Raw genomic sequence first — 239,899 nt, forward strand, 5'->3', positions numbered from 1 at the left:
TTCTGTTTTGTTTAAATGGCTGATAAAATAAGTTGTGCTGAATGGAATATATATTCCAGTTTTTGTGTCTTTTTGCAACTTAAGGTTTTGCCTAGAGGGATTCTCTGTTTTTAATCTGATTACCCTTAAGGTATTTATCATCCTGATTTTACAGAGGTGATTCTTTTACTTTTTCTTCAATTAAAATTCTTCTTTTAAGAACCTGATTGCTTTTTCCTTCTTCTTAAGATCCAAGAGTTTGGGTCTGTGTTCACCTATGCAAATTGGTGAGGATTTTTATCAAGCCTTCCCCAGGAAAGGGGGTGTAGGGCTTGGGGGGATTTTGGGGGGAAAGATGTTTCCAAGTTGGCTCTTTCCCGGTTATGTTTTGTTAGACACTTGGTGGTGGCAACAATAAAGTCCAGGGACAAAAGGTAAAATAGACCAAAGATGAGAGTCCCTATCTTAAGCAATGACCTAAGACACCACCTGGAAAGTCTCACTCTTTGGCCCTGAATCTCACTCTTTGGGGCTGTAAATCTTACTTTTAAGGACAGCCAACCCTTGGTATTTCTACATGTGAGTCCCAGGATATTGGAGAGACAAGGTGGGTGAGGTAGTATCTTTTATTGGACCGACTTCTGTTAGTGAGAGAGACATTACCTCACCCACCTTGTCTCTTCAGAATTTGTATAAGTATGTTCTTCATTGTAAAGAAAATCCTCCAGGGAATCCGCTCCCTTTTCAGTCCCAACAACTAAGTTCTGTAAATTTTTAGTCTTTTATACAGTAGGTCATGAAGAAGTGGCTGTTGGTTTGCCTCTCTCACACACTACTTTCTGGGTGATATTCTCAGAGGCAGACTCAACTCTGTCTTTCTCCACCAGCAACTTCTTCTCCTGGGCTTGTGTCATGATTGTTTCCTGAAGAGCATTGTAGTGTGATACAGAAAATATGAAGTTGAATAATCATATTAGACATTCACATATAGGCCAGAATCTTGGCGTAACTTGCCTTAAGTTCTGCCAAACAACAGATGTTGCTTCTGTGTTTTACAAGAGGAGAAGTAGGTTGTGTAACTCTAATTAGGTAGGCTTAACTACAGACTCTTGCTAAGTTGTGAAGAAACTTCCCCTTTTACATTTTTCTTCTATTCTATACACTTATAGATTTGTAATACAGCTATAGCAGAACATGCTACACTGTTTGGTATAGTATCATAAGGTATAACATTATTAGACAAAAATCTGAAGGTATCAATTTAGTTTTCTGATAGTTTATTAAATCTTAAGTTCTGTAAAGACATTCTGTAGCAGACCCCTTCAGTTTGAGGAAGTTTCATTATCTGACCACAAAACATTGCAAGTAGTTCAGATCATGCTTTCTATTTTGTGTAGAAGTAGAGCAATATAAAATATATAACTGATCTTTAACAAAAATAAACAAGTTATTTGTATTAAAGAAGCTGATATATTCAGGTGGTAGGTTGAGAAACCAATGTGTAAATCTTTAAGGTGAACAAAATATTAAGGCCTACATGACCATAATGCCTGATCAACTGTATAATTGGCTGTCACACAGAAAGAGTTCTCCTTTGTGTGTCTGTGCATATATACCTTCTACTGTAGGTGTATGTTAGGGTTGCCAGGCATCTGGTTTTCAACCAGCACACCTAGTCAAAAAGGGACCCTGGTGGCTCCGACCAGCATTGCTGACCAGGCCGTTAAGTCTGGTTGGCAAAACAGCGGGGCTAAGGCACACTCTCTGGTTCCGTGCAGCTCCTGCCTGCCCTGGCACTGCGCAGCGCTGCCTGGCTGTAACTCTGCCTAGGGGCTGGACATGGCGGCTGCTTCTGGGAGCAAAACGGAGCCAGAACAGCCCCGCTGCAGGAGCTGCCTCAGGTAAGTGCTGCCCAGCTGGAGCCCTGAACCCCCTGCCCCAGGTCGGAACCCCTCCCGCACCCAAACTCCCTCCAAGAGCCCACACCCCCCTTTCGTGCCCCAATCCCCTGCTCCATGTCAGAATCCCCTCCCACACCAAACTCCTTCCCAGAGCCTGCACCACACGCCCCAGCCCTGAGCCCCCTCCTGCATCTGAAGCCCCTCATTTCCAGCCCCGCACCCCCGAGGCTACAGCTGCAGCTCACACCCCCTACTGCACCCCAATCCAATGCCCCAGCCCTGAGCCCACTCCTACACTCTGAACCCCTCAGTTCCAGCCCGGAGCCCACTCCTGCATTCCAACCTCATCCCTGGCCCCACAGCAATCCAGAATGCCGATGGTGTCATAAATATAAAGGGAAGGGTAAACCCCTTTGAAATCCCTCCTGGCCAGGGGAAAGCTCCTCTCACCTGTAAAGGGTTAAGAAGCTAAAGGTAACCTCGCTGGCACCTGACCAAAATGACCAATGAGGAGACAAGATACTTTCAAAAGCTGGGAGGAGGGAGAGAAACAAAGGGTCTGTGTCTGTCTGTATGCTGGGTCTTTGCCGGGGATAGACCAGGAATGGAGTCTTAGAACTTTTAGTAAGTAATCTAGCTAGGTATGTGTTAGATTATGATTTCTTTAAATGGCTGAGAAAAGAATTGTGCTGAATAGAATAACTATTTCTGTCTGTGTATCTTTTTTGTAATTTAAGGTTTTGCCTAGAGGGGTTCTCTATGTTTTTGAATCTAATTACCCTGTAAGATATCTACCATCCTGATTTTACAGGGGGGATTTCTTTATTTCTATTTACTTCTATTTTTATTAAAAGTCTTCTTGTAAGAAAACTGAATGCTTTTTCATTGTTCTCAGATCCAACGGTTTGGGTCTGTGGTCACCTATGCAAATTGGTGAGGCTTTTTATCCAACATTTCCCAGGAAAGGGGGGGTGCAAGTGTTGGGAGGATTGTTCATTGTTCTTAAGATCCAAGGGTCTGGGTCTGTAGTCACCTAGGCAAATTGGTGAGGCTTTTTACCAAACCTTGTCCAGGAAGTGGGGTGCAGGGTTTTGGGAAGTATTTTGGGGGGAAAGACGCGTCCAAACAGCTCTTCTCCAGTAACCAGTATTAGTTTGGTGGTGGTAGCGGCCAGTCCAAGGACAACGGGGGGAATATTTTGTACCTTGGGGAAGCTTTTGACCTAAGCTGGTAAAGATAAGCTTAGGAGGTTTTTCATGCAGGTCCCCACATCTGTACCCTAGAGTTCAGAATGCGGGAGGAACCTTGACAGATGGCAATGGAAAAAGTCATGTACTTGGGTATACAATTAGGCATGCATGGAAGGAGACCTGATATGCAGCAGATTGAGTTAATATGTAAACTCCCAGAACCTCAGGATATCTCTGCTCTAAGATCCATTCTGGGACATAATGGCTTTTCAAGGGAATTTGTGGAAAGCTATGCAGAGATAGCACATTCCTTGTACCTGCTTTTGAAAAAAGGAATGGGCGTGGGGTGAGGAGCAAAAAGAAGGCTTCAATAAACTGAAGCAAGCACTTATATCCAAAACCAGATACCCCAATCCAGCTGCAACTGGAAACACCTGAAAGAGGCCTGGGTGCTGTATTGCTCCAGGACACTGGATGTGGACCCAAACTCATTGCCTATGGGTTGAAGGTGCTTAGTGACATTGAGAAACAGTACTCGACCTGTGAAAAGGAAGTTTTAGCCCTGACTTGAGCACTGAATCACTGGAAGTACTTAATGGGGATGTCTCCTGTGGTTCTTAAAATCATCCACACACCGATAAAATACATCCTGTCAGGCCCTATTAACAAAGGAAGGGTATTCAACCCCAGGTTGGCAGGATGGACCCTCAGCTTACTAAATAAAAACATAGAAATGCATAAAGCACCCCAGTTATCCATCGTTCCCTATGCCCTACTGTCTCAAGGAGAGGACCATGAGTGTCCTCTGCCGCTGGAAGACCTGCAGCAAGTCAAGTCACCTTTCCAGATAGGAGCTTCCTATCAAGAAGCAAAGATGAAAGGACTAGATATTTGGGTGGTTGACAGAAGCTGTTTCTATAAGGATGGCAAGCCATGTGCCAGCTTTGCAGATAAACACCCAGAACATCCTGCAAGGTAGCGTAGTACCTTATTCAGTTCAAACTGCCAAGGTGGTTGTGGTATCAGCAGTACTGGATGCAGCTGAACCTGAAGTCAACCTTTTCATCTGTTCCGATTCAGATTGGGTGGTCCGAGCCCTATCTGAATGGACACCTGTATGGATCCAGAGACCCATGAACTCAGCTGACAGTAAGCCGGGTGGCTCACTCTAAATACCTACTGTATGCGTGGAGGCTTGCAACAACTCAAAGAGGTGATACCCACCTGTTCAAGGTTAAAACCCAACGAAAAGATCAGTCCAAAGTTTCCAGACTGAATAATCAGGTGGACGGGCTTGCTAAACAAGCAGCACAAATGGGCATAGAACAATTATGGACCAAACTGAACAAGAAAGCATATAAAGTCCAACCCAGGGATGAAGAAATAAAAAGCCAGCTAGATATTGAGGCCTTGCAAAAGCAAAACAAGGAATTGCAAGATCTCCTACAAAAAGGAAAACACTGCAACTACATGTTCAGAAATAAAGAAAGGCTGATAATGGCTTTTTAAAAGGATATTGAAGACACAATGCCGGTCTTGGTGGTACCCACATGTTTAAGAAAATAATTTGGTTAGTTTATCTGAAAGCCAAGGACACTTTGGTTTGGATAAAACTGCAACAGAACTACTAACTGCAGTCTGTAACCTATCATTTAAACCATCTTCTGTACCAGATGACTAATGTGACACCAATTTTTAACAAGGGATTCAGAGGTGATCCTGGCAATTACAGGCCAGTAAGCCTGACTTCAGTACTAGGCAAACTGTTTGAAAATATAGTAAAGAACAAAATTGTCAGACACATAGATGAACGTAATTTGTTGGGAAAGAGTCAACATGTTTTTTGTAAAGGGAATCATACCTCACCAATCTACTAGAATTCTTTGAGGGGGTGAACAAACATGTGGAGAAGGAGGATCCAGTGGATATAGCATACTTAGATTTTCAGAAAACCTTTGTCAAGGTATCTTATCAAAGGCTCTTAAGCAAAGTAAGTTTTCATGGGATAAGAGGGAAGGTCCTCTCATGGACTGGTAACAAGTTAAAAGATAGGAAACAAAGTGTAGGAATAAATGGTCAGTTTTCAGAATGGAGAGGTAAATAGTGGTGTCTCCCATTGGTCTGTACTGGGCCTGATCCTATTCAACATATTCATAACTGTTCTGGGAAAAGGGGTAAACAGTGAGGTGGCAAAATGTGCAGATGATACAAAAGTACTCAAGGTAGTTAAGTCCCAGGCAGACTGTGAAGAAATACAAAAGGATCTCTCAAAACTGGGTGACTGGGCAACAAAATGGCAGCTGAAATTCAAAGTTGATAAATGCAAAGTAATGCACATTGGAAAATATAATCCCAAACTATATATATAAAATGATAGGGTCTAAATTAGCTGTTACCACTCAAGAGAGAGAGATCTTAGTCACTGTGGATAGTTCTCTGAAAACATCCACTCAATGTGCAGCAGCAGTCAAAAAAGCAAACGATGTTGGGAATCATTAAGAAAGAGAGAGAAAATATCATATTGCCTCTATATAAATCCACGGTACACCCACATCTTGAATACTGCATGCAAATATGGCTGCCCTATTTCAATAAATATATATTGAAATTAGAAAAACGTTCAGAAAAGGGCAACAAAAATTATTAGGGGTATGGAATGGCTGCCATATGAGGAGAGATTAATAAGACTGGAACTTTTCAGGTTGGAAAAGAGACGACTAAGTGGGGATACGATAGAGGTCTATAAAATCACGACTGGTATGGAGAAAGTAAATAAGGAAGTGTTGTTTACTCCTCCTCACAACACAAGAACTGGGGTCACCAAATGAAATTAATAGGCAGCAGATTTAAAACAAACAAAAGGAAGTATTTTTTCACACAACACACAGTCAACCTGTAGAACTCCTTACCAGAGGATACTGTAAAGGCCAAGACTATAACAGGATTCAAACAGAACTAGATAAATTCATGGAGGATTGGTCCATCAATGGCTATTAGCCAGGATGGACAGGGATGGTGTCCCTAGCTTGTGTTTGCCAGAGGCTGGGAATGGGTGACAGGGAATGGATCACTTGATGAATACGTGTTCTGTTCATTCCCTCTGGGGCACCTGGCATTAGCCTCTGTTGGAAGACTGGATACTGGGCTAGATGAACCTTTGATCTGACCCAGTATGGCTGTTCTTATACAACCACAACATGCTAGATGCATAGAACCCCTGTTTATAGGATAGAAGAGATGGCTAGGAACCCAACTTTTATGAGGAATCTCTGCTAAGAAAGTAAAAAAGAGGTTTACTGAATACAGCTCTAGGAGGGGCAGGAACAGATCTCAGAGTATTAAATAGTATAGATGTAGAAATGTTGGCTAACAAATTAAATGCAGTGGGACAGCACTTAGGAGCGATATCCAAACCCTTGAAAACATCTCTAAATGAGAAGTACTAATCCTAAATAATAGCTAGTTTGCTCCCTGGATTGGAGGAGCTTCAAGAAGTGGGTCACTTAGCATTACAAACAGTGGAGGTATTACAGAGCAATGTATCTATGGCATTATCTTGTATACAAGCACAAACATGAACAAGCCATGTGGTAAAAGACATAAGGGATAGAATGAATGAGTGGGATCCTACCTTTAGAAATAAGAAGTGAAATGTGAACGCATGCCACTATTTCTGAGCAAAAGTTTTATTCTTGGTGGAAAATGGCAAACTTTACATATAATGTACAATTAAATCAAATTACCACCTATATAGTGATGATGTCTGATGCTCAGATGCTATGTAGCATTAGGATTAAATGCTAATAATAGTGTAATACAACCAGTGGAACATAAACCGTGGGCCATGAAACAAACTTCTGTATGGAAGACCGTGGAACTTGAAACCTGTATGGAAGAACATGGTATTGGATATGTTTGCAATCATGATGCTATACAACCAGACAGAGCCACTTTATGGCTTCACATTTAGCCAGTCATTCACAAGATACTGCTTTCCTGCCTGAAAGAAATGGTAGGGGGCCAAGAAGCACATTAAAATGGTGTAAAACTTTCCTGAAGACTGATGGTGTTGCTTTTTTTGGGGTAGAGACAAGAAGACAGTTGGAGCATTTGGTTGCTGGTTTCTGCTGTTGCCCCTACTGAAGCATGATGCCAAATCCCTGGCTTGCACAAGCACAGGTTTTCTGATGAGTCAAGTGTATGGGTGGTTCAGGGCCACCATCCGTTTGAAGGACTTCAACATGGAAGTCTGCATCTTTATTTGGGCATTAGGTTGCCCCTAAGGGATGCTACAAACAGGGCCAACCAGAGGGGGAGCCAGGAGGGCCATTTGGCCTGGGCCTCAAGCTCAAAAGGGGCCTCAAATTTAGACACTTAATTTTTTGGCATTTTTTGGCATTTGATAAGTTTTGCAACTTGTTTTTATGCGCATCCCTATTGGACCAAAATGTAACACGCTCTCTCAGCTTAGAGCTGCAAATTTAAGCAAATAAGAGATGTGATTTGGTAAAAGACAATTTTTTTTGTTAACTGATATAGATTGTCATATTAAAGATTTTAAAATGTTCATAAATATTAATAAAAATATATCCATTCTGATGCCACAAGATTAGACAGTGATGAATGTGTCCTCTCAGATCAGCTGATTATATAAACAAATGACTACTAGTGGCTGGTGTGGGATCAAGTGCATGTTGAAAGGTAGAGAATTGTTACATTTTAGTGTCTTTTATAGTTTTACGTCTAGTTGACTAAGGAATTATTTGTGTGTGAGAATTCCTCATTACTATCTTCGTATGGTAACTAAAAGAGGTGACTGGTTGGTTGGTTGGTTAAGCCCTAGCTTGGTAGCCTAGCCATCATCATAAGATTTCGTAGTCTATAGGCCCAGATTCAAGGTGAAAATCTGTGAGGACAAACTTGTTCAGAGTGTTTTGTGAGGACACACATTTGAAATATTTGGACAATATCCCTCCCTCTGTATTCGTGTCTGTGTTTACTATATATATATATACCTTGCGTGCTTGAGTTTTGATTCAGTGATAAGGATAATAACCTGACTGTTTCATTTTGTGTTCTTAATTAGTACTCCTTCTTTTACGTCTTTTCAGCATTTGTGTACCATTCAGCATTTGTGTACGTTTACAGTAGAAGATTTCAAGTGTGGATAGGATGGAGCATCAACAGAGGCCTGGTGGAAGTTGAAAGACCGAATACCATCACATGAGAGTTCAACGTCACACAAAGAAAACTATGTTGCATGGAAATCAGCCAGTAGGGCAGCATCAGCTGAAAGTTCAGTTAAGAATTTACTCTTGTCTAACCTCTCTACAGAAATTAGCAACTGGAAAAAACTTCTTGAGTACATCCTAAATGTCATCGTTTTTCTTTCTGAGCGGGGATGGGCTTTCTTTGGTTCCAGTCAACATATTGGTGATCGTGCAAATGGAAACTTTCTAGGCATAGTTGAGCTCCTCAGCAAATATGACCTACTTTTATCAGAGCATGTTAAACATATTTGAGAATCGCAAGAGAGTCAAAAGCGCATGTAAGTCCATTATCTCTACACACACATACAAAACGAGTTTATTGAGCTATGTGGGTCACTCGTACAAACAACAATTCTTGATGAGATTTGAAATGCCAAGTATTTTTCAATCATTGTTGATGCCACTCCAGATTGTTCTCACAAGGAAAAGACTACTATGGTTATTTGTTTCAGAGTAACAGCCGTGTTAGTCTGTATTCGCAAAAAGAAAAGGAGTACTTGTGGTACCTTAGAGACTAACCAATTTATTTGAGCATGAGCTTTCGTGAGCTACAGCTCACTTCATCGGATGCATACCATGGAAACTGCAGAAGACATTATATACACACAGAGACCATGAAACAATACCTCCTCCCACCCCACTGTCCTGCTGGTAATAGCTTATCTAAAGTGATCATCAAGTTGGGCCATTTCCAGCACAAATCCAGGTTTTCTCACCCTCCGCCCCCCCCACACAAACTCACTCTCCTGCTGGTAATAGCCCATCCAAAGTGACAACTCTCTTCACAATGTGTATGATAATCAAGGTTGGCCATTTCCTGCACAAATCCAGGTTCTCTCACTCCCTCACCCCCCTCCAAAAACCACACACACAAACTCACTCTCCTGCTGGTAATAGCTTATCCAAAGTGACCACTCTCCCTACAATGTGCATGATAATCAAGGTGGGCCATTTCCAGCACAAATCCAGGTTCTCACCCCCCCCCCCATCCCCATACACACACAAACTCACTCTCCTGCTGGTAATAGCTTATCAAAAGTGATCATCAAGTTGGGCCATTTGCAGCACAAATCCAGGTTTTCTCACCCTCCACCCCCCCCCCCCAAACCAGTCGGAGAACACTTCAATCTCTCTGGTCACGCAATCACAGACATGAAGGTCGCTATCTTAAAACAAAAATACTTCAAATCCAGACTCCAGCGAGAAACTGCTGAATTGGAATTCATTTGCAAATTGGATACTATTAATTTAGGCTTAAATAGAGACTGGGAGTGGCTAAGTCATTATGCAAGGTAGCCTATTTCCCCTTGTTTTTTCCTACCCCCCCCTCCCCTCCGACGTTCTGGTTAAACTTGGAGAGTGGTCAGTTTGGATGAGCTATTGCCAGCAGGAGAGTGAGTTTGTGTGTGTGTCCCCGGGGGAAAGAAAAAAAAAAAAAGGGGGGGGGGTGAGAAAGCCTGGATTTGTGCTGGAAATGGCCCACCTTGATTATCATGCACATTGTAGGGAGAGTGGTCACTTTGGATAAGCTATTACCAGCAGGAGAGTGAGTTTGTGTGTGTGGTTTTTGGAGGGGGGTGAGGGGGTGAGAAAACCTGGATTTGTGCTGGAAATGGCCCAACTTGATGATCACTTTAGATAAGCTATTACCAGCAGGACAGTGGGGTGGGAGGAGGTATTGTTTCATGGTCTCTGTGTGTATATAATGTCTTCTGCAGTTTCCACGGTATGCATCCGATGAAGTGAGCTGTAGCTCACGAAAGCTCATGCTCAAATAAATTGGTTAGTCTCTAAGGTACCACAAGTACTCCTTTTCTTTTTATGGTTATTCGATATATTAAGATTGTAGACAGCTCAAAATTTTCAGTTGAAGAAAAGTTTATTTTGTTTAATAATTTTATGAGGAAAAAGTGGAAAAGAAACTGCTGCTCAAGTACTAGAAATTCTAGAAAGTATTAAGTTCAATTTTCAAGTCTGCATTGGTCAAGCTTATCATAATGAATCTAATATGGCTGGGAAGTACAAACGTGTACAAGCAGTTCTGCTTGAGCATAATTCAAACTGTTTTCTCTCCAGCTGTGGAAACAACACACTAAAACTTTTATGTGTTGACTGTGCTGCATCATGCAAGGAGGCAATTACTTGCTTTGGAACTGTTCAGCAAATGGACAGGATTGTCAGTAGCAGTCCACAAAACTGGGCAATTCTGAAGCAGTATCTTCCTGTTTCACTGCATGGGATGTCCAAAACTAGATGGTCTGCACGGATTGATGGTGTTCAGCTGGTTGCACAACATTTGAATTCAGTGAGAGAGGCTTTAAATTAGCTTGAATCTCAATCTCACTGCACAGGCTCGAACTGAACTTCAGTCTATTCAGAAGCACATGTCCAAATTTAAATGCATTCTGATGTCATCTTTGTGGATGAAGCTACTTACAGTGATCCACCAAACTAATCTGGTAATTGAAGCACGCAATGCTGTACTTGATGTTGAGAGGGATAACATCGAAAATCTTATCAATGACAGTCAACAGATTTGTGAACAATGGGATGCGATCCTGACTGAGCCCAAATTAGTAGCACAGAATACTGGCATTTCATCTGAGTTCTCCACCAATCGCAACTTACCTACTGAATTCGATGCCGAGCAGCATTATAGGGTCAATGTCTTCCTTGTCATGATTGACTCTATTCAATAAGGTCTTACACATCGATTTGAGTCCCTGCGACTAATTTGTACCCTTTTTGGGTTTCTTTGGCAGTTCAACAGACTGAGTAATGAAGATCTACTTTCGGCAGCTGAACAATTTCAGCAACATTACAACAAAGAAATCTCAAAAGATCTCAGTGATGAGGTCATCTTCCTCAAACAAATACATTCAACGAACTTTGGATTGCAAGCCAAAGGAATTGCTTCAAGAAATACTTGAACTTGGACTCTCTGGGGTGTTTCCTAATATCGCAATTGCATTCCATATTTTTGTCAGTTTACCTGCATCAGTGGCTTCAGGTGAATGTACCTTCAACGTGTTAGGTATAAAAAAGTAAGAAATGTTTGTACTGTTTAATATTTTCAATTAGTTGTTTTTAATCATGTATTTTTGAAGTAATGTTAAGTGAATCACTGGTTTTAATAGACTCTAATATGGAATATATGAACTATGACCCTTGGGCTCCATCTTTGTAAGCGAACTTGTTTACAGTTTAGACACTGGAGTCCTCTGGCTCAAACCAGACTAAGCCAGCTTTTCCCGCCAGAGCCAACCCCCAACATTCTAGTCCCTCAAAACTTTTCCTGCCTTAGAGATTATACAAGATCTTGCTCAGCGCCTGCGTGGTGCTGTCCATTCCAGCGGCAGCGCATGCACGGTTGGGTTCCAGAGCTAGAGAGAAAAGTACCATCTACCCCACAGCAAGGTTGAGGAAGGAAAGACCTGTCATCTCTATCCCCGTCACAGTGAATTGAATCCATCTTACCTGTGGGGGGTCCTGCTTTCCTGGTGTCCATCATCCCAAAGGGTCTCCCCGCCTGCACCAAAATCCAGCAGTTGTCGGGACACTCCAGCAGTCGTCGGGACTCCCCAGTGGTCCTCCTCAAAGGCTTCCAATTAGTTGGAGAGTAGAAGGTCTACTCTCATCAGCGTCCCCTGGAATCTTTGAGTAAGCAGCAGAACCCTCTAAGAACCACTCCATCCATCCTAGCAAGGCATAAAAACAGCCTCTACAAGACTGCTGAAGTCTTTTGTGCCTCATAAAAAGAAAACTCAACCATCTTTAATTTTTAACTCTAAAAAGAAAAAGGAGAATGTTTTATTCAATAATTACATGAGAACCATCTAGTATTTTTTTCAATATTTTTTTCGAAAGTCAGTATGCAATGTAATTCAGTAATGATCTCATTGATTAGCCAAATGACAAGGTTTTCCTATAAGAGTTAAAATTATCTTATGGCAGCTATACACATGAACACTAAAATTCCATTACAATGCCCTTATAATCAACCTTCAAAAAGGAAAGAGTACCATCCACAACATGACATGCATCCGACGAAGTGGGTATTCACCCACGAAAGCACATGCTCCAATATGTCTGTTAGTCTATAAGGTGCCACAGGACTCTTTGCCATCCACAGCAGGATTCAATTTAGGATTAGACAGTTATGTGACTAGGATTAGTAAAGATGTGCAATTTATACTAGTTAGGATAAGCATTTGAGGAGAGAGAAAACCTCATGCTTGATATTAGAGTCTTCCCAAAGGTGTAATTACCAACATTACAATTTATGGCATATTTTAAACTTTCCTCTGAAGTCTCTGATGCTAGCTGCTATCAGACAGTCAGGAATGCAAGAATCCAGCACCATTCCTTAAAAATAGTGTTTGAATATAAGTAGATACATATCAACCAGCACATCGAATACAGTTTTCTTTCTTCAGAATTAATAGTTCAATCTACTTTGTCATTATGGGAGTTAGCACTACCTCAAATGAGAAAGCATTCAACTAGTTTCTAATGAATCAGTGTTTCATCAGACTGACACAGATCCATATTGTCTTTTTAGTGCTTGAAGTTTTAGCTTGTTTCCCTTCATGTCACAAATGCAGTCATGGTTTTGTGGTCTATAATTAAGAAACCAAGGCAAAAGTTTCTTTGTATACAAACTCTTAAAAATATGGCTTGATTCAGACGGCACTGCCCTACATTTTTAGGATCAAGTTGATATTTAATAGGCGAAGGATAGTTTAGTCAACAAGCATTTGTAGTAACCAATGATTTGTAGGTGTTTCAGAATACCTGTGTCTAAAAAATAAAACATTTTTAAAAGAGGAGTTAAGCTGGTGTTTTCTTCATGTGTTTTCACATTAAGCACTGTGTATGTTTATCAGTAACAGGGCATTAGGATATAGTAAGCATGAAAGCTTCAAAGAACCCTACGCTCCTTGTTGTTCCTTCAAAAAGGATAAGACATTCATCTTGTTTAACAGATATAAACTTAATTGGTCTTAAAGTATTCCCCTTCTCTTCCTTTAGTCAGCACAGTTTTGTATTGATGGTCACAATTTACTTACTAAAAATGTAATCTGTAGTAACAGATTATAAACAGCTCGAAGCAATTAAAAATGGTGAAAAACAGAACTGGTGATAGTACAAGGTTTCTTCTTGCAAAAGAGAAAGTGTGAAAGATGTGAGGCACGAGAATACTTCCAAAATGAGGCAACAGAGGTTGAGGAAAACTTACAGAAAGCATACATCACGGTATTCATGTTCAGTTATCTGTTTTTACATCATCTCCTACTTGCGTCACTTTTCTCAGAATAGTTCATTTGTTAATCTTTAATAAAGGTTGCCAGTGAAAGTATTCCTATTTTTATTCTTACTGTTGCAAGCCCCATTTTTAGAGGATTTTTTAAAGTGATTATTGGCACCTGTTACAAGCATTCTGGAGAAGTGACAGACACATTAATGAATTTAAAGACAGATACACAGATACACTAACAAGTTGGTTAATACATTTAAACTTTTGCATTTTCTAGTTGTATGTATATCTGTCACAAGAACATATCACCACAGAACTACACCAAGTTTTAAATCACATTTCAGTTGGTTTACTATACATTATCATCATTCCCCTTACTGAATTCACTGTTTGTCTAAATTGACTTCTGGTAATTGTATATAATCAAGTGAAACATGTGTGGTGGGAAGATGAAAAGTCATTCAGAAAATCATTTCAGGCATGCAATTTGACTCTAAATCTTAATTTAATACTTAAGATATTTGCAGTATGTTTACATGTTTCTGCAACTTTCATCACATAATTAATTGTGGGATGATAGCTACAGACTTCATTCACAGACTTGCCAGCACTCACTCAGGGAAAGGGAGGTGCTCTTTCATTCTGGAGCTGGATTTGGCTAATTGCTCAATGATTTAGAATCTTGCTTTTTAAAAGCCCTCCTTTCAAAGTATCGGAGATGACTGCAGAGGACAGCTTGGTACTTGGGAGATCAGAGGACTAGCCACACATGGTGTATATTCTAATTTGACGGCAGCCGCAGGTTGGGAATGGTGTGCCAGCCCCAGTCACTCTCTGCGAAGTAATGAGAGCCCAGGCCCTGTGAGGGCTCCTGCTGGCGGGGGCGGCATAACTTGCCCGGGACCCTCCCCCCATATCCGGAAAGCGGGCAGTTCAGTTGTAGCCCCCTCATGGGACACGTGGGGGAGGAGGCACGGAGACGAGCCCTTTGGGCCCTTCTTGCTCAGCCTGAAGTCTTAGGGGCACCGCACCCCCCCGCCTCAAGCCGGGGGACTGCCCCGCCCGTGCTAGGTCTGCGAGACCCGTTCTCCCCGCCCCGTCCCACAACGATCCCAGAAGGGGACGCCACAGCTGCAGCCCGCACCTGCTTCCCGCCCCAAAGCGCCGGACTGCAACCACAGCAGGCGACGCCACAGCCCGCTGGGGCGGCCGCGAGGCAGGAAGGGGCGGTCCTCCCAGAACACCCATACGATTGGACGGCAGGGCCGTCAGCAGCTGAAAACTCATTGGCTGATGCTTCCCATAAATTTCCACCCCTGCGCCCCTCCAGGGAGACTGGGTCGCGTCAGCGCCCCCTAAGGGTAGTTGGGCGGTGCTGCACCCCCCCTTCATCTCAAATCGGGGCAGGGCCGCTCGGGTCTCGCCGCAGATTATGTCAGTGCCGAGGCGAAAGGGGCGGGGGGACGGAGGAGAGGCTCAGAAATAGCCCGATGACTGCAGCTGCTGGGCTGAGCCGTGGAGTAGATGCGGCAGCAGTTACTACCAGCCGCAAACCAGGCGCCGCCTCAGCGGCAGGAGGGGAGCTGCCGGACGCCCTGCGTGGGCTGAGGAGGGGGGTCAGCCATGGCCAGTCGCGGCAGCTGCCCCGAGGAGGAGGAGAGGGAGGAAGCCGCCCTGAGGAAACTGACCGTTCGCCTCACGAACGTGCAGGAGGGGACGCCGCTGGAGAGCTTGCTGCAGACGCTGGAGGACCTGCTGGCCTTGGCCCACCGGCCCCGCGGTGAGGTTCCTGTCCCGGCGGGTCGGGCGCCCACCAGGGCTCCCCGGCTCTGCCCCGGCGAGTAACGGGCTCTTGTTTTGTTTCCACCCCCCGCAGCGCCCCGGCTGTTCGGCGGCCGAAACGTCCACGTGCCGGTGTTGCTGGTGTTGGACTCCTACCCGCGAGTGGTCGCGCTGCAGCAGGTAAAGGCCTCGGCCGCCTCTCCTGGCGGCCTCCCCTCCATCCCCAGCTGCCCGCTGTCAAGCCCGCGGGCCAGAGCCGCCTGGCCCAGCCCCCTTGGGAGCGACGGGGCCCAGCCCCGAGCTCCCCGCAGCTTCGCGGGAAGTTTGGTTTCAGAGCCAAACGGTGCGCGGCTGGTCCTGATTGTCTCATGAGCCAAATCAAAACTCACTCGGCGTTCGGGACGGTCCAGCTCCGTGCCAGACGCTAACCATCAGCCATGGCAGTAAAATTGAGCTCTTACCAGGGCGGGGCCTCTGGTGGAAGGGGCGGGACTGGGGGGGGATTGGGGGGGGGGTCAGCGCAGGGGTCCTCCCCCACCATATGCATCAGACGAAGTGGGTATTCACCCACGAAAGCTTATGTGCTAATACGTCTGTTAGTCTATAAGGTGCCACAGGCCTCTTTGCCACATTAAAGAGAAACACACAGAAGCGGATTAAAAGTAAATAACAATATACCATTTACCATTTAAATCTGTGGAATTCAGTTATCCAAGTTGCTTTTTTTCTTCTGTGTCAAATTACTTGGAAAATTTTAAGAAACAGATTAATGTAATAGTGGTACCTATTATATACTAATAATATTACCAATATATTCTACTATTATCATGGACCACTGCTCTAGAATACTAATGATTTTTAATGGCTAAAGTTTGTTGTCACCTGTTTGCTTATTTGAATTATTTTCTTTTTCTTTCTAAATACTAAACCAAAATAAAGCAAACAAGTATATTTATAAATTATGTAAGTACTGTACTACACAAATTTCCAAATCACATATGGTATCATATGCTACAAATGTGATATAATATTGGACGTATTCCAGTAATGTTCTTAAACATAGCAGGGTGTGTTAAGAAAGTGACATCTGACTTAACTAGCCACTGTCACGCACAGGAAAACCTCAGAAACAAAGCAGGGGAAATTCTGCAGTTTAAGATTCTGCTTGGTTATCTCTGTAATATAAGACTGACTCATTTTCATATTAAATATTACAGGTGCTTTTCCATGTCATTGCCAGAAAACACATATAAAACAGATCCTTCCTGTCAATCACATAAAATAAAATGTATGTTACCCCCAAAGGATATTTACAGACAATATTACCTCTGTATGGCTGGTTTGTATTTTTTTTTTAATAAATGTGAATGATTGCAATTGTTTTCACCTTTTAAAATTTCGGTTTGTTAGGAAGCAAAATATTAAAATCCCCCACAAATATATCTATTTTAAATAATGGGAAAGGTCGAAGTTAAAACACACACAATTAAAAAAAATTCAGAGTAAGCAATAAATTGTATTCTTGACTCTCCTTGTGATGTATAGTTATTGTAATAATAATGAAATAGTAATTCTTTGCACTGCTATTATACCTTTCCTTTGAGGATCTCAGAGCAATGTGAGGAATCTGAAACTTCAATTTCCTGGCTCACTATTCAATTATCACATAGGTAAAGGATTTATAGAGCCATTACTTTTAGGATCGAACCCAGCAGTTGTTTAGCAATAGCAAAATGATGCAGAAGTTTAGAATAAAGAAAAGGAGTACTTGTGGCACCTTAGAGACTAACCAATTTATTTGAGCATGAGCTTTCGTGAGCTACAGCTCACTTCATCAGATGCATACCGTGGAAACTGCAGCAGACTTTATATATACACAGAGAATATGAAACAATACCTCCTCCCACCCCACTGTCCTGCTGGTAATAGCTTATCTAAAGTGATCATCAAGTTGGGCCATTTCCAGCACAAATCCAGGTTTTCTCACCCTCCACCCCCCCACACAAATTCACTCTCCTGCTGGTGATAGCCCATCCAAAGTGACAACTCTTTACACAATGTGCATGATAATGAAGTTAGGCCATTTCCTGCACAAATCCAGGTTCTCTCACTCCCTCACCCCCCTCCAAAAACCCACCCCCATACACACACAAACTCTCTCTCCTGCTGGTAATAGCTCATCCAAACTGACCATTCTCCAAGTTTAAATCCAAGTTAAACCAGAACATCGGGGGGGGGGGGGGGGGAGGAAAAAACAAGAGGAAATAGCCACTCCCAGTCTCTATTTAAGCCTAAATTAATAGTGTCCAATTTGCAAATGAATTCCAATTCAGCAGTTTCTCGCTGGAGTCTGGATTTGAAGTTTTTTTGTTTTAAGATAGCGACCTTCATGTCTGTGATTGCGTGACCAGAGAGATTGAAGTGTTCTCCGACTGGTTTATGAATGTTATAATTCTTGACATCTGATTTGTGTCCATTTAGTCTTTTACGTAGAGACTGTACGTAAAAGGGGCCCCTCTGCCATGTACATTTACGTAGAGACTGTCCAGTTTGACCAATGTACATGGCAGAGGGGCCCCTTTTACGTACAGTCTCTACGTAAAAGAATAAATGGACACAAATCAGATGTCAAGAATTATAACATTCATAAACCAGTCGGAGAACACTTCAATCTCTCTGGTCACGCAATCACAGACATGAAGGTCGCTATCTTAAAACAAAGAAACTTCAAATCCAGACTCCAGCGAGAAACTGCTGAATTGGAATTCATTTGCAAATTGGACACTATTAATTTAGGCTTAAATAGAGACTGGGAGTGGCTATTTCCTCTTGTTTTTTCCTCCCCCCCCCCCCCCCCCCCCGATGTTCTGGTTTAACTTGGATTTAAACTTGGAGAATGGTCAGTTTGGATGAGCTATTACCAGCAGGAGAGAGCGTTTGTGTGTGTATGGGGGTGGGTTTTTGGAGGGGGGTGAGGGAGTGAGAGAACCTGGATTTGTGCAGGAAATGGCCTAACTTCATTATCATGCACATTGTGTAAAGAGTTGTCACTTTGGATGGGCTATCACCAGCAGGAGAGTGAATTTGTGTGGGGGGGTGGAGGGTGAGAAAACCTGGATTTGTGCTGGAAATGGCCCAACTTTAGATAAGCTATTACCAGCAGGACAGTGGGGTGGGAGGAGGTATTGTTTCATATTCTCTGTGTATATATAAAGTCTGCTGCAGTTTCCACGGTATGCATCTGATGAAGTGAGCTGTAGCTCACGAAAGCTCATGCTCAAATAAATTGGTTAGTCTCTAAGGTGCCACAAGTACTCCTTTTCTTTTTGCGAATACAGACTAACACGGCTGTTACTCTGAAACCTGTCGTCATGCAAGTTTAGAATAGGAAGTAAAAAATATCTCAAACTGAAACTTTAGGGGAAATTTTGGAAAACTGCATAAGGGAGAAAGTAATGACTGTACCTGAGCTGCAAGTGCAGGACACTGAGATAATATCTTTAACTCACCTTTAATAGTTGGTTTTAAAATGAAGTTTCAGCCTTCTGTCTGAATTTCTTAACCTTTATGAGTTTACTTTAAGGGTCTACAAAAAGTCTAATGTTGTTTTTAACCAAGCCCATAGCTAGTATGCAACTCAAATCCTTCACGTCACAAAATGCTGCAGTCACCCTTTCCTCTTTTCCCTAATGCTGTCACAATTTTAAATATACTATACACTAACTGTACTCAGTCTTCCCTGCTTCATCCATTGTGATGCAGTCACAATAACTGTGGGATTCTTGAATCTGAGTTTATGGTGGGGACAGTGTGCTGTACAATAACGCCTCACTTAACATCGTCCTGGTTAACGTTGTTTCGTTGCTGATCTATTAGAGAACACGCTCTTTTACAGTTGCACAATGCTCCCTTATAACATTGTTTGGCAGCCACCTGCTTTGTCCACTACTTTCAGGAAGAGCAAGCAGCCCATTGGAGCTAGCTGGTGGGGGCTTGGAACCAGGGTGGACCGGCAGCCCCCCATCAGCTCCCCTAAGTTCCCTGTGCGGCAGCTGCCCAGCAGGCTATCAATTGCCAGGCAGTTCAGCTGTCCCTGCCCACACTGCCCTATGGTGCTCCTGCCCTCTGCCTTGAAGCTGCCCCCAGGAGCCTCCCGCTTGCTGTGCGGGGGTGTGTGTGTGTGTGTGCTAATGTCAGGGTGTCCCCTCCCCCTGCTCCTGTACCCCATCTCCATAGAGCCGGGGTGGGGGGAGGGGAGTGGAAATGAAAGGGCTCAGGACGGACGGAGGGAGCTTGCTGGCAGCAGCTGCTGTCTCAACTTGCTTATCTACTTAAGAAGGCGGTGTACTTACTTAAAGGGGCAATGGCCATCTCTCTCACACACACGATGTATGTCTCTGCCATGCAATGTCTCCTCCCTTCATTCGTGCTGCCTTGTAGAGTGTGAGGCTACATTAACAACGATGTGTTAACCCTTGAGGGCTCAGCCGAGTGCTAGTTCATCATTTAGCAGTAAGGCATTCCCTGGGAAACATCCCACCCTCTGACTCCACCAACTCAACCAAGCTTCACAATCATCATTGCTGTGTACAGTATTAAATTGTTTAAAACTTATACTGTGTGTATGGATAGATAGTCTTTTGTCTGGCGAAATTTTTTTACCTGGAACCGAACCTCACCTATTTACATTAATTCTTTTGGGGAAATTGGATTCGCTTAATGTCGTTTCGCTTAAAGTACCATTTTTCAGGAACATAACTACAACTTTAAGCGAGGAGTTACTGTAGATGCTCCATTTTGCTACAGCATGTCTGCACTAACAACTGCTTTTCAATGTACAGGTTAATGGATCAGTAGCTCTTTCTGATTTGTGGCACTGAAGTGAAATTGACCAATGTTTTGAGGTTTGTCTGAGTAAGGGCAGTGTCTGGACTGATTAACAAATTTCCTTCTGGCTCAGCTTGCCACACAGTGATTTGCTGCTGTATCATCAACTCACACAAAGTGAACCTCTACTTCTTAGTAGATCAATATTGTAGATACCAGGGCAAGTTGCACTATTAATACAGACCTCACAAACTTCTCTACAGACAATGGGAAAGCTACTGATCTCCAATAAGTCAAAAATAATAATACCTTAGACAGAACAGATACCATATTTAGTAAGTACTGTAACAACTACAGTTTCTGCGATCGCTGACTGTCAGATTGATGCTGCTTAAATAGTAGAGGACAAGACATGTTTAAATTAAGTAAGTGAATGGCTATCATTGAAACATTACTGGCTCAATTCACTACGCATACTAGTAATGAAAAGGGAACCAATGTTAAAATAACAGAATATTAGTAATGCCACCAAATGGGGTCTTATGTAAATGATCCACTTTAGTACCTGTAAGAATGTTTTTATTTATTTATTTTCCTTTCAATTTGGGCTTTAGGCTCTCGGACAATTATTTAAGATACAATCATTTGCTTACAGTGTTACTAGACAAAGGCTAAGAACCCTAAAAGCCCTGGGGGTTTTATATCAACATTGCAAGAGGGAGCTTATGTCAGCACAGGGGTGGACAAACTTTTTGGCCTGAGGGCCATATCTGGGAATATAAATTGTATGGTGGGCCATGAATGCTCACAAAATGCACACAGGAGGGTGTGAGGGCTCTGGTTGGGGGTGCGGGCTCTGGGATGGGGGCCAGAAATGAGGAGTTCAGGATGCGGGCGGGGGATCCGGGGGGGGGGTGAGGGCTCTGGGGTGGGGCTGGGGATGAGGAGTTTGGGGTGCAGGAGGGTGCTCCGGGCAGGGACTGGGGTTTGGCGGGTGGGAGGGGGATCAGGGCTGGGGCAGGTGGTTGGGGCGCAGGGAGAGGCTCAGGAGTGGAAGCTCCAGGCGGCGCTTACCTCAAGCAGCTGCCGGAAGCAGCAGCATGTCCCTTCTCCAGCTCTTACATGGAGATGTGGCTTGGCGGCTCTGCACGCTGCCCCGATTTGCAGGCACTGCCCCTGCAGCTCCCATTGGCTGCAGTTCCTGGCCAATGGGAGCTGCAGGGGCAGCACTTGGAGTGGGAGCAGCATGCAGGGCAGAGGCCCCTGGCTGCCCCACGTGTAGGAGCTGGAGGGGGGCCATGCCGCTGCTTCCGGGAGCTGCATGGAGTGGCCCCCGACGCTGCTCTCTGGCTGGAGCGGGGCAAGATCCAGATCCCGCTCCCTAGTGGGAGCATGAGGGCCAGATTAAAACATCTGGTGGGCCGTATTCAGGCCGTAGTTTGCCCACCCCTGTATTAGCACATTAGATACTTGCTTTACATTTTTCAGTGTGTACTGGGTCCTTAAAATAATAAATAATTTGGTATGATACAAATCTGGATTTTATAAGGAAAATGTATTAGGGAACAAGAAGGGGGAACTAAAAAAAACCCACGTATAAAGCTAAGTTTTATAATGTTCTACATTTTATAAAGAACAGTAGAGTTAGATGAGGCTGGGGGGGGAGACTTTCAAAATACAGTCTTTGTTAAGCAATGCAAACACATTCGTTTTTGAAGACTGTACTTAGTTCAGCAGCTAGAAAAGGGAAGACGTGTTTTGAACATGAAAGCCTTATGCTATTTCCAGTTTGTTCTATAACTATGTATGGCTTACTGGTACAGACCTCTGAAATCATGTTATCTTTTGTGACATTTTTTACATTTAAACATGACCCACAATTAAAACAAAAAGAAAAGGAGTACTTGTGGCACCTTAGAGACTAACCAATTTATTTGAGCATAAGCTTTCGTGAGCTACAGCTACAGCTCACTTCACTGTAGCTCATGAAAGCTTATGCTCAAATAAATTGGTTAGTCTCTAAGGTGCCACAAGTACTCCTTTTCTTTTTGCGAATACAGACTAACACGGCTGTTACTCTGAAACCTGTAATTAAAACAAATTGACAATAACAAGTCATCAATATTTTTTTCACAGAACCAGACAATAATTGAAACAATTCGTTTATGAAACACGCATTCCATAAATATTTAAAACAATAATTCTGTCTATGTAGCCAAAATATCTTTTCTTAGGGCTTTATTATGGCTTTAAGGCACATAGTCCTATGGTGTGGGAAGTGCATCAGGAGCTCAGGGTGGCATTTTGTCTGATTCAGAAACAACGCCTTTGGGAAACATAGCTTCCATGCCACCTTTTGCAGGAGTGCTGGATTCATTTTTCCCATTCTATGTGGGACGATGGCCTTCTTCTGCCCTGTTCTTCATTCATTTTGCAGATGTTAGAACCACTAAGAGTGAGGAGGGTCTTGTGGAGTTCTTGCATTTAGAGGACTACAAGGGACAGATTCTGTGCAATCCCTGCACAGATGTGCAAAGGGGAGGGAGGTTCCTGTGCTCTCTCCCTTTTCCACCATCTCCTCCTTCTGAACCTTCTTGCACCTGTTCAGGTCCAGGCACAATCCAGCTTTCTATATGTGGTTGAGCCTGTTGTGGAAAGAATGTTCTGAAGGAACCTATGTTGGTTTGAAAGTGATAACTTAGTTACTGTCACTTATTAATTGTATTTTTGTCTTGATCATGGAGGATTACGTAACAAAAGTATATATGTATATATGAGTCCAATTATGGAATGAATTGGTGTCCTCCAAGTGACCAAATAACTGAAATGCAAAATCACCCACGACAAATGATACCCTTACTGTCAGTCTGAGGCAGGGGTGGCCCGTTAATATAGGTGAACTAGGCGGTTGCTTAGGGTGCCAAGTTAAATGGGGAGCCAAATTTGAGGGGAAAGAATCAAATACAAAAAAAATAAAATGGAAAAAAAGATGTCATTATTTCAATTCCCATGCGTGTATGGAGGGAATATGAATTATAATTCATCTCTCTACATTTCTGAGAATTTATTAATATGTCAAATCTTTTATTTACTTCCAAAATAAATAATATTTTAGCAAGTTTTTTTTTCAATTTGCGACGTAGGGTCAAGATGACCCGCTCTGCAGTTTTGATAAGCAATTATTCGGCCACAATGAAACACATCTGCCAGCGGTAAGAGCTGCAATACCAGTGACACCTCACTCAAATAGACATCAAGGTCGCATAGCCAGAAATTCATGTAGAGCGGAGATCTCGTGAGTTGATATACATCAGAGTCATTTTAACACACGTTGCAGGTAGATGGTTAAGAATTAAGTGAATACTGTGGAAAATTGTGTTTCTTGGTGCCAAAGAATAACATTTTTTCAGCTTTATAAATCCAAAATGTGAGTATCTTTAAGCGTTATTGAACCTTAGCGTTATTATCGGGCTATAGAATTATGAACTTTTCTTTGTTTTAACTGGTTCACATGTAATAAATAAGGTCCATAAAAGAAAAGTAACAGAGTTAATGCTTAATAGACTACGAAAGTGATGACATCACACTCCAAGTGGGTATCTGCGAGGATGGGGATTACTTTCCAAACAGCCGGTGTTGGGTTATAATGTTGAAAAAGGTCATTTTGTTTCCATGTAAATGTTGTAACTAACTATTGTGAAAAATGTGTTGGGATGGCTGCAATGCGGTTTAAATCACCGACTATGTGGTGTCAGCCATCATTAACACTATAATGGCTACAGTTGGGAGCACAGTTAGTACATAACAATATTCAAATGCCCCATGGCAGAAAGAGGAAAAAGAAAACCTTCAGGAGCTGAGTATCGTAAACGAAAGGCTGAGAAGGAAAAGGACCAAGCAAAACAGCATATCTTCTCTTTAATCCAAATAAAGATGGAAGCAGTTCACAGCATCCAGATGAAGGAATTTTACTTGGAGAGGAGGTTAGCTCACATCCGCATGGAAGCAGTTTGGAAACTCAAGATGATGGAAGCTTATTTCTAGATGAAGGCAGCTCACAGCATCAGACTGATATGAAAGTGGAGAAAATGTATTCACCTTCAGAGATGCATGCAGAAATTGAAGTAAATGAAGTAGAAGGAAGAAATGATGAGGAAGTTACAAACAAGTTACAGTATGGGAACCTAGCTTCATTGCCCAGATGTGATGACAGTGTGTGGCAAATTCTCGTGAAACATGGACCCAAACAAGTTCATGAATTTTATTTCCATCCTTAGGGAAGAGAGAGAAAATTCTCTGTTCAGCATTACAAGAGGAAACTCATTAATGGGGAAGAAATTCATCAAAACTGATTACAGTATTCAGTGTTGAAGGACTCTGTTTTGCTTTTGCTGCAAGTTGTTTAGAAATAAAGCAGTTGGTACATCACTTACTGAAAATGGTTCGAAGGACTGGAAAAACGTATCTTAAATTCTCTCCTCACATGAAAGAAGTACAGAACATTTAGAATGTTTTCAAAATTGGAAAGAACTTGAGTTAACATTTGAAGAAAAAAGAAAAAACTATCCGTGAAGAAAATGTACATGTGATCAAGGAAAAAGAAGAATATTGGCAACAAATATTAGAGCACCTGATTGCTTTAGTGAGTGTTCTCAGTGGGCAAAATTTAGCATTCTGCAGCCGCAGTAGCAATGAAAAATTATACACTCCAGGTAATGGAAACTTTTTAAAATTTCTTGAATACCTAGTTTTGTTTGATCCAGTCATGAAGGAGCATCTGTGTAAAATAACTGCTCATGAAACACTGGTTCATTACTTAGGAAAAAATACGCAGAATGAACTGATTCAAATCCTAGCAAATGCTATTAAAGAGAAAATTGTAGAAGCTGCCCATTCTGCAAAATACTTTTCAATAATACTGGACTGTACACCAGATGTGACTCATGTTGAACAAATGCCAATGATCATTCGTTTTCTGGAAATGGAAAAGTCTGAAGATGAAGATGATGTTGAAGTGCTCATAAAGGAACATATTTTGGGTTTCGTACCACTGAAGGAGACAACTGGAGCATTTATGACTGAAACTATTCTACAAGAGCTTGAAACAATGTCATTATCTGTTGAAAACTTATGTCGCCAAGGCTATGATAATGGGAGTAATATGAAGGGTAAAGACAATGGTGTGCAAACAAGAATGATGGAAATCAATCCTAGGGCCTTTTTTGTTCCTTGCAGTGCACCTTCTCTGAATTTGGTTGTCAATGATGCTGCTACATGCTGTTTGGAGGCAAGCAGTTTCTTTGACCTGGCACAATGTGTTTGTGTTTTTCTCAGGCTCAACACGCCGTTGGGAAATTCTGAATTGCCGTATGAATTCTCTAACTGTGAAACCACTTAGTCAGACAAGATGGGAGAGTCACATTGATGCTTTGAAGCCTCTTCGCTATGAACTTGGAAACATTTATGATGCCCTAATTGAAATTTCTGATACTACCTTTCCTGGATCAATTCGGCATGTTCAGATGCAGAAGCTCTTGCAAATGGCCTTTCCAAGTTCAAATTGTGACTTAACTCACTTTGTGGTATAATATCCTTTTCGAAATTAACCTCACTAGTAAGCAGCTTCAGGAAAAGAACTTGAGCATACATTCTGCTATTGAAAAATGCAGCAAACTAAAAATATTCTGGAGGAATTCAGAAATGATGAGTTTGAAAGAACACTGGTAGAGTCTCTCAAGCTTGCTTAAGAAATAGACTTTCCGACAGAATTTGAACCGGAGCCGGTTCGCATTTGGCAAAAGAAACAGCCATTTTCATATGAAGGACGAGACAAACCCATTCAGAACCCAAACCAAAGGTTCAAAGTGAATTTCTACTTCGCAGTCCTTGATACTGCTATTCACTCTGTTGATGAAAGATTTCAACAGATGCAACAGCTAGAGTCAGTGTTTGGCTTTCTATATGAAATTCACAGCTTGCAAAAGAAAATAGCAAAACAAATAAGAGAATTTTGTATAAAACTGGAGTCGGCATTGACTTATGGAAAATTTGAAAAGACATTGATGCTACAGATTTGTGTAGTGAGCTTCAGCCTTTTTCAAGATGACTTAAGAAACATTCCACTCCTGAAGAAGTACTGAAGTTTGTTTGTGAAAATAAACTCAGACAGTTTTCCAAACTTTTTTATAGCTCTATGCATTCTTTTAATTTTGCCAGTTAATTTCCTGTAGCTAGTGGGGAACATAGCTTCTCAAAGTTAAAATTGATAAAAATATGTGTGATCAACAATGGTGCAAGAGAGACTTGTTGGACTTGCCACAATGTCAATAGAGCATGAAATAGCTGGAAAACTGGATCTAAAAGAACTAGTGACTGAATTTTCAAAACTTAAAGTAAGAAAAGTCATGTTTTAAGAGCACAGTGTTTTTTTTTATTATTTGGAGTGTTTTGTAAATACAGGTTAAAGCTTATTGAAGAGTATTCTAATTTCCTTCTATATTGGATGTGGTGGTAATGGCAGTTAAAGCAGGATAGCGTAATGGATGATTTTGGATTTGTAATAATAAAAATTATTAACATTTTTAATGCATTTTTATTTTGAAATCGGACTGAAATATCATCTAGCTGTCGTGTACAAATTTATTCTGAAAATTTCGTGTCTCTGTTTTATCTGATCTCAGAAATGTTGGTTAGACAGATGGATGGACGGATAAACCGAATAATTAAGCCTCTGTTTAAAAAATATTAAAAAGAAAAAAGGGGTAAAATGTTTCCCAGGTTACCAAAAACCTCAGCCTAGATCTGCCCTTGGGGTTGTTTGAGGGTGGGGATGCCAATTGCATGGTTCGCCTAGGGTGCCAGTTGCTGGCAGGTAGTCTAGGGCCACCCCCACTCAGAGGCGAGGCCAAGAGTTGAATTTGTATGGAAAACAAACTCCCCACTCATGCCAAGAGGTGCTTCCTTTAAGTCAGGGTTATGACACATTAGTTTGAGTGGAGGAGTTCGCATTTTTGCTCTCTATGCCCTTCCTTGTTCTGTAGATTAATGGAGGATTTCAGTCTCCAGGAATCCCAATCCAGTACCTGTCCTGGACACTAAATTAACATTAAAACTTAAACAAATATAAAAGCCAGATTTACAAATTTTATAATATAATTGCAGATAAGTAGCATCTCTTGTTAATACATAGGACCAAATTGTGCTGTGATTTAAATCCCTTTTTGTTAGACAAAATTGGTCTAGCATTCAAGTGTTTGCATTCTCAATCAAATGTAATCTGTTATATGCGGGGGGGGGCAGGGGTTTGTGGAAGGGCCATAAACCCCTGGTGCCCCCGCATTTTTTTTGCAACTGGCCTTGCCCCTCCACTTCCCTCCCCCCGCCCAAGGCCCACCCCCGGCCAGGCCTGCAGCTGGAGCCTGTCTGGGGAGCCTGGGCAGCTGCGGGGAACCATGTACCCTCCAGTTGTCCTGGACGGGGGGGGCGTGGTGCCAGGGGTGGGGATATGGGCTGGGGGCTGCTCTCGGGGGGGGGGGGGGGGGGCGCACAGGTGGAGGGGCCCCGGCCTGGCTCCGGCTTCCAGCTTGGCCAAGGGTGGGGCTTCAGGGGGAAGAAGAGGGGCAAGGCCACAGAGGTTTTGGGAAGGCTCCATCATCAATGGTTCTATGGCCTGATATGTGGCATGCAATGTTATATATTTTGAATAGATTCCAAGGCCATAAGGGACCACTGTGATCATCTGGTCTGACCTCCTCCTGTATAACACATGCCGTAGAATTTCCCCAAAGTAATTCCAAAGCATAGCTTTTACAAAAACATCCAATCTTGATTTTAAAAATTGTCAGTGATGGCAGAATCCATTACAAACCTTGGTAAATTGTTCCAGTGGTTAATTACTCTCTCCGTTAAAAATTTCCTGCTTATTTACAGTTGAATTTGTCTAGCTTCAACTTCTAGCCATTGGATCGTGTTATACCTTTCTTGGCTAGATTGAAGAGTGCTTTTTTAAATATTTATTCCCCATATAGATAATTATAGACTATAATCAAGCCGCTAATATCCTTTTTCAATATGTGAGCCTACACATCTAAGATCTAGCAAGCTTTCATAATAAACTAGCAACATTTATTAGTGTTTTTTCTCCAACAAGAAATGAGTAAAATAAGGAACCTTTTTCAATTTAGGCCTTGGGTATTTTATTCTCAGAGGTATTTCAGAATCAAGGAATTTGCATATTATTGAGCAGCTAGTTGTTAACTTTCGTGTGTCCTCTGCCTTGTCTTGTCTTGTTAGTTCATCATATCTTATTTAGGTTGTTAGAATTTCAGATCAAGGAATATGTTATGAGTTCATCCTTTTTCCTACATGCCAGGGGAATGGGAAACAGTGTTTATGTTTTAAAGTAGAATATCTCTTCGTCGGAGAAGGGACACAAGTAAGAGACTTGACATGTCTGTTGAAAAATAACTATATTTTTATTTTCCAGGTGGGTTGGTCACTTTTTTGTAAATTAATAGAAGTGTGTCCAGCCACTCTACATAACATAGCTCCTCAGGATGTTGGAAAGGATTGGGAAATACTTGGTGTTCATCAGTAAGTATATAAATTTTACAAACAAATAGTGTATGCAAAATGTCTCCTAGAGTTCTAGAAGAAGAAAGTAGGAGAAAAATATTTTGTTTTTTTTAACACATTAAGTAATTGTTCTAGATTAACTTTCTAACTTGGTTATTACAGTTTTATCGTATAGTAATGCAGAGTAAAAAAAATCCACTAGAGTTCCATCATAAGACTTAGGTGAAGATTAAAAGGTTGTTTGGAACAGGATCTAATGGATAGAAACTAGGACAGCAAAGAGGAAAAAATACTCGTATAAAAAGATTTATTGGAAGGTGAACCAGTAAATTGCTGTGTCATTGATTGCCATTCCCATATTAGAAAATCTCTTTGAAATTAACTTGATCCGGGATTGTATGAGGAGCCTATATAGTGATCAGTGTGTTGTGTTTATGTCAAGTCTGTTGTTTAGTAGGTAGGCTAAGACAGTATGTGTTCAACCAGCTGGAGTTGTTAAGTTTTTTTTTTTACTCCTAAATATGGTGCTTTACTATTAGAAAACTGGAAGTCATAAAAGCATGAACTGTCACTAGGTTCTCATTTGGCAGGATGTGGAAAGGTCTCTTGGCTGGCCAAATGCCAATGAAGGCATTTCAGAACCATTCTGACCATTCAATATGGGGGCAAACGTTTTAGAAGGAGGGTGATATTACTATGTTTGCGAGGTCTTCAGATTGATTGATTGATTCTTCTCACCAGCATTACCTCCATTTTCCCTGGGTTCGTCATCCGCAAACTAGTGTATCCGAGCACTGATCTCATTTAGGTACTACGACAGCCAGGGGATTCCATTCTTAGCATTCAGAGTGAAAGAAATAAAGTTCTGTGACCTCTACATACTGTTGGCAGATTAGGGCATTTTATGAACTCACCTAGCAGTAACACATCTTAAGTTGGAAAGAGGATAAAGTTTTGTGGAACTCCACAAGTGAGAACTTGTAAGGTAGAAGTGCAGTCCCCTCATAGTAGAGGTTGAGAGGAAGGATCTCTTCCACCTCCATGGAGTTTCCATCAGTCTTGCTAGCTCTTTAAGATGGAACAACAGCATCTCAGGATTTAAGCTGTCAAGTGCAGCCAAGTGATGCAGTAATATGGGTATGGAGGTACGTTCCTTATCTGTGGTTAAGAAAAGATAGTCCACTAGTGTGGTCAAATAAGCAATTTTGGTCAAATATGTAATTGGGAAGGTCCAATGTCACAGGTCAGGTGAGTACTCTTTCCAATCTTCCCCATTTCTTTACTCAAAAAGGATACCAGGTTATAGTTGATAAGATCAGTTGTGTCAAACTATAGTTTATTATGCAATAATTTGTAGGAGTGTCTGGTATACGCTGTGGTGCTGCTGCATTGCATCAACTGCCTGATGGTTGTAGAGGTGCAGTATGCAGGTAGGCTAAAGATGAAAACATAATTTATATACAGTTGATTTGTACTGTAAGATGATACACTTTTGTGTATTTTTGGAAAACAGAAATTTTAAGTTAGAAATTTTGACATAGATTGTAAGTGCTCTTGGGCAGGGACTGTCTTTTTACTCTGTTTGTACAGCACCTAGCACAATGGGTCCTGATCCATTGTAAGGTCTGGTACCTGCTACAGTATGACTGACTAATTATAATAATTTGACTAATTGGTTCACAAGACTTTCTGGCTCAACATTATATTAAATGTTATAAAAAAACAATGCAGCAAATGAAGTAACTTTTCACATCTTGGCTGATACGTTGATAAGTAGTTTATATAACAACTCTCAAAAAAGAAAACATAAGGAAATTCTCTCAGCATATCTGGGCTCTTTCTAAATGCTCACAAACCTTTTGCCAGAGCTTTTGTAATCCATAGCATGCGCATGGGGTGTGCTGGGTGTGCTCAGGCACATCCTAATCAGGGCTGCCCCAAGAGCCCAAAAAAAAAAAGGGTGGTGGGTGGGGGTGGGGGGAGCCGGACTGCAGGAGATGGGGGCTGGAGGAGTCTGGGGTAGGGGAGGCCCCGGCCCAGTGTCTCTTCTCCGCCCCCATTCTCCCCTGCGGGGGCAGAAGCTTGGTGGTGCTGCGTGCCCCGGGCTCTGTCCTGCTGCTCCACGTCAGCTGGTGGCCAAGCTCCCGCCTCTTCCCCCCAGCATGCTGCGTACTCGCCCCTCCTCCTCTCACTCTTTCGTTCTCCCTGCCCCCGATCAGCTGTGTGTCGGGGAGAGAGAGGAGGAATTGGAGAAGAGGCGGGGGCAGGGCCTTGGGGAAAGGGGGTGGAATCGGGGTATAGCCTCTCCAGCCCCCTGCTGTGAACCACTTAAGGCAGGGAGCTAGGAGCATCCCCACGACCGCAGCCCACCTCCCTACCCCTGACTCTTGCACCCCCCTCACATACACCCAGCCCTCTGCCTGGACTCCTGCACCCCCACACTACCCCAGCCCTGACTCCTACACCTCCACACATACCCAGCCCCCCACACCCCAAGACTTGACTCCTGCACCCCTCCACATCCCCACCCCCATCCTGAGCACCAAACGGGGAGCTCCTGCACCCTCCTGCCCACATATCCACCTGCACCCCTCGCACCAAATGGTAGCTGCCCCAGGTAAGTGCTCCACACCCCAACCTCCTGGCCAGACCCTGCACCCCAACTCCCAGCCTGCTCCTGCACCCTAACTCCCTCCCAGACCCTGCATCCCTAGCCCTGTACTCAGTGCACCCCCACCCTCAGCTTGGTGCGGAGAGAGACAAAGAGAATGGGCTAGAACCAGGGAGAAGGTAGGTACCTGCTCTTTGTGGGCAGGAGTGGGGGGATCCTGTTTACCCCCACCCCAGCCCTGCTGCACTTGCAGTTTATGCCCAGCCCCTCCCTTGCTCCAGGGACCAACCCTAGCTCCCGCCCCACTGTGATTTTGTCCCCGGCCCCTGCCTTACTCCAGTCAGCAGGGACTAATCCTCCCCCCATGCCCCACTGTGCTCCTTTTGCCCCTGGCCACTGCCTCACTCCAGCTGGGGACCAATCCTTGCCCCCGTCCCCACCATGTCCAGCTGTTAGGGTGGATAAAAATCAATGATCTTAAAAAAAAATCAAAAATATCGGATTTTTTTAATTTAAATTGGATTTTTGAGGGAAAAACATATCTAAAGATAGATACATTATATCTCATCATGGAATAGGGATTATAAATTCTAATTCTATAGTGGTGAGACAATATATTAATGTAATCTTTAAGAAAAGTTTTGTAAATGAGTTCTAATAGTTCATGGATTAGGGACCCAATCTTGTGGGGTTCCACAGGCTTCTGTATAGATTATTTAGGTTAATCTTTTTATCTACCCAATGGGACTCAGTGCTCAGTCTCAAAGATACCATCAGAAATGCTTAGTTTTGCAGTTGTATTATGTTGTATTATTAGGCAATAAACACCGAATTGCATAATATAGATGTTGTAGAAATGTATAGAAAGCCCGCGTTCGCTCGCAGCATGCGTCCCCACTACTGCGGCACTGCATTACCATTACCCCTCCCCCTCCGACTACTATTTTAGAAAATTCTTTGACTTATATAAGCGGTCATGTCAGGCGTGCCCAGCGCAGCATCTACAGTGTTTGTAATCTTTGTCGCGTGTACGCTACTGAAATAGCATAACAAACTTGTGGCTTTACGTTTTAATTCAATCATATGATACCCCCTTTTAAAATATGGATCAGTTCATTGTTAAGATAAGAAAAGGAGCAGACAAACTGAATTATAATGAATGTGCTGACAGTAGTGCAAATACCTCGGACTCCTCGGTTAAGAACTTACATGAAGACAGTGCCGCCACCAGTTCCAGTGCGTGCAATAAACTGAGTAATGACCAACAGAAACAGACTTTGTCTCTTAGTTCAGGTCAGTGTAGTTCCTATTCAAAGCCATCAAACATTCCATCTGATGACCCGGTCTGTGATATTCCAAAAAACAGATTAGAACGCCAGTCTCAATTATCTAGAGGTCCTTATCAGCCTAGATTGAGTATGTTTCCTAGAAGTAAAATAGGGAATAAACAAAGAAGTTTTCAGTCCGATTGGTATGAAAAGTATAGATGGTTAGAATATAACTCATCAAAGGACGCAGCATTTTGCTTTTACTGCCGTTTCGTCTCCTCTAATGATGCAACAAACAAAGGTCACACTGATCCAGCATTTATTGATAAGGGATTCAGAAACTGGCATAGGGCTAACAAATGTTTTAAAAACCACCTACTGTCAAAATCTCATGTGTTGAGCTGTTCTTCATGGTCAAGTTTTAATGAAGGGAAACCTATTGATGTATTGTTGGGTGAGGGCAAGCAGGCTTATCTGTCTAAACAAGAAGAACAGTGCCATAACCAAAGTGTAATGGAGCGACTGATTGACATTGTTCTGTGTTTGGCGAAAGGTGGGAGACCATTCAGGGGTCACCATGAAAACGCTGACAGTGTTGAGAGAGGTTTATTTCTAAATCTTGTCAATATGCTCCAAAAATATGATCCCATAATGGCAAAGCATGTGCAGCAATCTCCTCGAAACGCTACCTATCTGAGTAATTGCATCCAAAATGATTTAATTGTAGCCTTGCACAACGTTGTGCAACAAAAGATTGTGTCTTCACTAAATGGAAAAATGGTCTCAATAATTGCCACCAACACTACTGACTGTGGACACCATGAACAGATGTCCATTGTGGTGTGGTATTTTGACAATGAAAAACATAGTCCAGTTGAACATTTTGTGTCTGTTCAGACTATTAACAGTTGATGCTCAGTCTATTTTTGACCAGTTAAATGACGTCTTTTGCATTCTTAAAATTGACTGATCATCAGTGATGTCTGTCTGTTTTGATGGCGCATCTACTATGTCTGGATGTACTGTGGGAGTTCAAATGAAATGTAAAGAAAGAAACAATGAAATACTCGATGTACACTGCTATGCGCATTGTTTGAACCTTGTCCTAGAAGATGCATGCACTGCAAGTAAACAAAACAGAACTATCTTTGATTTTTTTCGTGTTATTCAGACTCTTTTTATACCTTCATGGAGGGGAGTCCTGTGCGACATGCAGTAATGGAGAAGATTTCATAAGAAGTAAGATCCCAGTTGAAGACTTTGAAGTCCCTGTCAAACACAAAAGATGGGCACGCAGAGCAGAAGCAATGGCTGCTGTAAAACAAAACTACTCCATCATTTTACAAGCTTTACAAAAGATTATCAAAACAACTCACCTTGCTGATGCTAAAATAAAAGCCATGGGCCTTATCCATGACCTAAATTCATTCATGGTTTCAGAGTAGCAGCCGTGTTAGTCTGTATCCGCAAAAAGAAAAGTACTCCTTTTGCTTTTTGTAATTCATTCAAGTTCATCTTTGTCCTTCACATCTCCAGATGGTGGTAAAAGTGAGTAAGGCTCTTCAAGCTCCAGATCTCAACTTACTGCAATGACAAGGGTGAAAAGCTTGTGTAACTCTTTGGCTGCAATGAGAAGTGGCCCAGAATATTTTCAATCTATTTTCAATGACAGTGTGAAAATGTGTGTAGAGAATGATATATCGATTCGTCCAGTTAAGAAGAGAAAAATGTCCACTTGTGTTGATGACACGTTTGAGTCCCAGCATCACTTTGATACAAAAGAGGAGCAGGAAAGAATGACTTTCTTACCCACTCCTAGACTCAGTGATTATCGGCATTGACCAGCGATTTGAACAGGAGACTTGTAAAGTTGTGACTGCAATGGGAAAACTGCTGAGCTGAGACATTGGCAAGGACAATATAGTTGGAAGCTGAAGTCAGATTGCTTCGGGGCTATGACGGACCTGTTCCTAAAGGTAGCACTATGAACACCACCAGAGTGGCTTGATTGGCTAAAGGAATTGGCCATGTTCCAGGCCTTTTAGAAATCTATTCAATGTTTTGCAGTCTTACCTGTTACAAGCTGTTCATGAGAGAGAGCCTTTTCGAAACTAAGAAGTACAATGTCCCAACAGCGCCTCGACTCACCCATGATTTTGTACATTGAACAAGAATTGGCTTTGTCAGTTAATTACAATTATGTGATTGAGGAATTTAAGTCCATAACGCCTGGTGAGCGACGTCTCATTCTCTAGGACAGGAAGATGAAGAAACCTTCATCTGTTTTGGTCAATTTGGGTTAGCTCATTATCTGGTTAAAGATAAAGATCATGAAAATTGACTGTATTGTTGCCGGCACCCAATGCCGAGAGGCAAAACAACAGCAGGGGTTCGTTACCCGGTGTGTTTCACTCAATAATCACAACGGGGTGGAGAAGCAGAAAAGTTTATTTGCAGCTGCAAACAAGGTACAGGGAGAATAGAATCTCAAATCCTGCACACCAGAGCAGGTCATTACACACATTTTTATATTCCTTAATGCTACTGCACTACACATCAGCCAATTAAAACTTTGCACAAATACTCTGCCTTCCTTATATGGGTTACAACAATATTTATTTCCTGCAACCTCTAACAAGCATTCCTAGCAACTTAAACAACCAGCACATTCTGTCTGGCCTTGTAACTATCTCCGATTATCTTTAACTTGGCGTCAGCAAACCTTACACTATAAGGCATTATCTGCGGCTGCAACATTGTTTTAAGAGCAAAAGAGCTTACTCAAACCAGCCAGACCTGAATTCTATTAAGGGGGTTGAGAAGAAGCCCTTAGGCCTTCAGCAGGGAGACTTCCTCAACCCTTATGGCCTTCCATCCCCTCGACTTAACTAGTGGCCATGCCCTGGGGTCTCCAATAGTATCTTTGTATACGCCTGGTTATCATTACAGCAAAAAATTGGTATTTTGTATCTGATTTTTAAAGTTTGTATTTTTTAAGTAAAGTTTAGTTGTTAATTTAAAAAACATTAAGTTTTTAGTTAAGTTTTAGTTTCTTTAGTTTGTTTGATGAATAAAAATAATGTCCTTTATGATTGAGCATTCAATAAATGTTCACCTTAAAAAAAAAAAAAAAATTCCCTAGGTGCACACCCTAATTAAATGTGCTACGCATGCCTATGTTGTAATCTTTGACTTTAAGTTGGTCATACAGTAAATGGAGTGAAAGTGTTTAACTTCCTCACTTTCAATTACATTTGAGATGGGAGGATATATGGAGAATTTCTTTATGCATTGCTCAGTCTTTTGATCTTAATAACCAGGCCCCATTCTGTGTTGTTTTTGTGTGGCACTATACTGAACCAACTCATGTCTGTAGAATGTAGATACTTCAGAGCTGAGATTTATTGTTTGGCACTGCTCACTTGCTATGAAATGTCCAGAAAACACAGGGGCAAACCTAATTTCCATTTCCCTTTATGTACTAGAGCTGGTGAGAGTCTGCTGTGCAAAGGAGGGGCTGGATTTCAGGAGGCTGAGCAGAGTCATATGGGCCAACTTTGAGTTCTCCTTGCATTCAGGGTGTGGGATATATGTGGGCAAGGGAGAAATTGGATAGAAGGATCTGTCTTTCCTCCACAGTGGGGTGCATTAGGGATGTTCAGGACTGTGGTACTTCAGGCACTGGGTTGAAGTATCTTTGAGAAGTCTGTGGAGCTACTCTACTAGTTTGTAGGGAGAATATTTTCCTTCCTTCCCTCCAAGCATCTCCCCAGCATTCAGTCCAACTAAGAATTTTTCTGAGGTCTCTGCCCCAGTGTAAAGGACCTGTATAAGGCCTTCTGCCCTTCTTAAGCTCAACAGAGGAGATCAATGAATAATATTAAAGGTGCAATGACATCTTTTCTCATGAATATCAAGACTATCTTTAACTGAAGCTTGATTTCCACTGTTAAGAATGACCCAAATAGTGCACTTGATCCATAGGTTATGCAGTGGTCACCTGGAGCCTACAAGCACCTGTTTTTATTGGATTTGTGATGGGTCAAGACAGTGTCTTAGTTCACTGCAAATTGGCACACAAATCCAATATACATGGTAAGTAGTTGCTTTCGGATGTATGTCACTGACATAGAACACAGGCAACCTAGACATTTTATTCTATAAATAAGACTACTACACATATTACTTTGCTATGTGGTATGGAGGGTTGTAAACTGTGGCTGAAGACACCCCGAACTCATGAGGAGTGAATAGAGTACCTGCTCTGCTGCTAGCTCATCCCTGGCTCCTAGACATTGAAGGTACCACTCTATTGGATTGGGACTCTTCAGCTCAAAGAATGGGGTCTGGAGAAAGGGGCAGGAAGGGCTGAGAACCAGCTAATCTCCCAGCATATTCCTATGGGACCCTGTGATTTCCAGGGGAGAATGTGTCCAGAAGTCGCTGTGGGTTGAAACATGCTGCAAATCATACTATAGTGAGGGAGAGGGAAGACCAGTGAGCTTGGGACTCCATGCCAGTATGTCTGTTTTCTAGGGAGTCTAAAGATCTACATGGATATTGGAGACCATTTGTTCTAGACAGGGTGGCGAACTCCTTTCTCCTAGGTGGGACAGTTGTGAGGGAACTCAAAGTTGTGAGGAAAATTTGTTTTTCCTCAGTTGCTTTGCTGGTAAACCCAGCAGCATGTGGCCTATTATCTTCCTGGGTAAAATATCTTTTATGTATATATTGGTATGACAGGCATCCCTTTTTTTCTTTTCACCATTTTACTCCCATAGAGCCAGATTCTGCTCTCATGCATATCCATCCCCATTTACTTCAGTGGGAATTGTGCATGTGTATCTAATGGCAGAAGTTGTTCCTCAGCAGTTAGTGATGTACAAGGGTCTTTTTATCTTGTTCCATTTGTTATATAATTGTCTATCATTACATCTTTTTCTTTTTTAAAAGATATACAGTCTCAATAAACAAAGTATAATATATAGAAATAAAATATCAAAAACTAGTTATGGTCATTGATGGCTTAAAAAACCAAACTGACAGAAAGCTATAAAATTTCTTTGAGGTGGAGCTAAAAATGGCTTTAAAAAGCTTTCCCTAGGTTAAAAAAAATTTATTTCTTGAAGCAAGTGTTTGCTGTATATCTGTATTTGGTATACTTTGAACTAACATTTGATTAGTATTAATATTTTTTTCCATTTTAGGCATATTCTTAAAATGCTTACTATCCACAATGCAAACAGAAACCTCTTGATAATAGGACTCAAGACACTAAACCTACTACTCTCTTCAGGTATTATGCATTCTACTTTCCTAATTGGTATGATATTTTTAATTGTAGACTATAATATAAAATAGGTTATTCAACACATTGTGCCTGATTCTTCTCTGCAATGCACCTCTGTGCAAAGTAGGAGTAAACGCTACAAAATTGTAATAATAGTATTTTGCACCTACTTTGCACTCACTTTGCACAGGTGTATAGAACTCCACTGGCTGCAAGGCAATAGAAAATATAGACTTTCATTTTTGCTTCTAAGAATTTTTGTTCAGAACCATCAGCATTAGCATAGTAACAGATGCTTGCTGAGTAGTTATGTAATTTTTCTTACTAACTGGAAGGGCAAGTTTAACTGATTCTGACATGCTTCCATTTGTAATAGCTAGTATTTCTGAAAAAATCAGATTCTCTTGGAGACACAGTAATTTATATCATTCTGCTCACTAACACACTGATCCTTCTACACCCTGAGAGCTTCCTGTGAGATGCTGAACTTTTTGAATTCCCACTTAAATTAATGGGTATCCCCAAGGGTTATATTCTGCCACCCTTACTCTCACTAAGTAATATCTTACTGTACAAATACAGTAGAACCTCAATTTTATGAACACCTATCTTACAGTCAGTCAGTTATAGGAACCATTTTTCCCGATGGAAAAAAATCACATAATGAAAGTGACATTGTGGAAGAACAAGTCAACATCCCTTCACATTCTGGTGTCTTCTGTGCATTGGAAATAACTTTTCAGTGGTTTGAAGAACAAGAAGAAAGCAATGCAATGCATCATACTGCAAGTTAGGCACCAAACCTACTGTAATTTTGAGCTGTTCAGTTTTATGAATTTTTTGATTTTATGAATTCCTCAATCCCCAATTAGTTCATAAATTTGAGGTTCAACTGTAGTGAGGACTATGGACTTGATCCAAAGCCTGTTGATGCCAGCGGTAGTCATTCCATTGAGTTTAACAAGTTTTAGGTCAGGCCCTATTTGCAGACCAAGGTACTACTCAATATGAACAATAACAATGGCAAAATATGGCCATTAGTGAATGACTACTGCTAGTAGCTTTCCTTCAGTCTCATATGTCCCAGTGCTCCTAATCTATCAACTAGTTATTCTATCGCAGGTTATTTCTTACTGAAACTGTTCCTCCCAGTGCTACAGTAGATGTAACTGATGAATCAAACTTTACCCTTATCACTGCATTTTGGTTGTCTTACCTCAGAAAATGTATTGGAAACTGTATTTTCTGTCACAAAGAACTTTAATTATTCTTTCTTTATATATTATAGTATGTATACTTATATTCCAGTTAGAACTGCCTAGCCAAGGAGAATGCAGAGCTGTAGGACTATACATTCTCTACATACTATAGGTTCTGAATAGAACAGAATAGCTGCAATTGAAATAGTACGCATAATGAATCCTACTTTTCTTTAACACAACCTTGAAAAATTGTCATGAAAATGTATTCGTCCAACAAAAAATACACCCTTCCTGTGGTAATCATTATCATGAAAGAACCTAATGATATTTTACTCATCCATCAGAAAAATTACATGTCATAGGTGAGTGGTTGAGTGGAGTTTTGCAAGGCTGTTTTAACCCTAGCCTTCTGATGAGTTGTTTTATATGGTCACCTATTTACTAGACACTTTCACCAATAGACAGAGTATATCATAGACTTTTAAAGAACCCATGTTAATTTAAAACAAAACTGGTTCAAGACATGTAGAAAATGCCATAAGCATTTTTTATTCTTATAATACAAGCAGTTGGCTTGATGCTTCAGTCCTTATACAGGCAATTGTTCCATTTGGATTTTGCCTGCATAGGAACTGAAGGATTGGGCCTAGTGACAGCAAGTGACTCTGGGAAACCCTTATTTGCTGTAACAACACATGGATTCAACCCATCATAGTGAAGAACAAAACTAACACTCTTAAAGATAGTATGAAATAATTTGTAATTTTATCAATCAAGTACCATGCTTCAGACAGAAATGATCCATGTAGCTTAGTACAGAATGTAATCATGTCTCATTTTCTCTTCTGCTGTATAGATATAATTACAATTATGCTCTTAGATGAAGAGACAGATGTATTTTTGTTGGTGTTTGATGCTATGCAAACCTTCCCAAACAATGAAGAAATCCAGCAATATGGATGTAAAACTTTGCACATGCTTTTTGAGAAAGGTATTTATATTTTTCAGTTTATCATGATGTAATGATTCATAATTTGGGAATAAACTAAAGATGACTACCTAGCTGCAAAAATACATGCTATGAGTTCTGAACTGTGTTATATTTTTATATAAGTAAAGAAAGGATCACACCTCAGTTGATTGGGTGAATCAATACAAAATCCAGCTTTCAAGATCATACGAGAAAATACTCCATTGACTTTAGTGCTGCTAAAAGTCAGTCCAATGTCCATGTGTAAATGTTTTCACTTCAGAATAATTGTGATTCTGATTGTTAATGTTTTTGAAATTACTAAATTTTTGAAGAATTTCACATTTACTGTATAATCATTTGTTATTTTAAATTTTCTTCTGAAAAAGAAAATCTTTATGTACTGAAAACCTGCAAAATAGTTTTTACTTGCCATAGCTGGTTTTGATAGACCATGATATGATTATTAAAGCAGGTCTTGAATCAAATTGAAGCATCTTGTTTTAAAATTAATTTTAAGGAATGCAACACCCTTACTGAGCCCACAACTATCTCTGCTCAACACCTATAAACAAATCTCCACTCCTCTGCTTCTGCCAGAACATATATAAAAATATCAGACAATTAGTATTTCTCTCTCCACCATTCATATGTCACTGTCTTCTAAGCTAATAGGGACAATGGCTATATCTTCACATGTTCTTGTACAAACCTAGCACAATAATATCTCAATTTTGATCACGGTCTCTGGTGATAAGGAAGTATAAATTTAAATTAATATTAGTGTCATACATGTTTTAATTTGTAAAATATAATTTATGTAATTATTTCAATTTTTTTCTTGGATTTGATAATTTTCTTCTTATAATTACTATTATATTATATTTGGACTAAATTCTTTGCTCCTTTATCAAACAAAACTCCCACTGAATTTTGTTATCAATTCAAAATGGAATAAATAAGTGACAGGATTTGGCCACATGAACAAATAGACTAATAATGCAAAACACATGCTCCATTCATTTGACATGCTGCTGCTGAGAATTTTGTCTTAGAATTAATGTTTTCTTGCATTTTTACTCATATAAGTTGGATTATCCATTTATACAAATATAATGTTCTAAAACAACCAAAATTTTAATGCAGTGTACACTGGTAAGCAGCTGTAGTACATAATTAATACACTATATTCTCAGATATGCTTAATACATGACATGTACAATGGCAAAGGCCTACAAAACTAGTAAAAGATATGATGTTATGTCAGTGCTCATTCTAAAAAATAAGTGGAATGTGTCATTATGTCCACACAACTTTAGGGTTTGATCCTCTTTGTAAATACTTTTATTTTCTATAAGAGCTCACAGCTATAAAACCATATCATGACATTGATTTTTAAGCAGTTTTCGTCACTGATTTCAATAAAGTGTTCTGCTTAAAATTCAATTATATAAAATAACTCATTTTAATGTATGAAAGAAATTACCAGTTTTTACACTGCATCTCAACCATATGCAAAAAGAGAAACTGATCAAGTTAGTTAATCCATTTATGTCTACACTACCGCCTATGTCAGCAAAATTTATGCCTCTCAGGAGGGTGGGTTTTTTATGCTGATAGGAGAGCTCTCTCCTGTTGTCATAGAGTGTCTTCACCGCGTGCGCACGCACACACATGCTGCAGCGGCATAGCTGCTGCTGCAGCTCAACCTTAAGATCTCTTACTTATGTAAGCAACAGAGCAGTCAATTGATAGAAAAGAGGTGTTAACGGTTCCCATTTAGTTTGTTATTGTATCATAAAGGTTTTAGCCCAAAGGAAGACAATGCTGAGAAAAGTCTTAAATTATTGAAAGGATTTTAGTCTAGAACACTTACCTTGTGCAAAAGGAATAAAATAAATGTCAGAAAACTTTGTAAAAAAAACAATTGTTTTTAATTAATAGCAAGCTGTACAAGTATATTATTTCCTTAAAACATACTACATCTGTTTGCTTTTCAATTTAGTTCCAGAAGAGCAGCTGACTGAATTTGTTGAAAGCAAAGATCACATGATCATACTGAATGTGTTAAAACAGTTTCAAGAAAAAGAAGATGTAGTACTTCCGGCACTTTATTCTTTACATTCATTAGCTGGTCCATGTAAGTGCATTACTATAATATTTGGGGCTATCGGTCTTTTCAAATCACTCACACCAGGACATTCAGTTCTGAAATGTTCTCTATACTGCTTCATGAATTCCCAGAGTAGTTCAAAGGAAAGCCATACGCATTGGTGCACTGGATGGCTTTTGGCATCTGAGGAGGTCCGGTTTAGGTGGCTGAGCAAATCTGCTTTAGCAGAAGGTGGGAGACTAGAATGTGAGAGCAGCCTTGAATCCCTCTGTGCCCACCCAGTCCTGGATAGCTATTGGCACCTCACAGGCTTAGAACTGCTCGATTGTTCCATTATTTAAGATCCACTCTATTTTTGTTCTTCTTTGGGTGGAAGCTTTCTATAGTCTTTTTTGTATATTTGGGCTACTCTTATAATTAATTATTTGTGAAGTGTATAGAATACTGTTTGTTGAACAGAAGTTTAGTTTGTCATAACTGAGAAATCAAAAAAGTAAACACTTGAAAATGAAGGTGGTTTCTCAGCTGCTAAGAATTATATTAATTAAACATTGTGGTTACTTAGTGCTGAAACAAAATATGTGGCCTCCTTTTACTCTGAAGTAAGCTGCTTCAGAATTCTTACAAGCTCAGTTGGACTCTCCCGCTTGTGGAGTCCCAGAGCTTGGACTCCAGCCTAAGCGCAAATGTCTGCATAGCTATTTTGCAGCCCCGCAGCCCAAGCCCAAGTTTGCTGATCCTGACCAGCTGGGTAGACATTTAATTTCTAGGTAGACATACCCTGACTTAATAGAGGCAGACCTGCTTTTTGTCCCCATTTCTATTGGAAGATGATCTGCTCAGCCTCTTCACTAATCATTAATAAGAATTTTTTGTTGTTGTTTGCTATATACTACTTGCACTTTAAACTAGGTGTAGAAATATTTGTAATTAAAACCTGCACTTCGGCACATCATTCAAAAAGCCAGAAGCATACCTTAGCTGAACACTTCTAAGCATTCTCTATCTATTGAGTGGGCATAGGGCAGAGCTAACAGCCAAAATAAGTGATGTTAACTTGCCCACAAAAAGTAGAGGAGATTAGAATTACAATGGTTAGAGCAGGACACTAGGGGTCAACATTTCTGGGTTGTATTCCAGGCCCTGCCACTGAACTGATGTATTGTATATCCTTGGGCTAATCGCTTAAATACTGTATACTTCTGTTTACTCATCTGTAAAATGTGCAAAGAAATATTTACCTACCTGTTTACAGATTTAATTATTATTTGTAAAGCACTTGGAGACCTCTTTATGAATGGTGCTATATAAGTAAAAAGTATTATTTCTGTTAAATGGCTAACTATGTAATAGAAGCACATCAGTAACAATTCACACTCTAAGTTGAAGTAAAATAGCATTTGTAAATATAGGTTTTAGCTAATGTCTTTCATTGTGGAAATAAGTAGAAATAATAAAAATTGTCACAGTGGCTGAAACCAAAGTATAGATCCAGTTTTTGAAATACATGTGTATATATTCAAACCTTATCATTTAATTTTTCTTATTTAAGAAGCATAACAATGTTGGTTTATTTACTTTAGCCAGCAATGTTGAAGTGCTTATGTCTGGAAATGTTAGATGTTACAATGTCATAGCGGAAATGATGAAAACATTTCCCAACAGTGAACCAATTCAGGAAGTGAGTTGCTGTTTGTTGCACAAGCTTACACTGGGTAAGTTCATGAAACAGTATTTTATACTGAAGTTTTTCATTGTTTGCTTACTTCTTTAACAGCTGACAGTGTTGCTAGTGAAAAGATTACACAACCAGTTAACCTTTATAGATTAATGTTTATATCTAGCCAGGCAATAAAGAATTTATTTGTATTGTGGTAGCTCCTGAGGCCCCAGTCACGTAGACACAACGCTGTACAAATACAGAACAAAAAGACAGCCTCTACCCTGAAAAACTTACACTCTAAGTACAAGCTAAGTTAGAGGAGCTAGATACAACAAACAGACAGGAGAAGCACAAGGCAACAATGACATCTATGTGTGCATAGTATCCAAGCCTTCTTTTTAGAGTTCTTACAGCATGGAAGATAGTTCCTTCTAGGATTTCATATTTGAGGTGCTGATGCGGAGTACCTGAGAAACAACTGATGATACTATATTTTCTTGTAGAAACAACTGATGATACTATATTTTCTTGTAGAAAGTGTCCTTTGGGAACTTATGTATCCTCCTTATAATGCTCCCAAAGATTCACATCACAGTAACTCTTCTTCTGGTCAAGGAAAGTTGGACCAGATTGTTTCTGGATCGTAGAAATGCTTCAGTCTTGACTACGGTTAATCAAGAGCAAAACAAGGTGCTCCTCCACCCTCTCAATGGACGTAGTGTTATGCTCTATAGTCTCTGCAGCCCCTGCTTGCCTGAGAAGTTTGGGTGAAAGTTTAGGACCTGGATTTGGATCTCCTGAATTGTATGACTGCTTCTAGAGTGTCAGTCTGACGTGTTGATATTTTACTTTTGGTTATGCCTGGTGTAACACACAGTCAAGTTAAGTCTTACTCTGTTTCATCTATAGTTTTTATGCTCAAATTAGAGAAGTGGTGAAAGCTTGCAAATTCAATAGCTCATGTTCAACTATGACAAGACAGAATCACCACTCTTGCAGGTCTGAACATGATCTGGTAATTTAAAGGCATTTACAGTACAAAATATGTTCATTATCTGTGTCATATGTTCATACTCATCTCTTTTAGATGAGCCTCTAGAGAGAGGCTCTCAAATTGGTTTATACCTAAGCACCTGAATGCCTGTAAGCTACATAAAGAAATGCAGGAAGAAACAGCTATTTAAAAGAACAGGGCACTACTACATAACAGGATAGTGGGTGAAGAAAAATACTATATCCATTTATAAGGGGAATTAAGTTAGACATTTCAGAGTGATGCAGATGTGCTTAAGGGCTTTTTTAAATTTGAGCCGTAGAGCTCAATCCTGCAAGGTGCTGATCCTGTTTCTCCTATTGAAGGCAATAGAAATTTGAGAGTGCTCAGCCCCTTGCAGGATCAACTCTATAATGAGTTGGAGTAAGTAAGGTTCGCTTCCTATTGTGTGTCAGAAAAGCACCATCAGACCACAAGTGGTATGTTCTTCAGTTTTACATTTCATCTGAAGGGCTAGAGAAAACTTAGTCCTTTTTAAACCTTTGATTTTTTTTCTGTCATATTGGTAGAGTGATTCAGCTCTCTCTTAATTAAGAATTACTAAACAAAATTAAATATCAGGTACAATAGATGTAACTAGCAGAATATGTTTAATGAAGTGGGTACTCCTAAAGTAAGATGTACATGTAGTATTTATTTTCCTTGGGGGGCATAGGGAAATTTGGTTTTTATTTGTTTGTTCTTTGCAGTATTCCTTACATTGAACCTACGGCAGGAAATGCTGCACATACCATAGTAAATGTTTCTTTTTAGAGATGCTCATTATATATACAACAAAGATATTTATCTTTCTACTGTTTCAAAATGTGTAAACTCTTTTAGAAGCTTGTGCTAAACCCTGATCTATTTTGTGTGGAGAAATCTCTATTTCAGAATATAGGTCAAAACAGTTAAATAGCTTCTCCTATAGGGTCAGTCAAGTGTCAGTGCAGAAATCAAAGTTCAGGTCTATACTTTAGCTAGTCATTTGAAGGCAGCAATAGCTTGGAAATAATGCAGTGGCTGCACACTCTGCCTTTTGACAGAGGTGGGCACTTCATTTCGCTCTTCATTAACACTTTCTGTAGCTGCCTAAAGGAATGGTGTTTATAGGCGCTAGAGAGTCACATCCAGCAAGTCTCATCTGAAGGTAGATAAAATCCTCTTTGAAGGATTCAGTGGAATATAGAGGATCCTCAGGAGTCCTTCCTACATGAAAGAGGAGGAGAAACCAAAGTACCCAGTTCCCTGTTTTTCTTATTCTTGGCCAGTTATCCTCATTTCACAAAGCAATTTACTTACTATGTCAAACAAATTAACTGCCTCATCTGCTGTTTTTCTTCAAGCACAGTATGTGTGGATGTAGCTATATTGTCTCTGTATATAGATCTAGCTAGATATATTCAGATAACATTTTAATCTATTTTTAGGAAATTTTTTCAACATTCTGGTATTAAATGAGGTACATGAAGTCATTGTGAAGGCTGTTATAAGATACTCTGAAAATGCAAAGTTACAGGCTGCAGCACTCAGTTGTTTAGCTCTCCTCAGTAAGTAAATTCCTTCCTAATTAAACACTTATATATTCTCAGTTGGTGTGCTAGCATAATTTCCTGTGGTTTCATAATTCTTCTGTATTTTGTCATTAGTAGATTTCAAACAGGAGTAGGGCTTAACAAGGCTAGGTATGCAACAGTGTTTTTTCCTGCTTACCTGTTAGAGCTCATTGTTTTGTTGTAGCATGCCAGTATCTGTACCAGTTAACCGCGTCACCTACCCTCCACTCAGTTGGTATACTGTTTTGATGAGCACTAACATATCTATTCATAGGCTGCAATCCCTTCTTAGTTTAAAAACTGAGGGTAGTGAATGTAGGAATTCTGAATCTAAGGTCGATGATTGGTTTGTGTATCTGCATACTAATACCGCTATGGCAGTTTACTTCTGTTTCCCAGCAGGATGGTGTCTGTGTTCTAGAAATAAACTGAAAGTTTTTTGAGCTTTATTTGAAGCTGCATTAAGGCCACAATTTCTAAATGTGGGTGTCTGTTAATTTGTTAGGGGTGTGATCCTGTAACCCCTTACAAATGTGAATAATTCTGTGTCACATTGCAGTCAGTTGGGTTGCTCATGTGAATAAGGGTAGCAAAGGTGTAGCAGATAGCAGAATGGTGCCTACTTTGTGTAACCTTTAGTACCGTGTTGGCAACCATTCATTTTCATAAGTACTGAAATTCACTGACAATTTAAAACCAGCTTGTTTAAAATCACATTTTATTTTACTCTTGCCCAATACTTCTCTTAGCCAGTTCAATGTACCCTTCTTTTCCAAATGACAGAAGAGTGCTGGAAGATCATGGTGACTCTGTGATGAATGGCAGTGTAGAAGTGTCATAGGGTCATGTTTTAACATCTGCAGTATTCTTTGTGAACATGAAAATAAACGTATGCATGCATTTTTAAATTAGAAATGTGGCCTGAGACAGAACTACATTTAATTTAAAACCCTCTTGTCTGTAATAAACTTTTTAAAATATTTTCATAATGTCAAAGAAAATGAGAAAAATCTGTTGCAGAACTTGTGTCAGAAATTTTCATCCTTCCTCGAAGGGACTGGCTTATATCACCTTTCTCTGGTAAAATCAGCTTTGGCTAAATCTGATTTAGCCGCATAGGCAGAGATGAACACCCGCGTAACTCAGAGTGAGAACAAGTCCTAAATCTTTTATTTTCACAATAAATATTGATTGTCATTTTATTTTCAAGCGGAAACAATATTTTTAAATCAAGACTTAGAGGAAAGAAAAGAAGAGGAAGAGAGAGAAAAATTATATTGGCTGGAAGCATGCTATAAAGCATTAAAATTGCACCGAAAAAACGTAGATGTACAGGTAAGAATTTTGGGAGTGTGAGTGTGTGTGAGAGAGAAAATTAAAAAAATTAAATGCACAAGTTAAGGTGTTTAGCAAAGTAATTCTCTCAAATGTACTAAAATTATAGTTTGGAGAAATAAAGATTGGGTTTTGCTTAATTATTAATAATGGCTTCTCATGATAGAAGTGCAGACATGTTGGCCCCACTCTTTTTCACAGAAAGGTTCTTTCCACCTGTTAGAGGGTGCCATGATTTAGAGAAGCAAGAGAACTCAAGATTGTTAATAAATAAATAAATAAACCCCAACAGGCTGTAAAACAGTATGTTCATTCAGTTACAATATCTTCTGTTGTGTCCATCAGATTACACCTTTTATAAGAGTGAGACCCACTTGTGAAGAATATTCTTCTCTTGGCAAACTGAAACAAGTTAAATATTCCCCCAAATCAGTAGGTGAATCTTGACTAACAAACTATTTATTTATAGTAAAGGGAAGTCTGAATAAGGAGAAATGTATCCTATTTGTGATCATCATTAGCTGACATGACGCTGAAAATGATTTATTCTAGCTAACACTGACTGGTCAGTAATGGTCAGCATAGTGTCAGCTAACTCAGTTCTTCACATTCATGTTTGAACACAATAACATTTTCTCACATAGATAAGCTCTTGATGATTGAACTGGAGTTAGGAATCAATGCTTGTCACTTCTCCATTAGTTCATCTCCTCAATGGGCTGGTCTCAGTCACTTCTTCAGATCATGCATATGTAGTCAGTAAGGGTATAATTCACAGGTGGTACAGAGGACCAATGCAAGACCTTGTAGGGGGCTGAAGTGGGGCCTGGGATTGTACCCAGTAGCCTTCATACCACAGTATAAGAGAAAGAAATATAATTGTTTATAAATTTAACCCAAGAGCCACAAGTCTCTGAAAAAAAGAATGAGAGACATATAGCTTGTATGGTCAGTGTCTGTTCCCTTATCAACTTGGTATTACTTAGCACAGTGGGAAAAAGAGATGGTCCATGGCTTGTTTGAACAAAAGCAAGCCAGAGAAATTCCTAAACTCTATTTATGAAATAAAACATCAATAAGAACATGAGAGGGGTGTGTGTGTGTGTGTGTGTGTGTGTATATATATATATATATATATATATATATATATATATAATAGAGTGAGGCTTTCTGTCATCATAACAACCTGGATAACAAATTGTGACTGAATTAGTATTTTTATTCATAACTGTTTGTTTTTTTATCTGTTTTTGATGTGTTAACATCAACAACAGAGTGGCAAAAATAATGGAACTATTTATAAAATGTCTTTAAAAATAATTTTGTAGCTATTTTAAATTGTATTTGTTTTAAAAGTATTTTATTTTGCTCTTGTTTTAAATTCAGGGGGCTGCCTGTTGGGCTTTGAACAATCTGTTGATGTACCAATGCAACCTTCATAAGAAAATTGGAGATGAAGATAAACAGTCAGTAGTAATAACTTGAACTATATATTTGGGAGCACGGAGGGGTTCAAAACTCATTGTTAGGTCACGTGGGTTAATTAATTGACTTTGTTTCCCTTTTATTGCTTTCTAATTCATCAAAATGGGCAGGGCCAGCAGCGATACCTGGGGCAGAGGATGCTGCCTGAAGACACTCAGCTTGCTGCTGTTCCCAAAAGATTAGGGCTGGGAGAGGAGCTTGAACCACCTGGTAGCTTGGGAGAAAAAGATGAGGAATAAGCCCCCAAATTAGATGGAAAGCTGAGGTGGAGGGGGCACTACTGGAATCAGGGAGGAGAAGCTGGACATGGGCGAGACAGAGGTAGAATCTCTGTTACCTCCTTCTCAGAGATGCCATGATAGCCAAATTTGAAATACAGTTTATTGTATTCTTTTGTGGACCTTGACTGATTTAGACAAAGCTCCCATTTAATGTCAGGGAGACAGGAATTTGGCCTAATATGTGCAGTTTGCAACTATTTAAAGGGCTTTCTCTTTAACTATTGCAATGGCAAAATATTAACAACCTAGTATTATGATCTACAAAGAATAATTTCACTTAATTCTAATATAGATTCCTAAACATGTATTATAATCATTGTAATATGGCCATTATACAGTGATTTATTTATTTTTGTGAAAGGTACCCCATACACAGAGAAGCAATGCTAGCCATGCTGATGCATTCCACAGCAAAAGAAGTGTTTCAGGCAGCTGCTAATGCCTTGGCAACTTTATCAGAACAAAATGGTAAGGAAATTTAGTACCAGATACCCTCGTCTTCACTGTCAGCCTTCATCAACAATTCATTACAGTAATATTATAGGATACGTTTACATTATATCATCAGGGATTAGGGTTCGGAGAGCTCATGCACTGAAAGTTAAGCATGCACATAAGCATTTCCAGGATCATGGCCCTCGTTCTGTTGCTGCTCCTGCCCCTGATAGTCTTAGGTAGAGTGAGGCACCCTAACACTCTAGTGGGGTGGGAGGAGGTATTGTTTTATGATCTCTGTGTGTATATAAAGTCTGCTGCAGTTTCCACAGTATGCATCCGATGAAGTGAGCTGTAGCTCACGAAAGCTCATGCTCAAATAAATTGGTTAGTCTCTAAGGTGCCACAAGTACTCCTTTTCTTTTTGCGAATACAGACTAACACGGCTGTTACTCTGAAACCCTAGAGACTGGCACCCTAACACTCATTCCCCAGGTGAGACTGCATTATGTTGTCACTAGACCTCCAGGCCCTCCCAATACAATTATTTACAGATTGAACTGTATAGTACAATGTTGTTGATGCATGTAACAATATTTCTTTCTGCATAAACCCAAATCATGCAGATGTATTAGTTACATGTGAGCAAAAAGTTATATATTTGGATTTTATAGCTATAGATATACAAACACACAGTATGTATACATTATGATATACAATTTTATTACAACAAGGAGTGGAATTTTCAAAGGTGCTTAAGGGAGGGAGGTATCCAATTCCCATTGAAATCGTATGGGAGCTGAGAGCCTAACTTACTTAAGCTCCTTCTAAAAATCCCAGCCCAAGGTCTTTGAGTTTTGCCTTTTTTTTTTTTTTTTTAAGTTCTCCCACTGCTTTTTTTTTTTTCCCTTTTAAAATAACGTACTTAACGCAGAAATAATAGGTGGGGAGAAGCATCTTGAAATCTACAAGTACAATCTATAGTCAATTTACATAATGGTTTGAAATGTACATACTAGCTTCTGAAAGGCAGGAGTTAATGATAGTTATGATGACGAGTACAGGATGCAGTGTGGTATAAACACGACTATTCTATTCTGCAGTGTTATTTCAGGTATGATGTACTCATTACTTAATAGGAATCAGATCTCAGTTATGGATTAAAGTAAATGGAGTTATGTTGGTGAAACTGAAAGACTTTGGACCCATGCAGAAAGTAACACTTATTTTTGGAGCCTTATTTTGAAAATTAAAGTTTTCGGTTTCCTGCGTGATCACAGAAGAACAATTCACAGTAAAAGTTATTTTGAAATAAAATAAACAATTAAAAATAGACTCAAGGATAAATCCTGCATCCCATAATGGTGACTTTGCATAACTGGAAATATTGGCTGTATTTGTTCCCATTAGGCACTTTTAAGATCCTAAATATATGGGCTAAGTTGTGCAAATACACTCTACTCCAGCCTATACTATTTTCCATTCTAGTTTGTACGTATATAAATTTGTAAATAAAGTGTTAGCCTTGCAAAGTCTTACACACATGCATAACTTCAAATGAGCAAGACGTCCTATTGACGTCAGTAGGACTACTTGCCTTCTCCTAGTTAGAAGATGCACAGATGTTGGCGGGATCACAGCCTAAATGAATATATACATGAATATATATGTTTGTTCATATCATGCTTTCTCATGTTGTAGTAAGTATTAGAAAGGTTCTGTTGGCAAAAGGAATACACATTAATGCATTGGACATAATGAAGAAACATTCAGACTCCCCTGAAGTGGCTGAAAGTGCCTGCAAAATGCTGAATCGTGTTTTTGAAGGAAGGTAAGATATATCTAGTAATGTGGGATCATGTGGTGATCTCGTGCAGGTTTTAAGACATATTTAAATAATTGACAGTTATTTACTTCATGTAGGGTGAAAATTTACTGCAGAGCTGAAGTCACATAGTCTGAATTTCATAAGCCCTAGGGTCAACTGTACAGAGGGGTGGGGTAAAGAGACTACTCCTGAGTCCTTTGAACCCCCAGAAATGTACAGTGGATACCATCACTAAATGGACTGTACAGGCAGCCTGTAAGCCACAGTGAATTCCATGTAGAGCTGAACAAATATTGGACATTTTCACAAACATTAATTCCAGTTGCTAAAGTAATTCCCTTTGATGGTGTTTGTTCCACCTTTATACTCACTTTCTGCAGATATTCTCACAAATGCATTTATTGTTCAGAAAGTTGTCAGAAACAGAATGTTAGCAGACAAATTTAGAACTCCTAGCCATGAGTACCCGCACTGGAAACTTGATTCTAAGTGTTACTTATTCAGTCAAGGAACAGAAATATCCTATGTGCCTATCAAAACAGCTCAGATTTTGAATGTTAAATCATTTCAACAAGCTGCACATGAATAAGCTACAAAAGAATTATTCACAGGAATTTTGTGTCAAATTTCAAGTAATAAATGAAGAATATCATGAACCTTTCTTGGACAACTCACAAAAAGTGAAATTTGTCAAATTTATTACAAATTACTTATCCAGTTCTTTTTCATCCGTCCAACTATCAGAGTTCTTTTCACATAGTCTGATTGCTCAGGCTGTGTGCTGGGATGAATTTCACTCTAAAAATAAGCATCTCACTGGTCAACATAGCCTATCTACTAAGTAGGCTTACTTCTGTGGGAACCATTTCCCCCTAGTGCTTTGCCTCACTTAAGGATTTTCTGAATGGCCTTAAAGATACTGTAACCTGCTGTCATAACCATACAGCTAAGGGTAGCCTAGAATTCCTCCTTACCTGTAAGGGGTTAAGAAGCTCAAATAACGTGGGTGGCACCTGACCAAAGGGACCAATGGGGAAAGAAGATACTTTCAAATCTTGGCAGGGGGAGGGGGAAGGCTTTGTTGGTGTGTTCTCTGGGGAAAGCAGAGAAGCATCAGGTCAAAAAATCTCCTTCTCTTATAACCATCCTGTACAAGTCTCTGATATTACAGAAAGAGTAAGTAAATAAGGCAAGGCGCGTTAGATTACCTTTTGTTTTCAACTTGTGAATTTTCCCTTTGCTAGAGGGAGGTTTATCCTGGTTTTTTATAACTTTAAAGTTTTGCCTAGAGGGGAATCCTGTGTTTTGAATCTGATTACCCTGTGAAGTATTTACCATCCTGATTTTACAGAGGTGATTCTTTGACCTTTTCTTTAAATAAAATCCTTCTTTTAAGAACCTGACTGATTTTTCCATTGTTCCAAGACCCAGGGGTTTGGGTCTTTTGATCATTTCGTAACCAATGGGTTAGGATATTTTTCTCAAGCCTCCCCAGGAAAGGGGGTGTAAGTGTTGGGGGGGGGGGGGGGGGATTGCTGGGGGAAGAGGAACTCCAAGTGGTCCTTTTCCCTGGTTCTTTGTTAAATCGCTTGGTGGTGGCAACATTACTTAAACCCAAGGTACAACGGAGAATTTGTGCCTGGGGAGTTTTTTAACCTAAGCTGGTAGAATCTTTCATGCGGGTCCCCACATCTGTACCCTAAAGTTCGGAGTGGGGAGGGAACCCTGACACTTGCTTAGAAATACAGTAATGAATTGGGCCACAATCTTGCCAACGCTTTAAGTGTGCGAGTAGTCTCATTGGAGTCAGTTGGCATGATCATCAGTGCTTCCAGGATCTAGGCCAGAGGTGGGCAAACTACAGCCCGTGGGACCATCCTGCCTGGCCCCTGAGCTCCCAGCTGGGGAGGCTAGCTCCCGGCATCCTCCCCTGCTGTCCCCTCTCCCTGCAGCCACAGCTCACTGCGCCGCCAGCACTCTGGCCCGCTGCTCCTGGTGGGTGGGTGGCATGGCTGGCTCTGGCATTGTAAGGGGGTGGGAGGTCCCGGGGGGCAGTCAGGGGACAAGGGGTGATTGGATGAAGCGGAGGTTTTGGGTGGGGGCGATCAGGGAACAGGAGGGGCTGGATAGGTGTGGGAGTCCCAGGGGGCCTGTCGGGGCAGAGTTGTGGATAGGGGTTGGGGCAGTCAGGGGAGAGGGAGCGGAGGCAGGGTTGGATGGGGTAGAGGTTTTAGGGGGTGGGTAGTCAAGGGACAGGGAACGGGGGGGAGGGGTTGGATAGGCATGAGAGTCCCAGGGGGTGTGGATAGGGGTTGGGGCAGTCAGGGGACAGGGAGAAGGGGGGGTTGGATAGTGTAGGCGTCCTGGGTGGGCGGTTAGGGGCAGGGGTCCTGGGAGGGGGCAGTCAGGGGACAAGGAGGGGGAGGGGGGCTGATGGGTCAGGGATTCTGAGGGGGGCAGTTGGGGCAGGAAGTGGGAAGGGCAGATGGGGGCAAGGGCCAGGCTGTTTGGGGAGGCAAAGCCTTCCCTACCTGGCCCTCCATATAGTTTTGCAACCCTGATGTGGCCCTTGGGCCAAAAAGTTTGCCCACCCCTGATCTAAGCCTTGCATTGCATTCAGTCCCACAAATTTTGATTCAACTGTCCCTATTTACCTAAGCAATCTCATTAGACTTTATATGATATCATTTTACTTTGACATTTTCATTGTGTTATATCCTTTTTTTATAAAATGCTAAATTGTCTCATTTGTAAAGTAAAAACCAGCATATATGCATACAACAATGGAGTAAACATTTCTGGGAAAAGAGAGAAAATAATCCCAAGGCACTGTTGCACTGGCAGGCATCAAGATTACTGTGGTTTTAAGAAAGTTAAAAAGAATACTACGGCTCTCAGTACCATGAAGCTAAACAAATTTTCAGTTCCTTTTTCCATTTCCTTTTCAGAACAGGTGACAATAATAAATAGCATGCAAAGAAAATCTGTGCCTGAAGTGTTTTAACAAGTACAAAATTACAGCTCTGTTTTGGCTGATACGGATATAGAGTTAATCAAAAGTTGATAAAAGTGCTGATAATTTTCTAATTTATGTGTAAATATATAAAATCCTGACTTAAGACTTGAAGTCTTACACTTAACTAAGTATATTTTTAATCTATTTTTTTCTTTATCCTTTAATCAGAGATGGAGTTCACTCTACTTGAACCAGATTTTTATAAAAAAGAAGGTTCTTTTCAAGCCAAATTATTGTAATTCTTTATGGTGGTGAAATCTCTTATTTTCCGTTTCAACATGATGTAATGAATGAATTTGCATGCCCTGTTCTTCCAAATTGCTATAACTGGGAGCCATTGTTTGTCTAGAAACAGTTGAATTAAAAGTGATAGTTGTTCTTCAAGTAGCGTCCCTGTGGTTGCTCCACTGTAGGTGTGTCTGCATCCCTGCACTGCTAATCGGAGAAGTTTGGTAGCAGTGTCAACTCAGTCCATGCATACGCTGCTCCTTGCCTGCCACAAGGCTGGCCAGTGTGCTCTGTTGAACCCTCCTCCGTTCCTTCTCAACTGTCCTTGGCTAGTAATGGAGTTATAGCTGTCCATTTGTGGGTCGTTAACTCTTAGAATTGCTAATTTTTACCTTCCGTCAAAGCTTTCTTTCTTTGTTTTTTTTATTTTATTTGGCCGTGCCTAAAAAGAAAAAAAAGCTTGTCTCCCCCAACCCCAATGTGTGGGGGGAATCCCATGGACAAGGATGCCCAGCTTGTCCGCCTTCAAAAAGTACCTCAGTTGCAAGGAATCTATCCCAGTGATTGATGAACACTTGCAGTGTGTTCGCTGCCTGGGAGAGACGCACATTCCACAAAAGTGTGGCTTGTGTCAGCAACTGAAGCCCAGATCCAGAAAGACAGAGCTAAGACTCAAACTCCTACTCATGGAGTCGGCCATTCAACCTCTGCAGTCCCGGCAGGAGCTCTCACCACAACCCTTCAAAGGGAGATGAACCCACAGAGATGAGCCACTCACATAAGGTCTCTAAGAAAAGGTAAGTGAGTCCCCATAGAGAGCCCCAATCAAGCTGGAAACTATCAGTACCAATGGCACTGAAGCCATCTAAATCTGGTACCCAGGGCAAGTGTGATACCAAGCTGACTGAGCAAGGTTAGACTACCTAAAGACCCAATGGGCAAGGACAACGAAGCACCGGTACTGTGGAAGCGCGAAAACATAGAAGATCCTCTCCGGGAAAGGCTCCCTCAGTACAGATGTCAGCACCAGTACTGACCCCAATGTACCAGACACCGACAGAACTCACTACCAGGTCCACCTCTCCGCCCAATCGGTGCAAGCCTCTTGGGACAGACAGCCACCTCCACTACTGACGCCTTCCACACTGCCAGATTTCTGGTGTGCAATGGATCTTTCGGTGTCTGATACACCGGACTTGCTCCTACTCAGTACTGGGGCCTCGTTACAGAGTTCACCCAGAGCCGTGGACTTACCAAATTCTTCCTGCCTTGGAAGAGTCAGAAAGTGAGCAAGAAGACATGGATTCCCACTGCTCTTCTCACTTGTCATATGGGGCTTAGTTTCACTATGGACATCCGACTTATTGTCCCCCTGGTTTGGTCAACTGTGGTACCAACTGCCAGGCCCCTACCCATCACAATAGCCATACTAGGACCCTTGGCAGGCTCAGAGACAACAAGCCTCCCATGCCTGTAGTGTGGCACACCAGCAAACAAGGAGACACTCTTCTTCAGCTGCAGCTTCAGGAGCTTCTGAACCCCTTGAACAGGCAAGGAGGAAGTAGAGGCTGAGGTGGAGGAGGAAGTCACTCCTCAAGCCCACTTATCGTCATCACCAGATGAGACAGTGATGTCCTCTCCACCATTGACGGTTGATTTCAAATTATTCCAGGACTTAGAATCATAGAATCATAGAATATCAGGGTTGGAAGGGACCCCTGAAGGTCATCTAGTCCAACCCCCTGCTCGAAGCAGGACCAATTCCCAGTTAAATCATCGACTTGGCACAGGGAGTGGCTGAACCCCTGCAAATACTGTTATAGGAGGTTACTAAGTCTCACCACAAGCTGATGGACAACATTCCTCCACCTCCTCCAGAGTGGCTCTCCCTATTAAGGAGATACTCCTGGATCCCACCAAAGTCATATGGCAGAACCCTGCAGCAGTCCCACCAACATGCAAGCTGCTAGACAAAAAGTATTATGTGCCAGCAAAGGACACTGAGTTTCTCTTTTCCCATCTGCTTCCGTATTTGATTACTGTGGATGCAGTCTATTCTAAGGGCCGCTAGCACCAGTTCAAATCCACCCCTTATGACTGGGACTGGAAATGCCTGGATCTGTTCGGCAGGAAGGCATATTCCTCCAGTTCCGCATAGCAAACTACCAAGGGCTTTGTTGGCAAAATGTAACGACCAGAACTACATGGAACTCAGTTCCTTTTATTGAGCAACTTCCTGATTCTCACAAGAAACAATTCAAGGCCATAGCCTATGAGGGCCAACTGGTCAAATGTCCCTCCAGTCCACACTAGATGCAGCTGACACGGCTGCACACTCCATTTCCACAGCCATTGTGATAAGACTGGCTTTGTTGCTTCATTTATCCAGCTTCCCTAAAGAAGTCCAAACTTTAGTGGAGGACCTTCTTTTTGAAGGGACGAAGTTATTTGCCAAGAAAACCAGCACATCCCTTCACATGTTGAAGGATTCTAGGGCAACTCTTCAATCCCTTAGGATCTATACTCCTGTCTACAAAGGAAAGTACAGCCCTCAGCCACCGTTCAAGCCCCACTCACAGTACTCAGAGATTTTATGAGCCACAGAGGAAGAAGTCTAGGTTCCCCGGGCGACAGCAGTCAGATTCTCAACCGACTTTCTCTTAGCTCCCAACTTTGAAGTGGCAGTTTTGATGGGTTGGTTGAGGTGCCTGTAGAACATTCTCCTCACTAACCGCACCTATCCCTTTTGGAGACCATCTTATCTCGTTCTGAAGCATGTAGGAATGGATAACCTCTGACAATTGGATGCTGGAGATGATCCAAGATGGATATGCCATCCATTTCTCCTCCCTCCCCCATCCCAAACACCCTTCCCCATCCCTCTTCAGGGACCCTTCTAATGAGAGTCTGCTACATCAGGAGGTAAGCCATCTCCTCAGTATAGGAGCCATAGAGCCTATGCCCATACATCTAAGAGGCAAAGGTTTCTATTCTTGCTACTTCCTAATACCAAAGAAAAAGGGAGGTTGGATACACATACTGGACCTCAGAGCGCTCAGATATATGAAGATGGTCACTCTATCAATGATTGATTTTCTGCCCTCAATCTCCAAGATGCATACTTCTACATTTTCATCATACTGAGTCACAGATGTTACCGTAGGTTCATGCTAGGCCAAGAGAACTACCAGTGCAGAGTACTCCCTTTTGGCCTCTTGTTGGCCCCCAGCTTATTCTCTCAGTGGTAGCAGCTCACTTATGCTCTCGGGGAATCATGATTTATCCTTACCTGGATGACTGCCTTCTCAGTTCCTTTGCCAAAGCCCAGGGAGTCACCCAGACACCACTGAATCTGTACCAGAATCTGGGTCTACAAATAAACATTAACACCGGTACAAGACTAGAATTCATAGGAGCTGACCTTGACTCCATCCAGGCAAAAGTGTTCCTCCCACCACACAGATTTCTCAGCCTATCCACGCTGTTAGAGACAATACAATCCAGCTCCCAAATCTTGGCCAGATTGCCTCCAGCTCCCAGGGCATATGGCCGCAGGCACATCGGTCATAGCTTATGCCAGACTGTGCATGAGATGCCTCCAAGCCTGGTTCAGTTTGGTTTACAGGCCGAACAGAGATCATAAATTTTTTTCGATGCCCAACAAGGTCAAGTAATCCATGGACTGGTGGAAAGACCCAGTAAATGTATGTACGGGAATTGCATTTGTTCGGCCTCCCCCATCGTTACTCCTGATCACCAGTGCATCCCTCATAGGCTGGCGTGCACATCTCAGTGGTCTCATGGTGCAGGACAAATGGTCACCATCTGAAACATGCCTTCACATCAACCTCCTCAAACTCAGAGTGGTCAAATGTGTGTGCTCACTTCCTCCTGCTGATCTCTCTCGCGCACGCACACACACACACACAAAGCCATGATGGACAATGTGGCCTGCATGTATTACATAAACCGTCAAGGAGGGCCAGATCACACTCCCTTTGTATGGAAGCGCTAAAGCTATGGGACTGGTGCATTTCCCACAATGTCATAATATCAGTGGGAATACCTCCCAGGAATACACAACACAACAGTGGACAATGTCAGCTGCAAGTTCTCACTCTACCATGAATGGGAAATAAATGGAGTGGTCCTACACGACATATTCCAGCAATGGGGGACACCGACAGTAGACCTGTTCACTACTTACCAGAACAAGAAATATCCTCAGTACTGCTCCAGAGCACGTATTGGATGACACTTCATGAAGGACACTCTCTTCTCATGGGACAAGGGTCGTCTTTACACCTTTCCCCCCATTCCCTCTAATTCTGAAAGTCCTGTTGAAAGTGAAAAAAGAGAAAGCAAACATCATTGATTGCTCCACCTGGACCAGGCAGATGTGGTACCCTTACCTGTCACAGCTGACATTATGACCACTGATGACTGTTCCAATCACTCCATATCTGCTGTTGCAGAATGCAGGACGCGCACTCCATCCCAACCTGCAGATTCTGTGACTCAAAGCCTGGTTCCTTCATGGTGTTAGCACATCTTGCTCTGAGGAGGTACTGGAGGTGCTGTTACACATCGGAAGGGAGCTACTCATTCTACCTACTGTGAGGGAGTCAGACCAGAAGGATATAACATTTGGGGAAGGCAGGTATATCAGCCTCGCATCGGAAGGGAGCTACTCATACTACCTACTGTGATGGAGTCAGACCAGAAGGATATAACATCTGGGGAAGGCAGGTATATCAGCCTCAGGATCAGCAGGTCCCTGGAGAGCCAAACAAAGGCTACTCCAGGCCAATCAAGGCACCTGATGCCAATTAACCAATTAAGGTCATTAGGCTAATGGAGACAGGTGGAACCAATCAAGGTCTCACTCAGACTGCTTAAAAGCTTTCCTTTCCAGTTCCCTGGAGAGAGCCCAGGTGAAAGGATCTGGAGGAGGAAGCATTGCTGTATCCTGAGGTAAGGGTGAAGCTAGGAAGAGGGGACCATGGGGGAAGTGGCCCAGGGAATCAAAGCAGCATTTAGAGGTGGAGGGAAATGCACAGCTGCTAGCCTTAGGATCCCTGGGCTGGAACCCGAAGCAGAGGGTGGACCCAGGTTCCCCTCCCCTCTCATACTCTACAGAGATCCCCTTGAGAGGGGAAGCAAGACTTGGCACCTCCTGAATGGACCTAATAAGCTCTATGGAGCAACAAAGACTGTGGGGTATTTCCCCTTTCCATCTCCCATACTGGCCTGTGATGAAAGTAACTCAATAGGCTGTGACTCTGGCCACTACACTCTGAAAGGAAGGACACATTGGGGCCTTAGTGAGTTTGAGGCCCCTGGATCTGCCAGGAAGTGCAGGACCCACAATTACAGGCTCGAAACTTTGTCACACTACCTACAGAAATGGAAGAGATTTCAAATCTGGTGTCAGCCCAAAGGTGTCACCTTAAATGCAGCCACCCTACCAGTAATCCTGGATTGCCTGTTAATTCTCAAGAAATTGGGTCTATCAGCTTGGTAAAGGTTCGCCTAGCAGCAATTGCAACCTTCCACCAGGGGGTAGAAGAATACTCAGTCTTCTCCCAGCTGACCACAAAGAGGCTTCTCAAAGGCATAGCAAACCTCTTTCCCCAACCCAGACCTCCCACTCCTCAATGGGATCTCAACCTAGTGTTAAAAGGACTGACTAGACAGCCATTTGAAACCATGGCCACTTGTTCATTAACTCACCTTTCAATGAAGATAGCATTCCTGATTACCATTACCTCAGCAAGGATAGGGGAAATATGGCCCTGATGACACATCCCCTGCCCTCCTTTCACTGTGTTCTTCCCTGGCAAAATCACTCTTCAACCACATCTGAAATTCACTCCCATGGTGACTTCCACTTTTCATATAAATCAGCTTATTCAGCTTTCAACCTTTTATCCTAAACATCATCAGGATAATAGAGAAGCCATCCTCCATATGCTCAATGTGAGGAGAGCCATGGCCTAGAACAAGAGCTTTCAGAAAATCTCAGACTCTTCCTCTCCATTGGCAGATAGGTCAAAAGGTACTGCAATTTCAGCTCAAAGATTCTCCAAATGGGTCTTGAATTGTATCAAGCTCTGTTACCAGATACATAATGTAGCACTCCCATCTTCAATACGCACACATTCTATGAGATCAGTCTCCTCCTTCATTGCATCCTCCAAGGATGTCCCTATATCAGAAATCTGCAGAGCAGCTACCTGGGCATCTGCTCACATCTTTGCAGAACATTATGCCATCCTGGGATGCTCAGTTGCAGATGCCAGATCTGGTGTCACGGTGCTATCATCTATAACAGCCTCAACGCTGAAGCCCCAGCCTCCAGTGGTGGGAGTCACATACAGTGGAGCACCCACAGGGACACTGCTTGAAGAAGAAGTTACTCACCTTATGTAGTAACTATGGTTCTTTGAGATGTATCTCTGTGGGTGCTCCATGACCTCCCCTCTACTTCGGAATTCTTGTCTTTGACTCTGCAGTAGAGAAGGAACTGAGGAGGGTTCACCCGCGCATGCTGGGTAGCCTCGTGGCAGGCGAAGAGCCACACATGCACCAGGTGAACAGACGCCAAAGATCTCTGATCAGCGGCACAGGGACACAGACACATCTTAAGGAACCATAGTTACTGCATTACTGCACAAGGTGAGTAACTTCCTCATCTTGCTGATCAGGTATTTCCTCTTATTTCCTTATCACATGAATGTTAATGTGCTGCACAACCATATTTACATATGAAAGTAGCCATATGCAATCGCATTAAGTCCTTTTAATTGGAAAGAAAGTGCATTTTTATTTACCTAATTCAGTGGTCCCCAAACTTCTACAGTCATGCCCCCCACCTGGTCTGCGCCCCCCCCCCCCCGAAACTGCTGTTGGGAGCAGAGCCAAAGCTGCGGTTAGGAGCTGGGGGGCCAGAAGGCCAGGGGCAGAGTGGGGCTGGGTTGTGCACCCTCCCTGCCCCCAATGGGGGCAGGCATGGGCTCTATTACCCCCCCCAAAATAGTTCCCCCATGCCCATCAGTGGGGGGCATGCCCCACAGTTTGGGGACCACTGACCTAATTGTGTAATAGAAACATTTTAAAGGAAATATTGCTATGAAGAGTGAAATTTAGAAAACCCAAAGGACAGCAGCCTTAGCATGTGTTTAGGTGCTATTTTTTACCACTTTAAAAGTAATGAAAAAATATTAAAATAAAGGAGATTGCCCTCAAAAGCTAATTAGAGGCTTTGTTGCTACCCATTTTGGAATGCCAATAAACTGAGCTAGGATTTGTTTTGATGTTAATAAATACAGTTTTGATAGATCAAAAGCTGACATCACAGATTGCAGAAATGAACAGAAACAAGCGTCTGTCACTTGATGAACAGTTTATGGAAACTATGGAGCAGACGGAGGGAGTGAGGTCACATCCTTTCTTGCATCTAGAGCAGAGTTTTAAAGTGGTACTTATGAAAGGTACACTTCTCAGTAACATGCTCTGTTATTAGTCTGCACAGCATAGAAAACTTCTGAATGTTCCAGGATTGAAATAATTACATTTAGTATTATAATAGAGATTAAAAGCATGAAAATACTGTATAAGAAAACTACAATAGCTGAATTTGTTTGCTAGTTAAAACTGAGAAGATTAGTGTGCAGACTCACATACTGCTGTTTACCAAACTAAAACTAATGCATTTCTAAATTGTATGTTTGTTTATTCTGTAAATGCATATTTGCTCTTAGTTTCCCCCATCTGGACATAGTGATGATAGTTGCATCAGAAGTCATAAAGGCCATGAGGAAACATGGAAAGGTGCCATCTGTACAGCTGGAGGCCCTTCGAGTCATTTTACCTTTTATGATCCCTGGTAAGTCATCCAAGAAAAATAGCTGGCATTATACATCAAATGGGAAAATATAAATAAGGCTGTTTTCTGATCTTTCTTAAAATAGTTAATCATCCATCTTGTAGTAGAATTTTGTATGAGTAATTTTTACTTAAAGCTCTATAATTAAAAAGAGAACTTATGTTTGAAAAGGGTAGAAACATAGCTAAAGGTGGAAGAAAAAGCTTGGCAAACATTGAACATATTGGGCCAAATTAATCACTGCTGAAACTCTGACTTCTCCAATGATGGACTTATACCAGTGATTAATTTGATCCGTTACTGCTTCCCTTGATACCACTTATAGACTTAAGGAATATGGATCCCTTGTCATGACTTTATAGCTTAATTTATTGGATGTTCCATTAGTGATGGACAAAAAATAACAAACATTCTTTCAAATTGGATATACTAGCAGGAGGTATTGCTTCATTTCAGTGTCATATCCAGTTAATGTTCTCTTTCATACACCAAGCAGTGGGGGCAGTGACTTCAAGATTAGAAACATATTAGCTCTTGTCTACAGCAAATAGTTGTGAGGCCAAACTAGATGATTTAGGAAATCCTTTCCAAAGAAACACTTTAGTGGCAATCTGCAGAGGGGAAAAAACGTGTGTTCCTTTTGTTCGTTCTTGTGTAGAAACAGAAGGCTTGGACAAGGTTAGAAAAGATTTGTTTTGTTACCTGAGCATTTTTTTTAAATCAAGAATATTAAGTCTTGTCCTCTTTGTTTTTGCTGATAGTCCCATAAGATCTGGAGTGGGAGCTTTCTCAGTCTTAACTGAAGAGATGGGGAACTGAATCTTTTTGAAGCCAGCATTTCTTGCAAGTGTTTGTCAGGAGTTTTGGTTAAATGAATATTGACCAAAAAAACCCCCAGTTTTAAACAGTTTGATTAAAATGCAGGTTACTCTTACAAGCTCAGATTTCAGTTTCTTGTCCCTTGTAATATAATTGTATTATTTTTCCATTCATTCAATGAGTCCTTGAGCAAAAACAGGAGATTTAAGACTTTATATTCAACAACAGGAGAAATTCTCCTTTTTTGCTAAAATCTTGTAAGCCGTTGTCCATCATAATGAAGCCAAAAAAGAGACAAGTTTTTTTCCCTTTGAATGTTGTCTGCGTTGGCGTTTGAAGGTTAATACGTGAAGAAAGTTAAAGTATTTTATCGAAAAAATAATAAGTACATTCTTGAATCCTAAAGAGTCTTTTAAATGATTCCTAGTTACTTTCTGTAGTGCCACTTTGCCCTGAGTGCTGATTACTACAAAAATGTTAAATTAAGGACCATGTTCTGCTCTTTTATGTGTGCACAATTTCCATTGATGTTCTCTTTGAATATAATTTGGTTTCTAATCTGCTGCCAATGGAAAGGTCTAGTAGTTGAAAATTCCTTTTAAGTGTTTTCCTTCCAAGAAAATCCTAAAGGCATTTAAATAAGTAGTATGGACACTAAGAAACAGAGAGCTCCATTAAGTAGTTAATTTCTTGCTAGATTTTGAACTGAAAGTTCAAACAAAAGCTGAATTTTTCATTTCTCTTGAATCTGCTGTTGACTGGTGCCCTACATGGTTCTCTGTATGATTAGACTTCATCCCCACTCATAGAAAAGTATGTGATCTGTCTGAATCCCATCTTATTTTACTAGGTTTGAGGTTAATTGGGATTCAGTTTATGAATGATTAACGTATTATACAAGTTCACATGCAAAATCCCCCCAATTTGCTGCAACCAAAATTCTTTGGAGTGAGTATTTGTTTCATAACAAACAGCAACATGAAGAAACTGAGTTTTAACACCACAGGCTCTTGGTAACTCTGGTCTGTGACGTTACAGGAGTGTGAAGACAGTGGGAAGCTAGAATTAGGCTGTCATGGGGTGCACTCACCACTGGTGGCACCTCTTCCTGGCCATCCTGGAGATTAGCTCTGGCTAGCTGTTACACTGCCGGAGGACAGTGCATCTCCTCCCATCATCCCCTTGGCCTGCAGGCCCCTCTCACTCCAAGAACCTCAGCCTCCTCTTCATGACTCAGCCCTCTGGCCAGGTCACCAGACATGTACCCCCTCTTCTGGGGTATCAAAGTCCTTCTTGACAAATGGGCTTAGGCAGTCTTCCTGCTCACTGCGCCACTGGTGCCACTTCAGCAGCTGGTCAGGGGACACAGGCCCACCCTTACTCTGGGTCCTGGCTCAGAGGTCCTCTCATCAGCAGCTAAAGTTGGACCTACCCCACACCTCTTTGCTCTTCTCCATGAGCCTTGCCTACCGCTCTGCTCTTCCCCATCTCTGGGCTTGCCAAGCTATGCTCCACCCTCCCAGGGAGTAACTGTAGGCTTCTTGTCTCTAGTCCCAAATACACTTCCCTTCTCCCAAGGGGTGACTGCAGACTACTTCCTAACAGCTCTCTTCTGCTCCTTAGCTTCTGAGTTTTATCCAGGCACCACCTGTTCCCGTCCAGCTGACCCTCATTTTATCAACCTGTGCTCCATGGCTCCTCCTCCAGGTGCAGACTGTAGGATAATTGGGCCTAATTTATCTTCTCAGGGCCGTGTGGGGAGTACACCCCATCCCACAGGTCTCATGAGTTATTTGTAAATAACTTTGCAACAGTTTCATTGCACTACTGATTTCAAAAGAAAATGTGAAATTTGTTTCCCTGAAGAAGTGTTTCTCTGTGTGTTACAGGTGCCACAAAAGAACGGCAAAATAGTTCTTCAGGAGCAGTGGGAGATGCTGACTTGATGCTTACCTTAAAAGTAATTAAAAACCAGTGTTTGTTGGAGGGGACTCACACACTAGTGCTTGATGCTTTGAACAGGGTATGGTTAAAATCTTTCTCCTAATAAATTTGCTTGGTATTTTATAGTTGCAGTTAATGACTTATTTATAACTTCGAATGCAATGAAATAATTTTCCGGTTGATTTGATAAACTTTACCTTACGTGACCTTTCATACACGTGTTCATCTACATTATTTTTTTTTTTACTCTAATTTATTCTGGAATATGCCAGAGAAGTTCATCTTTGATGTAATAATTCTAGTGGATATTTATTAGAAGACTTAATATTTCTTAGACAGACAGTCAGTTCATTTGCAGTTGTTTATGATATTTTATATGTGAAAGACTGCTTTACACACAAATAATGAATGTCCTGCATAAGCTAGAATTTAATGTTATTTGCACAGAAAAACCTGCAACTGTTCACTTAACGTGATTTACCTAAAACCTGTAACTACCAATACAAATTTCTTGGATTCCAACAGAACAGTGTTTCTCAAGCTATTCCATACCAAACAAAACTGCCTGGGACTGCTTGACCCTGTAGCCATTGGGAAGAGCAGGATAGTTGCAACCTATTGAGAAGAAACCTGGAGAGCAAGAGGCACCTGCAAGCAGGTCCCAGCAGGATAAGGAGACAGAAAACAAAACGTTGGGCCACTGGCTGCAGCAAAATAGCAGTTCTATGGCAAAAATGCTGAATTCTATGGCACGTTGGAAAGATGCCAAATCCCAGGGCCCATCGAATCCATGTGGCCATGATTGAGATGAATGAGGCAGTTCACACATCTCTGAGAGCCATTTCTCTCAACATTTTTGAGTTAGCGACTCCTTAGTGAAGTCAAAATTTTTATAACCCCCTTACTTTTGTTATAAAAGTAGTCACAGTAAACAATGTATCAATATTAGAAATGATAAAACTATGTAATTTATTTAGTTGTCTGTGTTTCAAGGGGTTGAATGAGAATACTTGACCTTGAAGGGTAAAGGTGTGCAGGAAGTAGGAAGTGAGATTTTCCTTGCTTTAAACTGATAAAATTTCTAATACCTTGTGATTCCCCCTTTGTGACGCTCTGTACCTCGGGGAAACACCCTACACCCCTATGTTCATCTTTATGAAATGATTGTGTGGTATCCAATGCAAAGTTTGTCATGTTGGGTGTCTTTGGAAGGCTCATAATGCACTGAACATGGTTGTTATAGTAATTGTTACAGTAATGTTATAGTAAGGTATAGGTTATAATTTCATGTATATAGTTATGAGGCTGAAAATGTATCCTCATGGCTTAAAGCAAGCCCATGCAAAAACTCTCCAAGAACAGAGAGGCAGTTCACACCTCATCAGGGCATGGATGGGACAAAACCCAGCCCAGCCTCACAGGAACAATGGACACTGTCTTAGGCAGCAACAAAAGAATCTGTTAGACCCTCAAGGGAGTCACCCCCTTCCTTTGGGCAGTTTGGGACTGCAATGAGGTAATGCTCACCTGACTCTGAAGAGGCGGGAGGGGCAAAACCAAGAGGAAAGAAAGGACGTGATAAAAGGGAGAGACATTTTGCCATGCTCTCTCTCTCTTCCACCTACATCTACAGACACCACCACCACCACCACCAACAAGCGACTGAGCCACTGATCAAAGGGGAGAGCCTGGCTGATGAGCCAGCCTGTGGTGAGAAGCATCTAAGTTTGTAAGGACACTGAAAGTGTTAAGATCAGCTTAGAATGCGTTTTGCTTTTATTTCATTTGACCAAATCTGACTTGTTATGCTTTGACTTATAATCACGTAAATCTACCTTTATAGCTAATAAATCTGTTTGTTTATTCTACCTGAAACAGTGTGTTTGGTTTGCAGTGTGTCAAAGACTCCCCTTGGGAGAACAAGCCTGGTACATATCAATCTCTTTGTAAAATTGACAAACTTATATAAGCTTGCAGCATCCAGCAGACATAACTGGACACTGCAAGATGGAGGTTCCCAGGGTCATGTCTGGAACCGGAGATATTGACTAGGGTCATTCGCTTGCAAGTAGCTGGGAGCAGCTTACATGCCAGAGGCTGTGTGTGAACAGCCCAGGAGTGGGGGCTCTCACAGAAGAGCAGGGTAAGGCTGGCTCCCAGCGTCAAGGATTAGAGTGGCCTAGCAGATCACCGGTCCAGACAACACCAGAGGGGAACGTCATACCCCTTAATGCCTTTTGTGATCCTTATGTGGGGGTCACAACCCACTGGTTAAGAAACACTATCTTGGAACTATTACAGATTCAGGAAGGCATCCTTGCATCAGTTTGTGCTTGGTTCACAGTAATGAAAGGATAAGAAAGGGATAAAGAGGAAAAATGGTCATAACCCTCTTGAGATCTGTTTGTAACTCCCCAGGGGATCATGACCTATATATTGTAAAGCCTGGCAGCAGGGCAACTAGCTGGTACTTTGTCTTCAGGTTACAAATGTAAATGAAGGGAAACAAGTTATTTGTGGCCATTCTTCCCTAACATTTATTGCATAACTGAAAAAAAGATTAGATATTTTTGAAGTCTTGTGTGCCTGTTAGGCTTAGCCCCCAGGCATATCTTCCTTCATGTCAGATAACCCAGATGATGCTGACCTTTGGATTATTAAGAAAATGCTTTCAAAAGCATCATATGTTTTTGAGCCATTTGTCTTCTGTTTCAGAGGCTTGTTTTTGTTCTGTGTTTTTGGCAATGGGGAAAGTGCATTTGTTTGATCTCCTTATACTCAAAATGACTGAATAGTTTTTGCTCTAACTTTCAAAAAATATTCACCTTTACAAGATTTCAGCCTGGAAGGTGAATATTATGGAAAGTTATGAAAAGATGAAACAGAAGGTATAATGGAAAGGTTTATGCAAATTTAATTGCAATGATTACTCTCATAACAGCTACAATTTTACACCTTTTGAGAAAAAAACTGACAAGCAACTTTCCTTATCACATTGAGAAAAAAATCTGACCTTATTTTGTATTGATTTCTCTTTTAGTTTATTGGAAATCCTGGCATTCAGAAATGTGGATTAAAAATACTTTCTTCTGTAGTGGAGTGTTCTGGTGCACTACAAATGTTATCCCAGCAAGGAGCCACAGACACTATACTTCACACACTACAGATGTATCCAGATGATCAAGGTACATAGGAAGATGTCTTGTGACTTACATAGGCTATTACAAGATTCACGTTTATCTTTACATCATATTATAAATATAACAAATACTAAATTTGTCTCTTTAATTCTGAACCAGTAATTAATATTTATAATGTTTTTTTCTAGAAATACAGTGCTTAGGTTTGAGTCTTCTAGGATCTTTGATTACAAGAAAGAGTTTATGTATCGCATCTATGCATGTGCTGGCAACAGTTCTGGTTTCTACTTTACGACGATTTAAGGAGGTCGTTGAAATACAGATACACGTATGTGATTTATTTGAGTGTAAAGATGAGAATGAATGAAAGAAAATGGGAACAGGTTTATTTTTAAAAACATTATTTGATATATAAATTTGAAATATGTTTCTGATTTTTTTGTGTTTGTACAGTGCCTAGCACAATGGGAACATGGTCTTTGACTGAGGTTCTTAGTTACTACAGTAATACAAATAATGATAGAATTACTGTAAAGCTGAGAAAGTAAACATTTAAAATTAAATCGAACTGTTGAGGTTCCCATAGTAATGGCTGTCTCAGAAGGCATGAATTCAGTTCAAAATATGCACCCCTAAGTATGGATGCTTATCTGAACGTATATGGTCTGCAAAGCTAGAACAGAAATCCCCTGATCATCATTTTATAATGTACCCATCATCGTTGTATCTGAGCACCTTTTATGAAAAATAAATGCAAAATGTGTGTCTTTCAGCCCTGTCATCAGCAACAAGTTCAAAGTTATTGGTGAGATTTTTTAAAAAACATCTGTGTGTATGGACGCTGTTGTACTTGAGAAGGTTATTGTGGGAAAGTTTGAGGGAAAGTTTATTGAACAGATGGGTTTTGCATAAAGTTTTGAACGTGGTGAGGGTGGTACTCGTTCTTATCTTGTCAGGCAATGAGTTCAGTAGCTTTTGCCTGGCTCCTGTAGATGTGAGGCTTTCCCTGCTTGTCATAAGCTTTATTTTTCCAGTGGAATGAAGCCATCATGTGAGGTCACTTTCTTCTGAGAGTCCCACTACTTCTATTTCAGCTCAAGCTAGAAATATCATATGCATGGCCTACTTTCAGAGATTTTTGGCTTTTCCCTTTCAGGTTTAACTTGGTGCCCAGTACGGAAATGGAGAAAAATGAAAAAATAATGTTTTGGGGGAGGAAATTACTCAAATAGTATTTAGTCCCAATGAGTTATGAACAAAGGTTCTTATATATCACTGTTTACTCATTTCTAGTTAATAGCCTCACATTTTACATTTAGAGTTGTTGAGTTTTTCTCTTTAATTTCTAGATTTACTGTAAGTATTTTAGCAAACTGGTGTTTCAAATTGAACATTATGGAGCAGGCATGCGGGCTGTGTGGTGTGAACACTTCAATATCTGATGGGGGCACCTTCACCCACCCCATACGGGGTAACTTGTGTTCTCTGGGCATTAGTAAGAAGCAGTCTTGCAGTTTGAGCACAGGAGCCGTCGTCATGTCTGTCCCTTACACTGAGAATGCAAAAGGGAGGGGAGGGGAAAGGTCTTCCTTTTTTTCTCTCCTGTATATTTGTGCTGCAGCTAGGCACTATCTCAGCTTATGAAGACATGTACAAATTTATTCATGCTAAGAATTAATTCAAATTATGTTCTGTTTTATTTTCTCTCTTATATCTATGAATGATAGTTTGGAGGGAGAATATGTATATATCTAGGGGTAATCTGGAAATTAAGGTTTTCAGCAAAAGTAGTGTTTGAGTGAAATTAAATGCTGGGCCTAAAATGTGACAATATTTTATTTTTACATAAAGTTAGGTAATTTCAGTTTATAACAGTGGACCTGATAATGGACCAGGCCCACTGCTAGTTTTTCAATACATCAACCAATAGCTGCCACTAACCTACATAAGTGGGTCAAACTAACCGAGACTAAACTGCAACTGAGGGTATATGTACACTGCAGTAGGGAGATGTGATTGCAGCACCTGTGGGCATGCCAAAGCTATCTTTGATCTAGCTAGCTCACTAAAAATGGCAGTGAAGCACAGGCAGCAGCATGGGTTAGCTAACTAAGTGAAAGCCTGTCCAGGACCTTGGGTACATGCTTGGGCAGCTAGCCTGTGCAGTCACCCGCACCACCACAGTTTCATTGCTATTTTTAGAAAGCTAGTTTGATCGGTGCTGTACCAGGTATGCCTGTGCATGCCTTAATGGCTTAATCAGAGCTCCTGACTATGGTGTAGAAATATTCTTAAGACTAAAAGTGGTTCGATGCTCAGACCTTCTGTTATGTTCTGATCCACCTTGCAGTCCAATATGATTACATGTCTAAAAAACCAAAACAAAAGATCCCAAAAGAGTATAGCTATTTTACTAATAAATTTCTTTTTGTTAATTCTGTAACACATGGTATCTGACTTCCATCATTTTAAAATTTGATATTTTTTTTAAATATACATTTGTTGTTGATAACATCATTTTGTTGTTTGTAGGGATTTCACATGATTTTGACAATCCTTGACTTGTCACCTTGTTTTGCAAAGCTGCTGATATATGAATCATTTGACACAGTCATTTTTTATCAGATGTCCATGTGTTTCACTGAACAAAGAGACCGGCAGGTATCTTCTCTCTTTCAATCACTCCACATCCAAATGTTCTGAAATGTTCTGAAGTTTGCTACCTTCATTTCAATTATTTCTCTTCCCATTCAGTTTCAAAGCTTGTGCTGTAAATGCTTCGCTAAAATAGCCAACAATGATGATTTAAAAAACATGATGCTGGAGAAAGCATGTGCTGAATACAATAGCATTATGGCTGAATGTTTACTTTTACTAGGAGCTGATGTTAATAAGAACACAAAGACGAGCTCTTTAATCTATCAGGTAGGTTCTTGGAAATGTAGATCGTTATATTGATTTGAAAGATGTTACTTTTTGGGATGATTTTAATTTGTGTGTGTGCCTGCATGAGCAAGATTAACTATCTTTAGACCCAATCCTACAGTGTTCTGAGCATCCTGCAGGGAAAAGTTTCAAAGGGGTTTGGTGACTGAGGTACATCTAGTGTTAACCTACAAGGCAAAGTAAGCGCTGGCATAGCCCAGAGGAGATAAGTTGTTGGGCTAACTGATCAGAAGTGTCAGGGAGCTGACATTCAGCTAAGCACAAGCAAGCCTCCCTCTCCCAGGAGGCACAAAGGTAAAAAGGTGACTCTCAATCCTGGGTATCCCAAGAAGCGTCACACTGTTGACTTCAAATTGCAGCAAGCAAATCATAAATATCCATAATTTTCATTGGTATAACCAACCACTTATGTGTACTCATGCCAAAATATATGGCTTTTGCCACATGTTTTGAAGGTATTCATTACACAAGTAGGTTAAAGCATCATAGGGGCCTTGATCAGCTTCACTTAGGCAGTTTTGAAAATATCAGCCTTGATGTTTAGGAAATTCTGTGTTACAGTTCATCGCAGGACACCACACTGAGAATATGGAGAAACAATAGTTGAAACAACTCTTGTTAAAATCTAAGCTGCTGTTTTACACACATTTTATTCATTTCTTCTGTAATAGGTTTGTGAGAAAGGAAGCAATCCTAAGCTGGTGGAACTACTATTAACCAGTGGTGCTCGAGAGCAGGATGTTCGGAGTGCCTTAACAGTCAGCATAAAGAAAGGAGATAGCCAAATCATTAGCTTGCTCTTAAGGAAGCTTAGCCTGGATGTGGCCAACAGCAGTATATGTCTTGGAGGATTTTGTATTGGAAGAATTGAACCTTCCTGGCTCAGCCCTTTGTTCCCAAATAAACTTACTCCTATAAAAAAACAAACAAGTAAGTATATGTAGAATTTGTTATATTAAAATATGATAAACCCTCCTAATGACGTTTTACAAACCTTCAGAAAGAGTTTTAAAATTGAAATACAGTGTTAGAGAGCCTGTTACGTAGGTTGTGTAAATCAGCATAGCCCTCTTGGTTCTGAAACCTAAACTTTAAAAATAAAAAAATCAAGTCTTTATAGTAATTTTAATCCTCATGAATTTACTGAAGAACATGCCACTTTATTGGTTTCTTACGTGTCTTAGATGCAGGTTCTGCATTGGCAAGAATGGTGCTCAGATACCAAATGAAGAGTTTTTCAGAAGATCGATCAAGATCCAGTTGTAATGTAACTTTCTCTGAAGATGCACTAGATAAAAGTGATGATTGGATATTCATGCCTGAGCTATTAGTAGACAGTGTTTTTCTCTTGAGTGATGATATCGATAGTGAAGGTACATATACTCTAGCAATTTTGTTTCCTGTTAACAATGCTGGTCTAGAATTTGGGATGAAAGTTCAATTTAAAGTATTTTAGCAACTATTGGACCATAAAGTAATAAATAAGTAAAGTGTATACCGCAATTTATTTGTTTTAAGGTAGAACTCTTTGTATATAACTATAGGATATTTGTTATGGTATATGTGGAAAACAGTGGCAGGTAAATGTATGTCTTCAAAACATGAAACTAAAGTTCTTGATAATTTATTTTCTATCATTTCATTGGCTCAAATGAACTCACACTGAAAAATAATAAAGGACCAAAACATCATATCACCTAGGAGCAAACACTTTTCATAAAACAGGTCAGATATGAATTGACTATCCGGCCTCATCCTCAAAGAAACCTGCAGAACATCTTCAAAAGATGAGCCTAGGAGTTTAATTTTAAAACTCTTTGCTAGACACTAAAAATCATGGTCTTAATAAAGACATTGGATTTATGGTTTGTTACAGCAATCTGTAACCCACTAACCCCTCTTTTCTGTCTTATGACTGGAGAGGTGTTAACTGCCACCTCACCTCAAATGGTCTCTTCAAATATGTGTTCACTACTTATGCTAAACAATTTGTTCCACCCTGTATTTAGCTGTGACACTCTAAGTACCTTTTCCAGACCTGAATAAAAGCTCTGTGTAGCTCAAAGCTTGTCTTTTTCACCAATTGAAGTTGGTCCAATAAAAGATACCTCACTCACCTTCTCTATAAAAAATAGTCTTTATCACATCTTCAGAAAACTTAACTTAAATTCTATTGATGCATCTTCAACATACAATCTTTCCCGGCAGTAATTATAGTAAATGTTAATGTCATTAAATAGTTAAAACACAATTTTTGCATTGCATTCAGTGACTAATTAATAAAATTGGCTAGACATTGTTACTTTGTACAATCAGATTTTTTGCTTTAATGCCTGTGTTATTTTTTGAAATCTTGGAAACCTAAAACCATTGCTCAAGAATTAGCATTTTAACATCTTTGTGGAATCAGAAAAGTCCAACTTGTTGATATTTTTATCTATTTTGTTTTTTTCTATTGCATTATTCAGCATCATTTTTCATTACTGTAGCATTGTTTTCCAGAAGTTTGTATGCTAGTAAATACTGTTTCTTGCCCTATATATCAAAACTGGTATTCATTTGTAAATTGTGTGAACAGCATGAATTCTTCTAACATGATGGTCTTAGGATTTTAGAGCCCTGTCTCCTCCTCCACAAAGAATGAATATGAGCCACACAAAGATCTCCTACCTCCACTTCACACGTCCAGCAGATAGGAGGAAATAAGACTAAATGGGGCCCAGATATACCAAACCACAGGAGCCACCAAAACACTCAGACATTTCCCATTAAACAATGATGGGAGGGAGAATTTATATTCACAATACCATTAATTATTATTTATATTAACATTTTGTATGGTGGCACAAGATGTGAGTTAATTTCCATCCAAGGTGGGAAGAAACCCAGGAGCTTCCCATCCATCCTTCTCTCTTAATATCTAAAGGAATTAGGATTCTCTCTGTCTCCCTCCTTTGCCAGTCAGGGCTGAGAAAGCCATTGAACCTTTTTTAGTTCATCCCATCCACCAAACCACCATCTCTCACCTTCTCGTCCGAAGGCCAAAAGGGGCCAGATGCCTTTTTTTCTTTTACCCTCTCGTGCAGTGGTGATGAGTTGAGGGGACTCCACTCTTCCTCCCCTTCCCATTCAAGAGAAGGGGGTACTCAGAAGGCACCTCCCTCCCTTCCTTCCCTCTCAGCTTCAAGTGCTGCCACTCTGCTCTATAGGACAGCATAGGCAAAGAGCAGAAGAGGAGGGTAGAACTGCAGGAGGAACAAGGGCAGGCAACTGTAAATTACTCAACAGCAGCCACTAGAGTGGCCTCTAATGGCTGATGGAGCAATTTGTTCTAAGACATGCTGAAGCCACAAGTCTGAAATGCCCTTCCACAGCATGTTTGCCTGTATGGCTCAGAGCTCTCCTGCTTCCAAGCAGAGGAGGATATATTTTTAAAGACAATTTAAGTATCACAGCTCTACATTTCTGAAAATCCTGTTAGCATGAATGCAAAAGGAATGACCTAGCAAACTGAAGTTCATATCTGTAGCTTGTTAAATTAGTATAGTACATGTATTCAAAACTAGAGTATGTTCTCTACATATTGCACATGGAATTGACTAGCTAATTCATGCTATTATTAATGTGCTGGAAATACTGCACTAGGGTTTATGTTGATATGTGTATTATTTGGTTGAATTTTCTGTAGTCCTATGTCCTCACTTTGTATTAGGGAGTGAAGGTTCATTTCTGATGAAAAAGAAATACAGCTCCATTGCAGTTGCTGATCTGTACAAAGAAACACCCTTACAAAGATATTCTCCTACTTTGCAAAGGCATTCCAATTCTCTGGTAAGATAAGTAATTTATTCACTGTAAACCTCCCTAAATCCATTATGTGTGTTGCCTGATGGAAAACTATTAATGATAAAGTATCAAGAAATGACTGGTGGTCACCGGTACACCATTTAGTACCTTATAAGATATTCCATAACTGTGATGACTGTGCTCCCATCTAAATAGAGTACTGCCATAGATAGCATTTTATTTCAGCAAATGTTTATGAACTGCCTATGGCAAACAGTACAAATAGCCATTCTGATCTAATGAGAACTTCAGATATGGTATCTTAATACTTTTAAAACTAATTGTCATTTTTATGTTGCCAAAGAAAAATAGCCTGTAAATTTCATTATACTTTAAATCTATTCTTGTTTTGTATTACAAGTCAGTAATTCTTAAAAAATAGTAAGTAAGCTACTTTTTGTTGTTAGATTTTAAAATTCTCACCTTTTTGGGTTACTGTGTGGATGACTTGGCAGATTGCTATAAAAAGAAAGTTAGTTGAATTCCTACATTTTTAGAGATGTAAAAATATTCACAGCTGTTGTTTTTTGTTCTGTTTTGGGATTTATCAGGGACCTGGTTCAGATAATGAACCATTAGTGAAGCAAAGAAGAAAATTGTCTTCAGATGAATCTCACAGTAAGTCAGATGTAAAAATACATAAGATTTTCCAGTTTTTAACATTTTTTGTGGATAACTGTAATCTGTAATCCGTTTGAAGTAATCTGTCTAAGCAACATTGGTACTGTTATATTCAAGTTTGAAAAACTAGGGGGATGTTTTTTCCAAAAATAATATTTAGAAAAATTACTCCTAATACTTTAAACTTTACTAAAACAGTACAAATGTTGCTTATACAGTAAAGCACTTTTCTCTTCAGCTTTACAAAGAATTTCTGTAAGATTATGTATAATAATGTACATTCATGACAGCTCTAAGAAGCATTTTTAAAGCCATTTGTATTATGCAGAACTCCAGTATCCCTCTACTCCCTATAGGACCCTATAGGAATTTGAATTGTAGCTTCTTAACAGTCCTCATTGGCTCCCATTTCAGCCAATATCTAAACAGCCATTGCCTTCGTTGGGTACAGAGTTAGACCTGAAATTCTGTGAATTGTAATTCAGAGAGAAATGAAATTGTGTTTATTAAATTGTTGTATGTTTTACCTGTGAAGATGAATGCTTATGTTTTTGTTTTAATAGAAGGGATCTCAAAATTCCAATCACATTTAAGACGATCAGACAGTTTGTCTTCTTTGGTCTCTGAGAAAGAATATGTTAAGTCATTAGATCTTTCATCAAATGAGCTGGAGAATATAGATGCCATCAGTCAGAACTGCTGCTTAACTGGTCACTTGGAACGTCTTGAGAAATTGGAGCTGCACCAAAATGCACTCACAAGCATTCCAGAACAACTGTGTGAAGTAATTTTATGTCATTTTACATAATGCAAGAAAATTATCAGTTCTTTTAAGATCAAAGACCAGATTGTCATCATTGTGCCTACGTGTGTACATTCACATCCCTAATTTGCATGTGTACAATTTTCATGCAGTAATTGAATGTGGTGTTAGTTGTGCAGACATGCTCAGGGAGTTTCTGTCGGATACTTGCTGCAGAGGGTCAAACTGGGAAGTATATGTTACAGATAGTTTATGTGATTGAATTATGTAAATGGAAATCAGAACTGCATATGTTACTTATATGCTAAAGCAGTGGTCACCAACCCGTCGATTGTGATCGACTGGTTGATCCTAGAGGATCTCCCAGTTGATCGCGATCTCCGACGGTGTAGCAGGGCTGCCGCTAAGACAGACTCCCTGCCTACCCCAGCCCCACGCCACTCCTGGAAGTGGCCAGCGCAGCTGCGGGGGCAAGGATCTCCCTCTGCGCACTGCTCCTGCCTGCAAGAACTGCCTCTGCAGCTCCCATTGGCTGGTAACAGGGAGCTGTGGCCAATGGGAGCTGCGGGGGCGGTGCTTGCAGAGAGGGGCAACGTGTGGAGCCACGTGCTGCCCGCCCCCCACCTCCAGCAGGGGTGCGTTGGCCCCTTCCAGAAGTGGCGTGGGGTTTGGGTAGTCAGGGAGTCTGCCTTAGCGGCAGCCACACTTTACCCCAACCAGGAGCTTCCGGAGGTAAGTGATGCCTGGCAAGAGGCTGCGCCCCAGTCCTGAGCCCCCTTCCGGAGCCTGAATCCCAACCCCCTCCTGCACCCCAAGCCTCAGTCCTGACCCCCTCCCAGAGCCAGTACCCCCACCGTCTCCTGCACCCAAATACTCTCTGCCCCAGCCCTGACCCCCCTCCCGGAGCCAGCACCCTGTACCCCTTCCTGCACCCCAACCCCCCTGCCCCAGGCTCAGCCCCCTCCCACAGTGCGAATCTCTCGACCCCAGCCCAGAGCCCGCACTCCCTCCCAAACCCCTACCGTCTACCCTAGCCCGGTGAAAGTGAGTGAGGGTGGGGGAGAGCGAGTGATGGAGAAAGGAGGGGATGGAGTGAGTGGGGCGGGGCTTTGGGGAAGGAGCAGGGCCTTGGGGAAGCGACAGGATAGATCCTGGGTTGCCCTCTTACATTCAAAAAGTGATCTTGGATGTAAAAAGATTGGAGACCACTGTGCTAAAGGCTTTGTGTAATTGTACTAGTTAGTTTTATTACAGCATGCCTGAACATCCTCTTTATTTTATTGATATATTATATAATACATTATAATAATTACCATTTTCTCTTATTTTACTTGATAGGATAAATAAAATAAATGTGAATTGCCTAAATATTAATTTATTTTAAAAATTAGAAATTCATATCTATGTTGTACTTTTTAAAAAGAAATTCTCCTTTTCTTTCAGACTTTGAAATGTTTGACTTACTTGGATTTGCACAGTAACCAGTTTGCATCTTTTCCTACTTATTTACTGAAAATGAATTGTATTGCAAACCTTGATATCTCTCGGAATGAAATTGGCCCTTCCTTAGCTTTGGATCCACATAGCAAATGCCCATCTCTAAAGCAGCTTAATCTATCATACAATCAGCTGTCATGCATTCCTAAATTTCTTGTGGATGTTGCAGAAAACCTGGAACAGTTAATGCTAGAAGGGTAAGAATAGTGCCAGTTTATCTGATTACTGTTTAACAAAAATTGCAGGAAATAATCAGTGTCACTGAATGTAAATTATTTTCTGATCAAAAATATGTTATAATAATTAATTAAATTCACAAAAGCAAGGAGATGCAGAATCCAGGTTTCCCTTCCATTTCTTCATTTTTATTATGTTTCATTAGATGAGTTCATGTTTCTAATACCACCATGGTGGAGAAGTTTTTGCTATTCCTCTCATTCCCAAATACCTCTAACATCTTAGTTTATATTTCACACTGAAAATCTTTAACTCTCTGTTTCCCTTGTTCTTTCTTCTAGAATACATCCATTGTAACGTGATATATTAATCTTAGAACTATCTGTATTCTCGTTGTCTGTCCATGTCCTGTAGAAATTGGTTACCGATTTCTTTTAAATTGATAGATGCTCTTTAGGTTGCAATCCTGCAAACACATATTAAGTCAGTGGAACTGCTCACATAGGGTATGTCTGCACTGCAGTTAGACACCCGCGGCTGGCCCGTTCCAGCTGTCTTGGGCTCGCGGGGCTCAGGTTAAATGGCAGCCCAAATGTTCATATTGCAATTAAACAGTCACTTGGCCTGAACCTTGTGAGCCTGAGTCAGTTGGCATGGGCCAGCTGCGGGTTTTTAATTCTGGTGTAGACATACCCTTACTTAAAGTTAATCACATGTGCTTGACGATTGGACTTTAATGTATAATCAGAAAATGACACTTTATTGCACACGCTAACATTTGAATTATAAAGTGAATAAATACATACGGTGAGGTATTCACATTGTCATATGCATTGGTATTGTGGATAAATCTCAATCCTGATCCATCAGTCCTTACTCAGGTAAAACTATTTTCAATTTCTGTTTGCATAATTAAAGACTGCAAAATCAGGTCCATACTCTAACTTTCCATTTTTTAGCAAGCAGTTTTGTATAACACTTGTAATATTTGTTTTCCTTTACCTTAGAAACAAAATTTCAGGTATATGTTCACCCATATGCTTGAAGAAACTGAAAGTTTTAAACATTAGTAAGAACAATATTTCATCCCTGGCTGTTAATTTTCTCAAGGAGTGCACAAAATTGGAGATATTTAGTGCCAGGATGAATTTACTTGGTAAGTATTCTAGGAGTTGCTAAAAAAAGGGTGAGAGAGGTTTAGATGATACGTGCCGTAGTCTAGATACGGACAAGGCAAAGCAGAACAGTTAATGTAAAGAGTGCTTGAAAAACAGCAAGGTCTAATATACAGTATTAGCCTCCTAACATTTATCAACAGTTACCACACTATATCCATTAGCCACAGTTTACCACAACAATTATCACACATACAATACTATTTCCCTATGCTTGCCATAGGAAATAACTGTTGCATCTCAGGTACTGTGGTGTGATAACTGTTGATAAATATTAACTTGAACTTCATTCTTTTCTCATGCCAATTTTACACCAGTATAACTCCCATTTATTTAAATGTATACTGGTTTAAATGAGATGAGTGAACCTTTGAGTGTCTGCATAGATTTCTCCTGTCATTTGACTAAGCAATACTGTCATTTGACTAAGCAATATAGAGTGTAATTCAATGGCTTAAAACATTTTATACAAAAAATTAACTAATTTGAGAAAATGTAGTACATGAATCCACCTGTCCTAATGAATTTATAGACGTTCTTAAATTATTAGAATTTTGTACATGTCTATCCAACATATAGAATTTTTTATTTTGCATATGCTTATAATCTAGTTTCTCAGTCTTTCAGAATGTAGCTGTTATGTCTGGAATAAATTAAGTTTTTTTAAGCGATCTTTTATGTACATATGGTATTTTACTACATTGGTGGAATGACAAACATATATAGTATTAGTAACACAGCAAAATGTAAATAAGAATATTTCAATGTTGGATAACCATATGAAATTAAATGTCATAGTGTCTAATAAAAGTTTAAAAAAAAAAAAAAAGGTAGAAATATTTGGAGAAAATAGGTGCTTTAATTCTCCTCTAAACTCTTCAAATTGGGAGTTCAGTTTTCAGATGGGAGTTCCTGAAAAAGAAAATCCAAATCCTGTCTTTGGCAGCTCAAGTTAACACTTGGGTGATTAAAATGGTTATTTATGCTTCTACGTGCCAATTTGAGCACCAGAAAATAGAATCAGATACCTGTGTTTGGAAACTAGCCTCACAATCTATCTCTAATTTTAGAAAATGGCAGCTTCATAAACTAAGGTAAAAAGTGCTGAAAAATTATGCCTAAAGGAAATAATTCAGTTTCTTTTCTATTTTAGATACCATATCTAACTTGCCATCTAGCATAACAAGTTTAAAATTATCTCAAAATCATTTTGTCAGTATTCCAGAAGCAATTCTTCTTCTTCCACAGTAAGTTATTTCACTTGTTAATGCCAACGTTGTGCCTTCTGTGAAGGAAAACCTAGTGGAATGGCCATTATTAAGCAGAAAATACGGCATGTTTCTACTCAACGTTTTCAGACGATCATCCTAAAAAGGCTAAATTGAAAACATGGTGACCATTAACTGAAGCCAGAGTCGGTCACTTTTTCTTCAATAACTGGAGGAAGCCTGAATCCCCTAGATGGTTCCAAACTATGAACCTCTCCTTTTTTTTTAAACTAAAAGATGTTTTTAGGAGTGCTGAAGCTGCCCATTTTTGCCTCCAGAGTTAGAACCAATTTGTTTTTTCAGGTGCAAAGAAGGTAGAAAAGATATTGGCAATTTCTCTTTTCATTAAGTCTTGGAACTTCATCCTTTTGCACAAAGCAACTGAGTCCAGTGGTTCTCTTCCCAAATATCTACGATAAGTTCTTTCTCAAAGAATAACACTGCGTATGGCCCCCTAAGTTGAATTGGGTTAGAGCTGCATTTGTCACAAATTATCCTGTTCCTTCAAAGCATTATTCATGTGAAAACTAGCCCTATTAAGTTTTGTTACAGCAACGTTAAATTCTAGCACATTGTGCCGAGTGCATTATTTTGGCCATCTTTTAATTGCAACCACATTAATACTAGGGATGTAAAGAATACTCAGTCCAGATCTGAATAATACACAGACCCATGAGGCTGGTTTTTAATATGTTAACTATTTTTAAAATGGCCTAACAACACCTCTCACACTCATGCACTTGCTCCTTTCCACTGGCACTCCCATTCCTTTCCACCACCTTTCCAAGCTCCAGAGAGATTTACTCGCCCACTTCCTCTCTCTATCCTTCCAGCCTCAGCACTGCTCTCCAACCCACTTTTTCAAGTCACTTCTTAGGCACCAGTACTGCTCCTCTATACATCTCTCACATGGCAGCTCCCTCCTATCACTTCTCCTGGTTTTAGCACTGCAGCACCACCCCCCTCTTCTATGTATCCAATATCTCTGTGGCCCCCTCCTGTTACTCATTCCAGTGTCCACTACTGGTTACATAATGACTCCAGCTACTTCTATAGAAGTATCTGGCACATAAATATCTTGTGATGCCAGCTACAAAAGTGCCATGTGAACACCTGTTCTCACTTTCAGGTGACATGGTAAATAAGAAGCAGGTAGCATTATCTCCCATAAATGTAAGCAAACTTGTTTGTCTTAGCAATTGGCTGAACAAGAAGTAGGACTGAGTGGACTTCTAGGCTGTAAAGTTTTACATTGTTTTGAGTGCAGTTATATAACAAAAAAAATCTACATTTGTAAGTTGCACTTTCACGATAAAGAGATTGCACTACAGTACTTGTATGAGGTGAATTGAAAAATACTATTTTTTTGTCTACCATTTTTATAGTGAAAATATTTGTAATAAAAATAATATAAAGTAAACACTGTACACTTTGTATTCTGTGTTGTAATTTAAATCAATATATTTGAAAATGTAGAAAAAATCCATAAATTTCAATTAGTATTCTGTTGTTTATCATTGTGATTTAAAACTGTGATTAATCACGATTAATTTTTTTGAGTTAATCATGGGAGTTAACTGCTATTAATTGAGAGCCCTAAAACTTAATATACTAATTGAAGGAGATGCAGCTCTCAAGCTTTGTTTCTCCCAGCCCAGAAAAGTCAGAAAAGAATACCATGAATTTCTTGCATAGTTCATACCTCACATTGAAATAAACACAGCTGCATTTGTTCAATAGATTGCACATAGAAATAAATACACACAATGCATGTGTTTCTTCAGCATGTTGTCTTCCAGTATATACATGCAAAAACATTTGGGGAAACAGTGCCTTTTTATTTGAATCTCGTAAAACACATTAAAATAAACATTCTTCTGATATTATATTGAAATGAATGCTCTGAGCGTGTTTATTTTAGTAAAGATGCCATTATTGTGAAGTCACTTGAACCTGGGACCATTGGCTAAATTCTGCTCTGATATATGGGTAAAAACCTGGAATAATTATTGATTTAATTTGAGTTACTCCATATTTTCGCAGGTGTGACTGAAAGTAGAATTTAGATTTGGTCTTTTATTAATCTGGACGTTACCATGCAAGCTTATCATACTATATAAATAAAAATAATTATATTATCCCATATTGATGTAACTGCACATGCATGTATTTGAAAGTGCCACTTTTGGTTCAGTCACTGAAATAAGTATATTGATTACATTGAGTGTTCATTTCCAGAATATATAATTTCATGTGTAAATAAATACATTAAAAGTACGCTTTATTGAATCAATCCTAGTTCTCTGATTTTCTTTTCCTTTTTTTCCCCTGATATATCCACATCCTATTTGCAATATCTTCTCAGATAATTACCGTTGCTTTGTACCTTTAATTCCTTGAACATTGTTGAGGTTGGCCTTGGGTCGTCAATAAATTTCTATCTTCCTATCTAAATTTCCAACAGGAATTCTTATTCTAATATCTTCCCCCTTTGTTTGTTTATAACAGATTAATATATTTATAGCTAGTCTCCATTTTATTTATTTTCTCTGCTAATTTTCCCCTTTATTTTCTTAGTTTGCGATCAGTAGACTTAAGCAACAATAAAATCATAAACCTGCCTGGACCTATGCACTGGAAATCCTTAAACTTAAGGGAGCTCTTGTTTAACTACAATCAGATAGACATTTTGGACTTGAATGAAAAAGCATATGCATGGTCTAGGCTAGAAAAGCTACACCTGTCCCATAACAAGTTAAAGGAGGTAAAGTATGAATTTTTAGATACTTAAAAAACATAGGCACCGACTCTATGGGTGCTGCGGGGCTGGAGCACCCACGGGGAAAAGTTAGTGCGTGCTCTGCACTCACTGGCAGCCAAGCTCTCCGCTCGCCCTGCCTCGCCTCACCTCACCTCCTCCTCTGCCTCCTCCCTGAGCGTGCCGTATCCCCACTTCTCCACCTACCTCCCAGCACTTGCTGCTGCCAAACAGCTGTAGCAAGCTCTGAGAGGGAGGGGGGAGAAGCGGGAACATGGTGCGCTCAGGGGAGGAGGCGGGGAAGAGGTGGCGGCAGGGATTTGGGAAGGAGTCAGAATAGGGGCAGGAAGGGGGTGGAGTAGGGGTGGGGACTTTGGGGAAGGGATTGGAATGGGGGTGGGAGGGGGCGGGTCGGGGGTGGAGTCGGGGCGGGACCAGGGGCAGAGGGGGGGTCGAGCACCCATCGGCGCCTAAGCTTAAAAATATCAAACCACTTTTCATATTTATATATGGTGTTTAAAATGATCACTTGGTTTTCAGATCAACCCTAAATTAAATTTCGCCCTTCTTGCGCTACTTTTTGTGATTGAAGACCCTAGTAGTAAAATAGCATGTAATTAGAACTGTGTATTGCCTTTGAAAAGAATATGACTATCTTTCCTTAAACTTTTTCTGTCTTTAATCTATGGTAAGAATAGTGTTTGTCTTTTTCTTTGTAAAAGGGATATAAAATTAGTTCTTTAAGAGTTACTTTCTTGTCCGATCAAGATTTTAGGTATGTATACTTTAGATGATGATAATAACTGGGAAAAAAAATTGGCATTGTGTTTGGTCTTATTAAATATTTGCTTAAGATATTCATCTTCATATATCGACAAATGCTCACTTTTAGTAAATGCTCAAATGTTTATTAACTTTTCTCTATCCAGATTCCTCCTCAGATTGGCTTCCTTGAAAACTTGACATCTCTGGATGTAAGTTATAATCCTGGCTTGAGTTCCTTTCCAGATGAAATGGGAAAGTTGTCCAAAGTCTGGGATCTTCCTTTGGATGGGCTTCATCTTAATTTAGATTTCAAACATGTTGGATGCAAAGCCAGAGACATTATAAGGTTTGTTATCCTATTGTCTGTTTTTCATGTCTTCATGGAATACACCGTGGATAGTGTGGTAACAATATGCCCCTTTAAAGGTATCAACTGATTTCCCACCTGATCTTTTACTTAGTTATGATTCTGGTGAATCTTTGTTCCTCAAGAAAAATGTGGTCCATAGCCATATGAAAATGTAATAGTACCGCTTTATGAGTTGATGATACCTCCAGAAAAGCATATGACTCTTACGCAAACAAAGGTATTCAATGGTTGCTTAGTACATCTGTAATATGTTACTATATGTCACTCATAGAAAGTTTTGCAGAAGTTATTCAAAACACACAAGATATTTAGTCTGTGTTAAACATTTTTTAAAAATCCAAAATGAACACACATACTGTCAAAAAGATTACATGTAATATTAAAGAATTGTTTATGTAAATAATTTGAAAAGGGGTTGGTATTATCTTGGTTTGTCAGTTCGAGACTTCTTTTGGTATGTGTCTTTATTATACACTTCTTATCAACTATTTTTCATGCCAGGTTTCTTCAGCAGCGGCTAAAGAAGGCTGTCCCTTATAACAGAATGAAACTCATGATTGTGGGAAATACTGGCAGTGGTAAAACTACACTGTTACAACAACTAATGAAATGCAAGCGATCAGATTTGGGGACACAGAATCCTACAATAGGCATAGATGTAAAGGACTGGTCAGTTCCAGTGAAAGGCAAAGTGAAGAAGGATTTGATATTAAATGTCTGGGATTTTGCAGGTATTCTATTCACAAACCTATTAATTTATTGCCCTGATTAACTCATATATACAATGCTTGTTCCTAGAAACGGTCTGTAAAATCTCAAACCACATACAGCAGAATCCTGCTAATTCATACTCAGGATCAAGGAACTCATTGTGAGTTACTGAATTTTGCAAATTAGTGATTAATTGAACAAATACATAAAACAAAAGATCCAAGGATACCTCCATCATTAAATGTACTCTGATCACTTATTTTGATAATAGTGGTTTAGTATTAATTATAATGTGACTACAGAATAGTTGAGTACTGCAATTTGCTGTAGAATCATAAAAATGTAGGACTGAAAGGGACCAGAAGAGATCATCTAATCCATCCCCCTGCACTAAGGCAAAATTAAGTTAAATTATAGTTAAAGTTACAGGCCATAACAGTTGTATAAGGGCTCCCTCTGGTGTACTTCATCAGAATTCTGTTCTGGTAAACCAAAAGGAATACATATGCAGGCTAAGCGTACACTAACCACCCTAATTTTTTATCTTGTCTTTAAGTTTTTCCAATATGCTTATCACATTTGTATGTTAGAACTAAATACAATTGTGGAAGAATATGAGAGAGTAGAAAAATGGTGGTAAAAACCTGATTCCATTGAAATTCAGTGGGAGTTTCACCAGTGACTTCAGGGAAGCCAGGATTTCACCCCGTATGTGTTTTTGGTTTTTGTTCGTTCTCTCTCTCTCTCTCATTTATAGTTATATAACCCACGGCCTCCTTCCAGGTTTCAGTAAGTTTGTATGTTTAGGGATTTTTTTTCTATAAGTGGTCAGTGTTCCCAGGAAGAGTCTTTATCAAAAGATCTGTGTCTCATTTAGATCTGAACATAGTCATGCTTGGGCTCAGTCTGATCTTGCCTATTTAAGTTCCACAGCCAGTGTCAAACAGCTACGAGTGTTGTATCTCTGGTGTCAGCTGTCTAAACCCGGGTATCTCTCTAGATGCATTGTTCCTGTACAGCTTAGCTATTTAGGAAGTTCATGGAGGAAGAAGCAGCCTCTGAGGTTGCTAGGTTCCCAGTTTATCATAAGTCTGATCCAAAGCTCATTAAAATCAATGGAAAGTGTTACAGAGAAGTGAGATTGGACTGTCAGGATTATTGTGAGAATTAATTAGGTTTGCAGATTAGTGAATTCAGGAGAAGTGAGGTTCTGCTGTGTTTATTTCATCTGGAGGAGTGAAGTGAGGAAAGTAGTATAAAATATTTGATTTCTTTATCATTTAGGACAAGAGGAGTTCTACAGCACTCATCCCCATTTTATGACTCGGAGAGCCTTGTATCTTGCTGTTTATGATCTCAGCAAAGGACAAGCAGAAGTGGATGCTATGAAGCCGTGGCTGTTTAATATCAAGGTAACAGAAGAGTTTTTATAATATAGATTTTTAAATTCCAAGTGACTCTGTGAAAACATCAAAGAGAATTCACTTGAAAATTTTGTATGTCCTGTTCAGCTGGTACAAACATTAAGATGAGGAAGTTTCTGGAATGCGTATTATTGATTATGAAAAGGTCTTTATAACTTTTTGCAGACTTATGAAGTACAATTTTCAATTTAAATTTGTGCAGTAGAGTATGCATACTAAGAATTTGGCAAGTTGTGATGTTATTTTGCACAGACTAATGAAACAGTGTAAGGGGGACTGTTAGATACTGAATAGAGAGTTCTGAGCATTGGCCCTGGTTCGCTTTTCTCACTGCTGTAAACTGCAATGAAGTCAGTAGAGTTATAATAGTTAACACACAACTGCCATGATGGTGAACAGCTCTAGCCCCTGCCGCTGACTGCCACTGCGGCGAGGCTGAAGCCAAAGTTGTGACTGAGGTCCATTTAAGTCACAGAATCCATGACGTCCGTGATCTCGTCTTACCCTTAACTGTCAAGTTAAGCATTACACCCTCACTGTTTTCAGTCTAACTGTACCAGAGGTTGATCAGTACAAAGATATTAGGTTTTTTCACTCTTCCCATAACTGTTACCTGCTGTTTTCCTTCACTCATCACACAGTGTTCACATCTTGTTTCTCTGCCCCAAGGTATAAAACCATAGTCAGTGAATTTTTAGTAAAGGCCATAATTGACATGTACTCCTTTCCCACTTTCAGTACCTCTAGTTCATTGATGCACCAATTTGTTTGCTGAAAGATTTGTATTTTCTAAAAATACATTTGCTAGAATATATTACTAGAGATGGAACCAAGCTGCAAAGTTTGGATTCTAGATCCTAGCTTCCGCAAGATAAAGATCCGTGTTCAGGATCAAACCCATCCTTGCGTGTTAAAATATATTACAGACACAGGTCTGTAACATTTTTATTGCCTTACCCAATCAAAACTATAAAATGGATGTGCAGTTTCGAACGCATATACTTTCAGATTTAGTTCTACTGATTACTCCATCAACAGATCTAAAATATTTCCTTGTATTACATATTTTAAAAACTCAGGTTTTTTCATAAATTCCAGCAGGTTGTGAATTAAATCAGTTTTTAAAATTCCTAATATTACTCTGCCTTTGCTTCTGAGAAGAAAATAGACAAATATAAATTATGACCGAAAGAGGCAGCAGTGACAAACATAGTTGCCTTTTCGTATTCCTAGAGTTTCATAAGTTGTTATGATTGAATTGTTGAAATGTGTAAACATAAAGAGAAAATCATGATTCAACATTGAGATAACAAACTGTGTGGATCTTATTAACAGGCTCGAGCTTCATCATCCCCCGTGATTCTTGTTGGCACTCATTTAGATGTCTCTGATGAGAAACAACGTAAGGCCTGTCTGAGTAAAATTACCAGAGAGCTGTTGAATAAGAGGGTTTTCCCAGCAATCCAAGATTATCATTTTGTAAATGCTACAGAAGAATCTGATGCTATGATCAAACTTCGGAAAACCATAATAAAGGAGAGTCTGAATTTCAAGGTAAACCATATGCTATTCTTTACATTGAAAGTTGTTGAGGAAACAATGTTGTAACACTTTTTTTTTTAGCTTGAAATCAAGTTCATAAAACTTACTACAATACCTTAGACATAACAGAATGAAGAAGGCAAATCACTAACCAAAAAATACCAACAGATTTACTTTCATTACTTTTTTCTCCAAAACCTTTAGCACAAATATCATCTAAGTGTAGTTTTTGTTTAACATATAAGGTATCAGAAATAAAACATTTAAATTGAAATAGATGAACCTTTTTCTGATGGATTGTTGGATTGGTCTGATCAACAGCTACTCACTCTTGTTGAACAGCAACATCACTGCAGTTAGAAATAACAGATTAAGGGAGATAGAGGAATGTTTGTGTGATGCTGGCATCCAGCCATTTCTAAATTCTTAAACTTGTGACACAGCGATTTGCTGGAGGACTATGCTTTTGTCTCCTAAAGGTTAATCCAGGCGAATGATGAAAGTGGAAAGTTTGTAAAGTTGAGGTGAGTTATTTTTAAAGCAGCAGTTCAGAATGGGTCGTGCTGAAGATAAGGGGGCCAGAGTCTCCCATCCGCTAACTTCAGCTTGCACGGTTTAAAAAATGCGTTATGAAGGGAAAAGCAAAGGTGCATCAGCTTATATAGGGAGAATCTCCACTGGTGTAAAACTGGTGGAGGTAGCTCTCTTGCTTTCTGCACCAGCTGCTTCACTGTGTCTTGCGCAAGGGGCCTTGGGTGTGTCAGGTCGGGGCCAGATGTATTGGCAGTTGAGATAAGAGGAGTGGAGAAGCAGCGTGTAGATCAGAGGCGAGGAGGAGGGTGTACTCTTGGAGGAGAGAGAGTTGCAACTGGCTTCCTGTTAGGCCTCTCTCTCCATTATGCCAAAGCTGTGGTTGGGTGTAGTGGAGAATAGAGCCCAGGATTTTACACCTAGAAGTGGGTGTAGAAGGCTCTTCATATAGAGAATCTAATGGGAAGACAGGGTCTAGCTTCTATTTCTGGGTCTATTTCTTCATTGTTTATGTAGGGCCATCAGTGACCATGATACTTGAAAGACACAAGGAGAAATCCTGCCCCACTGAAGTAATTGGAAACTCCTATTGGCATCATTGTAGGCAGGAGTTCACCCACAGTGCCTGCCCTAATGATCGAACAGCCCAACTAACATATTTATGTCTAGCTTTGTGCTGGTGCACTAAATGCTGGGGAAAGGTTGCAAAAACCCCTTTCTTCTCCTTTGCCACAGTCTACCAGCATAGTAACATCCATAATTTGTTTAGGTATGCTCAGCAGTGCACAGGATGGGAACCAGCCTTTGATTATTGTCCCAGAATGGGTATGTCTGTGTGGAACAGAATAGACCCATCTCCTATACTTCAGTAAGCTATGAACAGAGAAGCACTGGGGAGAACAGAGAAGCACTGAGGATACACCTCTTAAAGATGTGAAGTCCCGCATCTCGCCATATTTTCCACAGCATTCTGGAGATATTTTGCATTAGGAAGGCAGAATTCTTAGCAGTGATCCTCCTACCTTTACACTTCAGAAGCGATCAGGACTGTAATTTAGCATTGTGTTTAGACTTCATTGACAATAAAAAATAAGGCAGCTATAAGGAGAAAGGAGGAATTATATATTTTGTAGAGCTTCTGTGAAAGGAAAATCATGAGGAAACAGGTTGGAAGATAAAGGTAAAATTATTTAAGTATAAAATAGGTAGTCCAAGGCTGTCAGTCTTCTAAGGGTACTTAAGGATGTAATATTTCTTGTCACATATAAAATCCAGCACCAGATTGTTAAGCATTTTAAGAAATTGAGGGGGCGTCTTCAGAGGAAGATTATTAACTAGATAAGTAATTTGTGGAGCAAAAATAATACTCATGATTTCTTCTCTAGCCTCAAGGTAGAAAGGTATTTGTTACCACTGAGTAATGTCAAAAGATATTTGGTTCAGTAAAACATTAATGTTGATTCCAGTAAGGGATCATAAGAGAACTAGAGGGGAAAGGTAAAAAGAGCTGGAAGAAATCTTATATGAAAAATGTTCACACAAGAATCTGAAAGGCCATTTATAGATCTCTAAAAAATCGTAGTTGCTTCAGTTTAGGTTAGTTCCAGATAAACACCCGGGATGATATCCTGGCCCCACTGAAGCCAATAGCAAAATTTCCATTGACTTTAGTGGGGCCAGGATTTTGTCCCAATGATTAGTTCTAAGATATGTAGAACAGCACTAGGATTCTAAAGTGCTGAGAGTATGTTGTTGGTAAGGCTATATTTTAGTCACAAGTATTTTTAGTAAAAGTCACAGACAGTAAACAAAAATTCACGGCTCGTGACCTGTCCATGATTTTAACAAAAAATACCCATGACTAAAACTTGGGTGGGGTGCCATGGGTGCTCTGGGAGGGGTGGTCTAGGGCACCCCGCTGGTGGGGGTCGGGCAGCACGGCCCAGGAACCCAGCTGTTGCTGGGGGAGAGACCGGCAGCGAAGCCTGGTACCCCCACTGTTGCTAAGGGGGGCCGCACTGCGCGGCCGGTCGCTCTGCTGGTGCTGAGGAGGCTGGCAGGGGCTCCCTACCTGGGTCTGTGTCCCTGCAGCTCCTAGGTGGCAGAGGGGTCAGGGGGCTCGGCACACTGCTCCTGCCACAGCGCCAACTGCCATAGCTCCCATTGGCCGGGAACCGCAGTCAATGGGAGCTGCGGGGGCGGGGCCTGCTGGCATGAGCAACATGCGGCGCGGAGCCCCCCCCTCCCTGGCCCCTTCAACTCCTAGGAACTGCAGGGCTGTGCGATCCAGGGAGCCCCCACACCCCGAGGTAAGCACCCCCCCCAACCCACTGTCCCTAGCCCCCTCCCACACACCCAAACTGCTCTTGCTGCTGGCCCAGGGCTGCCCAGCTCGGGCGGCACCTGAGCTAGCACCAGTGGCTGCAGAAGTCATGGAGGTCACGGAAAGTCACAGAATCCGTGACTTCCATGACCTCCGTGACAGACTCGCAGCCTTAGTCGTTGGTATGCATGCTTCTCTTACATACAGGATTCCCCACTCAGATCTTTTCAACATTTAGCTGAACTCTGATTATTGTGGTAATAAAGATTTGAAAAATAAAATCTTTTCAGATGTCAGGTATATAATTATTTACTTTTGTATATTAATGAATTTTTGAAGTTCTTTATGAAAAATTAATTTTTAAAATATGTTCATAATGTATATTGAAATATTTTTATTTCTGTGAATCTTTAAAAAGCCGTGATTAGCCATCAGATAATTCTTCTTTTGTTCTATTGACTTTGATTATCTGTGTTCTCTGCTTAATTTACATCTTGCATGCATCTGTCTGAAATTTTAAAACAAAAACTAAATAAAATGTGTGTTAAGATTATTATTCATAATTACACAGATCAGAGACCAGCCAGTAGTAGGACAGCTAATCCCAGACAGCTATCTGGAACTTGAGAAGATAATTTTATTCGAACGTGAAAATGTTCCCACTGAATTTCCTGTGATTGACTATAAGCGATTATTAGTACTGGTGCAAGAAAGTCAGTTACAGCTGGATGAAAATGAACTTCCTCATGCAGTTTACTTTCTGAATGAATCAGGTACTATAATCTCTTCATTGGGGTAAAGTTTGATGCCAGCAATGTGCACCGGACCTGCAGCAGATTACCATAACATGGTGGACTGAAATAATAGAATCATGGGAAATGTGGGGCTGAAAGGGACCTCGAGAGCTTATCTAGTCAACCCTTTCTCCCTGCACTGAGGCAGAACCAAGTATATCTAGACCATCCCCAAGAGGTGTTTGTCTGATCTGTTCTTAAAAACTTCCAATAATTGGGATTCCACAACCTCCCTTGATAACCTATTCCAGTACTGAATTATCCTTCTAGTTAGAAGAGTTTTCCTAATACCTAACCTAAACTTCCCTTGCTGAAGATTAAGTCCATTACTACTTCTCCTACCTTCAGTGGACATAGAGAACAATTGATCACTGTCCTCTTTATAACAGCCCTTAACAAATTTAGTTGTGATTTTAGGTTTTAACCAATAAGCACAGATAAAACACCCCCAATACAAAAAACCATGAAATTGGTGTTTAACACCAGAAAAACACTAGAAATGGTTATTTGTATCTAAGGATTTGTGTGCATGGAACAGTAACGTGGAGCACTGGCATGTGACTTGTCAAGCACACTAACATACTGTACATTAATTGGTCCGGGGAGACCCTGCTATTGCACACTAGAAGTTCCCTAGTGCACTAGGGAACATTACAAAAAGTATCAAGGATGTAATGGTATTGATATTGTAATGAGCAATATGTATAATATACATTAGTCATTACAGTATATGCGAAGAGAGACCTGAAAACCCCCCATTTCAGAACAATTACATAAAACTCAAAAATTGCTAAAAAAATAAACCTTCAAAAATGAAATTATTAAACCCTGATAAACAGGAGCCCTAAACATATTAGACTGTGATCAGGCCCCACTCAGTTTCTTTTCTCAAGGCTAAACATACCCAGTTATTTTAACCTTTCCTCAAAGGTCAGATGTCTAAATCTTACCATTTTTGTTACTGTCCTCTGGACTCTCTCCAGTTTACGCACATCTTTCTTAAAGTCTGGCACCCAAAACTGAACACAGTACTCCAGCTGAGGGCTCACCAGTGCCCAGTAGTAGAATAAATACCTCCCATATCTTACATATGACAGTCCTTTTAATAGATCCAAGAATATTAGCCTTTTTTTTGCAACTGCATCACATTGTTGGCTGTATTCGATTTGTGATCCTCTATAAGATCCATTTCTGCAATACTACTGCCTAGCCATTTATTCCCCATTTTGTAGTTGTGCCTTTGATTTTTCCTTCCTCCATATAGTACTTTGCACTTACAGTATCAGCATTGAATTTCATGTTGTTGATTTCAGATCAATTCTCCAATTTTTAATTCTAATCCTGTCCTGCAAAATGCAAGCAACGCTCCCCTCCCATCTTGGTGTCATCCACAAATTTTATAAGTATACTCTTCACTCCATTATCCAAGTAATTAATTAAATGTTGAATAGTACTGGACCCAGGACTGATCCGTGCGGGACCCCACTAAACACCACCTTCCAGTTTGACAGCAAATCATTGATCATTCTTCTTCAAGTGAGTGCATATGTCATTTCCACTGTAGGTGTGTACATGCCTTGTGCACAGATGTCAGAGACTTTTTTCCCCCATCAATACACACTGGGGTGACTCGAGCACCTCCTGTTGCCTTGTGCCACTGAGTGCTGGTATAAAAGGGGGGAGCTGCCCTCAACCCATCTCAGTTCTTTCTTATGGCCAGTGATAGTTGTCAAAGTAATCGTTGTAAACAGTTGAAGTTAATTATTGTTAGTTGTTAGTTAGTTTTTCAAGTAAGTTAGCACTAGGTTTCTGTGTTTTGTGTCCTTTGGGACTGTTCATTTCTTTTTGGTGCTGGGCTCGGTACCAGAACGATGCCTTAATCCCCAGGGTTCAAGTCCTGTGGGATGTGTTCAAAGTCCATGCTGATCAGTGATCCTCATCTGACCTGCCTGAAGTGCTTGGGTGAGGCCCACATTAGTGACAGTTGTCACATCTGCAAGGGCTTCAAACCCCATTCACAAAAGGATAGAGCAGCAAGGGTTAAGTGCTTGCTTATGGAAGCAGCACTTCAACTCCCAGCCAAGGCATTGCATGGGGAGAATTGCCTCCACTTCAGGTTCAGGTTGCATCTTCAAATTAGGTGTCCATGTGTTCCTGTACCTGGACGATGGTTTGATCAGAATCTCCAGTCCTTTCCTGTCCAGTCCTGGGGCTCCTGCTGAAGCTAGAAAAATCAATACGGAGACCTGTACGGACAACAGAATTCACTGGAGCAGTCCTTGACTCCACAAAGGCCAGGATTTTCATGCCACAAACTGGATTTGAAACCATTCAATATCTAGTACTGTACTTGAAATTAAAGTTTACCCACTCATGACAGCATACAAGTGCCTCAACCTGTTATGTCACTTAGCAGCATGTACCTAATAGTGTAGTACGCCACACTGAAGTTCAGGATGCTGCAGACATGGCTAGCATCAGTATATACTCCAAGCCAGAGCTAGTCTTATTATCTCTGGATTGTGGACAGACACTCTAAAAGTTTGAATGGGAGTTCCCTTCCTTCCCATATGACCAATACTCAACCTAGTCACAGACGCATCCTCTCTACGTTGGTGGGCTGACATTGGGTCCCTGAAGGCTCAAGGTCTTTGATCGTCTTGAGAGCTAGAGGCTCACCTAAATGTCAGGGAGTTAAGAGCAGTACTGCTCAACCTTCCTTCCACACACAGTGGGGAAAAAAATCTACAGAGTATGACATACAACTCAGTGACTGTATTTTACGTAAACACGCAAGAGGTGGCATGGTCAAACCAACTCTGCCAGGAAAGAATTAATCTCTGGGACTTCTGTATAGCCTCCTCAATTCAAAGCTGCTTACCTTCTGGGGTAACAAAACAGGCTAACTGATCTACACAAGTGGTCATTATGCCCAGACATAGCCAGGTCCATCTTCCAACAAGTGGATCTTTTTGCAACATGGGCCAACAGAAAATGCCATCAGTTCTGTTCCTGGGGGGAGAGAGGGAGGTCTCAGCCTAGGCTCCCTAACAGATGCCTTTCTCTTATTCGGGGAGAATTACCTTCCGTCTGATTCCTTTGCTCCACAGAGTCCTATCCAAAATAAAAAGGGACCATGCTCATCTTACTCTTATAGCACCAGCATGGCCCTGTCAGTACCGGTACTCAGGCCCACTGATATGCTCGATAGAGCCTCCTCTATCCCTCCTGTTCGATCTAGACTTAATTTCCTGAGACGATGGTTGTGTTCTCCTCTCCAGCCTCCAAGCTCTCTATCTCGTAATGCGAATGGTTCATGGCTGATGCCCTTTGAAAGGTCCTGCTCACAGGATGGCCAGTGAGCTGTAGCTCACGAAAGCTTATGCTCCAATTTGTTAGTCTCTAAGGTGCCACAAGAACTCCTTTTCTTTTTGCGAATACAGACTAACACGGCTGTTACTTTGAAACCTTTTAAATAGTAGAAAACGCTCAACTAGGACTGCCTGGCTAAGTGGAAATGCTTCTCCGGTTGGCCTGTGGGAAAGGCATGTCTCCTTGGCAAGCACCCCCGAATGTTGTGCTGGACTATGTTCTGATCTAAAACAGAACCTGACTATTTATTCTGTAAGGGTGCATTTGGCTCCTATCTCAGCTTTCCATATACAAATGATTCAGGCCTCTCTTTTCCCAACCACATTATTGCTCGATTCCTGAAAATCCTGCCCAGATTACACTCTTAAATTTTGCAAAAAGAAAAGGAGTACTTGTGGCACCTTAGAGACTAACCAATTTATTTGAGCGTGAGCTTTCGTGAGCTATAGCTCACTTCATCGGATGCATACTGTGGAAACTGCAGTAGACATTATATACACACAGAGACCATGAAACAATACCCCCTCCCACCCCACTGTCCTGCTGGTAATAGCTTATCTAAAGTGATCATTAAGTTAGCAGGAGAGTGAGTTTGTGTGTGTGTGGGGGGGGGGGGGCGGAGGATGAGAAAACCTGGATTTGTGCTGGAATTCTCATCCTCCGCCCCCCCCCTCCCCACACACACACACACACAAACTCACTCTCCTGCTAACTTAATGATCACTTTAGATAAGCTATTACCAGCAGGAGAGTGAGTTTGTATGGGAGTGGGGGGGGTGAGAGAACCTGGATTTGTGCTGGAAATGGCCCACCTTGATTATCATGCACATTGTAGGGAGAGTGGTCACTTTTGATAAGCTATTACCAGCAGGAGAGTGAGTTTGTGTGGGGGGGGGGGCGGAGAGTGAGAGAACCTGGATTTGTGCTGGAAATGGCCCAACTTGATGATCACCTTTAGATAAGCTATTACCAGCAGGACAGTGGGGTGGGAGGGGGGGTATTGTTTCATGGTCTCTGTGTGTATATAATGTCTACTGCAGTTTCGACGGTATGCATCCGATGAAGTGAGCTATAGCTCACGAAAGCTCATGCTCAAATAAATTGGTTAGTCTCTAAGGTGCTACAAGTACTCCTTTTCTTTTTGCAAAGACAGACTAACACGGCTGTTACTCTGAAACTCTTAAATTTGGGACCCTGTCCCTCCTTGCCATCTCAACTTAGTCCTGGCAACTCTAATGGGACCTCCCTTTGAACCACTCACAACTTGCTCCCTCCATTATCTGTGTGTGAAGGTGGCCTTTTTAGCAGTGATCAACTCAGCCAGAAGGGTTGATGAGTTGAGAGCTTTGGTGTCAGAACCCCCTTATACAATTTTCATAAGGATTAAGGTTTATCTCCAGCTGCACCCAAAGATCCGTACAAAAGTAGTCTCTAATTTTCACATTAACCAAGTTCGGCAACTTTTTTTTCCAAAACCCCATCACCATAAGCAAGGCTGAAGGTTTCACTCAATGGATGTGAGAAGAGCATTAGCTTTCAACCTAGAGCATACTGAATCATTCCGGAGTTCTAGGGAGGTGGTAGAATCTCCTTCCTTAGAAGTTTTTAAGGTCAGGCTTGACAAATCCCTGGCTGGGATGATTTAATTGGGGATTGGTCCTGCTTTGAGCAGGACCGTTGGACTAGATGACCTCCTGAGGTCCCTTCCAACCCTGATATTCTATGATTCTACACAGGTTTTTGTTGCAGTTGCTGACAGTGTTAAGAGCAATCCAGTTTCCTCCCAGATGATTTCCTCCAGGAGCTCTTCCTGCATCTGTTTATGCTACCAACTGACTAGCCAGCTAGCATACTGGGGCACTCTACTAGAGCATAAGCAACTTCTGCAGCTTTCCTGGCTTGAGTACCAATTACCAAAATATGTAAAGCAGCAATCAGTCTTCAGTCCACACCTTCACTTTTCATTACGTCATTACCCTCAGTCCAAAGATGATGCCAGTTTCAGACAGTGATTCTAGAATCACTGTTGAGATTGTGTGTGAGTTACCTAGGAATTGACACGCGCAATCACTCAAAGAAAAAAAAGGGTTATCTGCCTTTCTGTAACTGTTCTTCTTCAAGATGTGTTGCACTTGTCCATTCCATGACCCACCCACCTTCCCCTGTATATTAGAGTGCACCTGGTACAAAGGAAATGAGGTGGGCCGGGGCTGCTTCACCCTCTTATACCAGCATTTGGTGATGCCCAGCAAGAGGGGGTGCTTGAGCCACCCCAACAGGTACTGTAAGGAGAAAAAAGTTTCCAACATCTGTGCATGAGGTGCACATACACCTGCAGTGGAATGGACATGTGCAACAGATCTCAAAGACCAACAGTTATAGAAAGGTAGGTAACTGTTTCTTACTCGGAGTATGGATTTTCAACCAGTTATGCAGCCACCTTTTATAGTCATTACATCTAGACCACATTTCCCTAGTTTTGTTTATGAGAATGTCATGCACTCTGTCAAAAACCTTACTAAAATCAAGTTATATGACTTCTACTGCTTCCTCTGTCAAAGAAGGAAATTGGTTTGGTCTGAAATGATTTGTTCTTGACCTTACATGTTGGCTATTACTTATCACCTTATCCTCCTGGTGCTGTTAGTCTTGTTTATGATTTCATTTTATCTCAAAATTTTATAACCTAAGGGAATGATCATGTGAAGGACTAATCTGCTAACAGCTTATGTCTCTTAACTTTATTTGAAAGTAGTAAACCTGCAGAATAGAGAAGAGGATTCGGGAGGAAAAATAAGATCACTAGGATAGCCTGTGACTAGGACAGCAGTTATACAACATAGTTAACACGTTATCTCAGAACTATATAATTGAACATACTTAGATTAAAATAATAATCAACACTGAGTGTTCACATTGAGCATATTAGATATTTGAAAGGAGTAGGTCAGATTATGACTATAAATACGACACCTGGAAATAATGGAAAAGGTGACCATTTCATTACTGCAGTCAGATATCTTGAGTTCCTCTTAAGTTTGATAAAAGTATCCACCATTTAATATGCCCTTAACCAGAAGAGCAGGAAAAAGGCAGCCCAGAATTGTCTAAAAACAACGTCCTTCTTTTCTTTTGTTTCATATAGATGTTGTGTGATATTATTCTAATTACAGTATTATTTATATAGGCGTACTGCTACATTTTCAAGACCCAGCACTCCAGCTAACAGATCTGTATTTTGTGGACCCTAAGTGGCTGTGTAAAATCATGGCACAGGTTAGCTTCTCATTATATTTTATGTATCCCTTTATTCAACTCTTTCCTCCATCCCCAACTACTGTAGATGACCTGGTCTCATTTTCCTCTATTTCTTCCCAGTTTCATGACCCACTCCCTTTCACAGCTCCCCAGTTTGGCCTGCATGATTCCTCCTGTTGCCTTTTAAATATGCATTCTAGGGTTCAAGTGTACACCAATGCCTCCATTCTCAGTTCTCTTATTCTCTGATGTTGCATAGTCCTCACAGTCAAATAGGTCCCAGGACATGTGTAAAATGAAATGGAGATCCCAGGTGAGAGGCAGCATAATCCTGCAACAAATTGTTAAAGCTTGGAGTTCTGGCACAAAGCAATAACAGTAACCTAGAATGTTGGAGAAGAAGGGTAATTGGACCCTGCTATAGAAGGAAGAAGAGGATGGGTTGTACTGACCTGTATATTGGGACAGGCGAGGGGCAAAAGGACTGCTAGGAGGGCCTACCTGGAAAGGATCCACAATTGGTTTCGTTAGTTTAGAAAAGGTTCCAAACTTTTAGATGTTTATTCAGACTTCCAAATCTTTGAAGGTTTGTTCTATACTAACTAACGTGTGGAATAATCTCCCATATGATATGCGGTAGGTGGAGCCACTAAAGTACACTACTACACCACTGAATGAAAAGGTAGCTAAATAGTATCCTGGGATATATTGTTCAGAACTGTTAGCTTGTGCTCAGATGGCTGTCATTGCTGAAATGCTGAGTTTTACTAGGAATAGGATTATTAATTTTTGTAAGTAATGTTAGTAATATATTGCAGAAAACTATTTTTTTGTCAGAAAAATGCAATCCAATTATGACTGCAGAGTTGAAATTATTTTACTTTTTTAAAAGATTTTGACAGTGAAAGTGGAAGGCTTTCCTAAATACCCTAAGGGAATTGTAAAGCGTTCAGATGTGGAAAAATTCCTTTTAAAGAAGAGCAGATTCCCTAAGATCTACATGTCACAATACTTTAAGCTTCTGGAAAAGTTCCAAATTGCATTGCCATTAGGAGAAGATCAACTACTTGTTCCAAGCAGGTAAAAAAGAGCTAAAACCACAAATGTGCCATGGAAATGTATCAAGATCAAAAACTCTGATATTCTCAGGCTGTAATGACATTTCTAGCTGTTTGATATCAAAGCAATTTCCCCTTAGTGAGCAAGACTTTGACTGATTATGCTAGATTGGTATACTACTCAATTTCTTTCATAAAAGTGAAACTGATCTTACAGTAAACAAAGTTATATCTAGGGCCCTACCAAATTCATGGCCATGAAAAATACGTCACAAACCGTGAAATCTGGTCTCCCCCGTGAAATCTTGCTTTTTGTGTGCTTTTACCTTATACTATACAGATTTCACGGAAGAGACCAGCGTTTCTGAAATTGGGGATCCTGACCCAAAAGGGAGTTTCAGGGAGGGTCACGGTATTGCCACCGTTACTTCTGTGCTGCCTTCAGAGCTGGCCAGAGAGCGGCGGCTGTTAGCCAGGCAGCCAGCTCTGAAGGCAGCACCCCTCCAGCAGCAGCACAAAAGTAAGGGTGGCAATACCGTACCACGCCACCCTTTACTCTGCGCTGCTGCCTTCAGAGCTGGGTGCCCAGAGAATGCCAGCTGCTGAGTGAGGGTCCAGCTCTGCAGGCAGCAGCACAGAAGTAAGGGTGGCCATACCATGCCATCCTTACTTCTGTGCTGCTGCTGGCAGCGGCTCTGCCATCAGAGCTGAGCTCCCAGCCAGCAGCCGCTGCTCTCCAGCTGCTCACCTCTGAAGGCAGCGCCGCTGTCAGCAGCAACGCAGAAGTAAGGGTAGCAGTATCACAACCCCCCCCACAATAACCTTGCGACCCCCACCCCAACTCCTTTTTGCGTCAGGACCCCTACTGTTACAACAACATGAAATTTCAAATTTTAATAGCTGAAATAATGAAATTGATGACTTTTAAAAGCCTATAACCATGAAATTGAGCAAAATGGACCATGAATTTGGTAGGGCACTAGTTGTATACTATTAGCACAATGAAAAATGGCACATATAAAAGGCAAAATATTTTGTGAGAATACAATTTCTTTTACAATGAGACCACAATAGCAAAATATCCTATACTACTAATGATCAAATCATCCAGATAGTACCAGTATATACAGGTACTCATTTCAATATAAGTCATAAACATTAGTATTTATAAACTGTTTAGTTTAAGTCAGGACCACACTTGGGAGGAGTTGCACTGCCCACGCAGTGATGCCTGGAGGCATTATGCCTTTGAATCGTCTAATGGTTAAACTATTAGTATTGGAAATCCAAAGTTATGAGTTGTAATGCCAGTGCTGACACCCTCTTTTTGCGTGAGCTATAACAGGTCATATGGCCTCTCTGCCTCAGTTTTTACATCAGTGCAATGTAGATACTAATCCTTACCTTCCTTAAAGGATGGAGTGTTGTGTGGATTATTCCTTTGAAACTCTTCAGAGTCCTTGGATGTGTGATGTTATAAGTGCAAGATAAGAATTATCTATAAGAATTATATTTACATAATTTTTTCACACACTTATATCCTTGGATAGTTCCCCAAAATCACTGGGACTGCGTGCGGTTTAAATTGAGCAGAAATTGTCCATTAACATGAAAAATAAATAAACACATTAGTACAGATAAACCTCAATAATCTGCCCCCTGCTTATGTGATTTGGTGATGCATTCATTTCTGACATTCATTCATCAATATAGCTAACATAATCAGCTGTACAATAATTCTCACTTTAGTCTATGTATTTAATAATTCTGGAAGTAGTAAATTATGAAATACTGGAAAATAATGTTCCTGTTTCTTTCAGTTTGTCTGATCACAGACCTGTTATAGAGCTTCCCCACTGTGAAAACTCAGGAATCATCATTAGGCTGTATGAGATGCCATACTTTCCCATGGGATTCTGGTCCAGACTGATCAACAGGTTGCTTGAAGTGTCTCCTTACATGCTCTCAGGAAGAGGTACTGACATTTAAATTTAAAACTATCAATGTGTGTGTTTACCTTGAACACCTATTAGCCAAGGGGTTGAATTCAGGTCTACAGATTCAAATCCTAATTCCTACTACTTTCTTGAAATTTTGTGTGCTATATTTTTGTTTTGGGCTAATCTCTGGCCATTTTACAAGTGTAAGAAAACAAAATAGTGGCCATTACTTGTAATTTAAAAACTCTTAGGAACACTTTGTGCCTGCCCTCTGTGTGAGGTGAGAAAGGGAGAATGAAAGCAGTCTCTTGCTCTCTTGTGTTCCCTCTCTCCCCAGCCCACCATGTGTGTGCACACACACACACACACACACACGCCAGACGCAAAGGGAATCTTTGCATTTAAGCACTGATGGGATTAGTTTCTGCAAAAATGGCAGGAAAAAGAAGGGAGGATGTAGAGCCATTGTCTCCTCCTATGCCACATCACCCAGCGGAGCTGGCTGAGCATAGAGGGGATTAGATGCTGCACCGGGGGTAATGCAGTTGCTGTTCGTCACTGAAGACCCCCCCACATCTTTAAAAAACATTGTACCTACTTAGACCCGGTGCCTCTTGGATTTCCTGCTAAGGTAGTGTGCCTTCATATGGCACCCAATACAGGTTATGGCTGTATGACAGAATTCTGCCATTAATGGGGAAAAACCTGGCTATATTGAACACATCCTCTGAGTCTCATCTTGGGGGATATATGCACTCTGACACCCATCTCCTTCTAGGAGTTCTACCATTGACAAGTTTTGTTGTGTTGGCTCCTGGGGCGTGAAATTAATTGCCCTTACACATTTGCTGATGCCCATTTCTTCCCCCTTTTAAAAAAATTCTGCAGACTCCAATTTTATCAGAACCATTTTTAAATCACTCAGTCCATATGAAGGGCCTACTCCCCCCACCGCTTCTCAGTTCACTGGGGTTTTTAATTTTTAATAACATATGAGCATTAGCTGCAGCTAGACGATTCACACAAATGTATCTTTGGTAATGCTCTTCAAATTTTACTTAATACACCTCTGCTATTCTGGCAATTGATCTCCCCTGGGCAGACCATTCCAGTCACATCAGGCTATGGTGCATATGTAATGTAGACATGTCCACCTTGGAGAAAATGGAAGACACCAAGTGATTTCATTTATTGCCTAAGAAACTTTATATTTGACTCCAGTTTACCTGCACTTCAAGGTCTGTACTTTACCTACATTCACCAACTAGTCCATGAGCTGAGTCAATGTTTAGTATTCTTGTATATGCATTGGTGGAATGGTCAAAAATGTGATTAGGATGTTCAGCTTTTCTGGTGATGCACAATTGCATGCAAAGATGCATTCGTTGTTTGTGTTGTATAAATATGTATAAATCTATAAAACCACAAGTACATGCTTACAATAGTATTTTTGGAATGTTCAGCCCAGTTTATAGAGTTCATATTAAAGGTCTGACTTTGACTAACTTTGTTTTCCCTAGAACGAGCTCTTCGTCCTAATAGAATGTATTGGAGACAAGGCATTTACCTGAACTGGTCTCCTGAAGCTTACTGTCTAGTGGAATCAGCAGTATTTGATAGCAATCCAGACAGTTTTTTGAAAATTACAGCTCCTTCTTGCAGAAAAGGTTAAATTATTCCTGAATATGTTCTTGTATCTGCTGTTTGAGTTAAACTTGGTGCATTTCTTCATTTTGCTTGCTCCTTTTAGAACATGCAGTATGTTTTTATAACCGGAGATATGAGGCGGTGGTTCTAATTACTTTTTTTGGGGCTTTTTACAGGTTGTATCCTTTTGGGGCAAGTTGTGGATCACATTGATTCTCTTATGGAAGAATGGTTTCCAGGTTTACTGGATATAGATGTATGTGGTGAAGGGGAAACTCTGTTGAAGAAATGGGCTTTGTGTAGCTTTGAGGATGGCAAAGAGCACCAAAAAATATTACTTGATGATTTACTTGAAAAAGCTGAAGAAGGTATATGTTTTAATTAAGCTAATTAGATTACCCGTATAAATATTTATACAGTAACTCCTTGCTTAACGTTGTAGTTATGTTTCTGAAAAATGCTACTTTAAGTGAAACAATGTTAAGCGAATCCAATTTCCCCATAAGAATTAATGTAAATAGGGAGGGTTAGGTTCCAGGGAAACTTTTTTCGCCAGACAAATGACACACACACACACACACACACACACACACACAGCATAAGTTTTGAACAAACAATTTAATACTGTACACAGCAATGATGATTGTGAAGCTTGGTTGAGGTGGTGAAGTCAGAAGGTGGAAAAGAGTGGGATATTTCCCAGGGAATGCCTTACTGCTAAATGATGAACTAGAACTCGGCTGAGCCTTCAAGGGTTAACACGTTGTTATTGTAGCCTCACATTCTACAAGGGAGCACAAATGGAGGGAGTGGAGACTGCATGGCAGAGACAGAGACCCACACCATGTGTATGAAAACAAGGAGTGCGGTGGCACCTTGAAGACTAACATATTTGTGTGTGTGTGTGTGTGTGTGTGTGAGAGAGAGAGAGAGAGAGAGAGACGCTTTGCCCCTTTAAGTACGCTGACCCCACTCTAAGTACACTGCCTTTTTAAGTAGATCAGCAAGTTGAGACAGTAGCTGCTGCCAGCAAGCTCCCTCTCTCCTGAGCCCTGTCATGTCCCCCCCTGCTCTGTGGAGATGGGGGACAGGAGTGGGGGAAAAGGGGACACCCTCACATTAGCACCCCTCATTCCCCCCACACACAAACGGCAAGCAGGAGGCTCCCGCGAACAGCTCCAAGGCCGAGGGCAGGAGCAGCACACGGCAATGTGAGGAGGGACAGCTGAACTGCCTGGCAATTGATAGCCTGCTGGGTGGCTGCTGCACAGGGAACATAGGGAAGTGGGGAGCTGATAGGGGGGCTGCCAGGCCACCCTGGTTCCAAGCCCCCACCAGCTAGTTCCAACAGGTGGCTCTTTTTCTGCAAGCAGTGGAAAAGCAGGCAGCTGCCAAACAATGTTAGAACGGAGCATTGCACAACTTTAAACAAGCATGTTCTCTAACTGATCAGCAATGTAACAATGAAACAATGTTAACCGGGAAGACGTTAAGTGAGGAGTTACTGTACATGATGCCTATTGCCATAGCATTTAGAGACCTCACATTATTTAAGAACACTTGATTAAAATAAACAAAACCATCCTCATAATGTGGTTCAATAACCACATTTTTTTTGTCCTAATGTCTTTGTATTACAATACAGTATGGGCCAGACTCTGGCTAGCCCCTGCACTGCTGTACAAAGTGGGAGGGTTGAAAGACACTCGCCTACTCATCTGCGGGACCTGATCCAGCAATTCATTATTCATGTGATTTATTCTGACTCATGTTAGTACTGCAGTTGACATTAGTTCTGTTGATTGGATCCTGTACAATGGACACAATTTAAAAAGGCAATGTTAGCCAACAGGTACCACGCATTTACTAGAGTTATTTCCTATTCTAGGTATAGAGAAAAAATGTGGTATCTCAGTTAGCTTAATGCTGTATGGTAACTCTTGACAAAGGCTAGTTTTTAATGTTGACCACTGCATATGCCATTAAACCATGGTTTGGAATTATTTACACATGCAAGAAATGTATATAAATTGAAGTATCTCTCTCTATTTATGTATACAACTAATGCACTTCATATGAACTTTGCATATGTGTACTAACTAGTGACAACTGAATATATGTACGCTTCACTCGGTTTAGTGTGGTGAATATGCTATTTTATCTGCTTTTCAACTGCATCTCATATTTTTTCTTTCTTACTTAGGTGATCTCTTAGTAAATCCAGATCAACCAAGATTTACCATTCCAATAGCCCAGATTGCTCCTGACCTGATATTGGCTGATTTGCCTAGAAATATCATGTTGAACAATGATGAATTGGAATTTGACCAGGCTCCTGAATTTCTGTTGGGTGAATATTTCTTTTTTGTCTCCTCTATATACCTAATATGTGGCAAAGATATTAAAAGTGTAACGTTTATGTAACTTAAGCTATCGGTCTAAATTATGAAACATACTGAAAACATTTTACCTGGTTTTTTTTTCTATTTGATTTGTCTACTGTGCTGCTAAAAGATACTTCTGAATTACAGAGCATTTTTTTTAACTGCGAGTAATATGTATGTTAGGGCCCTGATTTTTCAGATGTGCTGAGCACACATGACTCTCACTGGCTTATGCTCTGTGCTTTTTAGAGTCAGGCCCAGTCAATTTGAGAAAAGATTGATGTTCTTTTATTTTTTTATATTCCCTTCCATTTTCTTTTTGAAAAGGTGACGGTGGTTTTGGATCTGTGTACCGCGCATCATATGGTGGAGAAGAAGTAGCTGTAAAGATTTTTAATAAACATACCTCCCTCAGACTCTTACGACAAGTAAGAAATGTTGCTTCTTTTTATATTGCAGCACTAGTAAAACCACGATAGTGAAGGGTTTGATAATGTTTAAGCACAGTCTCTGCCTTAATTCTGAATTTTCTGCCTTTTAGTGATTAATATTGTTGAAACAAACACAGTTCACCCAGAACTATCAATATTATAATACATGCGGTATTTCACTTGATTTTACAATTTACAGGAGCTTGCAGTGCTTTGTCATCTTCATCATCCTAGCTTAGTATCTTTGCTGGCTGCTGCAATCCGTCCCCGGATGTTGGTAATGGAATTAGCCCCTAAGGGTTCTCTGGATCGTTTACTTCAGCAAGATAGTTCAAGCTTAACTAAAACACTTCAGCACAGGATAGCTCTACATGTAGCAGATGGTTTAAGGTAAATTTTCTTGAAATGCTAATTTTGGCACTGAAAAATATTGACAGTCTGAAAGTAGGAAAGCTTTCTCTTTCCCCTTCCTTGAGTCTCCTTCCATGGAGGTGTATTCTCTTAGTCAAATAAGTTCTATCTTTTTATATTTGATTAATTGAATAGAGGATAAAATACTGTCTGTGTACTTGAAGCAGTGTATACAATGCAGTATACTTCTATTAAATTATGTAAGATCATTCAAAACTCTATAGAAAGGTAATTATTTCTATTCAATTCTATAGCAGTTTTCCATAAGGGATTTGTAGGCACGGGCTACAAGAAGAACATTCTGTCAAGGGCATCTGCTATCATTATTTAATTGGGCATCTGATGACATATATTAGCTTATCCTTTCAAGATCTTAATCAACTGTAAGGCTAGGCTATCATATATTCTTAATTTGTGTGTGTCCCAAAAGAGACAGAATTCTGTACTTTTTTTAAAAAATGTAGTCTAGATTATTTATTTATTCGATTTTCAAGTGAATGAATAAAGGCAGAAAGCACGAAGTGACAACTCACCTGTAGGGCCAGGAACCAGAAAACCACTCACAAGCAGTCGATACTTTTACATTTGGTCTATTCATTGTCTTTTCTCTTGTGTTTTTTGTTTTTTCTATTCACAAGTGGGATTCATGTGAATGGAGAAAAAGCCAGCACTCTTGACCTTTAATTTGTCCCATTCTTTTTAACCTGAAAATCTGTGAATGTCCTCATAAAGGCTAGGGAAATATGATTTTAAAATTACAAAATCTGGCAAGGAAGCTCAGGGGCAGGTGTAGGTGAAACTACTTTTATTTTTTTGTTTAATTGGCTTCTTTTTCAAGTTGGTGGTGTCCCTCTTGGTGAGGTGTCTTGAACTATAATACCAAGTTGTTCATGTACCAATAACTGATATATTGGGATAATTCCAAAATCATAATCCATCAAACAGATATCGTATTAGTGAACTTTTTCCTTCTGATGTTAGAATAATTAAAATTAATAGCATGGCTTACTATAGTATTATTAATGCAGTCAGTGTAAATAGATAGATATGGATTTTAAATGCTTTCACCTAAATACTTTTTTGTTAACAGGTATCTACATTCTTCAATGATCATTTATCGTGATTTAAAGCCTCATAATGTGCTGCTCTTTACATTATATCCCAATTCAGCAGTCATTGCAAAGATTGCTGATTATGGCATTGCTCAGTATTGCTGCAGAATGGGGATAAAAACCTCAGAAGGTACACCAGGTATGGCAAAAAATGCTTTGTTGTATTTTTTGTTTTGTTAAAAAGAATAAAGACAATATTTTGTAATTCCACCATAAGAAGTGTACAGTTAAGGAACAGTCTACATTGCTGTGGTTCTCACCATGTTATAACTGATGAAAACAGATTTATATACCCTGGGTCTGATTGCCATTTACACTAAGGGGCCTTTTACACAATGCTGGCAGTATAATGGGGTGTTAAAAAGAATGTAAGTTAAATTACATTAACTGCTTTTAATTATTTTTTCTTTTGTACAAATATGTTCAGTTTTAATATTTTTATGCCTATTATTTTATTAAAACAATATTTTAAATGTGGTTGGGTTTTCGTGGTCAGTAATGTGCTCTTTAGAGTTCTGATTTTTCAGAGGTGCTGAACACCTGCAGCTCCCATTGATTTTAATTGGATCACATTTACACCATTTGAAGGCCCCTTTGCACTATTAGAGCAATGAAAAAGAAGCCTTAGAGCAGGGGTCTCAAACTCAAATGACCATGAGGGCCACATGAGGACTAGTGCATTGGTCCAAGGGTTGCATCACTGACACCCCCCCCCCCCCACTGCCCCCTGCACCGCCCCTACTCCACCCCTTCCATGAGGCCCCTCCCCTGCCCCGCCTCTTCCCACCCCTTTCCTGCCTCCATTCCAACCCCTTCCCTGAAGTCCTCACCCCAACTCTGCCCCCTCTCTGCCCCCAGGGGGTGCAGGAGGGGTGCGGGCTGTGGTGGGGGCTCAGGGAAGGGAGTTGAGGTGCAGGGTGCAGCAGGGGGCTCAGGGCAGGGAGTTGGGGTGCGGGGTGCAGGAGCGAGTGCAGGATGTGGCAGAGGGTTGGGGTGCAGGCAGGGGGCTCAGGGCAGAGTTGGGGTGCAGCAGGGGGTTGGGGTGCAGGCAGGGGGCTCAGGGCAGGGGGTTGGGGTGCAGGAGGGGTGTGGGATGCGGTGGGGGGCTCAGTGCAGGGAGCTGGTGCAGGAGGGGTGCAGGGAGTGGTAGGGGGGCTTAGGGCAGGGAGTTGGGGGGGTGCAGGAGGGGTTCGGGCTCCAGCCTGACACCATTCACCACTTACCTAGAGCAGCTCCAGGGTGGCAGCAGCGTGCACCGGGGTCAGGGCAGGCTCCCTGCCTGCCTGCCTGCCCGCCCTGGCCCCGCTCTGCTCTGGGAAGCAACCGAAACCATGTCCTTGTGGCCCAGGGGAGGGAAGGATGTGGGCAAGGACACAGGGATCCGTGTGCTGCTTTTGCCGCTCCTCCAGGAACCTCTCCCGAAGCTCCCATTGACCGCGGTTCCCCGTTCCTGGCCAATGGGAGCTGTGGGGGGCGGTACCTGGAAGCCAGAGCAACGCATGGAGCCATCTGCCCCTCTCCCCCGGGCTGCAGAGACGTTGTGCTGGTTGCTTCAGGGAGCAGCGCAGGGCTTGCGGGGCCACAGGGGGCAATCCTGCCGGCCGAATCTGGCCCACGGGCTGTAGTTTGTCCACCCCTGGCCTGGAGGTAGGCTGGGGTGTGGGCCGTGGGCCGCTTGGTGGGCTGCAGGAAATAGCCCTGCGGCCCACGGGCCACGTGTTTTTGAGACCCCTGCCTTAGAGTGAATGAGAATTGGGCCAATTGCCATGAACTTGAGGGCATGACTCCCATATCAGGCCCTGATTTAGGACTGCAGGATGTGCCCTTCCTTTTCAATATTAAATAATGAAGCTCTTTTGGTGGTTAGACTAATAGCACAGAAGCTTATTAACTGATTTACAGATACTTCTTGTACACTGACCTTCCATTTGCTCATTTCTTCTGTGATTTTTCAGCATATGGACTGCTGCCAGTTCAGAGATAGTATGTAATTTTTTGTTAACTTCCTGTGGCATTTTTCATCAAGAGGTATTTATTCTTAAAGGGAGAGGCATGGCATCAGCCTGGCATAAATCATAACTATTAATGAATCATTTATTTCCAGGATTTCGAGCACCAGAGGTTGCCAGAGGAAATGTTATTTACAATCAGCAAGCTGATGTATATTCATTTGGCTTGCTTCTTTATGACATTTTAACAGCAGGAGGTAGAATAATTGAAGGCATGAAGTTTCCAAATGAATTTGATGAATTAGCAATTCATGGAAAATTACCAGGTATGTCATGTTTCCTCAAGATTTAACACTGGAACATACAGAGGGAAAGATCATTTGAATCAGCTACTGTACCAAATGACAAGAGAATAGCCAATGTGACACCATTTTGTTTTTAAAAGGGCTCCACAGGTGATCCCGGCAATTACAGGCTGGTAAGCCTGACTTCAGTACCGGGCAAACTGGTTGAAACTACAGTAAAGAGCAAAATTGTCAGAGACATAGATTAACATAATTTGTTGGGGAAGAGTCAACATGGTTTTTGTAAAGGGAAGTCATGCCTCACCAATCTACTAGAATTCTTTGAGAGGGTCAACATACATGTGGACCAGGGGGATCCAGTGGATACAGTATAACATTTTCAGAAAGCCTTTGAGGTGCCTCACCAAAGGCTCTTAAGCAAAGTAAGCTGTCATGGGGTAAGAAGGAAGGTCCTCTCATGGATCAGTAACTGGTTAAAAGATAGGAAACAAAGGATAGGAATAAATGGTCAGTTTTCAGAATGGAGAGAGGTAAATAGTGGTGTCCCCCAGGGGTCTGTCTTGGGCCCAGTACTGTTCAGCGTATTCATAAATGTTCTGGAAAAAGGGGTAAACAGTGTGATGGCAAAAATTGAAGATGATACAAAACTACTCAAAATAGTGAAGTCCAAAGCAGACTGTGAAGAGGAACAAAAGGATCTCTCAAATCTGGGGGACTGGGCAACAAAATGGCAGATGAAATTCAATGTTGATAAATGCAAAGTAATGCACATTGGAAAACATAATCCCAGCTATACATATAAAATGATGGGGTCTAAATTAGCTGTTACCACTCAAGAAAGAGATCTTGGAGTCATTGTGGATAGTTCTCTGAAAACATCCACTCAGTGTGCAGTGGCAGTCAAAAAAGCAAACAGAATGTTGGGAATCCTTAAGAAAGGGATAGAAAATAAGGCAGAAAAGATCATATTGCCTCTATATAAATCCGTGGTACGCCCACATCTTGAATACTGCATGCAAATGTGGTCATCCCATCTCAAAAAAGATATTTTCGAATTGGAAAAGGTTCAGAAAAGGGCAAGAAAAATTATTAGGGTTATGGAACGGCGTCCGTATGAGGAGAGATTAATAAGACTGGGACTTTTCAGCTTGGAAAAGAGACAACTAAAGGGGGATGTGATAGAGGTCTATAAAATCATGACGGGTGTGGAGAAAGTAAACAAAGAAGTGTTATTTACTCTTTCTCATAACACAAGAACTAGGGGTCACCAAATGAAATTAATAGGCAGCAAGTTTAAAACAAACAAAAGGAAGTATTTTTTCACACTATGCACAGTCAACCTGTGGAATGCCTTGCCGGAGGATGTTGTGAAGGCCGAGACTATAACAGGCTTCAAAAAAGAACTAGATAAGTTCATGGAGGATAGGTCCATCAATGGCTATTAGCCAGGATAGTTTTGGCAGAAGCTGTTTGCCAGGAGCTGGGAGTGGGGGATGGATCACTTGATGATTACCTGTTCTGTTCATTCCCTCTAGAGCACCTGGCATTGGCCACTGTTGGAAGACAGGATACTGGGCTAGATGGACCTTTTGTCTGACCCAGTTTGGCCGTTCATATGTTCTTATAGCAATTGTCATACTGTCTAAGATAAATATTGCCACTTGTGTTGTATCCTATGTCTGACCGCGGCCACTACTTGGAGGATAATGCAAAACAATGAGCAGCTTTTGAATTTTTCTAAAATTACATCCCGTTTTCAAACTGAGAAACTCAGATTTGGTGATATTGGGGCAATATCATCCCTGGTGTAACTTTATTAGAGATACATCAGGGATCAAATCGGTGCACTCTGTAAAGAAACAGGATTTTTGTATGCTTAGAACTAAATTCAGACCTGGTGTAAGAGAGAATATGTTCATTTTGTAGGCTGCATTTTATTCTTTAACCTTGTTTAATGTCATGTCCATATAAGGTGATACTGGGGATATCACCATGCATTTTGATGGACCAAAAAGAAAACATTAATTCACCATAATTAATATTTAAATTTTGCGTTTGAACTCTCAGTGCCTAAGATGATGAGGTAAAGCACTGTGAGAATTTAACCTCATAAATCCCATAAATGTTATTGGGAGTTCCTGTGCAGTGTGCTGAAAATTCACCCATATGATGAAAGACTTCTTCTAATTCTGTTTAATACCATTCTCTCTGCCTAACAGACGAGTAAATTTTCAAAACAAAGTGCATGGGCATTGCCGAAGTCACCATTAAAAAGTCAACATTCGCCAGCAGTTACCGCTTAGATCCAATTCTAAAATTAGGGAAACAGTGATGCCTTGGGCATCATGATGTACCTGTTGGTAATGACAACCACTCTAGCTGTGTAACTCCAGTTTGCTGTTAATAGAAGTTGAGCACTTAATCTCTATGCAGTTTGAAATTTTACTCTAGTGTGGGATGTATCTCTGGACAACTTTGTAAGAAGTTGTGAGAAATTCTGGTAAGAAGAATGGTATTCATAACTCTCAGTCTTTAGTTGTGATAAATTGTAATAATTAGGCAATTATCTAATTGGCAGCACAAAATGTGTATTTTAGATCCTGTCAAAGAATATGGGTGTGACCCCTGGCCTGAAGTTGAAAGTTTAATCAGCAAGTGTTTGAAAGAAAACCCTCAGGAAAGACCTACATCGGCCCAGGTAGATTGTGGTTGTATTATACAATTTCTAGTTTAGCATCTACCGTTGACTTATTATGCTCTACCAATTCAAGAGGAAGTGGTGAATTTAAGTTAGGACTTGTCTATGCAGTGTAAACCTCTGGCATAGTCTGCACCAGAGGGGTGTATATTCTAGCCCGTTCTAGCAAGTTGCATACTAACTGGCCCGCGTAGACCCTGCCCTAAAAGTTCCATAATGGGTATTATGTAGTCTCGTTTCAAACAGGACTACATTAACATGCGCTACGGAACTTCTGGGTCCATGGGGGCCAGTTAGTGTGTTACATACCAGTGTACTAGAATTTACACCCCGGTGGTTCGGACTAGTGCACTGTGTAGATAAACCCTTCCTAAGAAGTACAATATTTTCTCCTCCCTAGTTTGAACAGAAACATTTGTGCAAAATACAAATCGGCCATTTTCTTTTATATTTTGCCATGAATCATCCAGTCATGTTTCTGCCACTTCATTACTTGATGATTAATACTCTTATATGCTAGCCACATAGGATTCATGCCAGATAGACATTTTCAATTAACATTACACAACAAGAACTAGTTATAAAATTGTGGATGCAGTTAATCTACACCACTCCGTACATCTTCTATAATGGTATGGCTCTAAAAGCTACCATAGTGTGTCTTCTATCACAATACTACCTTGCTCTGTAATATTGGGTAAGATTTTCAAAAGTGCCTTAAGTGACTTAGGAGACTAAGTCACATTGACATTGTCCTGTAGTTTCAATTGGGAAAATGTATTCTTTACTTCCCCCTGAAAAACAGTAATGTAGTGCATAGTGACTGTGTACCTGCAGTACATGAGTGACTATTGCATGCTGTATACTGTGTACATACCTTGTACTTTGTTATCCTTCAGAATGAAAAGTGCTATCTGTTAATTTACAGGCTGTTATCTTGTGGTGTCCTTTACAGGTTTATGATATTTTGAACTCCGCAAAGCTTATCTGTTTGATGAGACATATTTCAATACGTAGTGCCTTTGCAGCAGAGTGCATGGTTGCAGCTAATCAAAGCTGCAAGAAGGCAGGGGTCTGGATCGGTACTGGAAATACAAAAAAAGGACAGGTTTCATTTATTGACTTAAATACAGATGGCTATACTTGTGAGGTAGGTGTGAAGTTGTCATTTATTACTAACTCCTTGGCATTGATAGATCTGATGTTTCTATATTTACATATTAAATGCATTTTAACAGTAGGGTATAGCTTCTGGAAAGCCTAGATCCCAGCTTTGACTGCTTTCATGCTGTACAGCCATATCAGCTACGTCTCATGGCCAAGAATTCCAAAGGCATTTGATATAAGAATCAGCACTGATACCATGAGATGAAGCAAAACAGCTGCCACTGGTCTGTTTTTGTTGTTTTTTGCTGTGTAGACTTACCTTATGAAACTATAAAACATTAGAATTGATAGTTACTGTACTGACGGGGAGGTGGGGACTTTGAGGCTTAATTCCCTATGTCTGAAAAGTGCTTTGAGATCCTCAGATCAAAAGGGCCACAGAAATGCTTCTTTTTTTAAGAGCAATTACTGAGGGTGTCTCAGGGAGGGGCATAGCTAGAAGTCATGGGATGGAACTGAGTAAAGTGGAATTTAATATGAGTATCATGAGACTTCCTGACAGGTGAAGCTGTTTAGCTTATGGAATATAGAGCAGGGGAAAGGCCCCGGGGAAAAGGACTTGATGATCATTCAAGGTCCCTTCCAGCTCCACATTTCTATGGTTCTGTGATCATCTTACTCTCCCTCCTGTCCGTCCAACACCCCTCACAATATTGTCCTACCACCAATGTATTTCTTTCTTCCAGTGGGCTGGCTGTATGCCAACCCTCAGCCTTTTTGCACTGAGGTCAGAACACAGACCAATAGTCCTGATAATCCTGCAGCCCAACACAACTTCTTGTAATTCCCACTCCTCCCAAGAGACTCTCGCTGCTGTGGAATGCACCCACCAAATGTCAACATTTAGTTTCTGGAGTTCCCATATTCAGTATTGTCACAAGAAGCAGATTTGTAAACTGGAAGATGGATTACCCAGGCTAGGTATGCAAAGTTGCACATGTGTTTCACTACCAGCACAGGATATAACTCCTCACGGAGCATGTTAAAAGAAGGATTTCTGTGACACAATAGACAGTAGTGAGACACAGGCATGAAATAGCAGATACTGTGTTACATTTGAAACGGCTGCTTTCTGGGGAAGGGGGGGGATACTTTAAAATGAAATATTTTAGATCTCTGCTTTATTTCCATCAATTAAACTGTGCCACAGAAAGTACCATAAGTGCAGTTCCATTTCTTTGCTTCTCTAACAGCTTTCGGATCATTAGCTGCTATATGTTGAGAATGTATGTGTTCCTGGTAGTTAGTTAATTAATGTGTTAGATCACCATGCTGGCCTTCTCACAGCATTGGGCAGACAGATGGTGCATTCTTAAAAGGACAGGCATGGCATCAGCCTGCCATGGATCATCGCTATTTATGAATCATTTATTTCATTTATCTGAATGCCAGAGGTTGCCAGAGGAAAAGATGAAAGTATCTTCTGCTAATTGGGGATTTCTTTCCATTGGGAAGAAAGGCCATCTTCCCAGAAGGGCCTACTGTTTTTACTTTATGTAATTCACTCATGTAATCCTCGCTGAAAAATAACCAGGCTGCTTTTAATTATTTTTTCTTGACACAGGACATTGCAGATGGAAGAATCTTGTGTTTGGCTTTAGTGACTCTTCCTACAGAGAAAGAAAACTGGATTTTGGCAGGAACCCAGTCTGGTTCTCTGTGGGCATTTAATACAGAAGATGGAAAAAACAAACACCATCTTCAGAAAATGTCCGATTCTGTTACCTGTTTATACAGCAACTTTTTTTCAAAGCAAAGGTATAATTTAGAGTGTACTACAGGCTACATTTTGAAATCTGATGTCACAGCAATATTAACAAAATGGGTGGTTGTACACGCAGACACCTATATTGTGCCTGCAGCCACATACTTTGCACATGTGTTAACTTGCTCTCAGGCAGAGCTTAAGTGCTTATTTTTGGACATGTGGCCCTGTGTTCACTTTTAGTGACCAATAAAACCCCTGATCTGCCAGACACTTCTGTTTTTAAATCTTCTTTAATGAATGTCCTTTCATGAGGCAATTCTGGAATTTATAATTTCATTTCAGCAAACAGAAGAATTTTTTTCTGGTGGGAACAGCTGATGGCAAAATAGCAGTTTTTGAAGACCAAGTAGTAAAGGTAAATTTAACGTATACAGTACTCTCTCTTTAAAAAATGTAATCCGTAATATGTAAAGTAACTACTTCTAATAGCTTTCTTTCATGCAGTTTACCAAAAAGAAAGAGGGGGTGCGGGGGAGTGCTGAACCAAAATCCAGTGGCACAAAGGAGTTCATCTTCAAGTGATTGCTCATGTGTATTCCACAATAGGTATGTGTGCTTGCCATGTGCACCGGTGCTGGAAATTTTTCCCCTAGGACCACCCATGGGGGAGAGCGCCCCCCCCACGACCCCTGGAGTGACGCCTGCCTGGCATGGTATAAGGGGGGCTGTGCTTCCCTCACCCTCAGTTCCTTCTTGCTGCCAGTGAAGGTGCATCGGAACTGCTCTGCTCCAGCTTTGCTGTAGCTCGTCCCCAGAACTCTTCATTTGTTCAGTAGTACCTGTAGTCAGTTAGCTAATTCAGTTAGTTTAATTAGTCATTGAGCCCAGGCCAGGGCATGCCCCGCTCCCCAGCCTTTAAGTCGTGCTGCTTTTGTAGGCGCTCTATGCCAAGGAGCAACCTTCATGCAGATTGTCTGTGCTGTTTGGGAGACACCCATATCAGCGAAAGGTGCAAGATCTGCAAGTCTTTCAAGCCCCGGACTAAAAAAGAAAGGGACATTAGGCTCCGGGCCATCCTGATGGAGTCAGCGCTGGCCCCAACCCCAGCATGCTGCTCTGAAGGTACCCGGTACAGCGGCGTCAGTATGCGGAGACCCTCCGGGACCATTGTCCAGTCAGCACCACTCCCCGCCACGGGGCATGCCAAGAGGACCGGAAAGACTCCCTCTTTGTAACGGCACCGAGGGAAGTCTGGGACAGAGGGTAGGCCCATATCAGGTAGTCCTCGATCCTCATTGGGCCCTAGGCCTCCCACTCACGTTGAGCGGAGTAGCCAGGCCCCTTCAGAGCAGGCCCAGTGGTACCAGTGGGCACCATGGCCTCCGGCGCAGCCCCCGGTGGGGGCTCGCTTGGTGGCCGGGGCCTCGGAAGCACCGTCGGCATCCATGCTTAAACCACCAGAAAAAAGGTCGGTGGGACCTGTGTCCTCTGTACTGTGCCCGGAGTCCAACCAGGTGGTGGATCCTCCGGTGCCGGACAACACCCAAAGCACCACACCGGCCTCTCCCTGTCCGGAGGATCTGATTACGTCCTCGCCCCCCTCCATGCCGCAGGAGGATTACCGGGCCCACCAAGACCTCCTAAAAAGGGTGGCAGCAAGTCTCCACCTCCAAGCTGAGAAGATGGAAGAGCCCTCAGACTCCATGTTCAATGTGCTGTCCCCTTCAGCACCGGGCAGGGTGGCCTTGCCACTCCATGAATGGGTGGCAAGAATTTCAAATGTCCTGTAGCAAACACCAGCCTCGTTGGCTCCCATCTCCAAAAAGGCGGAGTGCAAGTACTTTGTACCCACGAAGGGACACGAGTATCTGTATACCCACCCAGCGCCCAACTCCTTGGTGGTCGAGTCAGTCAACCACAGGGAGAGGCAGGGGCAACGAGCCCCAACCCCCAAGAACAAAGACTCTCGGAGGCTGGATACTTTCAGGAGAAAAGTTTATTCTTCCTCAAGCTTTCTGCTACAAGTAGCAAACCATCAGGCTCTCCTGGGTCGCTACGAGTTTAACCTCTGGGAATCCCTCCCCAAGTTTGAGGACTCCTTCCAGGAGCACGATAAGAAGGAGTTTAGGGTGCTCATGGAGGAAGGGGCGGCAGCCATAAGGGCATCCCTGCAGGCCGCTTCGGATGCAGTGGACACAGCCGCATGGTCCATGGCCTCAGCGGTATCCATGAGACGGGCGTCATGGCTTCTGCTCTCTGGGCTCTCCAGCGAAGCGCAGTCGTCAATGTAGGATCTCCCTTTCGATGAGAAGGCTCTGTTTGCTGAGGAAACAGACATAAGGCTGCATGGCATGAAAGACTCCCACACGACTCTCCAGACCTTGGGCCTCTATGTCCCTCCTCCGGCAAAATCCAAGTTCAAGCCGCAGCAGGCTCCCACCCAGGTCGCCCTCCCAAAGTACAAGGCTGCCCACAAAAAGCAGCAGAACTATAGAAAGTGCCCACAATGGCAATCCCGGCCTGCCCCCAAGCCTGGGTCTTCTAAGGTCAAGCAGGCAGGCAAAAGGTGTTTTTGATCGGACACTCGGGGGTTCCCTGCCAGTTCTCAGCAGGGACCTGCCCCCAGAAAAGTTCTCTTTCTCCAATCGGTTGTGTGCTCACCTCCCGGAATGGTCGTGCCTCACCTCAGACCAATGGGTCCTCAACACCATCTCCTGAGGTTTCACCCTTCAGTTTACCTCCTCCCCGCCCAACCACCTCCGCCCCCTTGATGTCCCTCCTGGGGGACCCCTCTCACGAGGCTCTGCTCAAGCAGGAGGTGGGGTGGCTCCTGGACCTAGGAGTTATAGAGGTGGTGCCCAAGGAGTTCCTGGGCAAAGGGTATTACTCCTGGTATTTCCTTATCCCGAAGGCCAAAATGGGGCTCAGGCCCATCATGGACCTGTGAGGCCTGAACCACTACATGGTGAAACTCAAGGGCTCATCGACTCGGTCACAAGGTTCCTGGTGATGACGGCGAGGGCTTGCCTGCAACTGCTGGGTTACATGTCTGCGTGCACATATGTGGTCTGTCACGCCAGACTCAGAATGAGGCCCTTCCAGCTCTGGCTGGCCTCTCAGTTCTCCCAGACCACAGACAGAATGGCAGTGTCTCACCATGCCAAACTCTGTGATCACCTCCCTGCAGTCGTGGTCCGCCCCAAACAACATGCTCCAAGGGGTCCCGTTCAGGGACAGGGCCCTGTCATTGGAGCTGGTGTCTGACGCGTCGGACCTGGGTTGTGGGGCCCATGTGGGGAACTTTCAGACCCAAGGCCTGTGGTCTGTACAAGACCTACCTCTTCATATAAAAGTCAACGAACTCAGGGCTGTGCAACTGGTGTGTATGACCTTCCGCTTGCACCTGGAGGGTAAGGTAGTCAGGGTTCTCACGGAAAACACAGCCTCGATGTTCTATATCAACAGACAAGGTGTGGCCTGATCCTCTGCCCTCTGCCACTAAGCTCTCAGTCTGTGGGACTTCTGTATAGCCCATGACATCTACCTAAGAGCCTTCCACCTGTCGGGCTCCCTGAATGTGAGGGCAGATCACTTGAGCAGGGATTTTTCCTCTCAGCACAAGTGGTCTCTACACCCAGAAGTGGCTCACCAGGTCTTCTGAAGGTGGAGTACTCCCCAGGTGGACCTATTTGCAACCCGGCAGAACCGATGATGCCCGTGGTTCTGCTCCAGGGGCGGCCTAGGGAAGGGCCCTATCTCCGATGTCTTTACCCTGTCCTGGTCAGGCCAGCTCCTCTACGCCTTTCCCCAGTTCCCTCTGATCAGCAGGGCCTTGGAGAAAATAAAGATGGACAAAGCCAGGGTCCCCCTCATTGCCCCGGCGTGGCCCAGGCAGCACTGGTACAGGACCCTCTGGGGGCTGGCGGTAGCTCCGCCATGGCAGTTGCCGCTCAGCCCGGACCTGCTCTCTCAGGACCAGGGCTGCCTCCTCCATCCCAACCTAGCAACGCTTCACCTCATGGCGTGGCTGCTCAGTGGCTAGGTGGCAAGGAAAGGACATGCTCGGAACAGGTTCAGTGCGTCCTTGAAATTAGACTGCCCTCCACTTGCCGCTCCTATGTGGCGAAGTGGTCTCGGTTTTCAAGGTGGGCAGCAGGCCAAGGTGTTTCCCCGACAGCTGCCCAGATCCAGCTTATCCTTTATTACCTCCTCCACCTGAGGGCCCAGGGACCTGCACCCTTGTCAGTCAGGGTACACTTGGCTGCCATATCGGCCTTTCATCCCCCAGTGCAAGGGCACACAGTGTTTTCCCATGCTATGAGCAGCCGGTTCCTTAAGGTTTTGGACCGTCTCTACCCATATTCCAAGCCCCCAATTCCACAGTGGGACCTAGACCTGTTGCTGGCTCGTCTCACGAGGGCCCCGTTTGAACCACTGGCCACATGTTCCTGGTCTCACCTCTCGTGGAAGGTGGCCTTCCTGGTAGCTATCGCATCGGCTAGGCGGGTCTCAGAGCTCAGGGCCCTAACCTCCAAACCGCTGTATATGGTTTTTCATAAGGACAAGGTCCAGCTCCACCCACACCCCGCGTTCCTCCCGAAGGTGGTCTCCGCCTACCACATGGGTCAGGACATTTTTCTGCCAGTCCTCTGCCCCAAGCCTCACACGACTAGTGAGGAACACCGTCTCCACACGCTCGATGTGAGGCGAGCTCTGGCTTTCTACCTCGAGTGGACCAAGCCGTTCTGAAAGTCTTCGCAACTGTTCGTCGCCTCGGCTGAGTGCACGAAAGGTCAGCCGATTTCCACTCAGCAGCTTTCTAAGTGGATCACTTCGTGCATCTGTTCCTGTTAGGAGCTGGCAGGGGTTCCCCTGCCGCCCATTATGAGGGCACACTCGACTTGGGCACAGGCCTTGTCGACTGCCTTCATGGCCCACGTCCCCATCCAGGACATTTGTAGGGCCACCACCTAGTCTTCGGTTCACCTGTTCACCTTGCACTATGCGATAGTCTCCCAGGCCAGGGATGATGCCGGGTTTGGCAGGGCGGTACTCCAACCTGAGAACTTGTGAACTCCTACCCACCTCCAACAGATATAGCTTGGAATCACCTATTGTGGAATACACACGAGCAATCACTCGAAGAAGAAAAGACAGTTACCTTTTCTGTAACTGGTGTTCTTCGAGATGTGTTGCTCATGTCTATTCCACACCCAACCTTCTTTCCCCTCTGTCGAAGTTGTCTGGCAAGAAGGAACTGAGGGTGGGGGGAGTGCAGCCCCCCTTCTATCATGCTAGGCAGGCGCCGCTCCAGGGATCGCGGGGGGCCGCTCCCCCCTACAGGTACTGCTAGGGGAAAAATTTCTGGCACCGGTGCACTTGGCGAGCACGCACACCTATTGCGGAATAGACATGAGCAACACATCTCGAAGAACACCAGTTATGGAAAAGGTAAACTGTCTTTTATAAAGGTATAGAAAGTCTGGCCCTGTATCTGTTCTGTAAAATATATGTTCTTGGTTTATCAATTTCTAAGTTGCCTTGTATAAGTATATACTATATGTTTCTAATGGAGGGTATATTTCTTCTTACAGTACAAGGGTGCGGCACCTTTGAAGATCTTATCTATAGGGAATGTCAGCACACCGCTTACGTGCTTAAGTGAATCCACATGTGCATCTGAAAAAAATATAGTCTGGGGAGGCTGTGGAACAAAGATCATATTATTATCTGGTGATATATCTATTCAAACTCTGATTGAGACAAAGACAAGTCAGCTGTGAGTTTTTTATGCTAATGTAATTTGGTTGTTCTTGTTTTCATTGACATTTTTCTATCAGTGTTTTGTCTGAGAATCCAGACCTATTGCTTGTTCTTTGTAAATACCTTATTTCCAATTTTTTCTTTTAATAATATTTAAAAAGAATATAAGATCAACTGATATTTAATATATTTGTTCTAGTTTTAAAGCAAACATTAAGTAGTATGTATTTTTATTTTACAAATGTGGTAGGAAGTAAATGTATGTTCTATGAATATAGAAATGCTATTGGGCAAAGGCACACATGGGAAGAATTTGCTCTACTCCCATTTATTTCATTGGGAGCCATTTACATGCATTGAGCTTAGGATTTGACCGTATATATTCATATAGTTATAAGGTATGTGTTTACGTCTTTGCCCAATATACATACATTGCATTTGATTCCTCACCACTAATTCTTAAAAGGCTATAATTTTATTGTGATGAAGATACCAAAGGTCTTATTCATATATCAGACTGTGAGGCTGAAGTTGTTGAGCATACAGTCCTCACCCCAAATCAGTGAGGCAGAAGGATGCTCTTTTCAAATTGCAGAGATATTATGATCAAAGTTTGCACAATCATGGGATTTGTAGGAGATTCAAATAACTAAGTAATCAAAAACATTGTCACTAGAGTTAAAAACAGAGGCAAAGCAGACTGGGCAGAATCAGGCTGGCCCCGTTTTGGGACTGGTCTTTTGTTGTGCTGAGCAGCTCTCCAAAAGAAGTCAAAAGTCCTTAGCAGCTTGCAGGATCTGGCCCTTTGTTAGAATAGAAAGAAGTGGTGTTTGCTCTGTTGTGACCTGACAAATATGCGTAGGGAAGATTTGTTAATAGATACTGGACTTGGTTCTGCTTCCGTGGAATTCAGTGGTAAAACATCCATTGACTTTGTTGGGAGTAGGAGCAGGCACGTTACAATTTCCCATACCTTGAACCAGTAGTTACATTATAGGCCTGGATCTGATCTCACTTTAAATGTTTTTATACTGGTGTAACTCCACGGACTGTAAACATTCAGATCCGATCCTTTATTTTTAAATTTATCCAGGCCCACTTTGTTTTTAGGCTGCATGGGTCTGTAATTGTAGGCAGAGCTTACCTATTAGGAATATAGTGTACGCTTAATTTTTTTCCCTCTTTCTTAGATTCTGTCACAAGGCTTACAGTGACGCAAACATTATTTCAATAGCAGTAGACAAATCTATCTACTTGGCTAAGAAAAACAGCCATTTTGTGGAAGTTTGGGATAAGAAAACAGAGAAACTTTGTGAACTAATTGACTGTGCACATTTTCTAAAGTAAGCGTCTTATTTTGTATTGTTATTGTGTGTAATAGACGAATAGTGGATTCGTCTGGGAGATTTTGTCTCGTGAAATACTTCACATTTTGGGGGTGGCAGGGAAGGGAATCACTGCTGAGACCAATTCTGTTGTCAGGCATGGCTTTTCTTTCCCCTCTTCTGGTCCTAAGTTTTGGACTGGTCCAGGCAGGCTCTAAGGATTTTTCCCTGGCTTTCATTCTTGAGCTTCTAGTAATTTAACCCCAAATGTTTATTTCACTGACTACCTGTGACCCCAGATGAACGCTTTAACTCTGTGGGACTCCTGTCCATGCCACCACAGCTATGGGCTGACCTAGGGTAGTTAGATAGCATTATTATCTCCCACCCCTTGCTCTATGCCCAGATTGAGAACACAGGGAACATATCTCAAAATTTCAGATAGGGTGGTTTAATTTTGCTATCTATTGCTCCTGTCCTTCAGAGCCTAACCCTGCAAGGTATTAAATGGCTCCTGGGCCTTTTGAGTGCCCTCAAATCCCGTTGAACTCAAGAATCTGTGAGAGAGTGACGCTGAGATGAGAGCATATCAGAGTTACCCAGGAGATACTCAACAGCTCACAGCTTCTGCCTTCAAGAAGAGAGATTCTAAGATGCCAGAAGTGATCACCATTAGTATTAATCCATGACGTAGTAGCTTTTCATCCAATGTATAAAATGCACATACTGGATCCTCTGGGGACCATAACTATAACACATATACTATATGCAAATATATACAACTACATACATATGGTACACACAACTATATGTATGCATGTTAGTTGAAAATAAATTCACTCATGCTAATAAAATTACTCATATTAGCACATTGCGAGAGGAAATCCTGGCTCCTGAAAGGATTGCATTTTTTGGGGGGGGAAGGATGTTTTAATTTATTTTGGTCTGTGCAGGGATTTCTCTTCCCCTGCCTTGCCAGTCTTTCTTTTTCATATAGGAGAGAATTTAGAATATGGAAGGGAAGGTTTCATTTCTGAGTTTCCTTTGTCCCCAATCCATAAACCGTACTAATTAGATTGGTAACCAAAATACCCTAAAATAGTTCCCATCCTCAAATTATCTCCTGCTAGGCTACACAAGCCTAGTTAATTTAACTCTTTGTACACACTTCTCTTCTCACCTGGTGAAAAGCTGGTGAAAATGAGTGCTGTTTCATTCTCGTGCTGCTGTGAGCAGTAGCATCAATGTCATCCTCTCCTTTAAAAGACTAGAACAGGGAATTATTCAAATGCAGCTTTGAGAGTTGAAGAGAAAGGAGAGCTACCCATGTCCAATTTAAAGCCCTGTTCAGGTTGCCCAAGTTAAGACTGATGGTTATTAAAACTTCAGAAGCTTTCCTCCCAACTTGTTTAATGTAAGGAAGTTTCTTAGGCTGGGATTCATGCAGTCTGCATTGACACCAGATTTTAAAAAATTTGTCCAGTGCAAGGACGTCAACTTAGCAATTATCCAATGAAATATCCATGCATGCAAGCAATTTTTAATACAAAATCTCTTCATATTGTTAGGGAAGAAGTAGTGAAACTAAATAAAGAATCAAAACATACAGTGGCTTATTCTGGAAGAGTGAAGACCATCTGTCTACAAAAAAATACTGCCCTCTGGATAGGAACAGGGGGAGGACATATCCTGCTGCTTGATTTATCAACACGTCGTCCTATACGAATAATACGCGATTTTTGTGCCTCTGTTCGAGTCATGCTGACAGCCCAGCTAGGTAAGTATTCAAAAGAAACAATCTTTCATTATAGAATCTGACAATTCCTGTTTGACATGACATTCCATGAACTAATTAGAATATTCATTGTTTTTCATTCACTCTATTCTATTTGCATGTTTAATCTAATCAATCTAAATCCTTATGTGAGTAAATACCAAAGAATGTGCTACTGGTGCTCAGATGTGACAGCAGTGGCTCCCCCACTTTTTCTAGCGAAGCCCCACTTGTGACCAATAGCATCTCGCTCCCAGCCCCTTTCGTGCCATGCCCCCACACGCTTTCCACCATCCTTCTGTCCATTTTATTTCTCCTGTTCTGTTTGCCTGTTTTCTCTTTCTTAATTCTCTCCCTTTTTCCTTTTCTCTCTCTCTCGCGTGCTGTGTGCGTGTGTGTAATCTTGTTGCTTTCTAATCATTCTTTTTTACTTATTTGATTTGTGGCTCCCACTCTCAGTTCCCACTGAGCAGAACTCTAATGGGTGCCCCCATAGGGCAGAGTTACATGTGCAGCTTTCAATTCAGCTGTGTGAAGTAGGAGCAGGGGATAGAAGCTTGGGTTAGTGGGCTGCTGTCAGAGCCTACAGCTTTGTATGTATCAGCTGCTCCTGTGGCCATGGCCACTTCTATTATGAGCCACTGTGGAAGCAGGGACTGAGGGGGGGTGGTTTTCAAGGAGTTACTTCTGTTTTATACATAGCCAGAGGAGCACATGTGCAGAAGGGTCAGATTTGGGGTATGGTAATTTTTCCATCCCCACTGTTCTTCTGTGTCCCCCAGACTAATCTAAACATCCCCAGGTTACAATATGTCATAGTGCAAGGATGGAAAACTTAGGTATATGTATTATAGTAAAATACTCTGGAACAGTGTTTCCCAAACTTTTTTGGCCATGGAACACTTTTTAGCCTATTACGGAACACTTACAATATTATTTTGTAATCGTTTGGTTTTCAAATAGAAAATTGCATTATTTATGCTCAAATATATTTTATTTTATAAAACAAAGTAAAAATACAAATTTAAAGTAACTTAAACTAACAGTTTCTAACTGGAAAGCACGTATAAAGTAGTACAAAAATCAAGTGCAAGAGTCAAAATTAAATTCTAGATTCTTTCACGGAACACCTATTCACATCGTGTGGAACACCAGTGTTCTGCAGAATACAGTTTGGGAAACGCTGCTCTGGAATATTGTGCGTGGACTTCATTCATCTACTAAACACTCCTAAGCTGCATCTCCGCTGTCAGTATGGAATAAAGCATGTTCATAGTAAGAAAAGTGACTCTAAAGCTAACATTGTGGAGTTCCCACACTTACTATATTCCTGTTAGTCAATTCCGTACTTTAAAGCTCCGATATCTTCTCATTGGCATCACTGTAAACCCAATCTATTTTCTTTCTGCAGCACTGACTCTATTAAATATATTCTACAGTCAGACTTAGCTGGTGGTGATGATGATGATGATTCATAAGGCAGAATAAATTTCAATTCACTCTGACTAACCCTTCAAAAGGTATTGGCTCTGCAGTGCTTCAAGCAATAAAAAAAGTTTATTTTCATAAAGGAAGCAGAGGGCACATAGATTGACTCAGAAGGTGTTTTTCCGTTGTTGTTTTTTTGACTATGGCCCCAATCCTATAAATAGAACGGCTTCCATGGACCCCTGGTCCTGTCCAGAGACACGTGGTATCCATTTGCAAGATCAGGGCCTATAACAGCAGTTTATAAAGTACTTAGGTCTTTAGATGACAGAGTGCCAGCTAAATATTAATTTATTAGAAAGTCAGTATTAGATATTTCTCTTCACTGTGGTCCTTATAGTTACAGCATTAGCCCCTTGTTATAATGTAAATAATAATTAAGGCTAAAATTTTGTCTCGCATATTTTTAGTAAAAGTCACGGACAGATCACAGGTAATAAAGAAAAATTCATGGAAGCCCATGACCTATCCCTGACTTTTACTAAAAATATGCATTCAAAATGAGGAACTGCAGGCTCTCCAGACCACCCACAAGGGCCTGGCTGGGAGCCGCAGGGTCCCCCCACCACCCTGGCGCCAAGCTCGGGTAACCCCTGCCACCTGCAGTAGCTCGGATCTCAGTGCACCCTCATCACTTGCAGTGGCTCGGAGCTGTGGGGCACCCCAGCTGCCTGCGGTGGCTCCGGGGCACCTTGGCCACCCATGGCAGCTCTGTGCTCTGGGGCACCTGCAGTTACTGGGGTGCATCCCCACCATCCACAGCAGCTGAGAGTTTCCCGGAGCCCCACTGCCCACGAAGGCCAGGAACTCAGGGTCTCCCTGCCCCCTGGGAGCTCCAGGCACCCCACCCCCACTGGGAGCTGCGGGGCAGCCCTGCTTCCTGCCCCAGCTGGGAGCTCGGGCCCCCGCAGTTCCCAGCTGCTAGGGGTGGTGAGGGATCCTATAGCTCCCAGGCACCAGAGGTTCAAGTCATGGAGGTCTCTAGAAGTCATGGATTCTGTGACCTCCATGAGAAAATCATAGCCCTAATAATAATTCACTACTATTTTATTTAATGGTGTTGAATTCTACAGTGATAGGATCCTAACAAGTACATTTTACAATAATACTAGTTTGTTGATTTTTAAAACCTGGATTCTCTAATTCTTAGTTTCCAGGGACCTTAATCTTCAGAAAAATCAAATTCTGCATATGGAAAGATAATGATTTAAAATAAAGAGCTTAATTTTGTGTGCTCCATGCAGTGTGCTTACAGTTTTTGTAGATATAAGAAGTTTTGTTAAAATAGACACCCAATTTAACCTATCAACTTTTTTTAGTCAGTTTTTCCGTGTATTTATTTAAGTGTTTTGAATGCAAAGACTGTTCAGTTCCAAAGAGAATTATAGGAAACAGTCCAAGCCTTATGAGTAATTCTTCAATAATAGAACATTGCTTGTATGAGATGAAAGGAACTAGGGGAAAAGTACTTCAATATCAAAAATAGTTTCAGTTTCAAGATTAAAATACGTATTTCAATCAAGTATAAATATTTCAGGTGAATAGAACTTACCCAAATATCGTGAAATTATTTCATTTTTCCATTTAACTATTGTAAATAGGTTCCAGAAATCTACTAATAGATTCCTACAATAGGACAAGTGAAAATTGGGTCATTAGAGGATGTTCAAATATTCAGATTTACATCTGCAGTTCATTTTGCAAGCACAAATTTACACCTCCAGATAGTCCAGTTATAAAAACATAACCCTTAATACCTCAGTCCCTCTCATGAGAACAATTGAAACTGTTCATTATGGGAAAGAGTATAGGGAAGCTAAGACAGGGATAGTTCCCAGGTACAAAGTTCTGAACAGATTGAAATTTTCCCAAACTTAGGTACATTTTGATCTATTGTGTACATTATGGGCCATCTCTACTCCTGAGTGAAACGGGTGATGTTCTGTCACAGCAATGAACTAGCCTGACTATCCAGCCCCTACAAAATGTTGCATACCAAAGGGGTAAGGAGCTCTTTGACACATACACAGATGTATTTCTCCTGTCATTTGCTCTGGCAGTGTGCTTTAGACAAAGCAGGAAGACATCAGAGGGAGAGGAGCAATTCTGTGAAGTGCAGTAGGTCAGACTCAGTGGCGGATTAGCCACTGGGCCAATGGGGCCTGTGCCCAGGGGCCCTGGAAAAATGGGTGCCCCATGCCCTGACCCCGCTCCCCTCACCAGCCCAGCGCTCCTGCTGTGGAGCGGGGTCAGGACCAGGAGCTTGTCCTGCAGTCCCTCCCCCGTGTTGGTGCATGGGGGTTTGCACCACTCCACACACCCGTCTCCCCTCCTGCGCCAGACGGAATGGGGTCAGGGTATGGGGGCTTGACCCACTCCACAGGAGCACCGGGGGTGGGGACTGCAGGCGGAAGGGGTGGGGAGGGGGCCAAAACCCTAATCTGCCCTGATCCGACTAGATGATCATGATGGTCCCTTCTGGCCTTAAAGTTTGAGTCTGAGCCTTCTGTATCACAATTAACAGTTTTCTGCATTTTCCATGAATGTAATAAGATTAACAGAATGCCACTTGGTAGAACATATAGGGTATGTTTACACCGCACTTGGGAGATGTAACTCCCAGGGTTGGTAAACATACACCTGCCAACTCCTCTTGAGCTCGTGCCTAAAATAGCAGTGTGGAGGTGGCTGCACAGGTTAGCCACCTGCATACATGCCTTGAGCAGGATTGTACCAAGGTGGCTAGCCTAAGTCTCTGCCCATGCTGCCATGGCCACGCAGCTATTTTTAGCACATGTGTATATCTACCCATGCTGGGAATCGCACCTGCCAGCAGCTGTGTAGACATCCTTAGTCTGCTCTGTTTGTACTGTGAGTTTAATAAAAGTTCATATCCTTCCCTGCTTCAACACTAAAAACTAAACAAGGCATCTGTCGCCAAAAATTCTCACTTGACTGCAATTTTGATATATTTTTTTTTAAACTTTGGGCAATCTGAAGTGTACTCACAAATAGCATCTTCTTTACAACCTGTTTACATTAACTGTATACACTGATAGCCCAGAATTTTCTCTAGTGGTTTTCTGTAACAAAAATGTATACCATGCTTACCTAGAATCCTGAAATGGGAAATCTGTACAGTCCAGAAGGGGACAGACACCCATAGTGGGCAGAGCTAGCCCAGCATGAGGAGGGCACACTGTGTATTTTCATAGTGGGATAACTGCTGCTCTAGCAAGCACTCCCTTCAATACCCAAGAGGAATTTTGGCTGATTCAGGCAGAATACCTCCTGGGACTCCCAGCATGGCCCCTCAAAGCTTCCACAATCCTAGTTTTGGTAGTGAACCAAAATCTAGCCTTATATATGCTCCATAAGACACAGGGACGAAGCCTCTCCTCGCACACACACTCATAAAACTTTAACATATTTTCATTGCAATTTTTTTCTCTACTCTACCCAGTGAGGCTGAATGGGTGTAAATGAAGGTAAATGATTTAAAATGTTTATGTAATTTGTCCTTGATCTTTGATAAATCCCTCATATTAAATGGGGGTGCACACACTCTGACGTTATTGACATAATCTGTAACTGTATAGATCACTGTTGCGACTACTGATATATATTTGCAGCAAATATTGAATAAAGGTTGTCGTGTAAGGGATGTATGGAGAGATTATGGTTTGCTGGTTATGATTATGCTGTCTATATGTATGTATCATTTTTGTAGTTGAAGTTATGAATATTGCCTCTACACTGTCTGTATTTCATATTTATGCTATGCTTCTGGGTGCCACGCCAGAAAAGTTGGTGTCAGCTCTGCCTAGCCTGCTTGATGGCCCATTAAGGATCATCAACTATACAACTGACCCATTGAGAGAAGGCATATATGCCTTGTGATTTAGCAAAGTAAGGGACTTGCCCATGTGACTCCAAACTCCATTTTGCTATAATTTTCCATGGTAAGAACAGAGAGGTGTTCTTACACCCGGAAAAGACTATAAAAGGCTGGTGCCTCATCTCCATCTTGTCTTCAGTCCTGCTTCATACCTTCGGAGGAACTTTGCTACACTGAAGCTTTGAACCAAGGACTGAAAGACCCATCCCAACTGTGGATGTACTCCAGAGACTTGATTTGAACCTGCAGTTTATTCTATCGCCGCTACAAGCCTGAACCAAGAACTTTGCCATTACTATGTGTAATTGATTCCATTTAACCAATTCTAGCTCTCATCTATATCTTTTTCCTTTTGTGAATAATCCTGGGGTATTGGTTTTCATAACCATTTGTCCCCATAACGAGTGGCACTGGTGGTGATACTGGGAAACTGGAGTGTCTAAGGGAATTGCTTGTGTGACTTGTGGTTAGCCAGTGGGGTAAAACTTAAGTCCTCTCCTCTCTGTCTGGCTGGTTTGGTTTGCCTTGGTGTGCAAAGTAACCCCAGCCTTGGGCTGTAACTGCCCTGCTTTAAGCAATTTGTCCTGAATTGGCACACTCAATTGGTAGCATCGTTATATACACACACACACACACACTGCATTTTTTCATGTCACTTTGATTGGTAATGTTGAATTTTGATTTTTCTAACAGTAAAATATATAATATGCATTAGTTTACTGAAATCTGCTTTCTGTTCCTTCAATGGTGCATGTAATCTGACTAATCTAATCGCCTTTTATGATGAGATTACTGGTTCTGTGGATGAAGGGAAAGCAGTGGATGTATTGTTTCTTGACTTTAGCAAAGCTTTTGACACGGTCTCCCACAGTATTCTTGTCAGCAAGTTAAGGAAGCATGGGCTGGATGAATGCACTATAAGGTGGGTAGAAAGCTGGCTAGATTGTCGGGCTCAACGGGTAGTGATCAATGGCTCCATGTCTAGTTGGCAGCCAGTATCAAGTGGAGTGCCCCAGGGGTCGGTCCTGGGGCCGGTTTTGTTCAATATCTTCATAAATGATCCGGAGGATGGTGTGGATTGCACTCTCAGCAAATTTGCGGATGATACTAAACTGGGAGGAGTGGTAGATACGCTGGAGGGGAGGGATAGGATACGGAAGGACCTAGACAAATTGGAGGATTGGGCCAAAAGAAATCTGATGAGGTTCAATAAGGATAAGTGCAGGGTCCTGCACTTAGGATGGAAGAATCCAATGCACCGCTACAGACTAGGGACCGAATGGCTAGGCAGCAGTTCTGCGGAAAAGGACCTAGGGGTGACAGTGGACGAGAAGCTGGATATGAGTCAGCAGTGTGCCCTTGTTGCCAAGAAGGCCAATGGCATTTTGGGATGTATAAGTAGGGGCATAGCGAGCAGATCGAGGGACGTGATCGTTCCCCTCTATTCGACATTGGTGAGGCCTCATCTGGAGTACTGTGTCCAGTTTTGGGCCCCACACTACAAGAAGGATGTGGATAAATTGGAGAGAGTCCAGCGAAGGGCAACAAAAATGATTAGAGGTCTAGAACACATGACTTATGAGGAGAGGCTGAGGGAGCTGGGATTGTTTAGCCTGCAGAAGAGAAGAATGAGGGGGGATTTGATAGCTGCTTTCAACTACCTGAAAGGGGGTTCCAAAGAGGATGGCTCTAGACTGTTCTCAATGGTAGCAGATGACAGAACGAGGAGTAATGGTCTCAAGTTGCAGTGGGGGAGGTTTAGATTGGATATTAGGAAAAACTTTTTCACTACGAGGGTGGTGAAACACTGGAATGAGTTACCTAGGGAGGTGGTAGAATCTCCTTCCTTAGAGGTTTTTAAGGTCAGGCTTGACAAAGCCCTGGCTGGGATGATTTAACTGGGAATTGGTCCTGCTTCGAGCAGGGGGTTGGACTAGATGACCTTCAGGGGTCCCTTCCAACCCTGATATTCTATGATTCTATGATTCTTCTGCTCTTAAATGAAGTGAAATCCAAGTGCTAGTTAAAATTAAAATCTAACATTTTATTTTTGAAAAGGGAGCCTCAAGAATGTCATGCTGGTTTTGGGGCACTGCTATAAATGTGATGAAGACGACAAATGTCAGAAAGGTATCTGGTAATTTATTTTACTAATCCATGTTACTTATGTTGTAAAAAATACTGTACTTTTTTTTTATATGTCTGTTAGGAATTTTATTATATCACTTGATATATTTTCATTGCAGTTTTGTAGTGATTTATTGTTGTCTGTGTTTCTAGACTCCTGCCAAATTGAGCCTGTAAAATATGACAATGGCTTATTCATATAAAATTAAATGTGGAAAAAAGAACCACCAGACAAACCTTTACTCAAAATTCTAACTGAACCAGAACGTCTTTTAAGGGTCCCTGATTATAATTGTAATAAAATCCTTTGCCTTTTTACTCTGTGTAACAATATCCAAAATTGTACCTATAGTAATCAGAATTGAGACTAGGAAGCCTTTTTCACGCAAGTAGTCTTTTCATCCCCTTACTCCACTGAAACCAGTGAGACTGCTTCAAGGAGAAAGGACTCACTCCTTGCATAAGGGTTGTGGGTCTGGGCTCACATCCAATATAGTCTGAGCCTTAGTAAATTTAGCGTTCAAATCTGTTTTAATTCTATTTTAATGATTTGGGCCGGATTCTCATTTACACTAAAGCTCATTTACATTTCCAGATCTATTATTTCTAACTGTAATTAAAAACAAAGCAAAATCACATTTGTAATGCAATAATTGTATCTGTGTAGTACTTTTAAACGTTTTTTTAAATTATTTTTGCAGAACTGCAGTCGTGTATGTCCGTGTGGGACATTATGCTGCCCCATGAAGTACAAAACCTGAAAAAGCATATTGAAGTGAGACAGGAATTAGCAGAAAAAATGAGAAGGTTTTCTTTGGATTAAGGAGCCCTAGATAAGTGGAGAGTCATCTTGTTTCCCAGTTTTCCACTGGTTTAAACTTTGTTTTACTATATATTAAACAAAAAAGTAATGTAAGAAACAAAGGGAAGTGACTGTCATCCCTCAAAATCATGAAATATCAGAAGAAATAAGGAATATTTTTATTTATAATATTTTGAAGGAGTTAAAACTATTCACTCAATCTGCTTTCAGCAACACTTGTGTAAATCCAAAGAATCTTGGTTGGTATGTTTCTGATTTTGGTTACACCAGCATAAATCCAGAGTAACTCCACAGGAGTAGATTCTGCTCCTAGTTATAGCCTTGTATATGCAGAGTAACTTCATTAAGCTGACATTGTAAATGAGAGCAAAGTTTAGGCTTCACTATATATACTGCCGCCTGCATACATGAACTTTACTGGTGGTTAATGTTCTTAGTTAAACTCATATTTAATAATTTTGATTATATGAAGGAAAACATTGTCGTTTATATGATGGATAGTACAGCTAGTTGGTAGACCGTATACAGCCTCGTTTAAAAAGCACAGGCTGAATAGGTCAGGCTTTTTCCCTTCCTATGCACATTAGGAATCTGGCCATTTTCAGTCTGTTCATAAAAGGCTGGGCCCTGCAACAGCAAAGACAAAATTCAGAACGAAGGTGTCTGTGAAGATAGTGCCTTTTTTGACTGTGAGCGTTTGCCTGGCACTGAGCAATGCAATCTCATTCATAGCAACACAACACATTCACACACGTAATTTTACAACTCACGTTGCACAGGCAAGAGAATGCAGGGTAAAATTCTTGACATGGTGCTTCTCAGGTAGCCAGCCAATGTGCTATAAAGTGCCTATGGAGTATTCACGCAATAGAATTGTTCAGTTCGCTTATCTCAGTCTGAAAAAGCATGAAAACTGTAGTATTCATATTTACCTTGTGTGCAAAGTTTACCATCCAGCCTTGTTATGAGCACCTTATATTGAGATTTTTGAAGTATGTAGTGGAGCCAGCAGGCATCCAAGAATGGGCTACTTCTTGCCTTGTGTAACACCCCTCCCCCCCCGTGAGGCTGCTCACGCACACACCTACCTTCATTCTGTAGATGCCGTGTTATTGCTCTGTATCCATTAACCCAATTGTCTGACAGCATGCACTCAGTGCCTTACTTCCGTCCTTCAGACCACAGACAGATGTCTTTCTCTGTCCCTCAGACCAAGAGCTTCTTCACCATAACAAGCCTGCAATGCCAGGTAGCAAAAAACCCAAAGCCATTCTGAAATTTGTCTCCTGTGGAACAGAGCAAGGTGTTGCGACCAGACAAGTCCCTCTCCTTCCAATCTTCTATAGTTATAAATAATTCCTAAACTAGGACAACAGAGTGCACAGAACTTTCTCAAAATGAATCAGTATTTGGCTATTTGGATTCTTTTCATATGTACACGGTTTATAATGTGTTTGTGTTGTATTATGTGCTATGAATAATGCTATTTATATGGGATTTTATAACTCAAAAAATACATTATTTTTATCATAAAGAAATAAACTTAAATATCTGATATTTCATGTGCTGAAGTCAGTTTATAAATCATGTTGAAGTGTAAGCCTTATATCTATTTATTAGAACACTATTTTCATGGACAATTTTCCAATAGTATGCTTTATTTCTCACAGAATTTCTATTGAGCTGGGGCCTGACCACTTATATGCAGCAGTCTATTAAATTCGCAGCCATGAAAATTGTGTCATGGACTGTGAAATCTGGTCTCTTTGTGTGACTTTTACCTTATAGTATAGGGTAAAAAGTATTCAGAAGTACACAGCATTTCTCAGACTGGTGGTCCTGACCCAAAAGGGGGTCACAATCCTATTGTGGGGAGGGGTGGTCACAGTATTGCTATCATTACTTCTCCACTGTTGAGGGCAGCAACGCTGCATTCAGAGCTTGGTGCCTGGCCACAGGCCGCTGCTTTCCAGCCACCTAGCTCTGAAGGCAGCTCAGAAATAAGGGTGGCAGTAGGTTTGCCAGCCTCTCCTTTTGGATCAGGACCCCCAGTTTGAGAAATGCTACAGAGAAATCACATTTTTCACAGGTTGGTCATGGCATAAATGACACATCCATGAAATTTGTTGTTTTTGCTGTGACCACACGTTTTTGCAGGTTGATTTCGCTGGAATTTAAGTAGACCTCTACTTCTCTAAGCTCTTAAGCTTTCCTCCAGAAGCAAGTGATTTTATTCAGATGCTAACAGAGTGATGTAGAAAGTTGTCAAACCAACCTAACTTTGTCCATTGTTTCTTCTTGATAGTTGAGTTACCACTGTTTCAAAGGTAAAAGGCTCATAGCAGTGGTGACCCACTGGGACTCAAATGCAGAGAAAACATGCTGAACATAACAATATTGAAACCACCCCATAAAGGTTTTGCAGAAGTCTGTTCATAACAGGAGAATACCTCTTCCGCTGCATGTCACAGTGCTAGAATTGTGTTATAGCAGCCCTACCTCCCTTAGCCTCTTATGCTGTTGACTGACTGGTGAGTATAACAAGTCCAGTTCCCTCAGCTTGTGGAGCCCAGATTACAGCCCTCAGCAGTAGAAAGTCTGAGTGGAGAGATGGGGAAGTGGTGGCACAAGTTGCCTGCAATATTACTGATTGTGCTGATTCTTCTGCTGATTCAGGATTGCTGATGCTGGGCTGATTGTCCTGTGGGTCCTCGCTGGAGTCTGAAGTTCCCCTTCCAAGCCAGAATAATAGTGCTTGTGGGTGGTAGTGCTTTAAACTAGGGTTGTCAACTGACTAAAAAAAAATTAATCATGGTTAACCGTGCAATTAATCATACTGCTAAACAGTAGTACAATATCATTTATTTAAATATTTTTGGCTGTTTTCTACATTTTCAAATATATTGATTTCAGTTACAACACAGAATACAAAGTGTACAGTGCTCACTTTATATTTTTTATTAAAAATATTTGCACTAGAAAAAACAATAGTATTTTTCAATTCACCTCTTTAGCATGAAAGTTGAACTTACAAATTTAGAATTATGTACAAAAAAAACTGCATTCAAAAATTAAACAATGTAAAACTTTAAGGCCTAAAAGTCCACTCAGTCCTACTTCTTGTTCAGCCAATTGCACAGACAAACAAGTTTGTTTACATTTGCAGGAGATAATGCTGCCCGCTTCTTGTTTACAATGTCATCTGAAAGTGAGAACAGGTGTTCGCAAGGCACTCTTGTAGCTGGCGTCACAAGATATTTACATGCCAAATGCGCTAAAGATTCATATGTCCCTTCATGCTTCAACCACCATTCCAGGGGACATGTGTCCATGCTAATGATGGGTTCTGCTCGATAACAATCCAAATCAGTGCGGACCAATGTATGTTCATTTTCATCATCTGAGTCAGATGCCATCAACAGAAGGTTGATTTTCTTTTTTGTGGTTCAGGTTCTATAGTTTCAGTATCAGAGCGTTGCTCTTTTAAGACTTCTGAAAGCACGCTCCACACCTCGTCCCTCTCAGATTTTGGAAGGTGCTTCAGAATCTTAAATTTTGGTTCGACTATTGCAGCTGTCTTTAGAAATCTGACATTGGAACCTTTGTGTTTTGTCAACTCTGCGGTGAAAGTATTCTTAAATCAAATAACATATGCTGGGTTGTCATTTGAGACTACCATAACAGAAAATATGTGGCAGAATGTGGGTAAAACAATGGAGCAGGAGCCATACAATTCTCCTCCAAGGAGTTCAGTCACAAATTTAACACATTTTTTTTAAAACAAGCATCATCAGCATGGAAGCATGTCCTCTGGAATGGTGGTCAAATCACGAAGAGGCATATGAATGTTCAGCATATCTGGCATGTAAATACCTTGCAATGCCAGCTACAAAAGTGCCGTGTGAACACCTCTTCTTGCTTTCGGGTGACATTGTTTACTTTCATGGGAGATAATGCTGCCTGCTTCTTATTTACAAACTTGTTTCTCTTAGTGATTGGCTGAAAAAGAAGTAGGATTGAGTGGACTTGTTGGCTAAAGTTTTACATTGTTTTATTTTTGAATGCAGTTATTTTGTTGTACTTAATTTACAAAAAAAATTAACTAAACCCATATTTTAAAAAAATCCATCTCATTTATTTTGTGTACTTGACTTAAAGGTGTTTCATAAAGAGACATGAACTGATTACTCAGCAGCTGGATATTGAATTCTTTTTCTATCTGTTCCTCTCCTGGCTATTGGCTTTGAATTAAATTGAATCTTATTAGCTTCTAGCAAATGTTATGGAAGTAGTTCACCTATAAATTAATTTTAAGTGGCTTCTCAAAACAATCCAGTTGTTCCAGGTTAATGACATTGTTAATCATGGATATCTTTTTATCTTTGTAAAGAGCAACCAACGCTTCATGGAAAACTGAGGAACATTCTGCTTACAAATAGTTCTGTGTATAGAAGATATGTTCTGGAATTTCCTCCCTTTTTTAGGGCACAGGCCTAATTTTATCAAAGTCAAAGGAAACAGGAGCAGACCTCCCTACTATTAAGGATATGGGCATGAAGACCGGAGGCTTGATTCTGTGCTGCCTCGTGACATCATTTACACATCTCCAAAGGAACTGTAAGAAGTTACCATTCAGTCCTTATTCAGGTCTGCAGCAGTAGCTCTTCTATGGCCACCTTAGAGAAGATGAAAAGGTTAGAATAATGCCTTGCATGGAGACATGGGATACTTGAAGGTGGCTAGGGAGCCAGCAGACACGGCCCAGTGGAACTGTGCCTGGACATGTGATTGAAGGGAAGAACAGTTGTGGCCCCACAGTCACAGAGCACCTCCCCATCCAGCGTCCTGCTCCAGGGGAAAAAATGGCCACCTTGGCCAGTGCCAGGGGAAGGTTGACGAGGAGATCTCATGACTTCATGGGGCTATGAACAGGGTATGTATAAATGAAGTGTGTGGGAAAAGTGCAGCCAGAACCTAAAGAGAAAGTTCTAGAGGAGCTGGAAAAGGGCCTGCCACCTGGCGCACTCAAGGTAGCTATGTGCCAGGGTGTCTCACGGTGCAGAAGGGGCAGGTGTCAGGAAGGGGGATGAACTGTGCCAAGTCCGTGAAGGAGCTGCCAACTGATATTCCTGGTGGACCGTGGAACCAAGGTGGAATACAGGCTGGCCCACTGGGCTTCCTCACCCTCCACAAATGGCAGACATTCTTGCCATTAGTATTGGGGCAGAACACAAGGGTGAGGGAAATGTGTGTGGAGAACGAGCATGAATAGTTGTTCCCGAGGCACGGCTCGGAAACAAACTGGCTGAAGGTCACTTAGCTGGCTTGGGTTGTGGAGGGGAGGGCGTCGAGGCTGTGGGGGGACTCGCAGGGTAGGGGCCCATATGTTAAAAGTCTGGAGGGCCAGGGGTGAGCAGGGAGCACCCTGCCACAGGACCCACTCAAGGAAAACCTGAAAGGTGAGTGATAAGGCTGTCCTCACCTGGAGTATGTGCTGCAGGGTATGAAGGATGAAGAGCCCCATGTGCCACGCGAGTGCTAGGGGAATCCACCCATCCCCTTGGCCATAGTCCAGGAGGTCTCCAATTTTGGTGGTTCCTGCCCCAGGACCAGCCTCTGGCACACCGAGGGGGACTCCACCCACTTGCATACCAAGTTGGGGGTTGTGCAGTAGGGGGTCCGCAAGGAGATCTGCCTCCTTGGCTGCCACCACAGACTTGATCACTGAAACCAGCTTCCAGGTCATGAGGAGGTCCTGATAGAAGATTGGCAGCTCGGAGAGGTCTCACAGAAGACCCCCTTAGAAGAGAAAAAAAAGCTGCCAGCTATATTGGAGCCCTCGGAGGTGGACCATGAGAAGCATGTCATCAGTGAATGCTGACAGGACCATCCGCAACTCTGGTTCACGAAGCACCAACCCCATCAGCCTCCTGCAGAGGAGATGGGGGAAGGGCTCGATGGCCAGAGTATACAACTGGCCTGACAGCAGGCAGCCTTGACGCACCTCTCACCTGAAGCTGATGGATTTGGTCAGGGTCCAGTTGAGCTTGACCTAACACCCAGCAGAAGCGTACAGCACCTGAAGAAAACCCACAAACTGGAACCCGAAGCCAAATGCCTGCAGCGTGCCCAGGAAATACCCGTGATCCACCCTGTTCAATGCCACCTTCTGGTCCAGGGACAGGAGGGCAAATGACCCATCCTTACACTCAAGCTCGAGGATGTCCCAGACCAGATAAAGATTATTGAAGATGGTACGGCCCAGGACAGTGTAGGTCTGGTCAGTATGGACGACATCCACCAGCACGGACCCCAGTCACAGCAAGATGGCCTTCGCTATGACCTTGTTGTCCATGCTGTGGAGCAAGACAGTCCCCCACCTTAGGCAGCAGAGCCAGCATTCCGATCACTTAAATACTTAATGAAATCCCCCAGGATGGACCTGACTGTGCCTAATTAACACATTAGAATGGGTTGGGCATGACTAAACAACTACTTAACCCATTAGCACAGAGGGCATAAGAAGGGACAGGAAGGAAGTGCTGAAGGAGAGAGACAGGCAAATGGAGCCAGAACCAAGGAGGATCTCGGGGTGGAGAGATCTCTTCCCTGTCCTGTCATTGGCAGAGGGGTTTGGAATAACTAATGCCGTAAATAATAGGGTGTATGGATGAGAAAGGTGGTGGGAAGAGCAAAGTAAATAAATGACACTGTAACATTTAGCCACTGAATTCTCCAAGTAGTCTGTATAGACCAGGGCACAGAAGATTGTTTAAGAATAAATCAGACAAACCCCTACCAGCGATGGTCTAAGTATATTTTGTCCTTCCTCAGCACGTGGAGCTGGACTAGGTGACCTCAAGTTCCCTTCCAGCCCTACATTTCTACCATTCTGTGCTTCTATAATTTTATTATGATGACCTATGAAGATAATTATATAAAGACATCTATTCTTTTCCAAGTCTGACCATTAAACTGGGAGGCTTAAAGTTTAAATAGTAAAAAATATTTACAACTTATCATCCCTTTAGCAGGAACAGAAGAATTCAGCTTATGATGACTCTTGAACTTTGTTTAAACTTTTCTGAGTATTAATTTCAGTCCAATTCAGTTTAGAACACAGATTTTTAGGAGATGCATGTGAGAATTCAGACAAGAAAAGGCAGCAGAGTGATTGAAATACTTGTAAAAGCCCTTTAATGAAAAAACATTTAACATACTTGCACTGCTGCGCCGTGACTGTTTTCTGCATGGCTATATGAATTGCCATTAAGTGTTCTGCTGAATGGTCCTCCCACTTTACATATTCTATGACATGGAGCTCCTGGGCAGGGCCACATTCTGTCAGAACACAAAGAAGGGAGAGAGTGGAAAGATTTGAAAAGGTGCAGCCTCATTATAACTCTTCAGGGAGAAAAAAGTATCATCTTACAGACAGAAATACAAGTCCCTCTGAAGTTTCAATGGCATGCCCAAGATCACACAGAAAAGTTACATGGCAGAGCTGGAAACAGGAACCAAATGTCCTGACTTTCATGCCCGTGTTTTAGTTGCCAGGCCATCCTTCCCTTTTCAATAGTTCAGGTTTTGCTGACAATCACTGGGCCCTTTGAAGTCAGACATCTCCTCATTCTACTTTAAAAGCTCTAGTATTGTCTGAGGAGTTTCCCTTATACAAGAGGTCAGCTCTAGCAAGGGGTCACTAGGAAAAGGGGAAAGTAGGAGGGAATTAAATACAACCTCAGTACATAGATGCAGAGAAAAGGACAAGTATAAATGAGGAATATTAAATCCCCAGTAATTTCACAAGGATATTCTATTGATAGCACTACCGAAGTTTTCATTCAGCCTTGGTGTCCCTACGCACTGCAGCAACTGTAATAGATAGGGGGTTTCAGAGCTGTAGGTAACATTACATACTACAAATAGGAGGGACTCAATGAGATAAATTAAGGGAGCTCTGATTGCCTACACAGTGAAAACACTTTGTGTTATCTTACTTCTGGCTCTTCCTACAGCAGTTTAACTTTCCTTGAGATGGTTTCCTTGAATCTTGCCTCTGTAACAGGGTCTCTGGGGTAACTTCCTTCTGTAGTGTATTACCATGACTATGAGCCTTTAGTAATCTCACATGATAGTGTATCTCGCAACAGGAGCCTCTTGATACTCTTGCATCGCAGCACACACAAATGGGGATTGATTGGGCAATCTGGGGGGAAAAAAAAATCAGAGACGACATTTCCCACAAAGGATCCATTTGCAGAAAATCTTCCATTTAGGGTCTTCCAACTCTTTAGCAGACCAACAAAGTACTCATACAACATAAAATTAGTTTTCTTTTGCTGCTTTGTAGCAAATCAAATACACCATTATGGAATAAATACCTTGAGTACATCATGTAGCAGCTGGCCATGATTAGAAAGAGCAAGTTTTGTGCCACAAAAGATCTTCATGCACCAGAGATCCTCCATTCAGAGATCTTCCCTCTCCCAATAGCATTATATCACTTAACAAACTCGATCACTTTGTATGCCTGCCTCTCTGGCAGTCAGTCTGTAAGCTTTCAGGACAATCCCCATGCTAGCTTTCCAATTTGGGAAGCATCTAGTGCATTCTGGGGGCTGATGAACAATAACATACATTTAAATATGGCCAGCGTATTGAACAAGAACCTTCCCTTACTTCTCATGGTTTATATTCTTTCCCACCAAATATACATGGGAACTCCCTCTGGCTGCTTCTTTTTCTAAATATAGCATTTTCCAGTGAGAATCTGAAGGATTCATTTTAACTAGCCTGAATGATTTTAACATAATTAGAAATGGTAAGAAACTAGAACGTCTGTTCCATGGGAAATTCCAAAGTGTCAAAAAAAGATTTTCTGAATAGGAACAAAAAAAGATTTCATTCAAAACAAAAATTCTGGACCATTTTTTATTTGGGACTGTGGTGGGGTGTACCTGGCCTTTGCGGCTCCTTACAGGAGACCCCACACTCCTACTACACCGTACCCTAAGAAGCAGTGAAGTGACAGAAAGAAATAGGGAAGGTGGGTCCTCCAGGCCTGCCTAGAGAGGACTCATGGAAGCACTCAATCAGATCCTAGCAGGCTCAGATAAAAGGAGCTGCAGGGCCTTAGCAGGTCAGTTCTTGGCTAGGACCAGAGGAGAGAAAAGGAGTATTCATCTCTGGCCTGGAGCTAGAGGAGAACCTGAGGATGCTGACCCTGAGCTAGGGCCGGAGATAAAAGGGGGCTGGTAGGAAGAGGCCCAGGAAAATAGTAGATTGGAGTAAGCAGTACATGGCTGGGTTGTTTACAGAGTCCTTGGGTTGGTACCCGGAGTAGCGGGAGGGCCTGACTTCCCCTACTGGCCACAGGTAAAGTAGCATAAACCCCAAGAAGGGGACAGTCCTTAGTTGGGTGCCCAACAAAGGCCTGAATTTAAAGGGCCCAGAGATGGGATTGAAGATCCTAGTGAGGGGAAATAGACTGTTTTGCAATGGGTGCTGTCCAGGGTTCTCTGCTTGGTGTTCCCTTCTGGCTCCCTGTGACCTTCACACTTGTCCCTGCTTTTTCATTAGTTGTCCCCTAGAATTGCTTGGGATATGGGTCTGGTAGCTCCTCCCCTTAGGCTAGAGGGAGAGGCCTTTAGCTATGGGCCAGCGTATGCCTGCTCATCTCCAGATTTCCAGTTGGTGCTGGTTCTGAGCACTCTGTCACTTACCTTCCCCCCTTGCCTGATGGACATATTTTTCTTTCCCTAGGCTCTTCCTCCCTTGCCAAAGGTGTTACTCTATCTGAGCCTCTTGTTGCTCCCAGGGCGATTATCTGGGGTCCACCCATTCTCCACTCACAGAAATTGCATTTGGTGGGTGGAGGTAACCCCCACAATTCTGTTTCTGCCCACAGGGGTGCAACCCAAGGGATGCTCCCAAATCTCAACCCCTTTGTGGTAGGGCTTGTGGTTTCCCCTCCTCTGCCTGGTTGCTCAGAACCCCTGTCTCCTCCAACCTTCTGAAATAAGCCTGGGCTCTTTTCCCTTGGCATTTCAGTGGGGGACATCTGATAACCCCTCAACCCCAGCTACCGTGCTCAAGGTATGTGTGTCACTTGTCTCCTTTGTCTTTTTCCCCCCCTCTCCTCCCACTGTGTCTCTTGGGGGGACTCCTCTTTCTAATGGCATGTTTCCTAGGTCCAGTATTTACCAAACATTCTGATTTCACTATTTCCTCCCCCTTGGGTTTCCTATTCTGCCACATGGGTTTCATTTTCCTCACCTGGGCCCTCTGGCAACATTCCACTTCCCAAATGGGAATGGGCTCCAATCTGTGCCCAGCAAAACAGGGAGATGTCTACTAATCTAAGCCACTTCCAGCCAAACCTCTAGGGGTACCCCTGCTATAGGGCAGTACTTCTGAACTCCATGTATACATTCCAGCTTTAACTTCACTCCTGGGATCATTCAGTGGGGTTTCACCAGCTCCCACCAGAGTGGTAAACTGTCTGAGACAGTGTCTATCAGGCCGCTTAGACTCCTCCCCACCATTAGAGGCAAGGTTTACAGTTTTTTCTCTTCCCTGTTTGAGAGTTCCAGACCAACTACAGAACTCAGCCAACCCACATTCTGTGTATAGGCCATCTCTTTTTAGATGTCCCTGATGCCCACACTGGTAGCAGGAAGTGTCCCCAGCCCCTGTTGGAGTTCCAATGGGTTCTTCCTTTTTCCCCCCCCCCCCCTCTGTGGGCCTTTTCTGATAGTGAGTTCCCCTGCCTGCCTCCCCTGGTCTGACCCTCCTCTTTCTGGGTTTAACTGTTGCATGCAGGCTGACAGGCTGGAACTGCCTGACCTGTAGCCAGGTGTTCTCAGGGAGGTTCTGTAGAAACAGTTCAAGGATCAAAGTGTCCTTCATCTCACCACATATTGAGTGTCCAGCTTCAGCCAACAGGTGGCCCAGTCTGTCATCCTCTGGGCAAAAGCCCGGGGCTGGACTCCCCAATCCATCTCACAGTTTGAAATTTTTGTCTATATTTTTCAGTGGGAAGGCCCACTTGATCCAGGATGGTTATTCTCACTTACTCATTCATTAGAGCCATAGAGGCTGCCTGTGCCACCCCACTCAAATAGGGTGCTAGACACAAGGCCCAGGTCTCCTGGTCCTGGCCCAGGTCTCTTGGCCCTGGCCCACAGCTACCTTCTAAAAGGTGCCCAGAAATGCGTCCGTGTCATCTGCAGGGCCCATCTTACACAGACCCATTCCCTGCACCTGATTACCCTGGTTCCCGGTCACAGGACTCACCATTCTTTGGTGTAGCTGCTGCTGCTGCTTGTGCAATTGCTTCCTTGTAAAGGCTCTTTTGTTGCTCAGCTGCCAGGTGAGCAAAGACTGTCTTTCCAGGGGATGGGCCTGTTGAAAGTCTTGGAGGGCCTTTTGCATTTCTTTTTGCTGCTCAACCAGCCATTGCAGGGTCTCCTCCATGGTCCAAGCCGTGTAACCTCCACCAACTCCATTTCAAGGTCCTCCATCTGCACGGGTAAAGGCAGATCCCAGACAAGCCTCCAAAGTGTGACATGGCAGGGTTCCACTCTTGTCTTCTGCTCTGAATACATGGACTTTTCTGAGACCTTCAGTTGTTAAACATCTCTGTGTAGCTTATTTACATTGTCTCTTCCCACCACCTTTACTGACCAGTACATCACATCATTTACAGCATTAGTTCTCCTCTACCAAGAAGAGGGAAGAGATTTCACCACCCAGGGATTTTTCTTGGTTCTAGCTCTATGAACCTAGACTATTCTCAGTGGTAGAAGAGGACAGGACAAGGAGTAATGGTCTCAAGTTGCAGTGGGGGAGGTTTAGGTTGGATATTAGGAAAAACTTTTTCACTAGGAGGGTGGTGAAACACTGGAATGCGTTACCTAGGGAGGTGGTAGAATCTCCTTCCTTAGAAGTTTTTAAGGTCAGGCTTGACAAAGCCCTGGCTGGGATGATTTAATTGGGGATTGGTCCTGCTTTGAGCAGGGGGTTGGACTAGATGACCTCCTGAGGTCCCTTCCAACCCTGATATTCTATGAACCTACATCTCTGTCTCCCAGCACAGGCTTCCTATACTTTCTTCTAGCCTCTGAACTAATTGGCTAATTAGTTCTTTAGTCCTCCCCAGTCCATTCTAATCTGCTAATGTCAGGTCCATCCCAGGGAATTTAATTGGTGTGTAAGTGATCAGAGTTCTGGCTCAGCTATTGGTTCCCAGTACTCTGTCACACTGCACTGAAGAGACTGGGAGTGGTTGGGTCATTACAAAACTTAAACTTAATTTCCCCAATACTAATTTCTCCCTACTGTTACTCACATCTTCTTGTCAACTGTCTGTAATGGGCCACTCTCTTACCACTTCAAAAGTTATTTTTCCTCCCTTGGTATCCTGCTGTTAATTGATTTATCTCATTAGACTGACTTCACACTTGGTAAAGCAACCCCCATCCTTTCATGTATTTATACCTGCTCCTGTATTTTCACTCCATGCATCTGATGAAGTGGGTTCTAACCCACAAAAGCTTATGCCCATATAAATTTGTTATTCTCTAAGGTGCTACACAGACTCCTCATTACTCCACTGAGGGGGTTTCTACAACCTCCCATGGTAACTTATTCCAGTACTTAACTATCCTTAAAGTTAGAAATTTTTTCCTAATACCTAACCTAAATCTCCCTTGCTGCAGATTAAGCCAATTAATTTATTTTCCCACCATCAATGGACATGAACAATTGATCACTGTAGTCTTTAGAACAGCCCTTAACATATTTGAAGACTTTACTGGGTCTCCCTGCAGTCTTCTTTCCTCAAGACTAAACATACCGAGTTTTTAACTTTTACTTATGTTACTGGGAAATGGCTCCTGAATTGTGAGTTCTAGAATTAATACAAACAACATTTATAGCTTGTGGATCTGATGATTGAACTATTTTATTTTAATGCAAGTTCTGAAATTAGATTGAGAATTTTCCCTGATTTTGACATCTAATATTCTCTGTTGCTGTTCATATGCCTAATGCCATTTATTGTTTGTTAAAGTTGATCTAATTACAAGGCTATAGCATCTGATCTAATATTTCCCATAGTGGGGATGAAAGGAACAGAAAACCCATTCCTGTTCCCAAGTACATTAGTGAAATGGAGATTGAGGCAACTTAGCTTCTCTTCACAGTATCATCCCCCAGAAACCTGCCTGGATTTTCTTGATGAAATTGCTGCTGCCATCCTCAGTATTAACTGACACATACTCCCACCCTGCACTGTTAGAACGGTGTGGGGGTGGAGTGCTTGTTTTCTGCCTAACATGTGCCCTCCTATGCATTTTTCCATGGGAAGTCATGATGTAAGCCACAATTTTGTTTGTAGATGAAAACTGTCATAATGACCTAGTGCTGTGGAAGCTACCTCACTCCCAAGTGGCCTGATCTTGTCAGTTATTTCCCTCTAGTAAACTCTTGAGCTCTAACCCGACTGTATGTCTTTTCAAATTTCACATTGTGCAGGCATTAAAATGCTAGAACAGTAAGGGGCTGGTCCAAAACTTATTGAAGTCAATGGCAGTCTGTCACTGACTTCACTTGGCTCTAGTCCCAAGAGAGCAGATGGGGAAGCTAATTAAATACACTATCAATTTTCTTATGCTATTGTAAGCATTTCCTGAAGCCTGCCCCCATAGGTATAAGATGAATCTTGCCATTTTTAAGCCCACTGCTATAATATCTAAACTTTGACTTCGGGGGCTAAACAACTCTTCTTGCTGGCAACATGGCTTGTAAAACCTTTTGTTTCCTTTTTAAACATTCAAACATCAGTCTGATTTTTTTTTTTTTAACAAAATACAAAATAAAAGTTACACAAACAAAACCTTGTGCTTTGTTCATGAATGGACAAAGAAAATAAATAATTGTCCTAACTGTTTGATTTTATACATGGTTCCAGTCTTGCCATATGTGATCTTTATTGTATCTGATTTTTCACAAGAAGTAGGATGCATAATATATATAGGGCACTTGGAGTCATTGATAGGTGTCATTACAACCACACTCCAAACTGTCCTCTTCTTGGATCACTAGCAGCAACTGGCCCATTCTGGTGCTCAGAATGTATACGAGTGCGATGCAGATGTTTCTCGCCATATTGGATGTATCAAGTGAGAAATATGGTCTCAGTACAGAACTGCACCCATGCTCAAGACGTCAGCTGCTCATACCTATATTGGACCTTGTGTAAGACGCGCAGTTTCATTTCTTTGTATTTAATAAGGCTATTTGAAAATGGAATTACCTCTTGAAACACCTGACATTTACTTTGCTGTGTAGTGGCACATATAGCAAACATCAATATGACAAATGGAAAATATGTATATGAAATCCAAAGGGCTCTGTGGATCATTCAAAAACAATGCAGAATCCAGTTTTATGTCCAGCCAGAAAATACTGGAGGTGATTTCTGAGGCATTTGCAAGTTCCCGGGGATTGATGTCATGTCCTAAAGCAAGGCCACCTTCATGTGCCAGCACAGAAAAAGGCAATATTTTATGGGCTTGGCTATGCCTTGAAAGTTGGGAGTAATCAGAGGTGCACTGCCCCTCTAATAGCCCTGGGAGGCATCATGGCTCAGATAGACACAAGGCTTCCGGAATGACAGGAGGAATGTGGCCCATGAACCACCCTTGCAACAGTGCTCTGACATGTCGTATGGCGTTGGCTGGTTCATAATGGGGCAGATCCCTTTTTGGCAATAACAATGCCAGCCAAGGCCCTAAAGTCAGCCCTTGCATTCCCTGAGTAATCGAACCACTATTTAATTCCAGCAATTCTGTGGGGGTGCAAGAAAAAGATGCTCCTTGCTCCATCTAGCCCCTTGCAATCTGCCCCCCCCCCCCCCGCTGTGGAATGCTCAAAAGCACCTAAGGAGTCAGTTTACCAGCTCCCACTGAGCATCGGTGAATTTATGATGCATCAGCTCCTAGTGATTTATAACATTAAAAAGGTCAATAGGAATTGGGCCCCGAACTCCCAGAGGTATTTTTGAAAACACAGCCCTATAGGCCTACATTAGCTAATCAACACTAAAGTAAAATCTAGCCCCAATTATCAAAAGGCTTTTCCCTGTTTAATGTTACCATCATTGGTAGTTGACAGATCATTAACTTGACAAGACTTTTAGATTTGTGTGCACATGTCCCTATTACGTATTTTTCTGGTAGAATCTAGTAGATGCTCATGTCCCTATTATGTATTTTCTGGTAGAATCCAACTTTTAGGATTAAAAAAATGTACCTAATAAGCTAAAACCAAACGGAAATGCAAAGTAGAAAAGAAACTAAATGAATTGATGTAGAATTAGCAGCATCACTATTTATATAATATGCTGAGCAGGGCATGGTTACTACTTTTCATTTTTAGTAGCTGTATGTAGAATCGCATCTTAGCAAACGAAAAAGTATTATACCTGCTGTGATACATCTCAAATTATACTCTACTTTGGGAGGAGGAGACCATCTGCATGTGGTCTAACTTAAAATGTGATACTTACATTTCTCCTGAGACGGTTAATAAAAGATATATAAAGGTATATCAAGGGCCAAAAACGCATTTCTTCCTTTAGAAGTATTTGAGGTCATTATTTTTCATCAGAATAATCTTAACTGAAAAATAGATAAAAAGGGGGTGTGTGTGTGTGTGTGTGTGTGTGTGTGAGAGAGAGAGAGACTGACATACACGTGTGTAGTAGTGATCCTGATCAGGATCATTGAGCGCTCATATAACAATATAGCAATATTATATACTTGACGATATATGCCATCTAATGTAAATGAAAAATATATATTTTAACTGAATTTGGGGCATGTGGTATAGATTTTATGGTTTAATGAGTTTCAAATCATTTAATAAAAGAGCTAAAATTCTGACAAACTGATTTCCAAACTTCATTTTTTACAACCCTTCTTTCTTACAGCGAGGAAATGTACTTTCAACATTGTCATGGAACAACAGCATCACCTGCTGGCCAGTAAGGCGACTACTAGATGACTGCCTGTTCTCTGCGATTTCAGAGTAGCAGCCATGTTAGTCTGTATCCACAAAAAGAAAAGGAGGACTTGTGGCACCTTAGAGACTAACAAATTTATTTGAGCATAAGCTTTCGTGAGCTACAGCTCACTTCATCAGATGCATTCAGTGGAAAATACAGTGGGGAGATTTATATACACAGAGAACATGAAACAATGGGTGTTACCATACAGACTGTAACAAGAGTGATCAGGTAAGGTGAGTTATTACCAGCAGAGAGCGGGGGGGGGGGGGGGGGGGGGAAGGAACCTTTTGTAGTGATAATCAAGGTGGGCCATTTCCAGCAGTTGACAAGAACGTCTGAGGAACAGCGGTGGGGCGGGGGAGATAAACATGGGGAAATAGTTTTACTTTGTGTAATGACCCATCTACTCCCAGTCTCTGTTCAAGCCTAAGTTAATTGTATCCAGTTTGCAAATTAATTCCAATTCAGCAGTCTCTCGTTGGAGTCTGTTTTTGAAGCTTTTTTGTTGAAGAACTGCCACTTTTAGATCTGTAATCGAATGACCAAAGAGATTGAAGTGTTCTCCGACTGGTTTTTGAATGTTATAATTCTTGATGTCTGATTTGTGTCCATTTATTCTTTTACACAGAGACTGTCCAGTTTGGCCAATGTACATGGCAGAGGAGCATTGCTGGCACATGATGGCATATATCACATTGGTGGATGTGCAGGTGAACGAGCCTCTGATAGTGTGGCTGATGTGATTAGGTCCTATGATGGTGTCCCCTGAACAGATATGTGGACACAGTTGGCAATGGGCTTTGTTGCAAGGATAGGTTCCTGGGTTAGTGGTTCTGTTGTGTGGTGTGTGTGGTTGCTGGTGAGTATTTGCTTCAGGTTGTGAAGCTGTCTGTAGGCAAGGACTGGCCTGTCTCCCAAGATCTGTGAGAGTGACGGGTCATCCTTCAGGATAGGTTGTAGATCCTTGATGATGCGTTGGAGAGGTTTTAGTTGGGGGCTGATGGCTAGTGGCGTACTGTTACTTTCTTTGTTGAGCCTGTCCTATAGTCGGTAACTTCTGGGTACTCTTCTGGCTCTGTCAATCTGCGAATATCTCAAACAATAGACCACCTTCTGCTGTTAATGACTATACTCAGAATGAGGTTGTATAAACTTCCCACCCTGTTCAACAGTGATTTTTTTTTAACTAACACATTTGTCTGTTTTGGATTTTAGTAACTAACTACTAGCTAGATAAATGAGGTATGTATCTTCAGTTTTAAAAAAAAAAATCTCTACAATGCCATCATCATAAAATATTCACTTCCATTACTGATTTGTTTCCCCAGAACTAGTCTATCAGCCCAACAACACTTCAGTTGAAGACCCTCAAACAGAAACAAATGTCATATTTGTGTATTCATATTATTTATTACAGAAACATTTGTAAAAGAAAACTGTGCTCAGCTCACTGAGCCTCACAGTAGCACCTGAGCCCCCGTTCCACACAGAGGAGAGGAGACCTATATGTTGAAGACCCTCCGAATGCAGATATGGATGGGGGGTCACAATCTGTCCCAAAAGTGTTTTTGCTTATGGGTTCAGTCCTGCAGTCACGACACAAGAGAGCTGTCCCATTGACTTCTCCCACGAGTTAAGCTGACTAGGACTTGGCAATAATTCTCTTAAATTTGTTGATTCGAGCCTGAACAGTGTTGTCTCATAGTATCACTTTTCTCAGATTTACCTGATATTTTAAAACAAGGGTTTGTCTAATCTTTATATAGTGGACACCATTAGGCTTGCACAGGGCACTGTTAGGAGTCATGGGGATGTAAGGGAAATAAAATGGGCAATTTTAGTTGTATTTTTTTGGCACCGCAAAGAAGTACAGAATTTCTTGACAACAATTCCAGGAGACATGGAGAGTGCATAATACGTAGCATTTCTGACCAATATCTAACCAGCTGTCTGGGGAATTTGTGAATGCAGGGGCTACTTTAGCTTGTCTACATTGCTTTGCTTTTATTTTCTCATGTAAGTTCTTCATCTTTCTTATGCTCTGATTAAACCACTGTACATATTATATACATAAATAGTAATCTTCAAATTTTGCTAAAACAATATTTAAAAAGCCCAACATTTATAATTTCTCATAGATAATCTGCATAATACCCTGATGCAGGGAACAAGAGCCAAATGAAACATCTAATCAATAACATTTATTTGAAAGAGAAACTACCGCTCATTGTTACTGCGTAGCAGAGCAGGCTTGTGAAAAGGGTCAGGTCTTCGAGTACAATGTGAAAGCCTGCAACAGCTCTTGCTACTCTTTATCAGAGAGGGATACGAGCTGTGATGTAGGAGATAGCCGAGTTGATGGAGTGGTTGCCTTGAAAGACTATATTAAAATAACGAGAAGTCCTTGTGGCACCTTAGAGACTAACCCACTTCATCAGATGCATGGAGTGAAAATACAGGAGCAGGTATAAATACATGAAAGGATGGGGGTTGCTTTACCAAGTGTGAGATCAGTCTAACAAGATAAATCAATTAACAGGAGGATACCAAGAGAGGAAAAATAACTTTTAAAGTGGTAAGAGAGTGGCCCATTACAGACAGTTGACAAGAAGGTGTGAGTAACAATAGGGAGAAATTAGTATTGGGGAAATTAAGTTTAGGTTTTGTAATGACCCAACCACTCCCAGTCTCTATTCAGGCCTAATCTGATGCTATCCAGTTTGCAAATTAATTCCAGTTTTGCAGCTTCAAGTTGGTGTCTTTTTCAAGTTTTTTTGTTGAAGAATTGCCACTTTTAGGTCTGTTATTAAGTGGCCAGAGAGATTGAGGTGTTCTTCTATTGGTTTTTGAATGTTATGATTCTTGACGTCTGATTTGTGTCCATTTATTCATTTACATAGAGACTGTCCAGTTTGGCCAATGTACATGGTAGAGGGGCATTGCTGGCACATGATGGCATATATCACATTGGTAGATGTGCAGGTGAATGAGCCCTTGATAGTGTTGCTGATGTGGTTAGGTCCTTTGATAGTGTCCCCTGAATAGATATGTGGACAGAGTTGGCACCCAGGTTTGTAGCAGGGTTTGGTTCTTGGGTTGGTGTTTTTGTTGTGTGGTGTGTAGATGCTGGTGAGTATTTGCTTCAGGTTGAGCGGCTGTCTGTAAGCGAGGATTGGCCTATCTCCCAAGGTCTGTGAGAGTGAGAGATTGTCCTTCAGTATAGGTTGTAGATCCTTGATGATGCGCTGGAGAGGTTTTAGTTGGGGGCCGTCGGTGATGGCTAGTGGTGTTCTGTTGCTTTCTTTGTTGGGCCTGTCCTGTAGTAGGTGACTTCTTGGTACCCTTCAGGCTCGGTCAGCCTGTTTCTTCACTTCACCAGGTGGGTATTGCAGTTTTAAGAATGCTTGATAGAGATTCTGTAGGTGTTTGTCTGTGAAGGATCGGAACAAATGCGGTTGTATCTTAGAGCTTGGCTGTAGACAATGGATGTGGTCTGGGAGAAAGCTGGAGGCATGTAGGTAAGTATAGCGGTCAGTAGGTTTCCGGTATAGGGTGGTGTTTATGTGACCATCGCTTATTAGCACTGTAGTGTCTAGGAAGTGGACCTCTTGTGTGGACTGGTCCAGTCTGAGGTTGATGGTAGGGTGGAAGTTGTTGAAATCTTGGTGGAATTAAAATTAAAATAGTGAAGCTATCAGTATTGAGCATGATCAACATGATTGTTACGTAAATGATGAGGTTCTGAAGCCAAGCAGAACGATTCAGATGAATGGCAACCTGTGGTATGTATGCTACATTAAACAATCATCGGAGCCAGATTCTGCTTCTAGTTACACCTGTACAGCGCCAATACAGACATTTGACTGACAGCAGAATCTGGACCATGGTATATTAGTGTGAGGACAGTTTCTTTTGTATGTGACTAAGATTTATTCAAGTAAGAAAACAGGCAATAAGAGAAGACACTGGGCTGTAGTTAGAGTTTTGGGTATAGGTGAGTAGATCTCGGTTATTGGCAGAGTGACTGATGTCAGTCTTTTTTCAGGCAAAACTCCTACATGAAATTGTGACCCTGTTGAAGTCAATCAGAGTTTTGCCAATTACTTCAATGCATTCATTTTTAAACAGTTTGCTACAGCTCAATAGGAGAGAAAAATCAGAGTATTCAGGTATTTTCTGGATTGCACAAAATTCCTTGAGTTGTAACTGACCAGGTGTCGGGGTCAGGTCTGTTTCTGTTTTTAACCCCCACTCAGGAGACACATGGACTACAAGCTGTTATAGCTGTATCTGCAATGAGTCCAATACTGTTGTATGTTCACCTCTGACCTGTCCTAGCGCACCCTCCTGGAAAGCTGGAGAGAGGCTGGTAAAACACAAACCTGATGATTCCCGCTGAGAATTTTCTTCTTGTGGTAGGGGTCCAATTTTCAATATTTGCTAAGAGAAGAATGCAATGTGTTTTGGGGATTGAAATGGGAAATCGTCAACTTGATTGGAGAAAACCAGCCAGATGTTGATTAGAAAGCTTAACAGACTCGTGGGTGCCCAAAAATAAACAGTAATGATGTTAATGATAAAGAAGAATGTAACTACTACTGAAAATATAGCAGCCTGCTAAAATTCAGCACCACTAACATTATTTAAATGCTGAACATGTTTCTTTCTGAGAACCAGGGAAATGTTGCCATAACAACAGAGACTATGAGATGAATTGCATGCTCCTTTCCAAATGCTTTAATTGAATTACAAAGGGACAAGCAGAGCACCATGATAGCTATGAGAGCTGATTGACATTTTTGGGGATGAAAAAGGTGAGATTTTGTCAAACAAACTATGAATGAGAGTGAGCGAGAGGTTTCTTCAAAAGTGTATGAGAGAGAGAGAGAGAAATTTCACTTTCAACTAAAATATTTGGTTCCCTCACCCCCCAAAAAACCCTGAAACGTTTAGTTTTTCAGTGAAAAAACAAAGCTTGTCATGGGGGGAGGGAATAGAAACAGCGATTGCCTGACCCACGGTAACGTCCACCTCTGTACAATTCAGAACTTTTGGAATCTAAGTTCTGTGCTAAACAGGTCTCTTGTGAAGTGCGCACACACATATACACTGGGTATGTATGTCTAATACTACGAAATTAGGTTGAATTTATAGAAGTCGAATTTTTAGAAAGCAATTTTATACAGTCGATTGTGTGTGTCCCCACTTAAAACCATTAAGACCATTAGGTCAGCGGAGTGCGTCCACAGTACCGAGACTAGCGTCAACTTCCAGAGCGTTGCACTGTGGGTAGCTATCCCACAGTTCCCACTGTCTCCGCCGCCCACTGGAATTCTGGGTTGAGATCCCAATGCCTGATGGGGCAAAAAAACATTGTCGTGGATGGTTCTGGATACATGTTGTCAGGCCCCCCTCCCTCACTCCCTCCATGAAAGCAACAGCAGACAATCGTTTCGTGCCTTTTTTCCTGGGTTACCCGTGCAGACGCCTTACCATGGCAAGCATGACCGCTCAGGTCACCTTCACCGTACGTCCCCTGGGTGCTGGCAGATGTGGGACTGCATTGCTACACAGCAGCAGCTCATTGCCTCGTGGCAGCAGATTGTGCAGTACGACTAGTAGCCGTCCTCATTGTCCCCTCGGTGCTCTTGGCTGGCCTTGCTCAGTTCGGTCGGGGCGCCTGGGCAGACATGGGTGCTCCTGGCAGATCTCGGTGAGGTCTGTCAGGGCGCCTGCACATAAATGGGAGTGACTCAGGTCATTCTCTTCTTTAAGTTTTGTCTAATGGAGATTCAGTCCTGCCTGGAATATTGGCAGGAGGAATAGCTCAGTGGTTTGAGCATTGGCCTGCTAAACTCAGGGTTGAGAATTCAATCTGTGAGGGGGCCATTCTGCCTCAGGCTGCTCTCCCAGCCAGCAGCACTGTCTGCTGCCAGCCTACCTCTTGCTCCTCCCTCCGCAAAAGCAACGGCTGACAATCGTTTTGAGCCTTTTTCCATGCGAGTGCCATATTGCTGTCAGCATCATCATCCACCAGTCGCTTCCGCTGCCACTCTGCTCTCCTGCTCATGCCATACCATGGCAAGCATGGAGCCCGCTCAGATCACCGCAGCAGTTGTGACTGCTCTAAACACCATACGCATTATCCAGCAGTATATGCAGAACCAGAACCAAAAGCAGGCGAGTAGGTGACGGCAGCGCAGTGAGGAGAGTGATGAGGACATGGACAAAGACTTCTCTCAAAGTACGGGCCTCGGCAATTTGGCCATCCTGGTGGCAATGGGGCAGGCTCATGCTGTGGAATGCTGATTCTGGGCCCGGGAAACAAGCACAGACTGGTGGGACCACATAGTGTTGCAGGTCTGGGACGATTCCCAATGGTCTGCGAAACTTTCGTATGAGTAACGGCACTTTCATAGAACTTTGTGACTTGCTTTTCCCTGCCCTGAAGTGCCAGAATACCAAGATGAGAACAGCCCTCACAGTTGAGAATCAAGTGGCAATAGCCCTGTGGAAGCTTGCAACGCCAGACAGCTACCGGTTAGTCGGGAATCAATTTGGAATGGGCAAATCTACCGTGGGGGCTGCTGTGATGCAATCAGCCAACCCGATCACTGACCTGTTGCTATCAAGCGTAGTGACTCTGGGAAATGTGCAGGTCATAGTGGATGGCTTTGCTGCAATGGGATTCCCTAACTGTGGTGGGGCAATAGACGGAACGCATATCCCTATCTTGGGACCAGACCACCAAGGCAGCCAGTACATAAACCTCAAGGGGTACTTTTCAATGGTGCTGCAAGCACTGGTGGATCATGAGGGACGTTTCACCAACATCAACGTGGGATGGCTGGGAAAGGTACAGTGACACTCGCATCTTCAGGAACTCAGGTCTGTGGGAACAGCTGCAGCAGACCAGAAAATAACCATTGGGGATGTTGAAATGCCTATAGTTATCCTTGGGGACCCAGCCTACCCCTTAATGCCATGGCTCATGAAGCCAGACACAGGCACCCTGGACAGTAGTCAGGCGCTGTTCAACTATAGGCTGAGCAAGTGCAGAATGGTGGTAGAATGTGCATTTGGATGTTTAAAAGCTCTCTGGCGCAGTTTACTGACTCGGGTAGACCTCAGCAAAACCAATATTCCCATCGTTATTACTGCTTGCTGTGTGCTCCACAATATCTGTGAGAGTAAGGGGGAGACATTTATGGCAGGATGGGAGGTTGAGGCAAATCGCCTGGCTGCTGATTACGTGCAGCCAGACACCAGGGTGGTTAGAAGAGCACAGCAGGGCGTGCTGCGCATAAGAGAAGCTTTGAAAAACAGTTTCATGACTGGCCAGGCTACGGTGTGAAAGTTGTTTGTTTGTTTGTTTCTTGATGAAAACCTGCCCCCTTGGTTCACTGTACTTCCCTGTAAGCCAATCGCCCTCTCCTCCCCCCTTTGATCACCGCTTGCAGAGGCAATAAAGTCATTGTTTCAAATTAATGCATTCTTTATTAATTCGTCACACAAATGGGGGAATAACTGCCAAGGTAGCTCGGGAGGGGTGAGGGAAGCACCGGGTGGGGTGGTGGAGGAGGGGAGGACGGAAGGACAAGGCCACACTGTGCTTCAACACTTATTGAATGCCAGCTTTCTGTTGCTTGGGCAGTCCTCTGGGGTGGAGTGGTTGGGTGCCCCCGCACCGCGTTCTTGGGCGTCTGGGTGAGGAGGTTATGGAATTGGGGAGGAGGGTGGTTGGTTACACAGGGGCTGCAGCAGCGTTCTGTGCTCATGCTGCCTTTCCTGCACCTCAACCATATGCCAGAGCATATCAGTTTGATCCTACAGTAGCCTCAGCATTGCATCCTGCCTCCTCTCATCATGCTGACGCCACCACTCCTCTCGTTCGTCCCTCCTGTCCTCTCGCTTGCCCCTCCTCTCCTCTCACTCGTCCCTCCTGTCCTCGCGTTCATTTTGTGCTTTCCTGGACTCTGACATTGTCTCCCTCAACGCATTGTGCTGGGCTCTTTCAGCGTGGGAGGCCTGCATAAGCCCAGAGAACATTTCATTGTGAGTGCATTTTTTTTTTGGCTTCTAATCTTTGATAGCCTCTGGGATCGAGATGATACATGGAGCGATGAAACATTTGCAGCTGCGGGAGGGAAAAAGGGAGATTAGTCTTTAAAAAGAGACATTTTAGAGAACAATGGGTAGATTCTTTCATGGTGAACCAAGCTGTTAATATTACATGTGTGCATTCTTCACAAGGTCACATTTTGCCTCTTATATGGCGGGCCTGTCAGTATGGTGTGAGAGATCACACAGGCAGGGCCTGCGGGCAACAGAATTCAGCTTGCAGGCAGACATGGTAAGCCACAGTCTTTTGGCTTCTTTAACCTTCCTAACATGTGGGAATGGTTTTAAACAGCAGCGCCCTCATTTCACATACCAAGAACCCGTTGGGTTTGCCCTTTAAAAAGGGTTGGCCATTTAAAAGGAGGGGCTGTGGTTTTCGGGTTAATGTGCAGCACAAACCGAACTAACCCCCCAACCCCCCCCCCCCACACACACACACAAAAAAAATTATCTGGGATGATCTCTTTACCCCTCCCCCCACCACGTCGCTAACAGTGGGGATGATTTCTGTTCAGCCACAGGCAAACAGCCCAGCAGGAACGGCGACCTCTGAATGTCCCCTTAATAAAATTCCCCTATTTCAGCCAGGTGACCATGAATGATATCACTCTCCTGAGGATAACACAGAGAGATAAAGAACGGCTGTTCTGTGAATGCCAGCAAACACCGGGACCATACGCTGCCATGCTTTGTTATGCAATGATTCCAGATTACATGCTGCTAGCCTGCCATGATAAAGTGTCCTACCATGGAGGACGCAATAAGGCTGCCCTCCCCAGAAACCTTTTGCAAAGGCTCTAGGAGTATATCCAGGAGAGCTTCATGGAGATGTCCCTGGAGGATTTTCGCTCCATTCCCATACACTTTAACAGACTTTTCCAGTAGCTGTACTGGCCGCGAATGCATCCCAAGTCTTCAGAGGAAATTAATCATTAAACACGCTTGCTTTTAAAACGTGTATTATATTTACAAAAGGTACACTCACCAGAGGTCCCTTCTCCACATTCTAGGTCTGGGAGCCCCCCTTCGTTGGGTTGGGAGAGTACTAGATCCAGCGTGAGAAACAGTTCCTGGCTGTTGGGGAAAATGGTTTCTCCGCTTACTTGCTGTGCTTCAACCTCCTCCTCCTCTTCTTTGTCCCCAAAATCCGCATCCCCATTGCGTGAGAGTCCATTGAGGGAGTCCACGCACAGGGCTGGGGTAGCTGTAGGGGCACCCCCTAGAATGGCATGCAGCTCATCATAGAAGCGGCATGTCCAGGGCTCTGAGCCGGAGTGGCCGTTTGCCTCTCTGGTTCTTTGGTAGGCTTGCCTGAGCTCCTTAAATTTCACGTGACACTGCTGTGGGTCCCTGTTATAGCCTTTGTCCTTCATGCCCTTGAAGATTTTTTCAAATATTTTGGCATTTCGTCTTTTCAAACAGAGTTCTGATAGCATGGATTGGTCTCCCCATACAGCGATCAGATCCAATATCTCCCGTTTGGTCTATGCTGGAGCTCTTTTGAGATTCTGGGACTGCATGGTCACCTGTGCTGATGAGCTCTGCATGGTACCTGTGCTGATCAGCTTTCCACGCTGGCCAACCAGGAAATGAAATTCAAAAGTTTGCGGGGCTTTTCCTGTCTACCTGGCCAGTGCATCTGAGTTGAGAGTGCTGTGCAGAGCGGTCACAATGGAGCACTCTGGGATAGCTCCCGGAGGCCAATACCGTCACATTGCACCCACACTACCCCAAATTGGACCCAGCAAGGTCGATTTCAGTGCTAATCCACTCGTCAGGGAGGAGTATAGAAACCGGTTTTAAGAGTCCTTAAAGTCGGAAAAATGGCTTTGTAGTGTGGACGGGTACAGGGCTAAACTGATCTAACGCTGCTAAATCCGACCTAAATTCGTAGTGTAGACCAGGGCTAAGAGTGTAAAACAGGACATTATGCATTCATTTCACTTTTTCATTCAAGGGGACAGATAGATAAGGAGACAGACTTCCTCTCCATGCTCAAGTTGTTGGATGGCATTTTAGCCAGGGGAACCCTATTAAAGTCTCTGGAAATCATATGGCTAAACCCCTTGTGCAGTGTTTTGAAACTGTAAGGGTTATTTCCACACTGTGCATTGACCACTAAGGCCTCAGTCCCTCAAAGATTGCTGCATGGGTAGATCCCGGCTTCTGCCTAGCCCCCCACTGACTACAAGTTTATTTAGCACAGTCATTCCCACTGACTCCAATGGGAGCTCCACACAGGTGCACAGGGATAATCTCATATGGTTCTCTTTACAGAATTGGCCTATGGGATAAATTAGGGCTTTCTTAGCATGGGAGAAGGGGCTCCAGCCCCTTAACAGTCCCACCCGGAAAACAGCAATAATTTGATGGTTCTTGCTGTAACATTCCAAGCCAGTAAAGTATGTAAGTAGATGTAGAATTTTAAGGACATTCTTCTAGTTGTGTGTATTGCTTATGCAGTTTCATCAGGCAACCAGAATAGCTGAGTCATGTTTTCTTTACCTAACTTAAACAGTGAAAAGCAACACACACAAAAAGAGATCAGAGACCTTGTAAAGATAACACTGGGAGGAAATCAGAGAATATATATATAAAAAACAAACAAACACCTTTTAAAATTATTCCTAAACACTTTGGCAGAGCAATATACAGTGCTCAAAATCATGATATTTTACATAAAGTAATACCCTTACCACATGCCCACTGAATTTATTAATACTGACTTAGTATCTTGTTTGGTCACATTGTAGTTTCTCATCCACTCATATTTATATTTGATGTTATTTTAGATTGGCCAGACATTTGCTGATCTAGAAAATCCATGCCTCTTGTACGTGTGCACGGCTGAGGGCTTAACAGTGCTGGTTCAGCACAGTCGCAAGCAGAGATTGGTGCAGCAAAGTACATAACATATATAAAATAACAGATTCAAATTTTCCTAATGGCCTTTCTTTTAAAATGGTATCTCAAGACTTTACTAACATAAGCTAATAAGGTGCACCTCTCAGGCTTGGGCCATCTGTCTCTGTGGGGTCCTGGATCCAGGGCCTGAGTTAGCGCAATTTGTGAGACGATGGAAGGCAGAGGAGTTAGGCTTGAGGCTGTGTTCGAACTCTGGGCTTACACTGTAGCGCAGATGCCCTCAACGCCTTTGTGCCTCAGTTTCTGTCTCTCTAAAATGGGAACACCACTATTAACAACTCTCTGTAAAACACTTGGATGCCCCTGTTGAGGGGCATTAGGTGGGTAGCCAGTGTTGCCACTGCAGCTGCTTAATCTGATCTGTAGATAAGCAAAGGGCTTTTGATCTCCAGGGTTGCTTGGAGCATTATAGCCACACCCCAACCTTTAAAAACAAGGTTAAAAAGCAATAGGGAATGTTACCATATAGGGCATATGATAAATCTATAGATTCTAGTGTGGTTTGTGTTTTAAACAGGTGTCAAGAATATATATGATGAAATTCTGCTAGACTTGTACAGAGCTAGTTACTTTTACACAGAAGTTACACTGAGCTGTGATGCCCAGTGCCAATAGCACAGTAAAGCCTGTTTATGGTTAATTCTGTTATAGTGAAACTCCACTTAGAAAGGGAATTTCCCCGCAGCCACCCTACACCAAGCCCGACTAAGTGGGCTTTGCACAGAGTTGCTGCCGGGGAGCTGGGGGTTTGAAATCCACCCACCCTGCCCATGTGCAGGTGACAGGGGAGCCTTCAGCTCCCCTCTGGCCTTTCCATAGCCCCTGGACTGGAATAGAGACTGCAACCCCTGCACAGGGGTTGCAGACATGGGTCCGTGTAATCACTGGCTCCCCCAGAAGGAGCTGCACCAGTGAAGAATTGCTGGTTTGAGTTCTCTTACTCTAGGCACAGCCTGGGTGTTCGGGCACAGCTATTCAGACACGCTCTGCCTAACACAACATCCAGCTCCTTCCCTACCGACAGCTCGAGGAGAGCGCTGGCACCAATGGCAGTGTCCAGCAGCATGATCGTTAGTAGGGTGCCTTCTTCTGTAATAAGAAAAGGAGGACTCGTGGCACCTTAGAGACTAACCCATTTATTTGAGCATAAGCTTTCGTGAGCTACAGCTAAAGCTTATGCTCAAATAAATGGGTTAGTCTCTAAGGTGCCACAAGTCCTCCTTTTCTTTTTGCGAATACAGAGTGACACGGCTACTACTCCGAAATCTCACCTGTAATAACGGAACTCTGCTACTAGTGACATGTTTGGGGAGGGAAAGCAGCAATTCCTGTCAGGCGTTTCAGGCCCGTGGCTGGCTTACTTTGCAGAACCAGCCCTGATATTTTTGAATTGGGGGTGGGGGGGAGGGGGTCATTGTCTTTTGGAACATTTTTGCCAGTTTCCGTGCAGCATAGTCCCGCAACTATACACAGGGCTAGCCTGAGAAATGCAGGAGCGACTGCCATTTTGGTGTATACTCCAACTGGAACTGATTCATCTTAATGCGGCAGGGCCTGGGCTCTTTAGTTCACCACCTGTGTGCCTGGGGCAGACGTGGAACCCAGCTGCTTGTTTCTTTCAACCTGAGCAATTGGTTTCATGATCATTTGCATTTTCAAGCCTGCCTGCACAAGGAAAAGGGCTACTAACTTCCTTTAAAAAAAAGTGAAAATTCTCCTTTGCATATCCAGTTGCTTAAGGTCTGACATAAGTACTAAAAAGACACATTCATTATTATGTGACAGGTTTCAGAGTAGCAGCCATGTTAGTCTGTATCCAAAAAAAGAAAAAGGAGGATGTGTGGCACCTTAGAGATTAACAAATTTATTTGAGCATAAGCTTTCGTGAGCTACAGCTCACTTCACTGGATGCATTATTACGTGAGTTGTTTTCAGATGAAGTAGGTTTTTTTAAAAAAACAAACAGATTTGCCCTCTTCTCACTTGCACAGAAGTAGTATTGGAAAAGTGGGACACAAAAAACAGCTTATATACTGGAATGAATCTTCACTATCTCAAATATCGTAAAGAACTGACCCATTGTTTAAACAACCAATTTGTGTCTCACTTTCTGCATGGTATATGCTGAATACATTGGGAATAAATTAAATACCACTTAACAGGTTTACTTGTAAGTCATGACTGGACAGGCAGGTCTCAGGATAAGTCTTTACAAATGTATTTGTCTAGTACAAAGTTTCAGTTCTGGTGGACTTTACCTTTATAGGCAAGGGGGAATGCAAGCAAGCACCTGTGAAAGTAACAGTTAACCACAAGTACTCCTTTTCTTTTTGTGAATACATACTAATACAGCTGTTACTCTGAAACCAGTTAACATTAGTAACTGTAAAAACAAGGTTCAGATGGCAAAATGTGCTGCTGACCGCAAAAAAAACCCCAATGTAAGTTACTATGTTTTATTCAAATATATTTATTGCAAAATTCTTCCAGCCTCTTTGTGCCACCAGAATGAAGGGATCAATGCCTGGGCCAAGATGTGGCTCCACACCTCCAGTGGTGTTGTTCTGTTTGTATCATTAACTGGACAATGATCCTGTGACTTTCCAACCGTACATTACATATTCTCCTTGTTCTTTTTAATGCTGAGCCTTTCAAATGTTTGAGATTTTTCCATATAGTAACATATTGTGAAATATAACTGTAAATGATAACTTAATGGGTTATTTTTGCATCTTGATAGTGGATTTTGTATTTAAATGTCCATGTATTACCAACCCACTGCTCATTATTTTCCCCTCTTTTTTTTCCTCCCCAGGTATAACTACACTACAGAAGAAGTGGAGAATACATGCCTTTGCAGTAGAGAAAATCTGGTGGCTTCTGAACCATTCCCCTTTTCTGCTCAGGAGGAAAAAGTATGAGAGTACTCGTACCGGTATATCACCTCCTGCGCCTGCGAGATCTGCAGCGTCCTTGTTCTAAAATTACAAACTTGAGATACTTAATTTCCTCTGTATATAAGACTGTTTTAAATCAGTAGAGAACGGAGTCTAACAAGCATTATTAAGACACATGCCAACAACTCAGCTCAGATTTGGTTTCTTTGTAAAATGAATAATATGGTTTCAATTAAACTTTGTGTTGTTGGTGCCTGCCAATCACATCTGAAAAATACAGCTTTGGATTAAATGTGGATAATTCTGAGTTTACTGGGAGCCAGTATGATACCTGCATTGTTAAAAACAGCTAGCAGATAATTTTGCATTAGTACTGAACTATTATTTGTATTAAATCCCAAGATTAATTTCAACTGACTGGGAGTGAAAGATAAGAGACCAGATCCTCATATGGTGTAAATCCTTCACTGTCCACTGAAGTCAATTTACATCACCTGAGAAACACTGAGAACACATTTAGAGTGCTCAACGCACAGTGGTTTTCACAAAGCCAGAAAAGCAATCATTGTCCTAATTCACTGCTTGCAACAGGTGAGTGCTTATTGCAATTTTATACTGGCATTTATATACTGGGGACACACACGCCATTGTGCCTGTAGGCTGAGCACATTACACACCAGAGACTCCCTGCATCCCTCCACACATACCCCACAAGCTCCCTGTGCGTCACCCTCCCATCTCCCTTTATTTCAGGAACCTGTTGCAGACCCTCTCTATCCCATCTCTCATGTCAACAATTTCCATCCCACCATCAACCTCAGCCTGGACCAGTCCACACAAGAGATCCACTTCCTGGACACTACAGTGCTTATAAGCGATGGTCACATAAACACCACCCTATACTGGAAACCTACTGACCGCTATTCCTACCTACATGCCTCCAGCTTTCACCCAGACCACACCACACAATCCATTGTCTACAGCCAAGCTCTACGATACAACCGCATTTGCTCCAACCCCTCAGACAGAGACAAACACCTACAAGATCTCTATCAAGCATTCTTACAACTACAATACCCACCTGCGGAAGTGAAGAAACAGACTGGCACAGCCAGAAGAGTACCCAGAAGTCACCTACTACAGGACAGGCTCAACAAAGAAAATAACAGAACGCCACTAGCCGTCACCTTCAGCCCCCAACTAAAACCTCTCCAACGCATTATCAAGGATCTACAACCTATCCTGAAGGATGATCCCTCACTCTCACAGATCTTGGGAGACAGGCCAGTCCTTGCCTACAGACAGCCCCCCAACCTGAAGCAAATACTCACCAGCAACCACACAACAGAACCACTAACCCAGGAACCTATCCTTGCAACAAAGCCTGTTGCCAACTGTGCCCACATATCTATACAGGGGACACCATCACAGGGCCTAATCACATCAGCCACAATATCAGCTCATTCACCTGCACATCTACCAATGTGATATATGCCATCATGTGCCAGCAATGCCCCTCTGCCATGTACATTGGTCAAACTGGACAGTCTCTATGTAAAACAATAAATGGACACAAATCAGATGTCAAGAATTATAACATTCATAAACCAGTTGGAGAACACTTCAATCTCTCTGGTCACTCGATTTCTGACCTAAAAGTGACTATTCTTCCAGAAAAAAATCTTCAAAAACAGACTCCAACGAGAGATTGCTGAATTGGAATTAATTTGCAAATTGGATACAATTAACTTAGGCTTGAATAGAGACTGGGAATGGTTGAGTCATTATACAAAGTAAAACTATTTCCCCTTGTTTATTCCTCCCCCCCCCATTCCTCAGACGGTCTTGTTAACTCCTAGAAATGGCCCACTTGATTATCACTTCAAAAGGTTTTCTCTCCCCCACCCCACTCTCCTGCTCGTAATAGCTCATCTTAAGTGATCACTCTCCTTACAATGTGTATGATAAACACTCATTTTTTCATGGTCTGTGTATATAAATCTCCTCACTGTATTTTCCACTTTATGCATCCGATGAAGTGAGCTGTAGCTCACGAAAGCTTATGCTCAAATAAATTGGTTAGTCTCTAAGGTGCCACAAGTACTCCTTTTCTTTTTGGATTCAGTGTTAGCAGTTATCGCATTAGACAGACACAAACAAACTGAATTGCCATCAAGTCAAGTGTAGGGCCCCACTTTGCTCAGCCAACAAATTAAAACCAGTTAGACTTGTGTAGTCCTTGCAATTTATCTACAGAAGGAGTTTGACAGTGCTGACAGCCAGTCAAATAGCTCCATTTCTGACCAGAGTTTATTTCATAGTCTAGAAATAAATAAATACTGTTTACACATTGTCACACCTGCAAATCTTTTATTTCCTGGACTGACACCCTAAAAATGTTGTTACAATACAAGTGATGACTTCAAAAACACAGTTTTCTTGCTAGGTTACTCTAGCCAGAAATACCCAAGGAAATGGACTTAAAATCCTGGTACAGAAATATCATCAGCTTCTGTTTTTGGAAAGTGTGATAAAAGGGCACATTTCCACAGAGCACTGTTTGTGTATAATACTGATAATACCGTGGAACTGGGAATGGTCATTGTACATTTCCGTTGCATTTGCAGCTTTGAAAAAAAAAAATCTGTGAAAATTAAGTTGACAGTAACTGCCAGTCCCATCTAGCACCAGGCAAATGGCAGCTCCGCAACAGAGTCTGCCCAGGTGTCCGAGAACAAGGGAACACAAATACTTGGCCACACACTCTTTCAGCAAAATATAACAATTCCACAGCATTTGTAGTGCTTCCATTCTCCTAGTGCTTTACAAACATCTAATCAATGCTCACAACAGCCCTGTGAGGTAGGTCAGTATCATTGTCCCCATTGTACAGATGGGGAAACTGAGGCAGAGAGGGGGAGTTACTTGTCCCAAATCATTGAGCGCATCATCAGAGCGATGCTCATACTGTGGTTTAGACTAGGCTACTTTCCTTCTCTCCTCACAATCCTTCTCTTCCTCCTGTGGGAGGTCAACGAGAAGGCTGTAATGAAGCATGTGGCTTGTAATTTTCTGATAAACACATAAAATAGTCAAATATTAGGTTGTCGGTGTCCTGGGAAATGCAGCAATATGCTGCACAGTGTCATCGTACAAAACATCACTCAACTGGTTACTGAGAATGTGTGAGTACAAGGTGGGGATAATGGAATGGGGAAAAAAAATCCCTCTTATTCACAAAAAGGGTCCATCAATAAAAATGTGAAAACAAAGTTTGGGCCTTAACCCATTTGCACTGTTTCAGACTCTCAAACAAAGATCCCAAAAAGGCTGCTGAAGGAAAAAACAAACAAACAAAAAAACCCACAAAAAACCACCCCTCCCCACCAATTTAATTCCAGTCTATAAACCCCACCTGCCGGGAGCTCTGTGGGGAATTTCAGCCCTACCTCTTCCCAGCAACAGAGATCACAGAAAGAAAAGGAGGACTTGTGGCACCTTAGCGACTAACCAATTTATTTGAGCATAAGCTTTTGTGAGCTACAGCTCACTTCATCGGATGCAGTGATGAAGTGAGCTGTAGCTCATGAAAGCTTATGCTCAAATAAATTGGTTAGTCTCTAAGGTGCCACAAGTCCTCCTGTTCTTTTTGCGGATACAGACTAACACGGCTGCTACTCTGAAAAGAGATCACAGTCATTCCAATGAGCCAACAGAGAATAAGACTTCTGGAGTTTCTTCCTCTATCTCAAACTGCCTCATACGTTATATAACATACAAAAAATAATAGAGTAGTGATGTGGCTGCACTATAAAATAACCCCACCTGGCAGGCTTTCAACCCTGGACAGGCAATGCATAAGGCAGGCACAATTACATTTTTATTTACCCTGAGACTTACATTCGGGCACCTAGAAAGACGTTCCATTCCCCCAGCCTTGCAGAGCACTGGCCAACACTCTCAGCACAGAGGTGCATTGGTTGTGTGTTGGAGCTGCTGTGCAAGTAGGTTTGACAAATGTGTTACGTAATTACCCTTTACGTCAACCTACTGTGGCCCTCCACACCAGTGGTTCTCAACCAGAGGTACACATACCCCTGGGGGTACGCAGAGGTCTTCCAGGGAGTACATCAACTCATCTAGAGATATTTGCCTAGTTGTACAACAGGCTACATAAAAAGCATTAGTGAAGTCAGTACAAACTAAAATTTCACACAGACAATGACTTGTTTATACTGCTCCGGATATCATACACTAAAATGTAAGTATGATATTTATATTCCAATTGATTTATTTTATAATTATATTGGAAAAATGAGAAATAAACAATTTTTCTGGAACAGTGTGCTGTGACACTTCTGTATTTTTATGTCTGATTTTGTAAGCAAGTAGTTTTTAAGTGAGGTGAAACTTGGAGTACAAACGACATAGACTTCTGAAAGGGGTACAGTAGAATGGAAAGGTTGAGAACCACTGGTCTACCCTACTCACAATCCTTAACATGCTCCTCAGGTGTTGAGTCTGGAATGAAATGGTGCCAGTGAAAAAGACAAGGTGTACACAGAGCCAAAGCTGTGGGTTAGCTCCCTCCTTGGTTAAGAAAACAATTCTTCCGTTGCCAGCCATTGCTGTCCACAGAGCAGATTCTTGTATTCAAACAGCAAAGACCACTCACTGTAGTCATCTCAAAGAATTTAAGATTAGACACACCACCTGACAGGAGTGAGAAAAGACCTCACTGAAAGAGAATAATCTGCCACCTTGGCCAACAGGAGCTGGGAATTCTATGCACACAGAGCACTGAGCCACAGGGTTGAAAAGAGAAGGAGCAACTAACCAGTCCTGCTGAACAAAATGGCATCATTGACTAACTCAGGAGCCCCACTGACCCCTGCTGAAGCCAAAGGCCAAGTGCCATAATGCTAGACTTCTTGTGGGGCAAGTGGAGTTCCTTCAAAATGCACAAAGTGTTTTTAAGGGTGGGTGGGAGGTGTAGAATACAGATGTGCAAGGATGTTTTGTCAAAATACCAAACTACTCCCAGGGCCCCAATACCAGGGCAGGAGCCAGCACTAAATGAATTTTGATGGAAAGGTCATTACATAAAAAATTAACATATGGAATAAACTACCAAGGCAAGACTAGGTGCACATAGTACAGTTGTTCTCAAATATTTTCACACTGTGGAGTACTTTAAGGCAGAGACAAACCTTTCCCTGGACACTTTCCCTCCCAATCAAATGATTTTGATCTCACATCTTTTAAGACAGGGGTTCTGAAACTGAGGGTTGGGACCCCTCAGGGGGTTGCAAGGTTATTACATGGGGGGGTTGCAAGCTGTCAGCCTCCACCCCAAACCCCGCTTTGCCTCCAACATTTACAATGGTGTTAAATATATTAAAAAGTGTTTTTAATTTATTGGGGGGGGGGGTGTCACACTCAGAGGCTTGCTATGTGAAAGGGGTCACCAGTACAAAAATTTGAGAACCACTGTTCTAAGAAGCAACTACAGTGCTTGGTTGTGTTAAAAAATTAATAAGAAGGAACTTAAATGCCATGGTTGTGACAGCTCAATTTTACATCCCCTTGCTTTGTACTTGCACTGACTCTTTCCTCTTAAAAAAAAAAAAAACAAAAAAAACCAAACGTAAAGCCTTATATGTTGTAAGTCCCAAAGCTTTCCTCTTTGCTTTCAGCCCCGCTTCAGGACACTTGAGAGTTTGGTCCTGTCCTCCAGTGCAACTATTACCCCTCCAGAGCTGGTGTAGTATACAGAGAGGATCACAGCTGAGTTTATACCACAGAAACAGCTGTAACAGATAGAAAGACAATTAACAGCCAGGTAGAGATGTGTTGGTGGTTTTGAGTCAGATGGTCAAGGTAGTGCCTGAAAATCCAAAGAGAATCCTGCACTGGGATACAGCAAAGAGAGAACATTACCTTTTGAGACTGAAGTGCCTCACAGTTGTGACTGAGCACATCTGCAGAAGCAGTTCCACCTGGATAGGCTTCACACACCATTACACATATATACACATACATACTCGGAGAGCGAGCGCGAACATCACAAAGGGCTACCCAAGTACCCTCATCTAAACTCACAAATTAGGCAGTTCCGCTTGGATGATTTTCACACCAGTGCCCTCTACACAAGATGATGATTTTCTTAAATCTACTGCAGTAAATGCCCCTCTAATGTTTCCTCTAGAAAAGAGTCTTAAGCAGAATTTCTCTCTCTCTCTTATCCATGCACCCAACTTATTCCCTTCACTTTGCCTCCTCTGAGTCCAACCCTGTATTTGAAGCCACAGAGGCAAAGGAAGAAAGCAAAGTAGTAGCAGTAGTGAGACTCAGTATCGATTTAGCTGCAACAAGGGCAACCAGTCACCAGGCTGAACAATAAGGAAGTGAAAAAAGCCACAGCCAGGAGGGGCTCAGAAAGGGTAGCTGGTACATGGTATTGCTTATGTGGTATGGCACTAGAAGCCAAGAGGTGGGACAGATTAAGCTTTTCAAGGCAAGGAGGCTGCAAGTGCAAATAGGTTATAAAGTAATCTTAATGAAAGTCAAAAAAGAAGCACAACACATCTAAAAGCAAAGCTCGAGCATCCCAACAACCTTAAAAGGAAACAAGCACTAAAATATTGGGTGGATGCTCAGGGCCTGAATGTTGAGACTCACGCCTGTCTTTGATCGTGGGTATGGTCATCCTAATTCTGACATTTCTCCCACAGACACATCATCTGTATTTTCTTTAAGAAATATGGTAGATGTCATACCTGGTCAGATCATTTTTCCATCTAGACTCACATCCTGCCTTTGGCAGCTACCTATGGCAGATGAGGAAGGGGATCTAATAACTTAACAGTCAGAAACATACGTTATATTATATGACAGTTTGTTCGAGGGCATGGAGGGGAAAGAAATAGAAATTTGTTCCTTACCCAGCTCATGATCAGTTTCCCCCACCCAAAAATTATTGCAGCTAATGTAACTGCAGATTGTATTCATGTGTCCCTCTTTTTTATTCTTCCTAGTGCCTTGAAAAGAGTTCAACTTAACTATACCTTACATAACGATCTTCCATTAATCCAGTTAAAATGTCTTGCCTTTAAGTGCCCTTTAGTTCTTGTATTATGATACACGATATGAACAGTCTCCCAACGGTCTTCATTGTACTTATATACAGCTATAAATATAATAGTATACAAGTAAATATATATCTACATTATTGCATCTTACTCTTTGCCTTCCCACATTTAATAGCCCTAACCAGCATTTTCAGGAAGTTTTGGTTTGGGGTGCCTTTCTTTCTGGAAACTCAACCTCGTGTCCAGTTTCTGTTGGAGCTGTGGCTGTTCAGCACTGAGGCTCCAGTGACACTAGAGAGCGTACAGTGGTGCAGCTGCGAGCTACAATGTAGGTGCTCTAAGGTGACAGGAGAGTGCTCTCCCATTGGCTCAACGACTCTAGCTCCCGCGAGCAGCAGTAGCAGCAAGGTCGAGGGGAGAAACTCCCACGGACAGACCACAGTCCACACCAGCACTTAAGTTGCTCAGAGGGGTGGTTTATTCACTCCCCTAAGCAACATAAATTATACCGACATAAGCTGTAGCGCAGACATAGCCTAACTAGTTAAGTCAGGGGATTTGCAGGTGCTTAGCACTGCTGAAAAGTCAAACCCAAGTTGGCCCTTTGAGCTTTCAATTTGGCTACTTTGGAAAATGTGGCTGCTAATTTTTCTCCACCCTCATCATTCTTCTGATGCAAGCTTTGCCCACTTAATGTCGTTTTTACTGCCCTTTATTTCTTCTATGGTCTGCAAGAGTTAACATACTTTTGAACAACACACACACAATTTCTAGAATGCTGTTATAACAGTTTCTCAACTATTCTGTCTTCTGACCTCTTAGAACACAATGCAGTTTCTAGGTGGTGGGCACCTGAAAACCAGCCATTCTGAGGGCTTTCAGATATTTGGAGTATATGTCCAGTGTTTGTAGGAGGTTTCTAGCACTTGGGAGGTGGGTTTAATTTGGACACGATGATACTTGAATGTTTTACTTGGCATTACAACTAACTGGAGAATTGGTCTGAAATGAATAAAATGAATTTAAATAAAGACAAGTGCAAAGTTCTACACTTAGGAAGGAAAAATCAAATGCACAAATGCAAAGTGAGAAATAACTCAGCAGGCAGTTGAATAGGATCTGGGGGTTATAGTGGGTGTCAAACTGAGTATGAGTCAACAATGTGATGCAACTGCAGAAAAGGCTTATGTTCTGCGGTGTATTAACAGGCATATAATATGTAAGATACAAGAGGTAATTGTCTTGCTGTACTTGGCACTGGTGAGGCGTCAACTGCAGTACCGTTTCCAGTATTTGGGCACTACACTTCGAACAATGTGGACAATCTGGAGAGCATTCAGCAGAGACAAACAAAAACGTTGGTCATCAGAACCAGTGCAAGCAGAAGCAGGAGGGAGAATAATCTGCTAGAGTGGCAGCAGCTGAAGACGCTGGCTTGAAGGAAGTTGGAGCTGAAGAACTTACAAAGAAGTAACAAATTCATAATGAAGGACTCTCTGAATGGTTTAAATATTCCCTCCTATGGATGTTTCCTTACACTTGTTTATAGTGACAGTCACCAACCATCACACTGCCCAAATACGCATTTTATATGTTTCTTTGGTCACAATCTTCCCTAAACTTGACTAATTCAAGAGAAGTTACATTTAAGATGCAACTTCACTAGTTTCCTGTCTCACCTACCTTCCAGAATAATACTGAACAATGCTAGCATTCATATTGTTCCCTGGGAAGCCACACACTTACACTTAACCCTACTCTTTTGCCCAGCTACATAAAGCAATGAAGCATTACAAGAAACCATTGTAATAAGATGGCTTATGCTTGCAACCCTTGTGTGCCTTCTCGCATCCACACAGAATAGCTGTCCAAGGTGTGGTTGCAATGCTAGTTAGCTGTAACACTGGGAACAAAGCCTTCAGCTCAGATCCAGATGAGTTGGCGCAGACTATAATGGCTTCACCCCAGTATGGACATGTAGCAACAAGCATGGCAGCTACAATGGTACAACTGCCTCTAACTCCATCTCACAATGCGGTGCCTCATATCTGGAAGTTACCCCAAAAGCCCCTGCTCCTAGCGAAGGTGCTGGGCACTATATGATGGAATGCACTAGTACCACAGTTGCAATACAAGACCCATGTGAATGCACTAGACTGGTTCCATCAAGAACGGCAAAACTGTGTGGATACACTACAAGGTTGCAAGGACACGTGAAGCACCATGCCCCTTAATGCAGTCACTATGTATGGTTTCCGTGCTGAAGGTAGCCAAGACCTTTGTTTCCCATCTCAGTCAGTTTAAATCTATGAAAAAACTTTACCTCTGTCCTCAGATGACCTAGTTTCCTTAAACTTGGGACTTTTTCAATCATCCAAACAAATTATGGACAGGTTCTTCCCTTCCCACTCTTTATTTAATGCTCTTCTGCATAATTCTCACAATTTAGAGAGGCATTACCTCTACAAAAATCAGGGTGATGCAAATCAGCCTATACACTGTATACTCTCTGGTGGAATAGTTGGGTTTCTTAATGACATGTTTTGGTCAGTAGTTCAGCTACAGTACTTAGTTCTTTAGTTTCTTAACGCCACCAACTCCACTAATGTATTCCAGCATAAAGCTCAGGATGCTCCATTTACTTAAAAAAACAACAACCACCATCCCTCCTCCCCCCCCCCGAAACTTTCATGACGTGTAAATTTAAACTCTTCCTCATCACCTATACTGCAGAGAAATTTATTCAAATTCTCTGCCATCACCTGTTCCTTGGTGATTGTCTTTACTATACCCGGGGTGGTCCAGCAGACTCACTGGCTGACAGTTTACTTGCTTCTGCAGTATTTAGTAATAAATTGCTTTGCTGTTCTTAGCCATTTGTCCTTCAATCTCTTCTCCCTCCTCTTACTCTCCTGTTTTTTATTTGCCAAAGCTTATGTTCCAGCAGCAGGTAGAGGACATGTCTATTCTTGAAAAGCAGTGTTGTGGCCCACCTAATCACAAGACATTCATTTCTTTTCTAAGCCATAGCAGAGAGGTGGTTTCCTACTTTCTGGAGACTGTGTTTAGCCCTGGTATAGGAAAACAGATATGAGTCCGGTCAAACACCTTTTCAACAGTGACTTACTATTCCTGATTCCTTGGCTCAAACTCGGAGAGAATCGGATTGTTGGCAAAAAGCGGCTGTAAGAAGAGACACAGAGAAATGCCATATTCCCTGCTCTGCAGCACTTTTTCCTCTTGTAGATAGGTAATGGTGCTACTGGAGAATGGCAGTGACTGCTGAAAGTGCTGTGGCTCGGTCTTAGTCCCTGAGCCAGCTTCTATTTCAGGGTTTTCAATAGTTCCCCCCACCTCCATAAGCATAGTATCCAAGCCTCCTCTACCTACTCATTTAAAAAATAAAAATAAAAAAAACTCATGTCTCATTTCTGAAAACCTAGCAGCAAATCCTGGCTTCTTAAACTACAATTATCACAGCCACCCTTGCTTGCTGCACTGCAAGCTCAACACTGCATGGGGATCTCTCTGCATTCTGCATGTGTGTTAGCTTTCGTAGGTGTTTGCCTGACTTCGCAGGCCTGGAATCCAGATCACTACACTGACACTTCAGCGCTGATGGCAGTTTTTGCAAAGACACTCAGTTTCATTGCAAATATTGTCTCTCTTCAGTAATGCTTCTGCTAGCTCAAGAAGAGGTTGGCTTCACAGGGCTTCCTGGCCTCCTTCGACTCCATGTGCACTTAAAAGAGACAAATTACACAGACTGTTTTTTGAAAAGGCTTGATTTTTGCTTCCCATCAGCACTGTCTCAACATATTGCACAATGTTTTCTTTATTATAAAAATTGTCTTCTGTATCAGGCAGAAAGAAAGAAAAAAAAGTTTCCCAAGGAGATGCTAATGCATACTGTTGTCTGTAATTAGAGGTAAGTGGTTGTTTATATGGCCATCCGGAAGTAGGACCTAACAAAACGAAAACATTATTAATATCTTGTTCAAGAACTTCATCTGTTGCATTTTGCTTTTTTTAAATACGCATGTCCTCCATTCTCTGCTTTTCTGGATCCTTAAATCCATAGAAGTGTGTGGTTTTTTCCCCCACTTATGTAGTAAGATTTTCCAGGGAACATCACTGTCCTCTTATTACAAATCTGGCTAAGGACCCATGCTGTTCAAACAATTTTTAAAAACTTCTGAACATGCTCCTAATGAAATCAAGCGAAGTTTTACCATGGATTTCAATTGGAACAGGATTAGGTCATACAATTGTATTCTTTCATTACAGCTAGCTATCTTTTAAAATCTTTTACTTTGCTAGTATATAGTTGTTCTATTTCCTTAATTCCTATTATAAGAAAAGAAAATATTCTTACAGGTGTAGGTTTGTGTAAGCCCAGTTTGAAACGACAGCAGATAATTTCCACTAGGAATCTTCCAATGCCATGTAAAATGCCTGTAATATCAAACAGGGTTTGATTTTTTAAAAGGAATAAAATGAGGACTGTGTAAAAAGAGGCTTCTGCAATAACAGCACCACATCAAGTTTAAACTTAAACTCCGTTTCAGTACAATTGACCACAATGCATGCACTGAAAAAAAAAAAAAAAAAAAACATTTTAAAAATATTTTTCATTTTCTTAACAAAGATTTCTATTTTGAAATGGAAACCATTCATTTTTTTCCATGCAAATGTGACCCCTCCAAAAAACAAATTGTGTGTCAGAAAAGCATCAGGGAATTAAGTTAATCAACAAGGAGATTCGCATTACTATTTATTCATTGGCTTGGGGGAAACAAAAACCAAAAGCTGTGATTCAGACTGACCAGTTTATTACACCACCCACTTGAAAAAAACTTGACAGGAAAACTCAGCTTCCCACAAGAAGCTGAAAGCTGTTTTTACAATGGACAGAAGCCTATATGAATTTCACAAAGGTCATGTCCATGTCATTGGTCATGTGCTACACACGTGCTGCCCCTCGAATGAATTGGAGATATGCTCTGAATAACCAAAAATCCCAAATCTGACTCCAAACCAGCCACCACCAGTGCAAGGGGCACAACTCTGATCCTTTGAGTCAGAGCTGTGATCTCTGAAGGGCTTACAGAGCTAATGAAGTTATTCAATGAAACAACATGGGTTCTTTTGGTACCTGTAAACCTTGTACCATTAGCAGTGGTAATAAGAGTTAAAAGGAACTTTTTGTCACAGGAAGCAATCCAGAACCAAACAGCAATGCCAGTCTAGTGAGGCTTTCTGTAGCACTGCTCTAGGCACATTTTATGCTAAGCTTTTCCCTCTATTTCTTTAGAAGTGCCAATAAACTATTCTTTCACATGAGGTAAATGGAATTGGTTTCAGAGACCGTTTGTTGGGCCAGATGCTCGTTGATAAATCCAGAAACGTCACTCGAGCAAGGCAGGGAAAAAGTAACTGCCTGCCTGGGAACAAGGTCACAGAGGAGGGAAAAAAGTGGTTTCAGGTAACAGGAAGGATGTGCCAATGGCCATTGTGCAGATGGGGAAAACCAAACAACTGCTAGGTATCAAGCATGGTTACAAGCTCAAAGACTAAAGGGGATCAGAGACCACCGAAGCCATTATTAATTACCTATGTAATTTGGCTGATGATTATGGTTTTTTTGAATTTCTCTAATTTCAAAATTAGAGGAACCTATACTTCAGTGAACGATTCATTTTCTCATTGGAACACGGAGTACATTATACAACCCTTCCTCTAGACAAATGAAGTGCTCTGAAGTGTTTTGATAATGGATAAAATATAGCCACTTAGAAGAATACAATGGCTTTTGCCCAGGTTATGCTAATTCATCATTAAATGCTGTCAGCGTAGACAAATCTGTTTTGCGAGGCAAAAAGCATCCACTCAACAAGACAGCTAATGTTCACAGGTTAAAATCGTCTCTGTTTCAGCAGTTTTAGTACAGAATAGGAAGATACTTTCCTCAAGTTAAAAGCAACGGTATTAATAATTCTTAGGCACAGAGGAACCTGATTCTTTTTATGATTCATTTTGGCCCTGGGTAATCAGTGAATTGAGATGCCTCTTCAGGTAAAGCTAGCTGTTTCTCTCAGGGGCCAAATCCTATGGTCCATTCAAGACTTACCAATGAAAAAACCTCATGATGACTTTAATGGGAGTTTTACCTCAGTAAGTTTTGGACAAGGTTAGCAGAATTAGGCCCCAACTACAGTATAGAGTCAGACAGAATATTAGAGGTCACACCAGTTTGTAGTGTATATCCACGAACTTCCAGTAATGAACAAACTATGGTTTTAATTAGAAAAGAAAAGAAATGGCAAGTCCACCATAGTGTACTGGGGATGTTCTATACACAGTATTAGAAATTCATAGCATTTCATGCACAAACCAATAACTCACTCACTAGTTGTGAATAGATACCTAACAGCTTATTGCATGAACTCACAAAACGAGTAGCGTAACGAGGGTGGACGCTGGATTTATGGCCTTTAGTTGCATAATTCTATCTACCTGGTAGGTCACAAGAAGGAATGCATTGATGGTTACCTGTAGTTGAGAAAATTCCACCAATAATACCACAGAGTCTTACTAAGAACTGCCAAAAGGGCATGTGTTCTTCTGTTACTGTCACCATAAGTGAACTGATGTCATATTTCATGAATATCCCTGATACCCCATGGCTGCCAGCTGCATGGTTAATCACTCTTTCCTGAGGGCAAAGAGAGAAACATACAAAAGTTAGTAGTCTCACATCAGTCACATGCACAGCAATATCTAATGGACAGGGCTGACGAAGAGCAACTTGTTAGGACAGTCACTAATCAACATGAGACAACAGAGCAACAAGGTGACACATAGTAACTAGATTTTGATCAAAGTAGGGATGAGATACTATTTTATACTGTAGACCTTTATGCTAGCAAGTCACTATTCACTTTCCTGTTTACTTGCCCTTTGCATTGCATACCCTTGTTCAATACCAGTGACTAGTACTTGCCCTCCTTTAATTCTACAACTGAGCAATTTACACACTCCTCTCAGGATATGGGTTTACTTAATTCATTTCTTTAAGGACCAAGCTTAAAACCAGATCATCCCTGTCCTTTATGCAGGTGTATGGGGTACAGATTGGGAGTATAAGGGCAGCAGATACCTGTAAGGGCCAGGGACTGCCTCCTCCCTGCGCCCCTGTAATTGCCTCAAAAAGGAAGGGAAAGATATAATGGTCATGGCCTTGTCCCATTCCATGAAACAGGCCAAGTACACCAGGAAGAAGTGCAGCCTTCCACACATGTCCCAGGATGCTGCAGCCTTGCACTGCCCCTAATACAGGGTTGGGCCATAAAGAAACATTCTAGCCTATAAGTGTTTTCTTCCCTTAAGTATGAAGCATCCAGGTGCACTTTAAACTTCACTACATGTAGGCGTTGTACCAACTTTACAGAGTGGTGAACTGAGGTGGCTGAGAAAGGTTATAGTCCAGATCTTAAGAACCAGCCTCTAGGTGCCTCATCTGAGACATGTGGGCCTCATTTTCAGAGTTTCTGAGTAGCCACAACCTCAAGTGAAGTCAAGAGGAGCTATAGGTTTATTTATTAGATCCCTACATATGAATTTGGGTGCTGACCCTTCAAAATCTAGTGCCAAATTTTCAGAGTTGCTGAGCATCCACAGATTGTATTGTCTTCACTCGGAGCATGGGTGCTCAATACTTCTGAAAATCAGGCTCATATGTTTGAAAATTTTAACCCAAAGGGTCTAAAGACAGGAATCCAAAATTAGAGACCATTTTAGAAAATCCACAATAAGTAATTGGACTCAAAAATCAAACATCCAGGTAGGTCAGAACTCATGGAAAAGGACTCAAAACTCCTGATTCCCAGCCCCTTGCTCTAACCACCAGACAAATCGGTGTCCTTAATCACTTTTATAACTTCCTCCAATTTGTGAAAAACTCTTTTATACCGAGGGGTCCAGAACAGAGCACACTACTCCTGACAATCTCATCAAGGCCATTTACACGATACCTCTCACATGTAGCCCAAAGACATTTGCTTTTCTGTTGCCATACTGTGCTGCAAGGTCACATCTCCTTTGCTGCCCACTGTCTCCCAGAGGTTTCTTTTGGTATCATCACTTTCCAAGTCTGAAAATCTCTGTTTCAGTTTCTTTCTCCCAGATGTATTAGCCTGTACTTCCCAAGTTGATTCTCATCTCTCTAATTCTCACCTCTCTATGCTTCTTGTATATGATTTCTTACTGGCATAATACTCCCCAAATTCAGAATTTTCTTCAAAATTAACACACTTCTTACTATCCTCACTTTCCTGCCTCTCCTTGATCATTAAGATGGTCAAGTACAAAGCAGTTTAAAACCTAGAAATTCAAGTTCTTTTGAATGGTTTTCAAAAGAAAAGAAGTCACATCAATCTGAAGTCATCCTGAAAAATTTGCAGCTATTTGCATGCTAGTGACAGCTGTTGATAAAATAATCTGGGAGCTGCTGAGTAAATGCACAGGGTAGCAAAGAACTAATTCACTGAAGATATATTCAGCAATGAATAGACTAAAGAAGTAAGCTACATAAGAAAAGAGCAAAACTAAACAGAAAGGCAATGTATCATGGAGCAGTTTCATCCTATCTGAGAATTCAATACACTCTTTCCTTTTACTAAAGAGCATCCAGTATACTGGAAACTCAAAATCAGAGACAACTGATTGAAAACTTCAGACATCTCATCTTTCTCCAGTAAATTCAGCTGACATCTATAACCAGGTTATATTTATGATATACAGCTGCTTTTAGTTACCAAAGTAAGAGGATGTGAGCGTCATATATCAAATTTATCAGTTACATACGCTTTTATTAATCGCAATAATTACAAACCCATATCACAGAAGAAACCCATACGTACTTTCAGAATTTTAAGACCAACAGGCTGTATTAAGCAATAAGGACAGATACCGACAGACTTTATTACACATTTAAAAAAAAAAAAAAAAGCTGGATGGAGGCCGTTAAGGTCAGTATGTAGAGCCAAGGATGCACTAACAAGAGTTGATTCTTTTCTGATTGCTATAGACAGCCTGACCGTTATTCTAAAGCTACATTAAAGAGAAAAACCATCTTTTTTGGGGGCATTTTGGTCTAATATTTCTACTTTCTATTTCTATTCCTATCAACACCAGATCCTGAGCTAGTATAAACTGACATAGCTATATTGATTTCAACAAAGCTACAACACTTTACAGCAGCTGAGGATCTGCCCTACTATATGTAGAAAAGTGGAGCTATGTGGTATAGGTATTGGTTATCGCTCAGGCCTTCTCTACAGTAATACATTTTAACATATTCAAACAATTTTTCAAACAGCAGCATTAATTAACATTACTTTAACCATGGCTTTGTAGTCACCATAGACAAGGACAAGCTGTGTTCCCCACTGTATGTCCTACGGACGTTATTAGGCCCTACAGGGGTCAGGTTTTAACCATGAGGAGTTGGCACGATGTGGATCCTGGGTTTTTCAATCTCTGGACACATTCTGTAGTCTGCTACAACAACACCACTTACACACTAGACAATTTTTCTCTGGAAAAAACTGTTCTCTCTCTAATAGCCTTCCTCAGACCATTTATTAGTTTAAAAGAAGAACTATACTGTTAACAGGCAGGCTTGCCTGGCGAGGCACATCACTGTAATCCCACCCACAACCTCAGTTATTCATAAAAACTTCCTCCTAGGAGCTTATGATTCTGTAGCATCTTTCAGACCCCCAAAAGATTCTTTTGAATCCCCAAAAGATTTACAGAGTTAAATAAATCACTACTACTAATAAAATAAATAATTTTTCCAAGCAGAAAGAGAGAAAGGAGGTACAGGGAGAAAAGCTGTGATGTAAAGTGAGATGGAGAGTCAATGAGGTGGAGAGATTTAGAAAAACTGTTCCAGATGGCAGTGCCTTGGAAGGAGCAGTGACACTGTCCTGCAGAGGAATGGCAAAATGCTAGATGAGGAGGAAGAGTGAGGAGACTGAAATGTATCTTGCAAGATCCAGATCACTGATTAATTTTTGTTCCTGTTTTGAGTTCAATTCTCTACAGAATAACCTCCCCACCTTTTCTTCAATATCCTGAATGTCCCACTGCTGAATTTAAAAAAAAAAAAATCACTCCTTTTTCTCCCACTTTGATAATACAGCAAAAACTATTGTCTATGAAGCATAGCATAGTGCTCCCAATGCAAAATAAAGACTGTGAGGAAACACTAGATTGTAGAATAATCAATTTCATACAAGTTACATTTAAGTGAATGATCATTACTATACAATTTTTTTTAAGCCCAGTATCCCCTGCCTGCCTTTCATAGTTGAGCTTTACAAAGAGCTGTTCCTTCAGCTTGTAAATATCAAGAGCAACCTGAGCTCAACCACTGACTAGGGAAATGATAATGAGACAGGTGTAACAAGAATATATTAGAATGCTTTTTTCTTATTTACATCAGTCTTTGAACATTCACATGACAAAATTTGGCAAGGAGTAGACTGCAGTAACTAATAGCTAGGTTTCCCTTTTTACAGATTTGGAATTTATAATGAACACCAAATCTAAAGATAACAGAAGTTTGACAATCAAGAGATTGGGTGATTAACAGTAGGTGCCTCACCAAATGCAAATCAAAATAGCTGGGAGGCAAAGAACAGTAGTGTTCTGTACCCTTGGGTTACTCAATCCAACAGGAGTTGAATAAAAGGAATAGAGATGGATTAAGTATTTATCATGCAAGCCTATTAGGATAATTTATGGGAACCTGTTTTCATTATTAGCCACAAGTGAAGTAAGAAAGGCTAGTTGCTAATCATTAAATCTAACATTGGGACCCAGGATTTTTGGATGCAAGATGCTAATGCAAATAACTGAACACGTATTGCCACATACATATATTTTACATTCAGTATATCATCACTGACAAATATCCCAACATATCCTGGAGCATTTTAGTAAACTGACCTGCCTGAAGAGTTTTTAAAAGCAAAAACCAATCTACCTTTGACAAGTACAAACACACTAAAACAAAACCTTTTCTTTGGGTTGGTTTCTAACTGGGACTTACCCTTTCTGTCACGGAAAACTGGTGAGTTTCTGCTGAAATTTTATACGTATGGAGTTTTGTTGGCACGACTGTGATAAAATATTGGAACATCTGGTTGTCTAAAACAAAACAAATCTTACTATTGAATTAACACTAATTATAGGGTAAAAATCATTTGAGAGAGATAGTCAGCTGTTAAACAAGTATTTTTCTGAAAAGACCATTAAGAATATTATCTATTAAGCTCTGTCTACCTTGGTTTCAGAGTAACAGCCGTGTTAGTCTGTATTCGCAGAAAGAAAAGGAGTACTTGTGGCACCTTAGAGACTAACGAATTTATTTGAGCATGAGCTTTCGTGAGCTACAGCTCACTTCATCAGATGCATACCGTGGAAACTGCTGCAGTTTCCACGGTATGCATCTGATGAAGTGAGCTGTAGCTCACGAAAGCTCATGCTCAAATAAATTCGTTAGTCTCTAAGGTGCCACAAGTACTCCTTTTCTTTCTGTCTACCTTGGGGGCAATTTCAAAAAGTCCCACTGTTGACAACACTGATTTGGCTCTATCAGTGTTAATTTCGAGGGTTAGGCCCTCGGACAAATTTTTGCACATGCCAGACTTCACACACTGTGATTAGTTCCACTGAAGTCAATAGGACAGTTCAGTGTGTGAAGTTTAGCATGTGCATAAATCTTTCCAGGGCCCTTCTGTAGACAAGCCACAGGCTGCCACTGCTGTTTTAACCACCATCTCATGTAACCCTGCACACAGAAGTAGGGGTTATGGCAGTGGTTTTAAAACGGTGGCTGAAGCCAACAGTCTGTCTATGTAAATTCTTCCAGTGTTCTTAACACTAGTGGGACTGAATTGATTGGATTTTCAGAAAGTTTCCCTAGATGAGACAGTTCATTAGAGAACTCATAGTAGATGTTACGAATTATACCTGAGAGGTTAGACAATGGTGGGCCCCAAACCAAAATGGAGTCACATGTGCTAACTTTTCCTTAACATAGACAATCAGCATTTTGTCATGTATTTATAATATAATCCCTCTTCATTGAACATCCTAGCAGAACTAACCACCAAACAACTGAAATGATCATTTCAAGTGAAATGGTATTTCAAATCAGCAAAGTAACACCATTTGCTATGCTGTCTGATCAAGGTCTGTGGGTCTAAGGTTTTGCAGTTTTTTAGCATATTAAAATATTCATGTCGCAGAAATAATGAATTCCATTTCTTTTCAATAGTCTGGTAAGTAATCTTACCAGTGACATTACAATACAAAACACATCCAAAGAGTTCAATACATTTTGTCAATGAACGTGCTAAACAGTGATTAATCCTCACAGCCCCTCTGTGAGGTAGATATTAGCCTCAATTTATAAATGAGGAAATGTAAATGACTTGCCAAAGACCACACAGTGAGTCGGTAACAGAGATGGGAACAGAACCTAAGAATCCTGAATCTCAGTCCTACAGTCTAACCACTAGACAGTCTCCTTCGTGATGACACTTGGCTCTGCAAGTCCAAGTTGTAACATACAGCTGTAAATCTTTTTGGAATTTGTCCACACAGGTGAGTGCTCAGCCATAATTTAAATACAGTACATTTGTATGTGCAACTACAAATCAACATCAGAAGCAACAAAGGAGTAGCAAAGTACCGTTAAAAAAAGATTACACCATGAATGATGCAGGATAAAGAAAGAGTAACTAAATGATGCATTCCTTATTTACCATAATGTACCATTTGTTAGTAGCAGAATTCAAGAAAAATGTTAGTTTTTAAGCTAAGAATTAACAGAGCAGCATCTCAGATACTAAATTATTTTTCCATCATGAAACACTTACGATCTGATGCAATTTTTTCTGTCCCGTCCAAAGGATTAATAATTCCTGGAATGAGCTCTCCAAAAGACAAGTGATCTATTCTATGAGAGAAGTTGTATGCTAAAAGACAACACAAAAGAACCACCAAATGTAAGGGGTTTATTTTGGTGAAATATGAAAATTTTGTACATTTCTCTCTCACACCCCCCCCCACCCACAGCACAATTGGAATATTTAATGCTATTAGGATGGATATAAAATGTTTTCAGGATTTGCACTTTTGTAAATGTTTTCACAAATCCAAATGTGTATTTATTATAAGCAAAGCTTGCTTTACTGGCATCAATATTTAAAAATATGTACGTTCAATTTTAACTCAGCACTTCCCCCCCCATTTTTATAGGCAATACAATGTAGATCTAAATGTACAGGCATTTGCAACAGCCCAAGAGTTAAAGGGCCAAGAAGCAGCCAAAGACACCTGGAATTACTCTACAGTTCACATTTCAGGCTGACCAAAAGTGTTGGAAAGATTAAATTGTTTTATTAATTAAATGCACAAACCTATATAATGCAAGAATAATTTTATTAATTTAGTTCCTAATCCTGAAAAGATTTATGCACATGATTAATTGCAATGGGAATACACACATGTAAAATTAAATTCACATGGAAGCCATTGCAGGATTGGAGGCTTAAACAGTAAAGAGTCAGGAAGCAAAGCTAAATTTTCACAGTAACATTTACTCTCTCTCTCACACACACACACACACACACACTGCAGTAATATACATTCAGCAGCCTGACTAGTAATCCAAAACACTGAAATAATGCTTTATGAGGTCAGAAATTTTAAACCTTTTATAGTCTAAATATTGCAGGGGAACAAGCTCTCTGAAAAATACAGGATTATTATACAATACTTCTGAAATCCAAGATATACTATTATAACTTGCTTTTTATTGTTATTTACATATTATTTTACATATCGTTTTACATTATGACTGTTACACAATCAGCATAAACAGATAGTCTGTGAATGTCAAATGCATGAAAAGATTTGTCACTTTACAATATAATATCCTGAAGCCTATTCTCCGATTTCTTTTACAATGCAAATCACTCAGCTAGAAATATCTCAGCAATAGTATGTGTCCAATACTACACTAATGTCCAAATTAGTAGCTAGGAGATGCTATGAACCAACAGTGTTTTTTGAAAGAGGACAGTAAAAGCTTACAATCGTGGCTCACAAGGGCTGCCAAGTGTGCATGGCCTCGGGGATGGGGAATTGCCCTAAAGAAAGCAAAAACATGTTTGATAAAGTGGTGATTTAATGAACACTTAGGAGAAGCTCAAATAATAAAAATTGGGGTTTCCATAAAGCAAATCACCAGTTTTCCCTTGATTTCAATAAAATAGCTCTTTATAATGGGCATTGAAATTTTCATCGTTGCTAAGTACAGACAACCAGAGTAACACCTGAAGACCCATTAAGCTCGTGAAAATCCTCCAATATACACAAAAAGTTATTTTTAGAAACACCAATAGGTTTTGTCTAGCCAGAGAGCTGCAAGGGGAAAAGCTGTAAAATCCTGGCATGGCCAAATACAGTACAAGATCAACCATGTAACAGCTCAAGTGTGCCAGGGGTTAATATGGGCTTCCCTGCACTTGCCTTGTGAGTAGGCAGAATATCAGATTCATTCGTGGGACTCTATAGTATGTGCATTGGGAGAGGTTGGAAGAGCACGAGGAAAGAGAGAAGGAAAACAAAAGGAACACCAGAATCACACTGGGAAAGGACCAGCATGGATTGGAAAACTGGCACACTTCCCCAGCCCCTCTTCACACTCAAAAAGAAGTTTTCTTTCTAGGCTTGCTTTTACTACCCTATGATCTAGTGTGAGGTTTACACCTAACAGAATTAAACAAACCCTCCTTCACCATTTAGACATTAAAAGTTGAGTGACTATCCTAAGCAGATGCATTTTGGAGAAATTGAAGATGGGGGGTGAGGGGTGCGGAATAAAAGATTGGGAGATGAGGCACTAGAAGACTACAATAATCAAGGCAAGACACGACCAGAAGGAAGAAAGCAACAGGACTTAGCAAGAGCATAGATATGAAGGGGATGAGAGAGAAAAGACAGGTTGTGCTAGGATGCAGGAAGGACAGAAGAGATGGCAACGGAGATAGAGTAGGAGGGGAGAGATTAGAGCTTCAATTTTGAACAGACTGAGCTTGAGAAGACAGCTGGGCACCTAACAACATATGTCAGAGGCAATTTTGAGACACAAGACTAGAGGTGTAGGTTTCGGATTCAGTCCAGCAGAGATGATAGTTGAAACCACAAAAGGAGATATGGTTATTCAGTGGGTCCATAGAGCGAGAAGAGGGGGTTTAGCAACTCTTAGGGATGTCAGACAGGGATAGAGAAAAAGAATGAGGAGCTGTTTAAGGAGGTATATAGATGCTGAAAGAACAGTCGGCAAGGCAGGAGAAGAATCAGAGCACAGTCACAGGCCAAGAAAGGGTCATTGCAGAAACCACACATGGCATGTGAACATGACACCTCCAGCCATGCTAGTGCACAATGATCTGGCTTGGTTAGAGGCATAAGTTTCCAATACAGATCTCTAGTTTAAAGTGTTTACAAGACAACATGATTACAGAAGCATGTCAGGAAACTGTGATCCACATTTAGTCATGACTCCCTAACATACTTCTATAACTATATTATCTCATTCATACAACTAACAAAAATATGTGCTGCGAAACATATGCCCTTTATTATGACAGACAGCTTTGCTCTTGAACGGTTACAGTAGGGGCGGGCAAACTTTTTGGCTTGAGGGCCACATCGGGTTTCCAAAATTGTATGGAGGGCTGGTTAGCGGAGACTGTCTCCCCCACAAAACAGCCAGGCACGGCCTGGCCCCTGCCTCCTATCCGACCACCCCTTCTCGCCCCAACAGCGCCCCCAGGACTCCTGCCCTATCCAACCCCCCGTCCTCTGATGGCCCGCCCGGGACTCCTACCCCATCCACCACCCCCTACTCCCTGTCCCCCCCACCCCTGACTGCCCCCTGCTGCCCCATCCAACCCCCCACTCATTCCTGACTTGCCCTCCGGGACCCCTGCCCCATCCAACCACCCCTTCTCCCTGTCCCCTGACTGCCCCCTGCTGCCCCCATCCAACCCCCCATCCTTCTTGACTACCCCTCCCCGGGACCCCGGCCCCATCCAACCCCTCTCTTCCCCACCCTCTGACCGCCCCAACCCCTAACCACACCCCCGCCCCTGACCACCACCACCCCAACTTCCCTGCCCTCTATCCACCGCCCCCTGCCCCCTTACTGTGCTGCCTGGAGCACTGGTGGCTGGCGGGGCTACAGCCGTGCCACCCAGAGCACCAGGGCAGGCCGCGGCTCTGCAACTGCACTGCCCAGCCGGCTACAGCGTTGCGCCGGCAGTGCAGCACACTGAGGCTGCAGGGGAGGGGGTCAGTGGGGGAGGGGCTGGGGGCTAGCCTCCCGGGCCAGAAGCTCAGGGGCCAGGCAGGAGGGATCCGGCCCGTGGGCTGTAGTTTGCCTACCTCTGGGTTAGAGGTATAGTAAGGTTGGGCCCAATTAGATAACAGGAAAGTACGAGCATTCTAAAAGTATTAGCTGTCACTTTATCACATGTTAACAAAAGGCAATAGTTCATCTAATCAGCTGTAAGGGTTCAATTTATGGATATATGACAACATTGCTGAACACAGGAGAAGCAGCTACTTCAGCAGACATTTCAAAAAGTTCCATAGTTCATGTTGACTATAACCAGACATGAAGAAATATGATGTTTGAAATGAGAGATACCATATGAAAAATATGACCAGAAAGGGAATCTGCATTACGATAAAAGCAGCTAACTAGGCAAAAGTGAGCCAAAGAAAGTTTTTTGCTTAACTACACACACATCTGTCTTGATCAATTTGTGGTATATTCAGTAAGTGAAAAGAACATACTTGCCCACAGTTATGTGAAAGTTTCCTGCCACTTTATTGACATAGAGATGACCATGAATTCTGCATGCATCTGGAGGCAGTAACGAATTATCCTCCCTGTTTGAACAAGAAACAGGGAAACAGCTCAAAACACAGTAATTGAGATTATTTTATATGTAGGTAAAAAAAATAGCATCAAAGTAAAGTTTAGAAAACCATATTCTTCTGCCATGGAAAATAAACGTTCTGGTACAACCTAGAAATTCAGAAAAGGGAAAACAAACTGTAATTACAAATTATGAGCTTTAAAACATCTGGACTTCTATGTTAAAAAGCACATTTTATAGTAGATTAAGCACACAAAAGTTACACACCCCCATTGAGAGGAAAACAAATTAAGCGTAGCTCATTTTATAAACAATATCCTGGCCAGCCTGATGCCGCTCAGAGTTTCAACACATCACTCAAATGTTCAAGACTTCTAGGGGATGAGGCTAACCAGATGGACAAGAACCAGAACAATTACAGAGAGGACTCTCTCAGGCCCTTGGGATATCTGTCACCTCATGAAACACTTTTCAGCAACTCAGATTGAAAATGGTTTGTTCAGGTAATACAGCTGTGCTGACCAGGGTGAACAGCACAAAACATTAAAAACAACAACAACAGTTGCTGAAAGCTAATTAATGACCATGTACCAAGAAAAGTTTTCAACATCTGTTTAAGAAGTTTTGCCCTGCTCACGTTTGCTGGTATAACCATGTCACCTGAAATAGTTTCCAGATCTCCTTCTGAAAACAGTTTGTTAAAAGAGCCCAAAGTGTAATTTAAATGGCACCCCAGAAGATAATGAAATGGGAGCATCACTTCTGAGCACTCTTGAGCAGTGGCCTAAGATGAAAGAATACAGTTGCTCCCCAGACATGGGAAAGGTGTAGTAGACCACAGTGTAGTAACTATGGGAGGGAGCATTTATTGGCATTGGAAAAGGAGAAACTTTTTTTTTTTTTAAATTTACACCAAATAAGGACATGCACAGTAAGTCTTATATATATATGTTATTTAAATGATTTTAAAGAAAAAATTCATGTTTGTTACTGATTTAATATTTTTTTATTTATATTAGAAATGCAAGTGCCTGATAAAGCAGGTTAAAAACCTGTTGATGGTTGAAATGAAAGAACTGAAAGAGAGGGCTCTGAAATTGTTTTAGAAACGTAGTTCATCAAAATAAGTAGATACAATTTGCTTAAAATATTCAAAAATATTTTGTAACTAATTTTAAGCAGCATTAATACATGACAGGTAAGTGATGAGTCTTGAATCTTGTGGGGTGCTGATCATCATAAAAATGCTAAACACACACAAATGGATTCATATAAAAAAGTAACAACCTTTCCGGCAAGTGTTTGCTGGCACACTAAGGATGTAAGTAAAATACAATCCAGTTCAGACTGTTACTGATTTCTTCACAACCCAGACCAGCAAGTCTCTAAAACATTAAGACAAAGGCTTTGGATTCAGGGAAACCTGAAGCAAGGCAGAGGCATACAAGTCTCTTCACCATTATAACTTTGTCTTCAGAAATGAATTAAAGAAAGCAATCAGTCATGAGAGAAAGTGAAATCAGCTGCATGCAACAATTTCTCTCTCACCTTGGTGGCAGTGCTGTTGAAGCACTTTTAAAAGCACTTTTGAATATCACATCTTGAAGGGAGTGTTCTTCTTGCAGTCTACTCTGAATTAACTGCAGCATCCTAAAAGATCACACAGATGAGTACAGTAAGTGGGAATGCATGCAACAGAGTAACAGAAAATAAATTCATAGTTACGGTCAGGTACATTAGTTACATATTATAAAACAACTCAGTTCAGCAAAAGGATGGTATGTTAAATTCAGACACATGCCAAACATTCCTACTGCTCAAATATACACAATTTAAAAAATAAAAATAAAAGCACTGATGTTGGACTCCCATAGTATGCCATGAGGATGGTAAAACTAGAAAACGATTCCTAAAGAACTAAGCATGAATTTAAAGAGGCTTTAGATTCTGTGACAGAGCTTTCAGATGCGAAGGACACAGTTAAGGTTTGTTGGTGAGACAGACAAGCTTTTGAGCTTATGCAGAGCTCTTCTTCAGGAAAAGATCTGAAGAAGAGCTCTGTGTAAGCCCGAAACGTCTCCCACTCACCAACAGAAATTGGTCCAATAAAAAGATATTACCTCACCCACCTTTTGTCTCTACTATCCTGGGACTGATACGGCTCTACAACAACACTGCATACAGTTAAGGTTGGCAGGCCCAACCATTCATTTACTTTGGCAGTAGCTCCATTGGTAAACTCAGCAGTTTGGGATTCCATACACACATCCCTCCTCATCACCATCTCAACCAACCTCCCAATTCCAACAAAAACAAATCAGAATGAATCCTAGGCCTAAATTCATACTAAACAAAGTCCTGCATGCAATCTCCAGGGTCTCGCATTAAAGCACATATGCACTTGTCTGCTTACTGTTGTGTTATACAGTACATTGGAGCATTTCTCTCCCCAGCTGCATCAAAGAGGAAGGAGGAAGGAGAGAACAACAATAAACTTTAAGTGCTAACAGTAATCAATTCAACTGCTGAAGGTGGCGAGTTATTTTGGTTTAATGACCCTGACATACATCTAAACATGGCAAATGAGTTCATAACGAAACTACCAAAACTACCGCACGTGCAATTAAACTAGATAAAATGCGTCAGGACTGGTTTATTACAAGGACTGATAGATAAATCATACAGTTTTATATTTTACAAAATGAAAGGAGTACTCATTCATGGCAAAGACACCAAATGCTGACTAGCCAGCTCTAAAAAGCCAGAGGAAAAATAAAGGAGCTTCAGTTTCAGTGGGTGTGTACTGCAGGATTATGGGCAGTATCCGTGCAAGGTAACATAGGGTTGGGTTTGTTTCTTTTAAACATGACTTAGGTATACTCAGAGCACATTCTCGGAGCTATATCCAGTGACAAAAGAAAAGCAGACCTATCGTTGTCCAATCTACATGCATTCACATCAGTGCTTTAGAATGATCTATTACCTCTGCCACTCTCTTTGCTGGGGAGTAAGATCAAATATTACCTGCAACAAAGAAGAAAACACATAGTAACACATAACCAGAAAGCAATACCAATGACTTCACCCCACCAAAGTTCTCTCCACAAAATTCAGAACAGGAAAAAGGAAGGTGATTTAACAATATTTTATTTTGTGCTAAAAGATTTATCCAACTTTTCCCATATACAGTAAATCCAAAGCGGACTTTAAATTTTAGCTTTTCATTAGTTAATCCTAACAATGTGGAGCTAGGAGACAGATTTTTATAACTATACATAGTTCAAAAGGTAGCAACTATAGTTTAAAAATAAAAGAAGCAAGTGCAGTCACGGTCCAACACTGAACTATGTTAAACAAGGATCAGCATTTGGTATATCGAAACCTCAGCCTACTTTTTGCCATGGCAAACACGCCATTGAACACCATTTTAACCTTTTATTACAGACACAGCAAAGAAGGAAAAACAGTTAAAGCACCTGAAACGTAAAGTATTAAGTAAGGCTTTCATTTTAACATCCCTTATTTCCTTTCCCTGTAGTTGGAGAGAGTTTTTACAGTCTATTAGATGATACTAAAGATGGTAATAACTGTCCTTTTGGTGAAAAGAGAAGATGTTAGTTGAGATGGGCTGGACCTGTTGTTGCTGCTGCTGCAGTTAGACCCCATTTCTTAGGAGACACAAACAGTAAAGATTGAAAATGTGACTTCTGTCTCTGGTGTTGACTTTCACTTGCAACCTCACTGCTGGAAAAAACACAGACACCGCACATGGTCTTATTAGCTACTCTGAGACCTGGCAAACTCAAACCAGCATTGGGCTGTTTAGGGTACTTCTTTTAGCGGTTTCTTTCTGATCACAGGCTGACAGTAATGTTACAAAATATACAGTCTCGGCCAGCTAAGAGACTCTTGTTAGACAGAAGGAAAAAGGAGAGGGATAGAATCAAATATTTGCAAGTTGTTCCTGGCACAGAATTATCAGTGAAGTGAAAAGGTTCAATAACGTCATATGCATTTCCTCAGCTACTGTAAACTGAACAGTCTCCAAGAAATTACAGACAGAACTACTTGATGGGTTTAATCAATCAATCTGCAACTAAACAGACAATTGTGATGCAGCATATACTCCCCGGGGACAAGGTATTTAACCCCATTCACTCAGGCCCACTGTACTGACTTGCAGTTAGACTTACAGGGTATGTCTACACAGCAAAGCCCATGCCAGCTGACTCAGACTCACAGGGCTCAAGTTGTGGAGCTGTTTGACGGCTGTATAGACTTCCAGGCTTGGGCTGCAGCCTGAACTTTGGGAGCCTCCCACTTTACAGGGCTCCAGCCCAGCTGGGAAATCAAGAAAGCAACAAAACAGCTCCGCAGCCTGAGCCCTGAGATCCCAAGACGGCTTGCATGGGCTAGCTGTGAGTGTCTAGTTGCTGTGTAGACATACCCGCAGGCTGCTTCAGGGAAGCAGCATATAATTGCTATGGGACTCGATGACTTGAGGAAACAGCATCAAGCAGATCTCATATCCAGATGCATCACTGTCTGCTCAATTGAAAGATAAGAAGACACCACAATTATGAGCATCCATTAAGGAACTTGTAATTGCACTTCAGGTAACACTTGAAGCTGGTTCTCCAACAGCTGGACGAGAACAACAAAAACCGCGCACACAATGGTACTTGAAAAATAAACAGTCCATAAGTTAGTCTGTTGAACCACTTCACAGGAAAAACATGAAAAGCCCAAAATGAAAAAGCAAACTCAAGGAACCAACATTAAAAGAATACACCTAAATTGGGGGAGAAGACAACAGAAAATATTTTCAGATTCTACTCTCTCTTTACAGAAACACAAAGCAAAATTAAGCAAAGCTGCCAATGGGAGTTCTTCATTTATTTAATTGACAGGAAAATGAATACAGAGCCAATTGTTAGCTGTTATAATTCAGCAATAGAAACACACATGCTACCTAATGGTGATGTAACTTAATAGCTATAGAATATTCCAATCTATTCATGAATGCGGACCCAAGAACAGGGAATATGCTGTAGTTTTCTTAAGTTAAAGACTTAAATTTGCATACTAACAATGAGCGAGCATGCAGAAAACATAGTTCCATGGTCACAATGAAAATACATTTCTGGACAGCATTTCTTTCTAGCATGAGCATATTAAGCTCACATAGCCAATCCTGAAACCAGTTTTGCATGGACAAACCTTTGTGACCATGTGGAGCATAACTGACTTCAGTGTTACTCTGCATGGGTCCAACTTCAGGACTGGATAATAGTTTTGGAGGTATGGTTCAGCCAAAATGAAAAAGGCATGTCACAGCTAATAAAGAGCACCATCTTTATAAAGAAAATGGAATAAACTTACCGGTTCATAAACTAAACCATCTGCAGAGACAACCATTGTTTCTGCTAAATCCAAAACATCAGCCCCTACATCTGTTTCAAAAAACAAAACAAAATAGCAAATATTAAAAGAAAATATAAATATGAATAAACACAAAAAATATCCAGTAGAAATCAAGCTTGACAGCATCTCTTCAAACCTATCAGTAAAACAGCAGATACTAATTACGGTGAGAAAATCTATTCTTTATTAACAGGATGCAAGTCCATACTAGTAGAGGAAAAAAAGCTGGCAAGAAACTGATGACTGAAAAAACTTTTCAATCCACCTAACAAAACATCACAGAGAGAGAAGGGGACAGAGACAGTTTTTAGGAGAAGCATCATTTCTCACTGATATATCACTTTCAGAGAATGCTCATTTACTGCTCTTCTTAAACAGAAAGTACTGGACAAAATATTATATGAAGTGTAATTACGGTAGCTCTATATACACACACACTTATACACATTTCCCACACACAAATTGATCAGTGCAAACTTAAATCTCTTCCATTTACATAAACGCAGTTATCAAATCTAAAATGACACTAGTCCACAGAGAGACTAAGCTATTTGGTTTTTTTAAAAGAAGGAAAACACATTGGAAGATAGATTTATTTAAAACTAACTGCAAAAAGCATACTGATAATATTTAAGCTCTTATTTAGCACTTTGCACCTCCCAAGAGCGTGACAAACAGTAATTGTCATAACAGCCTGATGAGGTAACTAAGTATTGTACCCATTTATCATATGGCAGGACTGAGGCAGAGCGGTTTAAGGAGTTGCCCAAGACCAAACAGAGTCTGTATCAGAGCCAGGTTTAGATTTCAGAGAGTTCCTATCTGCTACTCTTGTGGCAGATTAACATTTAAAATAACCCATGAGAGTAGGGAATGGGGTACTTGTAAATCAAAACAATTATGAGACAAACTTCAGCATCACACAATCTAAAAATATTATAGCTGTGTAAGACCCATGAAAAGAGGGATTCAACATAGAATGTAGACAAAACCTTAACACCAACAATCTGTCTCGGAAAAACTGTTTTCTCTGTCAGTCAAGGATAAAAAAAAGAATCTTTTTGCGGATACAGACTAACACGGCTGCTACTCTGAAAAAAAAAACCTACAATGTAGACAAATGTAATTTAATTACCCACTGCTTGTTGAAAAAGAGCTGTGAACCTGTGTTTAACGATTACGAAGGCACTGACTGAACACGGCCAACCTCAGCATGAAACTAACCCTCTCTCTGTCTTAGTTTTGTTGTAAATGCCACCAAACAGCAGAGCACGTTTATGATCTGCCTGACTTACGACTTTGATAAATTGCTCCTGTCTGCTCTCAGTTAACTATGCCTAATCCTGTGGCTCAGGAATAAAGCGACATATTATTGCTCAACAAAATCTAGAACAATCATCCTCTCTTCTTGGACAGCCAAAATCAAGATGTCGGAACAAGTTATCATAAGCATGTTATTTTTAATCTGAAAGCAATACCAATTTTTTTAAAAAACCACAACCACCAGCACTGTCATGCTGATGGAATACTTACATTGACACTTCATGGCAACAGTAATATCTATATTGATTCTTAATTTACTGGAAGACAAAAAAGCAAAAATTTGCAATATTAAGTAAATTTAGTACAGATGCCAAGACAAAATAACTATGTGAGAATATGTACAGAAATGCACTCCAAGGGCAAAATGAATACCAGCACAGGTAAATACTATCCCCGTAGGCAGAGAGGTTTAGAGACTAGTTTAGAAAGTCACCCAGTGTCCTAGTCACCACTTTAGCCTTTAATACAAGACAAGACGAGTGGCAAAGGGAAAACTAGTTTCACAGAAAAATTAAATATTGCAATTAACTTTAAAAACTAAATGAAATATGACTGGTTCAGGAATTTAGCTACCTCTTATAAAACCCCAAAGGTTGCAGAAAAGCAGTGTCTCCATTGTCAGTAATATTTTAAAGTATATTTTCAGGAGACTGTAGTAGCACACAGCTCCCAATGAATTTAGTGGAATGGGAGGTACAGGGGGGTCACAAAGCTAAAACCCTGTGCAAGGATTTGAACATCTACTTCTTGCTTTAGCCCAAGAGCACCCATGGAAAAAAAAAATAGTGGGTGCTCAGCACCCACCAGCAGCCCCACCAATCAACTCCTCCACGCGCCACAGATCAGCTGTTCAGCAGCATGCAGAAGGTGCTGGTGGGGGTGGAGGAGGAGGAGCGGGGGCAGGTGGAGGTGGGAAAAGATGAGGCGGGAGTCGAGCACCCCCTGGGAACAGACGAAGTTGGCGACTATGTCTGCAGGAGCAGGTTTTTATTTCATTTCAGTGAGAATCCTACACGATCACAATTCAACAGCTGCTCTGTCTGACTCAAATTGGGATCCAGCTGCCAGAAAATGCTATTGCCTTTGGTACAGACTTCTGTTTTTGAAACCAGGACTTTTCAAGCACCAAAGTACAGCCACTTTTAAAAGCAGGACTTTTCAAGCAGCAAACGAAAACAAACAAAAAGTCATATGAATCCAGACTATTCCTTCTATCTATCTGAGGTACTTATATTGCCTCTATATCAGTAATATCGGAGCACATCACAATATTTAATATGTTTATCCTCAGAACACCCTTGTGAGGTGAGTACGTGCTATTAATCCCATTTTACAGATGGAAAACAGAGGCACAGGCAGGCTAAGTGACTTTGCAAAGAAACCTCCTCACCAATATATACTTAAGATGCAGGTTGCACAGTTTAAAAAGGGAAGGTTTGCTACACTCACCCAAGATAGCTTTTCAGCCAAACTTAAGAGACACTTTGACGAAGGAGCCAAAGGCTATGTAACTGCGTGCAATAGGAGGATGTCAGTCTGTTCGAATGGATTTTTCTTTGAGGGGCAAAACCTGAGTTTTGCATGCATCTCACTTAAATCTATTATAGAAATTCTTTTTCTGAATAAATAGGTCTTTTTGAACTTTTGACATAACACAATCACCACTTTAAGCCAATTTTCAAAAATGTACATCACATCTGTGAACTGGGTTACAGGATTTAAATACACAAAACCCGATCTTCAGAGGCACTGACCACGTTCAGCTCCCACTGACTTCAAGTGGAGTTGTGAGCACGTAGCACCTCAGAAAAATCAGGCAAGCACATGGAACTGACAGCAAGAGTATCTCCAGCCAACCTCGGTTGTCATGACATGTAGCAAGATGACAGGCAATCTTCAGATAGCTTGGTTGTCGACAGCGAATTGCTTTAAAATTAAATTAATCTTCATCACTCTGAACTGCACTCAGAAGCAAAACAAGAAGCATACTGACAAAAATGCTGAAAGAGTGCCAGAACAGCACCTTGGATTTAAGTGTTAGATTTGGCTGAGACTACATCCAAAAAGTTGCTGGATTGAAAGCAAGTCTCTTCCCTCTTCATGGAAGGCGGATGTGTTTCATTTTCTTACTGAACCTGGCCCCAGCGTATTAAACAACAAAACAAAAAGTAAATCACCTGTTTCCATTTTAATTTCAAACTGTAGTTGCTAATGAGTGGCAAGAATATTTTAAATCCATTCTTTTTCAGAACAGCTGATGAAATGCAAACAACTTAAATTTAAAAGAAATTCTAAGGAATAAAAAGTTACCTAGTAAAATCCTTGTCTACTTCATATTCATATTTCATCCAGGTGTCTCGATACACCATAAACTCCAGTATGGTTAATAAAGCCATAGCTGTAAATGCTATTAAAGAAACTGAAAAATCAAAAAGAAAAAGGATCAGCTTGTGAGAAAATGTTATTTACTGCTGGCATTTACAAAAAAGAAACAATAAAAAGAATTTAATACTTAAGGAAGGCATTTTTGTGCAAATAAATGAATTTATTGAGTTCAGGTCTTGACTATATTTATCACAAATAAGCCATAAGTGCAAAAAATTCTCTTAGAAACACATCATCAACTGTACAATTTTCTCATTTACATAGGAAGAACAAAAATACTGAAAGTCCCAATCCAAAAATATATTTTGGGTATGATGGGCTGTGTCCTCAGAAAACATTTCATAGAGTCCATAAAAATTTTCTCCCTCCACTTCAAGGATGCCACATGATAATAACTTTCCATGAATAAAGGGTGCTGGATGGACTTAAGTCCATCATTGCTGATCCTTTTTCAAATACAAAGATAACCACAGAGCAAGATGAGCTTTCCAGCTACTTATTTACAGAAGTGCCCCATCATCATGGTATCCAGGTGCTCTGCCCTCTGCTCAAACGCTAAGCATATTGTGTGTACAATATATCCATCACCATGCACAGGGCCTGAAAATCAAATCCAGCTCCATTACAATGACAGCACAGGCTACTAAACACAGAGCCCGTTGGGATTTTCGGTATTCACACAGAAGATTTCCTTTAGTTAAAATAGCCTGAATAAAAAGTAAACCCTGATGTTTGCAGCATTACCCTGTAACAGATATGATCAGTTCCTGTATATCCTTGGGAGACCTTATTGAATTAAGTTTAAGTAGCTTTAGGTCTATTGTTTTAAATGAATAGTTTATATATGATTGTGTTCTACTCCATGCACAACTCCTCCTAACTAAAAGCAGTCAGTGGTGATTAAGGCAAATCAGCAAGGTTGCAACCCCCACAGCAATGCACCAGCTCCTGGGAAGCTCACATATACTGGTTAAAACTGGATTCTCCCCGACCAACAGACAAAGAAGAGACTTTTGGATAAACAGCCTGAGTTTAAACTGACTCATAACCTCCTTTCTGGGTCAGCAAATGGACAGGACCTTCTGCCCCAGGCAGGGCCCCAATCCTCATGGAAAGGCTGACACCTACCGGAGCCTGAAGTCAGAGTTGCGTGACCTCTAGTAAGCTTTATAGAATGTGTGTAGGTTCTTTAATATTTATAATGTTTTCTCTGTAATGCTTTTCCCTTAAGAATAAATGAGTTTGCTTAAAAAGAGCTGGGTGGTAACATACAACTGCTAGTATTTACGCTATTCATATAGTCTCTGGAGAGAAAACAAAGTGCAGATGCTGGCCTGTTTAGGCAGTCTGGCTTGCTGGGAATACCACAGAGTAGGCAGGGAATTGTGCAGCCTGGAAAAACTGCAGTCTGCAGGGAGATAGATGCAGCTGTCTGCTAAAGAGAGGTGACAGTTGAAGAGCTGGGAGCCTAGAGTGGATGCCCTTGAGGGATTACGGAGGGGGAATATAGGTGCAGTTGCCCTGAACTGTGGCAGACCCCACGTACCTTTCTCTAACTTAAAATGGTTAAGACTGGGCAAGAAATGCCTAGGGGGCACGAAATGCCTTGGTACCAATCAGGCTTATAGAACTTGGACTTTCATATCACAGATTTATGCTTCTAGTCTCAGCCAAGAAAAACAAATAAGGGAAATAAGATGCACCACTCATTTAATAAGAAGAGGTAACCTGTGGAAGTCACTTGTGCATATCAATCCAGTAACAAGGCTACCAGCCTCTTTTTGTAATAATTATAGATGCACAAAACTCAGCCCACTTTGTGTTTGATTGAGCAAATGAACACATTAAAAAGCACCAAAAACTGGATTAATGGTCAATTTCTAATCCAAGATGTGCATTGCATACGTCCTCATTGGAACTGAGAAATTGTGCATAAAGTCATGCTATTGTGAATACACACAGAAATACAGTAAAGATGTCTGAGGTTTATCTGGAGACACATGCTGTGCATTGCCAGTTAGAACCATGACTCTGGCCTGGTCTGACACCTATAGATAGAAATGAGAGGAGCCCAGGTGAACACTGAGGCTGTAGTCTGCACAAATACCTTCAGTGGAGGGGGTATTACAGAATTACTGAGTGCTTCCCTCACCCTGCTAACATTGCCTCAGTCTTCCAGAGAATAGTTAGGGAAGATGATTCTTTTCGCATCTGATGTTAAAGTGATATAGAGCTGGATATCACTTGTGTATCGCTGGTATTTCAGTCCATGCTGTTTCACATTGTCATGGCTTCGTATAGATGTTGAACAGGATAGGGGAAAGACCAATCCTTGTGGGACTCCACAAGTGCAGGCTTTGGAAGGAGGGACACAATAGACAGTCTTATTTTAGTGTAGCTACAGTACACTTCAATTGTATTCCATTTAGAAAGTATGCACAGCATGTTTGAGGAGGGGGGGGATAAATTCATAACTCTCTCTAAAGCTCATTTTGTTAATTTATATCATAGGTGCACATATACCCCTTACATCTGTTTGATTCTTAACTACTGGACAGAATTTCCCATGTGACAGATTCATACATTTTGTCCAACAGCAGGAGAAACAAATTGAGCCATCACCTGAAAGGGATTAGCTACGGCACCGTATAGGTCTTTTAAATCCACATTTGTAAACTCATGTCTTCCCACAACTGAAACATTTACTACCAAAATGAGCTAAAGAGACTCACCAAATTAATCAGGCCAGCCATCACCAGTGTCTCAGTAAGGCTTACCTGTTCCACCACTTGTTGAAGTCTCCACATAGCTCTCAGGAACCTTTGGAAAGGCATCCAACTCTTTCATCAAATTCAGGGTCTTCTTCCGATTCAATCGCCTCATCTTCAGCAGATTCCCCCACTTCCTCCTTCATATATTCACTCTATATTGAGAATAAATTGTTCCAATTAGAGACACCAACAATCCAGCTTCAGCCCTAAAACTGACCGATTATAGGAATAAATTCTATGGTCTACGTTATGCAGGGGGTCAGCCTAGATGATCTTAATAATCGGTGAATAATTTACACTTAGAAATCTTTTGATGAAAGATGCAATGTAACGCCTTCAACATTCATTATAATATATTCTTTCCATTTTACACAACTAAATGATCATCATTATTGACAGATATTACAGTTAATTAAGATTAAAGTCAGTTCTAAGTTAAATGTACTAAAGCCAAACTTCTGACAGTGAATCGAAGTCAGTGCCTTAACTAATAGAGGATGTCTAACATGCTACATACGACTCAGAAGGATTCCACACTCCTCATCGTGCCCCCACCACCCCCCATGTTCAGCTAAGGCAGATTTGTACTGTATGCTAAAGAAAGAATCATCCTGTCAATAATCTGATCATTACTAGTGAAAAAGCAGTATAATTCATAGTGTAAAATTCATTCAAAGACCAATGTGCAACTAAAAATTGTTCATGGACAAAATTTCCGTGAAGGAAGTCAAAATAAGCCTTTTTTTTTTTAAGCTTGTATATTCTGGATACTCATACCGGCACATCTTTTTGTGCTCACAGAAGTAAAGCCATTTGTTTTCACTGCACATGACACATGCCTGAAAATTGCACACCAAATTCTAACACAGGTCACAATCAATCAACTTCCCAATATGCCTACACTTTTGAATTAACTCACACAAACCCGCAGCACACAAGTTGTCTTACCTTGTCCTGATGACTGTCTTGCTGTTCTTAGGTAAGGTGGAGCGATGTACTAAAAAGAAAGAACAGAATCCAAAGTAACCTGTTAACCTGTATATGTCCAGACTCCTAAGACTGCCCCAAAAGTCATATGCAAATTATGTGCATATGCCCAATGGGAAAATAAAACTGCTGCCCTGACTCTCTCCCTTGTTCTGAGTTTTCCTGAAATGCCTATAGCGTTATTTATGCAGGTTGAGAGTGGAGGAAGGATTGCTGAAGCAGGTCAGCGGAGACTGGAGAGAGGCTGGAGCAGGTCAGTGGTGTGAGAGGGTTTGCAGGCCAGAAAGATGAGGATGCCAACAAGTAAGTGGGAAGAGAAGAAGGGAAGGACGAGAGGCTGGAGCAGGTCAGGAGAGTGAAGATGGGTGGAAGACAAGGGGATTGTTAGTGACAGTCAGGTGTAAAGGGGAATGAAGTAGGGTGGGAGCGGTGCTGGAATGGGACAATGGATGAAGCAGTTGGTGGGGGGTGGGGAGTGCTGGAGAAGAACACAATATTTTAAACGCCACAGATATTTATAGTTTTGCATCTATATCCAAAAAAGATCAGCAGACAGGTTGTCTTACCTTGACCCTTTGTCTCTCTTGATGTTCTTCGGTATTTTGAAGCGAGGTTCTAAAACAAAAAGAAGGAATCCCGAACAAGTCATAATCTAAGTTGCTATTTCGATTATCAGCAATGCATCCATGCCTATAAAAAACTTGAAATTACAAAGTTTACATGTGCATGAAAATCTTTAGCGCTGAGAGAATCTGCCCAGCCTCCAAACATGCCCTTTTTGCTTCTGCACATGCTCACCCTCCTACTATTGTCTAATGGGCATGTACAACGCATATGACCATTAAGGCAAGTGAAGCCCCAATGAAGCTGCTGCCCTTACTGTGCCTTTTGCCCGAGTTGCAATGCGGATCCACTTTCAAAAATGCCCTGAAATTTGATAATCCAGGTTGAAGCCAGGAATGGGTTCAAGGAGAGAGAGGAGGCTAGAGTGGGCAATGGTGTGTGAGTGTGAGAGAGAGTGTAATCGATCCAGATTGGAGACAGGGGTGGGAGTGGAGCAAGTAGAGGACGTAGAGAGAAGAGGCTAGAGTGGGCAATGCTGGTGAGAGTGAGTGTGAGAGCGTGCGTGCCGGGGAAAGAAAACTATTCAATATTATAATTTTAGCTAATTACAACTTAATACAAGTTGTGACTACCTCCTTTACTATAAGACATTTTTCTAGTAAGTGCAAATAAAGGTAGGGAGACACTGTGAATGAATTTCTTGCTAACTGGTCATTATTACAACTATGGAAGAATAAAAAGTAGGGCTGTCAAGCGATTAAAAAAATTAAATGGCACAATTAATCACGCTCTTAATAATAGAATACCATTTATTTAAATATTTTTTGATATTTTCTACATTTTCAATATATTGATTTCAATTACAACACAGAATACAAAGTGTATAGTGCTTACTTTATATTTTTGATTACAAATATTTTCACAGTAAAAAACAAAGTACTATTTGTCAATTCATGTAATACAAATACTGTAGTGCAATCTCTTTATCATGAAAGCTGAACTTACAAATGTAGAATTATACACAAAAAAAACCTGCATTCAAAAATAAAACAAACAATGAAGGCTCTAAAGTTTTACAAGTCCACACAGTCCTAATTCAGCCAATCACTCAGACAAACAAGTTTGGTTACAATTTGCAGGAGATAATACTGCCCCTGTTTACGTCACCTGAAAGTGAGAACAGGCATTTACATGGCACTGTTGTAGCCGGCATCACAAGATATTTACATGTCAGATGCACTAAAGATTCATATGTCCCTTCATGCTTCAATCACCACTCCAGGGGACATGTGTCCACCCTGCTGATGGGTTTTGCTCAAAAACAATCCAAAGCAGAGTGGACCAACATATGTTCATTTACATTATTTGAGTCAGATGCCACCAGCACAAGGTTGATTTTTTTGGTGGTCTGGGTTCTGTAGTTTCTGCATCGGAGTGTTGCTCTTTTAAGACTTCTAAAATCAATGCTCCACACCTCATCCCAATCAGATTTTGGAAGGCACTTTAGATTCATAAACCCTGGGTCAAGTGCTGTAGCTATTTTTAGAAATCTCACATTGGTACCTTCTTTGCATTTTGTCAAATCAGCTATGAAAGTGTTCTTAAAACAAACATGTGCTGAGTCATCATCCGAGATTGCTATAACATGAAATATATGGCAGATATAGAATTCTCCCACAACGAGTTCAATCACGAATTTAATTAAAACACTATTTTTTTTTTTTTTTTTTTTTTTTACGAGCATCATCAGCATGGAAGCATGTCTTCTGGAATGGTGGCCAAAGCATGAAGGGGCATACGAATGTTTAGCATATCTGGCGCGTAAATACCTTGCAACACCAGCTACAGAAGTGCCAGGCAAACACCTGTTCTCACTTTCAGGTGACATTGTAAACAAGAAGCGGGCAGCATTATCTCCCGTAAATGTAAACAAACTTGTTTGTCTTAGCAATTGGCTGAATAAGTAGGATTAAGTGGACTTGTAGGCTCTAAAGTTTTACATTGGGTTGTTTGAGTGCAGTTATGTAACAAACAAACAAACAAAATCTACATTTGTAAGTTACACTTCCATAATAAAGAGAGGTTTCAGAGTAGCAGCCGTGTTAGTCTGTATTCACAAAAAGAAAAGGAGTACTTGTGGCACCTTAGAGACTAACAAATTTATTTGAGCTTTCGTGAGCTACAGCTCACTTCATCGGAAAAGAGATTGCACTACAGTACTTGTATGAGGTGAACTGAAAAATACTATTTCTTTTGTCTTTCATTTTTACAGTGCAAATATTTGTAATCAAAAATAAAAATATAAAGTGAGCACTGTACACTTTGTATTCTGTGTTGTAACAGAAATCAATACATTTGAAAATTTAGAAAAATACACAAAAATATTTAATACATTTTAATTGGTATTCTATTGTTTAACAATGTGATTAATCACGATTAATTTTTTGAGTTAATCGTGTGAGTTAACTATGACTAATTGACAGCCCTAATAAAAACCATTAACGATATATATGAAAAGATGCACTGTTCTTTTTCCTGAACTGCGCTATTTGGAGAGAACTTTATAGGTTCCAATAAAAATTACTGGGCAAATCCTTCCCCAGGGATACAAGCACGGAGAGTACTGAACACAGTGGAGTTATTGTGATTTCTATGTGCTAGCACTACAGATATTTCTACAGCTTTACAGTGCCTCGACACAAACAAAAATTGCTGCACAGAGAGCCCCACACAGGGAAGAGAGGATCTGATACTTCCAAGAGGGAAAAGAGGGGCGTCCAGAGGAAACTGACAGAAGAATTTAAGCCAGTGGTTCTCAACCTATTTACCATTCTGGACCACAAATGCAGCTCTCTGTGGGTTACGTGGGCCACATCCACACAATATATATACACTGTATGGCCATGAGGATGTCACCTCGGGTCGCAGCTGTGTGCTGATTGGGCCGCAAGCGGACTGCAGGCTGTGGGTTGAGAACCACCGATTTAAACAGTCTTTATACAACATAAAAGAGTGTAAAGGACATTAAAACTTTTTTTTAAAGGATTTGCAGTTCATCTTTAAAGGCCTCAGTTCTGCAAAGGTCTATGCACATGCTTAACTGCAATTCATATGGGACTACTCCTGTGTGTGTGCAAGTTTTCCAAGACCAGGGGCAAGGACTGCTGTTACAGTAATATCAAAAAGGGTGGGATGCATTAATCAAAAGGAAAACATGGGCTGAATATCAGAAGAAATTTGCTAAGGATAAGAACTGATACAATGAGCAATAGCCTTCAAAGGAAAAGGATGGAAGCCAAACGCATTTAAAACAAGACTGAACAAAGCACTGGTAAATGTTTCCAATTGGTCATTTTAATCTCGTAACATTCCCTTCTCACTTTCAGGGCGTGAGTCTCTCCACTGCCTTGTACTTTGTGTAGTCATTTGCATCTGTGATGCTACCAAATCAGAATGGTAGGGCTGGATTTTCCTTCTCATTTACACCACTATTACTCCACTGATTACTCTACAGTCAGAGTAGAGAATCAGGCCCTTAAACACTGCAGAAGACACCCATACTGATTTCAGTATTGAAAGGAAAAAGCAAATTGGTCAATAGATTTCAAAGGGTGTAGACATTTTGGGAGAGGTGTACAGTACCTGGCACAAAGTGCCTAGCTCTAGAACGCAGACACTGACAGCCAGCGACTATGCAACTAGAGGAGCTAGCGAACAGGAGCAGCAAGCAGGGGAGTTTTGACAAGGAGTTTAAAGAGGGAGCATGAAAGCTAGATAGAATGTTTATTACACGATAAACTTAGAGTAATAAATGCCCCCCTCAAAAAACCCCCAAAAAAACACAACCTGCAAGAGTAAAAATAATGCAGGCAGAAGGGCAGCAGCGGAGTGGACTGAATGCAACATGTATGATCACCTGAGTGTGGGCAGGAGGCATGTGTGCATTCGGTGCAAGCAGCTCCATTCCCCTCTGAGATAAGTATGGGCTTGAGACAAGAGTGGCTGAACTGAAGGAGCTAAGGGAAACAGAGGTACACAAACAAGACCTTCTGGGCCACATTAGAGCAGTCTCACACCCAGTCCAACAGCCACTGTGCTATTGAAGAGGATGAAAGTCTTAGGGAAGGAGAACATCAAGCTAGAGCAGAGGGAAATGATCCCACAGTTTCAGATTATGTTATGGTATTTTCTCACACTGAGGTTACCTCTCCAGGGGAGGGGATCCCTGTTATTAGGAAGAGACAATAGTAATCATGTATTTGACTATTAAAATACATATAGTTGGGTTTGTGATGACTAGGAGAACTACATGGTGAATTGCCTGCTGGGTGCAAAGGTTGCAGACCCCTCGAGACATCTAGACAGATGTATGTGCAGTGCTGGGGAGGAGGTACATTTAAGTGATGGTCGTGACACATTTAAGTACCAATGACACAGAGAAAGGTAGGAAAGAGGCCCTAGAGGCCAAATGTAGGCAGCTAGGTAGGAGATTGAAGTCCAGGACCTCCCTGGTGGCATTTTTTGAAATGGTTGCAATGCCATGCACAGTGCCAGTGAGACAGGCAGAACTGAAGGATCTCAATGTGTGGATGAGATGATCATGTTCAGAGGAAGGATTTAGGTTTATTAGGAACTAGAGAACCTTTTGGGAAAGGAGAAGCTTAGACAGGAAAGATGTACTAGCCAGATTACTAGCATGTAAAAATAAAAAGGTCATAGAGGCATTTTAAAACTAAGGGTTGGGGGAAAGCCGACAGATGTAGAGAAGCACACAGTTCAGACAAACATATTCCTTAAGGGAGGATTTACTAAAGGGTATACTCTATATCTTAGTAAAGAGGAGAGGATAGAAGTTGATAGAGTACAGATAGGAGCTGAAGAGACAGTCAAATGAAAAAAAGAGTCCCATTCAGTTACATCACATGAACGGAGACAACTAAATAGGGACACATTTTATAAGTGCTTGTATACAAATGCATGAAATCTAAGATGGGTGAACTTGAGTGTCTGGTATTAAATGAGTATACTGATATAATGGACATCCAAGAAAGTTGGTGGAACAAGGACAGTCAATGGAATACAGTAATACCAGGGTACAAAACATATAGGAATGACAGAGTAGCTCATGTAGGTGGGGGAGTGGCATTATATGGAAAAAAAGAAAACATACCGTCAAAAATAATAAAAGTCTTCAATTAATCAAACAGGATCATAGCATCACTATGGATGGAAATTCCACGCTTGAATAATAAGAGTATAGCAATAGGAATATACTACCGAACACCTGACCAGGATGGTGATGGTGACTGAAATGCTCAGGAAGATTAGAGAGGCTACAAAAACATAAAACCTAATAATAATGGGGGCTTGCAACTATCCCAATATTGACTAGGAACATGCCACCTCAGGACAGGATGAAGAGATAAAATTTGTAGATACTCATTTAACTTAAAATAAGGAACTACACAAAAATGAGGAGGCTAGTTAAATGGAAATTAGAGAAATAGTCACAAGAGTGAAATGCCTAAAAGCTGCATGGACATCATTTAAAAACACCATAATAGAGGCTCAAACTATATGCATACTCCAAATTAAAACAAAAAACAAAACAAAAAACAGTAAGAGGACCAAAACAATGCTAGCATGGCTAAACAATAAAGTAAAAGAGGCAGTTAGAGACAAAAAGACATCCTTTAAAAACTGGAAGTCAAATCCTACTGAGGAAAATAGAAAGGAGCATAAACTCTGGCAAGTTAAGTATAATTAGGCAGTCCAAAAAAGACTAGCAAAAGACACAAAAATTAACAGCAAAAGAATTTTTGTTTACATACATCAGAAGTGTGCCAAACAATCAGTGGGGCCACCACACAGTCAAGGTGCTAAAGAAACACTGAAGGAAGACAAGGCCATTGTGGAAAAGCTAAATGAATTATTTTCATCAGTCATCACTGCAGAGGATGTGAGAGAGATTCCCACACCTGACCAATTCTTTTAAGATGGCAGATCTGAGGAACAGTCCTAGATTGAGATGTCAGTAAAGGAGGTTTGGGAACAAATTGATAAATTAAACAACAACAACACTCTAGGACCAGGTGGTATTCACCTAAGAGTTCTGAAGAAACTCAAATATGAAATTGCAAAATTAACTGTGGTATGTAACCTATCACTTAAACCAGCATCTGTTCCAGATGACTGAGGATAGCTATTGCAATGCCCCCAATTTTAAAAAAGGATCCAGAAGTGCCAATATGCCTCTCTTTAGCACCAGGCAAACTGGTTGAAACTATAGTAAAGAACAGAATTATGAGATACACGGATGAACACAATTTGTTGGGGAAGAGTCAATGCGGCTTTTGAAAAAGGGAAATCATACCTCACGAATCTATTAGAATTTTCTGAGGGGGTCAAGAAACACATGAACAAGAGAGATATGGTGGATACAGTGTACTTGGACAAGGTCCCTAACCAAAGGCTCTTAAGCAAAGTAGGCAGTCATGGGATAAGAAGGAAGGTCCTCTCATGGATCAGTAACTGGTTAAAAGATAGGAAACAAAGGGTAGGAATAAATGGTCCATTTTCACAATGGTGAGAGGTAAATACGATGGTCCTCCAAGGATCTGTACTGGGACCAGTACTATTCAACATATTCATAAGTGATCTGGAAAAAAGGGGTAAACAGAGAGGTGGCAAAGTCTGTACACAATAAATATCCTGAATAATTTTGTAAATCCAAATCAGACTGAAGAGTTACAAAGGGGTCTCACAAAACTGGATGACCGGACACCAAAATGGCAGATGAAATTCAATATTAATAAATACAAAGTAATTCACACTGGAAAACATCATCATTTTGTATATATAGTTGGGATTGAGTCTAAATTAGCTGTTTCCACTCAAGAAAGATCTTGAAGTCACTGAATAGTTCTCTGAAAACATCTGCTCAATGTGCAGCAGCAGTCAAAAAAAGCTAACAATCTGTTAGCAACCATTAGGAAAGGGATAAACAGAAAATATCATAATACCCCTATATAAATCCATGGTACACCCATACTTTGAATACTGCATGCAGTTCTGGTCTTCTTATCTCAAAAAAGGAAAAATTAATAGGCAGCCAGTTTAAAACAAACGTAAGGAAGTACTTCTTCACACAATGCACAGTCAGTCTATGGAACTCATTGCCAGGGGATGCTGTGGAGGCCAAAAGTATAACTGGGTTCAAACAAAAATGAGATAAGTTCATGGATAGGTCTATCAATGGCTATTAGCCAAGATGATCAGGGATGCAATCCCATGCTCTGGGTGTCTCTAAACTTCTCACTGCCAAAAGCTGGGACTGGACAACAGGGAATGGATCACTTGATAAGTTACCCTGTGTCTGTGTGTATAAAAACATCTTCTGTATTTTCCACAGTATGCATCCGATGAAGTGAGCTGTAGCTCACGAAAGCTTATGCTCAAATAAATTGGTTAGTCGCCAAGGTGCCACAAGTACTCCTTTTCTTTTTGCAAATACAGACTAACACTGCTGTTACTCTGTACCCTGTTCTATTCATTGCCTCTGAAGCATCTGGCATTGGCAACTCCAGAAGACAATACTGGGCTAGATGGACCGTTAGTGTGACCCAGTATGGCCATTCTTATGACATTATCCAAGGGGAACTGAGCATCTCGTAATCTTCAGGCACAGAGTTGCTTGCCAGGAACCAAGATGACTAATGGGGACATTCTCTGCCAGGGATATATTTTGATCAGTACTAACCTTTTTGTCATTATCAATACTGCCTTAGAGAAAAATTCTAGAACTGCATCACCTCCCTTTCAAAAGGATTGAAACTTGAGATCTTTCTACCAAATATCCAACACTTACAGAGCAGAAAAAAGACAGACTGAAAAATTCTATGCAACCCTGAACCCAAGGCCTAAGGAAACCTGATAAACATGTGGGAAAAGACAAGCCATGATATAGAACATGAATACGGAGTTACTCCCATTTCCAATATTTCAGAGGGCAGAGCAAGTTCATCAGATAAGGGAATCTCAATGTGAGTGCCAAAGTGAGTAAAGTTTGAAAAGACACAACTGCATTCCTCTTGGTATTTAAATTTCAGAAAGAGAGAGAACTAAAAATTAGAAGGAACAGAAAACAAATCTGTGGAAAAGGGGAGTAGCTCCAGTCTTTCAGGGCTCTGGAAAAAGCTGACTTGTGAAGGGGGGACCCAGACAGGAACACAATTAAGTTCTCATTGAATTCTGGTCAGTCTGTCTTGGGCATTTTGGTGACCATTTGGTGACCCTGGTGCTATTTGGACAATGATTAACTGAATTGACACACAAAACAGAGACCATAGGAAAAAAGAGCAACATCAGCTACAGTAGGCACAAGACTGGGACAAATATGACTTCATGTGACTTGCATTCTCCTTATCCTGGAGTCAGCTGGCTCCCAGTGCAAGTTACAGCATTCTTAAGGCTCTTATGTCCAGCAGCCAATGCCATAAGGTGCCATTCTGCAGCCAGAGATTATCTTGGCCCAACTCCCTTTGCCCCCTGAAATGTTCCCTACAATGCGGGCTAGAAGGAGCAATAATCAGAGAGATACAGTGGTTGGCTTTACATCACCAAGGATCTGGATCTGCCAGATTGCTTGATGCTATGCATCACCAGCAAGGCCACAGGGTTTTTTTTTTTAAAAGACACAGCCATCTCCATAAAATTTTATGGAAACAAAATATTGCAGTAAGATTATTTTTCTGAATCCAAGATAAAACAGTGAAAACACTTTAACTGTAATAACATTCAATTGCATTATGCTAACTCAGCATACACGCTAGCCATAATGCATCTTAATTCTGTGCTCTTTCAAACACACCTCTAAGAGACCGCAGCCTATCAGCAACTGCCGAATTACCTTCACCAGCTAATCAGCAACTGCCAAATTACCTTCGTCATTAGATAAAGGGACTGGAGAAGAAAAATGAAGTCCACCTGGCAAAGACTGAAACATGTCAGAGGTTTATTATGCTTGAAGGAAAAGAACTGGCCCTTCCCTACTGTCTTCTTTCTACACAGATTTAGTTAACTACAGTATTTAACAAAACCCATACCACTATTTGAGAATAGGATTAACTCATCTAAACAAAAAAGTAACATTCTTGCTTTTTAAAAAAAAACACATCAGTGATTTGTGCAGCCCCTGGTATGGGTGGGGCGGGGAAGGGAAATCACCTAAGAGGCTTAAAATCTTCAGGTTTGAGACAAGTCACAAAAGAAACAGGACAGAGAAAACAATTTCTGAGAACTAGGATGTTGTTACGCAGTTTAGCCCAGTAACAGATATGTGCGTTCACATGTGTGAGCACATGCACAGCCTGGAATATTGTAACTATGCTGAAGATGTCAAAGGGAGTGATAGCAGCACATGGGGGATGAACAAAGTGATCAAATTATGAAACAAATTTGGAGACTTCTCTTCATACCTTTCTTTTAAATGAAAATAATAGTATGCACTTGACTTTAGGGTCAAATCTGAAAACTGTAGGTGGAATGCATAACAGCAAATTCAAATTCTGGCAGGCCAGACAACTACCACTGAATTTAACCCCAAAAACTATTACAACAGCAGCAGACAGCGACGTGGGACTCAATTCATTAATGTTAGTGAGGCACTTTGTCAGAGAGAAGGGGCAAGCAAGATGTGCTTAGGACTATTATTATTATTCTTGGGAAAAGGGGAACTACACGAGCCACAAACACTCATCATCCCAAGGGAGGGGGGCGAGGGGACCAGAAAGATGGGAGATGGTAAGATGGGGATGAAGGGAACGCGTAGAGGAACAAGTAGGAAGATGAAGGGAGGGGGAGAAGAAGGAATGAGGTGAAGGGGTGTGCAGGAGATGCAATCTGATGGGGGGGGGGAATAAAAGAAGGGCGGGGGAGGCTAGGGTCAAGGAGGACATATGGGGGAAGGGAGCTAGCCAGGGCTAAGAGGGGCATCTTTGGAGAAAGAGATAGGGGCAAGAGGTTGGGAAAGGGAGAGGAAGGTTACAGGTGGAGGGAGTGGGAGGGGCTGAGAAAGGGATATGGGAGACAGCAGGATATATAGGGTGAGGGGAAAGGCATGTTGTGGGGAAGACAGAAGCAGGGAAAGGGAAGTGTCAGGGATATAAGGGGCACAGGGTGAGAAGAGCAGACACGATGTGTTGGGGATACAGGAGATTCAGGAAGAGAGGCAGGGACACAGGGCTCAGGATGGGGGATCCATGGGGCAAGAACAGGGGGCTCAGGGTGAGGAGGAACTTGGGTTTGAGGGACACATGGGTGTAGGCTCAGAATGAGGTGTAGCAAAGGGGATTTGGGAGATACATGGGAAGGGGGCTTGGCAAAGGGGATTCAGGGTGTGGAGGGGCTGGGGGTAGGGAGATGCAAGGGACAGGGGCTCAGGGTGAGGAGGGGTATGCAGCTTGGGGGATACGTGGATGGGGAGAGGACTCAGGGCTCGGAGGGATTTGGGGATACATGGAGGGGGGCTCAGCGTGGGAAGCAATACAGGGTTTGGGGGGAAAAGTGGGGAGGGGACTCAGGGTGAGAAGAGATACAGGGTTTGGGAATATGTGGGGATGGGGTCTCCGGGTGAGGAGGGATATGGGGTTTGGGGGATAGGTGGGGAAGGAGCTCAGGGTGAGGAGGGATATGAGGATACATAGGGAGAGGGCTCAGGGTTATGGTGGTCTGGAAGGGTATGTGTGGAGAGGGCTCAGGGTGGGCAGGGATACGGGGGAGGGGGTTCGGGGAGGGGGGTATGGGATTTTGGGGATACATGGAGAGCTCAGGGTAGTAGGGATATGGGTTTGGAAGGGTACATGGGGAGGGGGCTCAGAATAGGGAGGGGTTGTGGGATATGTGGGGAGGGGGCTCAGGGTGGGGAGAGAGTTGGGGGATACGTGGGGAGGGGGCTCAGGGTGGGGAAGAGGGCAGGGGGCTCAGGGTGGGGGAGGGGGCTCAGGGTGAGGTGGGGTGGGGAGGGGGCTCGGGCTGGGGAGGGGTGCAGGAGATACGCGAGGAGGGGGCTCAGGGTGGGGTGGAGGATACGCGAGGAGGGGGCTCAGGGTGGGGTGGAGAGAGGGGATTCACGGGGAGGGGGCTCAGGATGGGGAGGGGTGCAGGAGATATGCGAGGAGGGGGCTCAGAGTGGGGTGGGGAGGGGGGATTCGTGGGGAGGGGGCTCGGGATACATGGGGAGGGGGTTCAGAGTGGGGTGGGGAGAGGGGGTTCATGGGGAGGGGGCTCAGGATGGGGAGGGGTGCAGGAGATATGCGAGGAGGGGGCTCAGAGTGGGGTGGGGAGGGGGGATTCGCGGGGAGGGGGCTCAGGATGGGGCTCAGGATGGGGAGGGGTGCGGGAGATATGCGAGGAGGGGGCTCAGAGTGTGGTGGGGAGGGGGGATTCATGGGGAGGGGGCTCAGAGCGGGGAGGGGTGCGGGAGATATGCGAGGAGAGGGCTCAGAGCGGGGAGGGGTGCGGGGGATTCGCGGGGAGGGGGCTCAGAGCGGGGAGGGGTGCGGGGGATTCGCGGGGAGGGGGCTCAGAGCGGGGAGGGGTGCGGGGGATTCGCGGGGAGGGGGCTCAGAGCGGGGTGGGGTGCGGGGGATATGCGAGGAGGGGGCTCAGAGCGGGGTGGGGTGCGGGGGATATGCGAGGAGGGGGCTCAGAGCGGGCTGGGGAGGGGGGATTCGCGAGGAGGGGGCTCAGAGCGGGCTGGGGAGGGGGGATTCGCGAGGAGGGGGCTCAGAGCGGGCTGGGGTGCGGGGGATATGCGAGGAGGGGGCTCAGAGCGGGGTGGGGAGGGGGGATTCGCGGGGAGGGGGCTCAGAGCGGGGTGGGGAGGGGTGCGGGGGATATGCGAGGAGGGGCTCAGAGCGGGGTGGGGAGGGGGGATTCGCGGGGAGGGGGCTCAGGATGGGGAGGGGTGCGGGGGATATACGAGGAGGGGGCTCAGAGCGGGGTGGGGAGGGGGGATTCGCGGGGAGGGGGCTCAGGATGGGGAGGGGTGCGGGGGATATGCGAGGAGGGGGCTCAGAGCGGGGTGGGGAGGGGGGATTCGCGGGGAGGGGGCTCAGAGTGGGGAGGGGTGCGGGGGATATGCGAGGAGGGGGCTCAGGGTGGGGAGGGGTGCGGGGGATTCGCGGGGAGGGGGCTCAGGGTGGGGAGGGGTGCGGGGGATTCGCGGGGAGGGGGCTCAGGGTGGGGAGGGGTGCGGGGGATATGCGAGGAGGGGGCTCAGAGCGGGGGTGGGGTGCGGGGGATATGCGAGGAGGGGGCTCAGAGCGGGGTGGGGAGGGGGGATTCGCAGGGAGGGGGCTCAGGATGGGGAGGGGTGCAGGGGATATGCGAGGAGGGGGGCTCAGAGCGGGGTGGGGAGGGGGGATTCGTGGGGAGGGGGCTCAGGGTGGGGAGGGGTGCGGGGGATATGCGAGGAGGGGGCTCAGAGCGGGGTGGGGAGGGGGGATTCGCGGGGAGGGGGCTCAGAGCGGGGAGGGGTGCGGGGGATTCGCGGGGAGGGGGCTCAGAGCGGGGAGGGGTGCGGGGGATATGCGAGGAGGGGGCTCAGAGCGGGGTGGGGAGGGGGGATTAACGGGGAGGGGGCTCAGAGTGGGGAGGGGTGCGGGAGATATGCGAGGAGGGGCTCAGAGCGGGGTGGGGAGGGGGGATTCGCGGGGAGGGGGCTCAGGGTGGGGAGGGGTGCGGGGGATATGCGAGGAGGGGGCTCAGAGCGGGGTGGGGAGGGGGGATTCGCGGGGAGGGGGCTCAGGGTGGGGAGGGGTGCGGGGGATATGCGAGGAGGGGCTCAGAGCGGGGTGGAGAGGGGGGATTTGCAGGGAGGGGGCTCAGGATGGGGAGGGGTGCGGGGGATATGCGAGGAGGGGGCTCAGAGCGGGGTGGGGAGGGGGGATTCGCGGGGAGGGGGCTCAGAGCGGGGAGGGGTGCGGGGGATATGCGAGGAGGGGGCTCAGAGCGGGGAGGGGTGCGGGGGATATGCGAGGAGGGGGCTCAGAGCGGGGAGGGGAGGGGGGATTCGCGGGGAGGGGGCTCAGGGTGGGGAGGGGTGCGGGGGATTCGCGGGGAGGGGGCTCAGGGTGGGGAGGGGTGCGGGGGATATGCGAGGAGGGGGCTCAGAGCGGGGTGGGGAGGGGGGATTCGCGGGGAGGGGGCTCAGAGTGGGGAGGGGTGCGGGGGATATGCGAGGAGGGGGCTCAGAGCGGGGTGGGGAGGGGGGATTCGTGGGGAGGGGGCTCAGGGTGGGGAGGGGTGCGGGGGATATGCGAGGAGGGGGCTCAGAGCGGGGTGGGGAGGGGGGATTCGCGGGGAGGGGGCTCAGGGTGGGGAGGGGTGCGGGGGATATGCGAGGAGGGGGCTCAGAGCAGGGTGGGGAGGGGTGCGGGGGATTCGCGGGGAGGGGGCTCAGGGTGGGGAGGGGTGCGGGGGATTCGCGGGGAGGGGGCTCAGAGCAGGGTGGGGAGGGGAGCGGGGGATTCGCGGGGAGGGGGCTCAGAGCGGGGAGGGGAGCGGGGGATTCGCGGGGAGGGGGCTCAGAGTGGGGAGGGGTGCGGGAGATATGCGAGGAGGGGCTCAGAGCGGGGTGGGGAGGGGGGATTCGCGGGGAGGGGGCTCAGGGTGGGGAGGGGTGCGGGGGATATGCGAGGAGGGGCTCAGAGCGGGGTGGGGAGGGGGGATTCGCAGGGAGGGGTCTCGGGGTGGGGAGGGGGGATTCGCAGGGAGGGGGCTCGGGGTGGGGAGGGGTGCGGGGGATATGCGAGGAGGGGGCTCAGAGCGGGGTGGGGAGGGGGGATTCGTGGGGAGGGGGCTCAGGGTGGGGAGGGGTGCGGGGGATAGGCGAGGAGGGGGCTCAGAGCGGGGTGGGGAGGGGGGATTCGCGGGGAAGGGGCTCAGGGTGGGGAGGGGTGCGGGGGATATGCGAGGAGGGGGCTCAGAGCAGGGTGGGGAGGGGTGCGGGGGATTCGCGGGGAGGGGGCTCAGAGCGGGGAGGGGAGCGGGGGATTCGCGGGGAGGGGGCTCAGAGCAGGGTGGGGAGGGGAGCGGGGGATTCGCGGGGAGGGGGCTCAGAGCGGGGAGGGGAGCGGGGGATTCGCGGGGAGGGGGCTCAGAGCGGGGAGGGGAGGGGGGATTCGCGGGATATGCGAGGAGGGGGCTCAGAGCGGGGTGGGGAGGGGGGATTCGCGGGGAGGGGGCTCAGAGTGGGGAGGGGTGCGGGAGATATGCGAGGAGGGGCTCAGAGCGGGGTGGGGAGGGGGGATTCGCGGGGAGGGGGCTCAGGGTGGGGAGGGGTGCGGGGGATATGCGAGGAGGGGGCTCAGAGCGGGGTGGGGAGGGGGGATTAACGGGGAGGGGGCTCAGAGTGGGGAGGGGTGCGGGAGATATGCGAGGAGGGGCTCAGAGCGGGGTGGGGAGGGGGGATTCGCGGGGAGGGGGCTCAGGGTGGGGAGGGGTGCGGGGGATATGCGAGGAGGGGCTCAGAGCGGGGTGGGGAGGGGGGATTTGCAGGGAGGGGGCTCAGGATGGGGAGGGGTGCGGGGGATATGCGAGGAGGGGGCTCAGAGCGGGGTGGGGAGGGGGGATTCGCGGGGAGGGGGCTCAGAGTGGGGAGGGGTGCGGGGGATATGCGAGGAGGGGGCTCAGAGCGGGGAGGGGTGCGGGGGATATGCGAGGAGGGGGCTCAGAGCGGGGAGGGGTGCGGGGGATATGCGAGGAGGGGGCTCAGAGCGGGGAGGGGAGGGGGGATTCGCGGGGAGGGGGCTCAGGGTGGGGAGGGGTGCGGGGGATATGCGAGGAGGGGGCTCAGAGCGGGGTGGGGAGGGGGGATTCGCGGGGAGGGGGCTCAGAGTGGGGAGGGGTGCGGGGGATATGCGAGGAGGGGGCTCAGAGCGGGGAGGGGTGCGGGGATTCGCAGGGAGGGGGCTCAGGATGGGGAGGGGTGCGGGGGATATGCGAGGAGGGGGCTCAGAGCGGGGTGGGGAGGGGGGATTCGTGGGGAGGGGGCTCAGGGTGGGGAGGGGTGCGGGGGATATGCGAGGAGGGGGCTCAGAGCGGGGTGGGGAGGGGGGATTCGCGGGGAGGGGGCTCAGAGCGGGGAGGGGTGCGGGGGATTCGCGGGGAGGGGGCTCAGAGCGGGGAGGGGTGCGGGGGATTCGCGGGGAGGGGGCTCAGAGCGGGGTGGGGAGGGGGGATTCACGGGGAGGGGGCTCAGAGTGGGGAGGGGTGCGGGAGATATGCGAGGAGGGGCTCAGAGCGGGGTGGGGAGGGGGGATTCGCGGGGAGGGGGCTCAGGGTGGGGAGGGGTGCGGGGGATATGCGAGGAGGGGCTCAGAGCGGGTGTGGGGAGGGGGGATTCGCAGGGAGGGGGCTCGGGGTGGGGAGGGGTGCGGGGGATATGCGAGGAGGGGGCTCAGAGCGGGGTGGGGAGGGGGGATTCGTGGGGAGGGGGCTCAGGGTGGGGAGGGGTGCGGGGGATATGCGAGGAGGGGGCTCAGAGCGGGGTGGGGAGGGGGGATTCGCGGGGAGGGGGCTCAGGGTGGGGAGGGGTGCGGGGGATATGCGAGGAGGGGGCTCAGAGCAGGGTGGGGAGGGGTGCGGGGGATTCGCGGGGAGGGGGCTCAGAGCGGGGAGGGGAGGGGGGATTCGCGGGGAGGGGGCTCAGAGCGGGGAGGGGAGGGGGGATTCGCGGGATATGCGAGGAGGGGGCTCAGAGCGGGGTGGGGAGGGGGGATTCGCGGGGAGGGGGCTCAGAGTGGGGAGGGGTGCGGGAGATATGCGAGGAGGGGCTCAGAGCGGGGTGGGGAGGGGGGATTCGCGGGGAGGGGGCTCAGGGTGGGGAGGGGTGCGGGGGATATGCGAGGAGGGGCTCAGAGCGGGGTGGGGAGGGGGGATTCGCAGGGAGGGGTCTCGGGGTGGGGAGGGGGGATTCGCAGGGAGGGGTCTCGGGGTGGGGAGGGGTGCGGGGGATATGCGAGGAGGGGGCTCAGAGCGGGGTGGGGAGGGGGGATTCGTGGGGAGGGGGCTCAGGGTGGGGAGGGGTGCGGGGGATATGCGAGGAGGGGGCTCAGAGCGGGGTGGGGAGGGGGGATTCGCGGGGAGGGGGCTCAGGGTGGGGAGGGGTGCGGGGGATATGCGAGGAGGGGGCTCAGAGCAGGGTGGGGAGGGGTGCGGGGGATTCGCGGGGAGGGGGCTCAGAGCGGGGAGGGGTGCGGGGGATTCGCGGGGAGGGGGCTCAGAGCGGGGAGGGGAGGGGGGATTTGTGGGGAGGGGGCTCAGGGTGGGGAGGGGTGCGGGGGATATGCGAGGAGGGGGCTCAGAGCGGGGTGGGGAGGGGGGATTCGCGGGGAGGGGGCTCAGGGTGGGGAGGGGTGCGGGGGATATGCGAGGAGGGGGCTCAGAGCGGGGAGGGGAGGGGGGATTCGCGGGGAGGGGAGGGGTGCGGGGGATATGCGAGGAGGGGGCTCAGAGTGGGGTGGGGAGGGGGGATTCGCGGGGAGGGGGCTCAGAGTGGGGTGGGGAGGGAGGATTCGCGGGGAGGGGGCTCAGAGTGGGGTGGGGAGGGGTGCGGGGGATATGCGAGGAGGGGGCTCAGAGTGGGGTGGGGAGGGGTGCGGGGGATATGCGAGGAGGGGGCTCAGAGTGGGGTGGGGAGGGGTGCGGGGGATTCACGGGGAGGGGGCTCAGAGTGGGGTGGGGAGGGGTGCGGGGGATATGCGAGGAGGGGGCTCAGAGTGGGGTGGGGAGGGGTGCGGGGGATTCACGGGGAGGGGGCTCAGAGTGGGGAGGGGTGCGGGGGATATGCGAGGAGGGGGCTCAGAGTGGGGTGGGGAGGGGGGATTCGCGGGGAGGGGGCTCAGGGTGGGGAGGGGTGCGGGGGATATGCGAGGAGGGGCTCAGAGTGGGGTGGGGAGGGGGGATTCGCGGGGAGGGGGCTCAGGATGGGGAGGGGTGCGGGGGATATGCGAGGAGGGGCTCAGAGTGGGGTGGGGAGGGGGGATTCGCGGGGAGGGGGCTCAGGATAGGGAGGGGTTCGGGGGATTCGCGGGGAGGGGCTCAGAGTGGGGTGGGGGGATTCGCGGGGAGGGGGCTCAGGATGGGGAGGGGTGCGGGGGATATGCGAGGAGGGGGCTCAGAGCGGGGTGGGGAGGGGGGATCGCGGGGAGGGGGCTCAGAGCGGGGTGGGGAGGGGGGATTCGCGGGGAGGGGGCTCAGGGTGGGGAGGGGTGCGGGGGATAGGCGCGGAGGGGGCTCAGAGCGGGGTGGGGAGGGGGGATCGCGGGGAGGGGGCTCAGGGTGGGGAGGGGTGCGGGGGATAGGCGCGGAGGGCGCTCAGGGCGGGGAGCGGTGCGGGGGGCAGGGACACCGGCGGTGCTGAGGGGCAGAGCGGCTGGGAACGGGGACAGGCGCCTACCTCCCGGCCGGCCACTGACCGAGCAGCGGTGAGCGCTTCCCGGCGCTCGACTCCGGCAGCCCCGTGCCTGCGCCTCCGGGTCTGGAGCGGGTGTCTTCCGGGCCAATGAGAAGGCCGCGCGTGCCCTACCGCCAGCAAGCACCGAGACGGGCCGGCTGGAAGGGACCGAGAATGTGCCTGTCTAGCACTCCGCGGAGGCCGCGCTCTATGGTTCTGCTTCTTGCTCCTAGCCGGGGCGTTCTCTTCTCCCCTCACGAGGCGTCCTACGCGCCCGGCCGGGCCGGGTGACGGGACGCGCCCGCTGCTCCTGCGTCGGGATCCAGCCGCTCAAATGCCGCGATTGATCCGATTGACAGTAGCAGCCACCGCTCCTTGTCTGCTGACTTAACAGAGCCTCTGGGGGTCGCGTTTCCAGGCTCCCGCCCCCACCCCTCAGCCCAAAGGCTGGAAACAGCCTTTGGTTTTGTTTTTTTTTAAAGGAGCTGCGATTCTTACAAAATCCCAGGACTCCCGGAGCTGGGGCTAAAGGAAATCACCCAATAACATGAAACTCTTGATAAGAGCATGAACATTGGCAATGCAGCATCCTGCCATCAGCTCCTGTCCCGCATCCACAGGTTCGGCCGATCGCAGCTCCCACTGGCTGCGGTTCGCCGCTCCAGGTCAATGGGGGCTGCAGGAATGGCGGTCAGCACATCCCTCAGCCCACTCCGCTTTCCTCAGCCCCCATTGCCCTGGAGCAGTGAACCACAGACAGTGGGAGCCGCGATCGGCCAAACTTGCGGATGCGGCAGGTAAACAAACCGGTCCGGCCCACCAGGGGTTTTCCCTGAACAAGTGGGGGACTGGCTTTGAGAACCACTGATCTACACTACAGTTTTGTCAACAAAAGTTATGTGGACCATCGAAAAGCGCTATAATAACATCACTATTGCGTGTTTGCACTACGTTCCCTCTTTCTGTAAAGCGTGTCCACAATTGGTGCTCTAACATCAACAGAGAGAGCAGTGCACTGTGGGTAGCTATCCCATGGTGCTACTGTCCACCTTCTGCAGGTAAGACTTCTGGGAAGGCAGAGAGGATCACAGGATGTCATGGGGCGGGCTCAATGTCCCATGATGCATTGGTTTCCATCCCAGCACTCTGTGGGCTTCTGAATGGAGGGATCTTAGTGTTATGCAAGTCTGGGTTGACAAACTGTGGCTGCAGAACTTTTGGATGTGGAAAGCCACCACGGGCAGCTGGTGAACCGGCCATTGGGGAGGCTAGCCCCTGGCCCCTCCCCTTCTGCCCAAGGCCCTGCTCCTCACCCTCCCCTTCTACCCTCCCTCCCCTGCAGGGACCCAGAGCACCCCCACTGTGGCCACCAGGCCCCCTGCCCCAGCTCCAGAGCTCTGGTTAGGCCTCCAGCGCTCTGGGCGGGCCCCCAACCCCAGCCCTGGAGTGCCGCCAGCCCCAGAGCTGCGGCATGGTCCCAGCGCCCCAAGTGCCAGGTGGGCAGCATGGCTCCAGCACCAGCTGCCCCGAGTCCCGGTGGAACTGCAACGCCAGCCCACCCCAGCCCCAGCCAACCTGGGCTACTGTGGAAGAGCAGGAAGGAACTGCAGTGCGGGAAAGGGCCTGGGGGCGGAGTGTGGGTGGGGCCATGCCAGGCTGTTTGGAGAGGCACAGCCACCTGAGGCGGGGAGCTCAAATGATGCCCCCATTACCCCTCGCTTGGGCCAAAAATTTGAAAGGTCTCAGTTCTGCCTTCCTCCTGTTCTGCTCCTCTCATGGTACTGCTCTGCTACCTACCCCAATGAAAGAGAACTAACAACTTAAAATGCCTTGTTCAAAAATTTTAAGTAACACTTAACTTTCATAAAAAGAAAAGGAGTACTTGTGACACCTTAGAGACTAACAGATTTATTTGAGCTTTCATGAGCTACAGCTCACTTCATCGGATGCACGCAGTGGAAAATACAGTGGGGAGATTTTATATACACAGAGAACATGAAACAATGGGTGTTACCATACACACTGTAACAAGAGTGGTCAGGTAAGGTGAGCTATTACCAGCAGGAGAGAGAGAGAGAAAAAAACCTTTTGCAGTGATAATAAAAGAGAGCCATTTCCAGCAGTTGACAAGAACATGTGAGGAACAGGGGCGGGGGGGAATAAACATGGGGAAATAGTTTTACTTTGTGTCTTTACTCCCAGTCTTTATTCAAGCCTAATTTAATGGTGTCCAGTTTGCAAATTAATTCCAATTCAGCAGTCTCTCCTTGGAGTCTGTTTTTGAAGATTTTTTGTTGAAGAATTGCCTCTTTTAGGTCTGTAATCGAGCGACCAGAGAGATTGAAGTGTTCTCCAACTGGTTTATGAATGTTATAATTCTTGACATCTGATTTGTGTCCATTTATTCTTTTACATAGAGACTGTCCAGTTTGACCAATGTACATGGCAGAGGAGCATTGCTGGCACATGATGGCATATATCACATTGGTAGATATGCAGGTGGCCGAGCCCCTGATGGTGTGGCTGATGTGATTAAGCTCTATGATGGTGTCCCCTGAATAGATATGTGGACACAGTTGGCAATGGGCTTTGTTGCAAGGATAGGTTCCTGAGTTAGTGTTTTTGTTGTATGGTGTGTGGTTGCTGGTGAGTATTTGCTTCAGGTTGCGGGGCTGTCTGTAAGCAAGGACTCGCCTGTTTTCCAAGATCTGTGAGAGTGATGGGTCGTCCTTCAGGATAGGTTGTAGATCCTTGATGATGAGTTGTTTTTTTTTCTCTCCTGCTGGTAATAGCTCACCTTACCTGACCACTCTTGTTACAGTGTGTATGGTAACACCCATTGTTTCATGTTCTCTGTGTATATAAAATCTTCCCACTGTATTTTCCACTGCATGCATCCAATGAAGTCAGCTGTAGCTCATGAAAGCTTATTCTCAAATAACTTTGTGAGTCTCTAAGGTGCCACAAGTCCTCCTTTTCTTTTTGCGGATACAGACTAACACGGCTGCTACTCTGAAACTTAACTTTCAAATGCCTGAACAGCAAATGTAACTTTTCTTGTCTGCATAGTAAACACTGGTATTTTTATCTGTTTGAATAATCAAAGTGGTGCTTTCCGTGCCTTCTTGGTTGCAAAGATTTGAACTGCTTTCTGCTGAAGGTCCACAGTCTGGGCCAGCTCATGCTCTATTGAGATGGTTGCAAGGCCGACCAGCCTCTCCTCTGTCATTGTGGAGCGTAGATCTGTTTTTATTAACTTCAGCTTGGAGAAGCTGCGTTCTCCACTGGCAACAGTTAAAGGAAGTGTCAGAAGTATGCGCAGAGCAACAAAAGCATTTGAAAAGAGGGTGGTCATCTTATCATAGAATCATAGAATATCAGGGTTGGAAGGAACCTCAGGAGGTCATCGAGTCCAACCCCCTGCTCAAAGCAGGACCAATCCCCAACTACATCATCCCAGACAGGGCTTTGTCAAGCCTGACCTTAAAAACCTCAAAGGAAGGAGATTCCACCACCTTCCTAGGTAACGCATTCCAGTGTTTTACCACCCTCCTAGTGAAAAAGTTTTTCCTAATATCCAACCTAAACCTCCCCCACTGCAACTTGAGACCATTACTCCTCATTCTGTCATCTGCTACCACTGAGAACAGTCTAGATCCATCTTCTTTGGAACCCCCTTTCAGGTAGTTGAAAACAGCTACCGAATCCCCCCTCATTCTTCTCTTCCGCAGACTAAACAATCCCAGTTCCCTCAGCCTCTCCTCATAAGTCATGTGTTCCAGTCCCCTAATCATTTTTGTTGCCATCCGCTGGACGTTTTCCAATTATTTCACATCCTTCTCGTAGTGTGAGGCCCAAAACTGGACACAGTACTCCAGATGAGGCCTCACCAATGTCGAATAGAGGGGAACGATCATGTCCCTCGATCTGCTGGCAATGCCCCTACTTATACATCCCAAAATGCCATTGGCCTTCTTGGCAGCAAGGGCACACTGTTGACTCATGTCTAGCTTCTCGTCCACTGTAACCCCTAGGTTCTTTTCTGCAGAACTGCTGCCGAGCCATTCGGTCCCTAGTCTGTAGCGGTGCATGGGATTCTTCTGTCCTCAGTGCAGGACTCTGCACTTGTCCTTGTTGAACCTCATCAGATTTCTTTTGGCCCAATCCTCTAATTTGTCTAGGTCCCTCTGTACCCTATCCCTACCCTCCAGCGTATCTACCTCTCCTCCCAGTTTAGTGTCATCTGAAAACTTGCTGAGGGTGCAATCCATGCCATCCTCAAGATCATTAATGAAGATATTGTAGAAAACTGGCCCCAGGACCAACCTGTGGGGCACTCCACTTGATACTGGCTGCCAACTAGACATGGAGCCATTGATCATTACCCTTTGAGCTCGACGATCTAGCTAGCTTTCTATCCACCTTATAGTCCAGTCATCCAGCCCATACTTCTTTAACTTACTGGCAAGAATACTGTGGGAGACTGTGTCAAAAGCTTTGCTAAGTCAAGGAATAACACATCCACTGCTTTCCCCTCATCCACAGAGCCAGTTATCTTGTCATAGAAGGCAATTAGGTTAGTCAGGCATGACTTGCCCCTGGTGAATCCATGCTGACTGTTCCTGATCGCTTTCCTCTCTGCTCAGTGCTTCAGAATTGGTTCCTTGAGGACCTGCTCCATGATTTTTCCAGGGACTGAGGTGAGGCTGACTGTCCTGTAGTTCTCTGGATGCTCCTTCTTCCCTTTTTAAAAGATGGTCACTACATTAGCCTTTTTCAAGTTGTCCGGGACCTCCCCTGATTGCCTTGAGTTTTCAAAGATAATGGCCAATGGCTCTGCAATCACATCCGCCAACTCCTTTAGCACTCTCGGATTCAGCGCATCCAGCCCCATGGACTTGTGCTCTTCCAGCTTTTCTAAATAGTCCCGAACCACTTCTTTCTCCACAGAGGGCTGGTCACCTCCTTCCCAAGCTGTGCTGCCCAGTACAGTAGTCTGCGAGCTGACCTTGTTCCTGAAGACAGAGGCAAAAAAAGCATTGAGTACATTAGCTTTTTCCACATCCTCTGTCACAAGGTTGCCTCCCTCATTCAGTAAGGGGCCCACACTTTCCTTGACTTTCTTCTTGTTGCTAACATACCTAAAGAAACCCTTCTTGTTACTCTTAACATCTCTTGCTAGCTGCAACTCAAAGTGTGATTTGGCCTTCCTGATTTCACTCCTGCATGCCTGAGCAATATTTTAATACTCTTCCCTGGTCATTTGTCCAATCTTCCAAATGTGCACATATATTCCAGAACAGCCTTTAGAGTTGATCCTGCTGAAATGTATCTTGAAAGGGCTTTCAGTTCATCTTCTCCATCACTTGCATCAGTATCGCACATGTCATCATGTGTCAACACTGTCTCTAGTGCCCTGCGTTGCTGGTGTAGGTCTTCTTCAGGTATAGTGAGGAGTTTTGGAATATCATAAAACATCCCAAATATACTGCTGTGTTTCTTGAACTGCATGAAACATCTTCAACTGACTGTATTGCACAATCTAGCACCTGGTTAAAGAATTCAACTTTGAATTGTTGTTTGGGGTCTCATATGGTTTTATCCCGTGCCTCATAATCAAAATGTCTTCTTCTTCGGTGAATCTTGTATTCTTGAATGGGTGGGAAAATAGCTTCAGCGTGAAGTTCCTCTGCCAACTTCTGTGCACTCTTCAGAACATTTTGAAATCCCTCATCTGACTGGTAAGACTGTAGGTATGACTTTGCTTTGTCCAGTTGTTCCATTGCTCCAGATATCTCAAGGTCAACACCTTGGAGTCTCTTGCTTACAACATTTATTTCAAACGGTATGTCATGCCACAACACTAAGCCACACAGAAATTTGAAGTTCTGTATGTTTCTGGTGATTCCATTTTCCTCTGACACTGTTCTCCCATGAACAGTTCCTGTCATAGTTGCCATTATGGAGGATAATGCTATGGCATCATCTGTCTTCCCAATTTGTTGTTTGATAGGTTTTATTGCCTCCACTCGACTTTCCCATCGTGTGGCACTCAGTGATTTCAGTGTCAGAGAGGATGTTCCCAGGTGTTGCTTCAAATTTTGCCATTGATGAGTTGATGCAGAGAAAAATATATAGATACTTTGAATTACATTAAAAAATTTAGCAGCCTCACTAGAAACTAATGCTGCATCACTGACCACCAAGTTCAATGAATGAGAACTGCATGGGACAAAAAAAACTTGTGGGTTTAACTCTCGGATCCGTGTCTGCACTCTTCTGTTCTTTCCTCTCATTTTGGCACCATTATTGTAGCCCTGACCTCTCATGTCAGCTATCACAATTCCCGTATCTTCCAGCTTTTTAAGAAACACGTTTGTCATACCAGCACTTGTAGTATCATCAATGTCAATACATTCTAGAAAATGCTCTCTGACAATCACATTTTCACTAGGTTCACAAGCAGAGACATTTTCACTAGGTTCTGTTGTTGTTACAAAGCGCACCATTAAAGTCATCTGTTCTGTATGGCTGACGTCAGGTGTACAGTCAAGAATAACAGAGTAATATCTTGCTGACTTCAGATCTGCCACAATCGTCTGTTTGTTTGACTTTTGTTGCCAGTAACTGTATGACCTCATTTTGAATTGTTTTTCCAAGGTAGTGGTGTGTGTTCATTTCTTGGGAGGTGACTCTTCTTAGATGCTCCTCGAGTACAGCATCAAACTGAGCCATCAGCTCCACAATTTTAAGGAAGTTTCCATTGTTTGGCACATACAGCTGATCTGAAGTGCCACGCAGTGCTAGACTTCGGGTAGCGAGCATTCTCACAATGGCAATGAGCCTTTTCAGAACATTTTGCCAGTAAAGGGACTGTGATGCAATCTTCTCCTGATGCTAATCATCTATGGTGGCCTTTAACCTTAGTCTCATCTCAAGCTCTTTCCACCTATGGAATGCTCTCTGGTGATTTGCTGCCTTCTCATGGCATGCCAGATTTCTAACCAGATTTTTCCAGTCCTTTGTTCCTGTGGAACCCAGTGTGGCTGGAACATTAGACTGGAAGAGTTTGCAACCAAAACAGTATGCAGCATTCTGGGTTTTTGAGTACAAAAGCCATGGCCTCTCCACTTTGCCACCATTGGGGATTTCACGCCAGTAATGTGATGGATGGAAACTTCTATTTTCATTGTCTTTGGGGAACATGAAGTTTTTTACTTGCTGTGGCCCACGCAGTACAAGGAAGTCCCTCAGGCTACTGCTCAAGGGAGTCCACAGTCCTGGATCATTTAGACTTAAGGAACTAAACTCAGCAGCAGCTGTTTCTTGCGCCTCCACTACACTCTTCTCTGATCTACACTTTTCTTCAGGAATGTGCACGGTTACATCCATTTGAGCTGGAGATATGGATGCTGCAGTAGCTGCCAGGTCACCTGCACTCTGACTAACTGGAAAATCAGGCATCTCCTCACCACTCACATCCTCACTGCGGTTGGAAGGCTCACTGTGAACATTTGTGTCTATGTCTCTCAGGAGAGCTCCTTCCTGCTTAGATAGAAAAGCTTCCTTTGCTTTCTTTCTTTTTCTGAATGCTGCCCCAGAGGGGCGTTTTCTTCCTTCACTCATGACTGCTGTTCTGTGCCAGCTATAGTGGCTCTCAACACTCAATTGAAGGGGACAAATTGAAGGGCCGAACTGGCTCCTACTACTTCAGTTGACTGCCTGTTCTCCTCAAGAGGGTTCAGGGAAGCAGCAGGAAACAGGAAGCTCCCTGAGAAGCTGGTGTTAATCAGTCCAGGCTCCTGGGGGTGCTAGAGAGATACATAAGAGGCTCCTCCTCCTCTCTCTCCCTGTACCTCCTGCTGCTTTCTGTTATTTCCTCTCACCTTTTCTCCTGCCTGCTTGCCATGTCTCTTGTGCCCTCCTTCCTCCAGCACAGCACTCCACCATCTCTGTGCATCTAGAGCTGAGAGAATACAAAGGCACCAGCAGCAGACACAATTTTCTACACTCTGGGTCCTAGTGGCGCGCCCCCCCGCCCCCAGTGTGGCACCTGAGGCAGCTGCCTCAGTTTGCCACATGGTAGGGCCAGCCCTGGGCACAGCCTCCCCTGGTCTATGATACCTGCCTCCCATTAAAGCCACCTTCCTGGAACTTGTGGCACCTTAGAGACTAACCAGTTTATTTGAGCATAAGCTTTCGTGAGCTACAGCTCACTTCATCGGATGCATACTGTGGAAAGTGTAGAAGATCTTTTATACACACAAAGCATGAAAAAATACCTCCCCCCACCCCACTCTCCTGCTGGCAATAGCTTATCTAAAGTGATCACTCTCCTTACAATGTGTATGATAATCAAGTTGGGCCATTTCCAGCACAAATCCAGGTTTTCTCACCCCCCCCCCCCAAACCAAGATAACCTGCAAGGTAACCTATTTCCCCTTATTTTGGTTTGTGTGTCGGTGGCGGGGGGGTGAGAAAACCTGGATTTGTGCTGGAAATGGCCCAACTTGATTATCATACACATTGTAAGGAGAGTGATCACTTTAGATAAGCTATTGCCAGCAGGAGAGTGGGGTGGGGGGAGGTATTTTTTCATGCTTTGTGTGTATAAAAGATCTTCTACACTTTCCACAGTATGCATCCGATGAAGTGAGCTGTAGCTCATGAAAGCTTATGCTCAAATAAATTGGTTAGTCTCTAAGGTGCCACAAGTACTCCTTTTCTTTTTGCGAATACAGACTAACACGGCTGTTACTCTGAAACCTTCCTGGAACTGTGTGCAGAGCTTGCCCCAGCCCTGATGCACAAGGGCACCTCCTAGTGGAGAATTGTGTGGCGATCGCAGTGTGGAAGTTGGCGACTCCAGACTGTTACCGGTTGGTCGCTAATCAGTTTGGAGTCAGGAAGTTGTCTGTGAGGGCTGCGTTAACACAAGTGTGCAGGACTATTAATCACATCCTGCTACAAAGGACTGTGACTCTTGGCAATGTATGTGAAATAGCGGATGGCTTTGTGGAAATGGAATTCCCTAATTGTAGTGGAGCAATAGATGGAACACATATTCCAATTTTGGCCCCAGACCATCTTGCAACGGAGTACCTCAATAGAAAGGGGTACTTCTCCATGGTATTGCAGGTGCTTGTTGATCATCATGGGCAATTCACTGATATCAATGCAGGATGGTCTGGGAAGGTGCAGGATGGTCTGGGAAGGTGCATGATGCACGCATCTTCAGGAACACTGTCCTGTACAGAGAGCTGCAAGCAGAGACTCTCTTTCCAGACCAAAATTACAGCGGAAGACATTGAAATGCCCATAATGATCATGGAAGACCCAGCGTACCCCTTACTCCCATGGCTCATGAAGCCTTACACTGGAAACCTGGTCAGCCACAAGGAGCATTTCAACAATAAGCTGAGTAGGTGCAGAATGACCAAGGACTGTGCATTTGGTAGATTAAAAACGTACTGGCGATGCCTTTGTGGCAGGTTAGATCTAAGTGAGGAAAACATTCCAGTGGTCATAACTGCCTGCTGCATGATGCATCATCTTTGTGAGGCAAAGAGTGAAAAGTTTGCATGGGGTGCAGTGCTGAGGCAGATCACTTGACTGCTGATTTTGAGCAGCCTGATACCAGGGCTATTAGAGGGGCACAGTGGGGGTCAATTCGAACCAGAGAGGCTTTGAGGCAACATTTTGAGAATGAGAACCAGTCATGTGTATTTCTAGACAGCAATCTACCATGCTTCATTAATTTGAATTTTGTTTGTTTGCCTAACAATTGTGATGGTTCCTTAGTGGGATTTGTAGTAAGCAAATGATTAAACTACATGTATATGTTTTACTAGCAGCTGCAATCACAATTTGTAGGACGCAAATAAAAATTGGTTATCTTTCAGAGAGTTTGTTTTTATTAAACACCAATTAACACACACAAAAGGCTTGATGGAAAGGGAGATAGCAGTGCAGGCCAGTGTAGGCTCTCACAGCTGCCCATAAGTCCAGCTATCATTTTGGAAGCTGTCTGAAGGGGTGGAGTGAACAGGGTATCGAGATGTTCCAGGAATGTGCAAGAAATGGGGAGGAGGAGTTTGGGGAGGGCATGGAACACAGTTCTGTATTGGCTGCTGGTGGTGGTGGGGAGGGTGAATACACATCTATTCTGACGGTAGCATGATTAGGGACTTCAGCATTTCTGTTTGCACCTCCATGACTTTTATCATCCGCTCATGGGCCTTTTGTATGAGCTCCTGATTCTCCTTTCTGCCCCGCCTTTCCATTTCTCTCCACTCCCTACATTCTCTTTTTTTCTTCCTCAGGGGAGTCAGTCTCTGCCCGAAACATGTCTTCCTTACTGTGTTTTGGTCTGTAGAAGCACAAGAAACAATACACAGAAGCATGATTGTTAGTTCAGTTACAGCATTGAAACATTACAGTAAAAGTAAATACACCTCTTGTAACATACCAATCAGTTTCTCACTGACCCTTGGCAAGCACACATCTCAGCGAACACCCTGATCATGGTGAGTTTGGCCTGGTTGAATGGGGGGTGTTCAAGCTGGGACAGAGAGTGATGGTGATGATTCAAGGGGATCCATGCAGGGATCAATGCTTTGTCTAAACCCAGTGAGGTTATAACTTGTAAATGATTTGTAAATTACTGATTGTTAGTTTGCATCTGAGATTTAATAGTGAAATAGCTAATTTGAAGTTGTCCCTTTAATTCACAATAGATTTTTATTGGCTAATTATAGGACATGGGGTAAGTAGGTCACTGATCTGAATCCCTGTTTTAATTACAGTTGTTGTATTGTGAATCCTAAATCATCACTGCTAGACTAATATGTGTCTGTCTTCATAGACAGAATATCAATAGTCAATAATACAAACATTTGTTTCTTTTGACTTTACAGTCAGTTTTGCAGAAGTACTTCTGTAATAAAGTACTTCTGAATAAATGGTTAACATGAAGCCATTATGTTAGCATTTAGCAGTTAGCATTTGAACAAAGATATTTACACGGGTGCACTTGGGAACATTGTGGCCTTCAATACATATTAGACAACTACAGTTTTATTCAATATTCTATGAAACTATGCTTCCTTGAATAAACAGTTTGGCATTAATAACTGTTGTTTCCAAAAGTTCCTTTGAAGTTGCATATACATAAATTGCACCTGCAAATCATCTAAGACAATGGTTTTCTCTCCTTTGTAGTCTGATTTATTATTACAGTTACAACTGATTATTTATTAGGTTTCAACATACTGGTCAGATAACAGGTTCTGTTCCAGGTTCTACTTGGAATTTGATTTAGAAGATAAAATTTGGTGAAGCACACATAGAAACTTTAGTTAATACAGACAAATGTAATCGAAATAATAGAAAAATCAATCTACATAATGATAAGAATAAGATCAGTAAAGTGATTTCCTGTATTGTTCATACTTAAATCTTACATTGTGGAGACCATAGCTAATTCATTAAATAGATCTATATTAGGGTCAAATGCTGGCAGTGAAGTAATGAATGACACATGCAAGAAATTAAACACAATATAGTTTTCATTTATACAACATGACTTATGGTTGGGATGTGCTGTCACAAATGCCTATTTCCTTAGAATACTTAGGAATAATTGATTGCATATGGCAAGATATCTCAATTCTTTTGTTTCTCTTTAAGAGACCTTCCTCAATTATACCAATTTAATAACGGTTTATCTTTTTTTTCCCCCAATGTAAGTCTATTAAAGTTGTGATAACTGAAGAACTGGGTTTTTTTACCCATGAAAGCTTGTGCCCAAATAAATTTGTTAGTCTTTAAGATGCCACTGGACTCCTTGTTGTTTTTATATTTAAGACATATTTCTTTAATCACCACCTTTAACACAATTGTTTTTGTTTACCTTTATCCAGTTGAATATCTATTCAACACAGGCAAGACATAGGCATGGGAGCATTATACATTGTTAAAGAAGTTTAACTGATTCCATCCAAAAAAGGAACATTGTCCCATAGTTTGGTTATTAAAGTGCCCTATGATGTCCTATATAAACAGTTTTCTTGTGCTGTGACTGTTACCATTGCATCAGGTTCCATCTGTTGATCTTGACTGATGTGAAACTGAATATTAGTTCTAAAAGTTGCATCTTGATTACTCCTTTCAGCGAGGGCTTCTTGTTCTATATACGGAGCACGTACGGTTTTGCCCAGCTTCAGGCCCAAAGCAAATGTTTTTGCCGGGCTCTGACTGGTGATCACTCTATTGAGACTGCTGATTGGGAGAAGCAGCCCAACCAGAACTTGGAATTCATCTTTGGCTTTTGTAGGACTACTTGACACCTGTGGGGGCAGATCTTTTCCCGGGTACAACTCTATTTAATTTGCACGATAGAACTTTTATACATTTTCTTTATTCCACCATCCTAGACAACTATGGGTGATATGGGATGTGGAATTGTTGCTGAATGTCTAACAATTATAAACAAACCTAAGCGACCATATGTTTAATATGTGGGTTGTTTGACTAGATTTTATTCTTTCTGGGAGCCCCCAGAGAGAGAACAACTGTTTAACCAGTGCCTTATCAGTGGCAGAAATTGTGTTAGCTTTTCCCTTAAAAGTTTTCACCCACTTTGAAAAAGAGATCTACTAGTACCATCAAATTTGTATGTGTGTGTGGAAGATAGTTATGTTAAAATTAATTTTTTAAACCAGGGTTTAACTGGTTCCCTGACATTTTTTAAAGGGAACATTCTACACTGAGAGTTTTAACTGCTGAATTGTTTTCATAATATTTTTATTTTTAGTTTGTAAGGCTTTTAAATTAGAGACAAAATTTTTCTGACTTCCCTTAATTGAAGAAATTGGATGGAATAGACAGGCTGGCTCACAAACTTTTGAGAGTCTGTTTATATCACGCCCCCTAGCATTCCCTTTTTGTCTAATACATTAGCTTTTGATTGTTTTGGACATACAAAGCATCATAGGTGCCAATGTCCTCTCTACCCCGTGGATGCTCGACCCTGCCCCGCCCCAGGCCCCACCTGCAGTCTACCCCTTCCCCCAAACTCCCGCCCCTGCCCCACCTCTTCCCTGCCTCTTTCTGCTCCCTCCCCTGAGCACTCCCCATCCCCGCTCCTCCATCTCCCTCCCAGAGGTGACCTGCACTCCATGAAGCAGCTGTTCGCGGCGGCTGGGAGGCGCTGGGAGGGAGTGGGAGAAGTGATCAGCAGGGCCGCCGAGGTGGGTGAGGAGCTGGGGGGAAAGTTGGGGCTGATTTCCTTTTTTGGTGGTTCAGGTTCTGTAGTTTCTGCGTCAGAGTGTTGCTCTTTTAAGACATCTGAGTGCTGTAGCTGTCTTTAGAAATCTCACATTAGTACCTTCTTTGCGTTTTGTCAAATCTGCAGTGAAAGTGTTCTTAAAACAAACAACATGTGCTGAGTCATCATCCGAGACTGCTATAATATGAAATATATGGCAGTATGTGAGTAAAACAGAGCAGGAGACATACGATTCTCCCCCAAAGAGTTCAGTCACAAATTTAATTAACACATTGTTTTTTTAAAGAGTGTAATCAGCATGGAACATGTCCTCTGGAATGGTGGATGAAGCATGAAGGGGCATACAAATGTTTAGCATATCTGGCATGTAAATATCTTGCAATGCTAGCAAGCAAAGTGCCACGTGAATGCCTATTCTCACTCTCAGGTGACATTGTAAATAAGAAGTGGGCAGCATTATCTCCTGAAAATGTAAACAAACGTGTTTGTCTGAGAGATTGGCTGAACAAGAAGTAGGACTGAGTGGACTGAGAGAAGAGTGAGGGGGGATTTGATAGCAGCCTTCAACTATCTGAAGGGAGGTTCCAAAGAGGATGGAGCTAGGCTGTTCTCAGTGGTGACAGGTGACAGAAAAAGGAGCAATGGTTTCCAGTTGCAGGGTGGAAGGTCTAGGTTGGATATTAGGAAAAACTGTTTCACTAGGAGGGTGGTGAAGCACTGGAATGGGTTACCTAGGGAAGTGGTGGAATCTCCATCTTCAGAGGTTTTTAAGGCCTGGCTTGACAAAGCCCTGGCTGGGATGATTTAGTTGGGGTTGGTCCTGCTTGGAGCAGAGGGTTGAATTAGATGACCTCCTGAGGTCTCTTCCAACCCTAATCTTCTATGACTTGTAGGCACTAAAGTTTTACATTGTTTTGTTTTTGCGTGCAGATATGTAACAAAAAAATCTACATTTGTAAGTTGCACATTCCCGATAAATATATTGCACTAAAGTTCTTGTATGAGGTGAATTTCTTTTGTTTATGGTTTTACAGTGCAAATTTTGGAATAAAAAATAATATAAAGTGAGCACTGTATACTTTGTATTTGGTGTTGTAATTGAAATCAATATATTTGAAAATGTAGAAAAACATCCAGAAATATTTAATAAATTTCAATTGGTATTCTATTATTTAACAGTGCGATTAAAACTGTGATTAATTGTGATTAATTTTTTTGAGTTAATCATATGAGTTACCTACTTTTCTCAACTAAAACAAAGCCTTCAGTACAGTGGTTCTCAACCTATTTATCACTGTGGGCTGCATATACAGCTCTCTGTGTGTTATGTGGGCTGCGTCCACACAATATCCATACTACCTGTATGACTGAGGATATCACATGGGCTGCAACTGTGTGCTGATTGGGCCGCAAGTGACTTGTTGCCTGCGGGTTGAAAACCACTGCTTAGCATAACTACTTCTAGAAGGCCTTACACTAATAAAACTGGCAGAGCAGGGGTGGAGTGTACGCGGGGCCACGGGCAGAAGAGGCGGGCCAGGGAGCTAGCTTCCCCAAGCAGAAGCTTCACCCACTGCCCATGTTTCCCTCCTCTCCAGTGCAGTGGGCTTGGGCTCGGGTACATAGTTGTCCAATGAGAAAGAAGGGGCAGGGTAGGTGTGAACAGAGGAATATTAGACCTCTTGCTGTTGAAGATCAATAGCACATAGAGGGAAGGCAAGGGAAAGATCACTTTTCCTGCTGTCCCCAAAAATCTGTTGCTTCTACAACAATGGCATTTGAAAACAAGATGCATTTCCCCCTCTCAGTGTTTGCGGCTGGCTGCCTCTGTGCTTGGCTTTTCTGGTTTTCCATATGTTGCCCGCTTCTCCAGTCTAACAGTGTGGATGCTTCCACTGCCAAGCCTGCATGCATTAAGGTGAGACCAGGAAAGCAGAGGGGGCCATTTGTGCTGCTTCTCTCTATTTCCAATGCAGTTAAAATATTGGGGAGAGAGAGAGAGAAATTAAAACGTGTATTTGTTGGTCAGTCTAGAAGAATTACATAACTGTGTTTTATTTTATGCTTTTGCTGTATCACCCATCATACTTCCCGGGATCATGGAAAAGAGGGATTGTACTCTCAAGTTTTTGCATTTGACTTTTTTTGTACGATTCCTTAATGTTATACAGCCCTCAGATGTTACAGTGGTGGGCATTGACAGCATCTTAAAAAAAGGTTTCAGAGTAACAGCCGTGTTAGTCTGTATTCGCAAAAAGAAAAGGAGTACTTGTGGCACCTTAGAGACTAACCAATTTATTTGAGCATGAGCTTTCGTGAGCTACAGCTCACTTCATCCATGCATACCGTGTCCATAATAGTGTCCACGGTATGCATCCGATGAAGTGAGCTGTAGCTCACGAAAGCTCATGCTCAAATAAATTGGTTAGTCTCTAAGGTGCCACAAGTCCTCCTTATCTTAAAAAAAGTGAAAGTTTACATGTCACTATGTCATTGTACTACAGTAGATTTATGTATTAACATGTATATGTTAATAGATTTAAATGGTTTCCCAGAAGAGCTAACTTAATGGTCTAAGTATCAGATACCTACTACCATGGAATCACAAGTTAAAATCCCAGAAGTGTCAACTTAGCTGTTCATGCTTCCGAGGTAGGCAAGATAAGTTTCCTGCAGCTTACTGGCTGAGGATCTTTTGAATGAGAGCTTATAAACCAAGGTCCTGTTGTCTTTGCACTTACTTACTATGTTCTGAAGCAGACATTATTTAAAACAAATCTCAGACACCAACAATATTGTGCATCTACAGTGAGAGTCCAGAACACTGTTATTTACCATTGTATTACTACAGGAATTTGGAGCAGGATTATAGAATACTGTCGTATTATTTTATTATGCATGGAGTCACTTATTTATTGTTAGGTAGTAATGGGGAAATATCCATTGATATTTACTAATGATTTTGACCCTGGGCAAAATAATGAACAGCATGATAATGAAAAATGTAAGGATATATTTTATCAGCTTTTTAAATTACTTAAAAAGAAAAGGAGTACTTGTGGCACCTTAGAGACTAACCAATTTATTTGAGCATAAGCTTTCGTGAGCTACAGCTCACTTCATTGGATGTAGCTGTAGCTCACGAAAGCTTATGCTCAAATAAATTTGTTAGTCTCTAAGGTGCCACAAGTCCTCCTTTTCTTTTTGCGGATACAGCCTAACACAGCTGCTACTCTGAAACCTTACATTACTTAGATGTTGGGACTTCATACTAAACTCTATTTTTAAACTGTATGTCTTTGACATTTGCGCTGCCTGTTGGATGTTTGCTTATCTACCTGACAATAGAGGCAGTTCATGCTGCATCCTGGTTTTACATCCTCCTCCTTTGCACCTGCACAGTGACATCAGCTACTATCCTGGAGGCCTTTGAGGGCTCCTTTCCTGCCATTCTTTATGAACCAAATTGTGGTTCCATAAAAATCCAGGGGAATGCTCACCATTGATTTTAGTGGGACCTGGATTTAACCTTAAGCGAATAGAATGGTGGTCTTCATACAGTAACAATGTATGTTAATAAATGTGTGATGTACAGTAATGTAATGTTGTAAAATGTATTAGATAAATGTGAAGACATGCTAATTGAAACAGTGAACACATGAAAGCAGAACAGTGATCCCAGCCACTAAAGAGGAACTGCCATGAAAATGGACGTTGGTGGGTCTGGCACATTTTTCAACAGCAGCTAAGCATGGGGGAGGGGGCGAATACATCGATAACTTTGTTCCCGCTGAAGTTACTTCCTCTATTTGTTAGAGACTCCCTTCTTCTAACACAAACAGATAACATTCTAAAGCACCTCATAGGACATCTACATGGGAAAAAAATGTTCCTCGAGGAGAGTCCGAAGTCATTCTATACAATGCAGTGGTTTCTTTCTAACTGCACCACATTTTGACATTTGAATTTCTCACTTCATCTTAAGCGCTACAATGAACTGTGGGAAAGTGACTCAGGTAGCATCCAACTGGGGTATAGAGTACCTATTGCAGATCTTCATTGCTTCTATCCACTGTTCTTGCTTTTATCCTGTTACATGCTACGTTGCAGTGAGTATAAGAGGAAAACAGCAACATAAACTACCTAGTCAAATCAATGGGCCAAATTAATCTCTGATATATATGTGTCTCATATTTGAGGTACCTTTTGGCATTCCAGGTAACAAATGCACAGTCAGTTAACAGGTAAAACTGTATCCAGAGTAAACCAGGATGTTACAGAGGGTGAGTAGCATTAGGCTAGGTGCTTGGTAGGCATCCCCACCGAGGGCAAATTAGGGAGATAATGGGTTAAGGACTGAATAACTAACCAATTTGGACAGCTAAAAGAGAGACAGGAAGAGGAAGAGAGGTAGGTTGGAATGAAGGGCTGCCGAAGCGCAGGCTTTCAGGTAGGTGGGAACTTGCCCTCCTCTCGCCCTGTACCTAGGGAGAATGTAAGCATCTTGAGCTGTGGGGAACTGTAAATAGAGCATTGGGTGTTGAACTTGCCACAGCTTCTGTGTGAGGATTGTTTGCAGTAAGTAGAGCAAGGTGAAGGGACGTTTTCCTTTCATGTTCCCCGGACTGGCACGTCTTTAAGCCCTCAGAAAGCTTCTGGCATGGAGCAGATAGTTAACATCTTAATACAAAGGTTTCCTAACAAATCATCTCTGACATTTCCTTGTATCGTTTCCAAGAGGGCTTCGTGCTCTTCCACATTGTGCAATGTTTTCGCTTCCTAGCCCTAGTCACAAAGAAATGTACTGCCAACTAGAACTGACTGAATAGTGTTTGACAAATACACCATTCAACAAGTATCACCATTTTCAACAAGTACTTTAGTCAAGGAATATTTTGCCACATGTAACCAAGCTGTTAGAATACTATTAACTGAATGAAGTATTTGATGAAACAGTTACGTTCACACACTGATTCATTCAGGGTGAAACTAACCCCTTTGCAGAGGACCAGTGAAGGGCCTATGCCCCAATTATCAGCATCAGTAACAAACAAGGGAACTGACTTTCCATCCATTACTGTGATAAGCTTCAAACTCTTACAAACCACCACCCATCCACCGCGTATGGCTGACAGACCATCCTCTAGTTCAGCTATTCTCAACCAGGGGTTTGTGGCCCCCTGGGGGTCCACTAGCAGTTTCAGTGGGTCTGTGAAAGAGGGCTGGCTTTAGGAAGCAGGACTGGGAGCCAGGGCAGAAAGCTCAAAGCCTCGAGCCCTGGCACCCTACGGCTGAAGCTCTGAGTCCGTCCTCCCCAGTCTCCCACCACATCCTGCAGGGCTAAAGCCCAGAGCCCTGGCACCCTAAGGGTCAGAACAGAAGCCCCAAGCCCAGGGCTGTCTTTAGGATTTATGGGGCCCTATGCAGTATTATTAAACTGGTGCCCCTATGCCCAATGGCAGCCGAGGCTTGCATGTGTATTTTAGATAAGGGAGGTCTTTTGAAGGATTTATTTAAAAAACTATATGTCTGAAGATCCAAGCATTTCAGGCTAAAGATGAATACTCAGATTGTGCATCTAAAAATCTATGCAAGGATTTTTTAGAGATGTTATTTTATAATCTTCAGATCTTCAGCAACACACTAATGAAATATTTTTAAAGCAAATTTTAAACTAAGGTCCTGTAGACTAACATGTTCTGAGTAAATATTACAGTAATGCACAACTGTTTTTGTCAGTAACTTCATAAACTGACAGTATATACCTGGGAATTGGCAAATGCTTGTTAAATGGCTTCATTATCACTTGAATGGCTCTTTAACAGTTTCAATGTTGTGCTATAGGTCTGGCAGGCTGGAAGGCTTTTTCACATTTAAGTACTAGATCCCCTCTGGAGGAAGACTTGCCAGGCTGCAGCAGCCAGCTGTGGTGGGAACCTGCAGGAAGGGTCAGAACAGGGATAGGAAGAGGCAGGAGGGTGGACACTAAGGCCCAAGGGCACCCCAAATTTTTGGGTGCCCTACGCAGCCAAGTATGCCTAAGGATGGCCCTGCCCAAGCCCACACACCTGCAAAGTTAAAGCCTGGAGTCTAGGCACCCTGGGGGTTGGAGGCCCCAATCCCTGCCATTCTGCGGCTGAAGCCCAGAGCCCCAAGCCCCACATCCTGCAGGGCAGAAGCCCTGAGCCCCCCGCATCCCATGAGCCCCACCATCCTGCAGTAGAAGTCCAGAGCCCCAATCTCCCCTGACCCACTGGGCAGGAGCCCAGTGCTCGGCACCCTGCAGGGCAGGAGCCCTGGTGCCCTGCAGGGCAGGAGCCCTGAGCCCCCTGGCCTCATGGCTAAGCTCCAAGCCCCCAGCCCTGCTGCCCTGCAGGTCAGAAGCCCAAAGCTCCCTCCTTTGCCACAGCTGAAGACCTGAGCACCCGCTCCCCATCCCCTGCTGGGCCCTGGAGATTTTATAGCATATTTTGAGGGCTCAGAAAGAAAAAGGTTGAGAACCCCTGCTCTACTTCATCTCACCACTTTTTTTGAAGAGACATCAACATCTTTCTTCTTATCTTCCATTTACAGACCAGAGACTCAACTCTCCCCATGCTCACCCACTTACTATGGTCAAGAGACCACAAGATATCATGTTTTATTTTCCATATTCTCTTCAGTCTAGGAACATTTCCCATTCAATATTCAACTGAATCAGAAAGCCAAATCTACCCCGTCCTATATGGAGTTGAACTCCCTTTATACCTTCCCTATTCACTCTTCTAATGTGACTCAGAGACCATCCTTTGACACTCCACACCTTCCTGGTTCAGACTAGATGTCCTCCTTCACCCACTGCACTCTAAATGTAGTGGCCCATGTTCCCTCTTAGTGATTAGACCCCTTGGCACTGCTTTTGTGTTGCAAAAGGGCAAGAAAGAAGATTATCTTTCCAGTTCTCCAGGCAAGGGAGAATCCAAAGGGTAAGTAAAGTCAATGAGAGGTGTGTTGGGGTTGCACTGCACTCCAACAGCCCCAGACTGCAGACAATCCCTTTGAGGGGCCATGAAGCTTAGAGGAGCCTCTAGGCTACTCTAATCTTCACCAGGATTGACATGAGCCTAACCCCAAAATCAGGGAGTCACAACCAACTCCTTTGTCCCCACATCCCTTTGCTGCACCCAATGGAAACTTGTTGAAGCAGAGAATCTAGCCCATAGCTTGCAGACCTCAGAGTGTCGAATGCTTCAAACAAAGCTATGATGTTATTTACCTCAGAGAAGCCTGAGAATCAACATATCTGCATAGTGTGTTACATTTTTAATTTGTAACTAGTGATTTCAAAATGTCTTCTTGCTGGATAGATGGAGAGTGGCTCTGGCATAGGCAGAGTTAAGTGTTTTTTGCTATTGTACATAATTTATATATGTACATTCATTTAAAAGTTTGTATTGTATGAACTGTGAATATATTTGAATATTTATCTACCTTTCCTTAATTGTTCATTTCCATACTTTTCAATATTTGGAGATTTTCTTAACTGTAACTTTCCTTAGTGTACATATATAGTAGCAAGCTCAAGTTAAAATTATCAGAGAAGTTTTGCGTGTCAATTTACTCGTTTTTTCAGTGCTCCATGTTTCCTTGTTCTTAGGACACCTGTTGCAGAGGAGCTGTATGAAGTTACTAGCTCACCCATCCTATCCTTTGCTTAATTAAAACATTTTTTCTTCAACTACTACCTGTGCATGAGTTTCCAAAAGAGATTTAATTTGGTAAAAAGTTTCCAAGGATGGTAATGAGCCTTTTTCAGACTAGAAGGACATGAAGAAGGATTAAGTATAAAACAAATTTCTCCCATCAGGGTAATTTGTAATTTTCTGTAATTCCAAAAGAGCATGATGTGACAGGGTCGGGCCAGATGGCTACAGAGAGTAATAGAAGTATTCAAACTTTGCAGAAGAGTTCAACTTAACTTAAAAATTATCACCTTATTCTCAGAATAAACCTGTCAATTTTTCAGGCCACCGGAGTTATGGAAAAGCTATAAATTGGTGGATTACACTGGAACTTGGTTGCAAATTTAGGATGGATGAAAATATTATCTTTTCATAACAGTTTAATTTGGTATGTAGAACATTAATAGAGTAAGATCGATCTTATGCCTTATTAGCAGATACTATTATGTAGAAGACATTCAAGTTAGACACTAACTTATTTTATTTTTCAGGAACACAAAAGTGATACGAAAGACTGCTGCTGCCTCCGTACTTGTAGGTGTATTTTGCTCCAAATAGATAGATAGATACTAGAAGCACTAACCTTATTTTAATTGCTCTTTTACTGTGGAGGTTCTTTAACTTTCATTACAGTTTGTTGAAATGTGGTTTTGAATTTTTTTTAAATGAAGTATGATTGGCTTTTTAAAAACCATACTGGTAAATCTAGCCTTGTGCTTCAATAATCACTCTTCATGCTGCTATGTGGGATATCAAAACAGCCAACAGGGATATTTCAAAACCTTCTGAGTTTGAAAACCTATTG

At 42.7% G+C, this 239,899-nt stretch overlaps 2 protein-coding genes across 10 annotated transcripts; one reads left to right on the forward strand and one right to left on the reverse strand.

The window, feature by feature from the left end:
• Positions 1-15,002: 15,002 nt before the first annotated feature.
• Positions 15,003-134,821, forward strand: LRRK2 (leucine rich repeat kinase 2). Of its 2 annotated transcripts, XM_077835196.1 has the most exons (51): positions 15,003-15,377; positions 15,474-15,559; positions 28,692-28,798; positions 37,867-37,955; positions 40,008-40,142; positions 42,127-42,261; positions 43,818-43,949; positions 46,361-46,480; positions 47,697-47,821; positions 49,208-49,287; positions 49,949-50,055; positions 51,724-51,853; positions 62,858-62,982; positions 65,691-65,824; positions 68,786-68,930; positions 69,074-69,213; positions 71,418-71,546; positions 71,640-71,810; positions 72,503-72,761; positions 73,016-73,204; positions 75,544-75,662; positions 76,229-76,295; positions 76,862-77,082; positions 78,505-78,755; positions 79,743-79,891; positions 81,064-81,157; positions 83,756-83,942; positions 84,866-85,047; positions 85,573-85,802; positions 87,067-87,194; positions 88,542-88,760; positions 92,174-92,375; positions 98,956-99,044; positions 99,919-100,106; positions 101,905-102,059; positions 103,545-103,691; positions 103,848-104,039; positions 105,875-106,021; positions 106,383-106,483; positions 106,686-106,876; positions 107,988-108,148; positions 110,114-110,284; positions 112,861-112,961; positions 113,917-114,111; positions 115,693-115,886; positions 116,179-116,251; positions 121,431-121,615; positions 122,790-122,942; positions 124,493-124,701; positions 132,143-132,214; positions 132,913-134,821. In XM_077835196.1, exons 1-51 carry the CDS (start codon positions 15,221-15,223, stop codon positions 133,032-133,034), a joined length of 7,590 nt encoding a protein of 2,529 aa, XP_077691322.1. In that variant the 5' UTR covers positions 15,003-15,220; the 3' UTR covers positions 133,035-134,821. The 2 variants fall into 2 exon arrangements, with proteins under 2 accessions (XP_077691322.1, XP_077691332.1); XM_077835206.1 differs by lacking the exon at positions 103,848-104,039.
• A 9,568-nt stretch (positions 134,822-144,389) lies between these two features.
• Positions 144,390-218,219, reverse strand: ERGIC2 (ERGIC and golgi 2). 8 transcript variants are annotated; one of them, XR_013348090.1, is made up of 17 exons: positions 218,089-218,219; positions 200,630-200,678; positions 200,025-200,073; positions 199,083-199,228; positions 196,231-196,339; positions 194,131-194,177; positions 192,556-192,626; positions 190,157-190,197; positions 188,722-188,823; positions 187,088-187,183; positions 184,316-184,371; positions 183,097-183,195; positions 181,263-181,360; positions 176,696-176,858; positions 174,519-174,598; positions 173,271-174,108; positions 158,217-158,304 (listed from the first exon to the last, which is right to left on the reverse strand). XR_013348090.1 is itself a non-coding variant. In XM_077835219.1 (16 exons), the coding sequence occupies exons 4-16, from the start codon at positions 199,186-199,188 to the stop codon at positions 174,043-174,045; spliced, it is 1,134 nt and encodes a 377-aa protein (XP_077691345.1). In that variant the 5' UTR covers positions 199,189-199,228; positions 200,025-200,073; positions 200,630-200,678; positions 218,089-218,219; the 3' UTR covers positions 172,298-174,042. The 8 variants fall into 8 exon arrangements, 6 of the variants coding, with proteins under 6 accessions (XP_077691375.1, XP_077691365.1, XP_077691382.1 ...); XM_077835219.1 differs by lacking the exon at positions 158,217-158,304 and having other exon boundaries at positions 172,298-174,108; XM_077835230.1 differs by lacking the exon at positions 158,217-158,304 and having other exon boundaries at positions 172,298-174,108; positions 218,108-218,212.
• Positions 218,220-239,899: the final 21,680 nt, after the last annotated feature.

Source organism: Eretmochelys imbricata, chromosome 1, assembly GCF_965152235.1.
Source record: "Eretmochelys imbricata isolate rEreImb1 chromosome 1, rEreImb1.hap1, whole genome shotgun sequence".
NCBI lineage: Eukaryota > Metazoa > Chordata > Testudines > Cheloniidae > Eretmochelys > Eretmochelys imbricata.

Coding starts and splice junctions, on each gene's coding strand:
- LRRK2 (XM_077835196.1), top strand. CDS start 15,221: ATGGCCAGTCGCGGCAGCTGCCCCGAGGAGGAGGAGAGGGAGGAAGCC. Junction 68,931..69,073: donor GATGTATCCAGATGATCAAG/GTACATAGGAAG, acceptor GTTTTTTTCTAG/AAATACAGTGCTTAGGTTTG. Junction 76,296..76,861: donor GTCTTCAGATGAATCTCACA/GTAAGTCAGATG, acceptor TTGTTTTAATAG/AAGGGATCTCAAAATTCCAA.
- ERGIC2 (XM_077835219.1), bottom strand. CDS start 199,188: ATGAGGCGATTGAATCGGAAGAAGACCCTGAATTTGATGAAAGAGTTG. Junction 181,361..183,096: donor AGAAAAAATTGCATCAGATC/GTAAGTGTTTCA, acceptor GTTTTGTTTTAG/ACAACCAGATGTTCCAATAT. Junction 174,109..174,518: donor GCTTACACAAACCTACACCT/GTAAGAATATTT, acceptor TCGTTTTGTTAG/GTCCTACTTCCGGATGGCCA.